At 44.9% G+C, this 288358-nt stretch overlaps 2 protein-coding genes across 2 annotated transcripts; both read right to left on the minus strand.

The window, feature by feature from the left end:
* Positions 1–340: 340 nt before the first annotated feature.
* On the minus strand, positions 341–140051 carry BMP1 (bone morphogenetic protein 1). The gene is made up of 20 exons (XM_073654047.1): positions 139763–140051; positions 108415–108510; positions 65117–65272; positions 63067–63184; positions 62778–62956; positions 62444–62549; positions 61196–61320; positions 43002–43117; positions 39999–40101; positions 39777–39893; positions 37889–38034; positions 36517–36712; positions 32227–32352; positions 31966–32126; positions 30322–30502; positions 20177–20302; positions 10344–10471; positions 8624–8837; positions 8012–8262; positions 341–1118 (listed from the first exon to the last, which is right to left on the minus strand). The coding sequence occupies exons 1-20, from the start codon at positions 140034–140036 to the stop codon at positions 984–986; spliced, it is 3054 nt and encodes a 1017-aa protein (XP_073510148.1). The 5' UTR covers positions 140037–140051; the 3' UTR covers positions 341–983.
* Positions 140052–190703: 50652 nt separating this feature from the next.
* On the minus strand, positions 190704–217623 carry SFTPC (surfactant protein C). Its single transcript, XM_073650924.1, has 5 exons — positions 217580–217623; positions 199653–199805; positions 194742–194861; positions 193632–193739; positions 190704–191309 (listed from the first exon to the last, which is right to left on the minus strand). The coding sequence occupies exons 2-5, from the start codon at positions 199686–199688 to the stop codon at positions 191202–191204; spliced, it is 372 nt and encodes a 123-aa protein (XP_073507025.1). The 5' UTR covers positions 199689–199805; positions 217580–217623; the 3' UTR covers positions 190704–191201.
* Between the last annotated feature and the right edge of the window lie 70735 nt (positions 217624–288358).

A 288358-nucleotide genomic window follows, 5' to 3' on the forward strand; every position in this document is an offset into this window, starting at 1 on the left:
TAAACCAAATTCGCAATGGGGGGGGGGTGAGTAATTTTGATTGCAGCTGTATATAACCATACTCACATATATCAGACAGAAAAGGAATTGGGGAGAGGGGAAGGGTTAGAGCTGTTCACACTGGTAACATGGATGAATGATTAGAAACCAGTGGGTGCCCTACCTGCTGGTGATTGCAGATATATCATATTTATACTAATATGCTCTCATTGCAGTGTACAACACACTCCGGCATCCATCACACTCATGTGCATTCCTATTTAATTGCCGTTCTTGTTGTTACATTTTCATTAATATCACATTATCACCATGAACAGAGCACCAGTCCAACACTTCGAACCACAGTGGCGACCATCTTTAATGAGTCCATAGCTTACACACATTCACGGCAGACGCTCTCGCTGAGTGCTACAGGTCCTGAACTTGCAGACATGGCTCAGCGAGTACAATTCTAGTCTTTTCAAGATAGGATGAAGCGAGGGGATGTCTATAAAATAAGGGGGAGCCTTTACAAAAGCTAAGAATATGAGCCCCCCAAAAGGGGCAGAATAAAATTTAGAGAGGGGTGGTCAATACAAAAAGTAGAGGGGGAGGGGCGGAACTTCCATAGAGAAAGTGGCTAAAGACCTAGGAAGCAGAATTCACAGGATAACGTCGGACCCCCATCCACCTCCCCTTAGCACTCAGCACAGCACCCATGTTTTAGGCAGAGTGTATGTCATGTGTGTATACGCATGTACAAATGGAATAGAGTGTGTAAATATATATTTATATGGAAATAGTCTATTTTCTTCTGCCGACACGAGTCTGTGCCCTTGGATATCCCTGAGGCTCATCTAGTCCATTTTCCCATGTGGTGCGGCTTGCAACCATACATCCACAGATCAGATTTTTTTGGGGTAGGGGTCCCGCAGCTCAGGATTCATCCCTGAAGAAGGACTTGGTCCCAGATCCAATGAGGCAGAGGACGGAGTGGTGGGATGTCACTTGCGGGCTTGAAGAGTGTCTTGGAATTTAGTGCTGGTGTATCGAATGTGAAATCCCTTCTTGTTAATTGAGTCGTCCGAGTGGAACCTGATTGTCAGCGAGTCGCTGGATGAATAAACTTCCTCTGGGGGCTGCGGGAGGACAAAAAACAAAAAAAACAGGTGAATAATACAGAATGATCAATGGGGACAAACTCAACAAAGAAGTGAAACGCGTGAGCAGTTTATCCATTGAGGCGACAGGAACATAATCAAAGCAACGGGGGCTTTGACAGTGTAAAAGGGGCTCGTCACAAAGGCCGCACAAAAAACGACAGGCCCCAGCTCCTGGGTCTATTCATGGCTGGGGGAAGTGTCTCAAATGCGCCGACCTCCAGCAGACTGCTCCTTATTCTTTCATTTATAATCGTGTCGGGAGAAAACAATGAACCCACAAACTATGAAATGTAAGACAAATTTTGAGGACACCTCCATTATTTTCACCCCTGGGTTGTACTGGGGGGTCTTAAATCATCAGGACTTGGAGTGTATAAGGTGGCCACCAGACTTGGCGCAGTTTAGTAGGGGGCTCCAACACACAGATGGAGTAACAGAAAAAGAATCCAAAATTGCATAATCTCACGATTATCACATGAACCACTAGGCCTAATTTAGGACTCCTAATTCCTGTGGCAAAATGAACATTTTAAAATGATGGCGAGGAGGCGAGCTGTGACATCACCTATTATGTATGGTGGATTCTGTTATCTACTCTATATAGAGGTGTTATCAGTCATTGTACAGGAAGGGAGGAGGTGAGCTGTGACATCACCTATTGTGAATACTGGATCCTGTGTTATTTACTGTATATAGAGGTATTATCAGTCATTGTACAGCAGGGGAGGAGGTGAGCTGTGACATCACCTATTGTGAATGGTGGATCCTGTGTTATCTACTGTATATAGAGGTATTATCAGTCATTGTACAGCAGGGGAGGAGGTGAGCTGTGACATCACCTATTGTGAATGGTGGATCCTGTGTTATCTACTGTATATAGAGGTGTTATCAGTCATTGTACAGCAGGGGAGGAGGTGAGCTGTGACATCACCTATTGTGAATGGTGGATCCTGTGTTATCTACTGTATATAGACGGTATATATACACACACCGGTATATTCCCATTCCCAAGATTCTATTCAAATATGTAGTAGGTGTAGTAATAATAATATTATCTAATACCTCCAATTAGAAATGTAGTATAGTTTTTCTGATTCGCGATGTCTCTTTCCTTATGTGCAGTCATTGCAGGACTTTAGGTATCCATGGTTACGACCACTGATATAGTGACAGATAGTTAGCTAGTTGCTAGTGGTTGTAACCATGGATACCTACAGTCCTGCGATGCCTGCACATAGGGTAAGAGACATAGCAAATCAGAAAAACTATACATTTCCAATTGGAGGTATTTGCTAATACTATTATTATACCTATTAGATATTGAGATAGCATCTTGGAGATGGGAATACCCCTTTAATTCTTTATAGATGGCTTCAGTTTAGTATGTGATACTGTAGTCATAATCAGTGCTGTGTGAAGGCAGCTGGCTGACTGCTCATTCCAGAAGCTAAGGCAGCCTCCTCCTCCTCCAAGACAGGGGCTGTCTTAGCTACTATAATGAGCAAACAGCAAGCCCCTTTAGAGCAGCGTAATCAGTGCTGTGTAAAGGGGTCTGGCTGACTGCTCATTCCAGTAGCTAACCCAGCCTCCTCCTCTGTATATGCATCGGCTGTGACAGAGAAAGCAGCTGGTTTAGCTACTAGAATAAGCAGTCAGCCAGCCCCCTTTACACAGCACTGATCACACTGCTCTAAGGGGAGCTGCTTGTCTATTCATTACAGTATCTTAGCTAGCCTCCTCCGCTGTATACGCATCACTAATGATAGAAGGGGGCTGGCTGACAGCTCATTCCAGTAGCTAACCCAGCCTCCTCCTCTGTATATGCATCAGCTGTGACAGAGAAGGCAGCTGGCTTACAACTAGAATGAGCAGTCAGACAGCCCCCTTCACACAGCACTGATTACGCTGCTCGGGCTGCTTGTCTGTTCATTACAGTAGCTAAGCCAGTCTCCTCCTCTGTATATGCATCACTTATGACAGAGAAGGGGGATGGCTTAGCTACTTTTAATGAGCAGATGGCCAGCCCCCTTAGAGCAGCTTAATCAGTGTCGGATGAAGTGAGCTGGCTGACTGCTCATTCCAGTAGCTAAACCAGCCTCCTCCTCTGTATATGCATCGGCTGCGACAGAGAAAGCAGCTGGTTTAGCTACTAGAATAAGCAGTCAGTCAGCCCCCTTTACACAGCACTGATTACACCGCTCTAAGGGGAGCTGCTTGTCTATTCATTACAGTAACTAAGCTAGCCTCCTCCTCTGTATACGCATCACTACTGATAGAAGGGGGCTGGCTGAGCTAATGGAATGAGCAGATTATGCGGCTATAAGGGGGGCTGCTTTTCTGCTCATTACAGTAGCTAAGCCAACCCCCTTCTTTGTCACAGCCAATACATATACAGAGAAGGGGTCTGGCTTAGCTACTGGAATGAAGTCAGCCAGCCCCCTTCAAAAAGCACTGATTTCGCTGCTTTAGGTAAGGTGTGGCCTCCAGGACCAGATCTTGTAGCTACAGATCCAGGTATCTTTCAGATGTAGAATTGTGTAGCTCCGGCTGATATAACACAAGGGGTTTATTAAATAAAATGGTGAAGCTACAAGGGATTAAAAAAAATGCCCCTGTGTGTCCTTTATCTGGATGTACAATGGATTTATGTTCAGAATCACCATGTAGAAGGAGGAGATTCCTGCCACCCGGCTCTGTACTACAGCAAGAATTGCATTATCCACATGCAGTGGTAGGAAACCTGGCAGTCTTCTTTTATAGAAACGGGATGAATCATTTCCTGAAAGCTCCAGAGCCGCAGAATGGAGTCCTGTTATGTCTAGGACTTTAGCCGCAACCATTCATTTTCAGGTACCGAGGCGGTCACTGTCCACCGGACCTCAAATGACTGCTTGCGCTGAACGGAGCAATTACACAGGGATCAAAGCCATCTGGTGCCAGGTTAATATTTCCGACGAGCCACCTACATGGTTTACCCAGTGTGTGTAGGGGAAGAAAGTACTGAGCGCGGGCAGAAAGAGCATTTATGTTTTTTTGTTTTTTTTTCCATTCTGATTTCCTGCGGAGGGCCACACATGAGGAGTCAGCAGGCGGGGGCCGGCAGCGATAGATGTGCTGTGCCCATTATACACGGAGGGTTACAATTAACACATAGCTTCACAGCATGTTACTTAGCCAAGGCAGACCGTACTAAAGCTTTTGGATATTTTGCTGTGATCAAAGACATTAGTAAGATTAGCACAACTTGTACCAGAATTCTGGTGCATTTTGCACAGTTAAAGGGGTTGTCCGGCCATGGGGTACAAGTCTGCAGTCGCCGTATGTGACTGCAGACTTGTGAATCCTCACAATCGCTGCACACTGAGGATTCTCCACTGTCAGGAGTGTGACCTCAAGTATGTGATTAGCATTAGTGATGAGCGAGCACTAAAATGCTCGGGTGCTCGAAGCTCGGGTCGAGCACATTGGAATACTCGGGTGCTCGACCCGAGCAACGAGCCCAATGTAAGTCTATGGGAAACTCGGGCATTTTTCTGGTGGTCCCCCCCGGCGGTCTGCAGAAGGTCAAAAATTGCCCAAATCGATGGGAACGGTGCTCAATTAAATGTCAGGCAGGCAGAATATATAGGCAGACAGGCAGGCAAGGTATATAGGAGGGTGCATGAAAAACATAGCAGGGCACTTGGAACACACTAGTGCCCTCCGATTTTCATGCACCTGTCTCTTTAAAAAAGCTGGCCGGCAATTCATCAGCGGCATACACCGGTACCCGACAATTTAGAACAGAAAGAATAGAGCATCACACATAGATTAGATACATAGAAACATGTCAGTCACATATATAAGAAGTACAGTGACAGTGTTGGTTACTGTACTTGTTATTTAGTGTTAAAATAAAGGATTTATTAAAGAAAAAAAAATTGGCGTGGGGTTCCCCGTAATTTTAGTCTCTAGCGTAGGTTAAGCAGACGGCTGGGGCAGATGTTTGAAGCCTGGGAAGGGGGTAATACCCACGGAGCTTCCCAGGCTAATATCAGCCCCCAGCTGAATACCTAGCCTTTACCAGCTATTAAAATGGGGGACCCCAAAAAAAAAATGACGTGGGGTCCCCCCTATTTTAATAGCTAGCAAAGGCTAGGCAGACAGCTGGGGGCTGATATTAATAGCCCAGGAAGGGTGCCATGAATATTGGCCCCCTCCCAGGCCAGAAACACCAGCCGTCAGCCGCCCCAGAAATGGCGCATCCATAGGATGCGCCAATTCTGGCACTTAGCCTCGCTCTTCCACGCTGCCCTGTAGCGGTGGCAGGGGGTAATAGGGTTGGGGTTGATGTCAGCTTATAATGCCAGCTGACATCAAGCCCAGGTTAGTAATGGAGAGGCGTCTATAAGACACCCCCATTACTAACCCCATAGTCAAAGTTAAAAAAAAAACGCAACACCCAGAATAAAGTCCTTTAATTGAAATAAACACACAATTCTTTAATGTTCTAATTTAAACTCTACTTACCCTCACGCCCATTCCAGCTGAAGCCAACGATCTCCTGCAATAAAAATAAAATAATAAACCAACATCATCCTTACCTTTCCATGGTTCCCAGGACGGCTCCAGCTCTGCTACATTCACATGACAGGCTGGATCGCAGCCGAAAGCTGCCATCCAGCTTGCCATGCCGCAGACACTGAGAAGCGTAGGCATGCTTGCGCTCCTCAGTGTCTGGCTGTGACGGAATCCAGATGAGCCGAGTTCATGTCCAATGTGCATGAGTGGACATGAACTCGGCTCATCTGGATGCCGTCACAGCCAGACACTGAGGAGCGCAAGCATGCCTGCGCTTCTCAGTGTCTGCGGCATGGCAAGCTGGATGGCAGCTTTCGGCTGCGATCCAGCCTGTCATGTGAATGTAGCAGAGCTGGAGCCGTCCTGGGAACCATGGAAAGGTAAGGATGAGGTTGGTTTATTATTTTATTTTTATTGCAGGAGATCGTTGGCTTCAGCTGGAATGGGCGTGATGGTAAGTATGGTTTAATTTAGAACAATAAAGAATTGTGTGTTTATTTCAATTAAAGGACTTTATTCTGGGTGTTGTGTTTTTTTTTAACTTTGACTATGGGGTTAGTAATGGGGGTGTCTTATAGACGCCTCTCCATTACTAACCTGGGCTTGATGTCAGCTGGCATTATAAGCTGACATCAACCCCAGCCCTATTACCCCACTGCCACCGCTACAGGGCAGTGGGAAGAGTGAGGCTAAGTGCCAGAATTGGCGCATCCTATGGATGCGCCATTTCTGGGGCGGCTGACGGCTGGTGTTTCTAGCCTGGGAGGGGGCCAATATTCATGGCACCCTTCCTGGGCTATTAATATCAGACCCCAGCCATCTGCCTAGCCTTTGCTAGCTATTAAAATAGGGGGGACCCCACGTCATTTTTTGGGGGGGTCCCCCATTTTAATAGCTGGTAAAGGCTAGGTATTCAGCTGGGGGCTGATATTAGTAGCCTGGGAAGCTCCGTGGGTATTACCCCCTTCCCAGGCTTCAAACATCTGCCCCAGCCGTCTGCTTAACCTCCGCTAGAGAGTAAAATTACGGTGAACCCTACTCAAATTTTTTTTTTTATAAATCCTTTATTTTAACACTAAATGACAAGTACAGTAACCAACACTGTCACTGTGCTTCTTATATATGTGGCTGACATGTTTCTATCTATCTAATCTATGTGTGATGCTCTATTCTTTCTGTTCTAAATTGTCGGGTACCGGTATATGCCGCTGATGAATTGCCGGCTTTTCAGGTTTCACTGTGAGCACTGTTCCCATCGATTTGGGCAATCACTGTAATGCCACAACCACCATGGCTGTGACATTACAGTGAGTAGCAGACAATCCCTGCATGATTGGTGCTCTCAAGAGCGCCAAACATGCAGGACGGGGACCCGAGCTCCCGCCCGAGCATCTCGAAAGTACTCGGCGAGCTCCGAGCATCTCGAGTACGGAGATGCTCGGGCGAGTACCGAGCATGCTCGCTCATCACTAATTAGCATACATGCGACCACATGCAGACTAGTCGTGTGTAGCCTCGCTTAATACAAGTGTATTGAGAGAGACCAGACAGATCTTGTTGGAATGTGGCTAGAAATATGCAAAAATTTAAAGCGTGAACCATTTTTTGGGGTGCAAAATATTGTTGTACAGTACGCCATCTATATGATGCCATAGCAAAGTGAAAAGTGTATGTCTAGCGGACTGCATAAAATCCAACATCTGACGTGCAAGATTTTGTATGAATTTGGTGCAATTTGTACAACTTTCACTTATCAAATTAATGATTTTTTGAGTCACTCATAAAGAGGCTATCCACTTTTTTGGGACAATTTTTTATTACTTAAATACATACATTTGGGGCTAAAATAATAAATTTTTGCAATTGGGATTCATAACATTTTTTTGCATCCTTTTGATTTTTACAAGCTCTGTGTTTCCCCGCACATTCAACTTTAAGGTGGCCTGTGGTCATCATAAATCAGCTGAAAGGAGCTCAGACAGATGAAAGAGTTACATATTCGCTGGCTGACCTTCAGAACAAGCTCACTGATTGATCCTCAGTTAACTCATTCTGCAGCCAGCAATTAGACAGTGCAACACGAAGGTTATAGAAGGCAAATGGTGCAAAATTCTTACTGAAACCCAAAACCCTTGAAAACAGCTGACCGGTGGGATCCCCACCAATCTAATATTGGTGGTCTATCCTAAGAACAAACCATCAATTTAAAGAACCAGAAACTTCGTCAACTTGCGTCAACTAAAGGCACCGGAACGTGACAATCAAATGTTGAAAACGCGCACATAATGCAGCCATGCTGATATACGTACCCCTGACCCGCAGTATCTCCCCATCCTGGGGGAGGTCTCAGTAGGCCCATCGTATATCTCTATGTAGTCGTATCCACAGTCCTGCTCCTCCTCCAGCTCAAAGCTCTGGAACACTAGTTCCACCCCATAATTTCCCTCCGACTGCAGGTGCCATGTGCATTCTGTGGCCGGCGGGTGCACGTCATCTCCAAATTTAAAATGGGAGTATAGTTCCTTGGTGCGGACTTCTGCCAGTAATGTCCCTCCACACTCTGAAAAGGAGAAAGCCATTTCTAATCAATCCCATCACGTAACCTCACAAGACCACGTATCTATCAATAGAAATATAAATAATTATTGGGCAATACAATATGTAAAAAAGAGGGAGAGGGAGGAGATGCAGCTGCAGCTTCTTATGTAGTGAAAATACAGGAAGGAGGTGGAGCCAGAATGAAAGACGTCTGATTGGCTTAGAGCTCTGACATCATATCTGGAAAGGTCCGCCCACAGGGCAGACAGAACATAGAGGGGAAGGAACCACCAAAAATATTCAGGTCACAGTTTTGGTCCATGTGAAACATTGGGGGCAAGTTTTAATGTTCATTAGTAAATTGGAGCTGTGATGGGTCTTACCAGTTGTCACCTCGGCCACAAATCCCCTTTTCTGTACTGAATTGTCAGAAACGAATTTGAGAAACATGTGGCTTCCGGGAGCGACCAGCGGATCGGGGACCTTGCTGCCGCAGAGACGTTTTAGGACTGGAGCCTGAGCGTTTACACCAGAGTAAACTTCAATGTGGTCATACATACATTCCTGGTGGGACTCCATCTCCAGCTCTTTCACCACCTGCCAGGCCAAAAATAGGGGGGAACGTCAAGTGACTACTGAGAAAACATAAAAACCTTCAAATTTGCATCCATAATTTCTCTATAGCCACGTTCTCACAGTTTGAGAAAAGTAGGACAAACTTTGGATGTAAACCAGATAACTCCATTGAATTTACATCAGTATTAGTATTTTGTGTCTTTAGTAAGAGATTTATTCTTTTCTAATTAATAAAATAGCAATTTGCCTATATTTGGTGTAAAAAAAAAAAAAAAAAAAAAATGTAGGCGTCACTCCGTGCCAAACTACGTGATTCAACAGGTTCAGCCTTGTTTTCCCAATGCAAATGTTATAAAAATCACCTCCAGATGGTCCAGGAAGTCTCAACCCCATTCCCTTGGCAGCCATTGACTCTTGTGCCTTCTGTCACATATCTTTGGCTCCCTTCGCCCTTCATCATTTTGCCAACCAGCATCAGACTGCAAAATGTTAGAAGAGGGCTACGCTATCTATTGGGAACATTAACCGAGTGGCACCATCATACCTTCTTTTGGGGGCACCATTCAAGTGACACCATCTTTTGGGGATACTTTTTCGTGAGGAAATATTTTTTAAAGCAATATGTCTGTGTGCCATCATATTTTGAACACACTTTTCGGGGGCACAATTTCTTTGAGGCACTGTCTATTGGGAGCACCAAGTAGAACCACCCGAGTCACGCCATCTTTTGGGGGTCACCATCCGAGTTACCTCATATTTTGAGAGTCTCCATCCGCATCACACACTCTTTCGTGGGGGAGTCGCCATATGAGTGACAGACTCTTTTGGCTGGCACCATCAGCATCACACACACACACACACACTCTTGGCCGGCATCATCCGCGTCACACACACACACTTTTGGCTGGCACCATCTGCATCACACACACACACACACTTTTGCCTGACACCATCCGCGTCACACACACACACACACACTCTTGGCCGGCACCATCCGCATCACACACACACACACACACTTGACTGGCACCATCCGCGTCACACACACACACACTTTTGGCTGGCACCATCCGCGTCACACACACACACTTTTGGCTGGCACCATCCGCGTCACACACACACACTTTTGGCTGGCACCATCCGCGTCACACACTTTTGGTGTCTCTTTTTAGGAGGCGATTTTTTTTTTTTTTTTTTTTTAATAACAAATCATATTTGCCACCGTTTTTTGGAGGCATTAACTTTTAGGGGCACTATCTGAGTGGCACTAATTCAGGGGTCACAATTAGTAAGTACACTGTCACTTTATAATGTAATTCCTATAGATACCATGGCAGTATTATATGCACAGGCACTTTAAGCCATAGGAGTATAGGATATTACTGTTGCCTACAAAACCTATTTATTTAGGGTTCCCATTAATATACGGTATGATGTAAGTAGATTATAAAATTTAGTTTGATGACCGAGCAGAGAAATAATTGTCCTTCTGTGGACACCATAGCTCAGGAGGTGACTGTGGCTTACCAGCTTCACACGGTGTCCTGGGGTGGCAGTCACAAGCCACGTGCACACCTTCTTGTTGGGGTAGGTGTCTGGCCAGTTGGGGCTGGTGATGTTCTGATTACTGGCCGTCACATTGTGGTTACAGCCCGCTGAAGGGAAGAAATGAACATTAATATCTGTAAAAGAGTCTCATCAACCCCTAAGAACCCACCCCCTTTATTATAGAAGCAGATAATACAAAGAATCCACAATTGTGCAGGTTCTGATTATAATAACATAATACGTTCCAGCAACCATTGTGTCTTTGCAAGGTTTTCCCACGGATTTTTTTTAAAAAAAAAAATCATATGCAACATTTTTTAAGATGGTATAAATCCCCCTTGACTTTTTGTCCCCAAAGTTGATCATGGCAATCCCTCAATTTTACCTCAACTGCTCCAAGAGAAAAAACCTGTTTCAATTAAATGCCCACCTTCTACTATCATTTTGTTTTTAGGTTCTACTTAATGTGTCAAATAATTTTCTAATATATTCTTAAAGTTTTTTTAATACAATAATAAATAATATTTTTTTTAAGCTCCAAATCTTCTGCAATACACAGATTTAAAGGGAACTTGCAAAGGCGATTTTGCTCCTGGAAACAGTGGCATGGCTAGACAAGTCCTACTGCAAGAATAAAAAGGATTCTTGTTTTAAAGAAATCCAAATGTGCCAGCCCTGAGAAATCAAGCTTTCAATCCATATGCAAATTAGCCTGGAAGTGTATTGGGGGAGTGTCAAAATAAATGCATGTGGTTTTACCCCTTCCAAGCAAACCTCAGATTGCTAATGTTAACACATTAAATGTTGCTGCAGTCAATCTCCGACGGCAATATTTAAGACAAGCGGTAAAAGGGGGATCAAGTCGATCCATGCCTACTTCCACAACGCTGTGGTAGCTGAGGATCTGCTGAAGACCACCCATGGATGTCATGTTAGTACTCCTGTGGAGCCAATCCACAAACCGAGCTTCATAGGAGACTGTGATTTTAGCTTTATATTGACGTATGTAAAAGAAACAAAAAAAAAAAATAAAAAATCAGACGATCATGGGTTCAAGGCCACCTAGGGAACTTAAAGAAAAAGTGAATAAAAAGTTTGTAAAAATATAAATAAAAAAGAAACAAATCTAAAAATTTGAATGACCACCCATTTTCCCACCTTTAAAAAAACAAACATATATTATATATATTAGGAGCGTCTAACTGGTCTGTAGGAGCCAGAACTGGTAATGGTTTGTAGGGGATCAAATACTTAATTCTCACTGCAAAAAAAATATCTAATTTATACAATGTGATTTTCTTGATTTTTTTTTTTTGATATTCTATCTCTCAATGTTAAAATTAACCTACCCTTAAAATGACACTGTTCATGTCTTTGTCAGTGGGTAAACTTACAAAAACAGCAAGGGATCAAATAACTTTTCCATAATGTATATGTATGTATGTATGTATGTATGTATGTATGTATGTATGTATGTATGTATGTATGTATGTATGTATATATATATATACACATACATACATACACACACACACACATACATACACATGTGCATGTACAGTACAGACCAAAAGTTTGGACACACCTTCTCATTTAAAGATTTTTCTGTATTTTCATGACTATGAAAATTGTACATTCACACTGAAGGCATCAAAACTATGAATTAACACATGTGGAATTATATACTTAACAAAAAAGTGTGAAACAACTGAAAAGCCTTAGTTACTTACCGATAACGGGATTTTTCGGAGCCCATGACAGCACCACGTGACAGCACCACGTGAGAGAGAGAGGATCCGCCCATCAAGGACAGGAAACCTACAGGTTAAAAAGGGCGGCCCTCTCTTCCCGCCTCAGTTTAGTTAACAGAGCATGAGAGTACCGCCAAGGTTAGTTATAACAAAACATAATCACATTAAGTACATTACTTTTCATCAATTTCCCGCAAGGGTGCACCAAAAGAAATCAACTCTACGGGAGTGCACAACACCAGTGAAGGGAGGGAATATAAAGGTGCTGTCATGGGCTCCGAAAAATACCGTTACTGGTAAGTAACTAAGGCTTTATTCGGTCTCCCATGACAGCACCACGTGAGAGAATTACAGAGACGAAAGAAATTAGGGAGGGACCACAGCTTGAAGCACCCTTCTCCCGAAAGTAAGATCTGCAGAGCCACCCAGATCCAATCTATAGTGCCTATAGAAAGTAGAGGGAGAAGACCAAGTGGCAGCCTTACAAATTTCCTCAATGGAAAGCCCTGTCTTCTCCGCCCAGGAGGTTGACACCGCTCTGGTAGAATGCGCCCTCAATCCCTCCGGTATCTCTTTATCCCCTGAGGAGTATGCGAGGGAAATGGCCTCCTTGATCCATCTAGCGATTGTAGCCCTTGAGGCCTTACAATCCTTTCTAGCCCCCTGATAGCAAATAAATAGGGACTTATCCTTTCTAAAGCCATGTGATACTTCTAAGTACTTTAGTATGCACCTCCTAACGTCTAAAGTGTAAAGCCTCTTCTCCTTTTGATTTTTGGGCGGAAAGCAAAAAGTCGGGAGAACTATCTCCTGGGTTCTATGGAATCGAGTGGCCACTTTAGGAAGAAAGGCTGGATCAGGTTTTAATATAATCCTATCGTCCAGAATTTGCGTAAATGGAGGGCATATTGAAAGGGCCTGTAGGTCACTGACTCTCCTGGCTGAAGGTAGGGCTACTAACAGGACCGTCTTTAGGAAAATAATTTTGGGGGAGACTAAATCTAGTGGCTCAAAAGGAGGACTGGTCAAGGCATCTAAGACAAAATTCAAATCCCAGGGAGACATCTTTACTTTGGTAATGGGTCTACACCTAAATGAAGCTTTTATAAAATGGGCTATCCAATAGTTATCTGCAACATTGGAAGAAAATAAAGCTCCCAACGCCGACACCTGTACTTTCAAGGTACTGGTAGTGAGACCTAATTCTAAGCCCCGCTGCAGAAATTCCAGAATTTTCCCAATAGGGGGCCCCTCCTCCACCTTAACTTCTGCAAAGGACAGAAACTTCCTCCAGGTACTGGCATAAATGCGGGTGGTAACAGGTTTTCTGCTAGCCAGGAGAGTATTCACTACATTTGCGGGGAATCCTTTGTTGGTCAATAATACCCTCTCAAATTCCACGCCATCAAATGTAGACTCGGGGTTGGAGGATGGGAAAGTGGCCCTTGAGTGAGGAGGTCCGGAATCTCCGGAAGAACCCAGGGATCTGATATGGACATCTTCCGGAGACAAGGGAACCACGGTCTTTTGGGCCAAAAGGGGCATATGAGTATCACTCTGGCTCGGTCTGCCCTGATCTTTCTTATCACTGCTGGGAGCAGGATTATGGGAGGGAAGGCATATGCCAGAGGAAATCTCCAGGGAACCATGAAGGCGTCCACTGCCAGGGGTCCTTCTCTGGGGTCTAAGGAACAAAAATTTTCCACTTTCCGATTGGCCCTTGTTGCGAATAAGTCCACAGTCAGAAGGCCCCACGCTTCTACGATTCTGGAGAATATTTGCGTATTTAGGGACCACTCTCCCTCTTTTACAGTAGTACGGCTGAGGAAATCCGCTGTGATGTTTTCCTTCCCTTTTAGATGAGTAGCCGAAAGAGAGGGACAATGATCTTCGGCTTTCAGCAGAAGTGTGTTCGCTACCCTCATCAAGTTTCTTGAGCGGGTTCCCCCTTGGTGGTTTATGTAAGCTACCGTGACTTGATTGTCCGAGAGTATACGGACATGCTGGCCCTGTAAATATATAAGGAACTCTGTGAACGCATGCTGCACCGCCAGAAGCTCCTTAACATTTGATGACAACTGTCGCTCACTGCTTGACCAGGTTCCCTGCACTAATTTCCCTTCAAAGTGAGCTCCCCAACCTGTAGCACTTGCATCAGTGGACAAAACTGCAGTTGGACTACATTCCCAGGGAACCCTTTTAGCAAGATTGTCTTGTCGTAACCACCAACGAAGGGACCGTATGGCACGAGGACCTAGCGTAAACTCACGGTCTAGATGCCCCTCTAAAGCTGCGTTATTGTACAACACATCCCACTGAAAATCTCTTGAATGTAATTGTGACCAACGAACCGCAGGAAAAGTGGAGGTGAAGGTTCCCAATAGTGACATGGCCTTACGGAGTGACATAGAAGGTTTACGTATACACTGTGCTACCAACCCTCAGATTCTATCAATCTTTTCTTCTGGAAGACGACATAGCTGTTTCCTAGAATCTAATATGACCCCCAGATATTGTTGTACCTTGAGTGGAGATAGTCTAGACTTTTCTAAATTTAGAAACCACCCCAAACTCTTTAAGACCGACATGGTCTCCCGCAGGTGGGTCTCGCACTGAACAAACGAGTTCCCCACTATCAGGAGATCATCCAGGTAAGGGATAATTAGAATGTCCCTTTCTCTTACATGGGCCATAACTTCCGCCATTACTTTAGTAAAAACTCGCAGGGCTATAGCTAAACCAAAAGGGAGTGCAGTGTACTGAAAGTGTTTAACCACCCCGTCAATTTCAATGGCCAGCCTCAAGTATTTCTGATAGTCACTATGAATTGGGATATGGTAATACGCATCTTTGAGATCGAGCACTACCATATAGCAGTGGGGAAAAAGTAACTTTATTACGGATTTTAAAGACTCCATTTTAAAAGGTATGAATTTTAAGGAAATTATTCAGGGATTTCAGATTTATGATTGTCCTGAAACTTCCATCTGGTTTCAGAACCAAGAAGAGCGGGGAGTAGAAACAGAAACCCTTTTCCGCCTCCGGAACCTCAATCAGGACGTGCTTTCTTATTAGGGCTTGTATTTCCGAAACAAGGGCAGCCTGGCGTTCTGGGGAAGAACTGGAGGGAACAACCATGAATCTTTTGTGAGGCAATGCTTTAAATTGAAACTTAAGACCATACTTAATCAGGCTTAAAATCCAATTACTATGAGAAATCTGTTCCCAAGCTGGGACAAAAAAATGACAATCTCCCTCCCACCTGGGCTGATTGTGTATCCCCTGGCTTCTGCTCAATTTTTGGAGACGGACCAAAGAGTAGACCTCTACCTTTTCGACCCCTTTTGTCAGACTTGTCTTGCTCCCTGAAATATCTTTTCCGGAAAAATTTCCTCTTCCGGAACGATCTCTTAAAGGAGGGTAGAGGCACTGATGGAAACCCCTTCTTAGGGTCTCCAGCTTTCTCCAATAAGTCATCCATGGTCTAACCAAAGAGGTATTCTCCTTCGCACGGGATTGTGCACAGTCTGGATTTAGTCTGTAAATCCCTTGGCCAGCATTTAATCCACAAGGCTCGCCGAGCCGCATTTGACAGTGCTGCAGACTTTGCTGCCAACCTTACTGAGTCCACAGATGCATCAGCAAGAAAAGCTGCCGCCCCCTGAACCAGTGGAAGGGAAGAAATAATGTCTTTCCTAGAAGTCCCATTCTTCAACTGACTGTCTAGCTGTTCAAGCCAAACCATCAGGGCTCTGGACGTGCAGGTGGCTGATACTGTTGGCCTCAGTGCTCCCGCAGCTGTCTCCCATGCCCCTTTCAAGAAACTGTCAGCCCGTCTGTCTAGGGGGTCTCTCAATGCACCCATATCATCGAACGGGAGGGAAGTTCTTCTCGCTGCTTTGGTAACAGCAACATCCAGCTTGGGTGCTTTTAACCAGGAGGAACACATAGCATCCTCAAATGGATATTTCCTTTTAAAGGATGGAGGAACACTACCCTTCTTGTCAGGCTTTCTCCACTCCTTATCAATGAGGTCTTTCACCTTTGAATTTACCGGAAAGACCCTTCTTTTCTTTAGCCCCAGACCACCAAACATAACATCCTCAGCTGACTTCTCTGCTCTCGTGTCCACTATCCCCATTGTAGATCGGACGGCTTTTACTAGGGCATCGACCTCCTTCAGGGGAAAGCACTGTCTATCTGGCTCACTGTCAGAGGAAGAGAAGGCGGAGGAGGAAGCGACCGATAGCTCAGAGTCTGAACCCGGCTGGGTTTCTTGAGGAATATGCCCAGACTCTGAACCCTGCAATGCTTTGCCTATTTCTTCCCTAATTAAAGTTCTTAGGCCTAGGGAAAAATCTGGGGTTTCCTCCGACATTATCTTGCCAATACAAAGCTGGCATAACCTCTTGCTATATGAATCAGGGAGTGGACAGCTGCATAAGGCACATTCTCTGTGCTTGGATTTCGAGGAAGATTTCTTGCTCTAAAAGAAAGTTATAGATAGAAAGAAGGAGGAAACATTAGTAGAACTTTCACAAAGATTCCACTCACCCCACAGAACCTTCGGTACCGTAGAAGCAGAAGAATCCAGCATGCATGGCGAGGAATCACGCCGCACCGGACCGTCCTTCCTGCTCTTAGTGGTAGCTCTTCTAGCTGAACGACCAGACCCTAGCCAGGAATGACGCTGCGCCACTAATTGTGAGGGCTCCCCAGAGGACTGCTCCTGCAGCAGCCTAGGTGAGAACTCTTGTGACTCTTCCATAACTTACAGTGCAAGAATGGGCTGGGAAGCACCTATGTATGTTACCAGACCCTTTATATACTGGCCATACCGGTACCATGTGTGGGTGTGTGTTTCCTCTTTTTTTTTTTTTTTTTTTTAAACCCAGGAGGGCGTTACCTGCTCCTTGGTCATCCTCCCCAGGTGGCCAGATGGGTTCCAGGTGGGCTCCTCGCCGCCAGGTCCTTAATCCCCCGGCGTTCAGCTGCTGGCGCGCAAAATTCAAACGAGCTCCGGCCCCTTCCGGTGACGTCACAGGGACTTCCTGCCCGGCGCACCGTTAGTCATGTCACTAGGTCGCGCCTGTCACGTGCCCCGCCGGCGCGACCTGGATCTCCTGCAATTTGTAGCGGGGGGAGGAAGCCCGCTAGCGGCCCCACACCTGGCGGACATCTACCTCCCCGTGAGGCGATGTCGCGCCCGCCGCAACGCTCACGGAGGCGCCCCACTGAGCCCTACCGTGGCGTCTCCAGAGGACCGGGACGGACCGGCTCCAACCACCTGCTGTGGCCCTCTCTGGGACAGGAGTCCATCTTCTGCAGGTAAGCCTGCGAGGTCTCCCATCATGGACAGGAAACCTAAACTGAGGCGGGAAGAGAGGGCCGCCCTTTTTAACCTGTAGGTTTCCTGTCCTTGATGGGCGGATCCTCTCTCTCATGTGGAGCTGTCATGGGAGACCGAATAAATATGTTTTATATTCTAGGTTCTTCAAAGTAGCCACCTTTTGCTTTGATGACTGCTTTGTACACTCTTGGCATTCTCTTGATGAGCTTCAAGAGGTAGTCACCGGAAATGGTTTTCGAACAATCTTAAAGGAGTTCCCAGAGATGTTTAGCACTTGTTGGCCCTTTTGCCTTCACTCTGCGGTCCAGCTCACCCCAAACCTTCTCGATTGGGTTCAGGTCTGGTGACTGTGGAGGCCAGGTCATCTGGCGTAGCACCCCATCACTCTCATTCTTGGTCAAATAGCCCTTACACAGCCTGGAGGTGTGTTTGGGGTCATTGTCCTGTTGAAAAATAAATGATGGTCCAGCTAAACGCAAACCGGATGGAATAGCATGCTGCTGCAAGATGCTGTGGTAGCCATGCTGGTTCAGTATGCCTTCAATTTTGAATAAATCCCCAACAGTGTCACCAGCAAAGCACCCCCACACCATCACACCTCCTCCTCCATGCTTCACAGTGGGATCCAGGCATGTAGAGTCCATCCGTTCACCTTTTCTGCGCCGCACAAAGACATGGTGGTTGGAACCAAAGATCTCAAATTTGGACTCATCAGACCAAAGCACAGATTTCCACTGGTCTAATGTCCATTCCTTGTGTTCTTTAGCTCAAACAAGTCTCTTCTGCTTGTTGCCTGTCCTTAGCAGTGGTTTCCTAGCAGCTATTTTACCATGAAGGCCTGCTGCACAAAGTCTCCGCTTAACAGTTGTTGTAGAGATGTGTCTGCTGCTAGAACTCTGTGTGGCATTGACCTGGTCTCTAATCTGAGCTGCTGTTAACCTGCGATTTCTGAGGCTGGTGACTCAGATAAACTTATCCTCAGAAGCAGAGGTGACTCTTGGTCTTCCTTTCCTGGGGTGGTCCTCATGTGAGCCAGTTTCTTTGTAGCGCTTGATGCTTTTTGCAACTGCACTTGGGGACACTTTCAAAGTTTGCCCAATTTTTCGCACTGACTGACCTTCATTTCTTAAAGTAATGATGGCCACTCGTTTTTCTTTACTTAGCTGCTTTTTTCTTGCCATAATACAAATTCTAACAGTCTATTCAGTAGGACTATCAGCTGTGTATCCACCAGACTTCTGCACAACACAACTGATGGTCCCAACCCCATTTATAAGGCAAGAAATCCCACTTATTAAACCTGACAGGGCACACCTGTGAAGTGAAAACCATTTCCGGTGACTACCTCTTGAAGCTCATCAAGAGAATGCCAAGAGTGTATAAAGCAGTCATCAAAGCAAAAGGTGGCTACTTTGAAGAACCTAGAATATAAGACATATTTTCAGCTGTTTCACACTTTTTTGTTAAGTATATAATTCCACATGTGTTAATTCATAGTTTTGATGCCTTCAATGTGAATGTACAATTTTCATAGTCATGAAAATACAGAAAAAAATCTTTAAATGAGGTGGTGTGTCCAAACTTTTGGTCTGTACCAATATATATTATATTATTATATATATATACATACATACACACACACACACACACTGTATATGTAAAATAAATATACATACACACACATATATATATGTTTTGAGTTTTATTGATTGCTGCAACTCCACAAAAAAAAATGCAATAAGGAGCGATCAAACACTGTAGATGCCCCAAAACGTTACTTACCAGCCCAGCAGATATAAGAAAATGGCAACACAAACCAATACAATCTTTTTTTTTTTTTCTTTTGACTTTGGAATTTTTATTTTTCAAAATGTAAAAAAAAAATAAAAAATTGTTTACAAGTTTGGAATCCCTGTAATCGTCCTGACCTGGGAAATAACACTGCCAAGTCATTTTTACTGCACTATGAACCCTGTAAAATCAAAGCCCAAACCAGGATGGCGAAATTGCGGGATTTTTTGTTTTTCACCTATTCACAGCACTTGTAATTTTGTTTTCACTTTTTTCAGTACATCATATAATAACGTGAATGGTATCGATCAAAACTACAAATTGTTCTTCAAAAAACAAGCCATCATATGGTTAGGTCAGCAGAAAAATAAAAATGTTAAGGCTCTTGGAAGAGGGGGTAGGGGGGAAATTAATGTGCAAAAATGGAAAAAGGGGTGTAAGCTGTTCTCTCAGTGCTGGCACATTAGATTAGTCCAAAACAGAATTTTTTTTTTATTGTACTATGACCTATACTGTCACATCACTAGTTTCATTAGTAAAATCGTAAAAATTACCATTTAAAATAATACCATGCTGCAGCCTCCTGCAGCTACCACTAGATGGCACTTACTGCGTACTATTACACGTTGTAGTCAGTTGTATGCAGCATGCTCCCCCTAGTGGTGGCTGCAAAATATTCTTTTTATTTTTTTTTTAAGCTATGTGTGTGCTGTAGGGAATTTGGAGCTGTGTGTCAGGAAAACCAAACCCCTTGTTATTAAGATTAATTAACAGAATTTTAAACCTATTTAGATTTGTTTTGATATCAGGAAGATTTCCATTGCTCAGATATAAAAATTAATGATGAGACTCACTGTACCCCTTCAGGAGATGTACTTTTAATTTTTTTTTTATATATATATATTTTTTTTCTATTTTACCCTCTTTGCAGTCATGCTTGTTCTCGTGCAGGGTGAATCCGCTCCGACAGTTGCAGACATAGCTTCCCTGGGTGTTGATGCAATCATGCTGACAGCCCCCGTTATCCCGAGAGCATTCATCTTTATCTGTAACACAAGGACAAGGAATAGATCACTGGAGTGAAAGATCAAGTGGAGAAAAACCAGAGAGGGGAAGAGTTAGGAAAGCTCGGCACATCCCCCACCCCCCCACCACCGATACCGGCTCTGCATTACCTGAGAAGCACAGAGGGGGGCACCAGCTAGGACCAAAGAAGCAGCTTGATGTAGTGGGAGAGGGGATCAATGAAGGGAAACATTCAGTGGTTATATGCCCCCTACCATCACTCCGACTCAGTTATTACCTTACCGATCACCACCCCCAAGGAGTGACGTTCCCCAATTACCCCACTCCCCCAAGCATTGACGTCCCCCAATTACCCTCCCACCGTAGGTACTAACGTACTGATACCGCTTGTTAAAAAAAAACAATAAAAATAGATATTTATTTACTAAAATAATAATAAAAATGATCCATGTAACAGTTATTTGCCGAAATACGGTCCCCACCAATCCCAAAAGTCTCCAAAAGAATGGCGGGGCCCCGACTTCTCAAATGTCAAAATTTGGCAGCAATGTATAATGGGGTGGTGGGGCAGTGAAGGGGTACAGAGGTAAGGGAGAATGACGTATACAGAGTTGGGGGGGGGGGGGAATAAGAAGTTGGGGACTTTCGTTAAGGGGAGCGATTCTTTTTCGTCGTCCTGGTTTTCATTCGGGGGCGCTTCCGGGGTAAAGCCTGCTGCGGCTGCTGTTTCATTTTTTGGAGCTGTAATAACTTCTGTTTGTTCTTCTTCTCTGTAATGAGAGAGGGAGGGGAGAAGGAGAGAGGAAGAAAAAAAAAATAAAGGTGGGGGAAAAGAGGAAGAAAAGCAGAAGTAGTAGAGGATAGCAGCGTAGTAAAGGAACACAAAGGGGAAAGGGGAGAAAGTGAATGTACGAACATCAGGGACAAAGCAAAAATGTGGAAAGTGGGGGGCATGTGTACAGACCTATAACACAGCGTAAAAGGGCAAGAAGAGCGGGAAGAGGAGGACATGAGACAAGTAAGGGGATAGGATCAGTCAAAGAAAGGAGACGGGGATGGGGCAATCGTTTCCTTGTTCTGATCCTCTATACAAAGCTGGAAGCTGAAGTATTATTATCGTGCAGGGCGAGAGGGTCATGCCGCTTAGATGCCAAGCACTGCATGCAGCCATACAAAAGAAGGGAGCGTATAGATACCCAAATACCCTTCCCCCATCTCAATAATACCACTATACTGAATGTGGATCATATAGTCTCAGACATACCCGATCTTGTCTCTAGTACAACAAGGGTTTAAGTAATAATTCAACTAAACTGAAGATCTACTGGAGATATAAGAAGTATTCACACCCCTTTTAAAAATGCCAGATTTCTGTCATGTAAAAAAAAAAATAATTAAAAGAAAAAAATGTATATTTCAAACTTTTTCCACTTTTAATATCACCAACAATCTGTAAAAATCCATTGAGAAACAAACTAAAATCATTAAAAATAAACTGAAAATAATATGGTGGCATAAGTGTGAACATCCTCTTATAATTAGGGATGTGGTTATGCTCAGAATTAGCCAATCAAACTTACAGTGGCCCGTGCACAGCCGTCATCATTTTATTAGTTACTTTTACAGCAAAAGCCATAAACAGCTGACAACACAGCAAAGGGATAACACTGTTAAAAGTTGTCAGGAGAAGGGTACAAAAATATTTCCAAGGCATTGTAAAGTGCTGAGAAATATGTTGGCGCTATATAAATAAAAATTATTATTATATTATTTGATATACCATGGTATACTGTGAAGTGGATTAAATTTGGCACAACATTGACTTTACCTAGATTTGGATGTCCCTAGAAAAATACTCATCAATAAAAGGAGAAAGTTGTCCGGGAAGCTACAGCAACATTAAAGGAATTTCTGGCAAGTATTGGTTGTGCAATGCATGTGCCAATAATCTCCGGTATGCTTCATATATCTGGCCTGTGGCAAGATGGAAACCTATTCTTACAAAGAAAAACATTTAAGCCCTGCCATGTTTTGCCAAAACCTACTTAAAAAGTCTGTCAAAGCATGTAAGGAAACATGTTAGGTCTGATGAAAACAAGGCTGAACGTTTTGGCTATAATTCCAAAATGTATGCTTTGTGCCAAACCAACACTGTACATAATCAATAGAACACCATACCCACAGTGAGGCATGACGGAGGCAGGATTATGCTTTGGGGCTGCTTTTCGGCAGCTGGAATTGGGGCTTTAGTCAAGATGGAAGGAATTGTGAACAGTTCCAAATATCAGTCAATTTTGCAACAAATCATTCTGCTGAAAATGAATATAAATTCCACCTTTCAGCATAATAATGACACTAAGCTTACCTCCAAAAAAATAAAAAAAAAAATAGAATGTCTTCGCCAGAGCCAAGGCCTGAGTCCAATAAAAAAGAAATCTGTGGGTGACCCGAAGGGGGTGCTGTACACAGGAGATACCCATGAAATCTGACAGACGTGGAGCCACTGCATGGAAGAGTGGGTGGAGATTGCCAATTCTAGATGTGCCATGCTGATAGACTCCTACCCAAAAAGACTGAATGCTGTCATAAATTCAAAGGGAACTTCAACAAAGTGTTAGTTTAAGGGTATGTTATGGTTGCATAATTCTCCCCACTGTAATATTATTTTAGTTCTTCTTTTTTTCTATTGAATTGCATAGATTATGGGTGACATTAAAGGAGGAAAAAATTCTGAAATTATTCTTCTTGGTATGACTTTTTTGCTACATGACAAAAACCTGGCATTTTATCAAGGGTGTGTAGACTTTTTATATCCACTGTATATTTGGGTTGATAAGCATAGGGTATGCTTATAGGCAATCATAGGGTATGTTCACATGCTGTGGATTTTCCATGCTGATGAGCAGGAGGGAAATCCACAATGTATTAAATAAGCAGCAAAGATGATGACATTTTATGAACTCCCATTCACACACTGGAGAAAATCTGGAGAATAAATGACCACAGATTTCAATAAAAAAAAATAAATAGCGTGAAATGTACGGTGAAGACACAGAATGTGGAAACATACCCTGAATCAGCAGAATATATATTTATGCTGGAAAATCTACAGTGAAAAGTTTACATGCATGAATGTACTTTACATTTTTGGACTTTGGATGATAATACGATAAGTACAGATCGGCATTAACTCCAGATTTTAGAATTTAGCTTGAATTTCTCAGTTAGCAAAGCACAGAAAAAAAGAGAAAGATCTGTGGAAGATTTCAATAACACATATACAAAAAGGTTTTATGTTACACAGCAATACAGATGTATTGCAGGGTATTATATCAGCGATCAGAAGATCACAGATCCAGGTCCACTGCTGTGACCTAAAAAAAACAAAAGTTTTTAAAAAAAATCTATTTAAAAAAGTTTTAAAAAAATTACAAAAGAATGTAAAAGTAAAAAAAACATGTTTTTTTTCTTCCCATAAGGAAAAATGCCAAATAATTAAAAAAAAAAATTTTTAAAAAAAGTTCAAATACCTGGTCTTTAACGACCCGAACTATAAAATGAGCAGAATATTTATCCTGCATATTGAACGCCAACACGGCAGAAAGGCTTAAATTTAGCCATTCCCCCCCCCCCCCAAAAAAAAAGTAATCAAAATGTCATGTCATATTTATCCAAAATGGTGCTAACAAACTTCTAATCACTCTTCAAAAGGCTTTTATACAGATCAGACAATGAAAAATAAAAAGTTGTGTGTCTTATAAGGTCATGAAAATAAATCTTTTTAATAGATCAAAGTCGTAAAGTGAAAAAATAAAAATTATACATTATATATACAGGAAAATAAGTATTTGATACACTACCGATTTTGCAAGTTTTCCCACCTACAAAGAAAGGAGAAATCTGTAATTTTTATCGTAGGTACACTTCACCTGTGAGAGACAGAATCTTAAAAAAAAAAAATCCAGAAAATCACATTGTATGATTTTTACATAATTAATTTTCATTTTATTGCATGAAATAAGTATTTGATACAATAGAAAAACAGAACTTAATATTTGGTACAGAAGCCTTTTATTTTCCAATTACAGAGGTCAGACGTTTCCTGTAGTGACGTTTGCACACACTGCCGCAGGGATTTTGGCCCTCTCCTCCATACAGATCTTCTCCAGATCTTTAAAATTTCAGGCTGTCGTTGGGCAACGTTGAGTTTCAGCTCCCACCAAAGATTTTCTATTGGGTTCAGGTTTGGAGACTGGCTAGGCCACTCCAGGACCTTGAAATGCTTCTTACAGAGCCACTCCTTTGTTGCTCTGGTTGTGTGTTTCAGATCATTATCATGCTGGAAGACCCAGACACCGCCCATCTTCAATGCTCTTCCTGATGGAATGAGGTTGTTGGCCAAAATCTTGCGATACATTACCGCATCCATCCTCCCTTCAATACGGTGCAGTCGTCCTGTCCCCTTTGAAGAAAAACACCCCCAATGTATGAGGTTTTCCCCACCATGGTTCAAGGCTGGGATGATGTTCTTGGGGTTGAACTCATCCTTCTTCCTCCAAACACAGCGATTGGAGTTGATACCAAAAAGTTCTATTTTGGTCTCTTCTGACCACATGACCTTCTCCCATGCCTCCTCTGGATCATCCGGATGGTCATTAGCAAACTTCAAATGGGCTTGGACATGTGCTGGTGTGAGCAGGGGGGGCCTTGCGTGTCCAGCAGGATTTTAATTCATGATGGCGTAGTGTGTCACTAACGGTAAAGTTTGAGACTGTGGTCCTAGCTCTCTTCAGGTCAATGACCAGGTCCTCTCGTGTAGTTCTGGGCTGATTACGGACCTTTCTTAGAATCATCCTTACCCCATGAATCGAGATTCTAGATGGAGCCCCAGACCGAGGAAGATTAACAGTCACGGTGGCTCAGTGGTTATCACTGCAGCCTTGCAGCGCTGGGGTCCTGGGTTCAAGCCCCACCAAGGACAACATCTGCAAGGAGTGTGTATATTCTCCCCGTGTTTGCATGGGTTTCCTCCGGGTTCTCTGGTTTCCTACCACACTCCAAAGACATACTGATAGGGAATTTAGATTATGAGCCCCGATGGGGACAGTGCCAATATTGTTTGTGAAGCGCTGTGGAATTAATGGCGCTATATAAGTGAGTAAAATAAATCTTGTGTTTCTTCAATTTTCTAATAATTGTGCCAACAGTTGTTGCCTTCTCACCAAGCTGCTTGCTTGGTCTATAATTTTGTCCCTGGTGTCCTTAAACAGCTCTTTGGTGTTGGCCATGGTGGAGAAGTTGGAGTGTGATTGGTTGTGTGTGTGGACAGGTGTCTTTTATACAGGTAACAAGTTCAAACAGGTGTAATTAATACAGGTAATGAGTGCAGAGTAGGAGGGCTTCTTAAAGAAAAACTAACAGGTCTGTGAGAGCCAGAATTCTTGCTGGTTGGTAGGTGATCAAATACTTATTTCATGCACTAAAATGCAATTTAATTAGGTAAAAATCATAGAATTTTTAGATTCTGTCTCTCACAGGTGAAATGTACCTACGATAAAAATTACAGACCTCTCCATTCTTTGTAGGTGGGAAAACTTGCAAAATCGACAGTATCAAACACTTATTTTCCACACTGTATAAACACACACACACACACATTATATATATATATATATATATATATATATATATATTTTATGTAGTGTGTGTATCTATCTAGATGTGTGTGATATATACATTGCTCAAAAAAATAAAGGGAACACTTAAACACAATGTAACTGCAAGTCAATTACACTTCTGTGAAATCAACCTGTCCAGTTATGAAGCAACACTGACTGTGAATCAATTTCTCCTGTAGTTGTGCAAATGGAACAGACAACAGGTAGAAATGATCGGCAATTAGCAAGACACCCTCTATAAAGGAGAGGTTCTGCAGATGGTGACCACAGACCATTTCTCTGTTTTCGTCCTTTTTGCGTTTTGTCATTGCTCTCACCTCTAGAGGTACAGTAGCATGAGGTGGTGTCTACAGTACAACCCACAGAAGTTGCTGAGGTAGTGCAGCTCATCCATGCAGCTCATCCAGGATGGCACATCAATGAGAGCTGTGGCAAGAGGAGTAGCTGTGTCTGTCAGCACAGTGTCCAGAGCACGGAGCAGATACCAGGAGACAGGCCAGTATACCAGGAGGGTCGGAGGGGGCCGTTGGAGGGCAACAACCCAGCAGCAGGACCGCTAACTCCTACTTCGTGCAAGGAGGAACAGGAGAAGCAGCGCCAGAGCCCTGCAAAATGACCTCCAGTAGATGATGTGTGTCTGCTCAAGCTGTCAGAAACAGACTCCATGAGGGTGGTATGAGGGCCCAATGCCCACAAGTGGATGTTGTGCTTACAGCCCAACACAGTATAGGGCGATTGGCATTTGCCAGAGAACACCAAGAATGGCAGATTAGACATTGGCGCTCTGTGCTCTTCGCGGATGAGAGCAGGTTCACACTGAGTACATGTGAAAGAAGTGACAGAGTCTGGAGACGCCATGCAGAGCGATCTGCTGCCTGCAACATCCTTCAGCATGACCGGTTTGGCAGTAGGTCAGTAATGTTGTGGGGAGTCATTTCTTTGGAGGGCTGTGATAAACAGAGGCAGCCTGGCTGCCATTAGTAATCGGGATGAGATCTTCAGACCCATTGTGAAACCTTATGCAGGTGCAGTGGGCCCAAAGTTCCTTCTGATGCAGGACAATGCCAGACCTTATGTGGCTGGAGTGTGTCAGCAGTTCTTGCATGATGAAGGCATTGAAGCTATGGACTGACCTGCCCGTTCCCCAGACCTGAATCCAATCGAGAAAATCTGAGACATCATGTCTCGCTCCATCCACCAACGTCACGTTGCACCACAGACTGTCCAGGAATTGACTGATGCTTTTATCCTGGTCTGGCAGGAGATTCCTCAGGAGAACATCTACTGCCTAATCAGGAGCATGCCCAGGCACTGTAGGGAGGTCATACAGGCACGTGGAGGCAGAACACACTACTGAGCATCATTTCCTTGTCTTGAGGCATTTCCATTGAAGTTGGATCAGCCTGTAATTTGATTTTCCACTTTGATTTTGAGTATCATTCAAAATCCTGACCTCTATGGGATATTAATTTTGATTTACATTGACCATTTTTATGTTTTATTGTTCTCAACACATTTCACCATGTAATGAATAAAGATTTGCAACTGGAATATTTCATTCAGTGATATCAAGGATGTGGTATTTTAGTGTTCCCTTTATTCTTTTGAGCAGTGTATATATACACATACATACACAAAAAACTATATACACACCAATATATTATATATATTATATATATATATATATATATATATATATATATATATATATATATATATATATATATATATATATATATATATATATACATATACACATACATACACACACTACCATTCAAAGGGGTCATTTAGAAATTTCATTATTTTTAAAAGAGAAGCACATGTGGTAAATGACTATGCTAGCTGCAAACGTCTTGTTTTTATTGCAATATCTACATAGGTTCATAGAGGCCCATTTCCAACAACCACCACTCCAGTGTTTTAATGGTACCTTGTGTTTGCTAACTGAGTAAGAAGGCTAATGGATGTTTAGAAAAGCCTAGAAAGCCCTTGCACAAGTATGTTAGCTCAGCTGAAAACAGTTTGGCTGATTTGAGAAGCTATAAAATGTACCTTCCTTTGAGCTAGTTGAGAATCTGGAGCATTACATTTTTTTGTTCTATGAAACTCTCAAAATGGCCAGAAAAAGAGAACTTTCATGTGAAACTCGACAGTCGATTCTTGTTCTTAGAAATGAAGACTATTCCATGCGAGAAGTTGCCAAGAAACTGAAGATTTCCTACAACGGTGTGTACTACTCCCTTCAGAGGAGAGCACAAACAGGCTCTAACCAGAGTAGAAAGAGAAGTGGGCGCCCCGCTGCACAACTGAGCAACAAGACAAGTACATTAGAGTCTCTAGCTTGAGAAATCGACACCTCACAGCTCCTCAACTGGCAGCTTCATTAAATAGTACACGCAAAACGCCAGTGTCAACGTCTACAGTGAAGAGGCGACTCCGGGATGCTGGCCTTCAGGGCAAAGTGGCAAAGTAAAAGCCATATCTGAGACTGGCTAATAAAAGGAAAAGATTAATATGGGCAAAAGAACACAGACATTGGACAGAGGAAGATTGGAAAAAAGTTTTATGGACCGACGAATCAAAGTTTGAGGTGTTTGGATCACACAGAAGAACATTTATGCGACGCAGAACAACTGAAAAGATGCTGGAAGAGTGCCTGACGTCATCTGTCAAACATGGTGGAGGTAATGTGATGGTCTGGGGTTGCTTTGGTGCTGGTAAAGTGGGAGATTTGTACAAGGTAAATGGGATTTTGAATAAGGAAGGCTATCACTCCATTTTGCAACGCCATGCCATACCCCGTGGACAGTGCTTGATTGGAGCCAATTTCATCCTACAACAGGACAATGACCCAAAGCACACCTCCAAATTATGCATGAACTATTTAGGGAAGAAGCAGGCAGCTGGTATTCTATCTGTAATGGAGAGGCCAGCGCATTCACCAGATCTCAACCCCATTGAGCTGTTGTGGGAGCAGCTTGACCGTATGGTACGAAAAAAGTGTTCATCAAGCCAATCCAACTTGTGGCTTGATGGAAGCATGGGGGGAAATTTCTCAAGATTACCTCAGCAAATTAACATCTAGAATGCCAAAGGTCTGCAATGCTGTAATTGCTGCAAGGGACCATTCTTTGATGAAAGCAAAGCTTGAAGGAGAAAATTATTCTTTCTAATAAAAATCATTATTTCTAACCTTGTCAATGTCTGGACTATATTTTCTAATCATTTTGCAACTCATTTGATAAATAAAAGTATGAGTTTTCATGGAAAACACAAAATTGTCTGGGTGACCCCAAACTTTTGAACGATAGTGTTATATACACACACACACACTCATACATACATACAGTATATTTGGTATCATTGCCATCATATGGACCCATAGAATAAAAATGTGTCTTTCATATCGCAAGGTGAACACTGTAAAAACAAAACTAAAACAAAAAAAACTATTTTTCAAAATTCTGGCATTAAAAAAAAAATACAGCTGGTCTTGCAATAGTTAAGCCTTTATACAACAATTTCTATAGAAAAATTAAAAAGTTTTTGGAATCGGAACGCAAAATAAAAAACAAGTTGCCTGGATACACCTTGAAAAGAAAGGGAACCTGTCGTCTGATTTTCGCTGCCTGAACCACGGACAGAATGAATCAGAGCCTGGCTGTATTATTTCCTCCATGTACGTATGTCTCAGAGAAAACGTATTTGGAAAGTTGGCGAGGAGATATGGGTCTCCGATAACTAGTACGAGGAGGCAGGCCCCCTATGGCTTCTTCATGGCCAACTCTCCTAGACTGACAGATCTTTGCAAACACACACATAGGGGGGAGACCTGTCAGTCTTAGGGATTGGGGTGGGGAAAAGCTGCCAGGGACCTGCCCCGGACTGGTCATCTGAGATGCACGGTCCCTGCCCGGATTTTCTCAGTCTACCTTCTCTGAGACATTTCATAGTAAGAACATACAAGACTGCAATAACGCAGCCAGTGTCCAATTCAGGCATCTCGTGTTTCGGGCAGCATGAATCAGACGCCACGTAGCCTTTAAGGGGTTACATATCCACATGCATACAGCCAGTAGCAGATACCATATATTAGTGGGTGTCTGGTTTATCACAAGGGTTGATTCTAGGTATACATCCATGTGTCTGTGGCTTACAGGTACTAAGTCTGATGTGTGCGCCGCGCTGCACCGCCGAATAATCCAAGCAATGCAAAAGGCTGAGCCGTCAGCAAGCCAAGCAAAGGTTAAAAAAACCTGGTTCCACATAAAGCCCTATACAGAGCATCCCCACCCTTCGCGGTACACAGGCAGGAAGGACGGGCGGGGAGCAGAGCATGCAGGGAGGAGGAGGCTCACCTGAGTAGTAAGCCGCCTTGAAGCCTTTCTTGGATACAGTGTTGTCAGACTTGAACTCTATCCGCATGTTGTTGTACTGGGAGCTGATCACCGGGGGGAGCTCTTGACCACAGAACTTTCCGAGAAGTTTTGAATCTGATGTCAAACCGCTGCGAACTTCCACGTAATCATATTTGCAGACCTGGTGGGAGAACAGAGATAATAAGAAGCATAGCCCAAATATACATCCCTGCAGGGAGGAGAAAGGGCTGCGGAATATTTAGATAAAACACATGTAAATGTACACACCGTACACATGCACAATACAAAAAACTTGCAACTGGTTAACACCGAGCAGCCAAATAGCAGTGTTTAGGGTGGAGAGTCACCAATGTGTCCTTATTTTTCAAGAAATGTGATTATAACGTTGGGGGGACACATTTTAAAAGGCCCCAAAAATTGCAAAGAAGACTTATCTACGGTACATAGAGGTGTTATCAGTCATTGTACAGGAGGAGGAGGTGAGCTGTGACATCACCTAATGTGAATAGTGGATCCTGTGTTATCTACTGTATATAGAGGTGTTATCAGTCATTGTACAGGAGGAGGAGGTGAGCTGTGACATCACCTAATGTGAATAGTGGATCCTGTGCTATCTACTGTATATAGAGGTGTTATCAGTCATTGTACAGGAGGAGGAGGAGGTGAGCTGTGACATCACCTAATGTGAATAGTGGATCCTGTGCTATCTACTGTATTTAGGATGTGTTCGATTTAAAGATTAATCCTGTGTGATGATAATGATGCTGCTGAAAGTCTTATGAACAGAACAGAAAATATGAGTCTGGCATTACACTTGTCCATTGTTAAAATTGCAATTTTTTTTAGGGAATGTTGCATTTTGCTCGTGAAAAATGCAAGTTAGAAATGCACAGTGTAAAATTCACGTGTTTTGGTACATTTTTTAATGCATTCTTGGGTGCTAAGCCATTTTGATATCAATGGGGAGAAATGAAGAAAAAGACAAAGAATTGACATGCTGCTTTTTTAAAAAAAAAACACCAAACACAACAGATCAAAAAAACAGTGTGAATGAGGTCTTCTAAATGTTACCAATTTTGCATTCACTGTAAAATGTGCATGAAAAAAGCATGTAAAAATGCATTAAAAGCACTACATGCGAATGGGCCCTTAAATATGGAAAATTGAAAAGCAAAAAAAAATTAAAGATTTACATATGCATTAGTATACGTTGGCCATTGACTATGATTGTTAAAAAAAAAAATGAAAAATTGATACAGCGCAGCATGTTTTTGTACAATAGGCAATAGACACTTTCCCATATAGAGAAATAATAGGAGACATCCATCAAGAAGCTGAGATACGTGGCACGGCTGTAGGTGACACTCACACTATCCCTTTACCCGCCTGTGACATGGTGGAAACATTGATCACTGCTGACACAGACACCAAACCACTCCCGAAATCTCAGCCTCCTGGATCCCCCATGAGTATGATGTAGCAGAGATGGATATTAGGGTAAATTGTAAAAATCGGAAACCCATGAGTGGTTAAGAGTTATGAGGTGGTAGTGACCTCCTGGCAATGATGGTAAAACTGAGTTTTTGCCCTGAGAAGTGTGTAGAGCAGCAGTTTTACACTCACGTCATTGCCTTCTGTCTCAAAATGTTGGAACGTGAGCGTGATGCGAAACTGCGTGGGCGCCACCAGCTGCCAGACACAGTTCTTGTTTGGTGGATACTCCTTGGGAAACCCCGGGCTGCTGATGGTGCCATTTAGTTTGGTCAAGAAGCCACCACAGGTTGCTGGAAACCAAGAAGAACAATACGGATGAGTATCCAAAACTACGGGATTATGTACCAACGCTGGATGATTATAAGATTATAATAGATCAGCGCATTTCACCTGCACACGACTTCTTGTCTGAAGCGAGCTCGTAACCTGGCTCACAGGCGCATTTATAGCTGCCAAGCGTGTTCACACAGCGCTGCGCACAGCCACCTTTATTCGGTCGGGAACATTCATCTACCTCTGAGGGCGAAAGGTAAAAAAAAATATAGAATTTAGTAGCATATTACAGCAATCATACTGAATCTAACAATTAGGGCTGTGTTCACATTTATGTTGTCTTTTTTGGTATTCTATCAGAGCTGAAAAATAAAACAAAAAAACAGCCGAGTACCAAAATCATCTCGCAACACACACTAAAACTGACAATATCACAGTCTCCCCCACAGTTGAAATCTCCTGTGATCGGTGAACTCAGCAGGAAGTGTTTAATTTCTCTACAGTGCCTCCGCAGGAGAGATTAGGTATAGCACAATTCCTATTGATGGATGTAATAAATGAATGCGTTGGATCCTCGACAGTGCAAGATACTCTTGTAGCCACTTCCAATGAAGGACCTCCTCTATAAAAGTTATTTGAAATCCCCTCTTATATTATAACTTATCACTTGCAATCATATATGCAAATTGCCTCTTTAGAAGGAAGAGGACTTGAACTCTAGTGCCACCTATTGGAAGTAGCAATCCTACAAGTCATTATCGACCCTTTAACAAGACTTGTAATATGACTTAGGATAAAAGCCAAATCGGAATCTCAATTTACAGTGTTTCAGGGGTCTTGCCCCTCATCAGTGTAAAGTATGAGATTTGATTTGGCTAGGTGAGAGGCTTAAGACTCGGATCTAAGAGGCAACGTTTCTCTTTGTGGAGAGTGACCAGGCAAACCTGGCATGTCAGAGTAAGGAGACTTATAGGCCATGCATGCTCCTTTGGGAAATTAAATATGCAAATTGGACTAGAAAATGACTAGAACTGTAGTGTCACCTATTGGAAGTAGCAATACTAAAAGTTAATATCGAGCCTTGCCATATTACTTAGGATAAAAGCTAAACCAAAATCTCAATTTGCAGACACTGTGTTGCCCCTCATCAGTGCCAAGTATGAGAGGCTTAAGACTGGGATCTAAGGGGTAAGGTGAAGAGTGAAGAGTGTCAATTTCCCAGAGGAGTATGCATGGTGTATAAGTCTCCTCATTCTGACATGCCAGGCCTGGCTTGTCACTCTCCACAAACGTTACCACTTTGATCCCACTTGCTATCATGAAATTCACCACAAGTTACGTTGTTCAAAAGGCAGAACCCTAATTCAGAGATGAAGGGGCAATAGGCACCAGATCTCTTTGGGGGCAGGTGGAGTTGTGACACTTAAAACCTGTCATTTGGTGCCTGTAAAATCCGACACTGTTACCCAAGTGGTTTCAGGGGTTTTACTAGACTCCCATGATGGGTGGATGTCCTAAGTCCTCCATCCCCTAGGCTGAAGCTTTCATGACAAATTGTATAAAATAGCTAGGGTGGAATTTCCCTTTAAAAGGAACATGAAGACCTCATCACTTTGTGGTTACACCCGTTGGTGAGATTTTCTTTTTCTTCCATAATGACATCACCTCGAACATCAGCACTCAGGAAACATTGTTGGCTAAAGACACAGTGGTCAATGAACTCCTGGGAATATCACCACAAGAATGTCTGAAGTCCCAAGTCTCTCATGACTCTGCTAATCCTAGGCCCAAACTATGGTAGAGGAGCTCCACAATGTCGCCATGAAAATGCAGAAGAAAAAACACCAAAAAAGACACAATATCTGGATTATGACAATATAACCCACTTTTGGTAAATTAAAAAGGTGTTGGGCTCATGGTCTCAGGGTCCTTCAGGATTATGTACATACGTCAAATATATTCATGGGCAAACATTTACCAAAAAGGATTAAAAGGGTTATTCCCAAAATATTAAGTTATACCCTTCCAAAGGATAGGGGACAATAGAGATGAACAAATCGATTTGCAGGACCGCGTTCAGTGGTCATATCAGCATCCACTGAACCCCTTCCCCAGTAATCAAAAATGGAAGATAAAGGGATATTTTCAAAATATTAAATTATTCTACCAAAAACCATGAAGATCCTAGATATATACAAGAACTTAAAGGGGAATTGTCCAGGGATATAAAAAAAAAAAAAAATAATAATAATATAATATAATCTCTCTATATCTATATCTATCTACTGTATATCTATCTATCTATGTATATACACTGCTCAAAAAATAAAGGGAACAGTTAAACCACACAATGTAACTCCAAGTCAATAACACTTCTGTGAAATCAAACTGTCCAGTTATGAAGCGACACTGATTGTGAATCAATCTCTCCTGCTGTTGTGCAAGTGGAACAGACAACTGGTAGAAATGATCGGCAATTAGCCAGATACCCCCTATAAAGGAGCGGTTCTGCAGGTGGTGACCACAGACCATTTCTCTGTTCTCTTCCTTTTTGGCTGATGTTTTGGTCACTTTTTCATTTTGCCATTGCTCTCACCCCTAGAGGTACAGTAGCATGAGGTGGTGTCTACAGTACAACCCACAGAAGTTGCTCAGGTACTGAAGTTCATCCAGGATGGCACATCAGTGCGAGTTGTGGCAAGAAGGGTAGCTGTGTCTGTCAGCACAGTGTCCAGAGCATGGAGCAGATACCAGGAGACGTGGAGGGGGCCGTAGGAGGGCAACAACCCAGCAGCAGGACCGCTACCTCCGCCTTTGTGCAAGGAGGAACAGGGGGAGCACTGCCAGAGCCCTGCAAAATGACCTCCAGCAGGTCACAAATGTGCATGTGTCTGCACAAACAGTTAGAAACCGACTCCATGAGGGTGGTATGAGGACCCGACGTCCACAGATGGGGATTGTGCTCACAGCCCAACACCGTGCAGGACACTTGGCATTGGCCACAGAACACCAGGATTGGCAAAGTCGCCACTGGCGCCCTGTGCTCTTCACAGATGAAAGCAGGTTCACACTGAGCACATGTGACAGACGTTACAGAGTCTGCAGACGCCATGGAGAGCGATTTGCTACCTGCAACATCCTTCAGCATGACCGGTTTGGCAGTGGGTCAGTAATGGTGTGGGGTGGCATTTCTTTGGACGGCTGCACAGCCCTCCATGTGCTCGCCAGAGGTAGCCTGACTGCCATTAGGTACCGAGATGAGATCCTTAGACCCCTTGTGAGACTATATGCTGGTGCGGTTGGCCCTGGGTTCCTCCTAATGCAGGACAATGCCAGACCTCATGTGGCTGGAGTGCGTCAGCAGTTCCTGTAAGATGAAGGCATTGAAGCTATGGACTGGCCCGCCCGTTCCCCAGACCTGAAGCCGATTGAGCACATCTGGCACATCATGTCTTGCTCCATCCACCAACGTCACGTTGCACCACAGACTGTCCAAGAGTTGGCGGATGCTTTAGTCCAGGTCTGGGAGGAGATCCCACAGGAGACCATCCGCAACCTCATCAGGATCATGCCCAGGCGTTGTAGGGAGGTCATACAGGCATGTGGAGGCCACACACAATACTCAGCCTCATCAGGAGCATGCCCAGGCGTTGTAGGGAGGTCATACAGGCACGTGGAGGCCACACACAATACTCAGCCTCATCAGGAGCATGCCCAGGCGTTGTAGGGAGGTCATACAGGCACGTGGAGGCCGCACACAATACTGAGCCTCATTTTGACTTGTTTTAAGGACATTACATCAAAGTTGGATCAGCCTGTAGTGTGTTTTTCCACTTTAATTTTGGGGGTGACTCCAAATCCAGGCCTCCATTGGTTAATAAATTTGATTTCCATTGATGATTTTTGTGTGATTTTGTTGTCAGCACATTCAACTTTGTGCAGAACAAAGTATTCAATGAGAATATTTCATTCATTCAGATCTAGGATGTGTTATTTGAGTGTTCTTTATTTTTTTTGAGCAGTGTATACACACACACACACACACACACACACACACACATACACACACACACACACACACACACTATATATTATTTATATATAATTTTTTTTTAAATGTTTGTATTTAGGCTACAGAGCCACCCGTATCCATTGGCTGTGCCTGATATTGCAGCTCATTCCAATTCTAGTGAATACTGCAACACCATCACATTTTTTTTTTTTTGTAATACGTCAAAACCCTGTAACTTTTTGGATTTTTTTTTAGATGTCCTATTATTGGACCATCAAAGTCAATCAGTAGTCTGCAACCAATAAAATTCTAATTCCCCTTCATATTACAAATCATAAAAGGTTGCAGCCCACCCAATTGAGTTCAGACGTAATCTATGAGCCGGTTTTACTGACCTTTGAAGTAATGTAGAGAAAATCCAGCTTTATTAATGGACCCATCAGATACAAATCTAATGAATAGTTTATTGCCCGAGCTCTTGAAGTCGTCTGGCTTGTCATAGCCACAGTAGCGGCCAATCAGGGGGCTGGTTTCTGAGTCGCCGTCGCGTATCTCCAGAAAGTCATATGCACAGCTATCGTGTCTCTCAATCTGTGGAATAAAGCAGTGTTATCCAGGGAAAATCTGCAAACCATAGCCATCATACACATATTAGTCAAGGCGTCTGCTCCCCCTGCCAACCCCCGGTTAAAAATGGTGAATAGGGCTCAGCTGCAGTAACAGACACAGCCTATGTGTAAAAGTGGCGCTGTTCTTAGGAAAAAAAAAAAAAGCAGATCCTTTTACCTAATTTTGGACAAACTAATAGATACACTGGATCATCAACTAGTATGAGTATTAAAAGGGAATATGTCAGCAGGTTTTTGCTACCTTATCTGAGAGCAGCATGATGTATGCAAATAGGCCCTGAATCCAACAATGTATCACTTATATTACTGGGTGCAGTGGTTCTGATACAAATCAGACTTCTTAGACTTAGCATGAAGCAGAGCTGAGCAAGCGAACCCCGCCCACACCAGGTTCTCCTCTACAGACCTTGAACTGCTTATAACAGGAGGGGGCGGAGCCAGATAAGCAAGCTTGCTCTGCTGTAGTCCAGGCAATGATAATTACTAGGTGATACAATGAAGGTTTTAAATAAACAACAGCACACGGCCCGACATGTGACATATCATTGAAATCTGTGTTTTAACCCCCACTTCATGCTTTCGTTGGATTACATAGCAAAAACCTGCTCACAGATTCGCTTTAAGAAGGGGGTGGTGACTACTTTCGAAAGCCAATTTCCAAAATGGGTTCCCTTTCTGTACATCTAGAGTTCCACTACTGAGAACCTAACCACTCAGCTTATTATTTCGGCTTGGTATGGAGACTGGATGAAGGTCTCTCAGTAGCCTCAACAATCACTTACTAAGCAATAACAACCTCAGTGGTCCCGTAAGAACAGTGATATCATCGCGTTTGGTGCCTGCACAGACCACCAGAGGGCCTGTGTTGGAACCACGGGGTGCCTGCAGATGAGTGTGCCAATTTTTGTCATCTTCACCCCTTTCATACCCATGGGTGACGTCTTAATTTAATCCAACCAATGTCTACGATTTTCCACAAATATATGGAGTGGAAAAACATGGCTCATCCTGAAGGAAGTTGGACATTTCGTTGTTTAACTCTTCCCCCTCAAGAGTAGGTTTCGCTTCCTACAACACATTTTCGGAGGTTTTCCCCATCCTCCCCCAATCCTGGTGATGAGACTCCTGGGCCTCTAACCTCAAAGGACTGAAACACGATTCCTATGTTGTAGCCGTCAGCCACACGCAGCTTCCATTTACAGTCCTTGTTGGGTCGGTAATCGTCAGGATAATTTGGAGACTGGATGTGACCTTCATCTTTAGCCACGTCACCTCCGCACTCGGCTACAAAGTACACAAAGGAGATTAAAAAGGTAAAAAATAAAATAAAAAAATGGAAACGAGACATCATGGAGAAAGGAAGCGACGTACAAAACAGAAGAGCACAAGCATTGAGATCATTGCCAGGCGGGTAGCTTGCAGGGCAGATGCCACGATTTCGGTGAAGAGACCAATGTCCATGTGAGGACAACTTAGAAGTCTCTCAATTGCTACAGACGCTCTGCCTCATGGCAAGTTTTACCATCTAACATACTTTATGCTTCAATTTCATCATCAATTTAAGATCTCAGCTTTCGGTGAGTGAATTATAACAAGTCGGCAGCATACAGAAGCCCTAAGGCTATGTTCACACTGGGTTTTATCCTATTGTCAGAGGCTTTATATCAGAATTATGTCCCGGAAAATGATATTCGGATGCTTGCGCTAAGGGAGACATGGACTTTAAGGCTATGTTCCCATGCAACTTTTTTGCAGCATATTTTTCCGCAATCAAAAACTGCTCTCTTGGCAGTAAAAACTCTGCGTATGAAACAGGTTTTGCAGTGTTCTCTCAGCTTTTTTGGGTGCGGATTGCATGCGTGCTTTGTCTACAGTACACATTTAATAAAGTTAGTTTTGTTCACAAAATATGCAGCAAAAAACGCTGCAGAAACATTGTTGCACTTTCTCGTTTTCTATGGGTGAAAAAAATGCAGCAAAAAGAATTGGCATGCTGCAGATTTTAAAAGCGCCACAGTTCTCAAATTCAACATTATATAAAAAAAATCTCAGCTTTTGCTGGTGCTGAAAAAGGCTGCTTATTTGCATAAGAAAACGCTGCAAAAAAAAAAAAACACGCTGCAAAAACAAACACGCTGCAAAAACAAACACGCTGCAAAAAAAAAAAGCACGCTGCAAAAAAAAAAGCACGCTGCAAAAAAAAAAGCACGCTGCAGGTGCTTTATGATGCAGACAGAGTCACACAGTGTTCTGTCACACATGATTTTCAGTAGTATCCGCCTATTGAAAGTAGACACCAAAACACGGCTGACTGTGCTTTGGTCCCCTATTCAAATAGTCAAATACATCCTAAAATGATGTCCGACAGACTCCAATGTGACTACGTCTGCATCATTAAAGTCAATAGTTCCATCATCGCAAACCTCAGAATCCTGTGCCCCCCCCCCCCCCACGGGGGGCCTGCGAGCCCCATTCTTCTGGGCCTCAACCGTAAGCATGGACGGAGCCTCTGACGTGAGGGTAAAACTCAATGTGAACACAGCCTTTAGTTACTTCAGTCCAGACTGTTGGTCTCACAGAACGATGCATTTGTAGCAAACTTCCAGCTGTGAGAAGTCTTAAAGAAGTCTTAAAAGGGTTATTGTCATCTTCATAGATGGGTATTGTTGGATCCTGCTTGTAAAATGAGCACTTTTGCAATTTACCGTCTGTTAATATCTCAAGAACGAGTGAAAATGTTAACACCATTTTATTGTTTACAGCTAGGAAACGGACCACCACTACAGTTTAAACAGCGACGGCAAAACATTCACAGTGCTTACAAGCGCTTTCAGCTTGTAAACATGCCTTTGAAACAGGTAGTGATTGCTGGAACATGGGGTTAGCTCCTAATACCTCCAGCTTCAGTGCGATTACAAGATAGACAGCAGCGGTGGTCGGTCTCCTAGGCAACGAGACATGGGACGTCAAGCATCACCAGACAGGCATATTAGATGTACACCATGATCAGCTTACAATCACTATACCTTCATAAACGGCATGAAATCCTTTCCCCACGTAGTTGCTGCTGCTTCGAAACTCAATCCAGAGTCTACTGTCACTAGATAATATGGAGTCCGGGATTTTGTCACCACAATAACGGCCTAAGGAAGAAAAAAAAAAGAAGACGTATGGGAACCATTAGCGGCCATACATGGATATACATGTTTTTTCCAAAATCAGGATTATTATTAACCATGGGACAATACCGATGAGCGGAGCTTTCTTCCAGTGTCCATCTCGGACTTCAATGTAGTCGTACCAACACAGTCGGCTTCGGTACACGTCCAAAGAGGTAAAATTCAGCCTGATCTTAGGGGAAAACATAGCGAGTTAGAATCCATAAAAGATTATAGGGTGCTCATTACTGTAAAGGAGGGTGTAAATAAGGCTAAAACAGCGAAATAATAAAATTTGCCATATAAACACCTTTATAAATGATGCTTCGTTCACTTGCAGCCACTTTAAAAAAAAAAATAAAAAAAAAAAATCACTCCATAAGTAACACATCATTACCGTCATATGGAGAAAGCATGAATATGTGGCACTCACCCGTGTAAAAAAAACTTAAGCAGACTTTATTCCAAGCAAGTAAAATAGTACAGAACATGGACAACAGCCGTTTCGCGCTGAGCAGGTGCTTCTTCCTGGTCCCGGGACTAAGAAGAAGCATCTGCTTGTTGCGAAACGACTGTTGTCCATGTTCTGTACTGTTGGGGATAAAATCTGTTCATGCTCTTTTTTCATATTGGATTTTGATCTTTCTGAATACCATCTTAGTGTATGGGGGGGGGAATGTTTTTGACCAAGTGCTGGTACTAACCTTTTATAATTGGAATACCATTATCTTCATATAGAGTGATGTGGCAAAAGGGGAGCAAGGCGTAAATGTAAAGTATTTTGTAGGATAGCGTTAATTTAAGTAAATTTTTATGTTCCCGAAAAATCCCTCCAACTCTGGTAATAATGTATCCAAATATGAAAAATGCTGATGTCGGCATAATGAGAATGCTTGTGTATTTCAAGTAATACGACACCCTCAAAAGGGCGCATACCATTCAGTATCTCTTAGATTACAGAGCCAGAGGCATCACTTTAAAGAGAATGTGTCATCAGAAAATGATCTATTGTTTATATTCTTTTTTTCTTAAATGGATTTTTTTCTACATTTTTTCATATCACTATCGATGTATAAAATAATAAATAAACAATCTTGCAATTTTCACGCTGGCCACCGGGCTTAATACTAAATTCACTCTTCCTTCTCTGTACAGATGACTTTTCGGCTGTTTCTGTATCATCACAAAATGGATCACATTGACAGCTAGCACCCCTAGAGTTTAAACTAATTTTTTTAACCCCCTTTGCAAATTATTAAAGCATTCTTTGGTTGTTATGATCTGCTGCACCAGCTTCTGGCAGTGTTCATGAGGAATCTTAAGTCTGCTAGTCACCAGCAATGGCCTCCAGGTCACTAATACCTTTGGGGTTGCATTCTGCAACTGCCTTCTTGAAATCTCACCAAAGATTTTCTATGGGATTCAGGTCAGACAACTTGTGGCCATCCCAGAATTTTCTAGGACTTCTGAGACCAAGCCTTGGTGAACTTTGTTGTCCTGTTGGAAGGTTCAAGTGCGCTCAAGCTTCAGCTTAGTCACAGAAGACATGACGTTTTCTCCTAGGATTTCCCGATACATGATTGAATCCATTTTGCCTTCTCCAAACGCTGCAGGGTTACAATGCCAGAGAAAAAATGCAGCGTCAAAGAATCACCGAGCCACCGCGAAGCTTCACTTTAGGCATCATTGAGCCACCACCATGCTTGACTGTAGGAAGCCGAGAGCCACAGCCATGCTTCACTGTATGCAGAGTTATCACCATGCTTCACAGTAGGCATCATCGAGCCACCACCATGCTTCATTGTAGGCTGGGTGTTCTTTTCAAACAAACATATGCTTTATTCTTCTACCTCCAGACATACAGCTGATCCATAGGCCTTAAAACTTCCAGTTTTGTTTCATTAGTCTACACAACAGAATCCCAAAATGTCTGTGGCTTATTTATAGGGTTTTGAGCATATTAGAAGCAGGTGACTGCCTCCTCTTTCTGCTACATCTGGGTAGTGCAGCAGGTGAACCTGTAACTTTGAACTTGACAACTCTGCTTCCAGCTGCATCTCTAGGAACATTCAGTACCCTTGTATCCTGTTCTTTGTTTGTAGAAGGCAATGATTAACTTGTTGGACCACTCTTAACCCAAGAATATTATTGAACTGGAGGCCTTTGTCCAAGAGGAACGGGCTAAAACTCCTCAGGAACGCTGACAAAAGCTAGTGTCTTGGATCTGCATCACGTTTGCAGCAGGTGATAACAGCAAGGGGGGCTCTACCAAGTACTAAAGGCACTGGTCATGAAGGGGCAAGTAATTCTGTGACTGCAGTAATCAGTAAAAGTTGCATTTTGTGCTGAATTTGGAGAAACCACAGGATCCACCCAATAGGTGATGTCACTGCTCACCTGCTCCCCCTTCCCTTAATGACCTCAGCCCAGATCAGAGCATGCCTAGAAAACTCTTATGTAGAAGTCAATGAGTCGAAGTGAGAGTCTAATAAACCTAGTGCCAAGTGTGAAAACTGGATGATTTTTGATTGTTTTATATAGACTCCGATATGGAAAATTATAAACACAATTAAGATTGTTAAAAAAAATACAATAACTTGTTTTAAGATTAAAGCTTGATTTAAAGAAAAGCTCATTTTATGATGATGCACTCTCTTTAAACTCTTGAGCCTTATTGCGAATATTGTGCCAGAGTTCAGAACTACGAGAACTAGGTCCAAATGAGGCAGGACAACTACGGATCTGGGGTGATATAGTTATTGAAAAAAGTGTCAGCTGCGGGTGGTTATTAGGTACAACTACAATAATTGCATTCCGTATTGTCATGCCTCTCGAGAAAATGGACTCATGGATGGTGTGAAGTTATTACAGAAGGTGCAAGTCTCCTTGGATTGTGGGATGAAGAATGTCAATGTTCCTCTACTTACATGTAGGACATTGGATATTTCCATAGGCATCCATGCATGTTCCACTTATCCATACAAACCATATAAGAAAACATACAATATCCCCCAAAAGCTGGAGGTCACAAAATCAAATCTCATCAGTAAAAAATATCAAAAAAGCATAGCTATATGATCGTATACTCTCTACCTTCTCTCCTGGGGTGACAGACAACCTCCACACACAATGCTCAAATGCTGAGTAACCATTCGGATAACCAGGAGATGAAAAGTTGCCTTGACTGTCCTGCAAAGTCTCCCAACAGGCTGTAATGACAAAATCAAACAAGACAATCAGTATTTCTATAGCACCAACATATTCCATAACAGTGCACATAGAATGTAGTCAGGTCTGTCCCTTCTCCAGTTGTGGCCAAATATTAATCTACATCAAAAAGGGGCTAAATCCCTAGGACGCCCACTAACCCCATGTAGGTTTTTGGAAAGAAATCCCTCAAGCACACAAATCTTTTACTAGGGGAGACGTTTCTTAATATTGTAAGGATGGAGCAATTCTGCTAAAAACTTCCATTCAACGCCTCTTACAAAAGAAGCAATGTTTACCAAGATGAATAAGGGTTAGGGTTCATGTTTTAAGAATGTAGGGGGATGGAGAAGATGCAGGATGGTGGGAAAAAAAGCATCTGGAGACTTTGCAATAATGGGAAGGTCATGAAGGTGACAGCAAGGATTTTGATGAAAAAAAAAAAAAACTATTGTAGATGATATTGCAAGGGGGGCACTGTGGTAAAAAAAAAAAGTCTCCCATCACAGCTACTCCATGAGAGAAAACAAGCCTACGAAGTGACTAGACAAGCTTCAGAAAGATTTAGACCTCCCTAGAGTAGAGATGTCACCAGTTATAGGTAGCGTATGGCTTCAGGGCTGCGGTTTACAGACCAATTCAATTTTATATATTTAATTCAGAAAGGTAGGCATTGTTTATAAAAAAAATATGCAAAGATGATACAAAATGGGAACAAAACAATACGGTATACACAAATAAATGGGATAAACGGAACAAAAGAAAATTACTAAACCTGAGGTCAAGGAAATGGCTCAGAGCTTAGCAGATGGAAGTACAGGCAGAACTACAGCCAAGCTGTACCGTTCAGGACTGACCAATGACCAAACCCAATTTCTGCTTTTTATTAGATCAAAGGTTATGTCCACATACCTCCCCTTGGGGAGCTCATATGGGGGCTGGTTGTGGGATGTGCTGGGTCTTTTCAGAAATTTAGGAGATCCCAACTTACACGTGGTAGATATTGTCGTCATGATTCTTATCGCGATTTTATCTGTCTGGTGACATGAAACATGGCATGGGTAACACCATCTATCGGGCCAATATTAAGTTGGAGGGGTTCTGCCACCCTTACGGTAATGTGAGTAAAGGTGTTCTGTACGTCTCTTTGCTGCAACGATGAAAATATATCTCACAAATATTGGATCGATGCAAACCCCAATATTCATCACTGACCACTGGTTCCAAACAGTCTGGGGACCATTGATTTGATCATAGGAAGTGCTTCCCGTGGAAGGGTACTTCTCCACCTTTGAGTAAATGAATCCACGTTTTGGTGTATAGCTCCCAGAGTAGATATCCTGTTGTAATTACCCGGTCACTGTGGGAGGCCCCTACTTCAATGGACGTTGAAGTGTCAGCTCTCTCTCACTTCCCTGTTTTAATTAGTTTCTCTCTTCCCTAGTTCTAATTAGTTCCATATGTTAAATGTGAGGGCGATATGTCCCCTCTCCGGAGTCTTATGGATTTTTTTTTTCTCTATGACACAGAGCATGACAAAAGCAGGAGTAGTTTACTTAGGTGCCCTGAAAGAATACCATATGGTGCCAAAATAATACAGCCTTGTGTCCGCCCAACAGTATAGTCTCCACATAAGTAGAAAGGCGATGTAAATAGTAACATTTGTGGTGGTCTAAAATGATCAAGGGCTCAAAAGGGTTATCCAAAATGATTGCCTATCCACAGGATAGAGATGGCCTGTAAGAACGGTCCAACCTGGGCTTATTTAGGAATAGATCAACAATAGGATAACACTGGATAATATACCCCAGAGGAGAGCATTAATATTAGGGAAAAGAAACAGAAATGGTCATCTGGAGGGTGGATGAAGTACGGACTTCTGTGGCTATGTGAATGTTCTTTCGGAGTCAGTATACCAGCCAACATTATTGGGGGAAGATTGCGTTTGGCTCCAGTGATTTTTTTTTTCCGGCGAATTGTCCAACCTTGCACCTATGCTGATTCACATGAACAAAAGTGCAACTACGAAGTTCTGTTTCCTTAACTCCATGAGGTTTGATGGCCATCCACCAGAATTGCTTGACCAATTTGCGTCATATTTTCATCAATTTGGTAGGTCGAAGAAGGTACGGAACAAGGTTGATCATCCATTGGTATTTCACCTAGTTTAAAGCAAGCGAACCATTCCTAAAACTTGTATTTTACTAATGGCAGCTTCCTTGTAGGCCTTCTGTAGCATAACAATCATTTCCGATGCTTTTTGTCTCCAAAAGGAATCAGACCTTCATAGCCGCACATTGTTATTGTGAATCATCTGACATACAGATAGTAGCAGCGGAGGCACGTACTACAAGCGCCCTGCCCTCCCAAAGACTTTGCATGTTCCATTAGGGTACCCCTCCCATATAACACTATGCTAAACCCACTATACTAAACCCAGTTAGGCTGGGGATTGTAGTCTTCTCAGTATGACCACTAGGAGTCATCTGAGGCAGACTGGTTGCTGAGGCTCCACTGCTTGCCATCTTCAGGCATTCCCTCCATAACAACAAAACTCAGATTAATCACTGGCACTAATACGAGGGCAGAGACGGAAATGAACAAGTGAAACAAGGCTTTGATTGATTGCCATGAATGGTTCCAACATGACCAACATTGTTGTGGGATATTTCCGAGAAAAACAAAAAATAAAATGAATGAAGACAAAGTTATATATAGATCAGACACATTAGTTGGATAGGAAAGGGCGCAAGGTTACCAATCATCTAATTACATGTTCCCTACCACCCTCGTTTTCTCCTAAGAGCTTGTTCTCTGGCTTTCATCCCTCCACCCTACTGTGGTCGGTCTTCCCTTTTCACGACATCTCGGTTGTGCGACTTCCAGATGTCTCACACATGTTTCTACATCATTTCAGAAAAACTGAAAGAGTGACTGATGAAAACAGATCTAAATTTTTACGCCTTCAAGTGACAACCAATTATAATTTCTTCCTTTAACTTATTACTTGGTATTTGTTTCCCCAGTAAAAACCCTGGAGGGGACTGATATTAGTACATTGGTTCCTTTAAGATAAATGGTCATACAAGTAATACAATGATGATTCGGGAAGACCAGAGCTGTAACCACTTGTGTACAGCGTCTCATTACAAGAGGGGGTTCCTATTAAGTGATCGGCCTTAATGCCCTAATATGGTTTCATTTAAAAACAACCCCATTAATGGGCTATTTAAAGGGGCAACATTGGCAAGAAAAGCAAATGCCAGTGGTCTCTTCACTCAATAGAAGACTTCACTTGAAGCTCATGGAACCCAATCCAAAATCTCTAAGGGTGTGTTCACGGTGAATTTTTTTTCAGGAGCTTTTTTAAAAACTAAACAAAACTCAACTTCAATTCATTTCTATGGCAAATCCAAAGTTTTTGAGGAGGATTTGAAAGTTTCTGCTCCAAAAACTCAGCACAAAGCTCAGTGTCAACATACCCCAATAGGGTCTCCAAATATGATGGCTTTTTAATAGTACTGGTCTTTTAATATGGGCCAAACGGACCTTTGAGCCTCCCTATAGGTTTTCAAAGTCTGGGTGAGACCACTATAGTTCCGTCTCTGCTTTTACCTTTTAGGGGCCTCAATCTCCCCATTCCTATTTCATGAAGACTTTTCTAAACTTCTTCCCTGGGAGGTTCTCCATAATATTTTTTTAATAATTTTATTTCTATAGCGCCAACATATTCCGCAGCACTTCACATTTTAGAGGAGACTTGTACAGACAATAAAAGACATTGCAGAATAATTATCACATAAATCAACAGATACCAGGAAGAGTGAGGACCCTGCTCGCAAGCTTACAATTTATGAGGAAATAGGAGAGATACGAAAGGCGGATGGTAACAATTGCTTGTATTGTATGGTCCAGCCATCAATATAATAAAAAGGGTGTTCACGTAATGCTGCATGGACCAGTCACCAACCAGTAGGTGTACGGACGTAGAGGACCATTATGTGCATGTAGAGTGTGTTAACAAATAAGAGGGTCCTGGTTTAGAAGAAAATGTTGTATGGGCAAAATAGGGATAGTTAGTATGTTGATAGGCCAGTCTAAAGAAATGCGTTTTAGGTCACGCTTAAAACTGTGGGTATTGGGAATTAATCGAAGTGTCCTGGGTAGTGCATTCCAAAGAATTGGTGCAGCACATGAGAAGTTTTGGAAAATAAAATGGGAGGTCCGGATTATTGAGGATGTTAATCTTCGTTCATTAGCAGAACGCAGGGCACGGGTGGAGTGGTAGACTAAGATGAGGAAGGAGTTGTAGGGCGGTGCTGAAGCGTGGAGCGCTTTGTGGGTGAGAGTGAGGAGTTTATTTTGAACTGTATATCGGATGGGTAACCAGTGTAGTGACTGGCACAGGGTTTAGGCATCAGTGTAGCGGTTGGAGAGGAATATGATCCTGGCTGCTGCATTCAGGAGGGATTGGAGATGGGAGAGCCCAGTAGGAGGGAGACCGATTAGTAGAGAGTTGCAATAATCCAGACGAGAATGAATGAGAGCTACAGTAAGAGTTTTTGCAGAGTCAAAAGGTAAGAAAAGGTTGAATTCTATAAATGTTTTTGAGGTGTAGAGGACATGAGCGGATGAGTGATCGGATGTGGGGAGTGAAGGAAAGATCTGAACCAAGTATAACCCCCAAGACAGCGGGCATGTTGCTGGGGAGCAATAGTAGAACCACACATTGAAATGGCAATATATAGGTAGGTTAATGGAATGAGGAAACACAAGGAGTTCAGTTTTTAACAGGCTCAGTTTCAGATAGAGGAAAGGCAATCACTGGTATTTTATAATAATGCAGGCGTGATGTCAGGAGTAGAGGTGTATAACTGGGTGTCATCGGCATAGAGATGGTACTGAAAACTAAATCTACTGATTATTTGTCCAATAGGGGCGGTGTATAAGGAGAAGAGGAGGGGGCCTAGGACTGAACCTTGAAGAACCCCGACAGTAAGGGGAAAAGGAGAGGAAGAGGACCCAGCAAAAAAGATAGTGAAGGAGCGGTCAGAGAGGTAGGAGGAGAACCAAGAGAGAACAATGTCCTTGAGGCCAATAGTGCGGAGCATAGTGAGGAGTAGCTGGTGATCCACAGTGTCCAATGCTGCAGAGAGATCCAGAAGAATCAACAGGGAGTAGTGACCATTAGATTTGGCCGTTAGTAGATCATTAGAGACTTTAGTGAGGGCAGTTTCAGTAGAATGTAAAGAGTGGAAACCAGATTGCAGAGGGTCAAGAAGTGAGTTATCTGAGATAGTGGATTAGACGGGTGGACCAAGCGTTCCAGGAGTTTAAAGATGAAGGGAAGATTAGAGACAGGTCTATAGTTAGCAGCACAGTTTTGGTCAAGGGATGTTTTTTTAAGTAATGGATGTAAAGTGGGTATGGAAAATATTCAAACCCCTTTAAATTTTTCACTCTTTGTTTCATTGCAGCCATTTGGTAAATTCTAAAAAGTTAATTTTTTTCTCATTAAAGTACACTCTGCACCCCATCTTGACTGAAAAAGAACAGAAATGTAGAAATTTTTGCAAATTTATTAAAAAAGAAAAACTGAAATATCACATGGTCATAAGTATTCAGACCCTTTGCTCAGTATTGAGTAGAAGCCCCCTTTTGAGCTAGTACAGCCATGAGTCTTCTTGGGAATGATGCAACAAGTTTTTCACACCTGGATTTGGGGATCCTCTGCCATTCTTCCTTGCAGATTCTCTCCAGTTCCGTCAGGTTGGATGGTGAACATTGGTGGACAGCCATTTTCAGGTCTCTCCAGAGATGCTCAATTGGGTTTAGGTCAGGGCTCTGGCTGGGCCAGTCAAGAATGGTCACAGAGTTGTTCTGAAGCCACTCCTTTGTTATTTTAGCTGTGTGCTTAGGGTCATTGTCTTGTTGGAAGGTGAACCTTCAGCTAAGTCTGAGGTCCAGAGCACTCTGGAAGAAGTTTTCATCCAGGATATCTCTGTACTTGGCTGCATTCATGTTTCCTTCAATTGCAACAAGTCGTCCTGTCCCTGCAGCTGAAAAACACCCCCATAGCATGATGCTGCCACCACCATGTTTCACTGTTGGGATTGTATTGGGCAGGTGATGAGCTGTGCCTGGTTTTCTCCACACATACCGCTTAGAATTATCACCAAAAAGTTCTATCTTTGTCTAATCAGACCACAGAATCTTATTTCTCATAGTCTGGGAGTCCTTCATGTGTTTTTGAGCAAACTATGCGGGTTTTCATATGTCTTGCACTGAGAAGAGGCTTCCATCGGGCCACTCTGCTGAAAAAAGGGCCTGACTGGTGGAGGGCTGCAGTAATAGTTGACTTTGTGGAACTTTCTCCCATCTCCCTACTGCATCTCTGGAGCTCAGCCACAGTGATCTTGGGGTTCTTCTTTACCTTTCTTACCAAGGCTCTTCTCCCACGATTGCTCAGTTTGGCTGGACAGCCAGGTCTAGGAAGACTTCTGGTGGTCCCAAACTTCTTCCATTTAAGGATTATAGAGGCCACTGTGCTCTTAGGAACCCTGAGTACTGCAGAAATTATTTTGTAACCTTGGCCAGATCTGTGCCTTGCCACAATTCTGTCTCTGAGCTCCTTGGGCAGTTCCTTTGAGCTCATGATTCTCATTTGGTCTGACATGCACTGTGAGGTCTTATATAGACAGGTGCGTGCCTTTCCAAATAAAGTCCTATCAGTTTAATTAAAAACAGCTGGACTCCAATGAAGGAGTAGAACCATCTCAAGGAGGATCACAAGGAAATGGACAGCATGTGACAAATATGAGTGTCTGAGCAAAGGGTCTGAATACTTATGACCATGTGATATTTCAGTTTTTCTTTTGTAATAAGTTTGCAAAAATGTCTACATTTGTTTGTTTTTTTTCAGTCAAGATAGGGAGCAGAGTGTACTTTAATGAGAAAAAAAATAAACTTTAGAATTTACCGAATGGCTGCAATGAAACAAAGAGTGAAAAATTTACAGGGGTCTGAATACTTTCCGTACCCACTGTATGCTAGTGTTTAAACGAGGGTAAGATATTGGATGAGAGAGAGAGGTTGAATATTTTAGTTAGGTGTATGGTGACAGCCGGGGTAATGGACTGGAGGAGATAGGGTCACTTGTGCAAGTAGTAGGGCAAGAAGACGCAAGGAGACTGGTCACTTCTTCTGTGACTGGTTCAAAGACAGAGTGAGCTAGATGCAGTGCGTGTGTGTGTGTGTGTGTGTGTGTGTGTGTGTGTGAAATAATTGGCCAGATAGTCAGCACTGAAGTTGGTGGTCGGGGCCTGCACTCTTGGATTGAGGAGGGATTGAAAAGTGTCAGACGTCTAGGATTGTTGGATAGTGAGGTACTGAGGTTGTTGAAATAGGTTTGTTTGGAGAGGTGAATGGCAGAGTTGTATGTTTTAAGCATAAATTTAGAATGGATGAAATCTTTGGCCAGATTGGATTTTCTCCATGGACGTTCGGCGCACCTGGAACACCGCTATAGGAAACGTGTTTGAGGTGTGTGCCAGGATTGTCGCCGTCTGTGCAGAGTTGTTCTATGTGTAGGAGATGCAACTTCATCCAGGGCACTCGTTATAATGTTTCAGTGCAGAGTCAGGACATGAGAGGGAGGAGATTGGGGCCAGTGATGACTGCAGAGTCTTCATAAGTTTCTGGGTATTAATGGCACGTATATTAGTATAAAAGTGTTGTAAGTGGAGGTGTCCTGAGCGGGCTGAGTTCTTGACATAAAATTAAGAAGATTGTAGTCAGAGAGCGGGGAGTTAGCAAAGTCATGCACTCAGAAGAGCCAGGAGAAGATCAGGTCCAGCGCATTTCTGTCTTCATATGTAGGAGAGTTAGTAAGCTGTGAAAGGCCGTAGGAGGAGGTTAGAAATAAAATTGGAGTGGCAGATGGGGAAAGGGTGTCACCAATGGGGTTGTTCAAGTCCCCCATGATTAGGGTGGGGGTGTCACAGGATAGAAAATGTAGAAGCCAGGTGGCAAAGTGATCCAAGAACTGATGGGAGGGGCCCAGAGGAAGATACACAACTGCCACTCGCAGGGAGAATGGCAGGTAGGAGTCAGACAGTGTGGACCTCAAAAGAAGGGAAGATAAGTGAGGGTACTGGGGTGATAACGTGAAACATACATTTGGTTGATAGGAACAGACTAACACCTCCACCTGGTCTGCTCTCAGGTCTGGGGGTATGTGAAAAATGTAGGCCACCATACAAAAGAGCCGCAGTGGTCCAGGTATAAAAGTAAGAGCCAAAAGGTTAAAGGAAATTTGAAAGGAAAAAGTCATGGCTGTAGGAGAGTTTATTACACGCAGAGCGTGAATTCCAGAAGGCACAGTTAAAAGAGACAGAAGGCATGTAGGAAATATTAATGAGATTCGCAGGGTTTCTGAGTGTAGTAGTGGAGGGGTTCGACTTACTATTACAAGAAGGGACGGGATTGGGAAAGATGTCTCCTGCGACTAGGAGAAGGATGATAGAGAGAGTGAGCAGATGGTTAAGTGATTTCTGAGAGCATCTCTTGTGTTGTATGGTGAGAGTGAATGGATCTATGCAGTTTAGGATTGTGAAAAGAGCGAGAGTGCTGTACATATAGGAGAGAGGGGCTGATATGGACGGAGTTTGTGCAAGAATGGTGGATGTGAGTATTTGTTGCAATACAAATGTTCTGGAAGTTGGTTTCTTTGAACGACTTCCCTGTCTCCTGCCATGTTTAACTGCCAGGCACTTTGAAGAAATGCACTTGGAATAAAATGTGCATAAATGCTTCCCCAAAGCTCTTTCTGAATATATATGGTTTAGTGAATCCTGCATTGAGCAGGGGGTTGGACACGATGACCTTGGAGGTCCATTCCAACTCTAACAGTCTAGGATTCTGTGATATAGGAGGTTTTTTCTTAGATCTATCACTAATTAGACTCATTAACAGTCAATCAACTAAATTAAGACAGCAGGAGACAATAAATACAGAGATAAACAAGTTTGCAGGCCAACATGGATCATAAAACTCTTTGAGCAAGTGGGATGACCTTATAGCATCAGGGAACAGCTCAATAAGATGAATGAAATATATACGATTAACAGTCTTGCAAAGATGGAAATGAGATTGCAAGATATATGCAGCAGATGAATGAAATCTATACCAATAACATATCAACATTTATGTCTAGTTTTGGGTTATGGTATTATTCGGGCACGGTTACTGTACCTGCCTGTGCATTGCATACATGAAGAAATGGTGAAAAATTAGGCAATATAAGGTACAATTTTATAGGACGTTTTATGGGAGTACAAACTGGATTATTCCCTTCACCAAACATTAGAGACCCCCCTACCCACCATATACTTTTTGGCCCAGCAGCCTAAAATAATCTACATTCAGCCCTGCATATGTGAACTATTGCTAATGTTTTTTTTACAACAGGAGTCTGTAACAACAAATAAATTGTACATGAAACGCGTTGAACCACACTGGAGTCTGCAGCACTTTTAATGACAGCTGATATAACGCAAGATTTGAAGCATGCCAATATTTTTTTTTTTTCACAGTTGCAAAACAACCATCAAGCTCAATTAAAGCAATCTGTATGACCGAGAAAACTGAAATCCTACAGAGAAGAATCTATGACATGTAGATTGAGAAAACAGGTCAACATGCCAGGGACCTTCATAGAAATCTGGACTCCAAAAGCTGGTAGACAGACAATGTCAGCTGAAGACCAAAAAGGGGGAAAAAAAACAAACTGCCCATGTTTATGCAAAACAAACAAAAATACACAATCGGGGTGAAAAGCCGCAAACAGTAGATCTCGTGGGGAACAGCCCACTTTTATACATGGAAACTGCTTGGACTTCTAAGGTAAATATGGACAATTTGGAATATTCAGCAGCTACCATTAACAAAGAGAGGGTCTCTGTCACTCTGGAGGACCAGGAATATCATGCATTATATAAAAAGTCCACTGATATCAATGAGCAATGCGTAGTGCCTCACTTCTCCAGTGGGGGCACTGCAGGAAAACTGAACACTTGCTGCCAGGTCCCATCAGAATTTGCAGCTGATCACTGGTGACCATCTAGTAATCCTTGACCCTTTTTGAAGGGAATGTGTCATCAGAAAATGACTGATTGTTTAAAAAGAACATGTCTTGTCCCCAACCGCTATTAATCTGTAGACACAGGGTTCATCAGATGCGCTGCAGAGTTAAGTGTTAAAGTGCCGGGAGATGCTTATGCCGCCCCTCATTAGTGTAGTGAGCGGTGATGTAGGTGCTCCTGCACACCTCTATGACTGAAAGCCAGCGGCTCCTGGGAGAAACAGTTCATTTCTTCCCGGTAGCCACGCTTTCAGTGCAACGAATGGACAACGATGGGGTTGTCCGGTCTACAATGAAAAAGTCTGCAGTTAATCCCCCCAGCGCACGCACTGTGTGCTGCGAGGATCTGCCGCTTCGTGAGCCGGGGACGGAGGTGATGTATGTGTCATGCATACTCCCGGCCAGAAGTCTGTCTAGTGGGCACAGCCTTGCTCCATACACTTAATCAGGCGCGTCTATAAAATGGTGTGCACCTTCCAACATATCTTACTCCAGTTGGTGTCTGGAATAAGATTTCTGATGTAAGGAATGCCACATTTCGTCATGAAGTTGATGAGCTGTGGAATGACTCCTATGTCATACCCCAAATTCAGCTGGGCAAAATGTTAAGATGGCAAAAGTTGCAAAAAAGTTTTGCAACGCCGCATTGTGCAAAATTTTTGTGACCCAAAAAAAAAAAAAAAAAATAGATTTACGGAAGAAAATTCAGCCATAATCTCTTTAATGAATCAGGGTGCGAAAGAAGCACCATTCGCAAATGTGAAAATTGCAAGATTAGATAAAACAAAACCCTGATATAAACAATAGGTTATTTTCTGATGACACATTCCCTTTAAGTATACCTGTTCTTTGCAGCGGCTCACACAATTCTGAACACTGTACACATGTGGTAATTGCAAGTTCAGAATAATGCTGAACACATGTTGTGAGATCCTGCCAACTGGCCGGAGCGCCGTGCGGCAGACTCCACGTCCAAAAAGACCAAACACAGGATTTCTTTTGGCTTCATTAGAGGCTGCGAGTGCAGGGAGAAATGAATGTGTACAAGGGCCAATACAGGTCATCCATGGTCCCCAAGTGGCTGCATATACCAATATAATTAGGAGAGCTATGCACACCTCTATGGGGGCTGATATGTCACCATTACAGCCAGCGTTATACACTATGCCTTTTTTTGTTGTTTTTTTTATTAACAGCTTGCAACCTTCACAGCAGGGAATCTTTCATGACGGCAGGTCTCGTCCAGTGTACATGATGGGCAATTTACACATATTAACATTGAATGGTGTTGATGGATATGTTGCAATATTAAGCTTCTCTCCTCCTTCACTAAACCACTGTAAGGGGTCGTGCACATTACAGATTATATCGGACGAGTGCCATTTGAGGTTGTCACAGATAGCACTCGCACCCATGTTATTCTATGGGGCTGTGCACATGTCTGATTTTTTTTTTTTCACTTGGACTACTCGGTAACATGTCCAATTTTTATTTGCGTGTCGGATCAAAAATCGGCAATGCAAGTCTATGGGTCCATAGAAAACATCGGACCACCCTCGGGTGACATCAGAGTGTAGTCAGGTTTTCATGGACTGACATAATGGAGAAGGTGGAGAGACTTTTTCTTTTTTTCTCCACCCCAGACCAGACCCCGACCCAGACCGACCCCGACCAGACCAGACTGTTGAACAGAGGCCTAGTGCATCTTCTGACTTAGAGAATTGATTGAGCGGACTACGCATGCCCCAGTCTTCACAGATAGTGGAGCAAGAGTTTTATTTGCATGGATGATGTAGAGAACCTCATCCACGTCAAAGGCTAAGGAAGGCTGACTTTGGGTGGTGGACATAGTTCGGAGATGTTTATGGGACTCAACAAAGCTCATCGGCGTACCGCACGCGAGATCTAGGAGTCTCTTTTTACAAGGTCCTTTTTTGCTAGGCTGCGGAGCGGGAGAGAAAATAGGTTGTTAAAAAGCTAATTTTAGGTGGTACAGGATTTGAACAAGGAAACCTGATGTATCCCCCTTGGTAAAAAAAAAAAAAGGAAAATGATTTATACTTTAACCCCTTAATGACTTAAAAATGTAATATAAAACTAGCATCTTCTGACGGGTGACAATCCATCAGCCACGATCAGTGTTGGCACCGACCGTGGCCGTTTAACCCCTTATATACGGCTGTCTATAGTGACTATGGCATCTAGATGGTTAACAGTGTGGGGTCTCCCTCTTTAACCCCATCGGAACCCTGAGATCTTAATCGTGTGGTACTGATGTTTGCCATGGCAGTTCATGGCCAAATAACTGCCTTAACCCCTTTACAACCCAAGGTGGTTTGCACGTTAATGACGAGGCCAATTTTTACAATTCTGACCACTGTCACTTTATGAGGTAATTACTCTGGAACGCTTCAACGGATCCCCCTGATTCTGAGAATGTTTTTTCGTGACATATTGTACTTCATGATTGTGGTAAAATTTCTTCGATATCACTTGTGTTTTTTTGTGAAAAAAATGGAAATTTGGCAAAAATGTTGAAAATTTAGCAATTTTCAATATTTGAATTTTTATGCCCTTAAATCAGAGAGAGATGTGTGGCGCCCAGCTGCGCTTGTGAACACAGATGCTAGAAGGGTGTATTGATGGAATCCTCCACAAGAGGCCCCCATAAACATTCACACATCTCCACCTTCCACCTCAGACCAGCAGAGGGAGCCAGTTAGGGATATAAATAGTGAAGGTGGAGCTAGGCAGCCTAGTCTAGTCTGGGAGTTACTCTGAAGAGTTCCTGCAGTAGAGAAGCCTGAGAGAGGTTAGTCTGCAGTGGAGCTCAGTCTAGTTTAGAGAACTCCACTATTAGTTCATCAGTGGAGCACGAGGCTCCTGCAAGCTAGATTCAGGGAGCTCAGTTAGAGCTTAAGGTGTGCAGACGCCTGTAAGAGCGGCAAGCTGCCGTTAGTGTGAGTAGCCTAGTGAGGGCCCGAGCGTGGCCGAAGGAGAGTGGAAAGTGAGGGAGCAGAGGAGCTTACCCAGCTCACCCCGAAAAATATACCGGACACCGGGTCCGAGCTTACCGGGATCTCTACAACCCAGTAAGGCATAACTGGAATCCCTGGAGAACTACAGGTCCCAGGTTCACCAGAGAGCTGATACGTAACAGAGCCAGGAGACACATAGGCCCCGTAAGCTGGGAGCGTGCACTCCAAGAGAAGGCCCTACCACAACGTCAGCGGGTGCAGGACAGTGATAAAAGTTAGGCCTAGCTTCAGGCAGGTCAGAAACTTACTACGCAGAGGCAAGAAACAGGAGGCCCTACACCCGCTCATTGGGGAGGATCCTGATATGCACCCTTCACCCTACAGTGCTCCGGGATGTGCCTGAACTACCACCAGTAAAAGGTACTGAAGTGACTACCATGTCCGTCACCGTTCTTGCTCTGACCCAGCTGGGTCTCGCCTGTCCTGCATCCCCCTCTCCGTACGCTGCCCTGAGGCCTAGCTCCACCTGTGGGGAGCTATACCATCGAGCTGCCTTATCACCGGCCTCAGTGGACTGCCGCAGCGCTGGTGATTCTCACCAGAAACCACAGGTGGCGTCACGAACTTTCATAGAGTTAACAAATAATCCCCTTTTTAAAAGCTGACCCCAGGTTACGGGCCAGGGAGCCGACCACCGCGACATCCCCAAGGCCAGGCAAAGGCCCGGGTAAAGAGTCGTCCCCATCCCCCTGGGCGAGTCATATGTCACACAAAATAGTTAATAAATAACATTTCCCACATGTCAACTTTACATCAGCACAATTTTGGAACCCAATTTTTTTTTTTTTTATTAGGAAGCTATAAGGGTTAAAAGTTGACCAGCGATTTCTAATTTTTCCAACAAAATTTACAAAACCATTTTTTAGGGACCACATCATATTTGAAGTCACATTGAGGGGTCTTTATGACAGAAAATACCCAAAAGTGACACCATTCTAAAAACTGCACCCTCAAGGTGGTCAAAACCACATTCAAGAACTTTATTAACCCTTCAGGTGCTTCACAGGAATTTTTGGAATGTGGAAGAAAAAAAATTAACATTTAACTTTTTTCACAAAAAAATGTTACTTTACACCCCAATTTTTTCTTATTTTCACAGGGGTAACAGGAAAAAATGGACTCCAAAATTTGTTGTGCAATTTCCCCTGGGCACGCAGATACCCCATATGTGGGGAAAAAACACTGTTTGGGCGCACGGCAGGGTTCAGAAGGGAAGGAGCGCCATTTGACTTTTTGAATGTAAAATTTGCTTGAATAATTAATTAGCGGACGCCATGTTGCGTTTGGGGAGCCCCTGAACAGTGGAAACCCCCCACAAGTGACACCATTTTGGAAACTAGACCCCTCAGGGAAATTATCTAGATGTGTGGTGAGCACCCTGCACCCCCCCCCCCCCAAGTCCTTTACAGAAGTTTATAACATGGAGCCATGAAAATAAAAAAAAAAAAAAATCAAACTTTTTACACAAAAATGATGTTTTAGCGCCAATTTTTTTTATTTTCACAAGGGTAAGAGGAGAAAATGGACCCCAAAAACTTTTGTGCAATTTCTCCTGAGTGCGCCAATACCCCATATGTGGGCAAAATACAGTGTTTGGGTGCACGGCAGAGTTCAGAAGGGAAGGAGCACTGTGAGTTTTTGAACGCAAAATCGTCTGGAATCGAGAGCGGACGCCATGTCGCGTTTGGAGAGCCCCTGATGTGCCCAAATAGTGGAAACCCCCCACAAGTGACCTCATTTTGGAAACTACACCCCTCAAGGATTTCATCAAGGGGTATACTGAACATTTTGAACCCAGAGGTACGACACAGAATTTGATAACATTAGGACATCATATTGAATAAGTTGTCATTAGTCTTGAGCGCAAGTGCTCGTTACTTGAGTTTGCATCGGGTACTCAGGTATGCACCATGTATCACGGGTGCTCAAGTGAAATGCTCGAGTCCCCGCCCGCATGTTTCACGGTTAATAGACACCCGAAAAAAAACCATGCGGGGATCGCTCGTGCATGGCAGGCAATCCTCGTGAGTTTTTTTTGGCCGCGAAGCATATGGGGCAGAGACTCGAGCACCCGCGATACTCAATGCATACCCGAGCACCCGATGCAAACTAAAGTAGCGAGCACTTGCGCTCAACACTAGTTGCCATATCGTCATTTTTTTTTTATTTTTATCTTTTGAAAAAAATCCCAACCCTAACCCTAGCCTAATCCCAACCCCAACCCAAACCTTAACCCCAACCCTAGCCCCAACCCTAGCCCCAACCTTAACCCCAACCCTAGTCCAATCCCAACCCTAAACCGAGAGTTTATTTTTAACGCCGTTGCTTGTGCGGTATAAGTGATTAGACGACTTTATTCTTCGGGTCGGTGCGATTACAGAGATACCAGAATCATATCGGGTTTTTATGATTGACAGCTGTCATACACTAAAAGACGCATTTTTTGTAAAATCTAGTTTTTGCATTGCCATATTTTGAGAGCTATAATTTTTCCATATTTTGGCCGACAGTCATGTGACGGCTTGTTTTTTTGCGGGATGAGTTGAAGTTTTTATTGGTGCCATTTTCAGACGTGACATTTTTTGATCGCTTTCTATTCCGATTTTTGGGAGGCAGAATAAACAAAAACCACCAATTCAGGAATTTTTTTAAAAAAATTTTTTTATTCTGCTCCGCGTGTGGTAAAATTTATAAGGTAGCTTTATTCTTCGGGTCAGTTCGTTTACAGCGGTACCACATTTATATAGTTTTTCTATGTTTTAGCGCATTTACATAAAAGCAATTTTATAGAAAAAATATTTTTTTGCATCGCTTTATTCAGAGAGCTATAACTTTTATTTTTCGGCTGATGGAGCTGTATGGTGGCTTGTTTTATGCGGGACGAGATGACGTTTTTCAGCGGTACCATTTTTATTTATATTCGTCTTTTTGATCACGTGTTATTCCATTTTTTGTTTGGCGGTATGATAATAAAGCATTGTTTTTTGCTTTGTTTTTTATTTAGTTTTTTTACCGTGTTCACTGAAGGGGTTAACTAGTGGGACAATTTTCTAGGTCAGGTTGTTACGGACGCGGCGATACCAAATATGTGTACTTTTATTGTTTTTTTTTTCCATAATAATATTTATTGATGGGTACATTATATTTTTATTCTTGGTGGATTATTATTATTTTTTAAATATTTTTACAATTTTTTTTTCACTTTGACAGTTTTACTTTTATTCTTTGTCCCACTATGGTACTTTCACTTTTTTTATTCTGATCGCCTGAATAGCACAGGAATGGAGCACCATCCCAGTGCTATGCAGGCTGTCAGCACTGCACAAGGAGAAGATAGTTTGGTCGTGCACTGCGCATGACCAAAAAAAATCTTCCTGCAGTCTGGTGACCCGGATGTTGTCATGACGACATCGGGTCATCATGGCAACATCCGAGAAGCCGCGGCAGATAGTGCTGGAGGCCGAAAGAGGAGGTGAGTATTGCGATCACCTCCCCTTAGCCACTGCAATGCTGCGATCGATTTTGATCGCAGCATTGCGGGGGTTAATGTGCCGGGAGCGGTGCAGGTCTGTTCCCTGCACATTGTCACAGCTGACACCCGGCGGTGATCGCGCCTGCACAGCCTGTGTGCACGCGTGATCACAATGACGTATTAATACGGGTCAGGCTCTTAAAGCCCAGGGCACAGACGCGTATTAATACGTCTTGGGCTTTAAAGGGGTTAAAGTCTTCCAACTATAGTGGCCTGCTCAGAAGTTAGAAACATTTTGGTGGTAAAAATACATTTTTTCATTCTTGTCACGTCACTTTGCATTAACCCCTGAAAAGCACCCGAAGGGTTAATAAGCTACCTGAAAGCCTTTTTGAATATGTTGAGGGGTGCCGTTTTTAAAATAGTATCACTTTTGGGGATTTCCAATGTATAGGACCCCCCCAAAGTCATTTGAAAACTAAATAGGTCCCTAAAAAAATAAGTTTTGTAAATATCCTTGGAAAAAAAATGTAAAAATTACTGCTACATTTTTTAAACCTTCTAAAAAATGTTCACAAAATAAAAATGGTGCTGACGTAAGGCAGACATGAGGGAAATGTTATTTATTAATGTTTTTTTTTGTGTGGTATTAGTAGCTGTATTAAAAACGGACAATCATTCAAAGTTTGATAATTGCTAAATTTTTTACAATTTTTGTCAACATTTCTGACATTTTTATAAAAACACACAATACATATCAACCTAAATTTATAATTGCCATAAAGTAGAATGTGTCTCGAAAAAAAAAAAAAAAAATGTCAAAATCAATGGGATATGTTGAAGCGTTCCAGAGTTATTGCTGCATAAAGTGACGAGTCAGTTTTAAAAAATTTGGCCTGGCCATTAAAGGTCCATTCGTGCATTCGCAACACCTTAGGTAAAAGCGAAGGAAATCTTCAGCACTGTTTGTGGGAACACTAGCTGGTGGTACAGTTATTTTAACTTTGCCAAAATCTTCTATTCCTCCTGGACAAGATGGGGTTACACGCACAGTATACAGAGTAACACGGCCCTGGCACTTCTAAACACCGGCTGCTGCAGACACATCGTTCCTACAGTTGTCAGGGAAACTTCCACGGAGAGACATAAAAACATCTTGTACGGGGCATGACTGATGGGCATTAGGAAAGCGAGAGAGACTGCCGGGCAAGCCTGGAGGAGATGCCAAGAACAGACACAAGGGTGAGAAAGAAAACCCACGCTACCAGCTATGAACGCGGCGGGGAGCCTTAATCAAGTGCACTCCGAAAAACACTTCACAAAGAGAATGAGTGGTTCAATCAAGATGGTGTACGGTACATAATTAATTCGCCACAACCCTTCACAGCCCCAATCTGCCGGGAGCAATAATATTACACACATACTATACCTGGACATTGATAAAGCTTCCTGGCCTGTGCAATATCTCCAGCACTGAGTCTCGTTCTTTGTCCTATTGATGGTTTCACTCCATTGACTTTATATCTTGGTTCAATTGTGTCCAAATTAATTCCCCTGTAAATAACCCAGAAATGAAAATTAAAAACCATCTGGATCTACTCACACCTGTAGCACGCTTTGACCAAGGAAGAGTCAAGTCAGACAGAAGTATGAATCGGAACGAGATTGGAACGCAGTGCACAGACTGGCTGGTGGCTTTCCCGACAAGAGGGTGAAAGTCTGTGCACTGCGTTTCGATCCCGTTCAGATTTATAGGTCCGTGTGACTGGGCAGCAAAAAGTTGGGGCAGCAAAAAGTTGGGGCAGCTTTCTAATTTCTAGATGTCTTAGGCCGGGTTCACACACACCTGTGTTCGGGAATTCAGAAAGTGGCATATAATGGAAACCAGACAGACCCCATAATAGTCAAAGGGGCCCCTCTCCTTTTGTTTACCTCAGTTATACAAGGGATAATTTTTGGACATTACAGTAAATCCTAAAATGGAACAAACGAAATTCCTGAAAGCAAGTGTGAACTCAGCCTTACAGCTGTCACGATGTTCTTGTTATTAGAGCGAGACTAGACTATGACCTCATTTGCTTTAGCTAGGTGCCACATGAATTTGATGGTACCACAGTTGGGCAGCGTTATGGCTGTGTCTCAAGACTGAGACCTTCCTTTGAGTTAATGAAGGCCCTTAGCTACATCTGGTGAATGCGCCAGGAGCATACACGAAAAGCATTTGCCTGAATGAGGTGTGAACAAAGCCTTAGAGCCAGCAGTCCATCACTGGTGTACACAATTGTCCATAAGATAGTCAATCTACTATGTTATGAGGGTGCAGATTTGCCCCCAATCCTGCCGTCATGCGTTACTCCATATGTTCTTGTTAAACTACAGATGATTTTTTTTATGCAAGAAAAGTGTGCAAATTGAATGGGATAACACATGACTGCATTATTTGACTACACACTGTTTCTTAGTAGTCTGTAGCCATTGAGACACATGGCTATGCATAAGAGCTGCAAACACAAATTTGTAGAGATTTACAATCAAGATCGTTGGCTTCATTATTTTTTTTTTTCCTTTGAAGATTACAAAAATAAAATGGTACAAGAATATAAAGCTCCCCTAAAAAAAATAAAAAAATATTTTTTTTTATACAATTAATTTCTTCTTACAATTAGATAGTCCTCACCTTGAAAATGTATTGCGAGCATAGTGCATTATACTGTCAAAGTCATAAGTTTCATCTAAATAGTTAACTTCTTCAGGCTCCATTTTTAGGAAGTTATACTCCTGTCCTGATGAAAAAACAGTCAGTTAGATATACAAGCCTGTTACCCCTCCACCAATAGGAAAGCAGCAGGTGAGAGGTCGCGCCCCTGAGGAGTCTCGTTTCTCAATTTATTTATATATTTTTAGTTATATTTGTTTATTCCACATTTAAACACTTGTGAGTTCCTTCTGTAATATTGGATACACCCCAACAGAGCAGCCAAAAATGCAACCAGTTAAATCTTCTCTAGTACCCGGTTGAATGTTGTCACGGATGATTGAAACATGGTCATCTCGGTCAGGTCTCGTGTGTTCATGCCAGAATCCTATCACATGTCCCAGTTCATGAACAACAATTCCAAATTTATCACAGTTTTTTCCGATGGATATGGCTTGTGGTCCTGCCCCACGTCTTCCCACGTACGAGCAGCATCTGCAGAAGGAGATAAAAAACAGTACCTACAATTACAGAAAGACAGAGTGCACAGGACTTTCTATAGTAGACAGCAGGTTTCATTTTAGAAAAAGGTATCAAGATATTACCCGCAAGGTCTGTAGGTGAAGACAATGTAACTGTCCTCCTCAGTCCTCTCAACAAAGGTGACACAAACATGTTTTTCCCAGTGTCGCATGGCTTGCCTGAATATTGCTTTCTGAGATCCTGCAATGGACAACAATGCTTATTTCAAAGGTTAGTGAGATCATCAGCCTAAAAAACTTAAACCAGAACCAGGGAGTTTGATCACGGCACAGTTTTCCTTCACAAAGAGCATCAAGCATATTCTCTATTTGCATAAGTGGTCACCGACCACACGGTGCCGGAGGGAGAAAAGCCCGCCGTGCTTGCCATGTAATAATCAAATAAACCTACATAGAGCTGGCAACAGCCTACTTGTATATAGCTTCCTGCCACCAAAGGAGGCAATGAAGGAGAAGTGTATGCTGGGAAGCCTAACAGTGACTGGCTACTGAGAAATGTCATGCCCTTCTATGACTACAGCTAAAAAGGCATTGCCCATGTGAGGACACAGCTTTTAATCTGAGTTACCCTGGCATGTAAATTCAGTAGGCCAGCAGTCATACACCTTTATCTTTATGTTGACTTTTAATTTGTGATATTCTTTTTTTGATCAACACAGACTATTGTTTGTATAAGCCTGGATGCAGCGTTGATATTTGGTAATTGATGAATGGCTGTTATTTACATCTTATATCAGCTCCTACAACGTATTGTCTGCTGGTTTTGCAAGGCTGCAACTCGGAGTCGGAGTAGTGATGTTTGTAAATATGCTAAATTACATATTATACTAGGCCAGGTAGTTTGTTAATCTGCAGAGCAGTGGGCTACCAACTATGCAAATTGATTAAATGATCAAACAAACAATGAGACATGAGACCCTGCCACCTTTCCCCCTGACCTGTGAATGATAACCTGAGTCACAGATGTAAATATAAAAAGGGATTTCTATTGTGCTGCAAGAGAATCAGGGAGACTCTTCAGGACAACAACCAGCGCATATGGCGCCATCAAGAGGGATACAGATGTGACTCTACAGGGTGTCCGCTTAAGGGACCCCAGCCTAAGCTGAAGGGATACAGATCTGCTCCATTAACTAACATAGAACCCATGGATACATTTGGGGAAACCAGGTTGGGACCCTCCGGTCACCTAGTTCCATGGAGATGTTTGGGGTAGCCAGGTTGGGAACCTTCAGTCACCTGGAACCCATGGATACGCTCAGAGAAAGCCTGGTTGGGACCATCTGGTCACCAGGTTCCATGTATCTGTTCGGAGGAGCCAGGGTGGGACCCTCTGGTCTCCTGACCAAGTACTTCAATGGACTGTCGGCTTCCAAAGCTTGCCGTAACCTCCTCTCTGTGGGTGACCACCCAAAGCGGGGTGCCACTGGTTGAGGTAGTTGGGCCTGGAAGTCCCAAAGTCGCAGCTGCTCAATTCCTGGCGGGCCAGCGGAACGGTAAGACTGTGTAATTTTGCACCATCTTGGGTATTTGCTGGAACTGTTCTATATGTTTATTGTCTGTCTGGTGGTTCAATAAAGTATTGCCACACTGTTTTACCCTCACCCTGTGTTGTCTGAGTAGTATTATGCCCACGGAAGACCAGTGTCTAAACAATCCACCATTGGGGACAAATTTTATTATCTTTTTTTATACTTAAATGCACATATTTTGAGCCAAAAATTATTTTTGCAGTTGGATTTCAGTAATAATTTAGCAGTTTTCCTTCTACAGCCCCTATGCTATGCTGTCTATTGCTGGCTGCAGAATGAGTTAGTAGAGAATCTGTCAGTCCGCTCGCTATGTTTGTAACTTTTAGTTGCCTTTCTCTGAGCTCTTCTCAGTTGATTTAAGACCACAGACCACATCAAAGTTTAGTGTGCAGGGAAACTATGAGCCTGTAATAGCCAAAACAGTGCAAACGTTTATATAGAACCCAATTGCAAAAATTATTTTTAGCACGAAATACATGTATTTAAGTGGAAAAAAAATGGGAGGGAGTGTGAGCGACAATTTTTACAACAATTCCACAACTTTGTTATTATTCTACATCTAATTGCCTCCCAATACTCACCAGTGAAGTTCCCATTCACGACAAAAGGAATAATGCCATGTGGCCATACTCGTTCTGGCCGAGAGGTAGCGGCTCGCCTGCCACGAGAGACCCGTCTGTCTGTCCGTGCACGTCTGCCTGTCCTAGACAATGAACTATTCCTTACAGGATTAGACCCTGGAGGAAAAAAAGGACAACAAATATTGGACAGGTGCAAAAAAAGGCAGCTACAAAACAATGCACGAAAAAGAGAATTGGGGAAATACAAAAACTTTAAACAAAAGAAAAAAAATGCAGACGGAAGTGGTCAACAATCTGAACAATCTGCTGGTTTACAGTTATTGCAGATCTACAACTCTCATTATGTCCTGGGAAGCCAGCTAGGGAATTCCAAGAATATTAGAACTAGCCTTCCCCTTTAAAAATGTTATGCTCTTGCTTTAAAGCCATATATTTTCCATTTAGGAAAAGGACAAGTTTGATACTTAACAACCAAGCAATTGTTTTTTAGTATTTCATTTTTGCATTTTAGAAAGCCATCTATTCTTAGACTACTGCATTAAAGGGGTTGTCCTGGCTTAGGGTTCAAGTCTGTAGTCATTCTATGTGACTGCAGACTTGTAAATCATCACAGCACGCATAGTGCACGCTGTCAGGACTTCTGATTTGCATACATGCGGTCAAGGCCTTGCTCAACACAAGTGAATTGAGCGAGACTGGACAAGTCTAGTCGAAATGTGGCCAGAAGTATGCAAATCACATATTTGCGGTCACTTGACCGCCTGCTCCTTTTGCTTGCACCAGAGAATCTTGACAGCGCACAAGCAAGGATTCACAAGTCTGCAGTCACACATAGTTGAGCCCCAAACCTGGACAACCTCTTATCACAGAACCACATGAAGGTTTGTTTTTGGGAAACAAGTTGTGGTTTTCAATGGCATTATGTTGGCGTACATGTAATGTATTGCTCAATTTCTTTTTTGGTGGGGTTGTGTGAAAACCAATAGAAATTCAGCGATTATTTTGAGGTTCTATCTTTAAAGGTATTTACAATGTGGTATAAATGATTAAAATTCTGATATAAGGGTCATTTTCATTGGTACCTCTTCGGGAAACATATCTCTTGTTACCGTTTATATTGTTACCGTTTATATTGAGCTTTTCCGGTGGTGGGATAAACAAAAACAGGATAAAATTATATATTTACAATGGGGTGGAAAATACAGAAGTGGAGACGTGTTTCTATTATAAGTTTCCTCTGATTGTTCCATTCCTGGTTTTGGCTTAAAAATACTGATGTAAAATACTGACCAAATACTCATAGTGTGAACGTGGCCTAAGAATATTGCCAAATGTCGACAGACTCAGAAATCAGATGTCAACGTAGTTTTAGACACTACAGATTAGATAACTCATTTCCAATGTACAGCATTATTTTTTCCTTTAAAAGGTGTAAATCTCAAACATTACATGATGGCAAGGCCACATACCAACAAATGCTGCCAAACACCTGGGACAACGGACCAGGACAGGATATCGTTGTCACTGATGATGCAAATAGAGTACAATGTTTGTGTGCTTCACTGCCATCCTGCCATGACCCCGATTATGAAGACCGGACTTGAGATGACAGGCTGTCCAGAAGGTCAGAATTCCTACAATAAATCTCCTTACAATAACAAATATATCTATCTCCATCCATGACACATGTGTGTATTATATTATAATACTGCATACAGTGAAGGAAATTATTTGATCCCTTGCTGTTTTTGTACGTTTGCCCACTGACAAAGACATGAACAGTCTATAATTTTAAGGGTAGGTTAATTTTAATATTGAGAGATAGAATATCCAAAAAAAGATCAAGAAAATCACATTGTATAAATTAGATATTTTTCACTGCAAAATGCAAAAAAAATTAAGTATTTGATCCCCTACAAACCATTATGAGTTCTGGCTCCTACAGACCAGTTAGACGCTCCTAATCAACTTGTTACCTGCATTAAAGACAGCTGTCTAACATAGTCACCTGTATAAAAGACTCCTGTTCACAGACTCAATTAATCAGTCAGACTCTAACCTCTACAACATGGGCAAGACCAAAGAGCTTTCTAAGGATGTCAGGGACAAGATCATAGACCTGCACAAAGTTGGAATGGGCTAAAAAACCATAAGTAAGACGCTGGGTGAGAAGGAGACAACTGTTGGTGCAATAGTAAGAAAATGGAAGAAATACAAAATGACTGTCAATCAACATCGATCTGGGGCACCATGCAAAATCTCACCTTGTGGGGTATCCTTGATCATGAGGAAGGTGAGAGATCAGCCTAAAACTAAACAGGGGAGGGGGAGACTTGTAAATGATCTCAAGGCAGCTGGGACCACAGTCACCAAGAAAACCATTGGTAACACATTACGCCTTAAAGGTTTAAAATCCCGCAGTTCCCGCAAGGTCGCGGTGCTCAAGAAGGCACATGTGCAGACCTGTCTGATGTTTGCCAATGAACACCTGGATGATTCTGTGAGTTATTGGGAGAAGGTGCTGTGGTCAGATGAGACAAAAATTGAGCTCTTTCGCATTAACTCAACTCGCCGTGTTTGGAGGAAGAGAAATGCTGCCTATGACCCAAAGAACACCATCCCCACTGTCAAGCATGGAGGTGGAAACATTATGTTTTGGGGGTGTTTCTCAGCTAAGGGCACAGGACTACTTCACCGAATCAATAGGAGAATGGATGGAGCCATGTACCGTAAAATCCTGAGTGACAACCTCCTTCCCTCCGCCAGGACATTAAAAATGGGTCGTGGCTGGGTCTTCCAGCAAGACAATGAGCCAAAACATATAGCCAAGACAACAAAGGAGTGGCTCACAAACAAGCACAGTAAGGTCAAGGAGTGGACAACCCTTCTCCAGGCCTTAATCCCATAGAAAACTTATGGAGGGAGTTGAAGCTCCGAGTTGCCAAGGGACAGCCTCAAAATCTGAATGATTTAGAGATGATCTGCAAAGAGGAGTGGAACAAAATTCCTCCGGACATGTGCACAACCCTCATCATCAACTACAAACAACGTCTGACTGCTGTGCTTGCCAACAAGGGTTTTGCCACCAAGTATTAAGTGTTGTTTGCCAGAGGGATCAAATACTTATTTCTCACTGCAAAATGCAAATAAATTTATACAATGTGATTTTATTGTTTTTTTGGGGGGATATTCTATCTCTCAATGTTAAAATTAATCTACCCTTAAAACTATAGACTGTTCATATCTTTGTCAGTGGACAGCAAGGGATCAAATAATTATTTCCTTCACTGTATAATCTGTAGTGTGTGTGTGTGTGTGTGTGTGTGTGTGTGTGTGTGTGTGTGTGTGTGTGTGTGTGTACATATATACAGTATAGACCAAAAAGTTTGGATACACCTTCTCATTTAAAGATTTTTCTGTATTTTCATGACTTTGAAAATTGTACATTTACACTGAAGGCATCAAAACTATGAATTAACACATGTGGAATTATATATTTAACAAAAAAGTGTGAAACAACTGAAAATATGTCTTATATTCTAGGTTCTTCAAAGTAGCCACCTTTTGCTTTGATGACTGCTTTGCACACTCTTGGCATTCTCTTGATGAGCTTCAAGAGGTAGTCACCGGAAATGGTTTTCACTTTACAGGTGTGCCCTGTCAGGTTTAATAAGTGGGATTTCTTGCCTTATAAATGGGGTTGGGACCATCAGTTGTGTTGTGCAGAAGTCTGGTGGATACACAGCTGATAGTCCTACTGAATAAACTGTTAGAATTTGTATTACGGCAAGAAAAAAGCAGCTAAGTAAAGAAAAACAAGTGGCCATCATTACTTTAAGAAATGAAGGTCAGTCAGGAAAGGAAGACCAAGAGTCACCTCTGCTTCTGAGGATAAGTTTATCCGAGTCACCAGCCTCAGAAATCGCAGGTTAACAGCAGCTCAGATTAGAGACCAGGTCAATGCTACACAGAGTTCTAGCAGCAGACACATCTCTACAACAACTGTTAAGAGGAGACTTTGTGCAGTAGGCCTTCATGGTAAAATAGCTGCTAGGAAACCAATGCTAAGGACAGGCAACAAGCAGAGGACACTTGTTTGGGCTAAAGAACACAAGGAATGGACATTAGACCAGTGGAAATCTGTGCTTTGGTCTGATGAGTCCAAATTTGAGATCTTTGGTTCCAACCACCGTGTCTTTGTGCGACGTAGAAAACCCAATCGAGATGGTTTGGGGTGAGCTGGACCGCAGAGTGAAGGCAAAAGGGCCAACAAGTGCTAAGCGTCTCTGGGAACTGCTTCAAGATTATTGGAAGACCATTTCCGGTGACTACCTCTTGAAGCTCCTCAAGAGAATGCCACGAGTGTGCAAAGCAGTCGTCAAAGCAAAAGGTGGCTACTTTGAAGAACCTAGAATATAAGACATATTTTCAGTTGTTTCACACTTTTTTGTTAAGTATATAATTCCACATGTGTTAAGTCATAGTTTTGATGCCTTCAGTGTGAATGTACAATTTTCATAGTCATGGAAATACAGAAAAATCTTTAAATGAGAAGGCGTGTCCAAACTTTTGGTCTGTACTGTATGTATATATACACTTATATTTATTTATTTTTTAGTACTTTGTACACACACAGTATTGTGAGAAACTGTTTGCCCCTTCCGGATTTCTTATTCTTTTGCATGTTTGTCACACTTAAATGTTTCAGATCACAAAACTAAATTTCAATATTAGACAAAGATAACACAAGTAAACACAAAATGCAGTTTTTAAATGAAGGTCTTTATTATTATGGGACAAAGAAATCCAAACCTACAGGGCCCTGTGTGAAAAAGTGATTGCCCCCCCCCCCCCACCACTTAAAATATAAATTAACTGTGGTTTATCACATCTTTGGGAAGCTGAGTTCAATTTCCCTAGCCACACACAGGCCTAATTACTGCCATACCTGTTCTCAATCAAGAAATCACTTAAATAGGACCTGCCTGACAAAATGAAGAAATGAAGTAGACCAAAAGATCCTCAAAAGCTAGACATCATGCTGCGATCCAGACATTCAAGAACAAATGAGAAACAAAGTAATTGAGATCTATCAGTCTGGAAAAGGTTATAAAGCCATTTCTAAAGCTTTGGGACTCCAGCAAACCAAAGTGAGAGCAATTATCCACAAATGGCGAAGACATGGAACAGTGGTGAACCTTCCCAGGAGTGGCCGGCCGACCAAAATTACCCCAAGAGCACAGAGACGACTCATCCAAGAGGTCACAAAACATCCCACATCAACATCAAGAGAACTACAGGCCTCACTTGCCTCAGTTAAGGTCAGTGTTCATGACTCCATCATAATTATATGTTCACACATTGCGTTTTTTGCTGCAGCAAAACCTGCTCTCTTGGCAGTGAAGTTACTGCCTCAAAAGCAGGTTTTCTGTGTTTTTGGTGTGGTTTTTACTGTGGTTTTGTCAGTATTCATTTGTCTCTTGTGCATGCTGATAAAGTTTAATGCCAAAAAAAAAGCAAAAACCTAATACAACTTCCTCAGGTTACTTGCATTTTTTCAGTGTTTATTCCACTACCCATTGCTTTCAATGGGTGAAAAAATGGCTGAAAGTAGTAACATGCTGCATTTTGAAACACCCAAGGTTTAGCACAAAATACGGAGGACAAAAAAACCAAGCTGTGTGCATGAGATTTCTGAAATATCATTGACTTTGCTGGTACAGTAAAACACAGGTAAAAATTTGCCTTAAAAAAAGAACTGCTGAAAAAAGCTGAGCAAAAAGAACAAAAGCTTGTCTCAGTTTTGCCATTAAACATCTTCATGATCACCAAGTCTTTTGGGAGAATACTCTGTGGACTGAAGAGACAAAAGTTGAACTTTTTGGAAGGCGTATGTCCCATTACATCTGGCGTAGAAATAACACAGCATTTCAGAAAAGGAACATCATACCAACAGTAAAGTATGGTGGTGGTAGTGTGATGGTCTGGGGCTGTTTTGCCTAAAACTTCCAGAAGCAAAAGTGCTACTACAGGTGCTTCTCACTAAACTAGAATATCATCAAAAAGTTAATTTATTTCAGTTCTTCAAAACAAAAAGCGAAACTCCTATATTATATAGAGTCATTACAAACAGAGTGATCTATTTCAAGTGTTTATTTCTGTTAATGTTGATAATTATGGCTTACAGCCAATGAAAACACAAAAGTCATTATCTCAGTAAATTAGAATAATTAACAAAAAACGCCTGCAAAGGCTTCCAAAGAGTTTAAAAAGGTCCCTTAGTCTGTTTCAGTAGGCTCCACAATCATGGAGAAGAATGCGGACTTGACAGATGTCCACAAGGCAGTCATTGACACACTCCACAAGGAGGGTAAGCCACAATAGATCATTGCTAAAGAAGCTGGCTGTTCACAGAGTGCTGTATGCAAGCATATTAAAGGGGTTGTCCACTGCTTTAGATTACCCTCCCAATGTATTCCCCTGGGGCCCCTAAGACTTTTTTTTAAATACCTTCCGTTGCAGATGATGCCTGTGAGTGGCGCCATCACTGGCTGCTCACAGGCACCATGGGGCCTTTTTCTTCCTGGTTTCACGGTGGATGCCACCCCCCCCCCGCATCCCACCCGGCATCCACCGCGTGCTCTGCCTCTCCCCATTCATTGGGAAAGTGTGCGGTGGATGCTGGGTGTGACGCGGGGGGGGTGGGGGGGGTAACCCCACCCACAACCCAGCAGCCATCGCGGGAACCCCAGCGCCGAGTCACACCTCACTTGTCTTGACGTCAGCACAGAGTCACGTGATGCATGTGAGCTGCCACCGATAGCGCCGCTCACAGGCATTTTCTGCAACGGAAGGTATTTACAAAAAGTCTTAGGGGCCCCCGAGGGGATACATTGGGGGGGGGGGGGGTAGTCTACAATAGTGCACAACTTCTTTAATGGAGAGTTGAGTGGAAGGAAAAAAAGTGTGGTAGAAAAAGGTGCACAAGCAACCGGGATAACCGCAGCCTTGAAAGGATTGTTAAGAAAAGGCCATTCAAAAATTTGGGGGAGATTCACAAGGAGTGGACTGCTGCTGGAGTCATTGCTTCAAGAGCCACCACACACAGACATATCCAGGACATGAGCTACAAGTGTCGCATTCTTTGTGTCAAGCCACTCATGACCAATAGACAACGCCAGAAGCATCTTACCTGGGCCAAGGAGAAAAAGACCGGGACTGTTTCTCAGTGGTCCAAGGTGTTGTTTTCAGATGAAAGTAAATTTTGCATTTCATTTGGAAATCAAGGTCCCAGAGTCTGGAGGAAGAGTGGAGCGGCCACAATCCAAGCTGCTTGAGGTCTAGTGTGAAGTCTCCACAATCAGTGATGGTTTGGGGGCCATGGCATCTGCTGGTGTAGGTCCACTGTGTTTTATCAGGGCCAAAGTCAGCGCAGCTGTCTACCAGGAGATTTTAGAGCACTTCATGCTTCCCTCTGCTGACAAGCTTTTTGGAGATGGAAATGTCATTCTCCAGCAGGACTTGGCCCCTGTCCACACTGTCAAAAGTACCAATACCTGGTGTAAAAACAACAGTATCACTGTGCTTGATTGGCCAGAAAACTCGCCTGACCTTAACCCCATGGAGAATCTATTATAGAGAATCTATGGGGTATTGTCAAGAGGAAGATGAGAGACACCAGACTCAACAATGCAGGCGAGCTGAAGGCTGCTATCAAAGCCACCTGGGCTTCCATAACACCTCCGCAGTGCCACAGGCTGATCGCCTCCATGCCACATTGCCGCATTGATGCAGTAATTGATGCAAAAGGAGCCCCGACCAAGTATTGAGTGCATTTACTGAACATACATTTCAGTAGGATAACATTTCGGGTTTTAAAATAATTTTTCAAGCTGTTATAAAGTATTCTAATTTACTGAGATAATGACTTTTGTGTTTTCATTGGCTGTAAGCCATAATCATCAACATTAACAGTGATAAACACTTGAAATAGATCACTCTGTAATGACTCTATATAATATAGGAGTTTCACTTTTTGTATTGAAGAACTGAAATAAATTAAACTAAAAGGTGCTTCTCACAAAATTAGAATATCATCAAAAGATCCTAGTTACTTACTGGTAACGGGATTTTACAGAGCCCATGACAGCACCACCTGAGAGAGGGTATCGGCCCACCAAGGACCGGAACCTACTAAATAAAAAGGCGATACCTCTCTTCCGCATCAGCCTTTGTTTCAAAGCATGAGAGGGCCTCCGAAAAATAGGTTAGTACATAACTGCCACCTAAACATTTCTTAATAAAACACCCTAAGGCTGTGTGCCCAGGATGCGTTTTTTAAGCGGATGCGGATTATCATTGCGGAAAAAAACGAAGCGCTACCAATTATTTTGCGAAAGTGCTGCGTTTTCGCCGCCATTGACTTGCATTAGAATGTGCCAATTCCACAAGACCGCATCTGTACTTGCGTAATTGGCGCGTTCTAATGTGCGGATGGTACCCGGGTGTGGAGGACAGGAGACTCTCCTCCACACCCAGGTACCATTAAAAGCTGTAAAAAAAAGAATAAAATAAAAAAAATAAAGATTATATTCACCTTCCGACGGCCCCCAGACTCCTTCCCTGTGCTTGCCTACAGATCGCGCAGGACTGATGGACCTGCGGTGACGTCACAGTCATGTGACGGCAGGTCCTTCAGTACAGCGTACCGCGATCTGCCGGCAGCCAGCACAGGAGGGCAGCAAGACTGCAGGGGCCATCGGAAGGTAAGTATAGGTTTATTTTGTATTTTTTGACATTCTCTAGGGTCACACTATATAAATCCATGCAAAGAGCATGGATTTATATAGTGTGACCGAGTTGTCAAGCACTTTCCAAGTGATGCTAAAAATCGCTTGGAAAGCGCTTGACACCCGCATGCGGAAATGCAAGTGAAGAACGCTTCATTTACGCTTGTCCCTGGCAGGAAAACACATATACAATCCGAATGTGTTTTTTTCTGCAGGGAGATCCAGAAACGCTCAGGAAAAAATCCTGAGCATTTCGGCATCGTGGGCACATAGCCTAAGAAATGCACACCATAAGTGATAAAGGGGAGGAAATTAATAGGGTGCTGTCATGGGCTCTGAAAAATCCCATTACCAGTAAGTAACTAGGATCTTTTCCCCTTCTCCCATGACAGCACCACCTGAGAGATTTAGAGAGATCAGACACCAGAGGGAGGGATCACCGCTTACAACACCTTCCGCCCAAAGGACAGATCAGTAGAAGAGGAAAGGTCAAGACGGTAATGCTTGTAAAATGTAGCGGGGGATGACCAAGTTGCCGCCTTTCATATGATGTCGATGGGAACATCCGCCTTCTCAGCCCAGGAAGCAGCTACAGCTCTGGTGGAGTGGGCCTTCAGGTTCTCTGGAACTAGCAGATTGCTAGAAGAGTACGCTAAGCCAATGGTGTCCCTGACCCACCTAGCTATGGTCCCCCTTGTAACCTTAAGCCCTTTCCTAGCCCCCTGAAATGAGATGAATAAGGCGTCACTTTTTCTCCAGGCCTTCGTCACATCCAAATACTGGACTAATACCCTCTGAACATCTAAAGTGTGAAGCTTATGTATCTCTGAATCTCTAGGGTTAGGATAGAAGGAAGGGAGAGCAATTACTTGTGTCCTATGGAATTTGGAGGCTACTTTTGGAAGATAGGCCGGGTCTGGTCTTAAGATTACTCTATCCATACACACCTGAGTGAACGGATGGTTAACTGACAGCGCGTGCAGATCACTAACCCTACGAGCTGACGTTAGAGCTACCAGCATGGCTGTTTTTAAAGGGGAGAATTTTCTCCGAAACTTCTTCTAAGGGCTCAAAGGGAGGCTTGGTTAGCGCTTCTAGAACCAGATTAAGGTCCCAAGGAGGCATCCTTGGAGTAGGAATGGGTCTAGATCTACTGCAAGCTTTAATGAATCTGATGATCCACCTATTCGCTGTCAAGTCTCAATTATATAGTGCCCCCAGAGCTGATACTTGCACCTTAAGGGTACTGGTGGCTAACCCTATGCTTAAGTCTTTCTGAAGGAATTCCAGGATGGCCCCAATAGGAACCCTCCCTTTGGCAGACTGACCCGAGGTAGACAGAAAATTAGCCCAGGTTCTGCCATAGATTCAAGTCGTCACCGGCTTCCTACTCGCCAGTAGAGTAGTAACTAGACCTGGGGAAAACCCCTCCTGCGTTAGTAGTGACCTTTCAAAATCCAGGCCGGATCTTTGGGGATGGAAGACTGGGCCCTGCCTGAGGAGATCTGGGGTGTCTGGAAGAACCCATGGATCCACTTGGAATATTCTCTTCATCCAAGTGAACCATGGTCTCTTGGGCCAAAACGGGGCGATCAATATAACCCTCGCCTGTTCTTCTCGGATCTTTCTTAGGATAGTAGGGATCAGCATTAGAGGGGGAAAGGCATAGGCCAGGGTAAAGTCCCAAGGAATTTGCAGCGTGGTCACCGCAAACGGCCTCTCCTTTGGATTCAGGGAGCAAAAGATTTTGGTTTTCCGATTGTGTTTGTTCGTAAACAGATCTATCTGCTATCTGAGGTTGTCCCCATCGGCCGACAATCTGCTGGAATACCGCTGGATTCAATTCCCATTCTCCTTGTTTCAAGGTGTGTCGACTTAGAAAATCGGCTTTTAGGTTCTCCTCTCCTTTTATATGCAGCGCCGAGAGCGTGAATAGATGGCTCTCCGCAAAACGAAGGATCTGATCCGCTAATAACATCAGAGGAAGGGATCTGGTACCCCCCTGACGATTGATGTAGGCGACTGTTGTTCAGTTGTCTGACATTATCCGGATGTGATGACCCTGAAGAAGAGAACTGAACTCTACTAGCGCATTTCTGACTGCCAACAGCTGCCTCATGTTGGAGAGACCCGTCTCGCTGTCCGACCAGAGGCCTTGTATTGAATGATCTCTCAGGTGAGCTCTCCAGCCTTCTGTGCTTGCGTCTGTCGTAATCGTATCTGACACCTGGAAAGACCAAGGAACCCCCAGAGATAGATTTACCGGATTCATCCACCAGTCTAGCGAGTTGATTACTAAACTTGGAAGGGATATTCTTCCATCCAGGCGACTTCTGAGACGTTTGTCTGCTGTCAGGATCTCCTTCTGAAGACATCTGGAATGGAACTGGGCCCACTGAACTGCTGGGATACAAGATGTTATTGTACCCAATAGAGACATTGCATTTCTCAAGGTCATGGATGGATTGCTGATTACACGGGATATGAGGGAACTGATCACGCGTGATATGAGGGAACTGATCTTCAGTTTCTTGTCCTCTGGCAGAAGACAAGTTTGGTTTTCCAAATCCAAAATGAGACCCAGGAATGATTTTTTGGTTCTATTCTCAATTTTTCTAAATTTAACATCCAACCCAAGCCATTTAGACTGGCCATGACTTCCGCCAGAGCCAGTGCGCAGAGCTGTTTTGATCTGCCCACCACTAAAAAATCATCCAGGTAAGGGATGACTAGGATATCTTTCTCCCTTAGATGCGCTGTGACTTCCAGGATAATCTTTGTGAAAACCCTTGGAGCCATGGAGATGCCAAAGTTAAGAGCTGAAAACTGAAAATGCCTTATGTGCTTGCCAAACCGTACAGCTACCCTCAGAAACTGTTGGTGTGCAGGAAAGATTGGAACGTGGTAGTAAGCGTCCTTCAAATCGAGGATGCACAAATAACATTCTGGAAACAACATTTTTATGGCCGATTTTATTGATTCCATCTTGAATGGCCTGTAAATCAAATGGTCGTTCAGCTTCTTCAAGTTGACAATGGTTCTGAAGGAGTCATCCGGCTTCTTTATTAGGAAGAGAGTTGAGTAAAACTCTCTCCCTTGCTCAGGTACAGGTGTTTCTACTAGAACCCCCTTCACAACCAGAGTGAGTACTTCCCGCTGCAGGGCCATCTGCTCCCTTAGGCCTCTGGGGGATGAAATTCTGACGGTGTTTCTGGGAATGTTTTTGAACTCCAACTTCAGCCCCCTCCTGATTATCCCTAAAATCCAAGCACTGGATGAGATTTTTTTCCCAGGCGGGAAGGAAGTGGGACAACCTTCCTCCCACCTGGGGAGGTCAGTCACCTAAGGGCTTTCTTATTCTCAGAAGATGGACCCCCAAACATGAAGCCTCTGTTATTCAGCTTCCTGTCTCTCTAACCACTTTGGTCTCTGGGAAACTTGCTCCGATTGTATTTTCTCTTCCGAAAGGAGCTCTTATAAATCGGGGAACAGACACAGTAGGAAACCCATCTTTCTTGTCCGCAGCGTTATCCAGGATGTCATCCAAGGCCTTCCCGAAAAGAAAGTCCCCGTTGCAAGTAATTGAGCAGAGCTTAGATTTTGCCTGCACATCAACTGGCCAGCTCTTGAGCCATAATGCCTTACGGGCTGCATTAGAAAGATTTGCTGACCTGGCAGCAAGCCTAACTGAATCTGCCGATGCATCTGCAAGGAATGCAGCCGCCTCCGGCAAAAGAGGAAGATCCGACAGAATTTTCTCTCTAGAGACATTCCCTTTGATCTGGTCCTCCAACTGTTGAAGCCAGATCATCATAGACCTGGCGGTGCAGGTGGCTGCCACTGCCGGTTTCAGAGCCCCTGCTGAGGACTCCCAGGCCTGTTTTAGAAAAGACTCCGCCTTTTTATCAAGCAGGTCTTTTAGGGTCCCCAAATCCACAAAGGGCAGTGTGGATCTTTTCGAGGACTTTGCGATGGACACATCAATTTTAGGGGTTTTGTCCCACTTAGTAGCATCCTCCTCTTCAAAAGGGTATTTCCGCATAGAAGAAGGCGGCAGCTGGCCTTTCCTCTCTATTTTTTTCCATTCCCTATCTATAAGAGTCTTGATCCTCTCGTTAACTGGGAATGTGCGTCTCCTCTTCTGATCTAAGCCCCCGAACATGACGTCCTGAACTGTTCTGGGAGCTTTGGTATCGGCAACACCCATAGTCACTCTAATAGCCTTGACCAATCTTTCAGTATTGTCCACCGAAAAACAAGGCCTACCCCCTCCATCATCCGAAGACTCTGATGAAGACGATGAAGAGAGGTCAGAGGGGGAAGAATATTCCCTCGTGAAACGGGACTCTACTGATTCCTCCGAGTCCGAGGAAACCCGTTTCTGCTTCTTCCTCTTACGAGAGGTCAAGTTCTTTAAGGAATCCCTGACCTCCGTCTGGATTAAGGTTTTTAAATCCATAGAAAAACTAGGGGACTTCTCTGCTATAGTTTTCTAGATACAATCAGAGAAAAGGTTCTTAGCGTAGGAGCTGGGAAGGCTAACTTTACATAAAGCACACTCCTTATTCTTATTCTTGGAACTACTCTTTTTTGGTTCCTAACAGCCAGAAAGAAATGAAAGAAGAGAAAAGAGAAAAAACAGAGAAGAGCACATTACTAAGGTGAACTTTCACGAAGATCACTCACCACACTGCCGTTCAGACTAGGGTACCGGAGGCGGTGGTTGCCGTTCACATAAACGCTCCCATCTGGCGGAGGTGGATTCACGAGATTTCTTCTGACCGGTTCTGCCGGCACTCGTACGACCCCCACTGCTGTGGCTCTGATGAAGGGAAGACTCCCGTTGCGCCAGTTGTCTCACATTTTGCTTGAGCTGTTTGCGCTGCTTAGGCGCCTGTGGCTGCTGCTGTTCCTCCTGCTGCGGCGGTGACAGCTGCTGCTCCTCCTGCTGCGGTGGTGACAGCTGCTGCCCAGGTGACTGTGGCTCCTCACTCATGATGATGGGGATGCAGACACCGCTATCTTGATAGCTTCCCATTCCTTAAAAGCATAAGGGGCTCCACCTCCCTTTGGGCCCCTCCCCTTCCGGCAGCAGTGTGCTCTCTCTTTTTGTCGTTAAATTTTATCTTATACTATATATACACAGTACAGACCAAAAGTTTGGACACACCTTCTCATTTAAATTAAATTCTGTATTTTCATGACTATGAAAATTGTACATTCACACTGAAGGCATCAAAACTATGAATTAACACATGTGGAATTATATACTTAACAAAAAAGTGTGAAACAACTGAAAATATGTCTTCTATTCTAGGTTCTTCAAAGTAGCCACCTTTTGCTTTGATGACTGCTTTGCACACTCTTGGCATTCTCTTGATGAGCTTCAAGAGGTAGTCACCAGAAATGGTTTTCACTTCACAGGTGTGCCCTGTCAGGTTTGATAAGTGGGATTTCTTGCCTTATAAATGGGGTTGGGATCGTCAGTTGTGTTGTGCAGAAGTTTGTGGATACACAGCTGATAGTCCTACTGAATAGACTGTTAGAATTTGTATTATGGCAAGAAAAAAGCAGCCAAGTAAAGAAAAACAAGTGGCTATCATTACTTTAAGAAATGAAGGTCAGTCAGTCCGAAAAATTGGGAAAACTATGAAAGTGTCCCCAAGTGCAGTTGCAAAAACCATCAAGCGCTACAAAGAAACTGGCTCACATGAGGACCGCCCCAGGAAAGGAAGACCAAGAGTCACCTCTGCTTCTGAGGATAAGTTTATCCGAGTCACCAGCCTCAGAAATCGCAGGTTAACAGCAGCTCAGATTAGAGACCAGGTCAATGCCACACATAGTTCTAGCAGCAGACACATCTCTACAACAACTGTTAAGAGGAGACTTTGTGCAGCAGGCCTTCATGGTAAAATAGCTGCTAGGAAACCACTGCTAAGGACAGGCAACAAGCAGAAGAGACTTGTTTGGGCTAAAGAACACAAGGAATGGACATTAGACCAGTGGAAATCTGTGCTTTGGTCTGATGAGTCCAAATTTGAGATCTTTGGTTCCAACCACCGTGTCTTTGTGCGATGCAGAAAAGGTGAACGGATGGAGTCTACATGCCTGGTTCCCACCGTGAAGCATGGAGGAGGAGGTGTGATGGTGTGGGGGTGCTTTGCTGGTGACACTGTTGGGGATTTATTCAAAATTGAAGGCATACTGAACCAGCATGGCTACCACAGCATCTTGCAGCGGCATGCTATTCCATCCGGTTTGCGTTTAGTTGGACCATCATTTATTTTTCAACAGGACAATGACCCCAAACACCTCCAGGCTGTGTAAGGGCTATTTAACCAAGCAGGAGAGTGATGGGGTGCTACGCCAGATGACCTGGCCTCCACAGTCACCAGACCAGAAACCAATCGAGATGGTTTGGGGTGAGCTGGACCGCAGAGTGAAGGCAAAAGGGCCAACAAGTGCTAAGTATCTCTGGGAACTCTTCAAGATTGTTGGAAGACCATTTCCGGTGATTACCTCTTGAAGCTCATCAAGAGAATGCCGAGAGTGTGCAAAGCAGTCATCAAAGCAAAAGGTGGTTACTTTGAAGAACCTAGAATATAAGACATATTTTCAGTTGTTTCACACTTTTTTGTTACGTATATAATTCCACATGTGTTAATTCATAGTTTTGATGTCTTCAGTGTGAATGTACAATTTTCATAGTCCTGAAAATACAGAAAAATCTTTAAATGAGGTGTGTCCAAACTTTTGGTCTGTACTGTATATACTGTACATATACACACGTATATTTACACACAAATATGTTAGATATATACTATACAACGTGCACAAAGGGTTAACATGTTTTCCTCTCTTGCGGCAGCCACTTGTGAGCTAAATCCAGTACTTAGTCGGTCAATTTGCTAGGATCTACCTAACTTACACAGAGAATTCTTTGAAAAATTCTTGTTGGCTTCCATGGTGTGTGGGCCACCATGTACTTTAAGGAGTGTAGCAGACAACCCGCCATCTGTTTTGCTCTCGGCAGAATACAAAAACTACGTCATGACTTAAGTCAGAGATGACTCTGCAGTTATAATGGACCAAAGAGAATAATAAAAGGCTGCGCATGATCACATGACCATCTGGACAAGGAATGACAATTTCCTACACCCGTCAGGCTCCTGCAGGTTCTACCGATTCCATGCGCCAACAAAAAGAGAATGCCTTGAATTCACCCAAGTGTCACAATATATAAGGATTACCCGGCCAAAATGTTCTGCACAGTAAAGTCCTTATCTTCTTTTGCCTTTCGTTTGGGATAAAGAATACTCAACTTGACATTGGGCCAGAGCTGCATCGCCTGAAATACTGCACATGTGCAGAACAGCCTTCTTCGAGGCGCGGCAATGTGCGCATGCACAGGATTCCACACAAGGCAATGCTAGTCCAAGTGAAGCGCGATTCCAACACGGTCAATTAAATCTGATCAGATTGTGGTCCGAGAGTCATAAATTTTTCATACGTGAAGGGGGAAAAAAAAAAAAAAAAAATGTTTTCTTCACCTTCTCATTTCTAACAGGCCATGAAAAACGGACCACACTTGGATGACATCCGAGTGCAGCCCGATTTTTTTCATGGACCCATAGACTTGGATTGCAGATTTTGATCAGACGTTCAGATCAAAAAAAAAAAATTGGACTGTTCTTGAATATTTTCCCATGGACCACTTGGTCCGAAGAAAAAAAACAATATTGGACATGTGAACAGCACCATAGAATATCATAGGCACAAGAGCCATCAGTGGAAAAAAAGCGAACAGCATTTGTATGAGAAAAACTGTGGTCTGAATAAGCCCTAAGTCAACATAAAATGTGGTCCTACTTACTACGTTTGAAGTAAAACTTGAGTTCTACTTTGACGACAGATATCCACCCAAAAATTTCTGAAGCAGATTGGGAGAGAGAATGCCCCCCCCACACACACACACACAAACAAAAGTCAGATTTTTCCTAAGCATCTTATCGGACCAAGATTTAGCCAATTTTTTCTTTTCATTTGCATACTGGTTCTTGTCAAAGTTCCAGCACTCCTCCCATCAAAATTGTTATCCTCCTAATATATTGCAGTCATCATATTATACAGCACTGGGTACTTACAATTGCTCATTTTGTCTTTCTACCCGGTTAATTCTTCTCTTTTACATTAAGTACATGACATCACCTGATTAAAAACTGACCAGCTGAATCCTTCTAAGATCTATGTAGAAACAGGAGGTCAATTTTTTCTGCACAAGTCATGAATCACTGCAAAAGTCCCTGGCAGGGGAGAGGAGGGAGCAGCTGGGTCAGGAGTTGAAGAGGGGAATGATAAACGAAGGGAAAAAGAGACTTACGGTTTCTAAATAGAGCAGTGAAAAGAGAAGAATTAACTGGGTAGAAAGGCAAAATGAGCAATTGTAAGTACACAGTGCTATATAATATGATGATTGTATTAAGAGGATAAAACTTTGATGGGAGTGCTTCTTCATGTCTGGAGGAATCCACGTGTAAAAGAGTATCTCTTCCAAGAAGAATCCCCCAGTTAGATCTCTCTGGCACAACATCGCATTTCAGGCTTTAGAAAATCCTCAAACAATGTTAATTTTTCTTTCAGGTCTTATTTCTTGTTGGTGCCACTTGAGAATATCTTGAATTTGTGCTGATTTAGCAAACTACAAATTGCTGCCTGTCAGCTAGATCATATCCTGAAGAGCCACACTTCAGCGATAATCCCTTGTGTAGCTCATCTCGCCAAGTACTCCTTATAAGCTTTTGCAGACCACTTTAAAGCAAGTCTTCTCCCTATACTCTAGATTAAGCAGCCCACATCTCACCAGGTGCTGAGGAGCTGCAAATCCAAGCATGTTCTGTGGAGCAGAGGGAAATGCGTCGTGCCTTTCCTGTCCCAGGATCACTAACTCCTCTTCATTCCTTCATAACATGTAATGATTCTTCTCATTCCAAGAAGGAGCCTCCTACCGTGGAAGGTCAATTAGCAGAACTGTTGGCTGCCCACTATGAGAACTGCTGACCGTGCAGCGTGACTGTAGGAATTATTGCAAAATACAAGCACTACACCACGTTGACAGTAACTAACCCCAATACTGATATAGCCAAAGAAATTACCAGTAAATAAATAGGTACCTAAAATATAGTATCGGTCAAAAGTTTGGACACACTTGTTCATGCAGTGGTTTTCCTTGCTCGTATTGGAAAGTGCACTTTGCACACTTAGTCTGGAGGCACCAAAACCAAGAGGGAAGGCGTTAAACCTGAGATTCCTCAAAGTATCCCCTATTATTCAGATGACCTGGAAGTTCTCTCCATCAGTTTCATCATGTAGAAACAAGGAATGGTTTCCAGAGGTGCCGAGCACTTGTTGGATGCTTTGCCTTTACTGTGTCATACTCAACCCAAACTACCTCAATTGGGTTGAAATGGGGAATTGTGGAGGCCATATCATCTGATGAAGCCTCCATCACTCTACCTTTTGGTCGCATAGTCCTTACACAGCCCGAAGGCATTTTTTGGGGTCATTGTCGTGTTGCAACACAAATTATAGTCCCAAAGTGCAAACCAGATAGGTGGCATGTCACTACAGAATGCTGCGGTAGCCAACATGGAGTGTGCAAAATATACCTGATGGTCGCAAACACTTAAAGAAGGGCGATGATTCTACAAATTAACTCTTGACGAGGTATAGCTATTCATTGGAAGTCATTCAATGACTAATGAAGCTGCTTGAGAGAACGCCAAAAGGGGTGTGAAAAGGTCATCAGGGAGTACTGAGGAAGGTTTAACATATTCTGGTTTGTTTGACACATGTTGCTTTATTCCTTATTTCCATGTGTTCCTTTGGGGGTTTTGCTGAATCTACAATGCGCACATTCCAATAAGAACAAGGAAAACCATTGCATGAATAGGTGTATCTAAACTTTTGACCAGTACTGTACATTTGCATTATTGTTTAGCTTAAAAGGGGTTGTCCACTATTGGGACAACACCTTCTCGATCTGAATGTTTCGCACTAAGTAGAGGTAAACCCTTCCTTCCTACCCAATGTGCTACCTGGATTGTTTCTGGAGCATCTTATCTTCTACCTTCAGGAGCGCACTGTCCCGGCCTCCAGTTTCCTGCTTGCTGGGAAAACTGTGCACTCCTGATGATTAGCAGTTCACTCTCAACTGTGAATTCTCTGGTGCTGCAAGGAGAGGTGGCTTTTCATCAGAGGAGCACAGGGGAACTGAACTTGGCTGGATCCAGTTAGATTCAGAGCACTGCATGCAAGCTGTGTAGCAAGGAGGTTGCAAGAGATTACTTAGAAAACCATCCAGTTTGATAATGCAGAGGTGGCCGGTAACCAAGGCTACAAGCAATAAATTATAAAATTGCTAAGTAACTTGCAACCCCATTAACTTTTGACTTGAACGTTTGAAGATGACAAAGATCAGATATTCAACAATTTTTCGTCTGTGTGCCATTTTTTTACCATCAGACTTTCATCGGATGTTCTTGTATACACACAAAAAGAAAGGGAAAAAAATGGAGGTTTCACAAGTTTTTCATAACCGGTCAGTGAAAAACAGACAAGACTAAAATGTAACGAAGTGCCATGAGTGTGCTGAGTTTTTAAGAGACTCAGACTTGTATTGATCAGCTTATTACTTAATTCAGATTACAAAATGACATGTTGCAGGTTTGGTTTGCCTTTTTTTGGGTTGGCGAGTGAAACTTGGCCCACAAAACACAAACATACGAGAGCCCAGACTTCAATGGCTACTGTGAAAAACAGACATCTGATTGAGGCCTTAGGTCTTAGACAAGAGGAGTGGCTTATTTTTATGTACAAGAAACAAAAAAATATAAAGAATTGTTGGGAATTTTCTTTTTTATATACACTACCGCTCAAATGTTTGGGGTCATTTAGAAATGTCATTATTTTTGAAACAAAAGCACATTTTTTTCAATGAAGCTAACATTAAATGAATCAGAAATACACTCTATACATTGTTAATGTGGTAAATGACTATTCTAGCAGGAAACATCTTGTTTTTATTGCAATATCTACATAGGTGTATAGAGGCCCATTTCCAACAACCACCACTCCAGTGTTTTAATGGTACATTGTGTTTTCTAACTGTGTAAGAAGGATAATGGATGGTTAGAAAACCCTAGAAAACCCTTGCACAAGTATGTTAGCCCAGCTGAAAACGGTTTGGCTGATTTGAGAAGCTATAAAATTTACCTTCCTTTGAGCTAGTTGGGAATCTGGAGCATTACATTTGTTTGTTCTATGAAACTCTCAAAATGGCCAGAAAAAGAGAACTTTCATGTGAAACTCGACAGTCTATTCTTGTTCTTAGAAATGAAGGCTATTCCATGCGAGAGATTGCCAAGAAACTGAAGATTTCCTACAACGGTGTGTACTACTCCCTTCAGAGGAGAGCACAAACAGGCTCAAACCAGAGTAGAAAGAGAAGTGGGCGCCCCGCTGCACAACTGAGCAACAAGACAAGTACATTAGAGTCTCAAGTTTGAGAAATCGACGCCTCACAGCTCCTCAACTGGCAGCTTCATTAAATAGTACACGCAAAACGCCAGTGTCAACGTCTACAGTGAAGAGGCGACTCCGGGATGCTGGCCTTCAGGGCAAAGTGGCAAAGAAAAAGCCATATCTGAGACTGGCTAATAAAAGGAAAAGATTAATATGGGCAAAAGAACACAGACATTGGACAGAGGAAGATTGGAAAAAAGTTTTATGGACAGACGAATGAAAGTTTGAGGTGTTTGGATCACACAGAAGAACATTTATGAGATGCAGAACAACTGAAAAGATGCTGGAAGAGTGCCTGACGCCATCTGTCAAGCATGGTGGAGGTAATGTGATGGTCTGGGGTTGCTTTGGTGATGGTAAAGTGGGAGATTTGTACAAGGTAAATGGGATTTTGAATAAGGAAGGCTATCACTCCATTTTGCACATTTTGCAACGCCATGCCATACCCCGTGGACAATGCTTGATTGGAGCCAATTTCATCCTACAACAGGACAATGACCCAAAGCACACCTCCAAATTATGCATGAACTATTTAGGGAAGAAGCAGGCAGCTGGTATTCTATCTGTAATGGAGAGGCCAGCGCAGGCAGCAGATCTCAACCCCATTGAGCTGTTGTGGGAGCAGCTTGACCATATGGTACGAAAAAAGTGCTCATCAAGCCAATCCAACTTGTGAGAGGGGCTTCAGGAAGCATGGGGTGAAATTTCTCAAGATTACCTCAGCAAATTAACAGCTAGAATGCCAAAGGTCTGCAATGCTGGAATTGCTGCAAAGGGAACATTCTTTGATGAAAGCAAAGTATGAAGGAGAAAATTATTCTTTCAAATAAAAATCATTATTTCTAACCTTGTCAATGTCTGGACTATATTTTTTATTCATTTTGCAACTCATTTGATAAATAAAAAGTATGAATTTTCATGGAAAACACAATTGTCTGGGTGACTGCAAACTTTTGAACGGTAGTGTATATTTTTATATATATATTTGTTTAGTGTACTTTTAAGAAAAAGAAACAGGCTGCTACGAAAGGGCCTATCCGGAACGAGGGTGCAACCATTGGTAACACATTACACCTTAAGGGTTTAAAGGTTTAAAATCCTGCAGTGCCCGCAAGAAGGCACATGTGCAGGCCCGTCTGAAGTTTGCCAATGAACACCTGGATGATTCTGTGAGTTATTGGGAGAAGGTGCTGTGGTCAGATGAGACAAAAATTGAGCTCTTTGGCATTAACTCAACTCGCTGTGTTTGGAGGAAGAGAAATGCTGCCTATGACCCAAAGAACACCGTCCCCACTGTCATGCATGGAGGTGGAAACATTATGCTTTGGAGGTGTTTCTCTGCTAAGGGCACAGGACTACTTCACCGCATCAATGAGAGAATAGATGGAGCCATGTACCGTAAAATCCTGAGTGACAACCTCCTTCCCTCCGCCAGGACATTAAAAATGGGTCGTGGCTGGGTCTTCCAACAAGACAGTGACCCAAAACATACAGCCAAGGCAACAAAGGAGTGATTCAAAAAGAAGGACATTAAGGCCATGGAGTGGCCTAGCCAGTCTCCAGACCTTAATCCCATAAAACACTTACGGAGGGAGTTGAATCTCCGAGTTGCCAAGGGACAGCCTCAAAATCTGAATGATTTAGAGATGATCTGCAAAGAGGAGTGGACCAAAATTCCTCCTGACATGTGCGCAACCCTCATCATCAACTACAAACAACCTCTGACTGCTGTGCTTGCCAACAAGGGTTTTGCCACCAAGTATTAAGTGTTGTTTGCCAGGGGGATCAAATACATTTATTTGCATTTTGCAGTGAGAAATAAGTATCTAATTTATACAATGTGATTTTATTGTTTTTTGGGGGGGATATTCTATCTCTCAATGTTAAAATTAACCTACCCTTAAAACTATAGACTGTTCATGTCTTTGTCAGTGAACAAACTTACAAAAACAGCAAGGGATCAAATACTTATTTCCTTTACTGACTGTATGTATGTATGTATGTATGTATGTATGTATGTATGTATGTATGTATGTATGTATGTATGTATGTATGTATGCATATAAAAATTTTGCTATATACATAATCACACACACACTTCCAAAATTTTCATTGTCTGCATGCCATTAAAACTTCACGGTGGTCGCCATTATCAATTTACATTTAATTGGTTCCTTGGTGCCGACATGTGTGGGAATGACATCTCCTTCATTTTATACAGATCTACTCTTATAAGGCTATGCCAGGCATCTAGACTGGAGCCCCCACTTGCGCCTCCTTAGACTGGCCTTAAATAAACTTTATTGGTGGCGTCAGGACTTATACTGTAACTCCTCCAGGAACCCGGCATTTATCATCAGGTTACTGAATGCCTGGCAATGAAAATACCAAGTTAAAGTTTCATTGCAATGGAAATATCCAACATGATCTATACAAGCCATACAAGAAGTACGTAATCCTATATAATTTCCCATACAGGGTGATGGATACCATTTGTGCATGCAGAAAAATGAAATAGCGGCTGAACGTGGATGCACTGTGTGTTAGGCGCATTATTTTGGATATTTATTATAAGCAATTAAATAGTAATTGCTATGGGGCGGGCACAATTTGTCTGGGTAATTCTGTGTTGATATGAATAGTGTTGGCCCTACTATTTGGTTTATACTGGGGCTTCTCATACTGTGAGGCCGGATGTACTGGTTCTTCAGTGCCAGCGTCGGGAGCGTGACCGCGAGTATGTGATTTCCATACATACAGTGACATGCCGACTAGACGTGCACAGCCACGCTCAATGCAAGTGTAGTGAGCAAAGCTGGAAACAGTCTAGTAGGAATGTGGCTGGGAATATGCAAAATCGCATACTTGCAGTCACATAACCTCACGGGGCCGCAGGGTTCACAAGTCTGAAGTTACATACAGTGACTGCAGATTTGTAGTTTAAGATTCGTTAACCCCTTTAAGCCTTGCTCTGCCCGCAAATCTGTACCAAATCGAACCGAAGACGATCGCCAGTTTGGTTGCTAGGAACACCTTGCCTGGCAACCCTAGAAATATATACATAAAAAAAGACTAGCCCTCATTTATTAAAAAGGTTTAAAAGAAGAAGAAACTCGTTGTTGCCCGTAACAACCAATCACAGTGCAGCTTTTATTTTATAAACTGCTCAGGTAAAATGAAAGCTGTGCTGCGATTGGTTGCTATAGGTTACACTTGATAAATCTGCCTCTATACGTTGCTAGAAATGTCTGACTTTTGAGTTAGATTTCCCCAATGCCGGTGTCCAAGACTCTACAAGAAATAGCATGTTGGAAGTTGGTCAGTTACCCCAAGCCACCCCCCATGAGATTTCTCTTAAAGTAAATTTAGGTGGAGAATCCCTTTAAGTTCTACTTCTCCCATCATATGCTTATTAAAAAAAAAACACATTAGAGCCATATCCGAGGCATCTAATATACAGGATCATGGGAAGGAAACTCAATAGAAGGAGGCAGGAATCCCTGGATAATCAGGCCGCAGCGCCACCATGATCCCGAATTCTGTATCTAAGCAACCATTGAGTATACATCAGGCAGGCGGGCGCTCGCTGCTCGGTTTACATTCTGTTCCCTTGTATTCACAAAGAATAAAATCCCTTTCTCTTGGATATGTAGAGGACAGAACATAACAAATATTCAGCGGCCTGACATAAGCGGGGTCATTCAGGGATTTCTTACCAGATAATGCAGTACTAGAAGAAACTGGGAATGTAATACAACTGAGGGGATTATTTCCCCCCATTTTCTAACTAAAGCCAAGACATCCTCTTACTTCACATAGCTAACAATTATACCCACAGGCTTCAGTTTAAAAGGTGCTTACAAAAAAAAAAAAAATAGCATTTTTTCCCTAGAAACAGCGCCACTCTCATCCATGGGTTGTGTCTGGTATTGCAGCTCGGATGCAAGCAGCTCTGTCCCACAGAATTAAGAGGGAGTGACCTAGAAACTTAACTTTTTATATCTAATTTTCTTAACTTGAAATTTTGATAATTAACCCTATTGCAAAAAGTACCATTTTTAGGTTCCATCATGGAAAAAAAGGTGCTAAAGTGTGCTTTACCAAGTGCATAGACCCGTACTCCATACACTGAGTGCGGTGGGGGGAGTAGAGTCTTCATAGGTGTTTTCTTTGCATATAGCATTCAAAATGAGAGGAGCGCAGGAGCCGGGTCTGCACAGCGCTCTCTCTGTGACTGCAGCCTGTTCTCTATACAGTCACAGTGAGAGAAGCGCAGGAGCCGGGTCTGCACAGCGCTCTCACTGTGACTGCAGCCTGTTCTCTATACAATCACTGTGAGAGGAGAGCAGGAGCCGGGTCTGCACAGCGCTCTCACTGTGACTGCAGCCTGTTCTCCATACAGTCACAGTGAGAGGAGCGCAGGAGCCGGGTCTGCACAGCGCTCTCACTGTGACTGCAGCCTGTTCTCCATACAGTCACAGTGAGAGGAGCGCAGGAGCCGAGTCTGCACAGCGCTCTCACTGTGACTGCAGCCTGTTCTCTATACAGTCACAGTGAGAGGAGCTCAGGAGCCAGGTCTGCACAGCGCTCTCACTGTGACTGCAGCCTGTTCTCTATACAGTCACAGTGAGAGGAGCGCAGGAGCCGAGTCTGCACAGCGCTCTCACTGTGACTGCAGCCTGTTCTCTATACAGTCACAGTGAGAGGAGCACAGGAGCCGGGTCTGCACTGCGCTCTTACTGTGACTGCTGCCTGTTCTCTATACAGTCACAGTGAGAGGAGAGCAGGAGCCGGGTTTGCACAGCGCTCTCTCTGTGACTGCAGCCTGTTCTCTATACAGTCACAGTGAGAGGAGCGCAGGAGCCGGGTCTGCACAGCGCTCTCACTGTGACTGCAGCCTGTTCTCTATACAGTCACAGTGAGAGGAGCGCAGGAGCCGGGTCTGCACAGCGCTCTCACTGTGACTGCAGCCTGTTCTCTATACAGTCACAGTGAGAGGAGCGCAGGAGCCGGGTCTGCACAGCGCTCTCACTGTGACTGCAGCCTGTTCTCTATACAGTCACAGTGAGAGGAGCGCAGGAGCCGGGTCTGCACAGCGCTCTCACTGTGACTGCAGCCTGTTCTCTATACAGTCACAGTGAGAGGAGCGCAGGAGCCGGGTCTACACAGCGCTCTCACTGTGACTGCAGCCTGTTCTCTATACAGTCACAGTGACTGCTCATTGTTGCAAGATCCGTACTCCAGACACGAGGGAAGTGTGCCAAGACAAGCTGTGAATGTGTTAACTTGATTATTCTTTGAGCATTTAATAGCTTATTTCTCGGCAGCACATGTCCTGTTTACACAGGACGATGAGCTGCTGAGAACAATGATATTTAAGCAAGCTATTTAGGTAGGCTGATCAGTTCCTGATTATCAGTAAAGAGTTACTTGAGAGTATATTTTAAGCCCTTCAATTCTCGACTGTTTATGGGGGTCTAGGTCCTGTCCCCCCACCAACTGCTCAAAAGACCTCTTAGGGTATGTGCACACGGTGCGTTAAAACCGCATCGACCAGGTGTTACAGCATAGTGGATAGGATTTCTAGAAATCCCATGTTCACTATGCGTTTTTTGTGCACCTGCGGAAACTGACATGAGGTGCGTTTTTTCAGATCCGCAGCATGTCTATTTCTCTTGCGGAAACGAATACGGATTTTCCCCATAGACTTGCATTAGATGAGGAAAATCCACATGCGTAAAAACAGCATGTGTGTTTTGTGTGCGTTTCCACAGCGGAAACGCACACAAAAAAGCTAAATGATGATCAATAAAGTTTGTTTAAAAAAAAAATATTCTCTAATTTCAACATGAAGACATGAAAAACACATGCATAAAAACCGCATCAAAAAACACATGCGGCAAAACCGCATGTAAAAAACGCACCAAAAACCACAAGTAACCTAATTTGCATATTAGGTGCTGAAATGGTGCAGAAATTCTGCAGCGTCAAAACCGCAGCAACTCCGCACCGTGTGCACACACCCTTAGAAGTGCGCAGCTCACTTGACAGGAATACAGATGAAGTCATAACCTTCTGTGCACTTTTCTTTCCTGAGCTGCATATGCTTAAGAGGTCTCGAGTGATCAGTGGGGGTCTCTGGAGCAAACCCAACCTCCCCCCACCACCAACCTGCTACTAACTGCATCTAATCAGTGCTGTGGTTCCTATATGGTACACAGCCTGATGACTGATAACTGCGCCCACAATCTCTTTACCATTGTTAAAGAGAATCTCATTAAGATCAATCCTTCCTCCCAACTCTCAAATTGCATATATTGTTAAGCAGATATTTATAAGCTAAATCCATTGACATCTTCAGGTCTTCTGTCTGTTGTTGCATTCCTGAAAAATCAGTATTTTTATTAATTTGCAAAGGAGATATTAAGTGCTATGAGTGTGGCAGAGCACTTCCCGAGCCTCTGCCTCTCCAGGCTGTTTCCTGCCCAGAACCGGCCTTTTTAGTTTGATTGATATACACCGCTTTCCAAATTATTATGCAAATTGGATTTAAGTGTGAAAGATGTAATTTTTGGTTTTTCCAATAAACTCATGGATGGTTTGTGTCTCAGGGTCTTTGGATCATTGAAATCAATCTCAAATACCTGAGGTATATAGTTTGCCAGGTGAGCCCAATTAAAAGAAAAACTACTTAAGAAGGATGCTGCACATTAAGCAGACACAGGTTTCAAGCAATATGGTAAAGAAAAAAGGATCTCTCTGTTGCCAAAAACCATGAAATAGTTCTATGCCTTGGACATGGTATGAAAACAAATATTTCACGAATACTTAAGCGTGATCATCGTACTGTGAAGAGATTTGTGGTGGATACAGAGTATAGACGGGTTTGTGCAGATAAAGGCGTAATAAGGAAGGTTTCTGCCAGACAAATTGATCGCATTAGGAGAGTAGCTGCTAAAATACCATAAAGCAGCAAACATATTTGAAGCTGCTAGTGCCTCTGAAGGCCCAGGAATTTCAAGTTGTAGGATCCTCATGAGGCTTGCAGTTGTGCATAAACCTACTGTTTGGCCACCCACAAAACAGTGGTTACAGGGGGCCAAGACATACATGAAGACTAATTTTAAAACGGCCTTGTTTACTGAGGAATGCAGTGCAACTCTGGATGGTCCAGATGGATGGAGTAGTGGATGGTTGTTGGATGGCCACCAGGTCAGCAAGGAGGTAGAGGAGTCATGTTTTTGGCCGGACTCATGGGGAGAGAGTTGGTAGGCCCCTTTAGGGTCCCTGAAGTGTGAAAATGACTTTGGCAAAGCATATAGCATTTCTGCCGGACCTTTTTGTACCGTGGAAAAAAGAAAAAAAAGTGAAGAACCGTGCTATCTGTAGCAAAATCATCTTCATGCACGACAATTACACCGCAGCGCTTCAGAGACAAACATAGAAGGCTGGGATACAGCCAGGGGCCGATACCAACGGGTTCACTTTGAGATGTTTTTGATTGAAAAAGTTTTTTTCATTTCAGTAAATTAGACCTCTAAATGGTACAAATTCAACAAATGACCATTTCAAGCTCTTTACAACCTAGAAAAAAACAATGTTTGGACACTCTAAATGCACGGTTCCAAATTAATTTGCACAACAGAGTTTTTACAGTTTTGAAAAAAATCAGGTTATCATTGGGATGTTTTGTCTAATGAATTGTGATTTATCCTCGAATGGTTGATTATTTGAACATTATACTGACTTATTTGCATCGACTATTTGGGAAAATCAAGAGAAAAATTGCATTTGTATAATAATTTGGAACGCGGTATACAAGTTCTATAGGGGACATTTATTAATCCCCCTAGAACAGGGGTGGGGGAACCTCAGGCTTGCGGCAGCTTACGGCTCGCGATGACCTTTTTCTCGCGCCGGCAGCTGTTTCTTGCTCACTACTGAACACTGAGGCACGTGCAATGAAAGATTACGCCCTGATGCCAGTTCCACGACGTACTTTGTGGGCGGAGATAGTAGAAAAAAGGTTCCTCATCCCTACCCTAAAAGCAGAGGGCCAGATTCAGCAAAGCTTTTAGGACAGTACTGTGGAGTAAAAAGCTTTGAAATGTTGCAGAGTTTTGGCACAACTCGAAAGTGCGCTAAAATTTTGTGACTTTTGGCATCCCAATGCCAAAAATGTATATGAAACTGGGATGGGTCAGGGGCATGGCTACTTCACAAATCTTACTCTGTCAGAGAGTGGAGTAGGCTTTGTGGCTAGGCATACATGGAGGCGCCTCTTAATGAACTAAAAATTTCTGCTTCCAGCATGCCTCCTCATCAAGACTGGTGTCAACAATGCCAGTCTTGAAGAATTCTTATTAGTATTAGAAGTATTAGTTGGGTTTTTTCCCACGCCTTCGTTTTTTCCTCTCCACCTTCCAAGAGCCATAACTTTTTTTTATTTTTCTTCCAATATAGCCGAAGGAGGGCAAGTAAAAAATCTGCAGCTGAACACCGTGTAGCAAAAGAAACTGTATTTTGTAGCAGAACTGTTTAGGATTTGCCACATATTTATGCACTGCAAAAAAAATCTGTGGCAACATCACAAGAATAAATTGATATGCTGCGGATTTGTAATCTGCAGCACCTGACCATTGACACTAGGGATTTTCGCCACAGGATATACACAGGATTTTGTGAAATCTCTTTCATACCGATAGTACTGTAATACACTGTGGTACACTGTGGACCATCTGTAAGCAAAAAAAAAAAAAAAAAAATCAGCTGGTGTCACAGCTATGTTGTCAAATATTCCATAGCCAGGGGTCTTTCCCTGTCTCAAACACTAGGGGCACCCTATTTATCCCTGCTCCCCAGATTACTTCAAATGGTGAGGACACCGGGGACACGTACCTTGCTGAGCTCCTGAATCAGCCCTTAATATGTTCCATCCCCCAGCTAAGGAAGTAGGAAGTAGGGAGTAGTAGTGTATGAGAATACACAAACCATACTAAACAATGGGAACGATGTACAGGGATAAATGAAAATATCAATCACACAAATATGCACTCACAAAAAAACAGAGTGGAACACCAGGGAGTGAAGGAAGGGAAAAAAACAAACAGGAGAGGATGAGGATTTGCACACAGCCGAAACACCAAGCAACAGTCACAGATCAACACTCAAAACGCCTCCTAAAAACAACCAACTCCTCCAGCTCCAGAACCAGGCAGCATGAAACTAACACTGGCATCCCTGATAGCCAGAGGAGAGTATATATGGCATAGTGGAGTGGCCAGCACTGAACAGCTGAGACCAATGCTGGAAAACTCTAGAAGCTGTCAACTGAACAGTTTAACCCCTGCACTGCTAGCAGAAACCTGCACCGTTTAACATGATGGTGAAATGCTTCTAATCATTGCAGGAGTACGGGAAATCAGACGCCGCAGTCTTCTGGTCCCTCTCAACCGTGGTGAACACATGACAGCTGGTTATTCACTCCATGGGTACATACCATATGGATTCATACCATATGGATTCACACTCTCAGGTAGACATTAGATAGCATTCACACAGGCAATAAGGTTTAGTCCAAACGTGCAGTTTCATTTCTTTCATAATACTCCAAGGAATTCAAAACCAAAAACAGCCTCTTCGAAGATGCAAAGGTATCAGAGCAAATAAACAGTATGTGAGTACGGGCTCACCAGAACAGATTACAGTCCTTTCTCTCAGAGCAAACGTTATACACAGAAGAGGCACACTCCTACTATTCTCAGAATTCCCTTCAGCTTGAGCTCCAGCACATTCTAGCATCAAATAGAAGTGTTCAACCTGTGCAGTCTCCATGCACAGAGAGACACTGGCACGTCTCTCTCTCAGCTAAAGCTCACATCTTGGCTGGTCACTCACCAGCTTCAGCACACTTGACTCTGGTTCATCCAGCAGACGGACACATCCCAAGGTGAACACAAGCTATGGTTTTTACTCCAAGCTAGCCAGGTGCATCTAATCAAGACCATTAGTGCTATGATTTAACCCTCGCCTACCTGGCTAAGTATAAAAGTTTACTCATCCAGGCAGATCTACAACTGCTCATACATTGAGATGCTTACTTTTACACACATTCTTACACGCATGCTATTACATACACAGGCACACTTTTACACATACATACATACATACATACACGCATAGGTATTGACGCGCCCCCTGGGCCGTGTGTGTGTGTGTGTGTGTGTGTGTGTGTGTGTGTGTGTGTGTGTGTGTGTGTGTGAGAATGCCCGGAGCCGGGCCTCTGCGTAACGCTAGGGGTTGTAGTCTCCGTGGCGGCAACCCGGTCCCGTGGCTCAGGGCGGTCAAACCAGTGGCGGATCTGTCTCTTTGGTTTTGTAATGCTTAAATGTCTGCCTACACCACCCGTGGATTGCGGTCACTGAGAACCGCCACTGCAGGGCAGACCGCTGAGGCTGATGTTGTATGTGCAGCAGGGGGTAGTATAACTCTCCACGGGAGGAGTATAGCCTCAGGGCAGTGAGTGCAGATGGTGGGGGTGATGGTGCGCAGGAGCAACAGTAATGACTCGGAGTCCAGTGATGCAGTCCAGGGTCTTGACTCACAGTTTTACACTCCAAACCACTTCTCCAAGTAATGGCTGCCCACGTCGTGCTGTGCTCACCAGGTGAGGGGCTCTGCCAACTCCCAGGCACCTTTGGAATGCTTTTCAGGACCCCCTTCGTGTGTCCTTTCTCTGGCCTGTCGTACCCCACAATTGACCACGTTTCTGTCCAGCTGCCTCGGGCCTTGGTGGGCAAACGTATGTTCCGTTTCCCTGGGTCCTTTGTGGTGCCTTCCTAATGGGTGTAGTGAGGGGTCGTGCATGTACAATGCCACGGCCTCCGGTTACTAGCTGAGGGTAGTTGCTCTCCTCCACTAGATGAGGGATCTGGTTCCCTTTTCCTGGCCTGACCCCCCTACTCTGGTAGCGGCGGGCGTGCGGCGGCGGCTGGCCGGTCCGCACCCCTGGGGTCCCTTCAGTCTTCTCCTAGAGCTTCCTCTGTTCTTCTCCCTTCCTTCGTTCTCCTCCAGGCCCAGGCCTTAAGACTTGGCCTGCCTGCGAAGCAGAGCCCATGCTGAGCCTCTGCTCCCCGCCTCCTTCTCTCTCTCTCTACTTCTACTACTCTTCTCTTTCTACCCTTACTCTAAGATGGTGTCCACCTTATATACTCTCTTATACAGTGCACCCGGGATCTACTCTCCCCCACCCACACACTACTGGGTTCCCCCTTTCTAGGTGTTCCCTCCCCCCACTCCAGCCAGGGACAGGGACAGTTGTGCTCACTCTTGGGAGCATTGTCGCCCTGTCCCCCGGAAATGTGGTGTAGTGCATGTGGGTGTTAGGGTCCTGAGCCACACTCCATCCTTACCTGGAAGTGAGATATCACACCTCTGGGTGAGATGCAATACCTCTGTAGCGACCAAACCCTCGGGGCGCTAAAGTATGCCTTTACACACACTTGAACATTTTTAGACACATGCTTCTACAAACGCAGACATGCTTTTGCACCAATATACTTTTAGAATCATACCTACACATTCGCGCGCATTTTTATACTGTAGAGATTCACTCTCTCTTGTAGGCATTAGACCTTAGGTAGGATTCACACAGGCAATGCAGTACTAATTGCTTTCCACAAGTCGTACAGCACCAAAACAAAAATTAAACATAAATCCCTAGCCTTTTCCAGGTGCTAACTAAACAGAACAGACCCTGGCTACTCCTACACGGCTGAGCTAGCCCCAGCTCGGTCACACAAAACAGCTATTATAAATAGCAACCAGTGATACTTGTGGTTCTGTGCAGACTCTTCTCTCTTCATCTCCAAGACACATCCAGTCTGATGTCCACGTTCTGTGCATTAATGAGCGAACACATTTGCCTTCGCTATATCCAGCAGACTGACGCCTCAGTCATTTCGTTCAGGGAGAGAGAGACCGCTGCACGTCTCTCTCTCTAAGCTACAGCTCACATCTTGGTTTGTCTCACAATGAATCTACTTCCTGCTTCTTGGAGAAACTATGAAGGTGCTTCAAATCATACCCTACAGAGCTGGGTTTTAACCCTGTCCTTCCCAGCTATGCTATACTACATATACTTCTGAAGACTCAAGCACACGTTGTCAATATTGTACATTAAAATATTATATATATTACACATAGATACACACATACAATCCTTACAGGCATCAAATAATGACCCTCTGGCAGGTGTATGTGGGTTGTGTTAGCTGAAGATGTATTATAAGAGGCCACCCAGTAATGATACAGCCTCCTGCCACTTATTAGCAGGACTTCACAGTAATTAGGTGTCCAGGTGTTGTGTTTCTTTTAAAAATTGCTGCAAAATCAGGCACTTTTTTTAATGCAATTGTGAAAATCAAAGCATGTGAACACATCCTTACTGGCCAGGAGTGCTGTTTGGAAGAGCACCTCACACTCGAAAGTGCTGAACGGCTCTCTCCTCCAATGAATCAGCTGCCCTGTTCCTCCTCCAATGAATCAGCTGCCCTGTTCCTCCTCCAATGAATCAGCTGCCCTGTTCCTCCTCCAATGAATCAGCTGCCCTGTTCCGTAATAACGGCGTTTAGCATTAATGCTTGATCTAAAAGTTGGCGGGCATTTGGTCTATGGCAGAAGGGGATGGGCCCTGCTGTGCAGACTACGAAAGACTAGCAGTCATTGCCATAGCTTGTGCAACGCTCGGTAGAAGAGCTTAGTGGACATCTATATGGAAAGCATTCAGAGACTTGTCTATTTGCTTTGGTGGCCCACCGGAGAATTTACAAGCTCCCCGGTGGCCAGTCCAAAAGTAGTCAGCTGAATGTTTGTTGTCTGACGATCAAACTTTCTACCTGATCCTTCCAAACAATTTGGCCAAGGGTGCAGGTGTTCCAAGTTCTGGAGGTGACATATCTCTCCTAGACCTAAGGGATAGGGCAACTGAGAAAGTTTTATATTCCGAAAACAGACAGGAGGCCCCAATCACATTAGATGGTTGTCTGGTCCTGCTTAAATTGCCTGGTCCATCAACACATCACAAGGCTGCCACTATGGGTTATAGAAGTGATCAGCTTCCATATATAGGACAAGTCTTCATGAGACAACTCCTTTTAATGCTGCCTTTTCCCATTTCTAAGAAGTGCTACTTTTAAAAGGCTACCAGAAATCAGGCCGATATACTCAGAGCATAATAAAAGGTGTGTGGGATGAAAGACTAAGGCCGGATGAGTTTTGGTCGTAATTCAGACCAGCATTATTAATGTCTGGTAAAATCTGTTGAAAGGAATATGCGGGGAGAATGAAACACATAGCAATATATTTGTTGGAGATGAATAGGTAGCCAAAGTAATAAGTGAATCTGAATATACATGAAGGAAGGAAAGAATGATTGGAAGGGTGGGGGCAAGAGAAACCGAGGAAAGGCAGCCATAAAAAAGGAATGTGGTTGAAGCAGGGAACGAGTGGGGTGAAATGCAGAATGAGCGTGGGATTAACATCTCTGAGACGGCACATTTATATTCCGCTTACATCTAGATTGTAAATATACATGTATACAGGACCGCTCCGGGTGACGTCCCCGTAAATCACATTTTAAAATCCCAGTCTACAACTGTACAAGCGAGAGCATAAAGAATAAAAGCTCCCGAATTATAAAATCATATATAGATAGTAGGGCACAGGCCCACATAGGATAACCGATGAATAAAATCAACTAAAAGTTTAGTTTATGTCTTCATTCCCAGTTTAGGTTAGCTCCTACTTTGTGAATATCGGTGCAATAAATAAAGATTAAGCTATTTTTTTTATTAAAAAAAAAGGTGGGTGTTATATGCACCAAGACCATCGCTAATGTCATCGTCTCATTTGGATTACATAATTCAAGAAATCTGAAAATTTTCTCATTTTTTTGCCCGTAGGGGGCAGTGTTCTAGCAATATTGTGAGTATTGGTGATCTTACCAGCCCAACATCTGAATTGGCGTAAAATAGACAGACAGTTTTGGTGAGCAGTTATCAATCCTTTAACGCTACTTCTCTTTATACAAAGTGAGTTATTTAGCAGGGGTTGGGAGGGGGGGGGACGAGTATGACCAAAGTAGAAAGCTCCTACCAGAAAAAAATAAAAATAAAAAAAAAATTGCCTTTTTAATCCATCCTGAGGCCTGGTGCGAGGAACAGTTGGATTTAATATGGACACAAATGATAATTGTCGAAGGGACGTAACTTCTCTGCCTCCAATCGTCAGGACAATTATGCAATTGACTAACGAGCGATAGATGAGGCCGCGGCTGCTTTCCCAACTAGGACAGATATTGGAAATCTCACAGCGATCGTATGGTATATACACCTCCAATGACAACCCAATGTAGGTCTGTATCTCTACATATACAGGTGCATCTCACTAAATTAGAATATCAAAAAGTTAATTTATTTCAGTTCTTCAATACAAAAAGTGAAACTCATATTATATAGAGTCATTACAAACAGAGGGATCTATTTCAAGTGTTTATTTCTGTTAATGTTGATGATTATGGCTTACAGCCAATGAAAACACAAAAGTCATTCTCTCAGTAAATTAGAATAATTAACAAAAAACACCTGCAAAGGCTTCCTACACGTTTAAAAAGGTCCCTTAGTCTGTTTCAGTAGGGAAGACTGCTGACTTGACAGATGTCCAGAAGGCAGTGATTGACACTCCACAAGGTCCCAGAGTTACAATTTCCATTTGGAAATCAAGGTCCCAGAGTCTGGAGGAAGAGTGGAGAGGCCACAATCCAAGCTGCTGGAGGTGTAGTGTGAAGTTTCCACAATCAGTGATGGTTCGGGGAGCCATGTCATCTGCTGGTGTAGGTCCACTGTGTTTTATCAAGACCAAAGTCAGTGCAGCCGTCTACCAGGAGATTTTCCAGCACTTCATGCCTCCCTCTGCTGACAAGCTTTTTGGAGATGGAAATGTCATTCTCCAGCAGGACTTGGCCCCTGTCCACACGGCCAAAAGTACCAATACCTGGTGTAAAAACAACAGTATCACTGTGCTTGATTGGCAGCAAACTCGCCTGACCTTAACCCCATAGAGAATCTATGGGGTATTGTCAAGAGAAAGATGAGAGACACCAGACCCAGCAATGCAGACGAGCTGAAGGCTGCTATCAAAGCCACCTGGGCTTCCATAACACCTCAGCAGGGCCACAGGCTGATCGCCTCCAGGCCACATTGCCGCATTGATGCAGTAATTGATGCAAAAGGAGCCCGACCAAGTATTGAGGGCATTTACTGAACATTTCAGTAGGACAACATTTCTGATTTTAAAATCATTTTTCAAGCTGTTCTAAAGTATTCTAATTTACTGAGATAATGACTTTTGTGTTTTCATTGGCTGTAAGCCATAATCATCAACATTAACAGAAATAAACACTTGAAATAGATCACTCTGTGTGTAATGACTCTATATAATATATGAGTTTCACTTTTTGTATTGAAGAACTGAAATAAATTAACTTTTTGATGATATTCTAGTTTAGTGAGATGCACCTATACATACATACATACATACATACATACCCTGATCCGCTCACTGCCAACTCAACAACAAGAGGAACTAGTTGCCGTCACCAATCGTTTATACAAGCCGATTGGACACCCGTTGAGATAGCATATTGCTTCAGAGGTGCGGTTTACAGAGCAGGAGGAACAAAGCTATTAAATGTTATATAATTAAATCCGGAAAAAAGTAGGCAGCATTTATAAAAAAAATATACAAGGATATTACAAAATGTGAAGAAAAAAAATACAGCATACACAATCACATGTACTAAAATGGATAACAAAAGAAATAGTACTAAACCTGGGTCACAGAAATGGCTCAGAGCTTAGGGAAGGAAAGCATTCCTTAGAGCATCGGACAGAATCACAGAGCACTGTATCTTCCAGAACTGACAAATGACAAAAACCCAAACTCTGATTTTTATTAGATCAAGGTTATGCCCACATACCTCCCCTTGGTGAGCTCATATGGAGGGCTGGTTGTGGGATGTGCTAGGTCTTTAGAAGATTATGAGATCCCCAACTTTCAGGATATCTTCATACCTGGAGATCCCAGGCGGACGATATTGTTAAAACATGGCATTGATAGCATCTTTCATCTCTCAGATAAATTGGAGGCGTTAGGCTGGCCTTACGGTGATGTTAAGTTAATGCATTATGTTCGCCATGATGCGGAAAATATATCTCCCATAAAAATCAGATAGATGCAAACCCCAATATTAATCACCGACCACTGGCTCCAGAGGGTCTGGAGATAATTCCTTTGAGCAGAGGAAGCCTCAGCCTCAGGGATAGTACTTCTCCGCCTTTGAGTATACAAATCCTAGACTTGACTGTCTCTCAGCCGATCTGCTGCTGTAATTAACTGTTCACAACAGAAGGTCCTACTTCAATGGGTGTTGAAGGGTCAGCTCTTTTTCACTTCCCTGCTTGTAATTAATTCCATATGTTCAATGTGAAGGTGATATGTCTTCATGGACTGTACAATTTGTCTGTACGACAATTATAAATCAGTTTTTCTGATTATAAAATCAGAAAATGTGATCATCATATACAGTGTGTTCATTTTAAGAAACGCCATAGAGATAGAAGAATCAATAGAAAATGGTATAAAATGGTACAATTATCGAAGGCGTTCAGTCCTGTCCAATTAGATAACCAAAAATAAAAAAAAACAAGGGTGTATGAAGCACAGAGGTGGTCCAAACATCAGACCCTTCTGTCCTGGATGGTGAAACCCAAGAACATAACGGGACCCATTTTAATATTTGCTATGGGCCTCCTTCACTATATCATACTTACCAACATTTCAATGGCCCAGGTCAGAATATTTAAGCCGCATCGCTGGGACTTTCCAGAAATGCCCCAAAAATACTGAAGGAGTGCCCACATTTGGATGGCCATTGTACAAATCCCATTCGGTTGTTGGGCTTCTCCTGGCAAAGTCAACACAAAGGTTTTCCCACTAGAGACATTTATAGAGGTGTATCTAAGTACGGCTATGTTTGCACGCAACTTGTCTTAGCAAATTTTTGGCACTGACAATAGCATACCTCTCATTTCTTCGGATTTCTAACATTAAAGTAGAAGATTAGACAACAATGGAATTAAAGGGGGATTCCCAAGATATTAAGTTATCCCCAATATATAGGATAGAAGATAAAAACCTCTAGTAATCTGAAGAATGGGGCTCTGGAACCCAGGAGCCTCCAGTCCAGTCTTGAATGGATCGGAAGTGCACATGGTCAACCTACAACTATGGGTCAACTGGAGAAAAGTCGATAACAGCGCTCGGCTATTTCCTTCAGTCCCATAGACAACGTATAGAGTGGAGGTCGAGCATTTACAACTCCGCTCTGTCAGGTAGATATTGAGGAATATTGAAAGTCTGACAGATATTGGCCATTTCTCTCAGGCCTTTTCTTCATCCCCTCCCTTATCCATCTTTTGAGAGCAGTCTCCATGAAAACATACAGTATCGTCCTGCAAATTATCACCCACAGCCAAAAGGCCTTACACAAACAAATGCCAGCCAAGAGGTGTCACCACACTTCGTTAAGATGCCAGCCTCTTGCCCCTGGCACACGCAGGGGGTAATTACTGGCAGGATTGCACTAATTTGCTTGTAACTGGGAAAGTTGCTTTCCCAAGCTTAACAAAGAAATCTCCAGACAATTGACTACAAAACGAAATATGAAATATTGTAAGTTCCATACGTCCGGCAATAATGGGACCTATATTTCTATTGACAGAAACAGCCGAGGAATGCATACATAGTTTTTCATTGTTGCAAGCCAAATCAGAGAGCTGTAGGGCAAAAATCCCAGAATAGCAGATGGCAGCTATGCGATTCTGTGGTCTCTAAATAAAGATAAAATCATAAGGGAAAAAATGGCGTTGTCTGCACGCTTCTGCGATCAATGAGCGATGAGTTATAGCAGAAGTTAGCGTTTTTAATAAAAACAGAGGCTGGACACCGGCACACATGATATCAACACAGAGGGCATGTGGCCAGATCTCCCCTTAGGTATAAGAGAAGACAGGAGCACTCAGTGCCAGGGGAGTATAAGGATTATAAGCAATGAGTTGCGTTTGAAAACGCTCAAATCAACTGGGGAGCCCCTCCTCCACCTATGCTGATTCGTCCCTGCGAACTGTATAGTGTAAGTTGTCTTTTTTTATCCAGTTTATTTTTTGTAACTGCTTATGTATTTTAATGTCTCCTTTGTAACATCCTTGTATATATTTTTCCTAAACACTGCCCCCCTTTTGGATTAAATATAAAATTTAATAGGTCTGTTTCTTTTGTTCTGTAATCGTTCCCTTCGCAGAAGCCATACCCGCTACCAAAACGCAGGCGTCCGGCCAGGCCTGTTTTATATGTCAAACTCTGTCGATGGTGGCAGAGAATAAATATTTATTATTATTACTATTAATAATAAAAATAATATTAATTGGGCTATCGTGAAGCTGACAGTGACCGTACGGAGGGCGATGAACACGGATTCCAGGCTTTGGAACCCAGAGGTGTGACGCCCTACGCTCACTGGTCGCTTACCGATACCTACGCAGCAAGTAGTCTTGATCGCGTGCTCGCGACTCTGGACGAAATACTGACAGTGTGACGGCACGGTGAGATATCGCGTGATCTCCCCGGTGTCGTCCCTGTGTGTTGGAATCCCTGACACGCTCCAATTAGTAGAGCCCAGTTCTCAGATCACTAGAGATCCGAACAATCCGACCGGTGTTAACATACCCTAAAACAGTTTTATGGTCCACACCCTTGGTGAACAAGTGATATATATTTGGACACTCTCCTGTGAAGTCTACAGGCATAAAAAAAACACAGACAAGAGAGCAAAAACATGATTTGGGGTTTGGAGGGATTGTCCGATCAGATTCCATACAGGGAAAAATCCTTGAATGCAACCAGTTAATAAAAGGCGAGCAATGATAATTACTCATAGTAAGTAACGTAGCTGCTGACATAAGCCATCTGTAGGAAGTTATGTTCATAGGTCCCGGAGGGCATCATCACTGCACTTACACAATGTGCAGAATTACATGATAACTTTTAGGTTGGTGGAAAATCTACTTTTTAGTATTATTGCCGCGTTCTCGTAAAATCCTGGAAGAAAACCAGTAAGCGGTGTCATGCCATCCACGGTTAACCACCAGCTGAAATAGAAACAACACACCATGCCCATTTACAAGGAGCAGGGTGACTTCACCGCCGGCTTTGGCCGGGTGTAGGTGTGTGTATAAGTCTGTGCTGTATAAAATCATCTCCATGACAGCTTATCAAAACAGGAAACTAAAGAGAACAACAGGATGAGCGTGTGGGGGGGGGCATATAGTAGGAATTAGATAAAACAGCGTTTCGGGGATGGAGGAAAAGTCAGAAATCACAGGAAGGGAGAGACTGAACTGTGGACGAGAACATTGATATCCGAGAATCAAGAATCGGGACAAGGGTTGTGGGAAACCGAGGGTTGTTCGGGTCAGGGAGCGACATTCACATATGGGACAAGTTGCGTGAGAATGTGCAATGTTATCAAAAGTCATTACAAAATACAAAAAAAAATAAAAAAGAATCAGGTGAATGTCAGGCTATAAAATTCTTCACTCACTTTTAATTTTTCTTTAGTATAAAAAGAGTAGTATTTTACTTGTTAAATCAGCAGTTTGTACTCCAGAGCTGAAGTTCCTACTGTTACAGAGAGGATTTACAAAGATAAAGGCAATGGAAAGAGGCCTAGATGGTTTTCTCTAAGATGTAAAAGGCAAAGTCCTTTTTTTTTTCTGTAGGAGCGGCAGAACTCTTGTCCATAAAAGATGACGAATAATCTAGCACTGCATCGATCTGTGACTTTATAGTAACAGTGTAAAATTGCATTACAACAAATAGCTGGGCCGACGCATTTCGAGTAGAATGTTCTTAACCCCTTTTATACGTAACACCCATTTCTCTCCCTATAATATGGAGAGCGAGAGAAAGCGAGCGAGAGTGCAATGGGTGGTTAATACACAATGTAGAAGGGGTTAGGAGAATTCTACCCGAAATGCGTCAGCACAGCTACATACAACACCATAAAAAGAAAATCCCCAAAAAAACAAAAAGTATGGGGATGCAAAGCAACCCTAAAACTCAGCCACTACAGTACTGACTCTTGTAGTTGAAGAGCAGACGCTCTATGCTCGGCCCTAGTAAGTGAGGAGCAAAGTCCCGTACTGCGCCGGCACAGACTTCACTTCTGGTTTAATAGATGCTGGCGCATTTTAGGACTTAGTAGGGCAGAGCATAGAGCGCCTGCGCAGGCTGGTGCAAGATTTGCGGCGTTTTGTGGATGATGTAGGACACATCAGCCACATCAATCAAGCCAGGAGGACGGCAACTGCAGGGATGGAAGAAACACCAAGAAAAAAAAAACAAAAAAACAACGACGTCCATAGGACCAAAACGCGCCGTATGCCAGAAGTATGGGATATGCAGGGGGAGTTGGATTTTGATGATGACTGATCAATTCTGGCAGAGAAAGAAGCAGATTTCTCCGATAAAATATATCATAAAATTGCTCATTTGCAGATGTACTATTGATTTATGAAATAACAAATTAGGGGAAATTAGATTGCCAATAGTGGGTGCTCTGCAGGGAATGTATTTAAAGTGTTTTGCCACTTTCAGCAAAGTAGACTAAATGCTTGCAAAATAAAGCCAGAAGGTAGTCACCCTCCTCCGCTCCAGTGAGGGCTCTCCACCGCTGCTCCTATGTCTGCAGCAGTGAAGTCACTACCACACTGCGCATCACCACTGCAACCAATCACTGAGCTCAGCAACTAGTACACCCTACTTTGGCAGAACTGTTAAACTCAGGGATTGGCTGCAGCAGTGAAGTGCAGGCGCTGAAGTGGGTGGAGGGTTAGTAACATCTGGCATGGATATTTTAAATGCTTGGGGGCATTTGCTGAAAGTGCAAATTTCCTTTAAAGGGAATTGGTCACCAGGTTTTTGCCATCTCATCCGAGAGCAGCCTGATGTAGGAAAAGAGACCCTGATTCCAACCATGTATCAGAGTTCTTAGATGTAGCAGAGCTCAGAATGCTTTCCCCACCCACACTGCAGCTCTCTATGTACATTGTCTAGTCACAGCATGCAGATTATCAGAGGAGGGGGTATAGTTGGATCAGGGCTGATGTGCCTTGTAATCCAGGCATTGATAATCTCCTGGTGATATAACATTCATTGTATGGAAACAATCTCACACAGCCTAATAAATGACACATCGCTGAAATCTGTGTTTCAGCCCCCATTGCCTGTCTTGAGATTACATACCAGCTGACAGATTCGCTTTAATACAATTTTTTATTAACTCTGAATTATTATTAAAGCGCCATTTATTCCATGGCGCTTAACATATGAAATATACATTATTCAGAAACAGGACTGGTAAAAACTTTTAGACAATGTTCGAAATCTTCCCGAATTGCTTACTGCATGCAGTTTCAAAAATGGGAATAATACTTTTGTTACATGATACTTGTCATTTTTGTTTTGGCCTAAAAGAAAACAACAAAGAACTGAGAGATTTTTAAATTCTAGTTTTCTGCTAGTTGTCTTGGTTACCGGCCACTTCTGCAATCTTTTCAGCAGTAGCACATCTCACAGGCAATGAGTGCAGCGCTTACAAGCTCTTTAAATAGGTTATCTGCTCTAACAGGGGCTCATTCTGTATATTTACATTCTTTTTTTTTCTTCAATTTCAGTTTGATATTATTGCACTCAGACAGCGGTCATCATCCGTCCAGTTACGCCAAGCTTTTATCTCATTTTTGATGATATGAAATGTGTGACAAGAGGCTGCATCTGGTGTTGTGCTCACAGATTTAATTTCACTCCCTACTGCTCTCAGAGACAGACCTAGAAAATTAATGGAAACTTTGTCATGGTGGGCGGTAAAGTGAAGATTAGAGTTATTATTGTTAATATAGTCCAGGAACAGTATGATGTCACATAGTTGACCCCTTCATATGTGGAGGAGGTCATCTATGCAATGGCCGTACCACTCCAGGTTTTCAAAATATGGATTATATTAATTAATTAAAAAAAAAAAAAATGCTCCACCCACCAGGCCATGAAGATATTTGCTGAAGACGATGGAGAAAACTTTGTGCCCTGGTATTGTAACTCAATCCCATACACGCCAGCAGAAATAAGCTGCAATCCCACATACAGCCCAAGCGAAAAAAGACGTTAAAGAGGTTGTCCACTACCTATCATTCAGAAGATAGCCGGCTCTGCAATTGAGCGGTTACGGCCGGCGGCCGCCCCCACCGTTGACAGCTGATCGTCGGGGGTCCTGGTGTTAGACCCTGGCTGATCAGACATTGATGACCTATCCTTAGGATAGTTCATCAATGAAAAAGTATGGACAACCTCTTTAATGCCCAAATTGAGACCATCAAGAGTTATATAGTGAACTGCTGATTGGGAGCGCCGGAGCAAAGCACAGGTTCTGTGCCAATCATTTGACCCCTGGGCTCTCGCATGCTTAACGCCTTTATTGCCAAGATGACATGAATACAATTACATGGTTCCTTGTCAAAAATCAACATGAAGAGCCCCATCATTCGCTTATAGGCAGAGCTGTATTGGTACAGCACTCAGGGGTCCATGGAATGGTGAAGCTATTTAGGACATCTAAGAGACTGTCTCTTGTCTCGTTAGATCTTGGATAGATATAGGACATCTTTTTAGCAAAATACCTACAAAATCTTCACAATAGGGAAAAAAAAAAAAAGAAGAATAAACCTGGAGGCTACACAAGAAAATACCACAACTGACCTGAAGAGCGTGTTCTGTTCCTTGAGCTCACACGTAGATCTATCTTCAAGTTGGCCAAATCTTCTTCATCCAAAGCAATATCCCCCCAGAAAGCGACTACAAGTGAGAAAAAAGAAGGAAAAGGAAAGACACAAAATTAGACAACATGCTTGACGGGCACGTTCTTACAATTACCAGCAAATTGAATGTAACTCTCTATACCTAAACTCTAAGTAAATGGAGATCTCAATCCGAGAACAACTCAAGACCGGAAAGACACATCATGAGATTTAGGTCATAACAGAAGACCCTCAAGAAGCCTCCTCACATGTCACTCAGGAGCATTGGGTAATAATTGGCAGTGATGATTAAGACATTTATAAAAACATTCATAAAATTAAAAAGTTTTATGGACAGCAACCCTTAAAAAGTTATTTCCAGACTAAAGGACTGATACCAGAAATCACAACCAATGTGAACAAAGGCTTAAAAAACGATGTTCAGGTCTTTTTAAAAAAAATAGAGAAACTCTTTTTTTACCCTTATTTTATTCCTGCTGCCTCTTAGGAGTATTCAGTTTGTCTCTTTTTAAAAATCCACCATATGGTTGCAGAGATAAGGGCCCTTTTGTTTAGTTGGGCCCAGTATGCTGATTTTTATGGTCTTTGGGGGTGGTGCTCACAGGGAATAACGCAGAGCAGCCTGGAGACATGCCCCAGAGGATCCTGTGAGCAACACCCCCTTGGTAAAGATCATAAACATTAGCATATTTGATGCACTAAATAAAAAGGTCTACATCTCTGGAAACCATATAGCAGACTTTTAAAAAGCACAAAAAAAAAAAATTAAATAAAAGAAAGCACGGAATACTCCGGTGAGCAGTGAGACTAAAATAAGAGCAAAAACTGGCCACTTTTGACCTGGTGATGGGTCCTCTTTATTTTGTCTTCTCCTTCGCTGACTCTCTGACCATCACCGCCAGACAAGAAGAGACAAAGTCATTAACACCTGTAATCTGACCACTGATTGGCTTAGCGGTCAGGAGACTGGTGCCAGCAATTTCATCTTTTCCGGTCTGGAAGAGACAGTCATATGGTTGGCACTCGATCAAAGTGTTCAGCCAACACTCATTCCTCCTGGCCCCACCACACGCTCAGTCCGACCACGCAGGCATGCGTTTTCAATGGGGAGAGAGAACTCAGATGCTACCAGACACCTCTGGTGCAAACATAGGACGGGGCGTTGAAATTTATTGCGCCCGATCTTTCTTTGTTGTGACATTAGTCAGAGGAGCATTAGGAGGTTTATATACACAATATAATGGGCCGGTCCTGACAAAATTAGTGGGTTTACACAACCCTGGTCTAATTTTCATGGACACCATTAGAAAAAATATTCTCCTTTCTCCTTTCTCCATTTCTAATCCAAGTTCAGTAAAAATTTTGCCTTGAGGGAATGAGTAACCTGAAACAAACTATTGCGGGATACGGCTCTGTGAAGGCTTCATTTATAAAAAGAAGCCAGTGCCACATGTTGTGCAAATGTCAAGACTATGTAGGGTCTAAATAAAGGGGGATATAGCACCCAAACTATTACAAATAGCAGCCACACACCGTATTTAGATAGCCATGACCTACTGCAGGCAAAAGTTCTTTGTTAGGAGAAGCACTAAAGTTGACATTTGAGGTAGGTATGGGCCCTAGTTGACCTTCCTATTAACCACCGATCAGAAATAACTAGGTTAAATGGCATTGTGTTGATTCCAGAGAAGAAAAAAAACCGTCAACTCCATCTTTCTGCCTAGATGTTCAATCAGAATTTTTCACTCTAAAATTATACATGAAGTCGGAGAACATCTTCAAAATTGAGATAGTATTCAAGAATGGAGATGATGAATCTCAGAAATGTTCTCAGTTTGCAATCTTATTTTTTTGTCCCCCAATCTAAAAAAAAAAAAAAAAAAAAAAAAAAAAAAAAAAAAAAAAATCCAAACCCACCTCACTCACCTCACTCACCTCACTCACCTCACTCACCTCACTCACCTCACTCACCTCACTCACCTCACTCACCTCACTCAGTTTTTTAGCTACGAGCAAAGTGTTTCAAGAATTCCGCTATTCTGTGTGGAAGCAGTCATTTAACACAGGGTTCCCCAACTCCAGTCCTCAAGGCCCACCAACAGGTCATGTTTTCAGGATTTCCTTAGTATTGCACAGGTGATGGAATTATTGCCTGTGCAGGTGATGCAATTATCACCTGGGTAATACTAAGGAAATCCTGAAAACATGACCTGTTGGTGGGCCTTGAGGACTGGAGTTGGGGAACCCTGATTTAACACATGGAAGAATGCAACAGCTGCGTCCTCCTCACCTGGATGTTCTTATTACATTAGTTGTGGAAACAAAATTTTTGGACTTCATAGGGAAAGCAAAGTTATGAATGCAAACTAGGACATAACAATACATTAAAACTTGGCCTAATTAAGCCAGTACACGACGCAACGGATTCCAGTGCTCAATGGACCAGTGAGAAATTGTCTATGTTTTGGCACAACTCTCAATCTATAAAGTGGGAAAGTCCACAAGAGGCCACCTAAGCAAAGCGGTACAAGTGGTTTTAAAGGGGATTTCCATAACCATTTTAAAGCTTAAAACTAACAGGCAGGTAGCTGCTAACAGAGGCAAATACTTGCCTGTTCGATGACCACTACTGCCGGCAATTCAGCTGCTCCAAGTCATCAGAGCAGCTCTTCTTCTCCTTCCGTGCTGCTCTGTCAACAGGGCGTGACTACAGATGTTATGCTGATTGACAGCCGGCTCCCTGCATTTAGGCAGCAGGGAGCAGATGTCAATCAGCAGGACGTTGGCAGTCACACCCTGTCAACAGAGCAGAAGAGAAGCCGCTGTTCTGTCGACGTCCGTGGAAGCCGCAGAATCACCGTCAGGAGTGTTTTGTAACCGCCTTGTACCAGCTGAGATCAGTGTTGGGCACAACAGGCAAGTAGTTGGCAACTACCTATCTGTTAGTTCTTCGGCCAATAGTGAAAAAAAAAAAAAAACGTACCAGTAAATCCTTTAACCAAAAACACAGTAACGTTCTTAGCATACTCAAAACGGAATTAAGATCACCCCCCAAAAAAAAGAAAAAAGCATAAAAGGAGCTATTTCGGAGAAAGGCTCTATTAGCCAGGATGAATAGAGGCTCTGGTGGATTTCATCTGAACGGTCACCATGTATAATACATATTGGTCATACATTAGGGGAGGGGGAATTGAGAAAAAAAAATCAAATATGTAAAAAAACACTGCATTGTTCCTTACATTCAAGAACATTTTACAGTGTAGAATTTACAGCAGTTTAGTTTATTTACGTGCGTCAACACCAGAAGGTGAAACAAGGAGACCAATGAGGCAATCAGAGGGTGTGTAAGAGGCGTTTAACCCATGAATAACTCCTTTAACAGAAAGCATTAAAAACACATGATGTATGATATAATTTGTAATATGAAGAGCACATAACAAATGCTGTTGAAAATGTACTAAAAATGCATTAATTCTTAAAAATAAATATTATATATATATATATATATATATATATATATATATATATATATATATATATATATATGAGATAAGCCAGATTTTTCCCCCGAGCTTTTTTTTTGTCGTTGCACAGAATCTACATTAAAATCCAGATCAATAAACAGTTCAAATTTGATTGCAACAAGCTCTCCTTTCAAGTAAATGAGAAACCATGCCTATGGTACATCATTTGCCAAAGGATTTTTTTTTCCCCCGGCAATTTTTTTTTTAAGCCTATATGGAGCTTTGTGAGACATTTTTTGGGAGAGGAATCCTCCTGAAAAACCAGTTCAAAAATTCTCTCTATTAAATTTCTATGGGAAATCCACTTGAGTTTTTGGTCATATTAGGATGTATTTCAGCTTTTTTTTGTGGAGAAGTTTTGAAAAACTCCAGCTGAGAAAAAAAAAAAAAAAGTAGTACATTTCACTTCTTTAAAGCAGATCCTGATGAGAATCTCTCCAAACTACACACTGCCTGATCAATAGGCTGTAAGAACTGCTTCGGAAAAGAAAAAAAAAAAAACTCTTCCAAAAAGTCCCTTCTCTGGCAGTCCTCCCAATCTTAGGCTGCCGCAATCATGTGTTGTGCGCCTGTAAACAAACAAACAATCAGTGGTCACTGGCATCTTCGGTCACTAGTACACCACGTGACCGACTGCAGCACTTGATTGGCTGCAGCGGTCATATGTCTGTGCCAGGATATCATTGATGCAGCAGTCAGTACAGAGACTAGGGGAGGACCAAGGAGCATCGGACACAGAGACAGAGGATGGAAAAAGGTGAATGGCCTTCTCTTATTCTATAATATTTTAAGCAGTTTTCTCATACATTTTTTCATTCCTGGATTCTTACAAAATAACATGAAAGTTGGCAGAATTTTGGCTGATTGACCGAATATCTCGGGAGCCTTTCATGTGGCTTCCCCCGCTGTTAGCAGCTGCTTCACTATTGTGCACTAGTGACATCACGGATACCATACTATTAATGGGACTTGGAAGTAGGGTCAAAATCATATTACTGGTTACCATTAGAGTATAAAAAAAAACATTAATTTGTAAAAGTGAAAAAGACTAAAAAGACTCGACCAATCAGTAGGACACAACATAAGCTACAGTATCTGAATATTTAAAAATGATTCTTGACTTAAAGTTCGGGAATGTCTGATCTAAAGGTAAATTTGAAACAGGGATTAGGCATATTGGTGTCAACACACCCAATCCTTTATTTATTTATTTTTTTAAAAGAATACAGACAGTTATAAAGTGGTCCTCCAGCTCTCCTGAAAGGTCATTGGATGTGTGTATATAAAATATTAATAAATTTAAATAAATTGACTGTTGGGAGTTACTCTTTGGGAGAGTGTCCCTGGCACAGTGTAATCAGTGATGAAGGTGTAGTCATGCATGTTCATGAAGAACAACAGAGGAACGGCACTATGCACTGATCATAGCATCAGCACTTTTAAAAACAGAAGCCATGACGTTAAAGTGTTGGGGCTCCTGCAGACGACCACATTTTCGGTCTGAGCGTGATCCAACAAAACATCGGATCGTGCTCAAACCAATGCTGGGCAGTGGGACTGTGCATATGTCGATTTTTTTCCTTGGACACGCCCAGCACGGGGAAGAAATAAAATAAAAAATGCAGCATGAGTTCCATCCGATATTTGGATCGTACTCAGCCAGGCAAGTCAGATCCTATCCTAATATGTAGTAGTTGTAATATATTATTATTATTATTAATAATAATAGCAAGTAACGCCAATTAGAAATATAGTATAGTTCTTCTGATTCGCTATGTCTCTTTCCTCATGTGTAGTGCATTGAAGGACCTTAGATATCCATGACTACGACCAAAAGCAACTAGCCAACTGTCACTATATCAGTGGTCATAACCACATATCTACTGCAATGCCCTGCACATGAGGAAAGATACATAGCGAATCAGAAGAACTATACTATATTTCTAATTGGAGGTATTTGCTAATATTAATATTACACCTACTACATATTGGGATAAAATCCAGGAGATGGAAATACCCCTGCAACAAAGTTTAACGCGAATTCACGTAAATGGGAAGGAGCTGCAGTTGCATCCACCCGCCTTCATTGTACTGATCTGCCAGGATTCCAGGGAAAGCCCTGATCTAACGTAGCTGACCGATTCTAGGAATAAGCAATATCGGTTTAAAGAATGGAAAATCCCTTTAAATGTTTCTAAACAGAAAACATTGAAAATAATTCTGTCCATGGAGACTTGTTATATACTTTGCCATTATCATAGACAGACACCTGTGGAGCCTGATGGACCCTGCTGGCATACAGTACAGACCAAAGTTTGGACACCCCTTCTCATTTAAAGATTTTTCTGTATTTTCATGACTATGAAAATTGTACATTCACACTGAAGGCATCAAAACTATGAATTAACACATGTGGAATTATATACTTAACAAAAAAGTGTGAAACAACTGAAAATATGTCTTATATTCTAGGTTCTTCAAAGTAGCCACCTTTTGCTTTGATGACTGCTTTGCACACTCTTGGCATTCTCTTGATGAGCTTCAAGAGGTAGTCACCGGAAATGGTCTTCCAACAATCTTGAAGGAGTTCCCAGAGATGCTTAGCACTTGTTGGCCCTTTTGCCTTCCAACTAAATGCAAACCGGATGGATTAGCATGCCGCAGCAAGATGCTGTGGTAGCCATGCTGGTTCAGTATGCCTTCAATTTTGAATAAATCCCCAACAGTGTCACCAGCAAAGCACCTCCACACCATCACACCTCCTCCTCCATGCTTCACGGTGGGAACCAGGCATGTAGAGTCCATCCGTTCACCTTTTCTGCGTCGCACAAAGACACGGTGGTTGGAACCAAAGATCTCAAATTTGGACTCATCAGACCAAAGCACAGATTTCCACTGGTCTAATGTCCATTCCTTGTGTTCTTTAGCCCAAACAAGTCTCTTCTGCTTGTTGCCTGTCCTTAGCAGTGGTTTCCTAGCAGCTATATTACCATGAAGGCCTGCTGCACAAAGTCTCCTCTTAACAGTTGTTGTAGAGTTGTGTCTGCTGCTAGAACTCTGTGTAGCATTGACCTGGTCTCTATTCTGAGCTGCTGTTAACCTGCGATTTCTGAGGCTGGTGACTCGGATAAACTTATCCTCAGAAGCAGAGGTGACTCTTGGTCTTCCTTTTCTGGGGCGGTCCTCATGTGAGCCAGTTTCTTTGTAGCGCTTGATGGTTTTTGCAACTGCACTTGGGGACACATTCAAAGTTTGCCCAATTTTTCGGACTGACTGACCTTCATTTCTTAAAGTAATGATGGCCACTCGTTTTTTTTTTTACTTAGAATTTGTATTATGGCAAGAAAAAAGCAGCTAACAGTCTATTCAGTAGGACTATCAGCTGTGTATCCACATGACTTCTGCACAACACAACTAATGGTCCCAACCCCATTTATGAGGCAAGAAATCCCACTTATTAAACCTGACAGGGCACACCTGTGAAGTGAAAACCATTTCCGGTGACTACCTCTTGAAGCTCATCAAGAAAATGCCAAGAGTGTGCAAAGCAGTCATCAAAGCAAAAGGTGGCTACTCTGAAGAACCTAGAATATAAGACATATTTTCAGTTGTTTCACACTTTTTTGTTAAGTATATAATTCCACATGTGTTAATTCATAGTTTTGATGCCTTCAGTGTGAATGTACAATTTTCAAAGTCATGAAAATACAGAAAAATCTTTAAATGAGAAGGTGTGTCCAAACTTTTGGTCTGTGCTGTACTTGAGTCCATTGAGTTCTGCGACATTTCTGGAATTGTGATGGGGGAAAAAAAAAAAAAAATGGCCACTTTATTAGAGACCCCTTATCTAGTTTTCGAATTGGACCTCCTTTGGGCTTTCGAAACCGCAGCTATTCATCGCGGCATAGATTCCACATGGCATTTAAATTGTTCTCCACTATAATTGGCCCATGTGGAAAGGACAACTTCTATTCTAGTGGAGGTAACGACCTGCTCATAGCTTCCCGTTGTACCTCGTAAAAGAGATGTTCTATAGGATTAACATCTGGGGACTGTGGAAGCTTGAGAAGAAAGTTTCGGTCATGTTTTTGGAACCAATCCATCATTATACAACCCTGGTGGCATGGTGCATCGTCCTTCGGCCATGAAGAGATGAATTTGGTTGGTCTTAAAGCTTAGGTAAGCCTTACGGTCCACGAACAGGTATCGGAGAACCCAAGACTTGCCAAAAATACACTCCCTACAGCATTACTACACTTCCAGCAGCCTTACCACCGAACAGAAATGGTTGACAGATTTATTGCTGCTTAGACTTGGAGACACCAGCATTGTCTTGACTGTGCATCACCTGGTCATCAGAACAATTCTTGACATCCTTCTCGGACTTGAGTACGTCCTCTGGATGTTATTCCTCGATCACACCATTCTTGGTAGACTTTTCACACCGTTACATAAGAAAACTTGAAAAGACTGACAGCTTTTGAAAATCTAACCCTGGCTACTCCGACCAGGCCTCATTGCAATCGCTCAGACAACATTATTTTCCCATTCTAATGTGGATTCACACCGACACTGATCCATGAAAACTTGGTCACTTGATTTTATGTTCTACTTCGGTGGTCAAGTGTCTAATTTTCATACAGGGTTGCTCCAATGTCCGGTGTCTTTAATGTAGTGGCCATTCAGTGTATTTATTATATTTACTATGTTGAGTATTTTATATAGAAAGAGCATACTATGGCCAAGTATGACATCATGTTAGTTCATTTCCAAATTGAGCTACATTATGTAAATTAAAGAATTAGGAGGAAAATAGATTATATTCTTTTAAAGGAAGTCTGTCAGCAGATTTTGACTAAGTAATCTGAGAGCAGCATGATGTCAGCGTGAAAAGCCCGATTCCAGCAATATGTCACTTACTGAGCTGTGTTTTGCTGTTTCAATAAAAGCAGTTATTTTATCAGTAGATTATCACTACAGGACTAAGTGTCTTGTGCCTACTAGTCAACTGCTCTGTGCAACCCAGCCCAAACAACTGATTAGCATCTTTCTATGTACACTGTTCATTGACAGAAAGCTGCCAGTCAAAACGACAGCATGCAGACCAACAAGTGATATATCACAGGAATCAGGGTTTCAGAGAATATATCATGCTGCTCTCAGATTAAATAGCAAAAACCTGGTTACCTATTCCATTTAAAAACAGAAGCCAGAGTGAAGTCATTTTTAGACCATTTTGAACTTTTTCATATAGTCGTAAGAACTGCCACACTTCACAATAAGAACTATTCTTGTTGTCAGGACTCCACATTTGTGGCTTATGTTGTTATAACCATACCTAAAAGAAAAAGAAAAAACAAACTTACTTTACATCAGGGCTATATACAGTATATGACTCTGGACACAACTGCAGCAAAAAGACTGAAAACGTCCATTGCTTTTGTGGGCCAATGATTGAGCAGATTTAAGTTTGCATCTCACCATTCGTCTGTGTACGCATTGTAAGAAGGCAGGAGGTAAAGTCCTGGATGGCAGGTATGTTTTACTGATATGGTTTTATTTTGACTGGATTTTTGGTCCAGGATTTAGGAGCGACTAAAAGATCCTGGGTGGGAAAGGTCGCTCCCATACTCCAGTCTGGGCCTAAATAATGCACCTGGTCTAACTCAGGTGGGAGTAGTGTTCTGAGGCTGGAGAAAGATAGAGCCGGTGGATAGTCTGTACTGCAGCCTGAGAGGTAATACCAAGTTGGTGAGACCGTGTGATTTACTTTGCTTTACCCAAAGAGAGGACTGTTTCTCACTTTGGAGCTGTAAAGTTTGTGAAGGACAATAAAATTTATTCTGTTATAAAAACCCTGCGTCTAAGCGGCTACCAGAGAGCTGAAACTCCCACAATATGTTGAACGATCAAAGGATAAATGAGCCAATGCTTATGAGCTTCTATAGAAATAAACTCAGAAATCTGAGCATGTGCAGCTACTTCTCTATTTTTAGCAGTGCGCAATGCGCCCAAAAGGTCGATAAAAAAGGAGTTGTCCAATATACCATATTTAGAGCATATATTGGTAGATATGGTCCCACCATTGCTAACCTGTCCAAGGCTTCCATGGACATAATACAGAGTGCTGCACATGCGCAGCTGCTTCTGTTCATGACAACATACATAGGGATCCAATGATGTGTATATGACGCACCCCCTGGGACATATTCCTTTTTGAGGGGAATACCCGGCACCGGATCAGATGGGGGGGTTGTAGTCTCCGAGCGGCTGTGACCCGGCCCGTGCCCAGGGCGTCAAGCTCAGTGTTATGTGGCAGTCCTACAGATGTTATTAAGAGTTCTTTTGTGTCGACTACGCCACCCGTTGTGATGCGGTCACTGTGGCCGCCGCTGCAGCAGGGTCCGCTGAGGCTGATGGTGGGTGCGCAGCTTGGTGGGATAACCCCCAACGGGAGGGGTATAGCCTCAGAGGGGACAGGTGCAGAGGATGGGGGTTGTGGTGGTGTAGTGCAGACGGCAGTGAAGACAGAGTCGGGTTGTGCAGTTAAGGGTGTTTACTTACTGCAGATGTTGTACTGGTCACTCCAGCTGCGAGTGACCACCCGAGCCGTGCTGCGTCCACCAGGTCCTGGATCCAGCCAACCCCCAAACAAGTCCGGAGCGTGGCCCTGAGCTCTCTTTCTGTCCCGTTCTCTGGCCGTCCCCACCAGTAATCCACCTAGGTCCAGCTCCCTCGGGCCTTCTGTTGGGACACCCTTGGCCCTGGGTTCCCTGACCCTTCATGTGGTGTGCCTTCGGGGTGGATGTGGTGGGTGACCGTGGCAGATGCTGCCCACGGTCTCCGGTCTCTGGCTGGGGAATGTTTTTACCCCCACCAGCTTGGGTTCCGGTACCCTGATGCCGACTCTTCACCCGGGGATTTTAGTTGGGATCTTGGAGTCCTTTTCTTCTGTGCCTCTGGGTCTCTCTCTTTTCTCCTCTCTCACTCTGGGTCTTTCTTCTCTCCTCTGCTCCTGACTTGTTCTCTGCAACCGACTGACTCTCTGCATCTGACTCTCTGCATCTGACCCTGTTCTTAGTTGGTGCCCACCTTATATACACCCTCTATGTGTGAGCTCAGGTGACCAGCACCCAATGAGCTCCTATCTTTACCCAGGCTGCTCCCCCTATCTGCCCCTACACTACTTGGGATGTACCACCCCCCTCCCACTCCAGCCAGGAACAGACTCGGTCGTACCTGCACATTTCTAAGTGGGAGTACCGTCGGCCTGTTCCTCGGAAATGGGATGTGTGTAGTGCATGCAGCCTACCGAGCTCAGTTCCACTCTCCATCCTTGCCCGGGAGTGGAATATCACACCTCTGGGTGGAGGTGCAATACTCCTGTAGCAGCCGAATCCTCAGGGTGCTACATATATATAAAGGGGAAAAAAAAAAGGGGGGTGGGGAAGGGGGTTGTCCCCACAAGGTGTTTCGGGAATATTGACAGATGCAGTCCCCCATTACTGCCATTTTCAGAGCTTCAATATACATAATGGAGAGCTGTGCATGTGCAGCCGCCTCTCCATTCCTGACAGTCCCAGAGCTGGGACGATTATGGCATAGCTTATGCCATAAACGTCTTTAAAACTGCTCTACGTATGGAGTATATTGCCGACAATAATTAAACTGTATGCTAACAAACGAGTGTATGCAGAACCCATAAGAGCCCCATGTAAATGGAGGTAAAGAGCGCAGAATGGCTTACTGGCTCATCAATCGGTGATAGTTTTGGGAACAATCTACCTATGTAAAAGGACCCTTAAACTGTAGATTAGAAAATGGTGCACATCTGAAAGAAAATTTGCATTACAAAGTGACTTATTCATTCAAATCAACACTATGAAATGTGAAGGCAGAACATCGGGATCACACTGGAAATTCAGACACCATGATTTCAGGTCAGTGACCCATATTTGCCTTTTTCCTTCCCAGTCGTACAAACGACTTTAACATGGTGGCATCCAGGCTGAATAGGCCATTAGCTGTAACTACAGAGCCTCTCTATAGCAGAACAGACCAGGCTATGTGAGCCGCAGACAGAGTGAGCTGTGTAAAGTGGACAAACATATGGACAGGACACTGACAATCACTGTGCAAACGCCGAGGTGTAACCCTTTATAGGTCCGGACAGTGACAAATACTGCACGGCGTCCACGTGTGCACAAACGCAAGATGGACATATCCCACCGGTGCACATAGAAAGAGGCCACAAGAAGCTATAAGGTCTACATGAAACGTCTGGTGAAGAAGATGTGGCCAATTCGTTTTCAGTGATCCACGCAATTTGTGTAGCTCAATGAGGCCTAGCAGCGAGCAGGTAGTCCATAAGTCAGTTTCCTTATAAATTCACCAAATATTAACCTAGACTTCACTTAAGGCTGAAACCACAGAATGCTACAGCCTTAATTAGCGCTGATTGAAAGGGGTTGTCCACGATAAGAAAGTACGAGCGGAACTATAGCTAGACCGTTCACAGCAGATGCTACCAGGGCTGTGGAGTCGGTGCCCATTTTGGTGGAGTCGGAGTTGGAGTCAGTATAAAATGGACCGACTGACTCCTAAAATATATAATAAATTGGGTACAGTAATTCAATGCAGTTTGTGAGGAATATTTTTCATAAGAATTTGGGAAAGTTATGAAATGTCCTACAAATGTCTGTCCTATTCCTGATCCAAGGGTCTAGACTTTTAGCGGAGAAAAATGTGTCCTACTGTAAGGTGCCCCAGTAGGTAGTCGTGGGCGAGCTGTAGCCCCCTCTTGCTCTGGCACCCTACAGACAATTCGTGTCCTCCCTCTGGTGTATGGCTGTGTATGTGGGGCTCTCCACGTACTTCAAACCATCCGATCGCGGCTGTCTCCAGGCATTTCTCTTCTGGGACCAGGGCAGCAATAAATTCAGAGGACACGAGGTTCTTAACCATAACTTGGACTTTACTTGGGGAAGAGGAATATGTACAATATTTACAGGCAGATATAATGGATAAGGCCCGACAGGTTATTATCTCCCTCACAGGCGCTGGCAACATCTTCAGCCCTGGTTCCCTCTTTAAGTGAAGCATCTCTGTGACTCTAATCTCTAGCCCAAGAGACTCTTCTGTAATACCAACAGTGTTCCGGATCCAATATCTCCCCCACGTCTTAGCCTGGAGTCCTATTTATCTTCCTCTGCTTCCTGCAGACTAGAAGTCCCCCGGGTCCTCAATACCTCTGTTGAGTTTCTCCGGCCGGCTAACAGGACTCTTGCGTAGGGAGACTTTTACACTGGTGATCCCACTGTCTGAGGGTATGGAGCTCCGGTCTACCCTAGCAGCCACCATATAGTCAGGCTGCCCGTACAGTTCACTGTCCTATCTCTTACTACTCATTACTTCCTGCTTCTGGAAACTAAGCAGAGATTTTCCTAATGTGCCCACCCTCTGTGGACTGTCATCACACAGCATTAACCCCATCACTGTCTGCAACACTGTTGGCAGACTCAACCTGACATTTGCACCCGGGACAGTGGCATCTTGTGGCTGGTTACAAGTACTGCAGCCCACAAGGAATTATGCCGGGAACAAGCTCTAGAACACTCAAGGCTTGGTCAGGGCACTAAAGCCCCCGTCTCACATAGCGAGATCGCTAGCGAGATCGCTGCTGTGTCACGGTTTTGGTGATGCAACAGCGACCTCACCAGCGATGTCGCTATGTGTGACACTTTGCAACGATCAGGCCCCTGCTGTGAGGTCGCTGATCGCTGCAAAGTGTCCTGGACCATTTTTTGGTCGTTGCCCTCCCGCTGGTCAGCACACATCGCTGTGTGCGACCAGCGGGAGCAGCGATCAGGCTGGTAACTATGGTAAACATCGGGTTACTAGGGGCACACGCGCACCTAGTAACCCGTTGTTTATCATGGTTACGAGCCTGCTAAAGTGAGCGGTAACCTCCCGCTCACTGTAGCAGAGTGGTAACCATGATAAACAACGGGTTACTAGAAGCGCGTGTGCCCCTAGTAACCCGATGTTTACCATAGTTACCAGCCTGCTCCTGCTTCAGCAGGCTGGTAACCAGGAGCAGGACATCGTGGAAAGATTCTTTCCATGATGTCGCTGCTCCCCTGATCGCTGGTGAGCCTGCCTGTTTGACAGCTCACCAGCGACCACATAGCGACGCAGCAACGATCCCTGACAGGTCGTATCGTTGTCGGGATCGTTGCAGCGTCGCTAAGTGTGACGGGGCCTTAAGTTCCCCTTCTACTCTACTGACTGGACCACTGATGCTAACCCCTTAGCTTGGCCTACCAACAGTTCAGAGAGGTCTAACTACGGGAACACTTTCTTTAACTACCTCAGTACCGAAGGAAGGCTACGTCCTTCCCCACTATTACACTACCATAAATTTATCACTTAAACATTTATCATAGAAATTGAGGAGTCGGAGTCGAAGGTATGGTTTACCGACTCCACAGCCCTGGATGCTATGGGACTTGAAGTGTTCTTAGGTGCAAGAACATGGTTTAATAGTGTAGGGAGTACTAAATTGGCAGATTTCTGATAAATAACCCTACTATATGGGTTCACTGTCATTACAAATACCGTTATTTTTGCTACTGATACACAAATCCCCACATTAGATTAAAATGGAAGCATCCTCACAATCCTCCAGAGCCAATTATTAGACAATTTAATCCCTTACAATTTCCCTAGATTATGCAAAGATTTAAAGAAATATGAAGTCACTGGACTAGGTCTTCAAACAGAGGAACATTTCACCGGCGACAAAGACACGGCTCGTACATAGTTTGGTCTTTTCTGTGGTAACACGCTGAAGCGAAACCTGGACAAGAAGCAAGGCAGAAGAAGAATTGAAATATGGTGCTGTAGAAGAATGTTATCAATACCATGGATGGCAAGAAGAACAACCAAATCAATGTTGGAACAAATCAAACCAGACATGTCACTCAAAGCAAGGCACACCAAAATACGACTTGCCTACTTTGGACACATCATACAAAAGAGAAAAGGACATCATGGTAGAAAGAAAAGAAGGAGCAAGGCGAAGAAGACAAGCAACCTGATGGCTTGACACTATCAAGATAACGGCAGAGAAGACCCAGGTGGACCTATCCAGGCTTGGACAAGATTGATCTTCTTACAAATCGTTCATCCATCGCCATGGCTCGAGATCGAGCCGAAGGTTGTTAAACAATAAAATAAAGAAATAAATCATAAACTTATTTAATTGCCAATAAAAAGAGCTGACCCCAATGGAAACACTTGCTGTAGTATTTCTTACGGTATGCCAAGTCTTAAGTTCTCATATATAGTCCCTATTTTCCTAGTGTACGATATGTCCTAGCCTAGGGTGGGACTGAAGATTCAGTACAATCATTCCTCAATTAGCTCAAGGACAAGGACCATACAAGACAAAAGTGTCAGCCTTGAAGCATCACCTAAATAACAGCCAAAAAGGGCCAACAATCAATATGTGGTCCGAGATTTCAAACTACATAGAGGGGCTTAATAGCCGCGGAGTCCACCTCTCGTCTCCAGCCTGGATCACGCCATACAGATGCCATTGAGACCTCAATGTAGGTTGAAATGTTGGACCATGTCTGATTTCTTGGTGCCAGATCTTAATAAACTTGAGCATTATTCAAGATTCCTGTGCGGAGGTTTCCCAATTTATGATACGAGTGCACTACAGTCCCTTTGTTGAGCAGTTTTACTGCTTAGGCAGAGCTGCTGATTTCATCTCAAACTAATACCTAAAATATACCAAACAAACCCTATTAAATGGGTAGTGTTCATATGCCCAAATTGATGGTCTGGACATGCATTAAACTGCAGGAGCACGAGCTCGTTTCTCCTGCACCTAATTCAGGTTTATTGGAAAACCCCACAAATATCACCATGGAAAAACAATGGTATAACTACAAAAAAGTGCAACATATGCATGGTAATCAAAAGGGAACTAAAGATCATGTAATAGGACTTACAACAAGGATGTAATTAGTCATGTAGCTGGCTGCTAAATATTTGGCAATACCAATAAAGTATTTGGCATTGACAAGAACTGCACACCAGGAACTTCAGGTCATGGGTTTCCATGGCCGAGCAGCTGCCTGCAGCCTTACATCACCAAGCACAATGCCAAGCGTCAGATGCAGTGGCGTAAAGCTGCCACGACTGGACTCCATCAGTGGAAACTTGTCCTATCCAGTGACGGAGCACACTTCTCCATCTCACATTTGATGGATGAGTATGGGTTTAGTGAATGGCAGGAGAACCTGCCTGACTGCATGGTGCCAGCTGTAAGGTTTGGTGGAGGAGGGATATTATTATCGGCTTTGGTTTTAGTGGTCGGCATTGGCCCCTTAGTTCCAGTGAAGTGAATACTTAATGCTTCAGCATACCAGACATTTTCAACTATTGTTTACTTCCAACTTTGTGGGAACAGTTTGGGGAAAACCTTTTTATGTTCTAACATAAATGTGCTTAATGCGCAATGCAAGGTACCCTAAAGCTACGATTGGTGAATTTTGGTGCAGAAGACCCACAGGCACAGGCCAAAATAGAGCAAAGACTTTAACCCCATCAAATACCTTTAAGATGAACCAAAATGGAAATTGTGAGCCAGAATCTCTCGTCTAACATCAGTGTCAGACTTCATAAATGCTCTTCTGGATGAATGGACAAAAATTCCCAAACCTCCAAAATTTTGTAGAAAGACTTCCCAGAAGAGTGGAAGATGTTCTACCTGCATATTAATGCCTATGGGTTTAAATGGCATTGATGGCTTAAGAACTCCAGTAGGTGTCCCTATGCTCTTCTCCATATGATTCATGTCCTTATAATCCCAATTCTAGTTCCATGGACAGTAGGAGTCACAATGATGTAAAGCAAGTGATATCATCCAGGGCTCTTATTGTCAGAGCAGGGTTGGGCAAATTACTGTAGGGGCAAGTTAGGAAAATTGTGTGAATTCCATAGATGGCAATAAAAAAAAAAAATACTGCCAAGAAGTTTGACACCAGATGCTATATTTAAAGTTCATTGGCTACTAAAAGTTGTACAGCGCCAACTTAAAGTATATGCCCATCTCAGACACTTATGGCATATCCATACTTGCTAACTTTTATAAATTCCTCTCTGGGAGATTGGGCATTTTTGAATTTGCCTCCATTAATGCTGAACGCATTAATTCCCACCAACTAAGGGTTCATCTATGGGTCACGGCAAAGCCCAATGCAGAAGAATCCCGGCATCAGGTCAACGGAAACATAGGGGGAAGCGCTGCTTTGTCGGAGGAGACTTGGCAGCTGTTCCATGAGGTCTCCCCATCCACCTGGACGTTTCGGGAGAATTGGTAAGTACGGGCATATCTAAACCTTATTCTACTGGCCTTCACCAGCCCGAACATCGTATTGCACTTGGATTTTACCACCAGCTGTCCATGTCAATGATCTATCATTAAACCAGATAGTTGGCATGGCCTGGAAATCGGCAAATACAAGACTTTATTTTGCTCCAAATTCATGAACCAAGTGTGCCATTCTGAAGAATTAATGCAAGATACGTCAGCGAATACCAAAGGGGAAAAAAATAAATCAATAAAAAAAATTACATGTTTCTTCGGACTAATGAACAAAGCATGCATTCGTTGGGTGATTGACCTTTTGCCGGTGTAAATGATCCATTGTCATCAGCAGCACATGGCCCTTCGTAAAACAGGTATCAACGATTATTCTGTTCCCATCAATATTAGTTGGCCGGTGTAAACAGGCTAATAAGCGAGCGTCACCAAACATGTATATGGGCAGTCGGCAAGTGTTAGCCTTCTGAAATCATCCCATTTCTTATACACGAAAAACTGTTGGCGTTCTTTTTCAGTGCGCTGGACCCATTTTTGGTCTATATGTCGGTTTTTATAATCTTTGTTTCATTCGATTTTTTCGCACAGAAAAAAAAAATAAATGAAAATGTTAGCTTCTCCTATCAATTATGCAGTTAAATGCGAACATCACACAAATAGATGACATCCGTGTACTCTCCGTTGATCACACTGTAATGATAGGAGATTAAAAAAAATAAATAAATTGCAAATCGTGTGAAAAAAATCACTGATGAAACGGATGGGAAAAATTTAAACACCGATGAAACTTGAATCCAAAACAACGATAAATGACTCTTGGACCATATTTTTGTCTACGTGAAAAAATCAGACATCTGAATTAGGCCATTGCCACACATAAGACAAGTTAATACAACAGTATGGTGACCGTGAAAAAAAATAAAAATAAAAAAAAATTAAACCGTAGCATGCAGTAATTTCTTCCGCCATTTCCGATAAGGTTCGCCTATGAGTACGCAAATAAAAAAAAAATAATCGGTTCCCATATAGATCAATTGTATAGCGTTCGACATGTACATTGCAATCCTTTAAAACATATTCACATTAAGTACAGTTTTCTAAGTGCCGATGTATAAAAACGGATGGCATACAGATGACAATTGTGTGAACAGAGCCGTACTGTGGTGCAATACTAAACGTACAGCAGCAAGTAGTAAAAGAAGCTTATTTTGTTACTCGGGGCCTCATATTCTGCGGACTATCAAATATTTTTCTTGCAGGATATTAGAGGCAGATATAATATTCTTGGCATGTATCACATCTTGCTGCAAAACCTAATTTAAATCACGACCATATGTCCCATTATCTAATTAGATTATCATAACAGATATGCAGAAAAAAAAAAGGCAGAATTCTCATGATGATGTGAACTCTACCCACATTCAATAAAACGGCACATTAAGGTCTCATACGGGCATTTTTTTCCCCAATGTACATAAGTTTCATTTGTTTTTCGCATATCAACCCCCCCCCCCAAAAAAAAATTAAATTTCCAAATATATCCTACCCATTAAACAGTAAGAAACAGCGCTGTGACGATACACGGATGGCATCAGAATTCGGCCTGCTTTTTTTCACGGACCCATTGACTTGAATGGGAAAGTTTGAAAACGGACATGTCGCAGTCTCAAAATTTGGTGCAAGCGTACTGCAGTCCCCAATGGAGTGATTTTAAGTCCAGCTTAACCCCCAACTGATCGGGCGTTTTCCTGTTTTTGAGTTTTCGTTTATTCCCTCCCCTTCTTCCAAGAGCCATAACTTTTTTTTTTTTATTTTATTATGCTGGCAATATAGCCATGTGAGGTTTTTTTGTCGGATGAGTTGTATTTTTAAATGATACCATTCATTTTAATCATGTAATATACTGGAACGAGGGGAAAAAAAAAAATCTATTTACAGCGAAGTTGCAAAAAAATTCTGCAATCACAGTTTGGATTTTGTTTTTAAAGTTTTCATTATATGGTATGACTATTCTGATTTGGCTTTTATCTTAAGTCGTATTGCACGACTCGTTAAGGGGTTGATAGTGACTTGTAGGATCGCTACTTCCAATAGGTGGCGCTATAGAGTACAAGTCCTCTTTTTCTCCGAAGAGGCAATTTGCACATTAGATGGTAAAAATGGCAGCAAAATTTTGCAGTTAGACGATTACTGAGATATGAAACATGCATATTTTTTTTCAGTTGTGAAAAAATAATTTGGAAATTAGTTGCCGATTTTCGAGACCAGTAGCCTTTCCAATTTTTGTTGTCAATGGAGCTGTGTAAGCGCTTGCTTTTGTGTGCCCTGAGCTGATGTTTTTATGGATACCACTTTGGGGTACATACGTTTTGATCGCTTCTTATTGCATTTTTATTTTTTGTTTTTGTTGGCGGTGTTGCAGTGACCGAAAAAAATAAATGAAGATATTCTTTATGGGAGAGTTTCGTGGGCATGCTCTGTGATCTGTGCAGACATCCCTATGCAGGGAGGTGGCGAGCTACGACACGGATACAAGGTGACTGCTGAGAAGTGATCTCTACAGAACGGGAAGTTTCAGTCTATTTTCTACTTTTTCCTTTTTGGTGATTTATATTTTAGTTTTTCCATCAGATTCTATAGAATAATGCAGAAAACGTAACATTTTCACTCAGTTCACTAGGACTCTTAATAGAGGTTTAGGAGTCCTAGTAATTAGAGTGAAAATGTCAAGTTTTCAGGGATTAATTATATAGAAAGCGATCAAAAAACTAAAATATCAATCACCAAAAAGAAAAAAAGTTAATATAAAAGTATAGTTTAAACAATTAGTCATATTTTTCAGATGATATAGCACCAATAAAACCCAACACAACCTGTATCATCTAATATAAATTATATTTTTGCCCTCAGACCATAATGGTCCTGGTGGACCAGGGCTGTCCATAATAAAATATATATATATTGTTATGCAAGTGTATAAATGGCAGCTAGAACTACTTACCGTAGGTTTTTCCCTACGGCAGGACATCGGTCTTATGGGTCTAGCATTGGGTTGACATTAATTTTCACTGAAACTGAGCTTGACCTCCAGATAAATGTGAACAAGCCCTAAAGCATTAAAGAAGAGGTTATATCCAAGAAGTCTCATTCAGACGTTCGTGTATGGACCACAATACCCAAACTGGCCGCGACTCTCCTGACCTGAACTTGACAATAGATTTTGATCGTGTCAAGTTCGGTCATCACGGTCCTTACTCGTATCGGTATACATGGATGTCTGAATGAGGCATTAGAATCGGGACACCCTTATGCAGGAAGCTCCGAAATGGGTGGATTCGGCCTATGTTCATCTAATGTTTATGGCCATCCAAAATCCTGAACGTGAACTTGGCCCAACACGTCAGTACCCATGCAAGTGTGGCGCCCCTGAGGGTTCAGTCGCCACAGAGGTACTGCACCTCACCCAGAGGTGTGGTGTCTCCTTCTCTCAGGTAAGGAGGGAGTGCTCCCCGGAACCCCAACACCTGCATCCAACACTACACTGCTCCAGGCCGGCTGGAGGGGCAACATGCGTACGCAGAGCTGAGCCCTGACCCTGGCTGGAGTGGGGGGGGGAACCCAAAAGGTAGGGGGAACCAGTAGTGGGTGTGGGTGGAGGAAGCAGTTTAGAGGAGCACCATAGTAGTAGGTATATAATGGGAAGCCATCTTACGGTGGCAGATCAGACAGTAGGACAGTCAGTGGAGAACAGTCTGGGAGCAGAGTCTCTTTAGGAGCTCTGCTCCACAATAGGGCCCAGTCCTAGAGGCCCAGGAGGGGAGCAGGGATCCTAGGGGGTACGGCGAGTGCAGGACAGCACCCGTACACCCCGAATCTGTCAGAAGACAGAGGGATCGTAGGCAAGAGGAAGAGCTGAACCCCTGCCTGGTGAACGCAGTGCGACGTGGGAGGCTGACACCTGAACAGTGCACCAGTGGAACTGTCATAAGAACTGTGAGTAAAGACTCGGATGACTGCACCGTACTGCCTCCATCCATTCTTTCATCTGCGCCATCTTTCCCTCCCTGCACTACAACGCCCAGCGCAACTCACACTACCTACACTGCCCTGGAGCTAGCTCTACCTGTGGAGAGACACACCATCCCTGCTGCCGTAACACCAGCTCCAGAGGACTGCTCTGCAGCGGCGGCTCCCTTTAGCCGCATTCCACAGGTGGCGTCACAAACACTTTAAAAATCCCTTATAAATATAATCCCCCTTTTAATGACCGCCCTGGGTCACGGACCGGGCCAGCCACCGTGATATCACCCCCAGCATCTACCGGCCCAGCACCGGGTACCCCACGGCCCAGGGGGCGCATCACAAGAACACCACTAGTTTCTAAAAAAAATGTACTAATAGACAATATGATATGTAAAGAAGGCAAACTAACGGGTTTTGGTCCCTGAATGCAGGCCACAGTGGTTATTGTCATTTTGGTTACCATGGCTATATCTGGGGACATGGCTCCAACAAACAGCTGGAGGAAAATGGGGGCTGGCCAAACAAAATGTAGTATTATGTTGGGCCAAATTCAAATGAGCGTCACTATTAAATCTATTTTTGCCAATCACTAGTGATGAGCGAGCACTAAAATGCTCGGGTGCTCGAAGCTCGGGTCGAGCACATTGGAATACTCGGGTGCTCGACCCGAGCAACGAGCCCAATGTAAGTCTATGGGAAACTCGAGCATTTTTCTGGTGGTCCCCCCCCCCCTTCCCCGGCGGTCTGCAGAAGGTCAAAAATTGCCCAAATCGATGGGAACGGTGCTCAATTAAACGTCAGGCAGGCAGAATATATAGGCAGACAGGGTATATAGGAGGGTGCATGAAAAACATAGCAGGGCACTTGGAACACACTAGTGCCCTCCGATTTTCATGCACCCGTCTCTTTAAAAAAAGACGGCCGGCAATTCATCAGCGGCATACACCGGTACCAGGCAATTTAGAACAGAAAGAATAGAGCATCACACATAGATTAGATAGATAGAAACATGTCAGTCACATATATAATAAGTACAGTGATAGTGTTGATTACTGTACTTGTCATTTAGTGTTAAAATAAAGGATTTATTTTAAAAAAATTGGCGTGGGGTTCCCTGTAATTTTAGTCTCTAGTGGAGGTTAAGCAGACGGCTGGGGCAGATGTTTCAAGCCTGGGAAGGGGGTAATACCCACGGCGCTTCCCAGGCTACTAATATCAGTCCCCAGCTGAATACCTAGCCTTTACCAGCTATTAAAATGGGAGACCCCCAAAAAAATGACGTGGGGTCCCCCCTATTTTAATAGCTAGCAAAGGCTAAGCGCTGCCATCCAGCATGCCATCCCTTCTTAGACACTGCAGAGCGCAGGCATGCTTGTGCTCTGCAGTGTCGCTGAAGGATGACAAGCTGGATGGCAGCGCTCAGCAGCGATCCAGCCTGTCATCTCAATGCCATCCCAGCGTGGGAGAATTCTCCTGCTGAAGCGCTGAGCCCAGGAGAATTCTCCCACGCTGTCAGTGACGTGCATGAGGTGAGCTGAGTTCATTGGACATGAACTCGGCTCATCTGGATGCCGTCACAGCCAGACACTGAGGAGTGCAAGCATGCCTGCGCTTCTCAGTGTCTGCGGCATGGCCAGCTGGATGGCAGCTTTCGGCTGCGATCCAGCCTGTCATGTGAATGTAGCAGAGCTGAAGCTGTCCTGGGAACCATGGAATGGTAAGGATGAGGTTGCTTTATTATTTTACTTTTATTGCAGAAGACATTGGCTTCAGCTGGAATGGGCGTGATGGTAAGTATGGTTTAATTTAGAACATTAAAAAATTGTGTATTTATTTCAATTAAAGGACTTTTTTCCGGGTGTTGTTTTTTTTTAAATACTTTACTAGAAATTCATGGCGGTCATGTCTAATATTGGCATGACCCCATGAATTCCAGGCTTAGGGCCAGCAGATAATACCAAGCTGGCCCTAACCCCTTTATTACCCAGTGAGCCACCGCACCAGGGCCCTGGATGAGTTGGGTACAGCGCCAGAAGATGGCGCTTCTATGAACGCGCCATTTTCTGGGGTGGCTGCGGACTGCAATTTGCAGCGGGGGGGGCAGAAAGCTTGGGCCTCCCTGCGCTGCGGATTCCAGCCCCCAGCTGCCTAGTTGAAATTCATGAAATAATAATAAAAAAAGGCCTTCCCTATATTGTTGTGTCCGGCCAGGTACAAATAGGCAGCTGGTGGTTGGTGGCAGCCCTTTCCTGCCTGCTGTACCTGGCTGGACACATAAATAGGGCGAAGCCGCACGTCAATTTTTTATAAAATTATTTCATGAAATTCAGCAGAATTTTTCTTTTCCCAGTTTTTCCATTTAGCAAAATGTGTTAAAAGACAAATAAAGTTGATTTTTTTAGTTTGCGCAAAATTTCTTAAATGTGTGCACCATTTTTAAGATACTGCCGCAAAAAAAAAGAAAAAAAGAGAAACAAATACCACTAGAGAAGAAGAAAAAACGAACAAAAAAAAACAAAAAAACCCTACATATGATAAAATTGGGGCGTTTTCCCATTGTAATGAATACAATTTTTTTTTTTTTTACCATGTGTAATCGGCTCCAAAATCCACATTAAAAAAAAATTACTTTCAAAAATGAAAATCTGCATATTCAGCTGAGTGGTCCAGCAAAGCATTCTGGATTCAATGGACTAGAGAATCACTAGTAATGCAAGTTCCTCTATGTCCTTGCAGGGGTAGCGTTGAATACTGCGGGGAATCATTGCACAACAAAATTGCTTCTGTTTACTACAATATTTGATGAATCACGGCAGCTGGGTCACCAAGTTTCTCGACTGATAAAAGCAGGGGGTGGCTTCAAAACGAGAGGACAAACATACCAAAAACTAAGTTATATGGCAGCTGTAAGAAGTGGGGCTTTGGAATCTCGCAGTGTGACCCCACAACCTTTCTGTGTGTTACATACACTCACAGAAGCCAGGCCTGAGTCAGCGTATGCACGCTCCCATGGGTGAATCACTGCATTTCGTATGAATGAGTGTGCTGGAGCCTGTATCTGCCTGTCTGCCTTTTGTGTTTATGTGGCAGATACTTTCCGCACATGTGGGGAGGGGAGAGAACTGTCTATGTGTCAGCCTGTGTGTAAAGGAGACGAGTGGTGTGTAAGTGTGCCAGAGAGAGATGGAGACATATTGAGATGAGGCCTGTGTAGGATAGAGCATTTAGTGCCATACCTATGCCAGCAGATCCCGTTACATAGGAGATTCACACAATAGGTTCGATGAATACTCACCTCTTACCTGGTTATACACATAAGATAGTGGAATCATTCCTAGACCTTCCGATAAGGTCGGTTTCACAAGGACTGCGATGTCTAGACCGGCTGTGGGTCTCCTGACCCAAACTCAATATCCTCAGATTTGCCCATGAAGCTGTTGAGTTCAGGTCAGGAGACCTGAGCCCAGTCCAGATAGCACGGTCTGTATTCAGACCATGAATATCACATGCGTGAAGTCAATCCAGGTATGGTGGATCGCCATGCTGAGAAGGTACATTGTTCCTTTGGGAACAGTGAGCCAAGCTGGTCTTCCAAAACGACAAAAAGGATTGGGAGAGTGTCGAAATCCAACATTTCTGATAATTGTTTCCCCAAAATTGATATTAGGCAAATCAACAAATTAGTAGGGAATACTAATATTAATGGGCAGCCTTCAAGCAAGAGTGGGCAAAATGGATTTATGGCGGTGAAATCTTTTTTTAGTATCTGTATTAATTGAGAACATAGAATCCTAGAATATTCGAGTTGGAAGGGACCATCAGGTTCATTGTGTCCAACCCCCGGCTCAATGCAGGATTCACTAAACCATCTCAGATAGATGTCTGTCCAGCCTCTGTTTGAAGGCTTCCACTGAAGGAGAACTCACCACCTCTCATGGTGAGTTCTCCACATCAACTACCAAAAACACAAAAAACAAACTTAGGTTCCAGTGGCAAATTTCTAGTAAAATTGGTTCATATTTATTAACCGGTTTACAAAAAATTTGTCTGCAAGTTGAAGGGGGGAAAAGGTAGCAAATGATGATATGAAAAATTTGTGCATGAGAGTGGGTTCTTGGTGGTCAAGGCTACTATGAGATATTTAGAATATCAAAAGTTCAATGCTGTCCCTAAAATAAGTTATCGAAACCTCTCTACAGTGCTGGAAGGTCATCTCTATAACTTGTAGTGAAGAGCCAAGGAACAGAACGACAAATGATATCAATGCTGACTCCAGCCTCTGACAAACCATCTCACCGCTTGTAAATTAAGTTGTCCTGGTCAGTAAAAGCAAGGAGATCACGTGAATCAAGGCAACTCATGAAAAGATAACCTCAGACATCAAAAAGGATGCTGGGAACACATCCGGTACTCCATGTATCCTCTTCGGTGGTACACGAGATGACCCATGCTGAGAATATATCTCATAAACATTCTATTTTAAAGAGGTTTAAGCCTCAAAAGGGCAGATATATCATACAATTTTGCCAAACACCATCTCACAAGTCCTATTTCACACAACCAAGTTTTTGAGGTATCCAATACACTTCTTGTTCTATAAAAATGAATAGCGCAGGTGCAAGATACCTGCCGCATGCGCACACTCCATGGCAGATACCTGTAGATGTGACGTCAGCAGCCACGCTCAACCCCCAATGCAATGGAAACCCCGAGCAAACCCTCATCCATTGGTTTAGAATAACCATTATCGTTTTCCAAATTGCCAACCCCCTAAAATATAATTACTGCCAACGTAGATGGAAACAATATTGGGAGGGTGGGTTTTATGTCATGGTAGATGAGGACTCCATACAGTGTCCACCATAACATTGACTCTGGGAGCCCACTGTTAATTTACACGCCCCTCATTCACAAATTTGCCTATGCTTCTAGAGAATAAACTGGGTAGTATGTTAAATTAACGATGAGACACTGGCTTTGTCCGCACATGTACAACTGCATTGTGACAGCAAGAGCTGTGGAGTTGGAGTCTGTGGCCATTATAGTGGAGTCGGAAAAAAAATGGACAGACTCTGAAAAATAATAAATTGGGTTCAGTAGTTAAATGCAGTAAGTGCTGTAAAATTTTCAGAAGAATTTGGGAAAGTTATGAAATGTTCTATCCTATTCCTGATCTAAGGATCTAGGCTTTTAGTTGAGATGAATCTGTGCTGCACTTTAAGTACATGCTCAGTAGTGAAGAGTCGGAAGTCAGGGAAATTGAGGAGTCCAAGGTTTGGCTTACAGACTCCACAGCCCTGGTGACAAACTACTATTCATATATAGCAGTGAGAGAGAACTCCTGCAAAGAGGCCTACCAGAGGATTGCCCTGTTCACCCGTGGGCCAGTCCAAGCCTGGCTCCATACATGCAGTCATTAACTCTTTTATTTAAGCACTGTACACTGCAGACATACAGTTAAAAGCACTTAAGGATTTAGTCTTTGACGTTACAATACATAATTGTATGTAGAACAATGAGCAGTTTCCATCCCTTCTCACAACCAAGTCTTGGATTAATGAAGAAAATTGTACTTGGAGCCTCTTTAATACCTGCAGCCGAACTATAACCTTTATCTTTCTTCACTTGCAGATTTTTTTCCCACTATGTAGTAGCAGGGGTCAAGGATGCAGGACTTTTGGAAATATGCCATTAATCTTCTTAACAGAAAGGATAACCCACTTCAACCTGAGATTTCCTGAGAGAGAGTCTCTTACCAGCAAACTTTCATTTGTGACTCGAACTTGAACTCTCACACAGCAGAACAGAAACATGTCCGTTTCTTAATAGGGGAAAAGGACGGTTAACTCACATAGATCCTTAAGGTACTTACAAATATAAGAAATCCCAAACTTCACCATTACCGTGCTTATTCCACGCAACCAAATGCGCATGGCACAAACATATCTGGCATTGTTTATCTCAAGTAAGGTTCCTAAATAATTCCTAAACTGGCAAAGATATCTCATCATTTCCCAACTATATTCCATAAGTTAATTTCTTACATTTAAACGATTTTTTTTTTTTTTTTTTTTTTAAATACACAGTTGGATAGTTAGAACAACTAGAAGGGAACTTGTCCCAGGGTTTGGGACTACAATACCACCAAGACATAGCTGTTTCAACTATGATCATGGTAAAACCTGCCATTTCAGAATCAGGTAGTAAAAGTAAAATGATTAATACTGTATATTACGGATGTGAGCTGGGGAAAAAGTTTCAACAGAAGTGGGTGCAAGCACATTGTGCAGATGAGGCAGAGGACAGTACCCCAGGTTTCACAGCGCATGCGACCACTGTCAGACACTTCCCCCAAACTCAATTTAGTATTATCTGAGTTAATTGGCAGTGGGTGCATAGCACTGTGCAGATGAGGCACAACGGAGTACCCCTGGTTTCACCGTGTATGTACTCACTGACAGTGCACCCTTCTCCCAACTTCATTTCAGTAATAGATCATCAGTAGTGGGCACATGCGCGTCGAGGACTGTACACCTGGTTCCATTGCGGATGCAACCACTGCTAATGAACTCATACTTTGTCAAACTATGATCAGGAGAAGAGTACACAAGCAGAAGTTGCATGCACATTGCACAGATGAAAAAGAGAATAGTGCACCTCGTTTTGCTGTGCACGCACGCCGCTGACCAACTCATTGCCAAAAGTTAATTTGGTGATGTATACAAATTAATATTGGAACAGACATTTTTTAACATGGACATGGTGGAAATGCTAAACCTCATTTGGCCCATGGGCCAGAGTCTGATATGTATGCTCTAGAAGCAATTATGGAGATTAGGGAGTCACACAAGAGACAGTTTGGGCATAAAGAACTGTATAGGTTCCATGGTACGGATCAGTACCACGTTGTGCAAGAATCGGTTCTCTTCCCGTTATGTAAACCTATCCTGTTTGAGAAGGGAACCTAGACTTATGCAATGACTATCTGTTTGATGATGTGCTTGTGTAAAGAAAAGTAGGACTGGCCAACTCCCCATAAAATGCACATGTTCCCTCTTCTCGTAAACAACAAAACTTGACCGGAAACATCCAACTTGTCAGATTAATTTTCCTCTGTGCACCCAGAAGTCAACAAGGGTCTGGTTCAGAAGAGCGAGCATCTTACTTTTTGGAGGATCGGACACATTCATACATGACATGGACAGATAAAACAATGTCAGTGGGCACCATGTAATGCTATATTTTCTCTGTGAAGGCTCTGCAGGAAAAGTGAACGGATGCTGTGCTGACAGATTCTATGTCATTGGGAGCTCTCACAGAACTTGCGATTGGGACACCCTTCCCACAATAAAAAAATTGACCAAAATGGACAACTCCTTTAAGTTTTCTGGTGCCAAATATATAAATATGTAGAGGATCGCTGCACCGGAGCCCTAAAAACTGCCCCCAACTCCTCTTATGATTAGCAGGCCGGCTAATCAAAAGTCGAACTGGGGATGCAGTCAAGTAGGAGTCTGTTCACAGGGCGCCCGCCCAGTGGCCACGGAATAGTGATGTGGTCCTACAAATGGATTTCTTCATCTCTACTGACAAGGCTTTTTAATGCTGCCCAAATCATGGGCACCATGGAATACAGTCTGCTCTGGGTGGCTCCGTCCCGCTGCTTCCCACCTGTTTTGATTGAGAAGTCTTTACCTATATGAAACAAGGGAACGAGCTGTCAATCATGGCGTGTTGGGTGGCGAGAACCAGGGAGTAGACTTTTTCTCCCATACCTATAGCGCCTCCACAGGTGAAGTTAGGCATTACACAGTACTAATTGAAATATAGACGAGCTGGATAAGAGACAATCTACTCTCTACTATGGCTAATAGAGGATTATAAACTGGGGATCCCTTCTTTTACTTCTGAAGTTGCCAATACGTATTGGAAAGTCTATGTACAAAGTACAAAGTCCTCAAATTAGGTGTTTTATTTTTCTATTTTAGAAAATTCACAGAGTTGTGAACTACAATGAGGCATAGGGGTACATGCAAGGTCAGACTGGCCCACCAGAGGACCAGATGAATCTCCGGTGGGCCCATTCACTGTGATAAAAGGTCGGCTGATCGGAACAGCGTTCCATTTAGTATACTATGTGAGCTGCAGTCTCACAAGTTTAACTGAGGCAGGGTCGGACTGGCCCACCGGAGGACCAGAGGATTCTCCGGTGGGCCCGTTCGCTGGCACTGTCTCCAGCTACTGCAGGCACAGCTGTGTAGGTCAGCTGATTAGAACAGCGTTCCATTTAGTATACTACGTGAGCAGCAGTCTCACAAGATTCACTGAGGCAGAGTTGGACTGGCCCACCGGAGGATTCTCCGGTGGGCCCATTCGTTGCCACTGTCTGCAGAAGGTACAGCTGTTATAAAAGGTTGGCTGATCGGAACAGCTCCGTTTACTATACTCCGTGAGCTGCAGCCAAAGAGGGATTCAACGACACGTGTGCCGCTCTCCATGGTTGTTCCAGGCGTCATAGAGCGGTGATCAAGGTTGAACAGTGTTCTGATCAGTAAAAGAAGTGAGCTGCAGTCTGCAGCAGGGGACATGAAAATCAACAAGATGAATGGAGGCAACTACAGTCCTCAAGAACGTGCCATTAAAATCATAAAGAACCAAACAGAAGACAGGACATTCCGGAGATGTAAAGTCCATGTGGCCACCAGGAGTTAAATCCAAGTTGACACATAATTTAAAAAAATAAATAATAAAAGACAGAATAAATACTCAGATACATTGTAACAAATATCAGCATTTCCTTTCTAAGCAGCTATTTCCACTGCAGCCACCAGCGGCTCCTTGTGCACATTCACACCAGTGTGCGACATGTTAGGAGAGTTGAGGGGAGTCTGCGATGGAGGAGAAAAGTCTGAGTGTCCAAAATCCCAGAACCACAAGAGCCGCTACACAAGCAGGACCTTATGTGTCCTTATAACACAGTGTTACGTAAAATATATATAACCCCACTGTCACCAGCGTTATATAGATGCAATCACATAGGTAGAGCACCCTCTCTGGATACATGTGGGTAGAACATGTCTGTGTGGCAGGACCAGATTTCCAGCACAACACATCAGGTCGTAACATCCAGCAGAGCGCAACACTAAATCAAAATGACCAAAGAAGCCCCGGACTGGAAACAATAGAGCTACCGCCAGATGTTGCCGGCTTCGGATCGAACAGCAATATAAACGTGTACAGATGTAGCAGAGCTCGGTTTGACATTTGGCACAACTTGTAGCCATGGCTATGTTTTACATGGGACTGCAGCTATTGATAACCCTAGAGGAGCACGTGCCCCTGGGTGCAACTATGACCGGACCAAACTGAATCTTTGCCCTGGGTGAAGGAAAGCCATACTATGCCGACCGAGCTAAACGACAAATTCAGCTCAGCTGCAACTAACCAGATCTCCTACTCTAAGGCTACGTTCACACCACAAGCTTCTGAGGTAGCAGATTTTCTGCACCCATTAAGTAATACACAGCGTAAAAAAAAAAAAAAACCTCATCGTGGGAACGAAGCCTAAGGATACATTTGTGTGCAAAGTTATAGTAAAACCGCAGCTCAAAATACCAAGTGACCGCAATGTGTGAACGCGCCGTTAAAGTGACACCTTAGAGAGCTGCAGACAGCTATCCGCCCCCCGACCCCTCCATACACAGGAGCACTCAGATCTGCCATGCGTCAGGATTTTAGGCACCGTACTTAAAAGTGCTGCTCCGGTCTATCAGTATATATTATAAATGGTGCGGATATTTGCAAAAAAATAAAAAAATAAATCAGTGGAAATTATATGGCTAAACTGTAGAAAATGACTTTGACAGATGTCAGGTATATATAAAAAAAAAAATGCACAAAAATCTGTGGCCATAAAAGTGATTCACTAAATACAATGGGATCAGATGGAGAATAATATATATTTATATATAATAAAATAAAAAAATATAGCAATATAAATAAGTACAAAAAAAAAAAACTATATAAAATAACTAAATAAAATAAATTAAAATTTAAAAGTATATATGTCACCCTTATGCCAGCATACAGCAGAACTTTTGTTATGGCTGACCAGGACTTTTATCATTGTTAATGGTGATAAATCAGAGGGTCCAATCATTTGAGGCGACCTAGAAAACTTTCTGAGAGCCCAGGGGCTGTCATTTTTTTTTAAAGAAGTCCACACTTGTCACAGAGCCGAATATAAAGTCATATGTGAAGTGTCCAAAGTTCTCTCCCTTCCCCCTCCTCCTCGCTATCCCCTCTTGCTCGCCTCCTCCTCCTCCCCCCAGGGCTCCCCCTCTCACCAGCCTTGCAGGGGTCCTTGTAGTCGATGTCGTCCTCCGGCTCGTCCAGCTGATAGTCCGGCAGCTCCTGCCCCTGTCCCCGCAGCAGCAGCAGCAGCAGCAGCCCCGGCAGGAGCAGCAGCAGCAGTGGAGCTCTGCCTGTCCCGGGCATCCCGGCAGCAGCTCGGTCCCAGGCTGTCTGCTCTGTCTCAGGCTGCTGCTGCCTCCTCTGCTCTGTGCTCGGAGGAGGCGGGATTCCTGCGGATCTGCCCCCTCTCCAGCCCCGGGATATCATTGTGTCCCTGGGAAAGAGCCAGCCTAATGGGGAGGGAGGAGAGCGGCCGGGACCTCTCACCTCTCAGCCCGGGCAGGTCCTGCACCCGCAGCGTGAGGGGTCCTCAGGGAATGGGGGTATGTGTGGACGGCTCCTGCAGAGCATCGCACTTCTATGGAGAGAGCTGCTGCATTGGACACAGGGACCTGCCAGGTGGAAGTCTGTGCAGAGCATTGCTTCTCTACTTGGACAGGTGTCTGCAGAGCATCACTTCCCTACCTGTGCATGTTTCTGCAGAGCATCACTTCCCTACCTGCGTATGTATAATCAGAGCATCACTCCTTTACCTCTGCATGTATCTGCAGAGCATCACTTCCCTACCTGTGCATGTACCTGCAGAGCATCACGTCCCTACCGGTGCATGTATCTGCAGAGCATCACTTCACTACCTGTGCATGTATCTGCAGAGCATCACGTCCCTACCGGTGCATGTATCTGCAGAGCATCACGTCCCTACCGGTGCATGTATCTGCAGAGCATCACGTCCCTACCGGTGCATGTATCTGCAGAGCATCACGTCCCTACCGGTGCATGTATCTGCAGAGCATCACGTCCCTACCGGTGCATGTATCTGCAGAGCATCACTTCCCTACCGGTGCATGTATCTGCAGAGCATCACTTCCCTACCGGTGCATGTATCTGCAGAGCATCACTTCACTGCCTGTGCATGTATCTGCAGAGCATCACTTCACTGCCTGTGCATGTATCTGCAGAGCATCACTTCACTACCTGTGCATGTATCTACAGAGCATCACTTCACTACCTGTGCATGTATCTGCAGAGCATAACTTCACTACCTGTGCATGTATCTGCAGAGCATCACTTCCCTACCTGTGTATGTATCTGCAGAGCATCACTGCCCTTCCTGTGTATGTATCTGCAGAGCATCACTTCACTACCTGTGCATGTATCTGCAGAGCATTACTTCACTACCTGTGCATGTATCTGCAGAGCATCACTTCCCCACCTGTGCATGTATCTGCAGAGCATCACTTCCCCACCTGTGCATGTATTTGCAGAGCATCGCTTCCCTACCTACGTATGTATCTGCAGAGCATCGTTTCCTTTCCTGTGCATGTATCTGAAGAGCATCACTTCCCTCCTGTGCATGTATCTGCAGAGCATCACTTCCTTACCTGTACATGTATTTGCAGAGCATCACTTCCTTACCTGTGCATGTATCTGCAGAGCATCACTTCCTTACCTGTACATGTATTTGCAGAGCATCACTTCCTTACCTGTGCATGTATCTGCAGAGCATCACTTCCTTACCTGAGCATGTATCTGCAGAGCATCACTTCCCTCCTGTGCATGGATCTGCAGAGCATCACTTCCTTACCTGTGCATGGATCTGCAGAGCATCACTTCCTTACCTGTGCATGGATCTGCAGAGCATCACTTGCTTACCTGTACATGTATCTGCAGAGCATCACTTCCCTACCTATGCATGTATCTGCAGAGCATCACTTCTCTCCCTGCGTATGTATCTTCAGAGCATCACTTCTTTACCTGTGCATGTATCTGCAGAGCATCACTTCCCTACCTGTGTGTTTATCTGCAGGGCATCACTTCCCTACCTGGGTTTGTATAATCAGAGCATCAATTCTTTACCTGTGCATGTATATGCAGAGCATCACTTCTTTACCTGTGCATGTATCTGCAGAGCATCACTTCCCTACCTGTGTGTTTATCTGCAGGGCATCACTTCCCTACCTGGGTTTGTATAATCAGAGCATCAATTCTTTACCTGTGCATGTATATGCAGAGCATCACTTCTTTACCTGTGCATGTATCTGCAGAGCATCACTTCCCTACCTGTGTGTGAATCTGCAGAGCATCACTTCCCTACCTGTGTGTGAATGTGCAGAGCATCACTTCCCTCCTGTGCATGTATCTGCAGAGCATTACGTCTCAACTTGTATAGGTATCTGCCAAGTATCCTGACCTTTACCTACCTGTTTTGGTATCTGCAGAGCATCACCTCTCTACCTGTATTAGTATCTTAACACCACAACCCAGGAATCTTGCTTCTAGGGTTTATGAAGAGACATAAGCTATGAATACGGTAAATATATAATTTTTGTTGAAAATATATTTATTAAAAAAAACATCATAAAAAGCAGGGAAAAGCCTGAGCTATGGGTTAGAGCATAAGTATGACAAAAAGCCACATAGACTTACAATTAATTATTAGTAATTATAGAGCCGTGTCCACATGCTGTGAGCAGCTGCACCCCGACGATGTCTTTTCACCAATGCTTTTTCCAACGCCCCTTGGACCCCATTAGACCTGTGGATGTTGATAGGGATATTCCAAAGACTGCACTAAGCACTTTGCATAATGCTGATCTGCACTTGCACTTTACTTGACATCTGATTGGAATATTCTGGATTTAAGCGTTTTCAAGCCACATATAATAGCCTACATGTTTTGCAGTATGCTGATCTGCGCTTGCACTTTACTTTATATCTGATTACTATACTCTGGATTTAGATACTATGAAGCCGTATCTAATAGCCTACATGTTTTGCAGTATGCTGATCTGCGTTTGCACTTTACTTTATATCTGATTACTATACTCTGGATTTAGATACTATGAAGCCGTATCTAATAGCCTACATGTTTTGCAGTATGCTGATCTGCGCTTGCACTTTACTTTATATCTGATTACTATACTCTGGATTTAGATACTATGAAGCCGTATCTAATAGCCTACATGTTTTGCAGTATGCTGATCTGCGCTTGCACTTTACTTTATATCTGATTACTATACTCTGGATTTAGATACTATGAAGCCGTATCTAATAGCCTACATGTTTTGCAGTATGCTGATCTGCACTTGCACTTCACTTTACATCTGATTACTATACTCTGGATTTAGATGCAATGAAGCCATGCATACTGCGTTATATGTAGTGTTCCACATTATGTGTAATAGCTCAGGCATTTCCCTGATTTTTATGGTATTGTTTTAATAAATATACAGTATTTTCAATAAAAATGACTCGTTTAACGTATTTATAGCATATGTCTCTTCATAAACTCTTGAACCAAGATTCCTGGGTTGTGGTGTTATGTTGTGTCTAGAAGTGATATGCGCTAATTGGGTATCAGGACATATGTGTTAATTAACTGTATTAGTATCTGCAGAGTATCACTTTCCTACCTGCATAGGTATCTGCAGAGCATCACTCCTCTACTTGTATAGGTAACTGTATAGTATGACCTCTCTACCTGTATTTGTATCTGCAGATCATACTTCCCCTAAATGTAAAATAATCTGCAGAGTATCACCTTTCTACCTGTGCAAGTACCTGCAGAACATCACCTCTTTACCTGTTTCTGTACCCACAGATAATCCCTCCCCTACCTGTATAGGTATCTGCAGACTATCACTTTCCTACATGTATAGTTATATGCAGAGTGTCACCTCTATACCTGTATAGGTATCTGTAATTTTATCACTTCCCTACCTGTATGGGTTGGTGCAGAGCATCACCTCCCTACCTGTTTAGGTATCTGCAGAGTATCACCTCCCTACCTGTTTAGGTATCTGCAGAGCATCACTTCTCTGCCTGTATAGATATCTGCAGAGTATCACTTCTCATACTGAACAGGTCTATGCAGAGCATTACTTCTCATACTGGACAGGTCTATGCAGAGCATCACTTCTCATACTGGACTCATACATGCAGAGCATCATTTCTCATACTGGACAGGTACATGCAGAGCATCACTTCTCATACTGGACAGGTCTATGCAGAGTATCACTTCTCATACTGGACTCATACATGCAGAGCATTACTTCTCATACTGGACAGGTACATGCAGAGCATCACTTCTCATACTGGACAGATACATGCAGAGCATTACTTCACATACTGGACAGGTACATGCAGAGCATCACTTCTCATTCTGGACAGGTCTATGCAGAGCATCACTTCTCATACTGGACTGATACATGCAGAGAATCACTTCTCATACTGGACTGATACATGCAGAGCATCACTTCTCATACTGGACTGATACATGCAGAGCATTACTTCTCATACTGGACTGATACATGCAGAGCATCACTTCTCATTCTGGACAGGTCTATGCAGAGCATCACTTCTCATACTGGACTGATACATGCAGAGAATCACTTCTCATACTGGACTGATACATGCAGAGCATCACTTCTCATACTGGACTGATACATGCAGAGAATCACTTCTCATACTGGACTGATACATGCAGAGCATCACTTCTCATACTGGACTGATACATGCAGAGAATCACTTCTCATACTGGACTGATACATGCAGAGCATTACTTCTCATACTGGACTGATACATGCAGAGCATCACTTCTCATTCTGGACAGGTCTATGCAGAGCATCACTTCTCATTCTGGACAGGTCTATGCAGAGCATCACTTCTCATTCTGGACAGGTCTATGCAGAGCATCACTTCTCATACTGGACTGATACATGCAGAGAATCACTTCTCATACTGGACTGATACATGCAGAGCATCACTTCTCATACTGGACTGATACATGCAGAGCATCACTTCTCATACTGGACTGATACATGCAGAGCATTACTTCTCATACTGGACTGATACATGCAGAGCATCACTTCTCATACTGGACTGATACATGCAGAGCATTACTTAACATACTGGACAGGTACATGCAGAGCATCACTTCTCATACTGACCAGGTACATGCAGAGCATCACTTCTCATACTGGACTGATACATGCAGAGCATTACTTAACATACTGGACAGGTACATGCAGAGCATCACTTCTCATTCTGGACAGGTCTATGCAGAGCATCACTTCTCATACTGGACTAATACATGCAGAGCATTACTTCTCATACTGGACTGATACATGCAGAGCATCACTTCTCATACTGACCAGGTACATGCAGAGCATCACTTCTCATACTGGACTGATAGATGCAGAGCATCACTTCTCATACTGACCAGGTACATGCAGAGCATCACTTCTCATACTGACCAGGTACATGCAGAGCATCACTTCTCATACTGGACTGATAAATGCAGAGCATCACTTCTCATACTGACCAGGTACATGCAGAGCATCACTTCTCATACTGGACTGATACATGCAGAGCATCACTTCTCATACTGGACTGATACATGCAGAGCATTACTTCTCATACTGGACTGATACATGCAGAGCATCACTTCTCATACTGGACGGTTACATGCAGAGCATCACTTCTCATACTGGACTGATGCATGCAGAGCATTACTTCTCATTTTGGACAGGTCTATGCAGACCATCACTTCTCATACCGAACAGGTCTATGCAGAGCATTGCTTCTCATACTGGACAGGTCTATGCAGAGTATCACTTCTCATACTGAACAGGTGCATGCAGAGCATTACTTCTAATACTGACCCAGTACATGCAGAGTATCACGTCTCACACTGGTCAGGTACATGCAGAGCATCACTTCTCATACTGGACTGTTACATGCAGAGCATCACTTCTCATACTGGACAGGTCTATGCAGAACATCACTTCTCATACTGGACAGGTACATGCAGAGCATCACTTCTCATACTGGACCGGTGTATGCAGAGCATCACTTCTCATACTGACCAGGTACATGCAGAGCATCACTTCTCTTACTGGGTAGATACATGCAGAGCATCACTTCTCATACTGGACAGGTACATGCATAGCATCACTTCTCATACTGGACAGGTACATGCAGAGTATCACTTCTCATACTGGACAGGTACATGCAGAGCATCACTTCTCATACTGAACAGATACATGCAGAGCATTACTTCTCATACTGGACAGGTACATGCATAGCATCACTTCTCATACTGGACAGGTACATGCAGAGTATCACTTCTCATACTGACCAGGTACATGCAGAGCATCACTTCTCATACTGGGTAGATACATGCAGAGCATCACTTCTCATACTGGACAGATACATGCAGAGCATCACTTCTCATAATGGTCAGGTACTTGCACTGCATCACTTCTCAGACTGGACAGGTGCTTGCAGAGCATCACTTCTCATACTGGACAAGTCTATGCAGAGCATCACTCCTCATACTGGACCGGTACATGCATAGCATCACTTCTCATACTGGACAGGTACATGCAGAGCATCACTTCTCATACTGACCAGGTACATGCAGAGCATCATTTCTCATACTGGGTAGATACATGCAGAGCATCACTTCTCATACTGGGTAGATACATGCAGAGCATCACTTCTCATAATGGTCAGGTACTTGCACTGCATCACTTCTCAGACTGGACAGGTGCTTGCAGAGCATCACTTCTCATACTGGACAGGTCTATGCAGAGCATCACTTCTCATACTGGACAGGTGCATGCAGAGCATCACTTCTCATACTGGCATTATAGCCTATGACTGTCTTCACGCTTTTATTTTTGTAGCCCATGAGAAGCCGATGACATGTCCGATTTGTGACGAGGGGTCTGTGATCTGAACTGACAGGACACAGATACCACCCAAGTTGCATTTGAGGAGTTCCTGGATCGGTTTGTTGTGGTTGGGACAGATTTAGGGGTTAGTACCTAATAATCCTATAGGGTGGTTGGTATTTTGGGGTATGTGAAGGAGGTAACTAGTCATTTAAGCAGAGAGCTTTACGAAATCTCAGCGGTCTGAGGTGGGCTTGGCCCCCCGTTACATTAACATATCTTGCCCCAATGGGTTATGTGATCTAATTGGAGTCTACCCCCTGAAACAGTGGGGTCTTCACCCATTTTTTATTATTAGTAGATAAAGAAATCCTAATATTATTCCCAATAACCCTACTTGACTGGAGCCTCGGATCAGACATAGCGAGCGCCTGTATGAGATATCCACATGACAAACTCCGCAGGGTCGCAGCGTCGGACCTCCCCCCTATAAGGTGTCAGCGCCCGAGGAGGAGATGCTTCACCTAAATAAACCCAGGTGGTTGCCACAATCTCAGCTGTGAAATCCTGGACTGAGAATGTAAAGAGTGGGAACATCCACACGAGTAACTGGGCTTGACTGGCACATAAACCCTTCAGAGCTTGTCCGGGCAAGCGATTTGGTATTCTTTGCCCACACATTGTTCATAGCACAACACATGGCCTGTAAAGAGCTGTGGAAAAGGGACCTGTGCTCACATCATTAATAAATGGGGAGACCCTCATGAGGATTCTTCTTCCATGAGAAGACGTGGGACTCCTCTTAATAAGAAAATGAGGCCACATCTACCCGGAGTTTGTGTCTTTGTGATTTCACTGCTGACAGTGAAAGTGGTTGAACAATAAAGGGAATCAGTCAGTAGGATGAACCCTCCAAAGTCGTCTATATGGGGATGTTGGTCATCGGAAGATGAATAAAATTATACCTTGATATCTGCGATCCGATGTCTTATTCCTGAGAAATCCACGTTTTTCTCAATATGTAAATGAGCTGTTAAGATCTATGGGCTGGATGTAGATCTCCCTGAAAATCATGGATTTCTCTGGAATAAGACATCAGATTGCAAATATTAAGGTATCATTTTATTCAGCGTCCTATGACCTACAGTACATGCCTATATAGACGGCTTAGGAGGGTTGATCCTACCGACAGATTCCCTTTAAAGGGGTTGTCTAGTTTGGAAAACCCTAAAAGAGGAGTTTCCATCCTTAAAAAAGTGTAATTTGGATACATTTTGTAATAGGGTTGATTACACTGTTTTGCTGCTTTCATGGAGAAAATAAATGTTAGACCTCTTTCAGACCTTTGTGATATGCAGCTCCATAGCTGAGCAGTTCTGGCCGACACCGAGAACAGCTGATCGGCAAAGGTGCTGGGTGTTACTCCTCCACTGATCAGACATTGGTGACCTATCCTATGCATAAGTCATCAGTGTAAGTAGTGGACAATCCCTTTAATACTCCCATCTGTTGTGTTTCTTCAATGATTGTTTCAGTTAATAAAATAAAATGTAACTTTTGTCAAATTGGGGCAAAATTTTGACATCTACGGCCGTTCTTACGCTTAAAGGGAATCTGTCAGCAGTCATCACCCCCCACAAACTCTCTTTCAAAGACATGTCCATCAATACATGGCCAGTCCCTCCTTTACTGAGAAATCAGCATTTCAATTGATATGTAAATGGGTATGGTAAACTGTGAGCACAGTTGTTAGACAAGTGGGTATTTTGACCCTATCACCATTTTTATGCAGATTTTCTAACTCCGAGCTGTATAAACCTCAATGCTTATTGTGTAATGTGGCACGGGTGGTAGCCATGGGTGAAGTACTCATCTCCTGCGCCTTGGCAGGTTACATCCTGGCAAGGTGTGTGGACTTGTGCTATGGGGGCACTACGCCCTCGCAGACCGCATGTTACCGATGACTTCGGCTGGCCAGGACCAGATGTTAAACAGTTCATTGAGGGAGACCACCAGTCAAAAATAAACTTTTACTGAAGGATAACATGGTGGGGGTTATATAAAACAGGTAGCAGGTACACAACTTTATGAACGTTTCCTTCCCAATACGGAGCATTTTTCACACACAGTTCCAATTCCTTCCTCTTTACTCGCTTGTTCTCTATCTTTACTTCTCCTCTCTACATCACCACAACCCAACATGGCCGGTGCTTAGTTTTTCTGTCACTGACGCTCTGGAACTCTCGCCCGGAGCACTCTCTCTCTTCATCTCACTTTCTCTATCTCTCTTTCTCTGTCCCATCTTGGCCCGTTACCTTTCTGAGTTGTAAACTCAGGGCCATACTGCAAGGTGTTCTCTCCTGGGACCTGTCTCCGATTAACCACTCTGTCTTTCCGTCGGTTCTCCTTTCCTCTTTGCTTCAGTTCATACTCACCACCGTGTTGGTCTCCCCTTACTTCAGGACACCTGCTTCATGCGGCACGGCTACGGTCTAGACCTTAGGTCTGTTTCAGACTCACACTGGACCCTACCTGACGTCCTGACAGGAAACTGTCTCTGTCCCTTTACCTTAACCCCTCCCACTCTGGGCTAGTTCCAATCATTAACTCTAAATCTCATGTCACAATTCATATCACACAATACAAAAATACACTTGTTCTTCAAGAAAACCGTGATTTTTCTGCAGGACAATGCTCCATCACAGCATCGAAGTCTCCATTGCTCGGCTGCCAGTAAAGGCATTAAAGATGAAAGAATAATGACATGGCCCCTTCCTCACCTGACCTAAACCTTATTGGAAACTTTTGGGCTCTTCTTAAACAGGAGATTTATGGTGAAGGAAATCAGTCCCCTGTCTGATCACTGTCTGGGAGGCTGTGATTGGTGCTGACCAAAAAGTGGATCATCAACAGACTAAGAAATGGACAGGCTCCATGGATGGAGTTTATGTCTGGTATTGGAAAGAAGGGCGTCTATATTGGTCACTGAGATTTTTTTGGGGAAATGTATTTTTGTACATTTTGAGTTGTTTGGTTATTATTCTCATTTTAACAGATGAAAATAAATAAGTGAGATGGAAAATTTACGTTTTTCATTTAGTTGAATAATAATTCTGCACACTAATAGTTTTGCATTGGAGCACTAGATGGAGCAAGGGGAGCGAAACATTAGGCTAATGTTTTTTTTCTACTAAATACATTCATCACCTATATACAGAACATAGGTGATAAATGTAATTTGGGGCTAAGACGGTTTAGACCCTACCTGTGCCCCCTCCTTAATTCTAAGAATATCCTGCCCTGTGTACATAGAGCAGCTGTGTGCATGCAAGACCATGGCTCCATTTACATCTATGGGACTGATGGACATAGCCAAGGGAGACTAGGCACACTTTTATTGATGGGTCCCCCACAGTGATTTAATTTAACCTCTGTTGGGAGAAGCGCCTCTCATCGTTGTAGATACACCTTAAGTTCCATTTGCACAAAACAATACAGTAGATTACTCATTAGCACATCTCATTAATAAAAATATCACTTTTTGATCAATTAAAGTCTATGAACATCTTTGCACTATTTTTTTGTATTGTTTATTTGCTTCCTAAGATGTAAAATTAAACAACGATGAAAATACTATTTATTATAAATTTCTCACCATTTTTCTACTGCAAAGTGTGTGTAAGTCCTTCCCTTAACAAGCTGGTCTGCAAAATCTGGCACATATCAGTCAGAGCTCTGCTCCTGGCTCTGATGGCTCTTTCTGCGCTTTCTGCTCTCCCCTCCCTTCTCTTAGTGTTAGAGATAGCATAAGGGAGAATGAGAGACTGTACAGGGAAGATCAGAGTGTGGAGAGGGGGAAAGCATTCAGGTTATTCGGGAAGACTGCTCACTGAGACTGTAGATAGGGGGAAAAGCATGTAATATTTCATGATCTGTAGAAAAGGAAATATCTCCATACATTACACTGTGCTGGAACATGAGAGCTGGTGAAGACAACAGTATCCCGGACCCATAGACCTCACATCCTGCATACAGTAATTTATATCAGGGGGTATGAAAATTAAAAATGAATGAAGGAATGAAAATTGCAGACTGAAACTGAATGCAATTTGTTAAACTCAAGGTAACCTCAAACATATGTCAAAATAATTTCTATGTCCATAGCCTTTTAACATGGCAACTCCCATTACAAACTCACGTAATCATGGATGATGATAATCGCTTCTTGTAAATGGATCTTTAATGATTACATTATGTAATGGGTGCGACCTGATCATGTATGCGGTTCACACTTTTCAGGACTGTGACAAGACTGAGCATGTGATGATTATTAGAACTTGTAAATCCCCCCGGGGGACAGTATATCTCACTCATACATTGCTCGGATTCAGACGCTGATGCCTCAAGGGCATGTATTATTAACCTCTTTTATCCAGGGCTGTCTGTGAATCAGTGTTTAACCCACTTTAGCTTATTCACATGCGTAGTCTGACTTGTATAGAGGTGAAACTGTGCTCTCAAGTTGGAACTCTTTTGATGTGTCCTACAATTTTATTTGCCTTGGCAGCAGCTGCCTGGCACTGATTGCTAACTTCATTTAAAATTCTACTTAAAAACCCAAATCCTTTTTCAATGTCAATTTTGGCTGATGTTTTACTGTGGAATGTATATTGGTGAAATATTGCCACTGCCCAAGCGTCCAACTTTTCCAAGTCCCTCTGTAATATAATATCCTCTGTGTCACTTACCCTACGGCTGAATTTCATCTGCAAATATGGAAAATTTGCATGGTTTTGTCAGCTGTAGCGCTGGCCGGTTTGTAGCTTAATATCGAAATACATTAGGTATCTTGGCGTTAAAATTAAGAGAGCAGCTGGCACTGGTACAGGGCATAAGGGGCTGCCAGTTATTGCGGAAGTCCAATAGTGTCTTATGGTGTCTAACCCCTTTTTGTAATGCTTATTGATCATACTGTGACATAATCTTACAGAGGGGGCATGGTAGCAGTAAAGGACATTCAACAGACGGCCGGGAGTGCAAGACCTAGACCCAAATCCGGGACCGTTCTGCAATATCTGGGACAGTTGGGACCTATGGATTTATTTTTTTTGTTCATTAATTCATTCATAGTTGTAGCAGCCAGAACTTTTTCATTTTTACATAAGCTTCACTGTATGAGATCTTCTTTATTTGTGTCTGTAAAGCCGTATTCACACTTTGCATAAATACTGTGTCTTTAGTTTTCTGCATGTGTCCGCACCAAACTATGAAATAACAATCTTCTCTGGTTATTGCATTTCTGCTGATGCGTTTTGCTCCATATTTGATGCGTTTGTGATGCAGCCGCGTTTTTAATGTTTAATTTAATTTTAAAGTACAGAAAAGCTTTGATTTTGCTCTGCGTTTTTTTTACATGCTTTTCTTCAGACTCTACATAGAAGCTTATAGAGAAAAAAAAAAGCACCAAAACTGCTCAGTTCAGCAGCGTTTTTAGATGCACGGTGGGGGAGTTGTCATGAAATCACATCCAATTTTCTAGGACAGTTAAACGCAGCAGAATTTCTGCACCAAAAAAAAAGCAGCAGAAAAAATGCATCAAAGCTAAAAGTGAACACGGCCTAAATGTCCAAGCATAGTGGATGGGATTTGATGAAAACTCCACCCACGGTGCGTCTAAAGACGCACTTGAACTGTGCAACTTTGGTACCTGAAAAAAAAACATGTAAAAAAAAAACACAGCTCGATTTTTAAGCTCAGAATGAAGCTTTCTGTACTATAAAAACCCTTAAAAATGCTGCTTAAAATCTGCACCAAAAACGCATCAAATACAAGAGAAAATGCATTAAAAATGCAGTAAAAACGCAATAATCAGAAGAGATTGTTGTGGCAATTTTTCTCATCATCATTGTAAATAATCCGTTCACTGTGTTGTGCGGGTTGTTACAATTGCAGGGATACCAAATGAGTCAGTTATTTGCTGATTTGTGATGTTTATTTATTTTTTAAAAAAGTGCATTAAAATCTCACTACTGTATTTGATTTTCATTATTTTTTTAGTAATTTTATAGAAAGCAACAAATCTGACTTTTATTTCCCCTCTAGAATACAGTAACATAGAAATGCACTAGTGTATAGAGATGTATCTCTATGTATCAGTACAATTTGCCTGTAATTTAGGAGAATTCTCCCACAGTTGTCAGTGAAGGCTGTGGTTTATAGGTTTTGCTACTGTCTACAATGATACAGGTTGGGGGGTTGGAATCTTGATGAGTTTGAATCTCAAGAAAATACATGAATTGTTTATTTAATGTTAGTATGAAAAGAGCAGAGAGGCCGGCTCCACCCCTGAAAAAGAGGAGCTACGGAGCAATGTAGTCGGACAGATAGAAGCCATCGCACAGAGTGAGTAGAAGTCGGGACACAGCCCTGACCTCCCAGGACAGTGGGAATGCTTCCCCAAATTGGGACAGTCCCGCTTGATCCGGGACCATTGTGAGCTATTTATTTCAGCATTGTCAATTAGGTGGAGCCCAGTTAAGTATTTTGCACAAGGGTCTCTGCCAGTCTAACACTTGCCAACAGTGCCAACCAGACAGGAGCTGGACTGTGCAAAATCACACCCACATTTGGGCGCCACATTTAGTATTATTAGTGTAGTTCCCAGGAACAAAGTGCTCCTCTACGTCCCGGCTTCCTATTGCTGGGAGTGTTGTACTTTTGATTGATTGACAGCTCAGTCCACCAAAATGTTTGTGCCACTGCTCCTAACCGTGCGCTGTCCAATGCTGCAAACTGAGGCAATTTTGCCTCGGCCGCATACAAAGAGTGCAGGGAAACTGAAACTGGCCAGATCCTTCATACTTCAGAGCAGCATTTACAAGCTGTACAGCAAAGAGCTTGTAAGCACTTGCACTTCTTGCCTAGGTATCCTTGGCCATGAGCAGTTAACAGTAAGATTAAAAATCTCTCCATTTTTGACAACGGAGAGGGTTTTTTTTATTAAAGGGGTGGTCCGAAGCTACAATTTATTTTAATCCTAAATGCCTCTCTATTTAATGTCATAATCTAATCTCTTTTGTAATATACTTTAATTAAAAACTCTCTAGCGTTCCCTCACTACTCTTGCTAACTTCTTTATTATTTTTTTTTTATTACTACTTCCTCTTTGATGACACTTCTTTTTTGGGAATTCTTAGTGCATGCTGGGATAGTCAAACAAGTCATCATCAGGCTACAGCCGCAGCCTCTACTCATTTTCTGAAGCAAAGCATCATCAGTGACGTCCACTTCAAGGGCTGGACAAGTGACGTCACTTGCGGGAGGTGCTGCTCTCTGCTTTTCTTGCACGCTGGGTTTTCTTCTTACAAAGCTCACTAACAGTGCGCTCTCTTGCCAACTCATTACTTATCATCACAGCCATCGAGAGAGCGCACTGTCACTGTGCATATTGCACAGTGTCAAGAATCTAGTGACCATACATTTCGCAATTGTTAACCGACGCATGCTCAGTAGAGAATGGAATAGCCCAGTCTCTGAAACAGACGTCACTGATGGCGATTTTATTCAGGGAGGTGGCGGAAGCTGCGACAGTGACAGTAGCCTATGCCCACTGATGACAACTTGCTTGACTATCCCAGCATTGAATGGGATTCTCAAATGAAGCATCATCAAAGAGGAAGTGGTAAAAAAAATAAACAGACAGTGCAGTGAGGCAACAATAGAGATTTTTTAATTAAAGTATATTAAATATAGATTAGATTATGACATTAAATAGAAAGGCATTTAGGATTAAAATAAATGTTAGTTTCGGACTACCCCTTTAACAAGTAAATTGCAGCTCCAGTGCTACAATGCAAAGTCTGTAACAGAACCTCCAACCATAATATGTAATTGATAATACTGGTCTTCTCATAGATAACAGTGGGTCCTATTGGGCCCCTTTTTGCTCCAAGTCCAAGTTGCAATCACAGCTTTTGCTCCCCTCTAGAGATGATCCATGTTATAGTGGGTGAAATAAATATTAAACAAGTCACCAATTTGCTAATTAAATACAGTGCTGCTCACCATTATCGGCACCCCTTCATTTTTTTCACAGACTGTACAATATCCTCAGAAATAAATGGAAATGTACCAAAGTTATATCCTCAGGATTTTTTAATTAGTGGTCCAAAGTAATACAACAATAAAACATTGTTTTTCAACTTCCATGTTGCAATTTCAAAGAAGAAACAGAATAAACAGCATGTGCAGTAATGAAGGCACCCCTAATTAATACTTGGTTGCCCCCCTAATTAATACTTGGTTGCACACCCTTTGGCATTGCTGACAGCCTCCAAACGTTTCTTGTAGCCATCTATAAGCTTCTTGCACTTCTCAGCTGGGATTTTCTCCCACTCTTCCTTTGCAGTTGGTTCAAGCTCTTGAATCTTTGCAGGGTTCTTTTTCCCAATGGCAGATTTCAGCTCACCCCAAACATTTTCAAATGGGATTGAGGTCAGGACTCATTGCTGGCCATTTCAAAGCAGTCCATTTTTTCTTTTCCAACCATTCCTATGTACTTTTGGATGTGTGCTTTGGGTCATTGTCTTGCTGGAGGACCCATGATCTTCGATTCACACCAAGTTTTCTTACACTGGGTAGGACATTTCGCTCTAAAATCTCTTGATAATTCTCAGATTTCATGAATCCTGTGATACGGTCAATGCCTCCAATACCAGACGCAGCAAAGCAACCCCACAGCATTATGGATCCTCCACCATGCTGAACTGTTGGTAAGGTGTTCTTTTCCTTATAAACTTCATTGCGCCATCTGTAAACAAATTGTTACTTTGCATTGCCAAAAAGCTCTATTTTTGTGTCATCTGTCCACAGAACATTTTCCCAGAAGGATTGTGGTTTGTCAAGGTACTCTTTGGGAAAGATCAGTCATTCCTTTTTATGTCTTTTCTTCAGCAATGGTTTCTTCCTTGGCCTTCGCCCATAAAGCTCTGCTTGGTTTAGTATGCAGCTTATGGTACTTGTTGAAACCATGACCCCAGACTGTTCCAGGTTGGCCTTTAAGCCTTTGGATGTTTGACGTGGTGTTTTTTTCCACCATTCGCACCAACCTTCGAAGACATCTCTTGTCAATTTTCCTGTTTCCCCCAATTCCAGGAAGGCTCTTGGCCGTTCCATGCTTGGCAAACTTTTTAATAACATTGTGCACTGTTGAAACTGGGATACCGAGGTCTTTGGAGATGGTCTTATACCCTTTGGAAGTCTTGTGTTTGCTAATAATAGCATTTCTGATGTCCTCAGACAGCTCCTTTGTCTTCACCATCCTGACTAAGGAACAGGGCCTACCATGTGGCTTTTTAAAACACTGATGTCATCATTCATTGGCTAATTCAAGTCACATGGGCACCAACAATTAATCACAGGAGAATCTCTTTTGTGATTTATCACAGGCGATTCAAAATGTGTTTGTATACTAAATTAATGTAAAGGGTTGACAATACCAGTGTCACAGCAAGCTTTAAGTTTTTCTATTTTTCCCTTCCATTGTTTTTTGTTTAAAATTATTGTTTATCATTTTCCTTTTTGTATTTAGCACAAGTGCTGTGTACAAAAAACTGTTTCACTTGATTCATTTTTTTCAGGAAATATTCCACATTATGTACTTAAACTTCATGGCTGCCAATAACGATGAGCCGGACTGTATATTTCTAAAAGTGCTATTGATCTGAAATTCTCACCAAATGTCAGTAACAACCCATCCAATCCACACAGGCAAAGAAAGCAAACCATAGAAGTCTATAAATTAAGTTATCTGTAATAATGAAAAATGACACAGGGATAAAGTATTGAACACACTTAATGAAATGTAATACTTCGTACAAAAGCCTTTGTTGGCGATGACAGCTTCAAGACGCCTCCTATATGGAGAAACTAGTCGCATGTATTGCTCAGGTGTGATTTTGGCCCATTCTTCCACACAGACACTCTTCAAATCCTGAAAGTCCCGTGGGCTCCTTCTATCACCTCTGAGTTTTAGTTCCTTTCATAAATTTTCTATTGGATTCAGGTCCGGTGGTTGGCTGGGCCATTCTAGAAGCTGTGTGTTTGGGATCATTGTCTTGCTGAAATGTTCACCCTTGTTTCAACTTCATCATCCTGGTAGATGGCAGCAGATATTTATCAAGAATGTCTCGGTACATTTGTCCATTCATCCTTCCTTCAGTTATACGAAGTTTGCCAGTGCCGTATGCTTAAAAACAGCCCCACACCATGATGTTCCCACCTCCATTTATACACTGCTCAAAAAAATAAAGGGAACACTTAAGCAACAGAATATAACTCCAAGTAAATCAAACTTCTGTGAAATCAAACTGTCCACTTAGGAAACAACACTGATTGACAATCAGTTTCACATGCTGTTGTGCAAATGGAATAGACAATAGGTGGAAATTATTGGCAATTATCAAGACACCCTCAATAAAGGAGTGGTTCTGCAGGTGGGGACCACAGACTACATCTCAGTACCAATGCTTTCTGGCTGATGTTTTGGTCACTTTTGAATGTTGGTTGTGCTTTCACACTCGTGGTAGCATGAGTCGGACTCTACAACCCACAGAAGTTGCTAAGGTAGTGCAGCTCATCCAGGATGGCACATCAATGCGAGCTGTGGCAAGAAGGTTTGCTGTGTCTGTCAGCGTAGTGTCCAGAGGCTGGAGGCGCTACCAGGAGACAGGCCAGTACACCAGGAGACGTGGAGGGGGCCGTAGGAGGGCAACAACCCAGCAGCAGGACCGCTACCTCCGCCTTTGTGCAAGGAGGAACAGGAGGAACACTGCCAGAGCCCTGCAAAATGACCTCCAGCAGGCCACAAATGTGCATGTGTCTGCACAAACGGTTAGAAACCGACTTCATGAGGGTGGTATGAGGGTCCGACGTCCACAGATGGGGGTTGTGCTCACAGCCCAACACCGTGCAGGACGCTTGGCATTTGCCACAGAACACCAGGATTGGCAAAGTCGCCACTGGCGCCCTGTGCTCTTCACAGATGAAAGCGGGTTCACACTGAGCACATGTGACAGACGTGACAGAGTCTGGAGACGCTGTGGAGAGCGATCTGCTGCCTGCAACATCCTTCAGCATGACCAGTTTGGCAGTGGGTCAGTAATGGTGTGGGGTGGCATTTCTTTGGAGGACCGCACAGCCCTCCATGTGCTCGCCAGAGGTAGCCTGACTGCCATTAGGTACCGAGATGAGATCCTCGGACCCCTTGTGAGACCATATGCTGGTGCAGTTGGCCCTGGGTTCCTCCTAATGCAGGACAATGCCAGACCTCATGTGGCTGGAGTGTGTCAGTAGCTCCTGCAAGATGAAGGCATTGAAGCTATGGACTGGCCCGCCCGTTCCCCAGACCTGAATCCGACTGAGCACATCTGGGACATCATGTCTCGCTCCATCCACCAACGTCACGTTGCGCCACAGACTGTCCAGGAGTTGGCGGATGCTTTAGTCCAGGTCTGGGAGGAGATCCCACAGGAGACCATCCGCAACCTCATCAGGAGCATGCCCAGGTGTTGTAGGGAGGTCATACAGGCACGTGGAGGCCGCACACAATACTGAGCCTCATCAGGAGCATGCCCAGGCGTTGTAGGGAGGTCATACAGGCACGTGGAGGCCACACACAATACTGAGCCTCATCAGGAGCATGCCCAGGCGTTGTAGGGAGGTCATACAGGCACGTGGAGGCCACACAATACTGAGCCTCATCAGGAGCATGCGCAGGCGTTGTAGGGAGGTCATACAGGCACGTGGAGGCCACACACAATACTGAGCCTCATTGTGACTTGTTTTAAGGACATTACATCAGAGTTGGATCAGCCTGTAGTGTGTTTTTCCACTTTAATTTTGGGGGTGACTCCAAATCCAGGCCTCTATTGGTTAATAAATTTGATTTCCATTGATGATTTTTGTGTGATTTTGTTGTCAGCACATTCAACTTTGTACAGAACAAAGTATTCAATGAGAATATTTCATTCATTCAGATCTAGGATGTGTTATTTGAGTGTTCCCTTTATTTTTGGGGGCAGGGTATATTCCTGGAGAACATCGATTGGATAAGGAACACACATTCACAGACCCTTAGTAAGGCAAAAGTCGCTTCTGTTCCCTTCCATGGGAATACATGGGGAATCTTAACATGACAAAACATAAAAGAAGTGAAACAAAAATTGCAAAAAAAAAAAAAGTCACATGATATGGCTATATAACAAAAGTCAACACGCATCTTCATTCTTAAAGGGAGACTCTGTCCTTAACATATCATCATATTAACTGCTCCAAAACTACCTTGAAAACCCTGTCTTCACAGAATCTGTTTGTCATCAACCTGGTGGATGTCATGAGGTGACATTATCCAAACTTATGAAAAATCTCAGAGAATGGAAAATTGTGCAGAGGGTGACACCAAGTGGTCTTTGGAGGAAGCGCATGACTTCATATGGGTTATCTTAGCTCCTGTATAGTCTCGTTTTGTCAGCGACCTCTTTTAATTATTTTTTTAATGGTGAGCATTCATTACATCTGTAAGAATGTGAACTATCTTGCCTTGTTCCTGCCCCTGAAGACAACAATCGCGCTGTATGAATAGTGTCATGCGGTTTTGCATGTAACAGTGATGTGCGTCTTATTTAATGTGTAATGTGAGTGATATAGGATAAGAATAATAGGTTTAGTCTATAGGATAGGAAATAGTTAATGATGTAACTACCCCTGTGGGTGGGAACTAGTGTTATTAAATGGGAGGGGCACTTCCTGCTAGTGTGTGGTTAGAGGTGCAGTGTCAAGGTCAAGTTCAGGTGCAGTGCGCTGCTAGGGCCAGTATGGGCAAATCATTCGAGGCAGTGGGAGGCCGTACTGATATCCCTGATGGACATTCCTGTAAAGCCTGGAGGCTAGGGCTCGGACAAGGTACCAAGGAGCGGGCCTGGTCTTCTGGCATCTTGAGGTCAGTGGACGTGGAATCACGTGGGGGAAGGTGGCCGGTCCTGGGTGCACTGCTGAAGTGGACAGGAAATCCCTGAGGCTGATGGAGTCAGCGGGTTTAGGGGTAGTCCAGGACAAACAGATGGCAGGGCTGAAAAGGTATTGTACTAAGGAAGGGAGAAACATGAATTGCTGTGCCCTATCCCACATGTCACCATTTGATGACCTTGAATTGACTAGTAAACATTTGCCTGTTGTAAAGAACTTGGTGTCCTCTGAATTGTGTGTGGCAGGTCATGAGGATGGAAGCCTGGGGCCTGCAAGTGAATGTGATGCATCCCACACCCTACAGCACACTGGGACTGGACACCGTTTGTCTGTAAAGTGCCAGAGCGCAACCGGACAGCAGCTCAAACGTGACTACCGCTCTGCCGCACTTTACACATCTAAAGGAAAAAAAGTTTCACCATCATTATATGCATGGATTCTTTACTGTATGAGTACTGAGACTATGGGACTTTCTTTTTATGGGAACTTGGAAGCTTCCCCAGGCCCCCCCAAACCACCAGCATGTCTTTATCGAGCCCTTTATGTACTTCCTAACAATCCTCTTTTTGTGGCTTTAAGATTTTTTTTAATCTCCATAGAATCAATTTTAGAACTGGGCTCACGATTTGCTGATTAGCGGGTGACTGCTTTCCCGAGACTAATCTTCCCACTAAACATGTTCACACCCCTGTGGATGTGATTGACATGATTTGCAAGAGTGGCCTCACCACCTGATCTTGGTAAATCTTTACCTCCCTGGCAATGTGCAGTAAAGTCAGGTTTACGCTGCCTGGTGTCATCGGCGCACTGTGCATGCCCATGGAGGCAGCGGTGACGTAAGACAGTGATAACAGCTGAGTCCAATGTCATTGGGGCTTCCCTACGCATGCACAGTGCGCCGATGGCAGCGTAAACTTGTGATGTTTTTAATTAGCATATCGCAAGTCCGGTTCTAAAACTCATTTCACAGAGATTAAAAAATCTATACGCCACAAAAAGGTGCTTGTTATGAAGTACATAAAGGCTTTAATAAACACATGGTGGTGGTTTGGGGGCCTGGTGGATCTGACAGGCTCCCTTTAATGGTTCCTTCACTATACAAGTTGAAGGAGTTCCTGAAGAACTTTCTGGAAAAATATAACTGTCGGTTTTACCGCGACAGTGAGGGACCAGAAGACCAACATCCTGCACTGATTAAAAGCACTTCACCATCATATTAAATGGTGCAGGTTTCTGCTAGCAGTGTAGGGGTTAGATCTGTTCAGTTGAGAGTCTCTGAAGCTTTCCAGCTTTGATGGTCTCAGCTTTTCAGAGTTGGCCACTCCCCTCTGCTATATATTCTCGCCTCTGGCAATCAGAATTGTGAGTGCATATTTGTATGAGTGGTATTTTCATTTATCCCTGTATGTCTTCCTTTGTTAGTCTGGTTTGTGTATTCTTATATACAACTACTCCCCACTTCCCTGAGTGGGGGAGGGGACAGATAAGGGCTGAATTAGGAGCTCAGAAAGGTACATGGCCCCATCATCTTCACCATTAGAAGTAATCCAGGGAGCGGGGATAGCTAGGACACCCCTAGCTTTAGGGATAGGGAAGGAGCCCTTAGCCCCGGGATGTCAAACTACAGTCACGTGACAATAACATTGAAAACTATGGGTTCGAGATTTCAGCAGTTGGACATTGATTGCTGTATATTGGGTTGGAAGAAATGTTTCCCCAACGGCAGGTGCAGACAAAAGTATTTTGGGTCCGAGTGCGATCCGACAAAACATCAGATCGCAATGTTAGTGTTTGGGGCTGTGCATATGTCAGATTTTTTCTTTGGACCGTGCCAGTCCGGGGAAAAAATCACTGCCTGCGCAAGTTTGATCCGGTATTCAGACGCTTTTAAAGGGCTACACAGTCATATCAATGGTTTGGGAGAGTAGAAGTTCCTGATAGGTTCCCTTTTAGGAAATTTGTTTGAATAATGTGGATGTCACAAAGTGGATATTTATTGTGTAATATGTTATGCTTTCTTATACAGAACAACACAATAACAACCATATACAGTGCGGTATATATATTTCTGGTGCCACCTTAAATCCTCCATCTAAGGCTTCTCACCCAGCCAACCAGTCTCCTACTTTACACTGATGAGGGGTAAGAACCCCAAAATACTGTAGCTGTCTGCAAATGGAGTTCTTTTCCTTTTGGAGGAGATTCTGTTTTGGATTTATATCTCAAGTTATATGGCAATTGGCAAGGCACTTTAAAGGGTCAATATTGACTTCTGGAGATTAGGCAATGCTACCTCCCATAGGTGACTCTGAAGTACCTGTTCATTTCTTTGAACGGGCTATTTATATGAAGTGGTAAATGTCATAGGCTTCTGTCATAGGTACAGTACTGTGCAAAAGTTTTAGGGTATGCGCGCACGATGCGGATTTGAAGCAGAAATTTCCTGAGCGTTTTTGCCTCTCCCTGGCAGAAAAACCGCATGCGGATTTTACATGCATTTTGACGCGTTTTTTACATGCGTTTTTTTAAGCTTTTTTTAAAGTGTTTTTGTACATCAATGAATGCTTTTTGGAGCTAAATAAAGTTATTTGGTGGGATATTGTTTAAACCCTTGGATTACCATAGAACTGGGGTGAGCATATTGGTTCATTTAAATGATTAAAGAATATGTCTGCTGTAATTCAAATAAAGTGTTTGCTCCTTGTGTTTATTTAACTCTTTACTTTACTTTAATTAAGTTTGGTCATGAAAAGGTTTGACTGACACCTTGTCATCACCAAACAAAAGAGCTGGGTGTCAGCTAGTCCCATTCACCCAGTCTTCATTAGCATTTCTATTCATGTAATTTATGCGGCTGCTGTGAGCTGTTATTATTAGCCTGGGAAGGTGCCATTAGGCAAACATGGTCCCTGGCCATTAAATAACATCTCACAGCTGATTGGTTAGTCCCTACTTCCCCCCAATCAGCACTCAGCAGCGCTTTGAACACGGCATATTTTGTTGCGTCCAAAACACGGTGTTCTAATACCGCACTTTTGTTGTCGGTACATGTGAATCCACCTCATATAATGACACTTCAACCGGTCAAAATCTGCAGCGGAGACTGGCGTGTACGCTACAGAAATTGACATACTGTGAGTGAGTATGGGTACTTGGCCACGATCAGGAGCCGCTGCGGGTTTGAAGCTGCGTGTTTATACAGCGTCAAACCTGCAGTGTCCGGATGTTACAGCATAGTGGATGGGATCTTTAGAAATCCCATGTCCACTATGTGTGCATCAGAGGCTGCGAATCACCCATGGACACTGACATGCGGCGTGTCTTTCAGGACCGCAGCATGTCAAATTCTCTTGCGGAGTCGCTAGTCTCTGCAACAGAAATTTGACCACTAGAAAGTATTGAATGCGGTAAATCTGCATGGTTCAGTGAACACATATGGATTTACCTGCGTTCAATAGAATGCAACGTTTTGAACACAGAAAAATTATGATATTAGTAGCCGGGGAAGGGGTCATTAGCCAACAATGTTCCCTGGCTATTAACATCAGCCCACGGGTGTTTGTTTAGCCTTTACTGGCTAGATTACAGGGGGACCCCAGAAAAAAATTGACATGGGGACCCCCTATAAAATCTAACCAGCAAAAGCTAAACTAGACAGCTGTGGGCTGATATTAATAGCGAGGGAAAGGGCCATGAATACTAGCCCCCTCCACGGCTATTAATATCACCCCTCAGCAGTCCCAGAAATGGCTCATCCATGAGATGCGCCAAATCTGGCGCTTAGCCTCGCTCTTCCCACTGCCCTGTAGTGGTGGCGAGTGGGGTAATGGGGTTGGGGTTCTCGTCAGCCTTGTATTGGCGGCTGACGTGAAGCCCAGGTAAGTAATGGAGGGCATCTATAAGACGCCCCAATTACTTATCGCGTAGTAAAGTGGTCGGCCCTTTTTCAATAAAAGACATGGCCAGAATAAAGTATTTTAATAAAACACACGGTTCTACAATTTTTTTTATTACCCTCTGTCCGCGAATCCCTCGATTTCCTGAAAAAACGTAAAAAAACAAACAACCATATTCCTCACCTGTTCGCCGTCAAGGACGCAGTCCACGATTACGCCGAGTGTCCTGCGGCGATATGGGTCACTTCAACAGCAGTGACATCAGCAATCACTGATGTCACTGCTGTAGAAGACAGCAATGTACACTGACGGGGGTGTAAAATCCCCCCCTGTCAGTGTACATTGCTGCAGGAGGTCACTGGGGTTGATCATTCTTGCGAATGTTCCCAGTGTGAGCATCAGCTGATCGGTCATGTGACCGATCAGCAGTTCAGTGCCGGCGGTGATCAGCTGATAGTCACGTGACCATCAGCTGATTGCTGCCAGCACTGAACAGCTGATAATCACGTGACCATAAGCTGATCGCTGCCGGCACTGAACAGCTGATAGTCATGTGACCATCAGCTGATCAGTGACGTCACTGCAGGTCCTGGCAGCTCAGTGCACTGCGGGGCGCGAGCCCACACCCTGCAGTGTACCGCTGGCCGCTGGGGAGACAGCATCGCCGCCAGGGACCAGGAGGACACAGGGGCCACCGGACAGGTGAGTATAAAGGTTTGTTTTTCTTTTTTTATCTTTTTTTTACTACCGCGGGCACGCGAGCTAGGAAGAGCAGACTGCTGCTGTTATCAACGGGAACGGTGTTCGGATGAGAGGAGTAGCAGTCTCCTCTCCTGACCCGGGTACCACCCGCACCGCGATTCCGGTGCGATTTCACGCCTATTGATTTTCATTGAAACCCAGCAATTCCGCAGGTATAGATATTCTACCTGCGGGTTTGCTGTGATTCAATGCAAGTCAATGGTCCTGTTACGGGTTTTACCGCAATGGTAATCCGGAGCGGAAATTTCCGCATCATGTGCACAGCACATCCGGATGACCATTGCTATACATGGCAGACCTATTAACAAGCATTTTTAAAACGTTTCTGCGGCGGAAAAACCGCCGCGGAAATGCATTAAAAGCTCATCGTGTGCACATAGCCTCTGGCAGATTTTGTTCATTCACTTTGCATTTTATTAATGAATAAATAAACTATAAACACTATAGCATTCTTGCTTTGCAGCATTTTATCCACACCTGCCTAAAATTTTTGCAAGTGCTTGGGATGCAACAGCTCAGAAGATGAGGACACAGCTGTAACGTAACCAAAGATTATTTATTACTCTAACACAGCAATTTGAATGATTCGGATACAAAATTAAACTAGGTTAGCAGATTATTAGAGAGCAATGTTTTATAATCTAAACATACAGTAAGTCACTTCTTCAGATAGAAGCAGCGGTAAGGGTATGTGCACACGATGCAGAAATGAAGCAGAAAATTTCTGCATCATTTCTGCATCTCCCTGGCAGAAAAAACGCATGCAGATTGTGCATGCGTTTTTCCTGCAGAATACATGCGGATCCACATGCAGATTCACATGCGTTTCCGCATGCAGATTGACAAGCGCTTTCCAGGCGATCTTAGCATCACCTGGAAAGTGCTTGATAACTAGGTCACACTATATAAATCCATGCAAACAGCATGGATTTATATAGTGTGACCCGAGAGAGTGTATATACTTACCTCCGATGGCCCGCGCTGTCCTGCTCACTCCGTTCTCCCGGCAACTTTGAATTGAAAGACCTGCCGACGTCAGCGTCACGTGACCCGTCACATGACTCTGACGTCACCGCAGGTCCTACAACTCACTGCAAGTGCCGGGAACCAAGCGGGAGCGGTGCGCGGGCCGACAGAAGGTAAGAATACATTTATTTTTTATTTTATTCTTCTTTTTACAGCTTTTTTAATGGTACCTGGGTGTGGATGAGACTCTCCTCTCCTCCACACCCGGGTACCATCCGCACATTAGAACGCACCAATTACGCAAGTACAAATGCTGTCTTGCGGAATTGGCGCGTTCTAATGCAAGTCAATGGCGGCGAAATCGCCGCGTTTCCGCAAAATTAATTGACATGCTGCGGATTTTTGACCGCAGCGTTAACGCTGCGGAAAAATCCGCATCATGGGCACAGCACATGCGGATTTCCATTGGGGAACATTGCTGCCCTTCTACCATGCGTTTTTCATGCGTTTCCGCGGCGTTTACGCAACTGCAAAAACGCCGCGGAAACGCATGAAATACGCATCGTGTGAACACAGCCTAACAGTTACAACACTTAAACTCTATCATACAAAGCACCAAACATTTACAATAGATATAAGCATCTCCATTCTATCATTAAGTCCTATGGTGCGTCACAGTCAGTCGTGTATCCGTCACTGTCGTTACCCGGTTACTCTGGTGATAATGACACATGCCGTACAGCATACCTCCCAACTTTTGAAGAAGAGAAAGAGGGACAGATCATGCGGCACGCTTAGCGCGCCATGGCAAATTTTGGCCACTCCCCTGGTCACACCCCAATCCACACCCATTTACCATTTCTTTCTCCCCTGGCAGGAGGAGTTGTCAGAGGGGTGCTGGTAATGAGGAGCATTCAGCAGACAGCCCTCATCCCCATTTCTGGTATGCATGGCCTCCTCATTCCCAATCCTGGTATGCATGCCCCCTCATCCCCAATCCTGGTATGCATGCCCCCCTCATCCCCAATCTTGGTATGTATGGCCCCCTCAGACCCAATCCTGGTATGCATAGGCCCCTCAGACCCAATCCTGGTATGCATGCCCCCCTCAGACCCAATCCTGCTGTGCATGCCCCCCTCAGACCCAATCCTGGTATGCATGGTCCCCTCAGACCCAATCCTGGTATACATGGCCCCCATCACTGCACACATGAAAAAAATAAACAATTCTGCTCACCTTCCTTCCTCCCCTCTGCTCTGCTCCAGCGCTGCATCATGTCTGCCAGTAGCTCATGTCAGCATTTGAGCAGCGCATGATGTCACTGCCATGCGCCCTTGGATGCCGAGGTGAGCTCCGGGGATATTCACTCCTCTCCATGCCGGGACTATGGGCTTGGAGAGAAGTGAATAGTCATTCTCCTTAATAGTGCACATAGCGCACATAGCAGAGGCATTGCTCCTGCTGCGGCTCCACGATCCTCTGTGCCCACTACTAAAGAGAATGAATATTCACTCTTCTCTACACCCATGGGAGTGGAGAAGAGTTTATATTCATTCCCTCTAATAGCGGGTACACAGGATCGAGGAGCTGCAGCAGGAAGCCGGCGGCTGCGATTGACAGTGTGCGCTATTAAGGAGAATGAATATTCACTCCTCTCCACTCCCATTGGCATGGAGAGGAGTGACTATTCATTCTCTTTAGCAGCGGGCACACGTGGTAGCCTCAGCTGCCGGCTGCTACTTGTGCCCGCTGCTCCACCTCCGCAACCCGCCCCACCACCCTCCACAGCCGGGAGAACCGCTAAGCCGTGACGGGACGTGGGACTGAGCCCTCAAAGAGGACGTAGGGGAGCTATGCGTACAGGCCCTAACAGAAGTCTATGCTACTGCACTGTTAGGCCACAAGTCCCTTCATGGTGAGTCACTTCTAGTACGTGTTGCAGTGGCCGCCTCCATCGCCTCCCCTGAAGCTCGGCCCTGGCTCCCCTGTGTACCGTACTTCTAAACCTCACTTTGCGGATGTCACGAATGTCTCTCTAACACGATCTACTCGCTTCTCGTGGCTCTGGTCCCGCTCACTCGGTTCTTGCTCTGTCCACTCAGTTGCAATTTCAGTCCATCGGTTCTGCACTCAGTTCTGGTTCTGGTCTGGTCACGCGGTTCTCCACTCAGATCTGGTTCCGGTTTGGCCACTCGCTTCTCCACTCGGATCTGGTTCCGGTCTGGCCACTCTCTTCTCCACTCGGATCTGGTCACTCACTTCTCCACTCGGATCTGGTCACTCGCTTCTCCACTCGGATCTGGTTCTGGTTTGATCACTCACTTCTCCACTCGGATCTGGTCACTCGCTTCTCCACTCGGATCTTGTTCCAGTCTGGTCACTTGGTCCATCTCTCGGTTGTGGTTCAGATCTGGACAATCAATTCTTCACTTTGGTCTGGTCACTCTTAATGGCGGCTATAAGCCAACCTTGCTATACCACATGTCTGTCTTGCTACAGGTTAAGGCGCCCCTTCTCTGTCCTCTTGGGCCTTTTATAATTCCTAATTGTGACACAGCTATCACCTGGCACTGGCCAAATCAAGAGAGAAAAAGTATCTCGCTTTCCCTAATGCCGACAGGGATTCTTCTATCCTCGGGAATGGGTACGAATCTCGGACCATGCAGGTGTTTATAGTCCAAACAGAACCTTGGAGTCCAGTCCTTCTTGTGGATCAACACGATGAGGGCAGGTCAGGGGCTTTGGCTTTCTCGTATCACCCCGTTTTGTAGCATATGGGCCAACAGATCCTTTACTTCTTGATACATCTGGGTCAAAATCTGACGATATCTCTGTTGTATGGAGGCCGTGTTTCCCATAGGGATCTCATGTTGAATGGCCTCTATACATCCAAAACCGTCAGCGTGTCGGGTGAATATTTCCTAATGTTGTCTCAACAGGTCTTCCACTTGTTCTGCTTGTCTGGGGGAGAACTCAGATAGGTCCGCTTCCATCTGTTCCAATATATCATGGCCATCTCTTGCCTTGTACCCCTTTTTCTTCCGGTCTATGGACATTGATAATATCCACGGATCCCCATCCACAGGGGACAAGTTTACAGCATCCCATCTTGCGAGATTTTCCTGCATCACATAGACTCGTGCCATTTTCTTCTTGGGATCCAGCCGTATGCTTGTTCCACTGTGGTTAAGACATTTCACCAGCAAACGTTCCTGGCCCACTGTTGTCAGAATGTGGGCTACTAGCAGCCCCGGCATCACCTCTCCTGTTCTCTGGGATTCAACCTGCAATTCCACTCCTCCCAAAGATGTCCGGGCCAGACAGCCATAATGAGCATTGTTTGACCATGTGGCAAAGTCAGGATGGTGGTAGTGGGTGCCATCTCTTTCCCCAGGACCTGGGAAGCGACTGGTGAACTCTGGATTTCGCTGGCCCAGATTAGCTGTTGGAATATTCTTCTACTAGGACGATGCCATGTCAAGCTCCTCCAGTCGCTTCCTCACCTACTTCCTTCAGGATATTCATCCCCAATGAACCGAGTGAAGAACCGAGGGACCGAGACCAGAACAGAGTGAACTCTGCTCAGAGTTTGATCAGAGTGTCATTTGCATAATCTGCCTGAATCTCTCGGATGAGAGAATGTATGGCCGTCTGCATGAGCCCTAACATGGACAGCCACACTAGGGTGGACTCAAAGAGAAGAGGGCCTCTGTTCAATTATAGGGGCTGCTTTGGTTGGAAAAGTGGCCCCCTTTACGACTTGGGCCCCTGTGCGGCTGCACACGTTGCACAAATGGTATGTCGTCCCTTGAGTAATACAGTTGAATGACCTCCATATAGTCCTACATTTCCGCTGCAGCTGAGACGGCTTACTTTTAGAAAGGTGTCACCTTCATGACGCAACCTCTTTAATTGAACCCACAGGTGCTTATTATTCCGCTACTGTGTGGTGTTCACAAGTATGACCAGTACCTGAGAATTGAAGAAATTCTCTACTATCCTATATCTACAATATTAGTAGACCTGAAGCATATAGATGAAGATTTACATTGCTTGTTACTTTTGGTCTCTGAGATGCCTTCATACAAGGAACTAGACTCCAATGTGTGAGAACATGAGTGAGAAGACATCTGGTCTCATCTGTGGAGCATTACGCAGATGGATGAGCAGAAGATGATTCATGTACGTTGTGAAACAAGGGTCTCTGCGTCCCCTGCAGAGCCCGAGTCATTGGGAGAATATGATGGAAAGTATTTATGGTAAACTATGGGAACAAACAGGTAACTGTATAACTCTTAAATGTTAAGACTTTACAAAGTTTATATACATAGCTCCGATGGGCCAAATGTACTAAAAGGCAGATATTTGGGTCATCCATGTGCCAGAAAATGAAATCTACTCCATCCACTAGCTGTGCATATTATAGTAAATTTGTCTTGGGTTTGTTGGGCCATTTTGCCCCTTTTTTCTACTCAATTTTTTATTGCAAAAAGGTAAAATGTAGCAACATTTTACACAAATGCCACTTGTAAAAATGTTGCCACTTTTTCTTACCAGTTTTCTGGGGTGAGGAGATTATATATTCTCCCCTAAGGTTATGTGCACACGATTGGGAATTTCTTGCAGAAATTTCTGCAGCGTTTCTGCAAGGTTCTGCACCTCTTGGCAGATGCGTTTTTTTACATCTACATGCGTTTTATGTGCATTTTTGCCTGCGGATTTGCCATGCATTTTTTCCTTTGCAAAATCCGCACAAAAAATAGACATGCTGCTTCTTTTTCCGCACAGGAAATCCTGTCAGGAAAATTCCTGATCATGTGCACAGATCTTCCAATATCTCATAGAAAATGCTGGGATAAGGTTTGCAATGCGTTTTTGGGGCCAAATCCGCTCGGATTTGCCGCAGCAAAAATACATAAAAAACGCACCCGTGTGCACATACCCTTAGACTAAAAAATCCCAATGGAGCAGGCACCAGCTGTACATTAATGGACTGCTAACCAAAATACATTTAAGGCCTCGTTCACATGAAAGATTTTTGTCTACGAGTGCTATCCTGTGATATTCTATGGTGGCATTCACATGTCTGCGATTTTTCATGGACCATTCCGTCCGGGCAAAATTGTGGAGACATGTCCAATTTTAGTCCGAAGGTCAGCTCAATGCAAGTCTATCGGTGAAAAAATCAGACCTCACTGGGATGACATCTGAGTGCAGTCTGATTTTCATGGACCGTCAGAAAGAAGAAGGTGGAGAATATAGATTTTTTTTCTCCACGTATGAGAAAATCGGAAGACACTCGGACCACACCCTGATCAGAAGCTGATCAGAATAATCGGTCCGCATGATCATTGATCATCTAAAATAGATATAAATAGATGCTACACCTAAAGTGATCTCAAATAGCAACCAATAATGAAAAAGATGAAACCCTCGGACAGAAAATAATACATAAATAACAGGATCAAAGGAATATAAAAGAAGTGAGCGATAATACAGTGCAATAAAGTGACCGCAAAAAAACAAAGCGGAGACATCTCCAATTTTGATCCAAGTCACGGATCAAACTCGCCCCTTTAAAATCAATGGGTCTAAAATGTAAAGTGCTGAGCGCTATAGAAATAAAAATTATTATTATGGGTCCGTGAAAAATGAAACGGATAGGAAAACCAATGTTAGCTGGGTTTTATCCATGTGCTGTGTTTAAAGGCAGGAGTAGATTGGAAATATTTTTCATATTTTGCATATGGGAAAAATGGACGTAACGCTGATGGTAAAAATGGACACCTGGAGAAAAAAATTAAAATTAAATCCAGCACCATGATGAAAATTGAAACTTTTTTCATGCAGGAGAAAGAAAAACCAGATGACTGAACGAGACCTTATGGCACTATCCATTTACCTGAATGACATGCCTGCAAACTCTTTAGCTATGTTCACTCATTAAATCATGCTTCTTACCTCAGCAGCACAGCAAAAATGTGGTTTTGAACACCACAATGATGTTTGAATCATTTTTTTCCCCAGAATTGCGGTAAAGACTGTGATTCATGGTTACATCTATGCAGTGGCATAATTAGAGTCCGATGGGCCCCAGTGCAAAATTTGGACCAGGGTTCCCCCACATGTTGGTCTGATGTATGGGCCCCTGTAGTGTTCTAATTCCTATAAGGACATATGAGTATGTAGTAATGTCCCCCATCCAGGGCCCCTTTCAGGTATATATGCCTCTGCATCATGGTCCCCTTCCTGGTATATTTTTCCCCCATCCTGATATATGTTCCTTATCCTGGTATATGTTCCCCACCCTGATATATGTCCCTTATCCTGGTATATGTGCCCCATCAGGTTATATGTCCCTTATCCTGGTATATATCCTCCATCCTTGTATATGTTCCCCACCCTAGTATATGTCCCCCATCCTGGTATATGCCCTCCATCCTGGTATATGTCACCTATCCTGGTATATCTCACTCATCCTGGTATATGTCCCTCATCCTGGTATATGTAACTTATCCTGGTATATGTCTCCCACCCTGGTATATGTCTCCCACCCTGGTATATGTTCCCCATCCTGGTATATGTCACTCATCCTGGTATATGTCCCCTATCCTGGTATATCTCACTCATCCTGGTATATGTCCTTCATCCTGGTATATGTAACTTATCCTGGTATATGTCTCCCACCCTGGTATATGTCTCCCACCCTGGTATATGTTCCCCATCCTGGTATATGTCACTCATCCTGGTATATGTCCCCTATCCTGGTATATCTCACTCATCCTGGTATATGTCCTTCATCCTGGTATATGTAACTTATCCTGGTATATGTCTCCCACCCTGGTATATGTCTCCCACCCTGGTATATGTCCCCCATCCTGGTATATGTCCCCTATCCTGGTATATGTCCCTTATCTTGGTATATGTCCTCCATACTGGTATATGTCACTCATCCTGGTATATGTCTCTTATTCTGGAATATGTCCCCCATCCTGGTATATGTCATTCATCCTGGTATATGTCCCTCATCCTGGTATATGTCCCTTATCCTGGTATATGTCCCTCATCCTGGTATATGTCATTCATCCTGGTATATGTCACTCATCCTGGTATATGTCTCTTATTCTGGAATATGTCCCCCATCCTGGTATATGTCATTCATCCTGGTATATGTCCCTCATCCTGGTATATGTCCCTTATCCTGGTATATGTCCCTCATCCTGGTATATGTCATTCATCCTGGTATATGTCACTCATCCTGGTATATGTCTCTTATTCTGGAATATGTCCCTCATCCTGGTATATGTCATTCATCCTGGTATATGTCCCTCATCCTGGTATATGTCCCTTATCCTGGTATATGTCCTCCATACTGGTATATGTCATTCATCCTGGTACATGTCCCCCATCCTGGTATATATTTCTTATCCTGGAACATGTCCCCCATTCTGGTGTTACACGTACGCCGCTAGGTTCAGATAGGGGCGAGACGGGTTTCATGAATTGTTTGGAATCCTGGGGGAACCGTTACTCAGGGCGACCATAGGCTGCAGCTTCTCTCAGGCAAACAATAGATTCAACTGCTGACCAGACACATCTGACAAGAGTCGTTTTCAACAGTTTAACAGTGGAATTGAATCCAGTGCAATTCAGGGATATTACAGCAACAATCTTTATTACAGAACAGTAATAAAGTAATTACAATCTTTGTTACAGTACAGTAATATTGAAGTACAGTCAGAGTTTCTTGAGCAACCAGCTCCAGTAACAATACAGTAGTTTTTTCACAAGGCACAGTATTACAGTCTCTTCAGTAGCATAATTCAGCATAGATTAGATCTCTTGGCAGTACACTTCTATGCATATACAACCACAGGCTTTTCCTTCACAAGGACACAATAGTACACAGAATTCTTTATCCTGCATGGAGATGGAGGGGGTGAGGGTTTGATGAGGGAGATGATCCCTGTGACACAATTCCTTCCAGTCCTTATCTTTCTGCCCGATAAAACTCTGCACTGTTAGTTCGGGGAGTTTATCTGACCTGTGTTTAGTTTCTCTCCTGATCTGAATCCTGTTCAGTTGCCTTCTGTCAGATACAGATGACACACTACCTTTCTCTTCGGTTTCAGCCAGACTACAATAACAAGTTCCCCACAATCCCCCTGGGGCTCTGCTAAAACACTACCTGTCTCCTGTGACTGTGTGGTTACCCCTCTAGTTGCTGGATGCTTCTGAAGCACAACACTTCCTGTCTCCTGTGCTTGTGTTATTTCTAATAGTTGCTGGATGCTTTTGAAGCAACAGCACTACTTCTGAATGTCACACTCTTCCCTCCTTTTTGAATGTCGTCCTCGACATTCATCTTAATTGGTCGATCTGACCAATTCTAAGACAATGGTGGAAGTTGAGTAACTTTATATACAAATTGGCATTGTCAAATTGGCATAACATTTATAAACTTTTATAACAACTTATTCTACAACCTTTTTATTGTAGTACTCCTTTAAGAAATAAACAATTAACACAATGAACACAATCAGCATCTCTTCAGCAGGAGCTTTTCGTACGTCTTCAACCAGCTCTCTCTCTCACTAGGCCTTAACAGTTCTTTGTTTCTACAAAGTCTTTTAAGGAAAATCAAAGCATGAAAAAAGTCTTTCCACCAGGCAACATCTTCCATACTGCCTCTCGGTGGTGAATACCACTCCAGTGGGCTTACCTGGTCCGTAGGCAGAGATACCTGTTTCCAGTCGACAGTCCTTGGCACTTGACTCGGTTCACCAAGTGTCTCATACGTCAGCATCAAGGGCCTCCTCACTTCTTGAGTCGACATTGTCCTGGTGGGTTTTTCCTCAGATACCACAGATTCTTCGGTCACAGGAGTTTCTTCCGCCGCACTCATTTCCCTGGAACTGCCTCTGTAAGTTCCTGTACTTCTCCGGAATCGCCTGGTTCCACACGGTCTGGTAATTCCACTTCTCCTGAGCATCGATCGGTCTCTCCAGTGACCGGTGTTCGATCATCAGATCTGAATTGGACTTCATCCATACTCCTTGGTACAAACTCTGGGCCTCGGGACCTAGTTCACTCTCCTGAGGATGGTACATCCCTCTCCTTGCCGGTCCGAGAAATACAACGGTGTGCTCTTGTTCTTCGGAACTTTCAAGGTTACTATCTACCACCAGAGCTTCAATCTGCGGTAGTCTCTTAGTCGATCTCGGTCGATGTCTGTCTGCTTCTGGGAAGTCTTGTTGTGGTGGGAGATAATCATAGGGTAGTACTAAATTCCGATGGACTATTCTGGTTTTCTTGTCCCCTCTTTCCAATCGCATTTCATACTCTGGGCTGTCATCGGCTTTCCTCTTTATGTCCACATACACCTTGTCTTCCCAGTACGAACGAAGTTTTCCTGGACCACCTTTCTCACGTATGTTCTAGACTAGCACCCGGCTTTCCGATGCCAATTCTGCTCCATAACATTTTCGATTTTAGTACTCCTTACTCTTGCTCTGCCCTTGCGTAACCACTTTGGGCGCCAGCCCTGACTAAATGTGGCGCCCGCCCATGACTGAATACGAGGATCACACCCCTATGACTGAATGAGCGGGTAGGATTATAACTATATAAAATGTTATATACTCATTATATTTGCACCAATTTTAATGAAAAAAGCTTGTTAGTGATGCATATTACATCACTAGCAACGCTATGGGGGCAGTTTACATAGTAGATAGGACGTGACGGGTTCCCTTTAATGAAACAATTCCTTTAAAGGGGTTTTCCTATTGAAAAAAAAGGAAAGGCAGTTATCACTTATCTGCAGGATAGGTGCTAAACAGTGGCAAACCTCTAATAGTGGCGGACCACACAGCCACAAAGGGGTCCTTGAGTTGAGGGGGCCTGCCCCAGTCCTCCAACCGGAATCTTAATTTCAACAGTATATATCACTAGATCGCACCTGCTGTGTGGAGCTTTATTCTGCACACAGCAGAGACCAGAGCAGTGCATTGGGGGAATGGGATTATGGGAGGATTTTTTTTTTAATTTGCCAGTCACTACTTATTAGAGGAAAGTGTGGGAGCATCACAATGTCTGGGGGTAACATACTGTCTGGGGGCATCATTCTGTCTGAGGGACACAATGGTGCATCATACTGTGTGGTGTGCTGTGGCGGGGGAATCATACTGTGCGTGGGGGTGCTGTGGGACATCATATTGTGTAGAAAGACTGCCAGGGCATCACACTTTGTGGGGGTGCTATGTCATATCATACTGTGGGCATCATCCTGTGTAGGAGAACTGTGAGGGCATCATGCTGTGGGGGATCATAATATGTGAGGAGCTGTGGAGGGATCTTATTATGTGGGGGCATCATACTGTGTGGGGGGGCCATGGGAGTATCATTGTGTGTGTTTGAGCTGTGGGAGTATCATACTGTTGGGGTGACTGGGGGCATCATACTGTGGGGTTGGGTCACTGTCAGGGCATCATACTGTATTGGTAGGCTGTTGGGACATTAAACTATAAGGGTTGTTGTGAGGGCCTCATAATGTTTGTGGAGGAACTGTGAGGACTTCATACTGTGTGGTGGGCTGTGGAAGCATTATACTGTGTGGGACAGCACTATTATGACATCATACTGTATTGGGGGCACTGTGGGAGCATCATACTGTGCATGTGGGGATAAATTCTGTGGAGGGAATTAATTGTGGAAGTATCATACTGTGTTTATGGGGGGGGGGGGATTTTGGGGCACCATACTTTATGAGGGCCATGGAAGGGGTATTGTAGTGTGTGAGAACACTAAGGGACTTCATTAGGAGCACAATTACTGTGTACAAGCTGTAATCTACGTCCCTCGTATGCCCTTATTTGTCTGCGCCTATATACTGTGACCCTGCCTACTCTGCCAAATATTGGGGTCTTTATCAGTGTGGGGGGGGGGGGGGGCACTTAGTACACTTGCTATGGAGCTCCATGATTTCTTTGTATGCACCTGTTGCTAAACATCTGATCACTAGATTCTCAGTGGTAGAAAGCCCTTCAATCACAAGACTGGGGGTCTGCACAGCTCCGCTCATGCTTATAGCACAGCACGCGGCTTTCTCTGTTAAAGGGGTTTTCCACTTTTAGAAAAATGGACTCTAAACAATTTCTGCTATGTTAAATAACAAAGCCAGATTGTACTCATCCTCCCGCTCTCCAACACAAGCCGCTAATAAGTGAGGTCCGCAGCTCTGATGTAGATGGTAGAAGCCACTACACTCAGTGACTGGCTGCAGTGGTGTTGTGCACTCTTGATGGGAGGTCACTGCTGCTACCAAAACACTGAGACCAGCGGCAGTGATCCGAGTGCTGAAATGAGAGAGGGTGAGTACAATCTTTTTTTGTCATTTTAAATTACAGTTATTGTTTGGCGTCCAATTTTCTAAAAGTAGAAAACCCCTTTAAGTCCATTGACATCAATGGAGTGACAGCTGTGATGTGTGTCTGTTCTGCTCCAAGCAAGGAGAAATGGTGGATCAGGACCCCCTTTCCCATGATTGGTGGGGCTTCCCGACAAGGGGAGCCCAGTGATCAGACATTTAACACCCCATGAAGTGTAGGAATATTAGCGTTCCTCATATTTGGTTGCTGGTGTCTCCTGGAGATGACCAGGCAGCAGATCCTCGTATACATTATACAGAGTGCTTTATATTTATACATAATGATAGCAACTTGGATTCGACTTGATAAATGACAGATGTGGCCTCCGACCCTGTGAGCTCAGCGTTAACGCTAATATGTGCTTTTATTCATTGTAGCTGCCAAATTGTGAAATGTTTTACCATTTGCTTGAAGGGTCCACCTACTAGTGACTTCATCTTCTTGACTTCCTCACGTCCTCATACAACTCCTGAATATTTTACCGGCCTGGTTCTCTTCAATGGTTGGTGATGCACATGCAGTATACAGCTCCGTGTCATAATCATGGGCTATAAAGCAAACAACCCTGATGTCTTACATACGCAAATAACTCAATAGAAAAAGCACAGAGGGAACTATAGTGCAATGCTGTGAAATAAGTATCAGGGAATATGTATCATAGAAGGAGCATCGGTGGGGCCTTTAGAAGTGACAGCCCCTGTTCAGAGTGACTCTTCATGCCATTTTTTAGAAAGACCTCCTTGTAGAGCTGCCTGAGGGATGGCCAAACCATAAGGTGCATGTCACGATACTTTGGAAGGATTTTCTGGGGCAATTGTCTCCTTCGCTGTTCCTCAAGCGAGGGGAACCCTGGGTTATGCCTGTTCCCCAGATTACCCCTGAAGGTGGGGATGCTGGGGTCTCGTACCTTGCTGTGCTATTATATGCACGCTTAACTGTTTTCTCCCCCCCACCCATGGAGCTATGGGACTGAAGTGTATAGAATAGCACAAACCTGACAGATAGGAGAAACAGACAGGGATAAAAGAAAATCACAATCATGCAAATACACTCACAAAACAACTGAGTGGAACTCAAGTGAACAGTAGGAGGGAAAAACCAAATGGGAAGAGGATTAGGATAAATACACAAACCAAAACCACGCAGAAAACAACTCTCCCGAAAACAACACCGACCAACTGCTAAACACTCATATTTGCTCAGACACTCATATTTAAGTCACATGCTGTGTATTTCCTTGTGACCCTCCTTGACATGGTTCTACTCCTTCATTGGAGTCCAGCTGTGTTTAATTAAACTGATAGGACTTGATTTGGAGAGGCACACACCTGTCTATATAAGACCTCACAGCACACAGTGCATGTCAGACCAAATGAGAATCATGAGCTCAAAGGAACTGCCCAAGGAGCTCAGAGACAGAATTGTGGCAAAGCACAGATCTGGCCAAGGTTACAAAATAATTTCTGCATTACTCAGGGTTCCTAAGAGCACAGTGGCCTCTATAATCCTTAAATGGAAGAAGTTTGGGACTACCAGAAGTCTTCCTAGACCTGGCCATTCAGCCAAACTGAGCAATCGTGGGAGAAGAATGTTGGTGAGAGGGGTAAAGAAGAACCCCAAGATCACTGTGGCTGAGCTCCAGTGATGCAGTAGGGAGATGGGAGAAAGTTCCACAAAGTCAACTATCACTGCAGTCCTCCACCAGTCGGGCCTTTATGGCAGAGTGGTCCGATGGAAGCCTCTCCTCAGTGCAAGACATATGAAAGCCCGCATAGAGTTTGCTCAAAAATACACGAAGGACTCCCAGACTATGAGAAATAAGATTCTCTGCCCTGATGAGACGAAGATAGAACTTTTTGGTGATAAATCTAAGCGATATGTGTGGAGAAAACCAGGCACTGCTCATCACCTACCCAATACAATCCCAACAGTGAAACATGGTGGTGGCAGCATCATGCTATGGGGGTGTTTTTCAGCTGCAGGGACAGGATGACTGGTTGCAATTGAAGGAAACATGAATGCAGCCAAGTACAGAGATATCCTGGATGAAAACCTCATCCAGAGTGCTCCGGACCTCAGACTTGGCCGAAGGTTCACCTTCCAACAAAACAATGACCCTAAGCACACAGCTAAAATAACAAAGGAGTGGCTTCAGAACAACCCTGTGACCATTCTTGACTGGCCCAGCCAGAGCCCTGACCTAAACCCAATTGAGCATCTCTGGAGAGACCTGAAAATGGCTGTCCACCAACGTTCACCATCCAACCTGACGGAACTGGAGAGGATCTGCTAGGAAGAATGGCAGAGGATCCCCAAATCCAGGTGTGAAAAACTTGTTGCATCATTTCCAATAAGATTCATGGCAGTACTAGTGTAGCGCCCCGAGGGTTCGGCCGCTACAGGGGTATTGCACCTCAACCAGAGGTGTGGTATTCCCCTCCCAGGTAAGGATGGGGTATGGACCAGGGCTCAGTTAGCTGCACACATATACACTCCTCATTTCCGGGGGACAGCTCTACGGTGCTCCCATTAGTATGCAAGCACGACTGACTATGTCCCTGGCTGGAGTGGGGAGGGGGGAACCCTAGTGATGTGGGAGCAGATAGGGGCTGGTTTCTGGGCATAGGAAGGAGCTCATTGGAGGCAGGTCACCTGAGCTCAGACACGGAGGATGAGGTATAAAAGGTGGGCACCATCTTAGAACAGTGTTCAGTCTGTGAGGAGAAAGTGAGAGTGGAGGAGAAGGGGAGCAGAGGCTCCGCTGGAGTTCTGCTCCAGAGCCAGGCCTAGGATACGGGCAGGGCGAGAGGGAGAGAAAGAAAGGGAACGGAACAGAGAAGGAAACGGAACAGAACAGAAAGGCCCAGAAACACGAAGTTAGAAAGGACCCTAAGGACCCAGGAGATTACGGGTGACGGGTCAGGCAAGAAAAGGGTACCGGATCCCAAGTTGGTGGAGGCAAATAATCCTCAGCCAAGAACTGGAGGTCGTGATCATTTACCCCTCGCTAAACCTATAGGAAGGCACCGCATATGGCCAGGGAAGCTGGCGCCAAGTTCTCCCAGAGAAGGCCCGAGGCAGCTAGCTGGACAGAAGTTTGGTCACTGGTGGGGCACGGCCAGAGAAAGGATAGAAGGGAGTTCTGTGCCATGCTCCTGAATTGCCTGGGGGTTGACCGAGCCCCTCACCTGGTGGACGCAGCACGGCTTGGGCGGTCACTACCTGTACAGAAGTGGCTTGGAGTATACGAACTGTGAGTAAAAGACCCTGGACTGCAACACGATGTCTTTGTGTTTCTTACCTCGCCAGCACTAACGGTACTGAGACGCCCTGCACCACCACCCCCAGCATTCACCTACACTGCCCTGAGGCTACACTCTTCCCGTGGGGAGTTATCCTATCCCAGTGCTGCATATCCACATCAGCCTCCGCGGTCTGCCTTGCAGCGGCGGTCCTCCCTGACCGCAATCCACGGGTGGCGTATTCGGACATTACTAATAGACTGCCACAGCATTTGGTCTGACCACCCTGAGCCACGGGATCGGGTTGCCACTACTACCCCCATCAGCACCGCACACTAGAAGGCCCGGTTCCGAGTACCCAACAGCCCAGGGGGCAAGTCACTAGCTCAAAAGGATGCTTCTACTCAATACTGAGCAAAGGGTCTGAATACTTATGACCATGTGATATTTCAGTTTTTCTTTTTTAATAAATTTGCAAAAATTTCTACATTTCTGTTTTTTTTCAGTCAAGATGGGGTGCAGAGTGTACTTTAATGAGAAAAAAAAAATAACTTTTTAGAATTTACCAAATGGCTGCAATGAAACAAAGAGTGAACACTTTAAAGGGGTCTGAATACTTTCCATACCCATTGTATACCAAAGAGGAGTGGCCAACATTTTAGGTACTGTGGTGCAGTATTATAATGCTGTGGTTGGACTGTATAAAGAGGTGCAAACAGAAGTTACAGCACGGAACACGTCAGCTGCCCCAGTAACATTAAACAAGGGTGTTAATGATTGTCACTCTTTGCTCAGATACATTCGCTCATGACAATTACCACTTGGTGTTTTTTTTGTCTTTTTGCTTTCAAGCATAATAGAGAGGGCTTTCAGCTGAGTGCAGATGAGCCATTGGACAATGGTAGTTAGAAATGCATGCAAAGAAGTGAGGGAAAGGAAGTTACAGCTCCTATAGTGCTGGCAGAATGGTGATGAAGAGGGACCACCCACTCAATAAGACTAGATGGCAAGTTACAGAGCTGGAAATCTGGACAGTTCCTGTACATATTAGCCTGGTATTGCAAAAAAAAAAATGGGGCAGCACACATTTAGTATAAATGTAATGTACAGGTGCACAAATATGCTGTGGCCAATATACAATCATAAACATACATGATGCATCAGCACACTGCGACTCATGAATACATGAACTCCACTATTGGTGTAAACATTACACATGTAAGGTAGTTAGCGTTTTTGATCAAAGAGTGCAAAAGCCATCAAACCATGTCAAGGTGTACCTTTAATGTGGATGGTCCCAAGTAACTATCTCTCTTACCTCTCTACAGTAGTGTTCAGAATAATAGCAGCGTGCTCAAACACATGTGTTAAGCACAAAATGTTTCTACTAGTTTATATTTCCAGACATTGGGAACATTGCACACTGTTTTCTAATTCAAAACATGAAGATAAATGTATATAATTTTTAACTACTTTTCAGAGAATAACAAAAAATGAATATTGGGCTGGTCTAAAAAATAGCAGTGTCTGCATTTGTCTTTACAAACTCACAATATGTGCTCTTTGTTTTTTTTTTTGAGGATTTAACATTCCTGTGAATCACTAACCTAATATTTAGTTGTATTTAGTTTTTTTAGAACTGCTTCACATCTATGTTGCATAGAGTCAAACAACTTCTGGCACCTGTCAACTGTTATTGCAGCCCAGGATGCTTTGACTACATCCCACAATTTTTGGCATTTGTTGGCTTTGCCTTAGAAATCGCATTTTTCATGTCACCCCACAAGTGTTCTATTGGATTAAGGTCCGGGGATTGGGCTGCCCACTCCATAACCTCAATTTTGGTGGACTGGAACCAAGATTTTGCTCCTTTATTGGTGTGTTTAGGGTCGTTGTCTTGTTGAAACCCTCATTTCAAGTGCATATCCTCTTCAGCATAAGGCAACATGACCTCTTCAAGTATTTTAAAATATGCAAACTGGTCCATGATCTCTGGTATGCGGTAAATAGGTCCGACAACATAGTAAGAGAAACATGCCCATATCATGGTGCCTGCACCACCATGCTTCACTGTCATCAGAGTGTACTGTGGCTGGAATGCAGAGTATGGGGGTCGTCCGACAAACTGTCTGCGGCCCTTGGACCCAAAATTCACTTTCATCAGTCCATAAAATGTTTCTCTATTTCTCTTTAGGCCAGTTGATCTGTTCTTTGGCAAATTATATCCGCTTCAGTACATGTGTTTATTTTAACAGTGGAACTTTGCGGGGACTTCTTGCTAAGAGATTAGCTTCACACAGGCGTCTTCTAACTGTCACAGTACTCACAGGTAACTTGAGACGGTCTTTGATCATCCTGGAGCTGATCATTGGCTGAGCCTTTGCCATTCTGGCTATTCTTTGATCCATTCGAATGGTAGTCTTCCATTTTCTTCCACGTCTCTCAGGTTTTGCTTTCCATTTTAAAGCATTGGAGATCATTTTAGCTGAACAGCCTATCATTATCTGCGCTTCTTTATAAATTTTACCTTCGCCAATCAACTTTTTAATCAAAGTTCGCTGTCTCCAACGACCCATATTTCTCAGGCTTTCAAGGAGAAATGCATGTACAACATGTGCTGGCTTCACCCTTAAATAAGGGCCACCTGATTCTCACCTGTTTCTTCTCAGAATGATTGACCTCACTAATTGACCTCCACATTGCTATTATTTTGAACACACCCCCTTACAATTAATTATTCAAATACACAAACTCAAAAACCTGCAGATCATGAATGCGGAGTCTGATGGTTTTCTTAGAATCTTCTGCACCAACTGGTAAATTGTTTGACATGTGGTAATATAATTTACACCAAAAACAGTGATTAACCTGCTTAGTCATATTAGACTGCTATTATTTTGAAAACTACTGTATGTGCCAGACCAGGCCTCATGTGAATAGGAAGTGAAAAAGAAACCAGGCGCAGCTTGCAATTAAAAGCTTGTGTGGGAAAGATGGGTGGATAAGGGTGCTGGGCCCTGGAGGGGACCTCATCCACCAATATGTACTACAGAAAAGAAAAAATAGCACCTGCACACCTTTAGTATTAAATTAATGTACAGGTGCACCAATACGTTATGTGACAATATAGAAACATACACATGCATGATGTGTCAGCACGCTGCTACTGATGAATACATGGACTCCAATGTTGATGTAAACGTTACAGACGTAAGGTACTTAGTTAGCGTTAGGTAGAACATCAATGCTAGTGACGCGCCCCCTGGGCCATGTTGTTAGGGATACCCGGAGCCGGATCAGATGGGGGTTGTAGTCTCCGAGTGGCTGTGACCCGGTCCGTGCCCAGGGTGTCAAGCTCAGTGTGTGGCAGTCCTTACAGATGTTATTAGTGTTCTTTGTGTCGACTACGCCACCCGTTGATTTGCGGTCAATACGGCCGCCGCTGCAGCAGGGTCCGCTGAGGCTGGTGGTGCTTGTGCAGCTCTGGTAGTATAACCCCCAACGGGAGGGGTGTAGCCTCAGGGGGTCAGGTGTAGAGGATGGTGGTAGTGGTGGTGCAGTGTGGATGTTAAGAAGACTCCGAGCCGGGCTGTGCAGTTCAGGATTTTTACTTACTGCTGTTCTTGTGGTCACTCTGGCCTTAAGTGACCGCCCGAGCCGTGCTGCGTCCACCAGGTCTTGGACTCGGCCAACCCCCAGGTGATTCTGGAGCGTGGTCCTGAGCTCCCTTTCTGACTTGTTCTTCTCTCTGGCCTTCCCCACCAGGGATCCACCTAAGTCCGGCTCCCTCGGGCCTCTTGTTGGTAAACCCTTGTCTCTGGGTTCCCTGACCCTATTCTTGGTTTGCCTTCCGGGTGGATTTAGTGGGTGGTCGTGGCAGATCCTGCCCACGACCTCCGGTCTCTGGCTAAGGTGTGCTGTAGCCTCCACCAGCTTGGGATCCGGTACCCTGTTGCCAACTCTTCACCCTCTGATCTAATTTTGGGTTCTTGGAGTTCCCTCTTCTCCCCCTTCTGGGTCCTTCTTTCTCCTCTCTCTCTGCTTCTCAGGCTCTCTCAGACTGACCAAACCTCTACAAAAGACTGACGTCTCACAGACTGACCCTGATCTAAGATGGTTCCCACCTTATATACTCCCTCTATGTGTGAGCTCAGGTGACCAGCACCCAATGAGCTCCTAGCTTTACCCAGGCTGCTCCCCCTATCTGCCCCTACACTACTGGGATGTTCCACCCCCCTCCCACTCCAGCCAGGAACAGACACTGTCATACCTGCACATTTCTCTAGTGGGAGTACCGTCGGTCTGTCCCTCGGAAATGGGATGTGTGTAGTGCATGCAGCTAACTGAGTTCAGTTCCACACTCCATCCTTACCCGGGAGTGGAATATCACACCTCTGGGTTGAGGTGCAATACCCCTGTAGCAGCCGAATCCTCAGGGTGCTACATTCCCCCCTGGTAAATCACAGCACGTCCTCGGGCTGTAAGATAACAAAACATCAAAACATACAATTTTTTTTTTTCATAAACATCAACATATAAACATATAAAACATCATATATATATCAGCAATAAAACGTTTTCATAAATAACATTCTTGTTCCTCCGGCCACGGTGCAACTTGTGACCGGGTAAGGTGCGACAGTCTCTTTTGGAAGAAAACAGTTTCCTATAAAACCGGTAGGGGGCGCCTTAAAAAGCGCAACTATATACAAGGGAAATATGGCCGCTCTCAGTCCTCGGCCAGGTATTAGGGAGGAATGACCGCTCTCAGTCCTCGGTCAGTGGGAATAGGGACACACGGGTTTCAGTTCAATTGGCTGGTCCCAACGGGGACTATATTTTAACTAGAACAGTTCTTATACCCTGACGGGTAACTATGTACAGTCTCTCTCTACCGTACTTCAACGACGGCGTCCTCCTGCTCCTTCTTTAGATTCTTCAGACCCGTCCGGGTCCTCTTGCTCCTCCTCACACCGCAGCTCCTCCTCCGTCAGGCGATGCACATGGAGGGCGTAGGGTCCTTTGGCACACTTGTGCCGGGTGAAGGTGACCTCGTCCCCTACGTACAGGTCACGACCTCTGTGTCCCTCCGGCAGATGGCTTTCTACGTCTCTGCGGGTTACAAAGACGTCGCCGGGGGCCTGATGGTCTCTAATAAAGCCCCATCCGTGCTGCAGGTTGAATTTTATCACAGTCCCGGTGGCACGGGGACCATGAGCTGCACGGGGTTTCCTCCTGGTCCGGCTCTTCTGCTCCGCGCTCCTTATCTGCATTTGCTGTTCCCGGACCCGCCTCTCTCTCCGCTCCCTCTCGAAGACCTCGAGCTGCTGCCGGCAGCACTCTGCACGCTCCGCTGCGGCCGCCCGAGTCTCCTGAGTGAACCCCATGAGGTCTTCTCCGGTGGGGTCCCACTCGAACTGGATCTCCTCCAGTGGGGGCGAGGTCCTCCTTACGGGCTTCGGAGCCGGAATCAGGGGCTCGCACATGGGCCTTGCTCTCTGGAGTTCCAGCTGAATATACTCCTGGGGCCATACAAAGGGCTGCCCATCCGGGCACGTATGCTGGGCGAACAGGTCTTCACCCAGGTGCGGCACTCTAGATGTTGAGGGCGCGTTGATGGTAGCGGCGCCCGGGTCGACCAGGCCTTGCGACCAGGCTTGGGGCACCCTAAAGGCAAAGGGCACCGTAAGAACGGCGGCGCCCTGGGTTACTCGGCCCTGCGACCAGGCCGGTGGCTCCGCGGAGGTAGGGGGCGCTGTTGGTATTGCGGCGCCCGGAGGTACTAGGCCTTGCGACCAGGCCGGTGGTATTTCCTGCTTTGCCACGCTCGAGGTCGAGGCGTGTGACGTCACAGGGGTCGCGGCCGCGGTTTCCGGTTGAGGCCTAGTCGGCGTCGGTGACGATGCAGCGACGGGCACGGCAGGGGGAATTTCGGGCTCTGCGACGGGGAGCTAGGGCAGGCACGCGGTTTCCCGGCTCGGGGTAGAGACGTCCCCTTTACCTGCCTCCGTCCGTTCAGCTCCCTTCTCGGCGCCGTCTCCTGCCTTCATTCCTCCTGCGCCATCCTCAGAGGCGGTCTGTCTCCTCGTCTCGGGCGGCGTGCTCCGCTGACGGGTGCCGGTCTGCTGGGCCATCTCTCGGCTCCACTCCGCCAACGTCTCCCGCTGCACCCGGGCCATCCTCCGTGCGAGGCCCTCCAGCGCGGTCTGTGCACACTCCCGGTCTCGGGGGAGCTGTGCCAGGATCTCCACTAAGCCTAGTGGGGTTGTTGCTTGCAGCAGGCTCCTGACCACTGGGTCGGTGCTGCCTGTCTCTCCCTCCATCTCCGGGTACGCTCTCTCTGGACTCTCCTCCAGACGTCTTGTCTCCGGGTGCGCTCTCTCCAGACTCCTCCAGGCTGCACCCATCTTCGTTCTCTTGTTCTGTCTCCGCCCACATTGAGGGTGGTCCCGGGGCAACTTCAGTTCCAGGGGCAGTTCTCTCACGCTGATGGACACTTCCAGCATCACAGTCTCTGTTGGTGGGCGCGGTTTCCGCTTTTGGCGCCATTCTTCGACCTGGCCCACGATGGGAGGTGGCCTTTTGCCACCCTCTGGCACGCCCATAATGGCGTCCGCTCCCCCAAGGCGGGAAATCCTTGGAAATGGCGGGAATCGTCTCCCAGTGGCGGGAAACTCCATGGATGGCGGGAAAAAACTGCAAATGGCGGACAACCGGCGGGAAACGACCTGTGATGGGGTCTGTTGGCGGGGACCCTCCGGAACCGGCGGGAGACTTCTTTTTGAGGTAACGGTGAACTTTTCTTCAGGCACGCAGTACCCGGTTGTTGCGGGCACGTTATCCTGCCGACTACGCCAAAGTTGACGCGCCCCCTGGGCCATGTTGTTAGGGATACCCGGAGCCGGATCAGATGGGGGTTGTAGTCTCCGAGTGGCTGTGACCCGGTCCGTGCCCAGGGTGTCAAGCTCAGTGTGTGGCAGTCCTTACAGATGTTATTAGTGTTCTTTGTGTCGACTACGCCACCCGTTGATTTGCGGTCAATACGGCCGCCGCTGCAGCAGGGTCCGCTGAGGCTGGTGGTGCTTGTGCAGCTCTGGTAGTATAACCCCCAACGGGAGGGGTATAGCCTCAGGGGGTCAGGTGTAGAGGATGGTGGTAGTGGTGGTGCAGTGTGGATGTTAAGAAGACTCCGAGCCGGGCTGTGCAGTTCAGGATTTTTACTTACTGCTGTTCTTGTGGTCACTCTGGCCTTAAGTGACCGCCCGAGCCGTGCTGCGTCCACCAGGTCTTGGACTCGGCCAACCCCCAGGTGATTCTGGAGCGTGGTCCTGAGCTCCCTTTCTGACTTGTCCTTCTCTCTGGCCTTCCCCACCAGGGATCCACCTAAGTCCGGCTCCCTCGGGCCTCTTGTTGGTAAACCCTTGTCTCTGGGTTCCCTGACCCTATTCTTGGTTTGCCTTCCGGGTGGATTTAGTGGGTGGTCGTGGCAGATCCTGCCCACGACCTCCGGTCTCTGGCTAAGGTGTGCTGTAGCCTCCACCAGCTTGGGATCCGGTACCCTGTTGCCAACTCTTCACCCTCTGATCTAATTTTGGGTTCTTGGAGTTCCCTCTTCTCCCCCTTCTGGGTCCTTCTTTCTCCTCTCTCTCTGCTTCTCAGGCTCTCTCAGACTGACCAAACCTCTACAAAAGACTGACGTCTCACAGACTGACCCTGATCTAAGATGGTTCCCACCTTATATACTCCCTCTATGTGTGAGCTCAGGTGACCAGCACCCAATGAGCTCCTAGCTTTACCCAGGCTGCTCCCCCTATCTGCCCCTACACTACTGGGATGTTCCACCCCCCTCCCACTCCAGCCAGGAACAGACACTGTCGTACCTGCACATTTCTCTAGTGGGAGTACCGTCGGTCTGTCCCTCGGAAATGGGATGTGTGTAGTGCATGCAGCTAACTGAGCTCAGTTCCACACTCCATCCTTACCCGGGAGTGGAATATCACACCTCTGGGTTGAGGTGCAATACCCCTGTAGCAGCCGAATCCTCAGGGTGCTACACTAGGGACCATCCATATTAATAGAGACTATCTGTAAGGATATGGACATGGTGCCCACATTTCCCCCTTGAAGAAACAAGCTTGTCGTTGAAGTGTGTGTAATGTGAAATAATGTAATGCGTATAACCGTTAGCAAGTTACCATTCAGTAAACAGTTTATATTTGAATGGTGGTCTCCATCATTGAACTGTGAAACATCTGGTCCTGGCCAACCAGCAACATTGGTTACATGCGGCCTGCATGGGCGTAAGGCCCCCACAGCACAAGTCCACACACCCAGCCAGGACCCACACTTTCATGTAACGCGCCAGGGCGCTGAAGACAAGTGCCTCGCCGGCGCCACTTTACACATCCATATTTAGATAGGGTATGTCCCACATTCAATTGACTTTAGAGGGCAGATTCAGTTGAATGAAATGATGTAACAGGGAACCATCAGCTTCTCTTCATTCACCTGTGCCGTCTGATGCTCCATGGCCGAGACATTGGGAAAAGACAGAACACAGAAAAGAGATCTGCTCCGTCCATCGTGGGAACGGAGCCAGGTGAGTAATTTTTTCATATTTTCTAGTGGAGTAAAAGTGCACCACACTGCATGAAAGGGAGCACTAGGTGGGATCCTACTGTGTGTGGGTGTGGAGGTTGTATACTGTATTGGGGCATCATGCCATATGGAGGGGACTGTGGGGTCATCAGACTATGCGTGTCGGTACTCTGGGGGCTTCATATCATATGTTGGGAATCATACTGTGTGGTGGGCATTAGGTGGCGTGGGAGAACACTGAGGGTATCATGACCGAGGTGAGGAGGCTGAGCCCGACCACCACTGAGCAAGACACAGAAGTACAAGGTGCTCAGAGACATGACCGAGGTGAGGAGGCTGAGCCCGACCACCACTGAGCAAGACACAGAAGTACAAGGTGTTCAGTGCTGAGAGACACGGCCAAGGTAAGGGAGGCTGAACCCGACCACCACTGAGCAAGACACTGAAGTACAAGGTGTTCAGTGCTCAGAGACACGGCCAAGGTGAGGAGGCTGAGCCCGACCACCACTGAACAAGACACAGATGGAGAAAAGTGAAGACTGGGCCAAGAAATATCTGAAAACAGATTTTTCAAAGGTTTTATGGACTGATGAGATGTGGGTGACTCTTGACGGACCAGATGGATGGGTCCATAGCTGAACCAGTACAGGGGACAGACCTCCACTCAGCAATTTGGTGGAGTACTGCTATGGGCTGGTATTATTAAAGATAAGCTACTTTGAGCATTTTGGGTTGAAGATGGACTCAAAATCAACTCCCAAACCTACTGCCAGTTTTAGAAGACATTTTCTTCCAGCAGTGGTACAGGAAAAAGTCTGCATCTTTCCAGAAATCCATGATATTTCTCGAGGACAATGCTCCATCACAGCATCGTAGTCTCCACTGCTCGGCTGCCAGTAGTTGTTTTCTGGAGAAGTGCTTGACACTTTGAAACGCGTTGAATAAAAATCTCAAGTTCAATAATATCCTGTGAATTGACGTCTTCAATAATCGGCAGTGTGGGGGGTATCCACAAATCTTCCAAATCTTCATTTTCATCAGCTGATAGTTAGGGCACCGGACCTAAACCCTAGTGAGATCTTGTGGACCTGTCATAATGGGAGATTTACGGTGAAGGAAAGCAGTCACCTCTCTGATCAGTGTCTGGCGGACTGTGGTCGATGCTGCCCAAAAAGTTGATCGTCAAGAGATTAAGAAACTGACAGACTCCATGGATGGAGCGTATGACTGTTATTGTGGCAGTATTACTTTCAATGAGCACTGTGTTGCGGTATAATTTACAGAGGAGATTATATGTAGAAGTATTATTTTCAGGATGCAAAGTGGGTGGCAGTGTTATTTTCAATGAGCACAGCATGTGGCAGTATTATTTTCAGGGGGCATACTGTGTGCCAATATTATTTTCAGGGAGCATAGTGTGTGGCAGTCTTATTTCCATGGAGCACAGTGTGTAGCATTATTATTTTCAGCAGCAGTGGAGGTGTTATTTTCAGAGGACACAATGTATGGCAGAATTACTACCTGAGAACACTTTGTGTGGCAGTATTATTTTCAGGGAGCACGGTGTGTGGCAGTTTTTTTAAGAGGACAAAGTGTGTAACAGTATTATTTATCGAGGACACCATATATGTCCTCTATGAATGATACTGTGATACTTTGACCATTTTGTCTTTGTATCTCTTTATATACAGTATAGGAAAAGATATGCTGAAAAGAGTAATTTGTCTGTGTAGCAAATTCTGCAGATGTGATATATAGCTGGAAGAAGTCATAAAGGACTGGGCTGGATGGAGAATAACGCATAGCTGGAAGAAGTCATAAAGGACTGGGCTGGATGGAGAATAACGCATAGCTGGAAGAAGTCATAAGGGACTGGGCCGGATGAAGAACACTACAGATATCATACATAGCTGAAAGAAGTCATAAAGGTCTGGGCGGTAGGGAGAACAATGCAGATGTGATACATAGCTGAAAGAAGTCATAAAGGTCTGGACCGTAGGGAGAACACGGTAGAGGTGATACACTGCTGGAAGAAGTCTTAAAGATCTGGGATGGAGAACACTGCAGATGTGATACATAATTGGAAGAAGCCATAAAGGTCTGGGCCGCATGGAGAACATTCTAGTCTGTTTCATTTCATTATTAGAGTAGAAATAATTTTCCCCAGCAAGCTACACCGCAAGCATCCCTCTCGTCAGATCGGGAACCTGTTGTTAAAAATATAGGCACAGATATAGAGATTCACATCCAGATGCTCCAAGTCAATAGATCTCAGTCCTCGTTGAATGCAGAAAATTTTATTTAGCAAAATTTTTATTTGAATGTCATTTTCTGTGATATATTTCTGACATGAAGACGGGGACAATAAACATTCAAGTCTGTATATAGCATCCAGGAATTGAGCTCCAGGTAGAAGAAAGCATGCACATGCAGGGATGCAGGGAGTATACATTATGATGTGCCGCAGCCCTGTACAACCAACCACTGATCAGGAGTACAGCATATCATGCCTGGGTATTGTATGGGCAGTGATGCAAACATGGCAGGATGTAATAGTGCAGTAAGATGTGTGGTTCAGGGGTCATCAGCTGTGGAAGTTATTTTACATGGGACCATATGTAGAGGTATAATATATAATATATATCGGTTGCACCTGGCAGGTTACAGTACAGATATTAATGGATGCAGTACATAACAGTAAATTGAATAACATGTCTGGATAATGTAGGTAGAGGTGTGTGGGGGACACAGATGGTCACATAGCATAGAAAAATGTCCATTAGGTCCAGTAGACTGGCATGTCTCCACAAAGCACTTGGATGGTGGTGCCCAGGATGGAAGGATCAGTCACCAGCTTAAGGGGGTCATTCTGCTTGCCAGAGCCCAGCTAAGAGGAAAGAAAAAAAAATAATATTCAGTAATGCAAAAATCACTTTTCACTTAGAATAATGCAATGGACCAACAATGGTTGTCAGGGACGACACTGGGGAGATGACACAATATCCCACCGCTGCCGTCACTTTGTCAGGATTGTCAGGGATTCGTGCACACACGACCCCGATTATGCCATTCATAGGTATCGGCAAACGCGCAGTGAGCGTATGGCATACACACCTCCAGATTCCAACGCATGGAATATGTGAATATGCCCCAGTACGGTCACTGCCAGCTTCACGATAGCCCACTTAATATTATTCGCTGCCGCCACCAACCAAATTTGAACTATAATATAGGCCTGGTCAGACGCCAGCTTTCTGGTAGCATATATCGCTTTGGGGGAGAAACAATTACAGGACAAAAGAAACAGGACTATTAAATTTTATATTTAATCCAAAAGGGAGGCAGTGTTTATGAAAAATATTCAAAAGGTTTTACAAAAGGAGACATACAATACATATGCAGTTACACTAAATAAAAAGAATTAATAGAAGACTTACTATAACGATCGCAGAGATGATTCAGTATAGCTGGAGGGGAGGTGCTCCAATTGGACCATTATCAAACAGGACCCCTTGCTTATGAAACATATACTCCCGGCAATGAGTATTGACCCATCTTCGGTTAGGTCTTTTATGAAAGAGGGGGAGACCTGCCCACACACCCCCTGTGATGACCTCATGTGAGCTGGGGTCCAGCCTTCATATTTTTATTAGAATCCTTAACTTCTGGGATAACTTATCCGCTAGTTGATCCCAGAAGCTTGCAAGTGACGCCATATTTTTCATTATGAATTTATCTTTCTTTAGAGACCACACATGACATAGCTGCAGTCTGTCATTTTGTACTTTTGCATTACCGCTCACCAGGGGGCATACAGCTACGGAAAATTATGCATATTGTTCCTTGGCAGACCCTGCCACTAAAAATATGGGCCCCATTATTATCGGTATAGAACTTTAAATATTCCATATTTCGTGCCGGACAGACTGCAGATTTCTATAGCATTCTTTTGAAGCCAGGGACTAAATATTTCTCACCTAGGTGTAAATTTATCACAAGCCTGTTTCACTGGAAAACACACTCGCATGTTAATTGGATTAGTAGCTCCATTTGTGCTAGCATTTGCCTACAAGCCACTTCTCCTGTGTGTGCTAATTTGCATAAGACAGCTCTTTAGATTGTCAGCTTTTCTACTCTGACAAATGGTAGACAGGAGGGGGAATTAGGAGTTTCAGGGAGAGAGAGAAATCCTTAATATTTTCTTAATATTTTTTATGACAATGGTCAGTAGCGTTGAGCAAAAAGATTCGGAGCAGCCACGCCAAGAGCCCTGTAAGATTTCTCCTGCCTGTGAGCATCCTAAATGATTAGTAGGCCCCACGCCATCGTCATGCAGTATTGCGCACCATGCCTCATAATCAGAAGTACCAGGGATGCCAGAAGGTAGGAAGAGGTTTGCAGGGCTTCGGTCCATCGGCCACAGACTGCCGACGTGACTGCCGTACCAGAGTCCTACAAATCTGTTTGCTCAACTCCAGTCAACACCTAGAAAGAGAACGTCCGCATGACAGCCCACATGCACTTTTGGATAAAGTAATGCAAATTCCTTCTCTTAGGGACTGCATTAATTTTAATAGATCATGGTATCAAGTTTCTTTAAAAAACAACTAAGTAAAAATGCAGAATTTTCAATTTTTATAACATATAGATATTGATGTGGAAACCTGTAGGAAAGTTTTAGAAGAAACTCAAAAAGTTTCACACGTTTGCCAGTTTTAATCAAATCAGAGAGTCAATCGATCGGAGATAAGAGAAACACAACCAGTCCTGTCTGTGTACAAGGCTTGTCTGACTCTGAGATGCCCAGTCACAAATCTTTATTACAACCACATAGATATGAAAAGAGGAATGTCTTTACAGGATGTACATTACCCAACGTTGCAGATATTTTAATTGGAGAAAGAAAGTATTTTAATTGGGAATAACAAGGTCGTAAATTATGGAAATTGATGCAGATATCCTTGAAACTAAACTAGCTCTGTCCAATTAACTATACTTTAAAAAAAAACAGAGGAAAGCTTAACAGAAAGACACCTCTATATACAATTCAACATTAATTATAAAGCTAATATTAAAATACAAAATTATCAAAGATATATGAATCAAAGTATAAACATTTACCATAACAGATATATATGTAACTGTGAAAAGTGAGATAAAAGCATCAGTTTAGATGGTGACATGTGTTGCCCTATAAGCAGTAGTTTACCTTGCTCAGCATATTTTCGGCAATGTTCTGGAGACTCTGTACGCGTTCTGGTTCCATGTGTGTGATGTAACACGCGTTTCCAGGCCGTGGGCGGGTGCAGATCAACAGCTGGAAATGTAGATATGGTTTATGGCACTGGACACGACAGGTATAAAATCTGTCTAGCAGTCTTTAGCGACGTGTCAATGATACTTGGGGTAGTATGCAGCACTTAGATCGTGGTATAAAACTTTTTACTATGGTACAAGTGACAGGTCTGTCTCATTATATCTGAATATATCACAATGTATAGGGTGTATTTATTACAGTATATTACAGGGATTCCCATCTGAGCAGTTAAATATATATTATTAAAGGGGTCTTCCCACAATTGAAAGTTATAAATTATGACTAAATAATTAATTGATTTCTGGGGGGTCCAAGCACTCCAACCCCAAGAATGGATCTCCAGATCCTAAGAAGAGTACCATCTTGAATGGAGCAAAAGTGCACATGCTCCGTTTCCAGTCTTTTGGAATACCAGAGATTGCCGAATTCCCTGCGAGTTCCATCAGTCCCATAGACAATGAATGGAGCAAAGGTTGACCCTGTGCACCTTTTCTACATTCAAGATGCAGAGCCCAGTTGTAGGAAGTTCTGGGGATACCAGTGATCAGTAAGTTACTAATATTTAAAAAAAACTTTTGTTAACCACTAAACAATTTTCAACATCAAACCACTAAACACCACTAGACCGCCAGGACCATTGAATATTAACCTATAACTGTAGGGGACTACCTTGAATAATTGTTATATACTTATTATAATAAGCAGAACTCGGCTATTTCTGGTAGTCCTGTAGACAATGAGAGACCCTCTTTTTTTTCTCTTAGTTTTGTCTATGGCCACAGTGTGAACGAGCTCTTACACTTTGCACATATACCAGCTTATAGTCCACCTCAGTTTTTTGGTTTATGGATAGAAATATAACGTAATATTTTAGGAATAACCCTTTAAATGCTAAGCTCTAGACCACCTGGGATACTACACGAACCGTCAACCACCCTATATAAAAATGTATGACTGCTGCTTCTGCACCCCCAAAAAATACATCAATATCAATCACAGTACCTTGCTGTAGTCGTACACAACACTATCTGAAGTGTTGATGCCAGTGTCAAGGTGAAAGGTTGCCACTCCAGCACTTCTTAGCTTTGCATGGGCACCATCCTGCAGGGACATCTGGAAAATCTAAAGACAAAGAGATACCACAGTGAAAATATTTGCGCACAAATACAGTATGTACACCACCATGGAGCTGCACCGTGGCCATTATTGCAGGCAAGAAAAAGATATTGCAAATGGTTTATGTTTGTTTTTTTGCAGACCGTGTGTCCGTGCAAAATTCATGGAGACATGTCCAATTTTTCCCACTGCATCAGGGAAGAAAAGTACCAATTAATCCATGATTTACATTGTAGTGGATAAAAGAAGTTTTCTAATTTATTTATTTGTTTTTCCATACGTGAAAATTACTGATGATGAAATCTGATCCAAGGCACTGCTGACGCGCGTGCCATTATTTCACGTATGTGAACTAACACGGACGTCTGATTGAGACCTCAGTCAGGGTATTTGTGTAGGGATATGGACTGTCTTATCTTGTTCCTGCCCCTGAAGACAACAATCGCGCTGTGTGTATAGTGTTATGTGGTTTTACATGTAATGTGACTAGTGATGTGAGTCTTAGACCTAAATAAACTGGAGCAGTGGGTAGTAACTAACAGAATGGTTTTTAACAGGGAAAAATGCAAAGTCCTACATCTGGGCAATAAAAATGAAAAAACAGAATGGGAGGAATAGAGCTAAGCAACAGTACATGTGAAAAAGACTTAGGTATACTAATAGATCATAGACTGAACATGAGTCAACAGTGTGATGCAGCAGCAAAAAAGGCAAATACAATTCTGGGATGTATTAACAGAAGCATACAGTCTAGATCACGTGAAGTCATTATCGGTCTTTACTCCTCTTTGGTCAGACCTCATCTGGAATACTGCGTCCAGTTTTGGGCACCACATATTAAAAAAGACATTGACAAACTGGAGCAAGTTCAGAGAAGAGCGACCAGAATGGTGACCGGTCTGCAAACCATGTCCTATGAGGAACGGTTGCAGGATTTGGGAATGTTTAGCTTGCAAAAAAGAAGACTGAGAGGAGACTTAATAGCAGTCTACAAATATCTCAAGGGCTGTCACATTGTAGAAGGATCATCTTTATTCTCATTTACACTTGGTAACACGAGAAGCAATGGGATGAAACTGAATGGGAGGAGACACAGATTAGATATTAGAAAAAACTTTTTGACAGTTAGGGTGATTAATGAGTGGAACAGGCTGCCACGAGAGGTGGTGAGTTCCCCTTCATTGAACGTCTTCAAACAGAGGCTGGACAGACATCTGTCTGAGATGATTTAGTGAATCCTGCTTTGAGCAGGGGGTTGGACCAGATGACCCAGGAGATCCCTTCCAACTCTAACATTCTATGATTCTATGATTCTTATATAATGTGCTACGGCAATGTAAAGTGTTAATGCATAATGTGAGTTGTGCATAGTACAGGATTAGATTAGGAATAAGATAAGTACTGTTTATATAGTAAGTGACTCAGCAATGGTATAGGACATAGGATAGGGACAATTGGTTTAGCTTATATGATAGGAAATAGTTAATGATAGAACTAGCCCAGTTGGTGGGAACTAGTATTAATAAAAGGTGGACACTTCCCGGTAGTAAGGGAGTTAGAGGAGTGCAGCGTCAAGGTCAATAGTAAGTGACTCAGCAATGGTATAGGACATACAGTAGGATAGGGACAATAGGTTTAGCTTATAGGATAGGAAATTGTTAATGATAGAACTAGCCCAGTTGGTGGGAACTAGTATTAATAAAAGGTGGGCACTTCCCAGGAGTAAGGGAGTTAGGAAGTGCAGTGTCATGGTCAAGATCAGGAGCAGGAGGCTGCTAGGAGCAGCATGGACCAATCGTTTGAGGCAGTGGGAAGCCATAATGAGATCTCTGATGCACACTCTTATAACGTCTGAAGCCTAGGGCTCAGGCCAGGTACTAAAGAGCGGGCCTGGTCTTCTGACTTCTCATGGTCGGTGGGCGTGAAATTACATGGAGGCAGGTATCCGGACCCAGGTGCATGGCTGAAGTGGACAGGAAATTCCTGAGACTGATGGAGTCAACGAGCTTAGGGGTAGTCAAGGACAAATGAGTGGCAATGCTTAATAGGTACTGTACTAAGGAAGGAAGAAATAGGACAAGCTGTGCCCTATGCCACATGTCACCACATGATGAACTTGAACTGACTAGTAAACGTTTGGCTGCTGTAAAGAACTTGGTGTCCCCTGAGTTGTATACTTCTGAAGATGGAGGCCTGGAAGCAGCAGAGGTCTGCGGCCTACAAGTGAATGTGTTGCACCCCACACCCTACAGCACACTGGGACTGGGACACCGTTTGTATGTTAAGTGCCAGAGCGAAACCGGACAGCAGCTCGGTCATGACTACCGCTCTCGGCCACTTTACATTTGCGTGGCATTCGTTTGATGCAGTATTACCGTACCATTCAGATGTGATATTGTGATGTTTTTACCTGCTTAAATGATACGTTCAGCTACATCTGTACTTTTAGTAGCCATCTTATAATATTGCGAGATATGGTAATGGATATTTGCTCAAAAAGATGAATTATAACAATGCTTTAAAGGGGCTCTCCGGGAATAAAAAAAAAATAGTGAAAGGAAATATCATTGGAAATAAATTTCTAAATATGACCACCGACTTGTGTCACTGACAGAAACCTGTCCTAGACTGTTAATAGGACAGGAGCATGTGAAGTAGAAAGCTTCGTTGTTGTAACCTGAAGATAACTTGACAGTACATGGAATAGATCATCTCTAGGTCACATCAGCCTCTCAGTATTCAGAAAGACAAGGTGAACAGCAGTGTGAGCAGCCTCTACTTACCTCAACATCTCTGCTATCTCCAGTATTAGATCAGATAGACAGCGTGGACAGCAGTGTGAGCAGCCCCTACTTATCTCAGCACCCCGGGTATCTCCAGTATTAGATCAGATAGACAGGATGGACAGCAGTGTGAGCAGCGTCTGTGCCGACACAGCTTTTCTTCTTAACTACGCCAGGCAAATTCAGTAAGCCAGGAGCTATATGTTTTTATCTTCATATTGACTTTTGCGTTGGTATTCTATTTTTGGTTATTGTTTGAATAATCCTGAATGTTGACACTTGAGTGAGATGTACTGTCTGTAGCCTATTGTCTGCAAATCTTGCAAGATAGAGACTAGGATCAATAATATGATAATATGCTGATTACGTATTATACCAAACCATGCAAGTTGATAACATGCTTAAACAATGAGTCAGGGGCCCCTTCCACCTTGATCTCTGACCCTTGACCTGTGAATGATGGCTGCAAAGACAACTGTGATCTATAAAAAAGGGGTCTCTGCCTTTATTCTGGATCATTCTACAGCATGTCAGCTTAGGGGCTTCGGCCCCAGCTGAAGGACTACAGATAGGCTCCAATGACCATTTCTGAACCCTCAGAGACTTCTTGAAGAATCCAGGTTGGGACAATCAGGCCATCTGGCCCCTGACTTCACTGCTCTCGGCTAGTTTCCTAAACTTATCGTTACCTTCTCTCTTTGGGGTCCCACCAAAAGCGGGGTGCCACTGGTGGTGGCAGTCGGCCCTGTAAGCCCCAAAATCGCAGCTACTCTATTCTCGGTGGGCCAGCGGAAGGGTAAGGACTGTGTAATGTTGTACCATCTTGGGTACTTGCTGGGACTGTTCTATGTGTTTATTTTCCGCTTTGTGGTTCAGTAAAGTATTGCCACACTGTTTTACCCGCACCCTGTGTTGTCTGAGTAGTGTTATGCCCACGGACGACCCAGTGTCTTCACAGCCTCTTCTTACCTCAGCACTTCTGGTATATCCAGTATTAGATCAGACAGACAGGGTGGACACTAGTGTGAGCAGCCTCCTCTTACCTCAGCATCTCTGGTATCTCCAGTATTAGATCAGATAGACAAGATGGTCAGCAGTGTGAGAAGCCTCTACTTATCTCAGCACCACTGGTATCTCCAGTATTAGATCAGAAAGACAGGGTGGACAGCAGTGTGAGCAGCCTCTTCTTACCTCAGCATCCCTGGTATCTCCAGAATTCCATCAGATAGACAGGGAGGACAGCAGTGTGAGCAGCCTCTTCTTATCCCTACACCGCTGGCATTTCTTACTGCACATGCTCACAGTCATCCTGTCTTGTTAACATTCTAAGACAAGTTTCTGACAGTGTAACAGAGAGCGGACAATTAAATGACATTTTCTTTAGCTATTTTTTTCTATTCACAAAGAACCCCTATAATTGTGGTTTTCTTTGGGCATCAGTGCCATAGCATGGGTTGACAGAACCAGGGGCAAGGCAAGTATTGCACCTTTTATCCGAGTCGTAATGCCCTCTGAAAAGAAATTATGCATTCTGTGGTATTAATGCCCCCTTAAAAAGTAATTATGTCCCCTGATTGCCTCCTCCAATAATAATAATGTCAAATAATCACCTAATCTGAGTGACCGAGTCCTCTTCTCCTTCACACATAGAGCATGCCAGCACAGGCAGGGAAATGCAATGATGTCATTGTGCCGCCTGTGTTGGGGCACTGCTTGAGGTCTATAGCAGTCTATGACTCCTTGCTCCACTACAGGGTCCATATGTATCGGAATCATGTTGATGCCGATACAGTTCAAAGTTGCGCTTTCCCAGAGATTTGGGGTTGCCGAACAGAAGTCTGGTGCAAGTGCACTGCCTTAGATCTAGGGTGCTAGCAATTCCACTTTTTAGAGGCGCAAAAATACAAAATAAAAACTTTTTTGGCCCCAAGAATTTTGAGCTCAGGGCTATTACCCCTGTAACCCGTCCTCCACACTACGCCACTAATGGCTATTACATGTCTTTCTTTCTTACCGTCTCTGTGTGTTTCTGGCTCATAAACACACCCATCAAGAGGAACCCAAGAAGAACCAAAACCAGGACTACCACAATCAGAACCACACATACGAGCTTCTTAACATGACCGAGACATGGGATACGAGGTAAGGGAAGCAGCTCTGAATATACCTGGGAAAAAAAGAGGACACTGGATAAAGCAGTGTGTGTGTGTGTGTGTGTGTGTGTGTGTGTGTGTGTGTGTGTGTGTGTATGTATGTATAAATGTGTGTGCATGTAGAAATACTGTATGTGTGCATGTATATATATGCATGTGTGTATGAGTATACTGTATATATGGGCATATGTATATGTGTCTACATATATATGTGTGTGTATATGTGTGTACCTATGTATATGTGTGTATGTATATATTTGTGTGTGTGCATGTATATATATATGCGTGTGTGTATGAGTATATGTATGGGCATATGTATATTTGTATATGTGTGTAGGTACATATTTGTGTGTGTGTGTATGTATATGTTGACTTGCAAGCTTGTTTGTTTGTCTTTGAATTTTATCGCCTCCTGCTGTCTTAAGTTAGTTGATTGATTGGTAACCAGTTAAATTAGACGTAGATATAATCACAATCATTCTATAGACAGACCTAAGGGGAAGGCACTTGTGCAGGGGAGAACCTGTGCAGATTTTATCAAAGTACTATATTTTCCTAAGCGCCAAGGCACTTAAACATGGCAGTTGGACAGGGCAGGAGACAGATAAGACATTCAAACAAACTTGCTCTTCGTTCATTTGTTCTGCAAAATGTATTCACCCTATGTATTCGTATTATGTTCTAGCTGCTGCAATCACTCATATCTACCGCCCATTCACACAATATGTGCACTCCATCCATATCAGACCCCCTCCCCAACCCTCTCCTATGTGCAGCTCACACACTTTTTCCACAGATCTAATCTAATATAATTCCACAGATCCATTCGCTCCCACCATATAATACAAGAGAAGCTCTAACTAAACACTTAACCATCTGCTCACTTTTTCTATTTTCCTTCTAGTCACAGGCGATATCTCTCCTAACTCAGGCCCTTTTTGTAATAGTAAGTTTAACTCCTTCCCTGCTAAACTCAGAAACCCTTCAAATCTCATTAATATTCTTTGCATGCTTTCTATCTCCTTTAACTGTGCCCTCTGGAACTCACAGTCAGTATGTAACAAACTCTCCTACATACATGACTTTTTCCAATCAAATTTACTTATCGTTCTAGCTCTTACTGAAATCTGGTTCTGCGGACAGACAACACTGCTGCTGCTGTTCTCTCATATGGTGGCCATCATTTTTCACATACCCCCAGACCTGAGAGTAGACAATATGGAAGTGTCGGACTGCTCCTTTCATCACAATGTGCTTTTCAAGTTATTAACCCCCCCCCTCCCGTACCCTCACTTATCTTCCCTTAATGATTTATTTATGTAGCACCAACATATTCTGCAGCACTTTACAATTAAGTGGGGACATACTGTCAGACTTTTCTGGCCCATCTCCCTGCGAGTGGCGGTTGTGTATTGCCCACTGGGCCCCTCCTGTCAGTTCCTCAATCACTTTCCCACCCAGCTTCCACACTTTCTATCTTGTGACATCCCCACTCAGTAATAGGGAATAATTTGCTATTTTGGGAACAATCCTGAGCTCTCGCATTGCAAACCACAAAATCAACTGATATTTACTATGGAAAATTAAATTAGTTTATTATTCTCCACTTTGAATTTAGGAGAGTATTCTCATCCATGATACCAGCCGAGCACTGACTACTATGAGATTAGCAGATTACGGTTAGAGCTATATATCCATAGAAGCTACTGTATATTCGTAATCTGGCCATCACTAATCTCTACTCGAACCTTGCAGGTCCACTTACTGGTGGTGTGTCCATCAACACGGTCTTGCTCTGCTCCATGGCGGCCTGTTTCCTCTGTGCTATCAGCAGGTTGTATGTTTATTCCAAGCCTTAATCAACCATTTATACCTGGATCTGAAGTCGCGTCATTGCTATGGAGTGTCCTCAGCCTCCTATAAGAGTGTTTACTTATACATGAAAGTATTTAAGGACAGACATACTTCTGACATTCAAGAGGTTTCACAAAAACGTTTTCTACAAGATGACGCACTTCACTTAATGGTTTTTATTCTGCAATCAGCAGAGTTTTCATTTCTTAACCCCTTATTTCATAGTCTTATACATGACATCCTTTGTTCCTGGCATTTGCATTGCTACTAGTCCCAAAGGTCTCACATGACAAAAATCTGTTCCCCCAAAGTAGCTGTTGGACTGCCGCCTGACTTTTGAGACTGCCCTAGCCCAAAACATCCCAGAACCTGCCATCATGATCATGTTCCGACATGTGTGAGATCACCCCGCCATGCAGCTAGGTGTAAACTCTCTGTGGTTAAACCGCTTTTTTAGGACTGCAGTGCCGCAATGCAGCCTTAGGGTACATTTACACAGGCAGAAACGCGTTTCAGACTCGCACTCAACGTTCTGGAATAGATCGTTCATTGCACATAGACTGCCATTGTTCTCTGCAGCGCGAGTTCTGTTTACACAGGATAATGCGCTGCCAAGATCTTTTCTGCAGCGCGAAGGATAATTTCACCCAACGAACAAGATGAACAGGTGATCGGCAGCCAGTTTAGATTGCACGATTATCATGAAATGTTCAGTGTAAATGTGTTGGAGTGAGATACGCTTGATTCATTTCAAAGCATTTTATATAATCGCTTTGATGAATCAGGACCAATGTCTTTTTCAAGCGGATTCCAATCCGGAGTTTTGAATTTTTCAGGAGGATTTTGAAGTTTCTGTTCCAAAAACTGAGCAAAAAGACTCTGTGTGAACACACAATAAGAGATAGCCTTCACTTTCTAGACTTACTAGTGTGATTTTTTTCTACCTGGACATGTGAACAGTGCTTGCTATCTTAGCACCTTAAACTTTTTCATTACCACTATACCCAGGAGGGGTTACTCTGGCCCCTTTACATCTCCTAAGATGTTCTCACCGTTCATTGAGCCTCGCCAACATCTAGAGTGCGCCTCACTGGCTTAAAAGGAATCAGTCGGCAGGTTTTGCTATGTAATCAGAGAGCTGCATGATGTAGGGGCAGAGACCCTGATTCCAGCAATGTGTCATTCACTCAACCATTTTGGCTTTAATGTGTATGAGCTCCTTTAGTTCACACATGGCCTATCTGTTCCGAAAATTTCCTGCTTCTGTCCCTGTCATCTATAGCAGAAATCCATGTACATGACTGAGGAATATCACCATTTAGATGTACAGAGTAGGTTTTTCAGTCGCAGAATTTCTGGAATGAATCTGCTGTATAAATGTTCCCTTATATAGTACATTTTGGGGCTTAAAGGGGTTGCCAACTGAATAAAAAATATTTTTCAAAGGGCTCAGATTGGCCTAAAAAGAATAAAGTAGTAATACTCTCTTTCATCAATCCCCCGCAGCTCCTCTATCAATGCTTCCCTTATCCCTAGCGATCTCTACTTCCTGGTATTATACCTGCCACACCAAACAGGGCCAGAAATTCCTTCGCAGCCAATCATAAGCCACAGCAGGGACCCGCCTCCGCAAGTGATTGGCTGAGCAGGCATTTCCAGCCTCTATGGGTGTGTCAAATACAGAACCAGTAAGTAGTGATCAGCAGGGACCAGGTAATAACCAGAATGCCAGCTACAGAGATTGCGACAGTGAGTCTTACTTCACTTTATTAAAACAATTGGAGCCCTTTAAAACTTTTTATCCATAGGACAAGGAATTTAATATGATTAATCATCAAGGGCTATTTTTTCTTAGAAATATAAAAAGGAAATGTGAATTACATTACATATTATACATCCAGGGCAGGTTATTTGTCCGTTACTATAACATACAGTATATAAAGTGCAGGGCAGGAGGTGGCACAACTGACACCTAAAAATATTATTCAAAGGCTGCATTTTCTCCCAATTTATATAATTTTTAAATGAACTACATTTTTTTCTTGAGTTAGTTAATTTGAGGTATTAACCACTTAACTATCTGAAATGTACAAGTGAGCTTAGGAGCTAAGCCCGCTCTATGCTGGGCAGTATCCGGCTGTGTGACACAGCCAGCATTTGCCTTTAAAGGGGTTGTCCACTACTAGGACAACCCCAGGGCCGGCTGCAGGATTTCGTGGGCCCTGGGCGAAAGAGTCTCAGTGGGCCCCTTTAACAAATACCATGATTCATGGTGCACAGATACCGCAGACAAATTATATATATATATATATATACAGTACAGACCAAAAGTTTGGACACACCTTCTCATTTAAAGATTTTTCTGTATTTTCATGACTTTGAAAATTGTACATTCACACTGAAGGCATCAAAACTATGAATTAACACATGTGGAATTATATACTTAACAAAAAAGTGTGAAACAACTGAAAATATGTCTTATATTCTAGGTTCTTCAAAGTAGCCACCTTTTGCTTTGATGACTGCTTTGCACACTCTTGGCATTCTCTTGATGAGCTTCAAGAGGTAGTCACCGGAAATGGTTTTCGCTTCACAGGTGTGCCCTGTCAGGTTTAATAAGTGGGATTTCTTGCCTTATAAATGGGGTTGGGACCATCAGTTGTGTTGTGCAGAAGTCAGGTGGATACACAGCTGATAGTCCTACTGAATAGACTGTTAGAATTTGTATTATGGCAAGAAAAAAGCAGCTAAGTAAAGAAAAACGAGTGGCCATCATTACTTTAAGAAATGAAGATCAGTCAGTCCGAAAAATTGGGCAAACTTTGAAAGTGTCCCCAAGTACAGTTGCAAAAACCATCAAGCGCTACAAAAAAACTGGCTCACATGAGGACCGCCCCAGGAAAGGAAGACCAAGAGTCACCTCTGCTTCTGAGGATAAGTTTATCCGTGTCACCAACCTCAGAAATCGCAGGTTAACAGCAGCTCAGATTAGAGACCAGGTCAATGCCACACAGAGTTCTAGCAGCAGACACATCTCTACAACAACTGTTAAGAGGAGACTTTGTGCAGCAGGCCTTCATGGTAAAATAGCTGCTAGGAAACCACTGCTAAGGACAGGCAACAAGCAGAAGAGACTTGTTTGGGCTAAAGAACACAAGGAATGGACATTAGACCAGTGGAAATCTGTGCTTTGGTCTGATGAGTCCAAATTTGAGATCTTTGGTTCCAACCACCGTGTCTTTTTGCGACGCAGAAAAGGTGAACGGATGGACTCTAAATGCCTGGTTCCCACCGTGAAGCATGGAGGATGAGGTGTGATGATGTGGGGTGCTTTGCTGGTGACATTGTTGGGGATTTATTCAAAATTGAAGGCATACTGAACCAGCATGGCTACCACAGCATCTTGCAGCAGCATGCTATTCCATCCGGTTTGCGTTTAGTTGCATCATCATTTATTTTTCATCAGGACAATGACCCCAAACACACCTCCAGGCTGTGTAAGGGCTATTTGACCAAGCAGGAGAGTGATGGGGTGCTACGCCAGATGACCTGGCCTCCACAGTCACCAGACCTGAACCCAATCGAGATGGTTTGGGGTGAGCTGGACCGCAGAGTGAAGGCAAAAGGGCCAACAAGTGCTAAGCATCTCTGGGAACTCCTTCAAGATTGTTGGAAGACCATTTCCGGTGACTACCTCTTGAAGCTCATCAAGAGAATGCCAAGAGTGTGCAAAGCAGTCATCAAAGCAAAAGGTGGCTACTTTGAAGAACCTAGAATTTAAGACATATTTTCAGTTGTTTCACACTTTTTTGTTAAGTATATAATTCCACATGTGTTAATTCATAGTTTTGATGCTTTCAGAGTGAATGTACAATTTTCAAAGTCATGAAAATACAGAAAAATCTTTAAATGAGAAGGTGTGTCCAAACTTTTGGTCTGTATTGTATATGTATATCAATGCCAAAGATTCCACTTCTTACATTACATGAGTGATATCTAAATTCTACAAAAGCTCAGAAACTGGCGAATCCACAGAGCGCACAATGCAGACCGGACAGTATAGTCCACCATACAGTATTACGTGCACCACTAAGTCCTCCATACAGTATAATGGGCCCCACATAGTCCTCCATACAGTATAATGGCCCCACATAGTCCTCCATACAGTATACTAGGCCCCACATAGTCCTCCATATAGTATAATAGGCCCTACATAGCCCTCCATACAGTATAATGGGCCCCACATAGCCTTCCATACAGTATAATGGGCCCCACATAGTCCTCCATACAGTATAATGGCCCCACATAGCCCTCCATACAGAATAATGAGCCCCACATAGTCCCCGATACAGAATAATGGGCCCCACATAGTCCTCCATACAGAATAATGGCCCCACATAGTCCTCCATACAGATTAATGAGCCCCACATAGTCCTCCATACAGAATAATGGGCCCCACATAGTCCTCCATACAGAATAATGGCCCCACATAGTCCTCCATACACTATAATGGGCCCCACATAGTCCTCCATACAGTATAATGACCCCACATAGTCCTCCAAACAGAATAATGGGCCCCACATAGTCCTCCATACTGAATAATGAGCCCCACATAGTCCTCCAAACAGAATAATGGGCCCCACATAGTCCTCCATACAGAATAATGGGCCCCACATAGTCCTCCATACAGAATAATGGGCCCCACATAGTCCTCCATACAGAGTAATAAGCCCCACATAGTCCTCCATACAGAATAATGGGCCCCACATAGTCCTCCATACACTATAATGGGCCCCACATAGTCCTCCATACACTATAATGGGCCCCACATAGTCCTCCATACACTATAATGGGCCCCACATAGTCCTCCATACACTATAATGGGCCCACATAGTCCTCTATACACTATAATGGGCCCACATAGTCCTCCATACACTATAATGGGCCCACATAGTCCTCCATACACTATAATGGGCCCACATAGTCCTCCATACACTATAATGAGCCCCACATAGTCCTGACAGGAGCCATGGCAGTAACTCACCCAGTGACCCCACATAGTGGAGAGATGGGCACAAGGTGGTCAGACAGTGCCAGGAGAAAGGGTCACATACCATTACAGTTTAGCCCTCATATAGCGGAGAAGACTGTCACCATCATCCCTGCCCCTGCCCGCCTGCCACTTCCTTCTCTGCCATTCCACAGAGACAGACAGGTCAGGCCAGGATTTCCTGTAAGATGCTGCAGACAGACTGCAGACAGTGCTGTGCTGACTATATATAATATATCTATGTCTTTCTATATATATAGATACTGGACATGATGATGCATGTGATTGTCACTGTATCTATATATAGAAAGACATTACATAAGAAATGCAGTGTCTGTCAGTCAGATAAAGTTACCGGCTTTCCGTGTTTGCTGGCTGTGGCTGGCGCTTGAATACTCAGGAGCTCGGAGGAGGGACCCAGGCTGAAGGCAGCGCATGCGCTGTAGACAGGTGAAAATAGATGGTGCCATCATCTGACTGGATGTATGCGCAGCCGCCGCACGCGCTCTGTGGCACCAGGAGACTAAGGATGCAGCTGCGGCTCTGCCGGCCGGCGGTTAACCAGGACGCGGCGGGCAAAAGCAACCAAGGTGAGTGCGGGCATCCCGCTGTCCAGAAGAGGATCTGCCGGCCGGCGGTAACCCAGGACGCCAGCGCTCACATAGCAGCCAATCAAGATGAGTGGGCCCCCCTGCTGTCCAGGGCCCCGCCACTTGCTCGGGTGCGCCGGGTGCTGACGCCGGCCCTGGACAACCCCTTCTTAAACTAAATGTTCAGCCCCGATAAAATAAAAAAAAACTATACTCACCTCCCGTGCTGGCTCTGTTCCAGCGTTGTCAGCAATCGCGGTCCCGGGGCTTTGATGCCGTGGAATGATACGTGGTGCTCGGTGCCCAATCAGCACTGGTGTCACTGTCTCCAAATTTGGACAAAGGGAACATGAAGAGGCAGCCAGGGCTACAGCTGATCGCAGACTTCCTCTTCATGTTCAATTTGTCCGAAGGCAGGACAGTGACGCCAGCGCTGATTTTGTGCCGGCATCACGTGTCATTCCACCGCATCACAGCCCCGGGACCGCGAGTGCTGACATCGCTGGAACAGAGCCGCCACGGGAGGGAGTATAGGTTTTTTTATTTTATTAGGGCAGAACATTTACTATAAGAAGGGGGTGTCCTAGTAGTGGACAACCCCTTTAACTGTAGCAACTGGAGCGAGCTCCTATCGCTGCTATCTAACCATTTAAATTCCACTGTCAATCAACGACAGCTCCATTTAAACCACCTGTCATCACCGCCACCCTCCCCCCTTATAATGTGGATTAACATAACAGCCGGGGATTGCCAAGGGCCCCATTTGCTGTCGACTTAGTTCTCATGTGAAGCTTAGGCTGAGCTTCACAGGAGAACATCAGTTACACTTTATACTGCTGTACTGTAATTATAGCAGTACACAGTATAAGCGATCAAACAATTGCAAGTTCAAAACCTCTAAGGGGATTTAAAAAAAATAAAAAAAAAAGTAATTTTTTTTTTAAAAAGTAATTAAAAAACTAAAAAATATAAAAGCTGAAATCACTAACTTTTCTCATTTGAAAAATATGCAAATTTTAAAATGTTAAATAACAACCATATTTGGTGTTGTTGCATCTGTAAAAGTCCAATTTATTAAAATATAAATGTATTTAAACCATAAGAAAAGAAAATTGAAATGCCAGAATTGTCATTTTGCGATCGCTGCACTTCCCAAAAGTACAATAAAAAGCAATCAAACTGTCGTATATACCCAAAAAAACACAGCTCATAACTCAAAAAGCAAGCCCTCACACTATCCCATCGACGGAAAAATAAAAGAGGTATCACAAACAAAAATGTTTTTTTACAAAATTCTGAACCACTATAATCTAATATATAAAGCTGAATGTGTGTATGTGTGTATGTATGTGTGTGTGTGTATGTATGTGTGTGTGTGTGTGTGTATGTATGTATGTGTGTATGTGTGTGTGTATGTATGTATGTGTGTGTGTGTATATGTATGTGTGTATGTGTGTATATGTATGTGTGTATGTGAGTGTATGTGTGTATATGTATGTGTGTATGCATGTGTGTATGTATGTGTGTGTGTATGTGTGTGTGTGTGTGTGTGTATATGTATGTGTGTATGTGTGTATATGTATGTGTGTGTGTATGTGTGTATGTGTGTGTATGTGTGTATATGTATGTGTGTTTGTGTGTGTATGTATGTGTGTGTGTATGTGTGTGTGTGTGTGTGTGTGTGTATATGTATGTGTGTATGTGTGTATATGTATGTGTGTGTGTATGTGTGTATGTGTGTGTATGTGTGTATATGTATGTGTGTTTGTGTGTGTATGTATGTGTGTGTGTATGTGTGTGTATGTATGTGTGTATATGTATGTGTGTATGTGTGTGTGTATGTGTGTGTGTGTGTGTATGTGTGTATGTATGTGTGTATGTGTGTGTGTATGTATGTGTGTATGTATGTGTGTATGTGTGTGTGTATGTGTGTGTGTATGTGTATGTATGTGTGTGTGTATGTATGTATGTATGTATGCATGTGTGTATGTATGTGTGTGTGTATGTATGTATGTGTGTATGTATGTGTGTGTGTATGTATGTGTGTGTGTATGTATGTATGTGTGTATGTATGTGTGTATGTGTGTGTGTGTGTATGTATGTGTGTATGTATGTGTGTATGTCTGGGATTGGCATCTGCACTGTCGCAGCTACAGCCACAAAATTTTGCACAGTCACACGTCTGGACCCCGAGAGTGTCATAGGCTATGTTGTGAGGCGAAATTTTAACCCCGCGCGTTCCAATTCACCAAACAATTTTGCCCCTATCTACATAATGGGGAAAAAGTGAAAGGAAAAGTGTTGGAGGCAAATTGACAGCTGCCACATGTGAACAAGGGAGAATTAAAGAATGAGAGCGATGGCACCAAAGAGTATATACCGTACAGTTGCTAAGGTGGGGCCCCGACATGGGATACTCATACTCACCACACACACAAAATGCGCCACACACTATCACGTGCTTGAACACATATACCACCCTCAGCACACACAAAACTCATCTAACAAAGATTTATCAGGCTGCCAACAGCAACCAATCACAGCTCAGCTTCTATTTTGCTACAGTTAATTAATCTGAGCTGTGATTGGTTAATATAGGCAACAAAGGACATTCTCAGTATAACAAAGCTTGTGTAAGGTAATAAGATGTCAGTTAGGGTGTGTTGGTGGAAAGGCTGATGTCAGTCACATTACTTCTATGTGAGAAGATATAGAAACTGCCAGTTACAGACTATTTTTACCACAATAATGCCTCATAAGAAAAGGAATTTCATGGCACAAATGTCAGCTGATGCGAAAAGAAAAGCTGCATTACAGGCGAATGAAAAATGTGGAGACCGAGAAACAAGGCTGACACACATGAGAACAGCAGCTGCTTCCTCAAGAGCCAATGAACTTTCTGAGCAGAGGGAAGCGAGGCTTGCAGGCAAGAGAACAAGAGCTGCTTCCTCAAGGGCCAATGAACTTTCTGAGGAGAGGGAAGTGAGGCTTGCAGACATAAAAACAAGAGCTTCTTCCTAAAGAGCCAATGAACTTTCTGAGGAGAGGGAAGCGAGGCTTGCAGACATGAAAACAAGAGCTGCTTCCTCAAGAGCCAATGAACTTTCTGAGGAGAGGGAAGCGAGGCTTGCAGAAATGAAACAAGAGCTGCTTCCTCAAGGGCCAATGAACTTTCTGAGGAGAGGGAAGCGAGGGTTGCAGACATGAAAACAAGAGCTGCTTCCTCAAGAGCCAATGAACTTTCTGAGGAGAGCGAAGCGAGGCTTGCAGACATGAAAACAAGAGCTGCTTCCTCAAGGGCCAATGAACTTTCTGAGGAGAGGGAAGCGAGGCTTGCAGACAAGAGAGCAAGAACTGCTTCCTCAAGAGCCAATGAACTTTCTGAGGAGAGGGAAGCGAGGCTTGCAGATAAGAGAAGAAGAGCTGCTTCCTCAATGGCCAATGTGTTTTGTGGTTTTTGTGTGGAGAATAAATTTTTGTTAACACATTCTATTTTGCTAACATCAGTTATTAACCCGGGCGAAGCCAAGTAGTACAGTTAGTATATATATATATAAAATAAACATATTACTTTGATATTGCTGTAATTACATTTACCTAGAGAATCATATTGCCAGGTAATTTTTACAGTGCAATGAACACCGTAAAAGCAAAACCCACAAAAAAATTGTAGAATTATGTATTTTTTTTCACCATTTCACCATAGTTGGAATTTTGTTCCTGTTTTTAGTACATTATATGGTAAAATGAATTGTGTAATTCAAAACTACATTTGCCCCATAAAAAAGCCGCATAGCTACAGCTATAAAAATAAAAGGTTATGGCTCTTTAAAGACCAGTAGGAGAAAAGCAAAAATGAAAACTTGTCACGTCTTAAAAGGGTTAAACAACAGTGGCAGTTATGATGACATCACAAAGCACATGACATCATAGACATCATATGACATCACAATTGCTATAGAATTTACAAAGTTCTACACCTGAGCCATCTTGTGTCATTAGAACATGACAGCTCGAAGGGGTCAAGTCCAGGTAGGTACAGATGTAGCAAAGGTTATCATGACCCACAATGCACCATATTGATAACTTTTCAAAGAAAGTTATGTCACTTAATAGATTTAAGGTAACTTAGCATTAATTCAAGCCATTAACTAATGTCAAATTACACGTTGAACGACACCTTTTAGGGCAATAATATTCTGGTGCTGTGTTATCTGAGTCATTATAACCTTTGCAAGATCTGTACCGCTTTGTTCGATGTTTCGTTCACAGATTAGGGAGCTGAGAGGATGTAATGGAATTCATTATTGCACCATTAGTCCCCAAAACATTGCAACAAAAAGCAGCAGGGATGACGTTGGGAGTGAAGGTTGGGATAAAATTGGGCAATTGCCCAGGGGCCCCATCTGCTAAGGAGCCCCTGCGAAACCAGATACAGTTGCAGCTTTGGTGGACTGGTTAGTCCCTGGGACACCTGCCTTACAAAACAGAAAGTACAGTCATGCATTATCAATGCAGTTTATGAGGTTAGAAGGGTAGAAAGACTTTTGTTGACATCATGGTCAGATGACCAAAAAGCCTTCACTTTGCAAAGTATGGTTGAACAGAGAGGAAAGAGACTGGTATACACACTCCCTGTAAATATAGTATAGCATAAGCCTATAATGTAAGTTTATATAATATGTGTGTGTGCTCTATGTGTCACGGTACTGTTGCAGGATTTCTCAGGGCAAGGGGTTCCTTCCCTATCCCTCACGCTAGGAGGCGCCCTAGTCTATGCCTGTTCCTCGGATTGCCCTGGAAAGTGGAGATGCCGGGGTCACGTGCCTTGCTATGCTTCTGTCTTACACTTATCTGTTCCCTCCCCCACTGAGGAAGATGTAAGGCTGAACTGTTAAGGATTACACTAACTAGACAGACAAGGGAAGACAGACAGGGATAAATGAAAACTGCAATCATACAAAATACACTCACCAAACAACAGAGTGGAACACAGGGGAGAGTTAGGTAGGTGAAACCAAATAGGAGAGGATGAGGATGAACACACAAACAATCTCCACGCAGAAATCTCTTGAACAGCTCTCCAACCGCCAACTCCAAACACCGAACAACTCCTCCAACTCCAAACCAGGCAGCATGAACTCTCACTGGAAATTTCCAAATGCCAGTGGCAAGCATATATAGCAGAGGGGAGTGTCCAACACAGGACAGCTGTGACAATCCAGGATGGAGAGCTCTAGGAGACCAACTGAACTGATTAATCCTAGCAATGCCAGTGCAAAGTAAACCTGCACTATTTAGTATGATGGTGAAGCAGTTCTAATTAGTGCAGAAGTTTGGGTAACAAGAAGCCATGATCTTCTGGCCCCTCTCTGTCGCGGTATCACCGTGACAGTACCCCCCATCTAAGAGGGACCTCTGGAACCTCAGGGCCAGGATTATCTGGATGTGCAGCGTAAAAAGACCGGACCAACCTGATCACATGAATGTCAGATGCTAGTACCCACATTCTCTCCTCAGGACCGTAACCCTTCCAGTGTACCATATAACGAAGAGACCGGCATACAAGGTGAGAATCGATAATCTTCGCTATCTGTAACTCCAGATTCCCATCAACAATATCTGGGGAAGGTGTGGGTGGGAATGGTTCAGAGGAAGCAATGTATTTGCTCCATGAAACACATTATGAATCTTAAAAGTGGGTGGCAAAGCAATCCGAAACGCTACTGGATTAACGGCGGCCACAATCTTATAGGGACCGATGAACCTGGGTCCAAGTTTACAAGAATGCCCCTTCAACTTAATATTGAGGACAACCACACCAAATCACCAACACACAGGTCTGGACCCACCAAACGTTTCCGATGAGCCATACTCTTTTATAAACTTCTTCAAATTATCAAGAACACCTTGCCACACTAATGTAATAGATGAAGAAAACCGATTCTCCTCAGGTACTCCTGAAGAAGAATTTCTATTGAAGGAGCAGAATTGAGGATGAAATCCGTATGCCCTGAAGAATGAGGACTTGCCAGTAGATTCATGCCAATGGTAATTCACAGCGAACTCAGCTAGAGGTAAATGAGAAACCCAATCCTCCTGATTCTTGGATAAACACCTAAGATATGTCTCAAGATTCTGGGTCACATGTTCAGTTTGCCCATTAGATTGGAGATAAAAGGCAGATGAAAATGAAAGATGAATTCACAAGCGAGCACAAAATGCTTTTCAAAATTTGGAAATAAATTGGACCCCTCAATCAGAAACAATATCAGATGGAATCCCATGTAATTTCACGATTTCTTTAATAAAAATTTTCACCAAAGTCTTGGCATTAGGTAAGGCAGGTAGCGCAATGAAATGAGTCATCTTGCTGAATCGGTCTACCACCACCAGTATTACAGCATTACCTACAGATATGGGTAGATAAGTGATGAAATCTACCAACAAATGAGTCCAAGGTCTACAGGGAATTGCCAAATGTTGAAGAACCCTAGACAGACGAGTATGTGGGGTCTTAGAATGTGCACAAGTACTGCATGCTGCTACAAACTCTCGAACATCCTGGTGTATCCCAGACTACCAAAAACGACGAGTAAGAAAATCTGTGGTGGCTTTACTACCAGGATGTCCAGCCAAGACCAAATTATGATGATCACTTAAATTTTTAAGACGAAGGAACAGTTTACCTGAAGGACAGGCACCAGGGGTGTCCCCTAGAGCCTCTACGAGGTCTCCAGATCAGAACATATAGATGCAATAACTACCCCTTTCTGTAATATAGAAACCGGTTCACAATTACCTTCTCCCCCCACCTTAATGCTCCTATCCCCTGCCTATACGTTACAAAAAAGTTGAATCTGGTGAAGAACAATGACCATCCAGCTTTTCTAGGTGTCAGGAGTTTTGCAGATTCCAGATACAAAATATTTTTATGATCGGTGATTACCATGACCGGGTGAACGGCCCCCTCCAAAAAATGTTGCCATTCCTCAAAAGTCCACTTAATTGCCAAGAGTTCCCTATTACCAATGTCATAGTTTTTCTTGGAAGACGACAGTTTCTTTGAAATGTATGCACAAGGACGCCATTTACTTGGAGATGAGCCCTGTGACAATACTGCCCCAACTCCCACTTTTGACGCATCAACCTCTACAATGAAATGGCTGAGTGACGTCAGCCTGTATAAGAATCGGCGCAGAAGCAAAACATTTCTTTAAAGTAGCAAATGTCTCACTGGCCGGACTGGACCATTTAGAAAAGTCCGTACCTTTCCTGGTCATATCCGTCAGAAGTTTGGTCACTACTGAAAAATTCTTGATGGACTTACGGTAGTAATTGGCAAACTCTAAAAACCTCTGTAAAGCTTTAAAGTCTTCAGGATGATCCCAATCCAATACCACCTGGACTCTCGCTGGATCCATGCGAAAACCGGTGGACAGTAAGTAATAACCCAGAAAAGGGATTTCCTGAACCGAGATCATACATTTCTCTGGTTGACATATAATATATAGTCCCTGAGTATTTGTAAGACCTGCCTGACATGTACCTGATGTGACACAAAGTCTGACAAATAAATAAATATGTCATCAAGATAGACTATCACAAATCTACCTGCTAGATGACAAAAAATGTTATTTACAAAGTGCTGAAAGACGGCAGGAGCATTAGTCAACCCAAATGGCATGACAAGGTTTTCATAGTGTTCCTGAGATGTATTAAAAACAGTCTTCCACTCATCCCCCTTTTTTATACGGATGAGATTATATGTCGCCCTGAGGTCCAGTTTAGAAAACCATTTTGCCCTGACAATCTGGTTAAAGAGGTCCGGAATGAGATGGAGAGAATATGGATCCCGGACCGTGATCCAATTTAATTCACAGAAATCTAGGCAGGGGCGTAACCTCCAATCTTTTTTCTTACCAAAGAAAAATCTGCTGCAACGGGAGATGAGGAAGGTCTGATATGACCCTTAGCCAGACTTTCTGCGATATAGTCCTTCATGGCCTGCCTCTCCAGACCTGAAATATTGTATAACCTGCAATTTGGCTCCAGCAATAAGATTAACAGCGCAATCATAAGGACGATGAGGAGGGAGTTCTTGACACTCCTGTTCTGAGAACACATCCCCAAAGTCAGACAGGTATTCCAGCAGAGACTAGGTATCAACCCTGGCTAAACGAGTGCCCAAACAGTGTCCTTGATAGTACTCGTTCCACCTTACTATCTCCCGAGTCTGCCAGTCCACTACGGATTGTGCAATATAAGCCAAGGTAGTCCCAGAACCACAGGAGAGGGAGAGCCATCTAGCACATAACAATTTATTGATTCCGAGTGCATATCTCTCAAATGACCTGATTAAAATACCCCTGGTTCAAGGGTGCAGAGTCTATAGCAATTATGGGTATGGGTCTAGACAATTTATGTGGCTTAAGACCCTGGTGCTGGACGAATCGGGCGTCAATCAGATTAAACCCCGCTCCACCGTCCAAAAAGGCTGAAATAACCACCTTACTTTCGGCAAAAATTATTTTTCGGTAAAAAGAATTGTGACCTACTCACAGAGGAAATATGTACACCCGGGTTGTTAACCTCCCTGCAACCCAGGCTCCTTAGTTTTCTGGTGGCAGTTTGCGGCTACGTATGGATGGACAGGTACCCACAAAATAACCCTTTCAGCCACAGAAAAAGCCCACTCTTTCTTTGCGCCGAACTGCAGGTAGACCAATGAAACGAGTCGTCCCCACAACTGCATGGGTTTCTCAGATGACTTAGCTATAGGTTCCCTTGACCTCAGGCCCACCAAAATTTGGGGCATCTCTTTATGTCTCTGACATAGACGGCAGTCCACAAGGATAGCCAGAGACTTGGCCGCCTCCAGGGAAACCGGGAACTCTTATTGGGCAAAGGCATCCTTTACTCTCACAGAAAGCCCCTTACAGAACTGACAACAGAGCGCGGAGGAGAGAAATTACGATCCCCACCCGTTGCTCCTTGGTACTTGAGGAGTGAGAACGCAGCTTAAAATATAGTTACAGGCCTTCCTGAAAACAATGAACTTATCTTGACCCCCAGAGAACCTATTCAGTAAAGTGGATCTTGGGCTCCACCAGGGGTTGCCCGGGAGCCCCGGGCCCTAAGCCTGAAGTGAATGGGTGCTGCAAAGCAGCTTCACAAGTCTTCCACCTCCAGGCTGAGTTGTTGTAGCTGCCCTACCAGAGCAGTCACCGGATTCATAATGGATCTAAAAAGGTAAGGCCGAAGTGTATAGGATTACACTAACCAGACATACAAGGGAAGACAGACAGGGATATATGAAAACTGCAATCATACAAAATACACTCAACAAACAACAGAGTGGAACACAGGGGGGATTAAGGTAGATGAAACTAAATAGGAGAGGATGAGGATGAACACACAAACAAACTCCATGCAGAAATCTCCAGAACAACTCTCCAATCGCCAACTCCAAACACCGAACAACTCCTCCAACTCCAAACCAGGCAGAATTAACTGTCACTGGCAATTCCCATATGCGAGTGGCAAGCATATATAGCAGAGTGGAGTGTGCAACATAGAACAGCTGAGCCAATCTAGGATGGAGAGCTGCAGGAGATCAACTGAACTGATTAACCCTAGCAATGGCAGAGCAAAGAAAACCTAATAAAAAAACAGGGACCATATGGCTTGGCTAGGGTTGACACGTTTAGCTGACTGGAGATAGGTTCTTATGGTCAGTAATAACAGTAATAGGATGGACAGCCCCCTACAACCAATGTCGTCATTCCTCGAATACCAATTTGATGGCTAAAAGTTCCCTATTCACGTCATAATTTCTCTCAGCCGAAGACAATTTTTTAGAAAAGAAGGCGTATGGACGCCATTTACCAAGGGACGAACCCTGAGACTACACAGCCCCAACCCCGACATCCGGAGCATCGACCTCCACAATAAAGGGTTGAGAAACATCGGGTTGACTGAGTATAGGTGCAGTGGCAAAATGATTCTTTAACCGGTTCCCGACCGCCCACTGTAGATAAACGTCGGCGCTTGCTGGGCTCTGTGCAGCGCCGACGTTTAAAAACGGTGGGTGGTCTCGCAGCGCTCAGGACCCCCAGGGTCCTGCAAGCGCTGCGATTCCGGTGCAGAGCGTTAGCTCTGACAGAGAACATCATCGGGACCTGATTAGATCAGGTCCCAGTGATGTTAACCCTTAGCTGTCTTCTATATGCTGTGATCTATTGTGATCACGGCATATAGGAGACAGCAGGAGGAGAGGGGGTCGTCCACTTACCTCTCCGAAGACCTCCGAGTCCTTCCAGGACCTGGGGTTGCTATGGCAGCTGGAGGTCACATGACCGCCTCCAGCTCTGCCATATATGGTGTCCTGTCTGGCTCAGCTGCAGCTGTAGCCAGACAGGAGACTCTGACTGAAACAGTCAGGGAAGATCTCATGTAATGTAATATATGTCTATTACATTATATGAGATCAGAGATCAGAAAAATAAAAATTAATGTCCCATACAGGGACTAAGAAAAAATGTGAAAAAAAGTAAAAAAAAAGTTTTTAAACTATTAATAAAAAAAATCACAAAATAAATAAAAATAAATAAATAAAATATTAAACCAATAAATCCGTATATTTTTACAAAACCAAAAAAAGTACACATATTTGGTATCGCCGCGTCCGAAACAACCCGAGCTATAAAACTGTCACACTAATTAACTCCTTCTGTGCACACCGTAATAAAAATAAATAAAAAACGGAGCAAAAAAATATGCTTTTTCATCATATTGCCAAACAAAAAGTGGAAAAAAATGCGATCAAAAAACAAAATAGAAATAGAAATGGTACCACTGAAAACGTCATCTTGTTACGCAAAAAAAAAGCCGCCATACAGCTCCATCAGCCGAAAAATAAAAAAGTTATAGCGCTCAGAATAAAGCAATGCAAAAAAAATATTTTTTTCTATAAAATAGTTTTATTGTGTAAAAGCGCCAAAACATAAAAAAAATACAGTAAGTGTAGTATCGCTGTAAACGTACTGACCCGAAGAATAACGCTGCCTGATCACTTTTACCACACGCAGAACGGCATAAAAAAAAAACTCAAAAAACAATTCCTGAATTGTTTGTTTTTGTTAATTTTACCTCCCAAAAAACGGAATAGAAAGCGATCAAAAAATGTCACGTCCCCAAAAATGGTACCAATAAAAATGTCAACTCGTCCCGCAAAAAACAAGCCGTCACATGACTCTGTCGGCCGAAATATGGAAAAATTATAGCTCTCAAAATATGGTGATGCAAAAACTAGATTTTGCAAAAAAAGCGTCTTTTAGTGTGTGACAGCTGTCAGTCATAAAAACCCAATATCAATCTGGTATCTCTGTAATCGCACCGACCCGAAGAATAAAGTAATCTAATCAGTTATATCACACTAGGAACGGCGTAAAAAATAAATAAAACCAATTCTTCACCTGCTACTGATTTGTTTATTATGTCCCCAAAGATCCCAGTAAGGCTCTGCCCACATTTATCCTGTGCTCTGCGCTGAGCACTTACACCAGAGTTTCCGTGTAAATCTCTGAAATACATGATTCAGCCGGAACGCATGACGGAAGATTCCCTGTAATGAGGCAGATATAGGCCACTGTGGATGCCGTCTAGCCTGGGATCCCACGGTGTCATTTGTTTTAGGCGTGCATAAAAGTGCGGTTGGCCACAGTTTTGTGCACTTCTGAAAAAAAGGACACCGCTACACAGAGGCCAGACGGTGTCCAGAGTAACTCTGCTGCCTCATTACAGTGAATGGATCCTGCAGGGGTTTCATCTGAATTACATCACTTGGAAATTTAGATGGAAACCCCGATGTAAGTGCTCAGCCTAGAGCGCCGGATAAATGTTACGTAAAATGTTCCCAATAAAAGCTTCAACTCAGTCCTCAAAAAAAGCTAGTCCCCACTCAGGTCCGTCATCTGTTAAAAATATAAGGGACTTCCAAGTTACTGGTAGCAGAAAGGCTCTGGAAAAGCAAAATGACCCTTGCCCCCCAAAAGAAATTCAGAAAATTTTGTGCTCCCAAATCCAAATGCCTATTCTACAATAATTTGTTCTCCAATTGTCAAATAGCACTCCGTCCCCCCCAGATCTCACCGTATGGCTAAGCGGTACGATACAGCCACATATGGGGTATTGACACTTTTAGAAGAAATTGTGTGACACATTTCGGCACCATTTTTACCCATTGCCCTGTTTGAAAATGTAAAATCTGAGGGTAAAACATTTTTTTGTGGTAAAAATATAATTATGATTTTTTCACTGCCCAATGGTATAAATTTAAAAATTAAAAAATACTCACTACTTCCCTAGATGAATTCCTTGAGAGGTGTAGTTTACAAAATGGGGTCATTTGTGGAGGTTTCTGCTGTTTTGGCATGTCAGCGACTCTTCAAATGTGACATGGTGTCTGCTGCCTATCCCAGCCAACATAGCGCTGCTTTCTCTTCCAAACCCTGCCGTACACCAAAGCAGTGGTTTTCCCCCACATATGGGGTATCGGCGTACTCAGGAGAAATTGTACAACAAATTTCATGGTGCAATTTCTCCGGTTATCCTTATGATAATGCAAAATTAGGGAATGAAAAACATTTTTTATGGGAAAAATGTGAAAATTTTATTTTCACGGCTCAATATTATAAACTTCTGTGAAGCAGCTGGGGGTGCAAGGTGCTCACCATACATCTAGATAAGTTCCCTAAGGGGTCTAGTTTCCAAAATGGTGGCACTTGTGGGGGGTTTCCGCTGTTTAGACACATTAGGGGCTCCACAAATGTGACATGGCGTCCGCTAATTATTCAAACAAATTTTACATTCAAAAAGTCAAATGGCGCTCCTTCCCTTTCAAACCCTGCCGTGCGCCCAAACAGTGGTTTTCCCTCACATATGGGGTATCAGCGTGTTCAGGAGAAATTGCACAACAAACTTCATGGTGCAATTTATCCTGTTACCCTTATGATAATACAAAATTAGAGAATGAAAAAGATTTTTTGTGGGAAAAATGTGAAAATTTTATTTTCACGGCTCAATATTATAAACTTCTGTGAAGCACCTTGGGGTTCAAGGTGCTCACCACACATCTAGATAAGTTCCCTAAGGGGTCTAGTTTCCAAAATGGTGTCACTTGTGGGGGGTTTCCACTGTTTAGGCACATCAGGAGCTCTCCAAACGCAACATGGCGTCTGCTAATTATTCAGACAAATTTTACATTCAAAAAGTCTAATGGCGCTCCTTCCCTTCCGAACCCTGCAGTGCGCCCAAACAGTGGTTTTCCCTCACATATGGGGTATCAGCACGCTCAAGAGAAATTGCACAAAAAAATTTGGGGTCCATTTTTTCCTGTTACCCCTGTGAAAATAAAAAAAATTGGGTCTAAAGTAACATTTTTGTGAAAAAAGTTAAATGTTAATTTTTTTTTTCCACATTCCAAAAATTCCTGTGAAGCACCTGAAGGGTTAATAAAGTTCTTGAATGTGGTTTTGAGCACCTTGAGGGGTGCAGTTTTTAGAATGGTGTCAATTTTGGGTATTTTCTGTCATAAAGACCCCTCAAAGTGACTTCAAATATGATGTGGTCCCTAAAAAAATGTTTTTGTAAATTTTGTTGGAAAAATGAGAAATCGCTGGTCAACTTTTAACCCTTATAGCTCCCTAACAAAAAAAAATTTTGGTTCCAAAATTGTGCTGATGTAAAGTAGACATGTGGGAAATGTTATTTATTAACTATTTTGTGTGACATATCTCTCTGATTTAAGGGCATGAAAATTCAAAGTTTGAAAATTGCAAAATTTTCTAAATTTTTGCCAAATTTCCGATTTTTTCACAAATAAACGCAAGTTATATGGAAGAAATTTTACCACTATCATGAAGTACAATATGTCATGAAAAAACAGTCTCAGAATCAGGGGAATACGTTGAAGCGTTCCAGAGTAATTACTTCATAAAGTGACAGTGGTCAGAATTGAAAAAATTGGCCCGGTCACGAAGGCAAAAACAGGCTCTGGCGCAAAGTGGTTAAGGAGGAAAAAGCCTGGAGGAAAAGCTTTTTTTTTTTAAGAAGGAAAAAGCCAGCCCAGAAAACGTTGTAGAGCTTTCAGGTTCTCGGGACATTCCCAGTCAAGAACTGCACGGATCTTCTCCGGATCCATCTTAAAACCAGAAGATGACAACAAGAACCCGAAAAACTGCACCTCCTGAACAGTGAAAACACATTTTTTCTAGTTTGGCATAAAGTTTGTTATCCCTTAATATATGGAGCACCTGTTTAACATGCCCCCGATGAGTCTCAAAATCAGGTGAATAAATCAAAATATCGTCTAGATAGACCACCACAAACCTTCCCACCAAATGATAGAAAATATCATTTATGAAATGCTGGAATACCGCAGGTGCATTAGTCAAGCCAAAAGGCATAACCAGACTCTCGAAATGACCTTCCAGGGTATTGAACGCTGTTTTCCATTCGTCCCCTTCTCTGATTCTAACCAGATTGTAGGCTCCCCTTAAATCCAACTTGGAGAATACCTTAGCTCCCACAACCTGGCGGAACAAATTAGGAATCAGAGGAAGAGGGTATGGATCACGGATGGTAATTTGATTTAATTCCCGAAAATATAAATAGGGACGTAGACCGCCATCTTTTTTCTTCACAATGAAGAACCCTGCCGCCACGGGCGAAGATGAGGTTATGATATGTCCCTTCTCCAGACTTTCCGCAATGAATTTCTTCAAGGTTTGTCTCTCAGAGCCAGAAAGATTATACAGTCTGGATTTATAGGGTAGTTTAGCTCCAGGGTTCAGGTTAATAGGACAGTCATAAGCACGATGAGGAGGCAAACCCTGACACCCCTTCTCAGAAAAAAACGTCCTCAAAACCAGACAAAAAAGCAGGTAATATTTCTGTAGAGACAGTAGCAAGGGAAATATATAGACAGTTCTCATGGCAGTAATCTCCCCATTCAATAATCTCCCCGGTTTGCTAATCCACCAACGGATTATGTTTAACAAGCCAAGGTATACCCAAGACAATCGGAGTAGGAAGATTGTCCTGGACATAGCAAGGGATAATTTCACAATGAACTGACCCCACCCTCAGTTTTACATTATGTACAATCTGAGTAAATGCTTTCTGTGCAAGTGGCCAAGTCAATGGCAAAGATGGGAATAGGTTCAGCTAAAGCACAGCAAGCAAGACCATGAGTTTTCACAAACTCAGCATCAACCATGCTGACTCCAGCTCCACTGTCAACAAACACAGAATTTTTTTTTTGTTTTGCTCTCTAGCACCACCTCTGCTGTCAGGACAAAGCGGGAACTGCAGTTTGGCCACAAATGCACCCCTTGTTTATCCAACTCCAGACTACCGAGAGTTAATCGCGTCTCCTTTTGTTTAGGAATTGAAGGACAGGTCCCAACAAAGTGTCCCTTTTTCCCACAAAAAAAACAAACGCCTTTTTTCTTGCGAATCTCTGGGGAGATGTATGATGTAGATGTAGCGCCCCGAGGGTTCGGCCGCTACAGGGGTATTGCACCTCTGCCAGAGGTGTGATATTCCAGTCCCGGGTAAGGATGGAGTATGGACCAGGGCTCGGTTAGCTGCATGCATCACACACACCCCATTTCCGGGGGACAGCTCAACGGTGCTCCCATTTATACAGTAATGCAGGCACGACAGACCATGTCCCTGGCTGGAGTGGGGAGGGGGGAGGAAAACCCAGTGATGTAGGAGCAGGAGGGGACGGTTTCTGAGCATAGGTAGGAGCTCATTGGTTGCTGGTCACCTGAGCTCACACACTAGGGGAAGGTATATAAGGTCGGCACCATCTTAGTTCTGGGTTGAGTTCAGTGAGAGAAGGAGTTCAGCCAGAGAGGGCTGACAGGGAGCTGTGGCTCAGTCTGGGCCCAGCTCCACGAGGCAGGCCTAAGGTGAAGGCCGGAGCCAGAAGAAAGGAAAAGAAACAGAAAGGAACAGAAACAGAAAGGAACAGAAAAAGAAAGAAGAAGTACCCAAAGTGTAGGAGGGCTCAGAAACAAGAAGGCAGAAGGGACCCTAAGGACCAATCGGGTGACGGGTCAGGCAAGAAAAGGGTACCGGATCCCAAATTGGTGGAGGAGAAACTACCCTCAGCCAAGAACCGGAAGTCGTGATCATTTATTGGTGCGAACCCCTGCTAAACCTTGCTAGGAAGGCACCATATAGGATAGCGGGAAACGGGGCCCACGTTTACCCGCATAAATCCACGGCAGCTGGACAAAAGCTTGGTCACTGGTGGGGCACGAGCCAGAGGAAGGATAGAAGGGAGTCCTGTGCCATACTCCTGAACTGCCTGGGGGTTGACCGAGCCCCTCTCCTGGTGGACGCAGCATGGTTCGGGCAGTCACTACTGGTACCGAAGTGGCTTGGAGTATACGAACTGTGAGTAAAAGACCTTGGACTGCAACACGTTGTCTTTGTGCTTTTTACTTCGCCAGCACTAACAGTACTAGGACGCCCTGCACTACAACCCCCACCATCCACGCTCACTGCCCTGGGGCTATACTCCTCCCGTGGGGAGTCACACTACCTCAGCTGCACACACCATCAGCCTCAGTGGACTGCCTTGCAGCTGCGGTTCATAATAACCGCAATCCACGGGTGGCGTAGTCAGACATTGCAAAGCACATAAAAGACTGCCATTGGTCTGACCACCCTGAGCCGCGGACCGGGTTGCCACTACTACCCCCATCGTCTCCCTATTGCCCGGCTCCGAGTGCCCCACGGCCCAGGGGGCGAGTCATAGAGACACCCCCTAACTGCATGGGTTCCTCCACCTTCCCCAGTACTGGTTCACCCCCAGACCGCTCCCCTGGCAGAGATAAGCAACCCCAGCAAGAAGGCCCAAAGAAGGTGGTAGCACTCGCCTATCCCGAAGGCATCTATCAAGACGTATGGCCAAAGACATGGCAGCATCCAAAGACTGACGAGTTTCATATACAACCAAGGCATCTTTAAACCTTTCAGTAATCCCCTCACAAAATTGACTTTTAAGGGCTGAGTCATTCCATTTGGAATCCGTTGCCCATCTACGGAATTCCGAACTGTATATTTCCACTGACCATATCCTCTGCTGAAGGCGATGTAGCCTAAACTCAGACAAGGCGACTCAGTCAGGGTCATCATAGATGAAGGCCAGAGCTCCGGAAAAAAACAGATTGGAGACAAACCGAGTCCTGATATCACAATACCAACCCGTTGCTCCTCTTACCAGAGGAGTAGAGACTAAGTTTAAAATACAATTTGCATGCCTCCTTAAATACAAAAAACTTGTCCCTACCTCCTGAAAACCTGTCCGGAAGAGCACCCTTGGATTCAGGCTGGACAGGCCTACCTGCAGAGACCCCATATTGGCGACCTGTAGCCGCTGATGCTGCTGTTGAACCTCACAGCGGAGGTCATTCACCTCCAGAGACCGACAGCGGAACTGCTCTGCGAGCTCTGCAACTGAGCTCGCAGGTAAAAAGGTAAAAAAAAGGTGCACATCCAAAAACACACAAAGAAAAAAAATAAAAACGTCAGTTCCCCTTTTTTTTTCCCTTTTCAAAACGTGCTCGTGCTCGGCTGGCTATAATGTCACGCCAGGTGTGGGGAAGACTTAGTGCAAGACAGAGGGAAAAGGGAAAGGGAGCCCAGACACTAGGGAAAGGGGGAAGTGGAGACCTCCTAATCTAGTCTAGCGTCACCCTGTCTCAACTATCGTCCCTATATTGCCTCCTCAGCAATCGCCGCATGCGTGCTTCGCCCTACTCTCCCTGGCGTAAGGCTACGGCTAGGGATGGAAGGAGATGAGCACTAGTCAACCTCCGCTAAACTCTATAAACAACAAGGGTGGACAAAACAGAAGAAATGGCTTAGCTTTAGATGAACTCCAAATAAGCACACGGCCTCAAGCTCCAGAGAGGACAGAGTACTGCTCCTGCTAAGCTTCACAAGTAGAAATGGATATAGCTGGCGGCTCCCTCTCAGTCGCACAAGATATATATACACCCAGGCTAGAGAGTTAATTAGCAAGAGAGAGGTAGCCGCTCTGTCTTAAAGACAGCCTCTTATCTAAGAAACTGTCTGCAATGCCAAACGTAGAGATCTCCTGCAACCCACTGCAGGGCGACTGTCTGTCACCTCTGACACACCCGTGACAGTATGTGTCTCATTAGGTATGGGGAGAACCCAGCGTATAGCAACAGGAAAAGGGGAGGGAGCCCTACAACTAGGGAAACGGAGAGTGGAGACCCCTAAACAGATTTAATGACAAACCCTGACTCCCCTATGGACCCTATATAGGTTCTGCATCTATTGCCAAGCAGGAAACCTGGCCCTAGCTGACCCTAAGGCTAGGCCCTAGGTAGGGAATGGGAGGGGTGAGCACTAAGTCAGCCCCACTACAGACTAAAGTACACACAGGGAAAACAAACTGGAATACACTTAGCTCCAAGATGACACCAGAAAAAGCACGGCAACAATCCACGAAGAAACTCCAAAGTAATTCTAGTTGAATACTACAATCCCAGGCTCGAATAGGTATAACATGCTATCACCAGCAACTCTCTGAGGATCTGAGTGTATTTACGAACACAGCAAGGAAGTGCTGATTAACAGCAGAAAGGTGAGGATACCTCAGGGTCCTAAAGGGAAAAGTATAATCCCCAAGCAAGGTGAGGATCACCGCTGGGTCCTAAAGAGAGAGGAATCATAAAAGGATCAGGGAGATATTTGTAAGGCCAAACTCAGCGACCTTCTACAGCCAGACACCATATGACTGTCTGTCAACCCTGACACACACGTGACAGTACCCCCTTTCTATGAGTGGTCTCTGGACACTCACGGCCAGGTTTATCTGGATGAAAGCTATGGAATGAATGAACCAACATAGGGGCATTCACCTCCGATGCTGAAACCCACATAATTTCCTCTGGACAGTAACCCCTCTGGAACTCTAAATTGCCATCAACCATTATTGGGGCGGCGGCAAGGGGGAAGACTCAAGAGGTACCACATACTTCTTAAGCAGAGACCTGTGAAACACATTGTGAATCCTAAGAGCCTGACGTAATTTCAGACAAAACGCTGCTGGGTTAATGACGGCGGTTATTTTATAGGAGAAAAACCTCGGCACTCAAATAAAGTTCTTTAGCAAAAAGGATTTTTAATGCAGTCCAGGAAAACAATACAAACGTTTCGGCCACTCTGGCCTTCATCAGTGTAATCCGACCGCAGAAGAAATCAGGAATAGGAGGGATTGAGGGACGCAGTGTCTCTAGTGACGCCGATGACAGGGACCTGTAACCAGGGCCGGCGTCAGCACCCGGCTTACCCGGGCAAGTGCCGGGGCCCTGGAAAATCAGAGGGGCCCACCGTCCACTCACTGTCGGGGCCCACCGCCCACTCTGTCGGGGCCCTGGCCGCTTCCTCGACACCTGTTCAGTGACGCAGGCGCTGCTTGATTGCCGGCACTCCCCCAGACATGGCCGCGCTGTGCGGCTGTGTCTGCGAGTAATGACACGGCAGGATCATGTGCTTGTGTGTCGCCCCTGTCGCGTCATTACTAGCAGACACAGCCACACAGCGCGTGGCCATGTCTGGGGGAGTGCCGGCAATCAAACACCGTCGGAGGTCCTGCACAGATGGGGGGGAGCGGCCCGGACCCGACCGCAAGTGGGCCCCTCTGATGGTCCAGGGCCATGATGTCTGTAACACGCCGGGGGCCCTGCACTGCCCCATACCTGAGGAGCTGCTGGACAGGACACTGGACCGGGGACAGGTGAGTGAGGCTTCCCCAATCCCCATATTAAAAATATTTGTAATGGGTCTGTGTGAGTGCATGTATGTGAATGTCAGTGTGCATGACTGTGTATATATATTTGTCTGTTTTCTATATGCTTTTAAGAATTTGTGTAAAAATGTGTCTATGTCTGTATGTGTACATATCTGTGTACCATGTGTGCGTGCATATGTCTGCGTACCGTGTGTGCGTGCATATGTCTGCATACCGTGTGTGCGTGCATATGTCTGCGTACCATGCGTGCATATGTCTGCGTATCGTGTGTGCGTGCATATGTCTGTGTACCGTGTGTGCGTGCATATGTCAGCGTACCGTGCGTGCATATGTCTGTGTACCATGTGTGTGTGCATATGTGTGCGTACCGTGCGTGTATATGTCTGCGTACCGTGTGTGTGCATATGTCTGCGTACCGTGTGTGCATATGTCTGCGTACCGTGTGTGCGTGCATATGTCTGTGTACCGTGTGTGCATATGTCTGTGTACCATGTGTGTGTGCATATGTCTGCGTACCGTGTGTGCATATGGCTGCGTACCGTGTGTGCATATGTCTGCGTACCGTGTGTGCATATGGCTGCGTACTGTGTGTGCGTGCATATGTCTGCGTACCGTGCGTGTATATGTCTGCGTACCGTGTGTGCGTGCATATGTCTGCGTACCGTGTGTGCATATGTCTGCGTACCGTGTGTGCGTGCATATGTCTGCGTACCTTGTGTGCATATGTCTGCGTACCGTGTATGCATATGGCTGCGTACCGTGTGTGCATGCATATGTCTGCGTACCGTGCGTGTATATGTCTGCGTACCATGTGTGTGCGCATATGTCTGCGTACCGTGTGTGCGTGCATATGTCTGCGTACCGTGTGTGCGTGCATATGGCTGCGTACCGTGTGTGCGTGCATATGTCTGTGTACCGTGTGTGCGTGCATATGTCTGCGTACCGTGTGTGTGCTTATGTCTGCGTACCGTGTGTGCGTGCATATGTGTGCGTACCGTGCGTGCATATGTCTGCGTACCGTGCGTGCATATGTCTGCGTACCGTGCGTGCATATGTCTGCGTACCGTGTGTGCATATGGCTGCGTACCGTGTGTGCGTGCATATGTCTGTGTACCGTGTGTGCATATGTCTGTGTACCATGTGTGTGTGCATATGTCTGCGTACCGTGTGTGCATATGGCTGCGTACCGTGTGTGCATATGTCTGCGTACTGTGTGTGCATATGGCTGCGTACTGTGTGTGCGTGCATATGTCTGCGTACCGTGCGTGTATATGTCTGCGTACCGTGTGTGCGTGCATATGTCTGCGTACCGTGTGTGCATATGTCTGCGTACCGTGTGTGCGTGCATATGTCTGCGTACCTTGTGTGCATATGTCTGCGTACCGTGTGTGCGTGCATATGTCTGCGTACCGTGCGTGTATATGTCTGCGTACCGTGTGTGCGTGCATATGTCTGCGTACCGTGTGTGCATATGGCTGCGTACCGTGTGTGCATGCATATGGCTGCGTACCGTGTGTGTATATGTCTGCGTACCATGTGTGTGCGCATATGTCTGCGTACCGTGTGTGCGTGCATATGGCTGCGTACCGTGTGTGCGTGCATATGTCTGTGTACCGTGTGTGCGTGCATATGTCTGCGTACCGTGTGTGTGCTTATGTCTGCGTACCGTGTGTGCGTGCATATGTGTGCGTACCGTGCGTGCATATGTCTGCGTACCGTGCGTGCATATGTCTGCGTACCGTGCGTGCATATGTCTGCGTACCGTGTGTGCATATGTCTGAGTACCGTGTGTGCATATGGCTGCGTACCGTGTGTGCATATGTCTGCGTACCGTGCGTGCATATGTCTGAGTACCGTGTGTGCGTGCATATGTCTGCGTACCGTGTGTGCATGTGTCTGCGTACCGTGTGTGCATGTGTCAGCATACCGTGTGTGCATGTCTGCGTACTGTGTGTGCATATGGCTGCGTACCGTGTGTGCGTGCATATGGCTGCGTACCGTGCGTGCATATGGCTGCGTACCGTGCGTGCATATGTCTGCGTACCGTGCGTGCATATGTCTGCGTACCGTGCGTGCACATGTCTGCGTACCGTGTGTGCGTGCGCATGTCTGCGTACCGTGTGTGCCTGCGCATGTCTGCGTACCGTGTACATATAGTATATAGTGTATTTAGTATGATGTTGTGTAGACTTCATACTATATATTCACAAGCACAACTCCACACTTTATACACTCCTCAGCATTGAAATTGCAACACCAAAATAGAAAAGTGGTAGAAATATGGAAATCACAAGATTGATAGATGTGTTAATGATATGCAAATGATTGAGTAAAACTGCACGTGGTATCAATGAGATTATTGAATATTCTGCCGCACTGAATGCACTTGGGCAAATCATCAAGATCCGCTGCTGGCAGCTCCATGTGTAATTGTCAACCAATGATATCGTAGATGTGATGGATGGGAGACAAATCCGGAGACGTTGCAGGGCATGGTAGTAAGTTTAGGCCAAGCAGGCTCTTATTCTGGATATTAGCATGGTCTTTATGTGCGTGGTTTTTATTTGAAAATTTTTTAAACCATCCATGAATATTAACCCATTTGTCCATACAAAATTGAATAGCAGGTCGGCATCCCTGTCTCAGGCTGCTATACTGTGATATTGCAGTATGCAGTATAAGTGATCAAATGAATGCATATTCAAGGCCTTTAAGAGGGCTAAAAAATAAAGAAAAGTTGAAAACAAAAAAGTTAAAAATATAAAAAAATAAAGTTTAATTCACCCGTTTAAAAATAAAAATGACTTAGTAATTTTTTTCATACATTTTGTTTGGTATTGTTGTATCTGTAAAAGCCTTATGTATTAAAATATATCATTTTTAAAACCATATATTAAAAGCCGAAAAGAAAAAATAAATTAAATCACCAGAATTCGGCCTAGACACGTCCTGAAAATAATTCCTTAAAAAGCGCTCAAAACGTCGTCTTTACCCCAAAATGTTATCAATACAAATTACAGCTCAACATGCAAAAAGAATAATTCTCACACTACTCCATCAATGGACAAAAAGGTACGAATCTTGGAATATGGCAACACAGACAAAATATTTTTATACAAAGTTTAGAATTTATTTTAACCGCTAAAATATATAAAAAAAAACATAGACCATTGGTTCCGCCATAATTCTACTGATGTGGAGAATCATATATTTTTACAAAACAGTGAATGCCATAAAAACAAAACCCAAAAAAGAAGTGCAGAATTTTTTTTTTCATAATTTCACCCTCCTTGAAAGGTTTCTCTCCATTTTTTCGTACATTATATGATAAAATTAATAATGCCAACCAAAACTTCAGCTCTTCCTGCTAGAAATAATACAGTTACTATAGAAAAATAAAAAGTTCTGAGCCTTGAAAGGAAAGTTTTGAAAAAAAAAAAAAAAAGGAAATGCAAAAATGCAAACTCGACAGGTCTTGAAATGGTTAAATATCATTGGCAGTTATGGTGACATTAGAAAGCACATGACATCATAGATTTTTATATGACATCACAATTGGTATAAAATGTACAAAGTTGTAGACCTGATCCATTTTGTGTCTTTAGAGCTTGGAGAGGACAAATCCAGGTAGGTACAGATGTAGCAAAGGTTATCATGACTCACAATGCACCTTCTTGATAACTTACTAATGAACATTATCTCACCAATGTCAAATTAGGTGTTAAATTACACCTTTTTGCGTTGTTATATACCGGTGCTCTTATCTGAGTCAATATAATCTTTGCTAGATCTGTAGCTCCTCACTCAACGTCTTGGTGTTACACATTATGTAGCTTGGGAATTTGTTGTGGATTTCATAATTGCACCATCTGGACAACCCCTTTCTTAAATCAGGACTTGGTGATCAGCTGATCTCCATCAGGGCTGGTGTTGGGTGTTGGGGTAGCAACTTAAGCAATCAAACAAGGCTCTCCATCCCAGTAGGGCCCCCTGCAAAACTCTATACATCTATAGGTTTGGTGGGCCGATTAATTCCTGGGCTGCCTGCCTTAAAAATATAGAAACAGTGCTGATAATGCCAGTTCTGCATTATCAGTGCAGTTTCAGAGGTTGAGAGGGTAGAAGCACTTTTGGTGGCATCATGGTCACATGGTCAAAGATCCTTCATGCTGTGTGGTGACATGCCCTCCTGGCTTATGACCTCGGACTCCTTGACTTCCCCAACTCACGGCTTGTCCGTGAGAAGTGACTCAGCTTTACATTACAACTGGCCTATACATTTGTCTTTTTCGCCAATATGGATCCTGCTCACAAGCTCTGTGACCAGGTGGCGAATCTGACGCAAATGATTCAGGATCTGGCTAAGCAATATAAGTTGGAGGGTCAGATATTTAGTTTGATGAAAACTTTTCATAGCTCTCCACTTCCGGCAGTGTCTGTACCATCTGACGTGCAGTTGGTCTCTCCCGAACCTGTAGTGGCCCTCCCTGATAATTTTTTTGGAGAGAAAAAGCAGATTAGGGTGTTCAGGGAGAGCTGTGGGCTATTTTTACCCTGTGACCACAGTCTTCAGGTGATGAGTTCCAGTAGATGGTGATAGTCATTCCCTACTGCGCGGTGGGTCTCAGACCTGGGCATTTTCTTTGTCCCCACAAGTGTGGCACCCAGCTGCGCTTGGTACCACAGATCCTAGAAGGGAGTATTACTGGAATCCTCCACAAGAGGCCCCCATAAACATTCACACATCTCCACCTTCCACCTCAGACCAGCAGAGGGAGCCCTTAGGGATATAAATAGGGAAGGTGGAGCTAGGCAGTTCAGTTCCTCTGAAGAGTTCCTGCAGTAGAGAAGCCTGAGAGAGGTTAATCTGCAGTGGAGCTCAGTCTAGTTTAGAGAACTCAGCTAATAGTTCAGCAGTGGAGCACGAGGCTCCTGCTAGCTAGATTCAGGGAGCTCAGTTAGAGCTTAGGGTGTGTCGGCGCCATAAGATCGGTGAAGCGCGGCAAGCTGCCGTTAGTGTGAGTAGCCTAATGAGGGCCCGAGCATGGCCGAAGGCGAGTGGAAAGTGAGTAGCAGTGGGGGCAGAGGAGCTTACCCAGCTCACCCCGAAACATATACCGGACACCGGGTCCGAGCTTACCGGGATCTCTACGACCCAGTAAGGCATAACCGGAATCCCTGGAGAACTACAGGTCCCAGGTTCACCAGAGAGCTGATGCGTAACAGAGCCAGGAGACACATAGGCCCCGTAAACTGGGAGTGTGCACTCCAAGAGAAGGCCATACCACAACGTCAGCCGGTGCAGGACAGAGATAAAGTTAGGCCTAGCTCCAGGCAGGTCAGAAACTTACTACACAGAGGCAAGTAACAGGAGGCCCTACACCCGCTCATTGGGGAGGATCCTGATATGCACCCTTCACCCTACAGTGCTCCGGGATGTGCCTGAATTTCCATCAGTAAAAGGTACTGAAGTGCCTACCGTGTCCGTCCCCGTTCTTGCCCTGACCCGGCTGGGTCTCGCCTGTCCTGCAACCCCCTCTATGTACGCTGCCCTGAGGCCTAGCTTCACCTGTGGGGAGCTATACCATCGAGCTGCCTTATCACCGGCCTCAGTGGACTGCCGCAGCGCTGGTGATTCTTACCAGAAACCACAGGTGGCGTCACGAACTTTCATAAAATTAACAAACAATCCCCTTTTAAAAGCTGACCCCAGGGTACGGGCCCGGAAGCCGACCACCGCGACATCCCCAAGGCCAGGCAAAGGCCCGGGTACCGAGTCGTCCCCATCCCCCTGGGCTAGTCACAAGCCCTAGAACAGTCTTCTATTGATGCCTTTTTTGATGCCTTAGGTTGAATTTATGGCAAACCTGACAGGATCCAGGTCGCTGTGGCAAAAATTGTGAACCACGGAAGTTCTGTCGAATGATGCAGCTCTCAGGTGCCAGTTCCACTAAAGCCTTTCCGAGACTCTGAAGAATGCTGTCATGCACGAGCGTGGCGCGCGTGGATCATGGACCCACTGTGCCATGGGCCGGGCTTACCTAGGGGGGCATGGTTAAGCAGCTACCTTGTCTTCGCTAGAGCTCATGATTGTGGAGATAGACTTGAGCTGCAGGTAGCCGCTGTGTACCAGTCTCCAGTACTGCAGCAGCTGACCCCAGGGGTCAAGATCGCAGACATGGACACAGGCTCGGAGTCACTGACTTGACAGGACTTGGACTCGATTCATAATGCATAGGTTCTTGGTCATCGGACAGAACGGATACCGACATGGAGGCACAGAAAGGGCTGGATTCGGATACTGGAACAGGCTTCGACAATACGGACTCTGGAACTCTACCTAGGACAGACAGTGGTGCAGGTTCAAGTACCGCCGCAACGGTTTCAGGTTCCTGCTGGTGCTGCTTCAGGGTTCAGATACCACTGATGCAGCTTCAGGCTCAGGTCCTGCTGGTGCAGCCTTAGGTACCGCCAGTTCACTTCACGCTCAGGTACCGCATGGAGCTGTATCGAGATTCATATACTGCCGCTGCAGGCTCTGGTACCGCAGGGAGCGGTGTCAGGCTTCACGCACCACAAGTGTGGCTTCAGTCACTAGTACTACAGGGAGCGGTGTCAGGCTACAGGTATTGCGGTTGCGGTTTCAGGCTCAGGTACCACAGGGAGCGGTGTTGGGGTTCACGCACCGCAGGTGTGGCTTCAGGCACAGGTACCACCGGAGCGGTGTCAGGGTTCACATACCACAGGTGCGGCTTCTGGTACAAGTAACGCCAGGAGCAGTGTCAGGCTCAGGTACTGCAGGAAGCAGTGTCAGGTTTCACGTGCCGCAGGTGTGGCTTCAGGCACAAGAACCGCAGGAAGCGGTACCACTCCTAGGCTGTCCACAGTACTGCAGTGATTGACCCCAGTGGTCAGGATCACAGACACGGACATGGGCTCCGAGTCACTGGTTGGACAGGACTCAGACTCTATTTAAACTACACAGGTTCTGGGCCATCGGACAGAAAGGATATTGACACGGGGTCACAGGCAGGGTTGGATTCGGATAATGGAACAGGCTCCAACAGTATGGACTCTGGAACTCTAACCAGGACATACACTGGTGCAGATTCAAGTACCGCCAGAACGGTTTCAGGTTCAGGTTCCTGCCGGCGCGTCTTCAGGGTTCAGGTACTGCTGATGCAACTTCAGACTCAGGTCCTGCTGGTGCGTCTTCAGGTACCCCCAGTTCAGGCTCAGGTACCGCAGGGAGTGGTGTCTAGGTTCACGTACTGCAAATGCGGCTCCAGGTGCAGATACCGCCGGAGCAGTGTGAGGCTACCGGTACTGCAGGTGCGGCTTCAAGCTCAGGTACTGCAGAAAGCGGTGTCAGGCTTCACGTACCACATGTGCAGCTTCAGTCACTAGTACCACAGGGAGCGGTGTCAGGCTACAGGTACCGCGGTTGAGGCTTCAGGCTCAGGTACCACAGGGAGCAGTGTCGGGGTTCACGTACCTTAGGTGCGGCTTCAGGTACAAGTAGCACCAGGAGCAGTGTCAGGCTACAGGTACCACAGGTGCAGCTTCAGGCTCAGGTACCTCAGGGAGCTGTGTCAGGTTTTACGTACAGCAGGTGCGGTTTTAGGCACAAGTACCGCAGGGAGCGGTGTCAGGCTACTGGTACCATGGGTGCAGCTTCAGGCTCAGGTACCGTAGTTGCGGCTTCGTGTTCAGGGACTGCCAGATGTCATATCGAGTTCAGTGACCGCCAGGTGCAGTTTCAGGATCAGGGACCCCCAGGTGCGGTTTCGGGTTCAGGGACCGCCAATGTGGTTTCAGCTTCAGACCCTGGCCATGCAAGGACCAGGGGTTCAGGTTCAGAACTTGACCATACAAGGACCAAGGGTTCAGGTTCAGGCCATGGCCACACAAGGACCAGGGATCACAGTACCCTCCCCCCCTTATGCCCCCTCTTCTTCAGGCCTGCAAGAACTCTCCACAGACTAAGTGGGGCACAGACATTCTTCTTGGATTCCCACGATCTCTCTTCAATGTTAAATCCTCTCCTGACCACTAGAACTTCGGGCCTCAGGAGCAGAAGAGAGAACCAGATTAAAGACAAAAATTGAAGATACCTTCTCTGGGGGGAAAGTACCCAAGTAACAGGCCAATGGACCCCGATTCCTCTTCAAGGCCATACACTAGAGAAAGAATTGAAGATACCCTCTCCCAGTCCATCTTCAACTCGGTGTTCAGGATAATACGTCCTCGAAGAGGTAAGGATCCCGGAGGCATGTCTTTCGAACCATCGCTCGGTTCATGTGGGGGTAACGACTCCGCTTCCCTTCTTTTGGAGATGTCAGTGTGGCGCCCCTGCGGGTTCAGTCACCACAGAGGTACTGCATCTCACCCAGAGGTGTGGTACCCCACTCTCAGGTAAGGATGGAGTACTGCCCGGGACCCACACACTTGCATCCATTACACTCCACTTCAGAGAGAAGGGCGAGATTGCTCCTAAGGGAGAGCACAGTCCTAGGTCCCTAGCTGGAGGGTGGAACCATGTAGTGGGTGTGGGTGGAGGAAGTAGTTTAGGGGAGCACTTCAGTAGGAGTATAAGAAAGCAAGGAACCATATAGAAGGAGTTCAGTTCAGTGAGAGCGAGTCCTGCTCAGGAGAGCAGTGGAGGAGGTCCAGGCTCCTGGCTCCAGTGCTTGGAGCAGGAGTTGAGAGGAGTGGGGCCTAGTAAGAGAGGCCCAGGAAAGAGAGAGAGGACGGGAGCAGAAGGAAGGCTCCAGAAGTGAGGGGATCCCAGGGGCACGGGAAGTGCGGATGCCATCCGTGCGCCCGAATCTGCAGGAACGTGGAGGGATCAGGCCGCAGAGGGGACCGGCGCCTAACTAGTGGAGAACTACAAGGCTCAGCTAGAAACCGGAGGCAGCTGTACTTCCAAGGTGCAGCTGCCAACCACCACAATTACATCGCCGAAAAGGTGGCCACAGAGGGTGGCCACAGACTGAACGTCGCCCGACAAGATCCGAGGCTACCGGCTTGGGACACTGATTTTGAGGCGCAGGGCAGGAGGGTGAGAGCCAGCGCAGGAAGGCGACCAAGGAAGGCACATAGAATGGGGTCCCGTTTAAGTACTCCTGAAATACCTGAGAGCTGCTGAACCCCTTCCTTGGTGAACGCAGGACGATGTGGGAGGTCACACACTGGCCTTGGTAACCTGGAGTCTTGAACAACTGTGAGTAAACCTTGAAGACTGCACCCCATTGTGTCCTAGAATTATTATCTGCGCCATCCCCTGCACTACACTGCACAGCAACATCTACCTCATTAATTATAACTGCACCGCCCTGGAGCTTAGCTCTGCCTGTGGAGAGCTGAACCAACTCTGCTGCGTCACCATCAGCTCCAGGGGATCTGCACCGCAGCGGCGGCTCCATATAGCCGCATACCACAGGTGGCGTCACGAACATTAAACTATAAAAACTATAATCCCCTTTTATTGACCGCCCTGGGTCACGGACCGGGTCACCGCCACGGTGACATCCCCCAGCACCGACCGGCCTGGCTACCTAGTACCCCACGGCCCAGGGGGCGCGTCATCAGCGTATATCCAGGTGGCAGGTGGAGAGAGCGACGACTGAACTGGACATACAGGAACCAGACCCTTCTCGTGACAGGGCTGTTCCCAACTAAGTACTTCTCCGGAGCTGCAGTCTAGGACATGATCTTGAGTCCGTAGCCACGGAAGACCCAAGAGACATTGATGGAACAGATTAGACAGCAATGGCTTGCTGCAAGAAAACTTCCGCTGAATGGGAGATGAGGTAGGTCTTCTCGACGACCCGGGAGCCTCCACATGATACAGGTACAGACAGAAGCAACAGTAGAGAGGTATTAATCTTGCATAGGGTAGCCTCTCCCAGACCTTAGGATTTGGAGTTTTTCAGGTTTCTCAGGACAACTCTGAATGAAATGTTCTGCACAACCGCAGCAGTAGTCCAATCCTTCAGCATGACGGTGTTCCGGCTGCTGCTCATGGTCGACTTGCATGAATTCAGAGAAAACAACTGTCTCAGGAGGTTGATTCCTAATGGTCCCTGGAAGGATGGAGCCAGATGCAACAGTTTCCTTTCTGTGGTCTGTTCCTTCAACTTGAGAAGGGGAGATACAGCAGAAGACTCGTGAACCAGGTCATCGAAGACTTTACGGAAGGCCACCAGGAAGGTCTGCAAATCCGAGGTCTCTCCCATAAGGTGTTGAGCTACGCTAGGGCCTCTCCTGCTAGGTAGGATGTTAGGAATCCCACCTTAACACCAATAGAGGGAAATTGATGGGCCAGTAATTCATAGTGCTGCATGCACTGTTCAAGGAACCCATGACATTGCTTAGGATCCCCGTCATAACATATGAAGCAGGCAGGACGAGTTCAGTTGAATGAACGTAAGTTGCAGGCTGACTAGTCATGGCTGCTGGTGCTGCAACTTGGGCTGGAGCGAATGTAAGCAGCCGTGGTCAGGGCATTCAACTGAGTATTCACAGTCCACAGATGGGACAAAATTTTTTCACTGCTGATCTCGCTGATGGATCAACTGTCGATACAGCTCAGAGCGCAAAAGGGCCCGAAGATCAGCAGGGTCCATGGCCTGTACAAACTGTCACGCACGTGCGTGGCGCACGTGGATTATGAACCCACTGTGCCATGGGGCCAGGCTTATCTAGGAGGCGCGTGGCTAAGCAGCTACCTTGTCTTCGCTAGAGCTCTTGATGGTGGAGTTAGACTTGAGCTGCAGGTAGCCGCCAGGTACCACTCCTAGGCAGTCCCCAGTACTGCAGCGCCTGACCCCAGTGGTCACGATCACAGACACAGACACAGGCTCCGAGTCACTGGTTGGGCAGGACTCACTCTGTTCAGACTACACAGGTTCTGGGATACTGGAACAGGCTCCGACAATACGGACTCTGGAACTCTAACCAGGACAGACAGTGGTGCAGATTCAAGTACCGCCGGTACGGTTTCAGGTTCATCACTAACAAGCTTTTTTCAATAAAATTAGTGGTAGTATAATGATTTTCAAACGAAGATTCCTAGAGGAATAGCCCCATATCATATCCCCAACAGCAAACAAGGACTCCTTTCTTTTTTTGTCAAAATACCTTTTTGATCTCCTGTTAGCCTCTTTAAGGTTCAGACGTACACTGGTCCAAACCCTTTCCAAATCACCAGAAAAATTGTCCTCCACCGGTACAGCAGCCTCAACTTTGGAAAATGGACCAAAAGATGGATACCTGCCAGTACAACAAAAATTAGAACAACCAGACGAAGAAAAGTATGATTATTAAGGGCAAACTCCGCAAGTGGTAGAAATTCTGACCACATTTCCTGATTGATCCGTCTGGATAAGAACAGGAGCAGAGCTGAACCTCTCCTTGAGATACTCAAAAGCTTCAATAGCCTCAGTGGACCATTGGACTGTATTAGCACCCTTCTTGGTGAGATCAGTAATGGGTTTAGCGATGACAGAGAAATTCTTAATGAATTTCCTGTAATAATTGGCAAACCCCAAAAACCTCTGTACGGACTTCAAACTCTCAGGCCTCGGCCATTCCAGCACAGCCTGAAGTTTCACCGGGCCCATTTCAAAACCATCACAAGAGACAAAGTAACCCAAAAAACAAATTTTCTGGACAGCAAACTGACACTTCTCCAATTTAGCAAAGAGTGTGTTATCTCCCAGAATCTGAAGAACTTTGCGGACTCTCTGCCAATGAGACTCAAGATCCGATGAATAAATCAAAATGTCATCCAGATAAACAATAACACTCCTACCGATCAAGGGTCTCAGAATGTCATTGATGAAATTTTGAAAAAATGCATGGGCTTTAGTGAGCCCAAAAGGCATCACCAAACAATCAAAATGACCTTCCGGGGTGTTAAAAGCTGTCTTCCATTCATCTCCGTCCTTCACCCGCAGCAAATTATATGCCCCATGAAGGTCAATCTTAGAAAACCATTTAGCTCCTGGCAATTTGTTAAACAAATCCGGAATAAGTGGTAACGGGTAAGGATTGCGCACAGTGATCTTATTAATCTCCCGAAAATCCAGACATGGCCTAAGACCCCCCCATCCTTCGTTTTGACAAAAAAGAACCCAACCGCCAGAGGGTCTTTTGTGACCTGCAGCTAAACTAGTCTGAAGGTACTCCTTCAAAGCCTCCCTCTAGGGAATTGTCAGATTAAACAACCGACTCTTCGGGAGTTTGGCATCAGGGACGAATTCAATAGCGCAATCGTAATCTCTATGATGTGGTAAAGCTTTCGACTCCACCTCCGAAAAAACCCTCCAAAAATCCTGAATAGGTTCAGGCAACTCCCCCTTCACAACAGCCGCAATGTGAACATTACAACACTTACCATAACACCCCTGACCCCAGGATCTTATGGAACCAGACAACCAGTCCAGCAAAGGATTATGCACTTTTAACCAGGGCAACCCCAGGACAACCGTGGAAGGCCACTTAGCAAGTACAAATAAGTCAATCTTCTCCTGATGTTCCATATTCATAGTAAGCGGAAACCCAGTGACCTTTCGAAGAATGCTGCCATGCTCCAGGGCAGTATTATCAATCGCCACCACAGGAAAAGGAGACGACAAAGGTACAGAATCAAACTTATACTTTTCAAGAAATTGTTGATCAATCAAATTAAGTGCAGATCCACAATCCACCAATCAAACGACCCTGACAGGTGGTATTACCAGGAAAAAATACCCCAGCAGAACGTAAAAACGCAATGCGAACGGGAGTGTTATTTCTACTGACCATTTTTTTTTCTTTCCTTAAGCGAACCTCACATTGCTTTAAAAAATGATCAGCCTTACCGCAATACAAGCAAAGTCCCTCAGAGAACCTCCTGTCCCTCTCCCTGGAACGGGATGACATTGCCCCCACCTGCATAGGTTCCCCAGTGTCGGCAGGAATATCGTGAGAAACAGAATCCAGAAATACAGGAAACTTCTCCTCATTCTGTCTAGCCTTCTATCCACACTATGCAAGCGCGGAGAATATAGCATAGCGCGTGCGCAGTGAAGCTGGTAATCACACAGCCTCACTGCACAGACGCGATACCAGCGGCCGGACATGTACAAATGTGCATGCGCCCCACAATAATACGCTTGCCGGGAGCAATATTCAAATACATGGGCGGCGCCAGCCTTGACTGAATGCTGCGCCCGCCCATGACTGAATGTGAGAATCACACCCTATGACTGATAGGTATGATAAAGTATATCAAAGGTTATAAAATCATTATAATACCAACAATTTTAATGAAAAAAAGCTTGTTAGTGATGCACATTGCACCACTAACAATGCTATGGGGGCAGTGTAGAAAGTAGCTAGGACGTGACAGGTTCACTTTAATACGGTTTTGTCCTTCAATAGCTAGGTATTGCCAGCACTGGCTTTCATTGACTGCGGGTTTGCAGCAAACTGTATTGATTCGGGACTGGTTCTGAAATTAGTATTAGGGACAGTTAGTCTGGAGAAACCCATTCAAATTTTTGTTATTGACAAAACTCCGCTACTTCAGAACTTCGTTAAACAGGTAACAGTGGAATTCACGATTCAAGTGGGAAAACTTCAGTCTGAATCCATTTCCTGTTCTGTCTTCGATAATTTACCTGCTGGGGTGGTACTGGGGCTTCCATGGCTGCTTATTCACAATCCTGTTATTGATTGGTGTCAGAAGGAGATCGTTAAATGGAGCCTTAAATGTCTTAATAATCTCTCAGCTCTGTACAGATATGCTGCGCTAGCAGGGCCGGCGTCAGCACCCGGCGTACCCGGGCAAGTGCCGGGGCCCTGGAAAATCAGAGGGGCCCAGCCGCCCACTCACTGTCGGGGCCCGGGCCCACACACCCACCCGCCCACTCACTGTCGGGGCCGGGCCCACACACCCACCCGCCCACTCACTGTCGGGGCCCTGGCCCCTTCCTCGGCACCTGTTCAGGGACGCAGGCGCTGCTTGATTGCCGGCACTTCCCCCAGACATGGCCGCGCGCTGTCCGGCTGTGTCTGCTAGTAATGACACGGCAGGGTCGACGGCACTGCACCTTTAATTGTGCTTGTGTGTCGCTCCTGCCGCGTCATTACTAGCAGACACAGTCGCACAGCGCGCGGCCATGTCTGGGGGGAGTGCCGGCAATCAAACACCGTCGGAGCGGAGGTCCTGCACAGATGGGCGGGAGGGGCCCGGACCCGACCGCAAGTGGGCCCCTCTGATGTTCCAGGGCCATGAAGTCTGTGACACGCCGGGGGCCCTGCACTGCCCCATACCCGAGGAGCTTCTGGACAGGACACTGGACCGGGGACAGGTGAGTGAGGGTTCCCCAATCCCCATATTAAAAATATTAGTAATGGGTCTGTGTGAGTGCATGTATGTGAATGTCAGTGTATATGACTGTGTATATATATTTGTCTGTTTTATCTATGTGTATGTCTGTATGTGTACATATGTCTGCGTACCGTGTGTGCGCGCACATATGTCTGCGTACCGTGTGTGCGCACGCATATGTCTGCGTACCGTGTGTGCGCACGCATATGTCTGCGTACCGTGTGTGCGCGCGCATATGTCTGCGTACCGTGTGTGCGCACGCATATGTCTGCGTACCGTGTGTGCGCACGCATATGTCTGCGTACCGTGTGTGCGCGCATATGTCTGCGTACCGTGTGTGCGCACGCATATGTCTGCGTACCGTGTGTGCGCACGCATATGTCTGCGTACCGTGTGTGCGCACGCATATGTCTGCGTACCGTGTGTGCGCACGCATATGTCTGCGTACCGTGTGTGCGCACGCATATGTCTGCGTACCGTGTGTGCGCACGCATATGTCTGCGTACCGTGTGTGCGCGCGCATATGTCTGCGTACCGTGTGTGCGCACGTATATGTCTGCGTACCGTGTGTGCGCGCGCATATGTCTGCGTACCGTGTGTGCGCACGCATATGTCTGCGTACCGTGTGCGCGCACGCATATGTCTGCGTACCGTGTGCGCGCACGCATATGTCTGCGTACCGTGTGTGCGCGCATATGTCTGCGTACCGTGTGTGTGCGTGCATATGTCTGCGTACCGTGTGTGCGCGTGCATATGTCTGCGTACCTTGTGTGCGCGCGCATATGTCTGCGTACCGTGTGTGCGCGCGCATGTCTGCGTACCGTGTGTGCGCGCGCATATGTCTGCGTACCGTGTGTGCGCGCGCATATGTCTGCGTACCGTGTGTGCGCGCGCATATGTCTGCGTACCGTGTGTGCGCGCGCATATGTCTGCGTACCGTGTGTGCGCGCATATGTCTGCGTACCGTGTGTGCGCGCATATGTCTGCGTACCGTGTGTGCGCGCGCATATGTCTGCGTACCGTGTGTGCGTGCATATGTCTGCGTACCGTGTGTGCGTGCATATGTCTGCGTACCGTGTGTGCGCGCATATGTCTGCGTACCGTGTGTGCGCGCATATGTCTGCGTACCGTTTGTGCGCGCGCATATGTCTGCGTACCGTGTGTGCGCGCGCATATGTCTGCGTACCGTGTGTGCGTGCATATGTCTGCGTACCGTGTGTGCGCGCATATGTCTGCGTATCGTGTGTGCGTGCATATGTCTGCGTACCGTGTGTGCGTGCATATGTCTGCGTACCGTGTGTGCGCGCATATGTCTGCGTACCGTGTGTGCGCGCGCATATGTCTGCGTACCGTGTGTGCGTGCATATGTCTGCGTACCGTGTGTGCGCGCATATGTCTGCGTACCGTGTGTGCGCGCGCATATGTCTGCGTATGTGAAGGATGAGGGGGCAGGCTGGGCCATGTGTAATAAATAAATATATATATATATTTCTCCGCCGTGTCTGTGCATCATGAATCGTGTATGTGTTAAAAGGGCCCACTGAGACTCTTTCGCCCGGGGCCCAGAAAAACCTGGAGCCGGCCCTGTGCGCTAGTTTGGAGGGTCTGCAGGGGTACCTGAAAGACTTCGGAGATGTGTTTTCAGAAAGAGAAGTGGAGATGCTACCTCCCCATCGTCCTTATGATTGTGCTATTGATCTTTTCCCTGGTGCTAAATTACCTAAAGCTCGCCTTTATAATTTGTCTGGGCCTGAACGTACCGCCATGAAAAATTATGAAAATGAAAGTTTATGGAAGGGTCATATCTGTCTTTTCTCCTCCCCTGTAGCTGCTGGATTTTACTTTGTAAAAAATAAAGATGATGGCCTGAGTCCTTGCCTCAATTTCCAAGACATGAACAAAATCACGGTTAAGAATACTTACCCATTTCCACTCATCCCCGACCTATATAAAACTTGACCTTAGAGGGGCTTACAATTTGATTCATAAAGTTTCAAAACTTAATGAATGATGTCTTTTCTGATTGCATTGGGAGATTTGTTGTTATTTACCTTGATGATATTTTATTTTTTTCCCATGATTTGGATTCTCACCATGAACATGTCCGTGTATTATTACAAAGGTTGAGAGAAAATTCTTTGTTTGCTAAAATTGAGAAATTTTATTTTTTTCAGTTCAGGAAATTTCATTCCTGGGGTTCATTTTAATCGGCTGATGGGTTTAAGATGGTTTGTGGGAAAATGCAAGCCATAATATAGTGGTTTCAACCTAGTGACCTGAAAGAGTTGAAACGTTTTTTAGGATTCGCCAACTATTATAGGAAATTCATTAGGGGTTTTCCTCAGATTGCCAAGCCTCTTACCTCACACATACGGGGGGCGGATCTCACGTTTTGGCCACAGGATGCTATCAGGGCTTTTGAAAAATTGTAAGAGCGTTTTATGTCTGCTCCTGCTCTAATCCAACTCAATCTCCAAAAACCAGTCATTTTGGAAGTGGATGCTTCGGAGTTTGGGGGGCCGTTTTATCTCAGGGTTTCAAAACTCTGACCAATTTGCGGCCACGTGCTTTTTTCTAGAGAAAATTTTCATATGGGTTGATTGTGACTTGTAGGATCGCTGCTTCCAATAGGTGGCGCTATAGAGTTCAAGTCCTCTTTTTCTCTGAAGAGGCAATTTTCGTATGCTGAAAGAAATTAGGAAGTTGGGAATGGTGAGTTACTTGCTGATAAATTAGCCTTCGAGGAATGGAGACATTTTTTTGGAGGAGACAGGTCATCAAGTCACTGTGGTCACTGACTATTAGAATTTAGAGTGTATTGAATCAGCTAAACAGCCAACTCCTAGACAGGCTAGATGGTCCTTATTTTCCTCTAGCTTCAATTTCTCTATCATGTTCAGGCTGGGGTCCAAGAATGTGAAGGCTGACGCACTATCACGCAGTCTTGGTTAAGTTTCTCCTCCAGAACCTCCATCCTCCTTAAGGGCATTGTGGTTTCTGTGGTATCCTTGGAGGCTGAAGGTGAGATACGTAAAGTCCAGTCGTTGGCTCCTTCTGCCACTCCTGGGTCCAAATTATTTGTACCTGTATACCTAAGATTGCATCTGTTGCAGGAGTTTCATGATTCCATCTTGAATGGTCATCATGTGGTCACAGCTACGCAGAAAGCTATTGCTATACTCTTTTCATGGCCGTCTATGAATGATGATATTAAAGATTTTGTATCCGCTTGCAAAGTTCACGCACGCGCTAATGTCTGTCATAACCGGCCGCCCGGGAAATTGGCTCCATTGCCAATTCCAGAAAGACCATGTGGATTTGATCACGAATTTACCTCTGTCTGGCGGGAAAACTGTTATTTGGGTGGTGGTTGACCGATTCAGTAAACAGGCTCATTTTGTTCAGGGTTGCCTAATGCTGAGACTCTCTCCAGGTTGTTTATTTGCCATGTTGTGAGATTGCATGATATTCCTCTTAACATTGTGTCTGATAGGGGGTGCAATTTGTCTCCAAATTCTGGAGAGCTTTTTGTAGAAAACTGGGGATTTTCTTGTCATTTTCTTCTGCCTACCACCCTGAAACGATCGGTCAGATTGAGAGGACAAATCAATCTTTGGAACTAATTTTTAGGTGTTTTGTTGCTTGTTCAGCAAGAGGACTGGTCTTCATTCTTACCTTTTGCTGAGTTGGCCTTTTACAGTCGGATCAATCAGTCCACTGGAACCTCGCCATTTTTTTTGTGCTTATGGTTATCAGCCCCTTTTTGGTGAATTTTCTAGGATAAGTTCTGAATGTCCTTTTGCAGAGGTCACAATACAGAAATTTGGGTATGTCTGGAGAGAGGTTCAAAAGAACATTGGGGCCACTCTGATTCGCCAAAAATGGATGGCTGATAGAAAACGTTTGGCGGGTCCTGTCTTTAAAAGTAGGTGATAAGGTTTGGTTATCAACCAAAAATATTAAACTTAATGAACCGTCAGCGAAGTTGAGTCCGAAGTTCATTGGTCCCTATGAGATTCTGGAGGTGGTCAATCTGGTGGCTTTTAGGTTGAACCTTCCTCCTTCTCTTTGCACTTCTAACTTCTTCCATAGATACCTGTTAAAGAAGTTTGTCCCCTTGGTTTTATCTCCCTCATCGCCGCCTCCTCTGATTTCTGTCTATGGAAGTTTAGAGTATGAGGTACAGAAAATCGTAGATTCTCAGAAGGTCAAAACTTCCCTCCAGTACCTCATCCAGAGGAGAGATCCTGGGTTCCAGCTCGAGACGTGAAGGCCTATCGCCTGGTCAGGGCCTGAGATTCCAGATTTCCTGGGAAACCTGGGGGTCCAGTGGCCCTCCTAGGAGAGGGGGTACTGTCATGATTCCACCTCTTACAGTGTCCTATGGGCGCTGTGAGCGACAGCTCAGCCGCCCTGTAGGATCAGGGGCATGATGAGCTGTCCGGATTGTGAGTGAACGCTCAGCTGTCCAATCTGGTTGGGCCTGTGGGGTTTCCTCCAAGTGTCTCCCATTCTGGGTGATTACCTGTCTATTTAGATGGCTGTCACTGATGAGAACATTGCCAGTTATAGTTTAGCTCAAGTGGTGTGTGCTTGCTCTGTGCTCTGAATTCTTATATTCTGATCTTTGTTGCCCGACCTTGGATTTGCCTTTGACCATCCATTCTCCTAGCCCCTTTGTCTTGATCCGCTATCTTCTTGAAATTCTGACCCCGGACTGTGACCTGATTATGCCTTTGTCTCGCCCCTCTGTTTATAATGTACCCTCTGGGCTTATGACCTCGGACTCCTTGACTTCTCCGACTCACGGTTTGTCCGTTTGAAGTGACTCAGCATCACAATCAGACTGGGCATGACTGGAGGCTGAAACATATAAGTGCATGCATGGGCATTTAGAACAAGGTGAGTGGCCCCCGTCCCGCAGGCCATGGTCATGTCTGTAGCTATTTTGATCTTTGTGTCTCTGGCATTCCTTTAAGCATTTTGCTTGAACGTCAGCAGTTGATGAAGATGGAGAGCAACCTGTTGCCTAAGCCTTCTCAAAAGTGTCAAACACTTTCCATCGATGATCTTGACTTACCCAACACACACAAGTGCTACACAAACAACACACAAGTGTTCTGAATGCACCTAAGTGCCGAGCAAACACACAACCAGACCCGAAAGATGTTTACTGACTTCTAGGACCACTCTACAGAGAGACAACTCAACTCCCTCCTCCTGGTTCTAGTAGCCTTCTTCTTACCTTATATACCCCGGGAAGCTGAAAGGATCCAACATAATAATGACAACACACCAACAATATACACTATATTATCAATATATGGAGTCAGGGCTAATAAATGGTCCTGGGAGCATCTCACAACCAGTAACACGCATAGGAACCAAAGTCTTGATTTTATAAATGGAGCAAACACAGACCATCCTTCCTAACGAGAAACAAAATGAGGGACCCTATTATGTCATTCATTATGGCCAGCTGTGCTCTTGCTTAACTTGTTTTGTACCTCTTAGACTTTTATAGGGACCCACGGGCTTACCCTTCGTCACCTTCTACGTGGCCATGCCATGATGGTCACAAGAACCCCTTTCTCCAAATAGATGTGTGTCGCAAAGGTGATATATCTCTATCAGGAATATGAAATGATGGCCTATCAATGATCATTAGGCAAGTGAGTGATTGTAGGGGGTCCAAATTTCAGGATCCAGACCAAGCAGCAGAAGTGAATTCCCATAGTCCTCCATACAGTATACTGTGTTCCACATAGTACTCCATATGGTATACTGCACTCCTGATAGTGCTCCATACAGTATACTGCACTCCCCATAGGCCTCCATACATTATACTGCACTGCCCATAGTAATCCATACAGTATACTGCACTCCCCATAGTCATCCATACAGTATACTGCACTCCCCATAATCCTCCATACAGTATAATGCACTTTCCATAGTCCTCCATACATTATACTGCACTCCCCATAGTCATCCATACAGTATACTGCACTCCCTATAGTCTTCCATACAGTATACTGCACTCCACATAGTCCTCCATACGGTATACTGCACACCCCATAGTCCTCCATACGGTATACTGCACTCCGCATAGTCCTCCATACGGTATACTGCACTCCCCATAGTTCTCCATATGGCATACTGCACTCCCATTAGTCCTCTATACAGTATACTGCACTCCCTATAGTCTTCCATACAGTATACTGCACTCCACATAGTCCTCCATACGGTATACTGCACTCCCCATAGGCCTCCATACATTATACTGCACTCCCCATAGTCATCTATACATTATACTGCACTCCCCATAGTCCTCCATACAGTATCCTGCACTCCCCATAGTCCTCCATACAGTATCCTGCACTCCCCATAGTCCTCCATACAGTATCCTGCACTGCCCGTAGTCTTCCATACAGTATACTGCACTCCACATAGTCCTCCATACAGTATCCTGCACTCCCCATAGTCCTCCATACAGTATCCTGCACTGCCCGTAGTCTTCCATACAGTATACTGCACTCCACATAGTCCTCCATACGGTATACTGCACTCCCCATAGGCCTCCATACGGTATACTGCACTCCCCATAGGCCTCCATACATTATACTTCACTCCCCAGAGTCATCTATACATTATACTGCACTCCCCATAGTCCTTCATACAGTATCCTGCACTCCCCATAGTCCTCCATACAGTATCCTGCACTCCCCATAGGACTCCATACAGTATCCTGCACTGCCCATAGTCTTCCATACAGTATCCTGCACTCCACATAGTCCTCCATACGGTATACTGCACTCCACATAGTCCTCCATACGGTATACTGCACTCCCCATAGGCCTCTATACGGTATACTGCACTCCCCATAGGCCTCCATACATTATACTGCACTCCCCATAGTCATCTATACATTATACTGAACTCCGCATAGTCCTCCATACAGTATCCTGCACTCAACATAGTCCTCCATACAGTATCCTGCACTGCCCGTAGTCTTCCATACAGTATACTGCACTCCCCATAGTCATCTATACATTATACTGCACTCCTCATAGTCCTCCATACAGTATACTGCACTGCCCGTAGTCTTCCATACATTATACTGAACTCCCCATAGGCTTCCATACATTATACTGCACTCCCCATAGTCCTCCATACGGCATACTGCACTCCCCATAGTCCTCCATATATTATACTGAACTCCCCATAGTCATCTATACATTATACTGCACTCCCCATAGTCCTCCATACAGTATCCTGCACTCCCCATAGTCATCAATACAGTATACTGCACTCCCCATAGGCCTCCATACATTATACTGCACTCCCCATAGTCATCCATACAGTATACTGCACTCCCCATAGTCTTCCATACAGTATAATGCACTTTCCATAGTCCTCCATACATTATACTGCACTCCCCATAGTCATCCATACAGTATACTGCACTCCCTATAGTCTTCCATACAGTATACTGCACTCCACATAGTCCTCCATACGGTATACTGCACTCCCCATAGTCCTCCATACAGTATACTGCACTCCACATAGTCCTCCATATGGTATACTGCACTCCCCATAGTCCTCCATATGGCATACTGCACTCCTCATAGTCCTCTATACAGTATACTGCACTCCCTATAGTCTTCCATACAGTATACTGCACTCTACATAGTCCTCCATACGGTATACTGCACTCCCCATAGTCCTCCATACGGTATACTGCACTCCCTATAGGCCTCCATACATTATACTCCACTCCCCATAGTCATCTATACATTATACTGCACTCCCCATAGTCCTCCATACAGTATCCTACACTCCCCATAGTCCTCCATACAGTATCCTGCACTCCCCATAGTCCTCCATACAGTATCCTGCACTGCCCGTAGTCTTCCATACAGTATACTGCACTCCACATAGTCCTCCATACGGTATACTGCACTCCCCATAGGCCTCCATACGGTATACTGCACTCCCCATAGGACTCCATACATTATACTGCACTCCCCATAGTCATCTATACATTATACTGCACTCCCCATAGTCCTCCATACAGTATCCTGCACACCCCATAGTCCTCCATACAGTATCCTGCACTCCCCATAGTCCTCCATACAGTATCCTGCACTGCCCGTAGTCTTCCATACAGCATACTGCACTCCCCATAGTCATCTATACATTATACTCCACTCCTCATAGTCCTCCATACAGTATACTGCACTGCCCGTAGTCTTCCATACATTATACTGAACTCCCCATAGGCCTCCATACATTATACTGCACTCCCCATAGTCCTCCATACGGCATACTGCATTCCCCATAGTCCTCCATACATTAAACTGCACTCCCCATAGTCATCTATACATTATACTGCACTCCCCATAGTCCTCCATACAGTATCCTGCACTCCCCATAGTCCTCCATACAGTATCCTGCACTCCCCATAGTCCTCCATACAGTATACTGCACTGCTCGTAGTCTTCCATACAGTATACTGCACTCCCCATAGGCCTCCATACATTATACTGCACTCCCCATAGTCATCCATACAGTATACTGCAGTCCCCATAGTCTTCCATACAGTATAATGCACTTTCCATAGTCCTCCATACATTATACTGCACTCCCCATAGTCATCCATACAGTATACTGCACTCCCTATAGTCTTCCATACAGTATACTGCACTCCACATAGTCCTCCATACGGTATACTGCACTCCCCATAGTCCTCCATACAGTATACTGCACTCCACATAGTCCTCCATATGGTATACTGCACTCCCCATAGTCCTCCATATGGCATACTGCACTCCTCATAGTCCTCTATACAGTATACTGCACTCCCTATAGTCTTCCATACAGTATACTGCACTCCACATAGTCCTCCATACGGTATACTGCACTCCCCATAGTCCTCCATACGGTATACTGCACTCCCCATAGGCCTCCAAACATTATACTGCACTCCCCATAGTCATCTATACATTATACTGCACTCCCCATAGTCCTCCATACAGTATCCTGCACTCCCCATAGTCCTCCATACAGTATCCTGCACTCCCCATAGTCCTCCATACAGTATCCTGCACTGCCCGTAGTCTTCCATACAGTATACTGCACTCCACATAGTCCTCCATACGGTATACTGCACTCCCCATAGTCCTCCATACGGTATACTGCACTCCCCATAGGCCTCCATACATTATACTGCACTCCCCATAGTCATCTATACATTATACTGCACTCCCCATAGTCCTCCATACAGTATCCTGCACTCCCCATAGTCCTCCATACAGTATCCTGCACTCCCCATAGTCCTCCATACAGTATCCTGCACTGCCCGTAGTCTTCCATACAGTATACTGCACTCCACATAGTCCTCCATACGGTATACTGCACTCCCCATAGGCCTACATACGGTATACTGCACTCCCCATAGGACTCCATACATTATACTGCACTCCCCATAGTCATTTATACATTATACTGCACTCCCCATAGTCCTCCATACAGTATCCTGCACACCCCATAGTCCTCCATACAGTATCCTGCACTCCCCATAGTCCTCCATACAGTATCCTGCACTGCCCGTAGTCTTCCATACAGTATACTGCACTCCCCATAGTCATCTATACATTATACTCCACTCCTCATAGTCCTCCATACAGTATACTGCACTGCCCGTAGTCTTCCATACATTATACTGAACTCCCCATAGGCCTCCATACATTATACTGCACTCCCCATAGTCCTCCATACGGCATACTGCACTCCCCATAGTCCTCCATACATTATACTGCACTCCCCATAGTCATCTATACATTATACTGCACTCCCCATAGTCCTCCATACAGTATCCTGCACTCCTCATAGTCCTCCATACAGTATACTGCACTCCCCATAGTCCTCCATACAGTACACTGCACTCCCCATAGTCATCTATACATTATACTGCACTCCCCATAGGCCTCCATACAGTATACTGCACTCCCCATAGTCCTCCATACAGTATACTGCACTCCCCATAGGCCTCCATACATTATACTGCATTCCCCATAGTCAACTATACATTATACTACACTCCTCATAGTCCTCCATACAGTATACTGCACTGCCCGTAGTCTTCCATACAGTATACTGCACTCCCCATAGGCCTCCATACATTATACTGCACTCCCCATAGTCATCTATACATTATACTGCCCTCCTCATAGTCATCTATACATTATACTGCACTCCCCATAATCATCTATACATTATACTGCACTCCCCATAGTCCTCATACAGTATACTGCACTGCCCGTAGTCCTTCATACATTATACTGCACTCCCTATAGTCATCTATACATTATACTGCACTCCCCATAGTCATCTATACATTATACTGCACTCCCCATAGTCCTCCATACAGTATCCTGCACTCCCCATAGTCCTCCATACATTATACTGCACTCCCCATAGTCATCCATACATTATACTGCCCTCCTCATAGTCATCTATACATTATACTGCACTCCCCATAGTCATCTATACATTATACTGCACTCCCCATAGTCCTCCATACAGTATACTGCACTGCCCGTAGTCTTCCATACAGTATACTGCACTTCCCATGGGCCTCCATACAGTATACTGCACTCCCCATAGTCATGTATACATTATACTGCACTCCCCATAGTCCTCCATACAGTATACTGCACTCCCCATAGTCATGTATACATTATACTGCACTCCCCATAGTCATGTATACATTATACTGCCCTCCTCATAGTCATCTATACATTATACTGCACTCCCCATAGGCCTCCATACATTATACTGCCCTCCTCATAGTCATCTATACATTATACTGCACTCCCCATAGTCCTCCATACATTATACTGCACTCCCCATAGTCCTCCATACAGTATACTGCACTCCCCATAGTCATGTATACATTATACTGCCCTCCTCATAGTCATCTATACATTATACTGCACTCCCCATAGGCCTCCATACATTATACTGCCCTCCTCATAGTCATCTATACATTATACTGCACTCCCCATAGGCCTCCATACATTATATTGCACTCCCCCTAGTCCTCCATACAGTATACTGCACTCCCCATAGTCCTCCATACATTATACTGCACTCCCCATAGTCCTCCATACAGTATACTGCACTCCCCATAGGCCTCCATACATTATATTGCACTCCCCCTAGTCCTCCATACAGTATACTGCACTCCCCATAGTCCTCCATACATTATACTGCACTCCCCATAGTCCTCCATACAGTATACTGCACTCCCCATAGGCCTCCATACATTATATTGCACTCCCCATAGTCCTCCATACAGTATCCTGCACTCCTCATAGTCATCTATACATTATACTGCACTCCTCATAGTCCTCCATACAGTATACTGCACTGCCCGTAGTCTTCCATACAGTATACTGCATTCCCCATAGGCCTCCATACATTATACTGCACTCCTCATAGTCATCTATACATTATACTGCACTCCCCATAGTCCTCCATACATTATATTGCACTCCCCATAGTCATCTATACATTATACTGCACTCCTCATAGTTCTCCATACATTATATTGCACTCCCCATAGTCATCTATACATTATACTGCACTCCCCATAGTCCTCCATACATTATATTGCACTCCCCATAGTCATCTATACATTATACTGCACTCCCCATAGTTCTCCATACAGTATACTGCACTGCCTGTAGTCTTCCATACAGTATACTGCACTCCCCATAGGCCTCCATACATTATACTGCACTCCTCATAGTCATCTATACATTATACTGCACTCCCCATAGTCCTCCATACATTATATTGCACTCCCCATAGTCCTCCATACAGTATCCTGCACTCCTCATAGTCATCTATACATTATACTGCACTCCTCATAGTCATCTATACATTATACTGCACTCCCCATAGTCATCTATACAGTATACTGCACTCCCCATAGTCCTCCATACAGTATACTGCACTCCCCATAGTCCTCCATACAGTATACTGCACTCCCCATAGTCCTCCATACATTATACTGCACTCCTCATAGTCCTCCATACAGTATACTGCACTCCCCATAGTCCTCCATACATTATACTGCACTCCTCATAGTCCTCCATACAGTATACTGCACTCCCCATAGTCCTCCATACAGTATACTGCACTCCCCATAGTCCTCCATACAGTATACTGCACTCTCCATAGTCATCCATACATTATACTGCACTCCCCATAGTCATCTATACAGTATACTGCACTCCTCATAGTCCTCCATACTGTATACTGCACTCCCCATAGGACTCCATACATTATACTGCACTCCCCATAGTCATGTATACATTATACTGCACTCCTCATAGTCATCTATACATTATACTGCACTGCCCGTGGTCTTCCATACATTATACTGCACTGCCCGTGGTCTTCCATACATTATACTGAACTCCTCATAGTCATCTATACATTATACTGCACTCCCCATAGTTCTCCATACAGTATACTGCACTCCCCATAGGCCTCCATACATTGTATTGCACTCCCCATAGTCATGCATACATTATACTGCACTCCTCATAGTCATCTATACATTATACTGCACTCCCCATAGTCCTCCAAACTGTATACTGCACTGCCCGTAGTCTTCCATACATTATACTGCACTCCCTATAGTTCTCCATACAGTATACTGCACTCCCCATAGGCCTCCATACATTACATTGCACTCCCCATAGTCATGTATACATTATACTGCACTCCTCATAGTCATCTATACATTATACTGCACTCCCCATAGTCATCTATACATTATACTGCACTCCCCATAGTCCTCCATACTGTATACTGCACTGCCCGTAGTCTTCCATACATTATACTGCACTCCCCATAGTTCTCCATACAGTATACTGCACTCCCCATAGGCCTCCATACATTATATTGCACTCCCCATAGTCATGTATACATTATACTGCACTCCTCATAGTCATCTATACATTATACTGCACTCCCCATAGTCATCTATACATTATCCTGCACTGCCCGTAGTCTTCCATACATTATACTGCACTCCTCATAGTCATGTATACATTATACTGCACTCCCCATAGTCATCTATACATTATACTGCACTCCCCATAGTCCTCCATACTGTATACTGCACTGCCCGTAGTCTTCCATACATTATACTGCACTCCTCATAGTCATCTATACATTATACTGCACTCCCCATAGTCATCTATACATTATACTGCACTCCCCATAGTTCTCCATACAGCATACTGCACTGCCCGTAGTCTTCCATACATTATACTGCACTCCTCAAAGTCATCTATACATTATACTGCACTCCCCATAGTCCTCCATACTGTATACTGCACTGCCCGTAGTCTTCCATACTTTATACTGCACTCCTCATAGTCATCTATACATTATACTGCACTCCCCATAGTCATCTATACATTATACTGCACTCCCCATAGTTCTCCATACAGCATACTGCACTGCCCGTAGTCTTCCATACATTATACTGCACTCCTCATAGTCATCTATACATTATACTGCACTCCCCATAGTCCTCCATACATTATACTGCACTCCCCATAGTCCTCCATACAGTATACTGCACTCCCCATAGTCATGTATACATTATACTGCCCTCCTCATAGTCATCTATACATTATACTGCACTCCCCATAGGCCTCCATACATTATACTGCCCTCCTCATAGTCATCTATACATTATACTGCACTCCCCATAGTCCTCCATACATTATACTGCACTCCCCATAGTCCTCCATACAGTATACTGCACTCCCCATAGTCATGTATACATTATACTGCCCTCCTCATAGTCATCTATACATTATACTGCACTCCCCATAGGCCTCCATACATTATACTGCCCTCCTCATAGTCATCTATACATTATACTGCACTCCCCATAGGCCTCCATACATTATATTGCACTCCCCCTAGTCCTCCATACAGTATACTGCACTCCCCATAGTCCTCCATACATTATACTGCACTCCCCATAGTCCTCCATACAGTATACTGCACTCCCCATAGGCCTCCATACATTATATTGCACTCCCCCTAGTCCTCCATACAGTATACTGCACTCCCCATAGTCCTCCATACATTATACTGCACTCCCCATAGTCCTCCATACAGTATACTGCACTCCCCATAGGCCTCCATACATTATATTGCACTCCCCATAGTCCTCCATACAGTATCCTGCACTCCTCATAGTCATCTATACATTATACTGCACTCCTCATAGTCCTCCATACAGTATACTGCACTGCCAGTAGTCTTCCATACAGTATACTGCATTCCCCATAGGCCTCCATACATTATACTGCACTCCTCATAGTCATCTATACATTATACTGCACTCCCCATAGTCCTCCATACATTATATTGCACTCCCCATAGTCATCTATACATTATACTGCACCCCCCATAGTTCTCCATACATTATATTGCACTCCCCATAGTCATCTATACATTATACTGCACTCCCCATAGTCCTCCATACATTATATTGCACTCCCCATAGTCATCTATACATAATACTGCACTCCCCATAGTTCTCCATACAGTATACTGCACTGCCTGTAGTCTTCCATACAGTATACTGCACTCCCCATAGGCCTCCATACATTATACTGCACTCCTCATAGTCATCTATACATTATACTGCACTCCCCATAGTCCTCCATACATTATATTGCACTCCCCATAGTCCTCCGTACAGTATCCTGCACTCCTCATAGTCATCTATACATTATACTGCACTCCTCATAGTCATCTATACATTATACTGCACTCCCCATAGTCATCTATACAGTATACTGCACTCCCCATAGTCCTCCATACAGTATACTGCACTCCCCATAGTCCTCCATACAGTATACTGCACTCCCCATAGTCCTCCATACATTATACTGCACTCCTCATAGTCCTCCATACAGTATACTGCACTCCCCATAGTCCTCCATACATTATACTGCACTCCTCATAGTCCTCCATACAGTATACTGCACTCCCCATAGTCCTCCATACAGTATACTGCACTCCCCATAGTCCTCCATACAGTATACTGCACTCTCCATAGTCATCCATACATTATACTGCACTCCCCATAGTCATCTATACAGTATACTGCACTCCTCATAGTCCTCCATACTGTATACTGCACTCCCCATAGGACTCCATACATTATACTGCACTCCCCATAGTCATGTATACATTATACTGCACTCCTCATAGTCATCTATACATTATACTGCACTGCCCGTGGTCTTCCATACATTATACTGCACTGCCCGTGGTCTTCCATACATTATACTGAACTCCTCATAGTCATCTATACATTATACTGCACTCCCCATAGTTCTCCATACAGTATACTGCACTCCCCATAGGCCTCCATACATTGTATTGCACTCCCCATAGTCATGCATACATTATACTGCACTCCTCATAGTCATCTATACATTATACTGCACTCCCCATAGTCCTCCAAACTGTATACTGCACTGCCCGTAGTCTTCCATACATTATACTGCACTCCCTATAGTTCTCCATACAGTATACTGCACTCCCCATAGGCCTCCATACATTACATTGCACTCCCCATAGTCATGTATACATTATACTGCACTCCTCATAGTCATCTATACATTATACTGCACTCCCCATAGTCATCTATACATTATACTGCACTCCCCATAGTCCTCCATACTGTATACTGCACTGCCCGTAGTCTTCCATACATTATACTGCACTCCCCATAGTTCTCCATACAGTATACTGCACTCCCCATAGGCCTCCATACATTATATTGCACTCCCCATAGTCATGTATACATTATACTGCACTCCTCATAGTCATCTATACATTATACTGCACTCCCCATAGTCATCTATACATTATCCTGCACTGCCCGTAGTCTTCCATACATTATACTGCACTCCTCATAGTCATGTATACATTATACTGCACTCCCCATAGTCATCTATACATTATACTGCACTCCCCATAGTCCTCCATACTGTATACTGCACTGCCCGTAGTCTTCCATACATTATACTGCACTCCTCATAGTCATCTATACATTATACTGCACTCCCCATAGTCATCTATACATTATACTGCACTCCCCATAGTTCTCCATACAGCATACTGCACTGCCCGTAGTCTTCCATACATTATACTGCACTCCTCAAAGTCATCTATACATTATACTGCACTCCCCATAGTCCTCCATACTGTGTACTGCACTGCCCGTAGTCTTCCATACTTTATACTGCACTCCTCATAGTCATCTATACATTATACTGCACTCCCCATAGTCATCTATACATTATACTGCACTCCCCATAGTTCTCCATACAGCATACTGCACTGCCCGTAGTCTTCCATACATTATACTGCACTCCTCATAGTCATCTATACATTATACTGCACTCCCCATAGTCCTCCATACTGTATACTGCACTGCCCGTAGTCTTCCATACATTATACTGCACTCCTCATAGTCATCTATACATTATACTGCACTCCCCATAGTCCTCCATACTGTATACTGCACTGCCCGTAGTCTTCCATACATTATACTGCACTCCTCATAGTCATCTATACATTATACTGCACTCCCCATAGTCCTCCATACTGTATACTGCACTGCCCGTAGTCTTCCATACATTATACTGCACTCCTCATAGTCATCTATACATTATACTGCACTCCCCATAGTCCTCCATACAGTATCCTGCACTCCCCATAGTCCTCCATACAGTATCCTGCACTCCCCATAGTCCTCCATACAGTATCCTGCACTGCCCGTAGTCTTCCATACAGTATACTGCACTCCACATAGTCCTCCATACGGTATACTGCACTCCCCATAGGCCTCCATACGGTATACTGCACTCCCCATAGGACTCCATACAGTATCCTGCACACCCCATAGTCCTCCATACAGTATCCTGCACTCCCCATAGTCCTCCATACAGTATCCTGCACTGCCCGTAGTCTTCCATACAGCATACTGCACTCCCCATAGTCATCTATACATTATACTCCACTCCTCATAGTCCTCCATACAGTATACTGCACTGCCCGTAGTCTTCCATACAGCATACTGCACTCCCCATAGTCATCTATACATTATACTCCACTCCTCATAGTCCTCCATACAGTATCCTGCACTGCCCGTAGTCTTCCATACAGCATACTGCACTCCCCATAGTCATCTATACATTATACTCCACTCCTCATAGTCCTCCATACAGTATACTGCACTGCCCGTAGTCTTCCATACATTATACTGAACTCCCCATAGGCCTCCATACATTATACTGCACTCCCCATAGTCCTCCATACGGCATACTGCACTCCCCATAGTCCTCCATACATTAAACTGCACTCCCCATAGTCATCTATACATTATACTGCACTCCCCATAGTCCTCCATACAGTATCCTGCACTCCCCATAGTCCTCCATACAGTATCCTGCACTCCCCATAGTCCTCCATACAGTATACTGCACTGCTCGTAGTCTTCCATACAGTATACTGCACTCCCCATAGGCCTCCATACATTATACTGCACTCCCCATAGTCATCCATACAGTATACTGCAGTCCCCATAGTCTTCCATACAGTATAATGCACTTTCCATAGTCCTCCATACATTATACTGCACTCCCCATAGTCATCCATACAGTATACTGCACTCCCTATAGTCTTCCATACAGTATACTGCACTCCACATAGTCCTCCATACGGTATACTGCACTCCCCATAGTCCTCCATACAGTATACTGCACTCCACATAGTCCTCCATATGGTATACTGCACTCCCCATAGTCCTCCATATGGCATACTGCACTCCTCATAGTCCTCTATACAGTATACTGCACTCCCTATAGTCTTCCATACAGTATACTGCACTCCACATAGTCCTCCATACGGTATACTGCACTCCCCATAGTCCTCCATACGGTATACTGCACTCCCCATAGGCCTCCATACATTATACTGCACTCCCCATAGTCATCTATACATTATACTGCACTCCCCATAGTCCTCCATACAGTATCCTGCACTCCCCATAGTCCTCCATACAGTATCCTGCACTCCCCATAGTCCTCCATACAGTATCCTGCACTGCCCGTAGTCTTCCATACAGTATACTGCACTCCAGATAGTCCTCCATACGGTATACTGCACTCCCCATAGTCCTCCATACGGTATACTGCACTCCCCATAGGCCTCCATACATTATACTGCACTCCCCATAGTCATCTATACATTATACTGCACTCCCCATAGTCCTCCATACAGTATCCTGCACTCCCCATAGTCCTCCATACAGTATCCTGCACTCCCCATAGTCCTCCATACAGTATCCTGCACTGCCCGTAGTCTTCCATACAGTATACTGCACTCCCCATAGTCATCTATACATTATACTCCACTCCTCATAGTCCTCCATACAGTATACTGCACTGCCCGTAGTCTTCCATACATTATACTGAACTCCCCATAGGCCTCCATACATTATACTGCACTCCCCATAGTCCTCCATACGGCATACTGCACTCCCCATAGTCCTCCATACATTATACTGCACTCCCCATAGTCATCTATACATTATACTGCACTCCCCATAGTCCTCCATACAGTATCCTGCACTCCTCATAGTCCTCCATACAGTATACTGCACTCCCCATAGTCCTCCATACAGTACACTGCACTCCCCATAGTCATCTATACAATATACTGCACTCCCCATAGGCCTCCATACAGTATACTGCACTCCCCATAGTCCTCCATACAGTATACTGCACTCCCCATAGGCCTCCATATATTATACTGCATTCCCCATAGTCAACTATACATTATACTACACTCCTCATAGTCCTCCATACAGTATACTGCACTGCCCGTAGTCTTCCATACAGTATACTGCATTCCCCATAGGCCTCCATACATTATACTGCACTCCCCATAGTCATCTATACATTATACTGCCCTCCTCATAGTCATCTATACATTATACTGCACTCCCCATAATCATCTATACATTATACTGCACTCCCCATAGTCCTCATACAGTATACTGCACTGCCCGTAGTCCTTCATACATTATACTGCACTCCCTATAGTCATCTATACATTATACTGCACTCCCCATAGTCATCTATACATTATACTGCACTCCCCATAGTCCTCCATACAGTATCCTGCACTCCCCATAGTCCTCCATACATTATACTGCACTCCCCATAGTCATCCATACATTATACTGCCCTCCTCATAGTCATCTATACATTATACTGCACTCCCCATAGTCATCTATACATTATACTGCACTCTCCATAGTCCTCCATACAGTATACTGCACTGCCCGTAGTCTTCCATACAGTATACTGCACTTCCCATGGGCCTCCATACAGTATACTGCACTCCCCATAGTCATGTATACATTATACTGCACTCCCCATAGTCCTCCATACAGTATACTGCACTCCCCATAGTCATGTATACATTATACTGCACTCCCCATAGTCATGTATACATTATACTGCCCTCCTCATAGTCATCTATACATTATACTGCACTCCCCATAGGCCTCCATACATTATACTGCCCTCCTCATAGTCATCTATACATTATACTGCACTCCCCATAGTCCTCCATACATTATACTGCACTCCCCATAGTCCTCCATACAGTATACTGCACTCCCCATAGTCAAGTATACATTATACTGCCCTCCTCATAGTCATCTATACATTATACTGCACTCCCCATAGGCCTCCATACATTATACTGCCCTCCTCATAGTCATCTATACATTATACTGCACTCCCCATAGGCCTCCATACATTATATTGCACTCCCCCTAGTCCTCCATACAGTATACTGCACTCCCCATAGTCCTCCATACATTATACTGCACTCCCCATAGTCCTCCATACAGTATACTGCACTCCGCAGAGGCCTCCATACATTATATTGCACTCCCCATAGTCCTCCATACAGTATCCTGCACTCCTCATAGTCATCTATACATTATACTGCACTCCTCATAGTCATCTATACATTATACTGCACTCCCCATAGTCATCTATACAGTATACTGCACTCCCCATAGTCCTCCATACAGTATACTGCACTCCCCATAGTCCTCCATACAGTATACTGCACTCCCCATAGTCCTCCATACAGTATACTGCACTCCCCATAGTCCTCCATACATTATACTGCACTCCTCATAGTCCTCCATACAGTATACTGCACTCTCCATAGTCATCCATACATTATACTGCACTCCCCATAGTCATCTATACAGTATACTGCACTCCTCATAGTCCTCCATACTGTATACTGCACTCCCCATAGGACTCCATACATTATACTGCACTCCCCATAGTCATGTATACATTATACTGCACTCCTCATAGTCATCTATACATTATACTGCACTGCCCGTGGTCTTCCATACATTATACTGCACTGCCCGTGGTCTTCCATACATTATACTGAACTCCTCATAGTCATCTATACATTATACTGCACTCCCCATAGTTCTCCATACAGTATACTGCACTCCCCATAGGCCTCCATACATTGTATTGCACTCCCCATAGTCATGCATACATTATACTGCACTCCTCATAGTCATCTATACATTATACTGCACTCCCCATAGTCCTCCAAACTGTATACTGCACTGCCCGTAGTCTTCCATACATTATACTGCACTCCCTATAGTTCTCCATACAGTATACTGCACTCCCCATAGGCCTCCATACATTACATTGCACTCCCCATAGTCATGTATACATTATACTGCACTCCTCATAGTCATCTATACATTATACTGCACTCCCCATAGTCATCTATACATTATACTGCACTCCCCATAGTCCTCCATACTGTATACTGCACTGCCCGTAGTCTTCCATACATTATACTGCACTCCCCATAGTTCTCCATACAGTATACTGCACTCCCCATAGGCCTCCATACATTATATTGCACTCCCCATAGTCATGTATACATTATACTGCACTCCCCATAGTCATCTATACATTATCCTGCACTGCCCGTAGTCTTCCATACATTATACTGCACTCCTCATAGTCATGTATACATTATACTGCACTCCCCATAGTCATCTATACATTATACTGCACTCCCCATAGTCCTCCATACTGTATACTGCACTGCCCGTAGTCTTCCATACATTATACTGCACTCCTCATAGTCATCTATACATTATACTGCACTCCCCATAGTCATCTATACATTATACTGCACTCCCCATAGTTCTCCATACAGCATACTGCACTGCCCGTAGTCTTCCATACATTATACTGCACTCCTCAAAGTCATCTATACATTATACTGCACTCCCCATAGTCCTCCATACTGTATACTGCACTGCCCGTAGTCTTCCATACTTTATACTGCACTCCTCATAGTCATCTATACATTATACTGCACTCCCCATAGTCATCTATACATTATACTGCACTCCCCATAGTTCTCCATACAGCATACTGCACTGCCCGTAGTCTTCCATACATTATACTGCACTCCTCATAGTCATCTATACATTATACTGCACTCCCCATAGTCCTCCATACTGTATACTGCACTGCTCGTAGTCTTCCATACATTATACTGCACTCCTCATAGTCATCTATACATTATACTGCACTCCCCATAGTCCTCCATACTGTATACTGCACTGCCCGTAGTCTTCCATACATTATACTGCACTCCTCATAGTCATCTATACATTATACTGCACTCCCCATAGTCCTCCATACTGTATACTGCACTGCCCGTAGTCTTCCATACATTATACTGCACTCCTCATAGTCATCTATACATTATACTGCACTCCCCATAGTCCTCCATACAGTATCCTGCACTCCCCATAGTCCTCCATACAGTATCCTGCACTCCCCATAGTCCTCCATACAGTATCCTGCACTGCCCGTAGTCTTCCATACAGTATACTGCACTCCACATAGTCCTCCATACGGTATACTGCACTCCCCATAGGCCTCCATACGGTATACTGCACTCCCTATAGGACTCCATACATTATACTGCACTCCCCATAGTCATCTATACATTATACTGCACTCCCCATAGTCCTCCATACAGTATCCTGCACACCCCATAGTCCTCCATACAGTATCCTGCACTCCCCATAGTCCTCCATACAGTATCCTGCACTGCCCGTAGTCTTCCATACAGCATACTGCACTCCCCATAGTCAGCTATACATTATACTCCACTCCTCATAGTCCTCCATACAGTATACTGCACTGCCCGTAGTCTTCCATACATTATACTGAACTCCCCATAGGCCTCCATACATTATACTGCACTCCCCATAGTCCTCCATACGGCATACTGCACTCCCCATAGTCCTCCATACATTAAACTGCACTCCCCATAGTCATCTATACATTATACTGCACTCCCCATAGTCCTCCATACAGTATCCTGCACTCCCCATAGTCCTCCATACAGTATCCTGCACTCCCCATAGTCCTCCATACAGTATACTGCACTGCCCGTAGTCTTCCATACAGTATACTGCACTCCCCATAGGCCTCCATACATTATACTGCACTCCCCATAGTCATCCATACAGTATACTGCAGTCCCCATAGTCTTCCATACAGTATAATGCACTTTCCATAGTCCTCCATACATTATACTGCACTCCCCATAGTCATCCATACAGTATACTGCACTCCCTATAGTCTTCCATACAGTATACTGCACTCCACATAGTCCTCCATACGGTATACTGCACTCCCCATAGTCCTCCATACAGTATACTGCACTCCACATAGTCCTCCATATGGTATACTGCACTCCCCATAGTCCTCCATATGGCATACTGCACTCCTCATAGTCCTCTATACAGTATACTGCACTCCCTATAGTCTTCCATACAGTATACTGCACTCCAAATAGTCCTTCATACGGTATACTGCACTCCCCATAGTCCTCCATACGGTATACTGCACTCCCCATAGACCTCCATACATTATACTGCACTCCCCATAGTCATCTATACATTATACTGCACTCCCCATAGTCCTCCATACAGTATCCTGCACTCCCCATAGTCCTACATACAGTATCCTGCACTCCCCATAGTCCTCCATACAGTATCCTGCACTGCCCGTAGTCTTCCATACAGTATACTGCACTCCACATAGTCCTCCATACGGTATACTGCACTCCCCATAGGCCTACATACGGTATACTGCACTCCCCATAGGACTCCATACATTATACTGCACTCCCCATAGTCATTTATACATTATACTGCACTCCCCATAGTCCTCCATACAGTATCCTGCACACCCCATAGTCCTCCATACAGTATCCTGCACTCCCCATAGTCCTCCATACAGTATCCTGCACTGCCCGTAGTCTTCCATACAGTATACTGCACTCCCCATAGTCATCTATACATTATACTCCACTCCTCATAGTCCTCCATACAGTATACTGCACTGCCCGTAGTCTTCCATACATTATACTGAACTCCCCATAGGCCTCCATACATTATACTGCACTCCCCATAGTCCTCCATACGGCATACTGCACTCCCCATAGTCCTCCATACATTATACTGCACTCCCCATAGTCATCTATACATTATACTGCACTCCCCATAGTCCTCCATACAGTATCCTGCACTCCCCATAGTCCTCCATACAGTATACTGCACTCCCCATAGTCCTCCATACAGTACACTGCACTCCCCATAGTCATCTATACATTATACTGCACTCCCCATAGGCCTCCATACAGTATACTGCACTCCCCATAGTCCTCCATACAGTATACTGCACTCCCCATAGGCCTCCATACATTATACTGCATTCCCCATAGTCAACTATACATTATACTACACTCCTCATAGTCCTCCATACAGTATACTGCACTGCCCGTAGTCTTCCATACAGTATACTGCACTCCCCATAGTCATCTATACATTATACTGCCCTCCTCATAGTCATCTATACATTATACTGCACTCCCCATAATCATCTATACATTATACTGCACTCCCCATAGTCCTCATACAGTATACTGCACTGCCCGTAGTCCTTCATACATTATACTGCACTCCCCATAGTCATCTATACATTATACTGCACTCCCCATAGTCATCTATACATTATACTGCACTCCCCATAGTCCTCCGACAGTATCCTGCACTCCCCATAGTCATCAATACATTATACTGCCCTCCTCATAGTCATCTATACATTATACTGCACTCCCCATAGTCATCTATACATTATACTGCACTCCCCATAGTCCTCCATACAGTATACTGCACTGCCCGTAGTCTTCCATACAGTATACTGCACTTCCCATGGGCCTCCATACAGTATACTGCACTCCCCATAGTCATGTATACATTATACTGCACTCCCCATAGTCCTCCATACAGTATACTGCACTCCCCATAGTCATGTATACATTATACTGCACTCCCCATAGTCATGTATACATTATACTGCCCTCCTCATAGTCATCTATACATTATACTGCACTCCCCATAGGCTTCCATACATTATACTGCCCTCCTCATAGTCATCTATACATTATACTGCACTCCCCATAGTCCTCCATACATTATACTGCACTCCCCATAGTCCTCCATACAGTATACTGCACTCCCCATAGTCATGTATACATTATACTGCCCTCCTCATAGTCATCTATACATTATACTGCACTCCCCATAGGCCTCCATACATTATACTGCCCTCCTCATAGTCATCTATACATTATACTGCACTCCCCATAGGCCTCCATACATTATATTGCACTCCCCCTAGTCCTCCATACAGTATACTGCACTCCCCATAGTCCTCCATACATTATACTGCACTCCCCATAGTCCTCCATACAGTATACTGCACTCCCCATAGGCCTCCATACATTATATTGCACTCCCCATAGTCCTCCATACAGTATCCTGCACTCCTCATAGTCATCTATACATTATACTGCACTCCTCATAGTCATCTATACATTATACTGCACTCCTCATAGTCCTCCATACAGTATACTGCACTGCCCGTAGTCTTCCATACAGTATACTGCATTCCCCATAGGCCTCCATACATTATACTGCACTCCTCATAGTCATCTATACATTATACTGCACTCCCCATAGTCCTCCATACATTATATTGCACTCCCCATAGTCATCTATACATTATACTGCACTCCCCATAGTTCTCCATACATTATATTGCACTCCCCATAGTCATCTATACATTATACTGCACTCCCCATAGTCCTCCATACATTATATTGCACTCCCCATAGTTATCTATACATTATACTGCACTCCCCATAGTTCTCCATACAGTATACTGCACTGCCTGTAGTCTTCCATACAGTATACTGCACTCCCCATAGGCCTCCATACATTATACTGCACTCCCCATAGTCATCTATACATTATACTGCACTCCCCATAGTCCTCCATACATTATATTGCACTCCCCATAGTCCTCCATACAGTATCCTGCACTCCTCATAGTCCTCCATACAGTATACTGCACTCCCCATAGTCCTCCATACAGTATACTGCACTCCCCATAGTCCTCCATACAGTATACTGCACTCCCCATAGTCCTCCATACATTATACTGCACTCCTCATAGTCCTCCATACAGTATACTGCACTCCCCATAGTCCTCCATACATTATACTGCACTCCTCATAGTCCTCCATACAGTATACTGCACTCCCCATAGTCCTCCATACAGTATACTGCACTCCCCATAGTCCTCCATACAGTATACTGCACTCTCCATAGTCATCCATACATTATACTGCACTCCCCATAGTCATCTATACAGTATACTGCACTCCTCATAGTCCTCCATACTGTATACTGCACTCCCCATAGGACTCCATACATTATACTGCACTCCCCATAGTCATGTATACATTATACTGCACTCCTCATAGTCATCTATACATTATACTGCACTGCCCGTGGTCTTCCATACATTATACTGCACTGCCCGTGGTCTTCCATACATTATACTGAACTCCTCATAGTCATCTATACATTATACTGCACTCCCCATAGTTCTCCATACAGTATACTGCACTCCCCATAGGCCTCCATACATTGTATTGCACTCCCCATAGTCATGTATACATTATACTGCACTCCTCATAGTCATCTATACATTATACTGCACTCCCCATAGTCCTCCAAACTGTATACTGCACTGCCCGTAGTCTTCCATACATTATACTGCACTCCCCATAGTTCTCCATACAGTATACTGCACTCCCCATAGGCCTCCATACATTACATTGCACTCCCCATAGTCATGTATACATTATACTGCACTCCTCATAGTCATCTATACATTATACTGCACTCCCCATAGTCATCTATACATTATACTGCACTCCCCATAGTCCTCCATACTGTATACTGCACTGCCCGTAGTCTTCCATACAGTATACTGCACTCCCCATAGTTCTCCATACAGTATACTGCACTCCCCATAGGCCTCCATACATTATATTGCACTCCCCATAGTCATGTATACATTATACTGCACTCCTCATAGTCATCTATACATTATACTGCACTCCCCATAGTCCTCCATACAGTATACTGCACTCCCCATAGTCATCTATACATTATCCTGCACTGCCCGTAGTCTTCCATACATTATACTGCACTCCTCATAGTCATGTATACATTATACTGCACTCCCCATAGTCATCTATACATTATACTGCACTCCCCATAGTCCTCCATACTGTATACTGCACTGCCCGTAGTCTTCCATACATTATACTGCACTCCCCATAGTCCTCCATACAGTATCCTGCACTCCCCATAGTCCTCCATACAGTATCCTGCACTCCCCATAGTCCTCCATACAGTATCCTGCACTGCCCGTAGTCTTCCATACAGTATACTGCACTCCACATAGTCCTCCATACGGTATACTGCACTCCCCATAGGCCTACATACGGTATACTGCACTCCACATAGGACTCCATACATTAAACTGCACTCCCCATAGTCATTTATACATTATACTGCACTCCCCATAGTCCTCCATACAGTATCCTGCACACCCCATAGTCCTCCATACAGTATCCTGCACTCCCCATAGTCCTCCATACAGTATCCTGCACTGCCCGTAGTCTTCCATACAGTATACTGCACTCCCCATAGTCATCTATACATTATACTCCACTCCTCATAGTCCTCCATACAGTATACTGCACTGCCCGTAGTCTTCCATACATTATACTGAACTCCCCATAGGCCTCCATACATTATACTGCACTCCCCATAGTCCTCCATACGGCATACTGCACTCCCCATAGTCCTCCATACATTATACTGCACTCCCCATAGTCATCTATACATTATACTGCACTCCCCATAGTCCTCCATACAGTATCCTGCACTCCCCATAGTCCTCCATACAGTATACTGCACTCCCCATAGTCCTCCATACAGTACACTGCACTCCCCATAGTCATCTATACATTATACTGCACTCCCCATAGGCCTCCATACAGTATACTGCACTCCCCATAGTCCTCCATACAGTATACTGCACTCCCCATAGTCCTCCATACAGTATACTGCACTCTCCATAGTCATCCATACATTATACTGCACTCCCCATAGTCATCTATACAGTATACTGCACTCCTCATAGTCCTCCATACTGTATACTGCACTCCCCATAGGACTCCATACATTATACTGCACTCCCCATAGTCATGTAGACATTATACTGCACTCCTCATAGTCATCTATACATTATACTGCACTGCCCGTGGTCTTCCATACATTATACTGCACTGCCCGTGGTCTTCCATACATTATACTGAACTCCTCATAGTCATCTATACATTATACTGCACTCCCCATAGTTCTCCATACAGTATACTGCACTCCCCATAGGCCTCCATACATTGTATTGCACTCCCCATAGTCATGTATACATTATACTGCACTCCTCATAGTCATCTATACATTATACTGCACTCCCCATAGTCCTCCAAACTGTATACTGCACTGCCCGTAGTCTTCCATACATTATACTGCACTCCCCATAGTTCTCCATACAGTATACTGCACTCCCCATAGGCCTCCATACATTACATTGCACTCCCCATAGTCATGTATACATTATACTGCACTCCTCATAGTCATCTATACATTATACTGCACTCCCCATAGTCATCTATACATTATACTGCACTCCCCATAGTCCTCCATACTGTATACTGCACTGCCCGTAGTCTTCCATACAGTATACTGCACTCCCCATAGTTCTCCATACAGTATACTGCACTCCCCATAGGCCTCCATACATTATATTGCACTCCCCATAGTCATGTATACCTTATACTGCACTCCTCATAGTCATCTATACATTATACTGCACTCCCCATAGTCCTCCATACAGTATACTGCACTCCCCATAGTCATCTATACATTATCCTGCACTGCCCGTAGTCTTCCATACATTATACTGCACTCCTCATAGTCATGTATACATTATACTGCACTCCCCATAGTCATCTATACATTATACTGCACTCCCCATAGTCCTCCATACTGTATACTGCACTGCCCGTAGTCTTCCATACATTATACTGTACTCCCCATAGTCCTCCATACAGTATCCTGCACTCCCCATAGTCCTCCATACAGTATCCTGCACTCCCCATAGTCCTCCATACAGTATCCTGCACTCGCCATAGTCCTCCATACATTATACTGCACTCCCCATAGTCCTCCATACAGTATCCTGCACTCCCCATAGTCCTCCATACATTATACTGCACTCCCCATAGTCATTTATACATTATACTGCACTCCCCATAGTCCTCCATACAGTATCCTGCACACCCCATAGTCCTCCATACAGTATCCTGCACTCCCCATAGTCCTCCATACAGTATCCTGCACTGCCCGTAGTCTTCCATACAGTATACTGCACTCCCCATAGTCATCTATACATTATACTCCACTCCTCATAGTCCTCCATACAGTATACTGCACTGCCCGTAGTCTTCCATACATTATACTGAACTCCCCATAGGCCTCCATACATTATACTGCACTCCCCATAGTCCTCCATACGGCATACTGCACTCCCCATAGTCCTCCATACATTATACTGCACTCCCCATAGTCATCTATACATTATACTGCACTCCCCATAGTCCTCCATACAGTATCCTGCACTCCCCATAGTCCTCCATACAATATACTGCACTCCCCATAGTCCTCCATACAGTACACTGCACTCCCCATAGTCATCTATACATTATACTGCACTCCCCATAGGCCTCCATACAGTATACTGCACTCCCCATAGTCCTCCATACAGTATACTGCACTCCCCATAGGCCTCCATACATTATACTGCATTCCCCATAGTCAACTATACATTATACTACACTCCTCATAGTCCTCCATACAGTATACTGCACTGCCCGTAGTCTTCCATACAGTATACTGCACTCCCCATAGGCCTCCATACATTATACTGCACTCCCCATAGTCATCTATACATTATACTGCCCTCCTCATAGTCATCTATACATTATACTGCACTCCCCATAATCATCTATACATTATACTGCACTCCCCATAGTCCTCATACAGTATACTGCACTGCCCGTAGTCCTTCATACATTATACTGCACTCCCCATAGTCATCTATACATTATACTGCACTCCCCATAGTCATCTATACATTATACTGCACTCCCCATAGTCCTCCATACAGTATCCTGCACTCCCCATAGTCCTCCATACATTATACTGCACTCCCCATAGTCATCAATACATTATACTGCCCTCCTCATAGTCATCTATACATTATACTGCACTCCCCATAGTCATCTATACATTATACTGCACTCCCCATAGTCCTCCATACAGTATACTGCACTGCCCGTAGTCTTCCATACAGTATACTGCACTTCCCATGGGCCTCCATACAGTATACTGCACTCCCCATAGTCATGTATACATTATACTGCACTCCCCATAGTCCTCCATACAGTATACTGCACTCCCCATAGTCATGTATACATTATACTGCACTCCCCATAGTCATGTATACATTATACTGCCCTCCTCATAGTCATCTATACATTATACTGCACTCCCCATAGGCTTCCATACATTATACTGCCCTCCTCATAGTCATCTATACATTATACTGCACTCCCCATAGTCCTCCATACATTATACTGCACTCCCCATAGTCCTCCATACAGTATACTGCACTCCCCATAGTCATGTATACATTATACTGCCCTCCTCATAGTCATCTATACATTATACTGCACTCCCCATAGGCCTCCATACATTATACTGCCCTCCTCATAGTCATCTATACATTATACTGCACTCCCCATAGGCCTCCATACATTATATTGCACTCCCCCTAGTCCTCCATACAGTATACTGCACTCCCCATAGTCCTCCATACATTATACTGCACTCCCCATAGTCCTCCATACAGTATACTGCACTCCCCATAGGCCTCCATACATTATATTGCACTCCCCATAATCCTCCATACAGTATCCTGCACTCCTCATAGTCATCTATACATTATACTGCACTCCTCATAGTCATCTATACATTATACTGCACTCCTCATAGTCCTCCATACAGTATACTGCACTGCCCGTAGTCTTCCATACAGTATACTGCATTCCCCATAGGCCTCCATACATTATACTGCACTCCTCATAGTCATCTATACATTATACTGCACTCCCCATAGTCCTCCATACATTATATTGCACTCCCCATAGTCATCTATACATTATACTGCACTCCCCATAGTTCTCCATACATTATATTGCACTCCCCATAGTCATCTATACATTATACTGCACTCCCCATAGTCCTCCATACATTATATTGCACTCCCCATAGTTATCTATACATTATACTGCACTCCCCATAGTTCTCCATACAGTATACTGCACTGCCTGTAGTCTTCCATACAGTATACTGCACTCCCCATAGGCCTCCATACATTATACTGCACTCCTCATAGTCATCTATACATTATACTGCACTCCCCATAGTCCTCCATACATTATATTGCACTCCCCATAGTCCTCCATACAGTATCCTGCACTCCTCATAGTCATCTATACATTATACTGCACTCCTCATAGTCATCTATACATTATACTGCACTCCCCATAGTGATCTATACAGTATACTGCACTCCCCATAGTCCTCCATACAGTATACTGCACTCCCCATAGTCCTCCATACAGTATACTGCACTCCCCATAGTCCTCCATACAGTATACTGCACTCCCCATAGTCCTCCATACATTATACTGCACTCCTCATAGTCCTCCATACAGTATACTGCACTCCCCATAGTCCTCCATACATTATACTGCACTCCTCATAGTCCTCCATACAGTATACTGCACTCCCCATAGTCCTCCATACAGTATACTGCACTCCCCATAGTCCTCCATACAGTATACTGCACTCTCCATAGTCATCCATACATTATACTGCACTCCCCATAGTCATCTATACAGTATACTGCACTCCTCATAGTCCTCCATACTGTATACTGCACTCCCCATAGGACTCCATACATTATACTGCACTCCCCATAGTCATGTATACATTATACTGCACTCCTCATAGTCATCTATACATTATACTGCACTGCCCGTGGTCTTCCATACATTATACTGCACTGCCCGTGGTCTTCCATACATTATACTGAACTCCTCATAGTCATCTATACATTATACTGCACTCCCCATAGTTCTCGATACAGTATACTGCACTCCCCATAGGCCTCCATACATTGTATTGCACTCCCCATAGTCATGTATACATTATACTGCACTCCTCATAGTCATCTATACATTATACTGCACTCCCCATAGTCCTCCAAACTGTATACTGCACTGCCAGTAGTCTTCCATACATTGTACTGCACTCCCCATAGTTCTCCATACAGTATACTGCACTCCCCATAGGCCTCCATACATTACATTGCACTCCCCATAGTCATGTATACATTATACTGCACTCCTCATAGTCATCTATACATTATACTGCACTCCCCATAGTCATCTATACATTATACTGCACTCCCCATAGTCCTCCATACTGTATACTGCACTGCCCGTAGTCTTCCATACAGTATACTGCACTCCCCATAGTTCTCCATACAGTATACTGCACTCCCCATAGGCCTCCATACATTATATTGCACTCCCCATAGTCATGTATACATTATACTGCACTCCTCATAGTCATCTATACATTATACTGCACTCCCCATAGTCCTCCATACAGTATACTGCACTCCCCATAGTCATCTATACATTATCCTGCACTGCCCGTAGTCTTCCATACATTATACTGCACTCCTCATAGTCATGTATACATTATACTGCACTCCTCATAGTCATCTATACATTATACTACACTCCCCATAGTCATCTATACATTATACTGCACTCCCCATAGTTCTCCATACAGCATACTGCACTGCCCGTAGTCTTCCATACATTATACTGCACTCCTCAAAGTCATCTATACATTATACTGCACTCCCCATAGTCCTCCATACTGTATACTGCACTGCCCGTAGTCTTCCATACATTATACTGCACTCCCCATAGTTCTCCATACAGTATACTGCACACCCCATAGGCCTCCATACATTACATTGCACTCCCCATAGTCATGTATACATTATACTGCACTCCTCATAGTCATCTATACATTATACTGCACTCCCCATAGTCCTCCAAACTGTATACTGCACTGCCCGTAGTCTTCCATACATTATACTGCACTCCCCATAGTTCTCCATACAGTATACTGCACTCCCCATAGGCCTCCATACATTACATTGCACTCCCCATAGTCATGTATACATTATACTGCACTCCTCATAGTCATCTATACATTATACTGCACTCCCCATAGTCATCTATACATTATACTGCACTCCCCATAGTCCTCCATACTGTATACTGCACTGCCCGTAGTCTTCCATACAGTATACTGCACTCCCCATAGTTCTCCATACAGTATACTGCACTCCCCATAGGCCTCCATACATTATATTGCACTCCCCATAGTCATGTATACATTATACTGCACTCCTCATAGTCATCTATACATTATACTGCACTCCCCATAGTCCTCCATACAGTATACTGCACTCCCCATAGTCATCTATACATTATCCTGCACTGCCCGTAGTCTTCCATACATTATACTGCACTCCTCATAGTCATGTATACATTATACTGCACTCCCCATAGTCATCTATACATTATACTGCACTCCCCATAGTCCTCCATACTGTATACTGCACTGCCCGTAGTCTTCCATACATTATACTGCACTCCTCATAGTCATCTATACATTATACTGCACTCCCCATAGTCATCTATACATTATACTGCACTCCCCATAGTTCTCCATACAGCATACTGCACTGCCCGTAGTCTTCCATACATTATACTGCACTCCTCATAGTCATCTATACATTATACTGCACTCCCCATAGTCCTCCATACTGTATACTGCACTGCCCGTAGTCTTCCATACATTATACTGCACTCCTCATAGTCATCTATACATTATACTGCACTCCTCATAGTCATCTATACATTATACTGCACTCCCCATAGTCCTCCATACTGTATACTGCACTGCCCGTAGTCTTCCATACATTATACTGCACTCCTCATAGTCATCTATACATTATACTGCACTCCCCATAGTCCTCCATACTGTATACTGCACTGCCCGTAGTCTTCCATACATTATACTGCACTCCTCATAGTCATCTATACATTATACTGCACTCCCCATAGTCCTCCATACTGTATACTGCACTGCCCGTAGTCTTCCATACATTATACTGCACTCCTCATAGTCATCTATACATTATACTGCACTCCCCATAGTCATCTATACATTATACTGCACTCCCCATAGTTCTCCATACAGCATACTGCACTGCCCGTAGTCTTCCATACATTATACTGCACTCCTCATAGTCATCTATACATTATACTGCACTCACCATAGTCCTCCATACTGTATACTGCACTGCTCGTAGTCTTCCATACATTATACTGCACTCCTCATAGTCATCTATACATTATACTGCACTCCTCATAGTCATCTATACATTATACTGCACTCCCCATAGTCCTCCATACTGTATACTGCACTGCCCGTAGTCTTCCATACATTATACTGCACTCCTCATAGTCATCTATACATTATACTGCACTCCCCATAGTCCTCCATACTGTATACTGCACTGCCCGTAGTCTTCCATACATTATACTGCACTCCCCATAGTTCTCCATACAGCATACTGCACTGGCATCGGGCGCGCCTGGCCTGTTGCCATTGGCGGTATATGCCACTGGGTTGAGTCAGGTACCGAACAGATGGACTTCAGAGACTGATGGCATCAAACATTACTAAACCACTGGTGGAGAGCAAACTGGAAGCAAGACGAGACTAAACGTATGGAATTGGGGCATCGAGCAATTCTAAATGTCTCATACAGACGGGCTTCAACAGAGATGTTAATTTTCCTATATGCTGATATACTCTAGTGTTGCAGTATATAGTACAAATGATTGTGGGTTAAAGTCCCCTGAATGGTGGGACTAAAAATATATGTAAAAATAGTCAATTTATTAAAAAAAAAACATAAAAAATGTAAATCACCTTATTTTTGCAATCCAGAAATAAAAAAATAAAACAAAATAATGAGTATTTGGTATCTGCGCCTTTGTACCAGTCCGATCTATGAAAATATGGCATTACTTAAACCCAGAGGCATAGCTAGAGGTTCAGCTCAGGAGGGAGGGGGCCAGACATCTGAGTGGGCCCCTAACTAGGTAACAACTAGGCGTACAACTGTGGCGCAGCCTAATTATCGGTATAGGGGAACCTCAGCAGATGACCATGCAGATACTAAAAACAGATCTCTATCCAAAGACCAACACTGATATTACCGCCATATGGTGACCACATAGTGGTAGATACCAGTCCTGCAGAACATATAAGAGATTACAGTACAGTTACAGAGAGTGACTTACAGCTGACAATCTTTCTTTTGGAGTCATTTGCTTTTCCCGTCTTTTCCATCTGGCCCAGACCGGCATGACGACTTCTCCAGCCAGGACTCGTCTGCCGAGATTACAACAAAGACACATTTGACTTCTCAAATTTCCAGCTTTGTCACCATCTATACTCAACCTGCACAAACTCCTCTTCCTGCTGATACCCCAATACTGAGCCGCTGCTGCCGTATGTGTCCTTATTACTGCACCTGCTGTGTGGTACAATAACAGCTCCTCTTAGTGCCCCACCTAATAATGCCACCACTGTGCCCCTTACAAAGTAAAATTCCTTCTTTGTGCCCCGTAGATGGTAAAATTGCCCCCTATAAAATATTAATTCCCTGTGCAAATGCCCTAGAAAACAGTGTCCACATTTTTCCTCAAGAAAGTGGTGATTAGCTTTGACAGTCACAATACTCTGAGTGCCCCTACAACAATAATGCTCCTTAAGTGCCCACTTAACATTTAATGTCCCCTCATGTACAACTCCACTATACATAGTACCATGGGCCCACAGCTCCCCTATATACAGTATGGTGGACCCATAGCTCCCCTATACATAGTACCATAGGCCCACAGCTCCCCTTTACACAGTACCATGGGCCCACAGCTCCCCTATACACAGTATGATGGACTCACAGCTTACCTATACACAGTATAAAGAACCCCACAGTAGTCCTCACACTGTAGTCCCAGCAGTGTACAAGGGGCCCCACAGTAGCCCCCACACTGTATGAGGTAGCCCCCACACTGTATGAGGTCCCCCCCCACAGCAGCCCCCACACTGTATGAGGTCCCCCCACACAGTAGCCCCACACTGTATGAGGTCCCCCCACACAGTAGCCCCATACTGTATAAGGTCCCCCCACACTGTATGAAGTCACCCACACAGTAGCCGCACACTGTATAAGGTCCCCCCACAGTAGCCCCACACTGTATGAGGTCACCCACACATTAGCCCCCACACTGTATGAGGTCCCCCCCACACTGTATGAAGTCACCCACACAGTAGCCCCACTCTGTATAAGGTCCCTCCACAGTAGCCCCACACTGAATGAGGTCCCCCCCACAGTAGCCCCCACACTGTATGAGGTCCCCCCCACACTGTATGAAGTCACCCACACAGTAGCCCCCACACTGTATAAGGTCCCCCCACACTATATGAAGTCACCCACACAGTAGCCCCACACTGTATAAGGTCCCCCCACACTATATGAAGTCACCCACACAGTAGCCCCACACTGTATGAGGTCCCCCCCACAGTAGCCCCGACACTGTATGAAGTCACCCACACAGTAGCCCCCACACTGTATAAGGTCCCCCACAGTAGCCCCCACACTGTACGAGGTCCCCCCACAATAGCCCCCACACTGTGTGAAGTTACCCCCACAGCAGCCCCCACACTGTATGAGGTCCCCCCACACAGTAGCCCCACACTGTATGAGGTCCCCCCACACAGTAGCCCCATACTGTATAAGGTCCCCCCACACTGTATGAAGTCACCCACACAGTAGCCCCACACTGTATAAGGTCCCCCCACAGTAGCCCCACACTGTATGAGGTCACCCACACATTAGCCCCCACACTGTATGAGGTCCCCCCCACACTGTATGAAGTCACCCACACAGTAGCCCCACTCTGTATAAGGTCCCTCCACAGTAGCCCCACACTGAATGAGGTCCCCCCCACAGTAGCCCCCACACTGTATAAGGTCCCCCCCACACTGTATGAAGTCACCCACACAGTAGCCCCCACACTGTATGAGGTCCGCCCCACACTGTATGAAGTCACCCACACAGTAGCCCCACACTGTATAAGGTCCCCCCACACTATATGAAGTCACCCACACAGTAGCCCCACACTGTATAAGGTCCCCCCACACTATATGAAGTCACCCACACAGTAGCCCCACACTGTATGAGGTCCCCCCCACAGTAGCCCCGACACTGTATGAAGTCACCCACACAGTAGCCCCCACACTATATAACGTCCCCCACAGTAGCCCCCACACTGTACGAGGTCCCCCCACAGTAGCCCCCACACTGTGTGAAGTTACCCACACAGTAGCCTCCACACTGTATGAGGTCCCCCCCACACTGTATGAAGTCACTCACACAGTAGCCCCACACTGTATAAGGTCCCCCACAGTAGCCCCACACTGTATGAGGTCCCTCCCCCCCACAGTAGCCCCCACACTGTATGAAGTCATCCACACAGTAGCCTCCACACTGTATAAGGTCCCCCCACAGTAGCCCCCACACTGTATGAAGTCATCCACACAGTAGCCCCACACTGTATAAGGTCCCCCACAGTAGCCCCACACTGTATGAGGTCCCCCCCCCCTCAGTAGCCCCACACTGTATGAAGTCATCCACACAGTAGCCCCACACTGTATGAGGTCCCCCCCCCCCACAGTAGCCCCACACTGTATGAGGATCCCCCACAGGAGCTCCTACAATGTGTGAGGGGCCCCCATACTTTATGATGCCCCCACACTTAATGATGCCCCCACAATTCCCCCATACTTAATGAGGCCCCAATACTTTATGATGGCCTTACAATGCTCCCAAGCTAAAACAAAAATAAAATAAAATAAATACTCAAAAGGTAATTGTGTCATGAACAAAAAGGCGTAAAATGAATTTGGTAACTCAAAAGATAAGAAAAAATTGGCAGATGAATCATCACTGGTGAAAAATCAAGTTTAGAATAAAAAAACACATTATATCATAAATGGATGTTTTAGTCAAAATCTGATAATTACATGTCAGGGACAGGGGGCACCAGAGTACTGCATGTCAGGGACAGGGGGCACCAGAGTACTGCATGTCAGGGACAGGGGGCACCAGAGTACTGCATGTCAGGGACAGGGGGCACCAGAGCACTGCATGTCAGGGACAGGGGGCATCAGAGCACTGCATGTCAGGGACAGATGGCAGCAGAGCACTGCATGTCAGGGAGAGATGGCAGCAGAGCACTGCATGTCAGGGACAGGGGGCGTCAGAGCACTGCATGTCATGGACAGGGGGCACCAGAGCACTGCATTTCAGGGACAGGGGGCATCAGAGCACTGCATGTCAGGGACACGGGGCACCAGAGCACTGCATGTCAGGGACAGGGGGCACCAGAGCACTGCATGTCAGGGACAGGGGGCACCAGAGCACTGCATGTCAGGGACAGGGGGCATCAGAGCACTGCATGTCAGGGACAGGGGGCATCAGAGCACTGCATGTCAGGGACAGGGGGCATCAGAGCACTGCATGTCAGGGACAGGGGGCATCAGAGCACTGCATGTCAGGGACAGGGGGCACCAGAGCACTGCATGTGAGGGACAGGGGGCACCAGAGCACTGCATGTCAGGGACAGGGGGCACCAGAGCACTGCATGTGAGGGACAGGGGGCACCAGAGCACTGCATGTCAGGGACACGGGGCACCAGAGCACTGCATGTCAGGGACAGGGGGCACCAGAGCACTGCATGTCAGGGACAGGGGGCACCAGAGCACTGCATGTCAGGGACAGGGGGCATCAGAGCACTGCATGTCAGGGACAGGGGGCATCAGAGCACTGCATGTCAGGGACAGGGGGCATCAGAGCACTGCATGTCAGGGACAGGGGGCATCAGAGCACTGCATGTCAGGGACAGGGGGCACCAGAGCACTGCATGTCAGGGACAGGGGGCACCAGAGCACTGCATGTCAGGGACAGGGGGCACCAGAGCACTGCATGTCAGGGACAGGGAGCATCAGAGCACTGCATGTCAGGGACAGGGGGCACCAGAGCACTGCATGTCAGGGACAGGGGGCACCAGAGCACTGCATGTCAGGGACAGGGGGCACCAGAGCACTGCATGTCAGGGACAGGGGGCATCAGAGCACTGCATGTCAGGGACAGGGGGCATCAGAGCACTGCATGTCAGGGACAGGGGGCATCAGAGCACTGCATGTCAGGGACAGGGGGCATCAGAGCACTGCATGTCAGGGACAGGGGGCACCAGAGCACTGCATGTCAGGGACAGGGGGCACCAGAGCACTGCATGTCAGGGACAGGGAGCATCAGAGCACTGCATGTCAGGGACAGGGGGCACCAGAGCACTGCATGTCAGGGACAGGGGGCACCAGAGCACTGCATGTCAGGGACAGGGGGCACCAGAGCACTGCATGTCAGGGACACGGGGCACCAGAGCACTGCATGTCAGGGACAGGGGGCACCAGAGCACTGCATGTCAGGGACAGGGGGCATCAGAGCACTGCATGTCAGGGACAGGGGGCACCAGAGCACTGCATGTCAGGGACAGGGGGCACCAGAGCACTGCATGTCAGGGACAGGGGGCACCAGAGCACCGGATGTCAGGGACAGGGGGCACCAGAGCACTGCATGTCAGGGACAGGGGGCACCAGAGCACTGCATGTCAGGGACAGGGGGCACCAGAGCACTGCATGTCAGGGACAGGGGGCACCAGAGCACTGCATGTCAGGGACAGGGGGCACCAGAGCACTGCATGTCAGGGACAGGGGGCACCAGAGCACTGCATGTCAGGGACAGGGGGCACCAGAGCACTGCATGTCAGGGACAGGGGGCACCAGAGCACTGCATGTCAGGGACAGGGGGCACCAGAGCACTGCATGTCAGGGACAGGGGGCATCAGAGCACTGCATGTCAGGGACAGGGGGCATCAGAGCACTGCATGTCAGGGACAGGGGGCATCAGAGCACTGCATGTCAGGGACAGGGGGCATCAGAGCACTGCATGTCAGGGACAGGGGGCATCAGAGCACTGCATGTCAGGGACAGGGGGCACCAGAGCACTGCATGTCAGGGACAGGGGGCACCAGAGCACTGCATGTCAGGGACAGGGGGCACCAGAGCACTGCATGTCAGGGACAGGGGGCACCAGAGCACTGCATGTCAGGGACAGGGGGCACCAGAGCACTGCATGTCAGGGACAGGGGGCATCCGAGCACTGCATGTCAGGGACAGGGGGCACCAGAGCACTGCATGTCAGGGACAGGGGGCACCAGAGCACTGCATGTCAGGGACAGGGGGCACCAGAGCACTGCATGTCAGGGACAGGGGGCATCCGAGCACTGCATGTCAGGGACAGGGGGCACCAGAGCACTGCATGTCAGGGACAGGGGGCACCAGAGCACTGCATGTCAGGGACAGGGGGCACCAGAGCACTGCATGTCAGGGACAGGGGGCACCAGAGCACTGCATGTCAGGGACAGGGGGCACCAGAGCACTGCATGTCAGGGACAGGGGGCATCCGAGCACTGCATGTCAGGGACAGGGGGCACCAGAGCACTGCATGTCAGGGACAGGGGGCATCAGAGCACTGCATGTCAGGGACAGGGGGCATCAGAGCACTGCATGTAAGGGACAGGGGGCATCAGAGCACTGCATGTCAGGGACAGGGGGCATCAGAGCACTGCATGTCAGGGACAGGGGGCACCAGAGCACTGCATGTCAGGGACAGGGGGCACCAGAGCACTGCATGTCAGGGACAGGGGGCACCAGAGCACTGCATGTCAGGGACAGGGGGCACCAGAGCACTGCATGTCAGGGACAGGGGGCATCAGAGCACTGCATGTCAGGGACAGGGGGCACCAGAGCACTGCATGTCAGGGACAGGGGGCATCCGAGCACTGCATGTCAGGGACAGGGGGCACCAGAGCACTGCATGTCAGGGACATGGGGCACCAGAGCACTGCATGTCAGGGACAGGGGGCACCAGAGCACTGCATGTCAGGGACAGGGGGCACCAGAGCACTGCATGTCAGGGACAGGGGGCACCAGAGCACTGCATGTCAGGGACAGGGGGCATCCGAGCACTGCATGTCAGGGACAGGGGGCACCAGAGCACTGCATGTCAGGGACAGGGGGCACCAGAGCACTGCATGACAGGGACAGGGGGCATCCGAGCACTGCATGTCAGGGACAGGGGGCACCAGAGCACTGCATGTCAGGGACAGGGGGCACCAGAGCACTGCATGTCAGGGACAGGGGGCATCCGAGCACTGCATGTCAGGGACAGGGGGCACCAGAGCACTGCATGTCAGGGACAGGGGGCACCAGAGCACTGCATGTCAGGGACAGGGGGCATCAGAGCACTGCATGTCAGGGACAGGGGGCACCAGAGCACTGCATGTCAGGGACAGGGGGCATCCAAGCACTGCATGTCAGGGACAGGGGGCACCAGAGCACTGCATGTCAGGGACAGGGGGCACCAGAGCACTGCATGTCAGGGACAGGGGGCATCCGAGCACTGCATGTCAGGGACAGGGGGCACCAGAGCACTGCATGTCAGGGACAGGGGGCACCAGAGCACTGCATGTCAGGGACAGGGGGCACCAGAGCACTGCATGTCAGGGACAGGGGGCACCAGAGCACTGCATGTCAGGGACAGGGGGCACCAGAGCACTGCATGTCAGGGACAGGGGGCATCCGAGCACTGCATGTCAGGGACAGGGGGCACCAGAGCACTGCATGTCAGGGACAGGGGGCACCAGAGCACTGCATGTCAGGGACAGGGGGCACCAGAGCACTGCATGTCAGGGACAGGGGGCATCCGAGCACTGCATGTCAGGGACAGGGGGCACCAGAGCACTGCATGTCAGGGACAGGGGGCACCAGAGCACTGCATGTCAGGGACAGGGGGCATCCGAGCACTGCATGTCAGGGACAGGGGGCACCAGAGCACTGCATGTCAGGGACAGGGGGCATCCGAGCACTGCATGTCAGGGACAGGGGGCACCAGAGCACTGCATGTCAGGGACAGGGGGCACCAGAGCACTGCATGTCAGGGACAGGGGGCATCCGAGCACTGCATGTCAGGGACAGGGGGCACCAGAGCACTGCATGTCAGGGACAGGGGGCACCAGAGCACTGCATGTCAGGGACAGGGGGCATCCGAGCACTGCAGGTCAGGGACAGGGGGCACCAGAGCACTGCATGTCAGGGACAGGGGGCACCAGAGCACTGCATGTGAGGGACAGGGGGCATCCGAGCACTGCATGTCAGGGACAGGGGGCACCAGAGCACTGCATGTCAGGGACAGGGGGCACCAGAGCACTGCATGTCAGGGACAGGGGGCACCAGAGCACTGCATGTCAGGGACAGGGGGCACCAGAGCACTGCATGTCAGGGACAGGGGGCACCAGAGCACTGCATGTCAGGGACAGGGGGCACCAGAGCACTGCATGTCAGGGACAGGGGGCATCCGAGCACTGCATGTCAGGGACAGGGGGCATCCGAGCACTGCATGTCAGGGACAGGGGGCACCACAGCACTGCATGTCAGGGACAGGGGGCATCCGAGCACTGCATGTCAGGGACAGGGGGCACCAGAGCACTGCATGTCAGGGACAGGGGGCACCAGAGCATTGCATGTCAGGGACAGGGGGCACCAGAGCACTGCATGTCAGGGACAGGGGGCATCCGAGCACTGCATGTCAGGGACAGGGGGCACCAGAGCACTGCATGTCAGGGACAGGGGGCACCAGAGCACTGCATGTCAGGGACAGGGGGCACCAGAGCACTGCATGTCAGGGACAGGGGGCACCAGAGCACTGCATGTCAGGGACAGGGGGCACCAGAGCACTGCATGTCAGGGACAGGGGGCACCAGAGCACTGCATGTCAGGGACAGGGGGCATCCGAGCACTGCATGTCAGGGACAGGGGGCACCAGAGCACTGCATGTCAGGGACAGGAGGCACCAGAGCACTGCATGTCAGGGACAGGGGGCACCAGAGCACTGCATGTCAGGGACAGGGGGCATCCGAGCACTGCATGTCAGGGACAGGGGGCACCAGAGCACTGCATGTCAGGGACAGGGGGCACCAGAGCACTGCATGTCAGGGACAGGGGGCATCCGAGCACTGCATGTCAGGGACAGGGGGCACCAGAGCACTGCATGTCAGGGACAGGGGGCACCAGAGCACTGCATGTCAGGGACAGGGGGCATCAGAGCACTGCATGTCAGGGACAGGGGGCATCAGAGCACTGCATGTCAGGGACAGGGGGCACCAGAGCACTGCATGTCAGGGACAGGGGGCACCAGAGCACTGCATGTCAGGGACAGGGGGCATCCGAGCACTGCATGTCAGGGACAGGGGGCACCAGAGCACTGCATGTCAGGGACAGGGGGCATCAGAGCACTGCATGTCAGGGACAGGGGGCATCCGAGCACTGCATGTCAGGGACAGGGGGCACCAGAGCACTGCATGTCAGGGACAGGGGGCACCAGAGCACTGCATGTCAGGGACAGGGGGCATCCGAGCACTGCATGTCAGGGACAGGGGGCATCAGAGCACTGCATGTCAGGGACAGGGGGCACCAGAGCACTGCATGTCAGGGACAGGGGGCATCCGAGCACTGCATGTCAGGGACAGGGGGCACCAGAGCACTGCATGTCAGGGACAGGGGGCACCAGAGCACTGCATGTCAGGGACAGGGGGCACCAGAGCACTGCATGTCAGGGACAGGGGGCACCAGAGCACTGCATGTCAGGGACAGGGGGCACCAGAGCACTGCATGTCAGGGACAGGGGGCACCAGAGCACTGCATGTCAGGGACAGGGGGCATCCGAGCACTGCATGTCAGGGACAGGGGGCACCAGAGCACTGCATGTCAGGGACAGGGGGCACCAGAGCACTGCATGTCAGGGACAGGGGGCATCCGAGAACTGCATGTCAGGGACAGGGGGCACCAGAGCACTGCATGTCAGGGACAGGGGGCACCAGAGCACTGCATGTCAGGGACAGGGGGCATCCGAGCACTGCATGTCAGGGACAGGGGGCACCAGAGCACTGCATGTCAGGGACAGGGGGCATCCGAGCACTGCATGTCAGGGACAGGGGGCACCAGAGCCCTGCATGTCAGGGACAGGGGGCATCCGAGCACTGCATGTCAGGGACAGGGGGCACCAGAGCACTGCATGTCAGGGACAGGGGGCACCAGAGCACTGCATGTCAGGGACAGGGGGCACCAGAGCACTGCATGTCAGGGACAGGGGGCATCCGAGCACTTCATGTCAGGGACAGGGGGCACCAGAGCACTGCATGTCAGGGACAGGGGGCACCAGAGCACTGCATGTCAGGGACAGGGGGCACCAGAGCACTGCATGTCAGGGACAGGGGGCACCAGAGCACTGCATGTCAGGGACAGGGGGCATCCGAGCACTGCATGTCAGGGACAGGGGGCACCAGAGCACTGCATGTCAGGGACAGGGGGCACCAGAGCACTGCATGTCAGGGACAGGGGGCACCAGAGCACTGCATGTCAGGGACAGGGGGCATCCGAGCACTGCATGTCAGGGACAGGGGGCACCAGAGCACTGCATGTCAGGGACAGGGGGCACCAGAGCACTGCATGTCAGGGACAGGGGGCATCCGAGCACTGCATGTCAGGGACAGGGGGCACCAGAGCACTGCATGTCAGGGACAGGGGGCACCAGAGCACTGCATGTCAGGGACAGGGGGCATCCGAGCACTGCATGTCAGGGACAGGGGGCACCAGAGCACTGCATGTCAGGGACAGGGGGCATCCGAGCACTGCATGTCAGGGACAGGGGGCACCAGAGCACTGCATGTCAGGGACAGGGGGCACCAGAGCACTGCATGTCAGGGACAGGGGGCATCCGAGCACTGCATGTCAGGGACAGGGGGCACCAGAGCACTGCATGTCAGGGACAGGGGGCACTAGAGCACTGCATGTCAGGGACAGGGGGCACCAGAGCACTGCATGTCAGGGACAGGGGCAATCCGAGCACTGCATGTCAGGGACAGGGGGCACCAGAGCACTGCATGTCAGGGACAGGGGGCACCAGAGCACTGCATGTCAGGGACAGGGGGCATCCGAGCACTGCATGTCAGGGACAGGGGGCACCAGAGCACTGCATGTCAGGGACAGGGGGCACCAGAGCACTGCATGTCAGGGACAGGGGGCACCAGAGCACTGCATGTCAGGGACAGGGGGCATCCGAGCACTGCATGTCAGGGACAGGGGGCACCAGAGCACTGCATGTCAGGGACAGGGGGCACCAGAGCACTGCATGTCAGGGACAGGGGGCATCCGAGCACTGCATGTCAGGGACAGGGGGCACCAGAGCACTGCATGTCAGGGACAGGGGGCACCAGAGCACTGCATGTCAGGGACAGGGGGCATCCGAGCACTGCATGTCAGGGACAGGGGGCACCAGAGCACTGCATGTCAGGGACAGGGGGCACCAGAGCACTGCATGTCAGGGACAGGGGGCATCCGAGCACTGCATGTCAGGGACAGGGGGCACCAGAGCACTGCATGTCAGGGACAGGGGGCACCAGAGCACTGCATGTCAGGGACAGGGGGCATCCGAGCACTGCATGTCAGGGACAGGGGGCACCAGAGCACTGCATGTCAGGGACAGGGGGCACCAGAGCACTGCATGTCAGGGACAGGGGGCACCAGAGCACTGCATGTCAGGGACAGGGGGCATCCGAGCACTGCATGTCAGGGACAGGGGGCACCAGAGCACTGCATGTCAGGGACAGGGGGCACCAGAGCACTACATGTCAGGGACAGGGGGCATCCGAGCACTGCATGTCAGGGACAGGGGGCATCCGAGCACTGCATGTCAGGGACAGGGGGCACCAGAGCACTGCATGTCAGGGAAAGGGGGCATCCGAGCACTGCATGTCAGGGACAGGGGGCACCAGAGCACTGCATGTCAGGGACAGGGGGCACCAGAGCACTGCATGTCAGGGACAGGGGGCATCCGAGCACTGCATGTCAGGGACAGGGGGCATCCGAGCACTGCATGTCAGGGACAGGGGGCATCCGAGCACTGCATGTCAGGGACAGGGGGCACCAGAGCACTGCATGTCAGGGACAGGGGGCACCAGAGCACTGCATGTCAGGGACAGGGGGCACCAGAGCACTGCATGTCAGGGACAGGGGGCACCAGAGCACTGCATGTCAGGGACAGGGGGCATCCGAGCACTGCATGTCAGGGACAGGGGGCACCAGAGCACTGCATGTCAGGGACAGGGGGCACCAGAGCACTGCATGTCAGGGACAGGGGGCATCCGAGCACTGCATGTCAGGGACAGGGGGCACCAGAGCACTGCATGTCAGGGACAGGGGGCATCCGAGCACTGCATGTCAGGGACAGGGGGCACCAGAGCACTGCATGTCAGGGACAGGGGGCATCCGAGCACTGAATGTCAGGGACAGGGGGCACCAGAGCACTGCATGTCAGGGACAGGGGGCACCAGAGCACTGCATGTCAGGGACAGGGGGCATCCGAGCACTGCATGTCAGGGACAGGGGGCACCAGAGCACTGCATGTCAGGGACAGGGGGCATCCGAGCACTGCATGTCAGGGACAGGGGGCACCAGAGCACTGCATGTCAGGGACAGGGGGCACCAGAGCACTGCATGTCAGGGACAGGGGGCATCCGAGCACTGCATGTCAGGGACAGGGGGCACCAGAGCACTGCATGTCAGGGACAGGGGGCACCAGAGCACTGCATGTCAGGGACAGGGG

This window comes from Phyllobates terribilis, unplaced genomic scaffold (genome assembly GCF_046119375.1).
Source record: "Phyllobates terribilis strain yellow unplaced genomic scaffold, ASM4611937v1 Scaffold_11__3_contigs__length_659146591, whole genome shotgun sequence".
In the NCBI taxonomy this organism is placed as follows: Eukaryota; Metazoa; Chordata; class Amphibia; order Anura; family Dendrobatidae; genus Phyllobates; species Phyllobates terribilis.

Bases quoted from the DNA above. Each gene is read 5' to 3' on its own strand.
- BMP1 (XM_073654047.1), bottom strand. From the start codon at position 140,036: ATGATATCCCGGGGCTGGAGAGGGGGCAGATCCGCAGGAATCCCGCCT. The intron at 30,503-31,965 runs GTGAGTGTAAAA...TTCTCCCACCAG, and splicing joins TTGAGACAGAAGGCAATGAC to GTCTGCAAATATGATTACGT. The intron at 8,838-10,343 runs GTAAGCCACAGT...TTGGCCTGGCAG, and splicing joins CAGGACACCGTGTGAAGCTG to GTGGTGAAAGAGCTGGAGAT.
- SFTPC (XM_073650924.1), bottom strand. From the start codon at position 199,688: ATGGGTGTGTTTATGAGCCAGAAACACACAGAGACG. The intron at 194,862-199,652 runs GTAAGAAAGAAA...CTTTGTCTTTAG, and splicing joins GCCAGAAACACACAGAGACG to ATTTTCCAGATGTCCCTGCA. The intron at 191,310-193,631 runs GTAAACTACTGC...CTTTCCTCTTAG, and splicing joins CCGAAAATATGCTGAGCAAG to CTGGGCTCTGGCAAGCAGAA.